General features: G+C 42.6%; 9 protein-coding genes across 10 annotated transcripts; 7 read left to right on the plus strand and 2 right to left on the minus strand.

Annotated features, from left to right (window-relative positions):
- Window positions 1-758: 758 nt before the first annotated feature.
- On the plus strand, window positions 759-4953 carry tbata (thymus, brain and testes associated; the record flags this gene model as incomplete). Its single annotated transcript, XM_080835449.1, has 6 exons — window positions 759-1002; window positions 2158-2325; window positions 2528-2616; window positions 2937-3113; window positions 4295-4376; window positions 4919-4953. The coding sequence occupies 6 exons, from the start codon at window positions 759-761 to the stop codon at window positions 4951-4953; spliced, it is 795 nt and encodes a 264-aa protein (XP_080691575.1).
- A 14304-nt stretch (window positions 4954-19257) lies between these two features.
- Window positions 19258-23044, plus strand: star2 (steroidogenic acute regulatory protein 2; the record flags this gene model as incomplete). Its single annotated transcript, XM_080835450.1, has 7 exons — window positions 19258-19321; window positions 19471-19599; window positions 19686-19822; window positions 20075-20233; window positions 20458-20642; window positions 21899-21992; window positions 22859-23044. The coding sequence occupies 7 exons, from the start codon at window positions 19258-19260 to the stop codon at window positions 23042-23044; spliced, it is 954 nt and encodes a 317-aa protein (XP_080691576.1).
- A 2034-nt stretch (window positions 23045-25078) lies between these two features.
- adamts14 (ADAM metallopeptidase with thrombospondin type 1 motif, 14) lies at window positions 25079-89146 on the minus strand. The gene is made up of 22 exons (XM_080836006.1): window positions 89008-89146; window positions 88200-88591; window positions 79108-79264; window positions 69960-70156; window positions 64405-64488; window positions 58396-58552; window positions 54617-54722; window positions 44745-44888; window positions 44029-44161; window positions 42849-42962; window positions 41631-41779; window positions 40637-40809; window positions 39584-39717; window positions 37958-38081; window positions 36226-36306; window positions 34978-35141; window positions 34356-34521; window positions 33923-34055; window positions 31218-31425; window positions 29932-30061; window positions 26761-26859; window positions 25079-26325 (listed from the first exon to the last, which is right to left on the minus strand). The coding sequence occupies exons 1-22, from the start codon at window positions 89084-89086 to the stop codon at window positions 25703-25705; spliced, it is 3747 nt and encodes a 1248-aa protein (XP_080692132.1). The 5' UTR covers window positions 89087-89146; the 3' UTR covers window positions 25079-25702.
- A 9730-nt stretch (window positions 89147-98876) lies between these two features.
- Window positions 98877-177295, minus strand: pald1a (phosphatase domain containing paladin 1a). The gene is made up of 20 exons (XM_080834384.1): window positions 177115-177295; window positions 159114-159302; window positions 158587-158689; window positions 157685-157864; window positions 157093-157257; window positions 156294-156454; window positions 155348-155423; window positions 152892-153052; window positions 151968-152058; window positions 151571-151675; window positions 150677-150772; window positions 150129-150263; window positions 149738-149854; window positions 148262-148441; window positions 144726-144923; window positions 143235-143375; window positions 142073-142144; window positions 136378-136518; window positions 108276-108431; window positions 98877-99546 (listed from the first exon to the last, which is right to left on the minus strand). The coding sequence occupies exons 2-20, from the start codon at window positions 159287-159289 to the stop codon at window positions 99397-99399; spliced, it is 2604 nt and encodes an 867-aa protein (XP_080690510.1). The 5' UTR covers window positions 159290-159302; window positions 177115-177295; the 3' UTR covers window positions 98877-99396.
- A 625-nt stretch (window positions 177296-177920) lies between these two features.
- On the plus strand, window positions 177921-180837 carry ndr2 (nodal-related 2; the record flags this gene model as incomplete). The annotated part of the gene is made up of 3 exons (XM_080834362.1): window positions 177921-178179; window positions 179666-180426; window positions 180685-180837. The coding sequence occupies 3 exons, from the start codon at window positions 177921-177923 to the stop codon at window positions 180835-180837; spliced, it is 1173 nt and encodes a 390-aa protein (XP_080690488.1).
- A 5988-nt stretch (window positions 180838-186825) lies between these two features.
- lrrc20 (leucine rich repeat containing 20) lies at window positions 186826-194933 on the plus strand. Of its 2 annotated transcripts, XM_080835777.1 has the most exons (6): window positions 186826-186977; window positions 187437-187527; window positions 188864-189013; window positions 189264-189431; window positions 190013-190129; window positions 193973-194111. In XM_080835777.1, the coding sequence occupies exons 2-5, from the start codon at window positions 187458-187460 to the stop codon at window positions 190081-190083; spliced, it is 459 nt and encodes a 152-aa protein (XP_080691903.1). In that variant the 5' UTR covers window positions 186826-186977; window positions 187437-187457; the 3' UTR covers window positions 190084-190129; window positions 193973-194111. The 2 variants fall into 2 exon arrangements, with proteins under 2 accessions (XP_080691903.1, XP_080691902.1); XM_080835776.1 differs by lacking the exon at window positions 190013-190129 and having other exon boundaries at window positions 193973-194933.
- Window positions 194934-229275: 34342 nt separating this feature from the next.
- LOC308362724 (neuropeptide FF receptor 1) lies at window positions 229276-231684 on the plus strand (the record flags this gene model as incomplete). Its single annotated transcript, XM_080835451.1, has 4 exons — window positions 229276-229297; window positions 229955-230275; window positions 230580-230679; window positions 230886-231684. 4 exons carry the CDS (start codon window positions 229276-229278, stop codon window positions 231682-231684), a joined length of 1242 nt encoding a protein of 413 aa, XP_080691577.1.
- Window positions 231685-243969: 12285 nt separating this feature from the next.
- On the plus strand, window positions 243970-254259 carry ppa1a (inorganic pyrophosphatase 1a; the record flags this gene model as incomplete). The annotated part of the gene is made up of 11 exons (XM_080834105.1): window positions 243970-244060; window positions 244665-244729; window positions 246424-246477; window positions 250674-250793; window positions 251642-251728; window positions 252070-252196; window positions 252307-252434; window positions 252736-252821; window positions 253307-253376; window positions 253622-253661; window positions 254228-254259. 11 exons carry the CDS (start codon window positions 243970-243972, stop codon window positions 254257-254259), a joined length of 900 nt encoding a protein of 299 aa, XP_080690231.1.
- A 1138-nt stretch (window positions 254260-255397) lies between these two features.
- sar1aa (secretion associated, Ras related GTPase 1Aa) lies at window positions 255398-266781 on the plus strand. The gene is made up of 7 exons (XM_080834963.1): window positions 255398-255461; window positions 256087-256158; window positions 256332-256451; window positions 257232-257297; window positions 263743-263846; window positions 264024-264155; window positions 264928-266781. Exons 2-7 carry the CDS (start codon window positions 256101-256103, stop codon window positions 265042-265044), a joined length of 597 nt encoding a protein of 198 aa, XP_080691089.1. The 5' UTR covers window positions 255398-255461; window positions 256087-256100; the 3' UTR covers window positions 265045-266781.
- Window positions 266782-281120: the final 14339 nt, after the last annotated feature.

Below are 281120 nucleotides of genomic sequence, written 5' to 3' on the forward strand. Positions count from 1 at the left end.
TGTGTTTTCTTGAGCAATTCAGCGTTCAGTCTCGAATGTCATTCTAGGCTGGGCTATGGGTTGTTTAGCACATAGATTTATGTACACCACAGACCATGTGATGGTTGTAGAGTGTGTGTGTGTGTGTGTGTGTGTGTGTGTGTGTGTGTGTGTGTGTGAGTTGGGGTGGGTGGGACAGGTGGGGGCTGGTAGCAGAGTTGAATTGAACGACGGTAAAGAAAGAGCGTGTTTCACAAGTAATAGCTTGCTCAACATTTCCCCACGTTCAGTGTGAATTTGAATTATAAAAATGAATGTTATCTAATACAATGAATTATTAAATCATCATGTTTATAAATTATTAACCCTGTCATGGCCACAGAAAGAGAGCATCAGTCTTGGGGCTGGATTATTGTGCCTGCAAGTATGAGCGCATTCTCTCCTGCAAGTTGAACGCATGTAGCCTAGCAACATGGAGAAACACTGGACTTCCTGCAACATAGGGGCTTTGATATACAGTGACAGGATCCTTGTGGAGCGAGCTGTCAACAGAGGTGAGAAACGCAATTAAACCTTATCGCTTTTCGCCGCCCGATTAAATGTTTGTAGTCCCCGATGGACAGCATTTTGTTGTATTTTAAAGCACTTTCATGATCGATTTTGATACAGAAGTTAGTTTATAAACTCTCTTCATTGCGTTCTTAAGGTCACTAAGAGCCAATTTAGGGTCACGTTGTTTTTTTTAAGTTAGCTGTTGCTGTCTGTCTACTAAACAGAACATGGACTTGGGAGAGAGTGGCAGCACTGAAATTTCACTATGCCCGGACCTGTCTGCTCTGAAGAAACAGGAAGCCATCCTTAACAAGAGAAAGGCGGAGAGCCCTTCAGACCAGAACCTACTTCAGGCCTGCACCGACCTCTCTAAGACGGACGCCAGAAGCAGCGCTCGATTTGGTGCGCTGAGCCACCACTCATTCTTCTCGCGCCACAACCCCCACCCACAGAGAGTGACGCACATGCAGGGTGAGAGTTTCCACGCATGTCAGTATTGCACAAATAAATCCAAATTCTCAGAACTATCTCACATTCTTCGAACGGCTTTATTGACGGCGTTGAATAGCCACTGGATTTTAATAGAATGGGCATATTATTTCATGGCCATTTAAGGGTTTCTACCTTGAAGTTAATGGAATTTACCCTGTTGCAAGGTTTCTATTTTGCGTCCTGACCTCCTGAGTGACACCGATAATAATAATTTTAATGAAATAGGCTATTATCAAAAAGTGAAGCCCTGAAACCGTTAAAAACGGTTGACACCAGAGATGATTGTAATTGTCTTTTTTCAGTAGGCCAACTACATGATTGCTAGTCATTAATACTGGCGTTTGCTGTTAGTGATGTTCCACGTTCGTAATTCCAAGAAAATTGATTTTTGTTGTTGTTGTTATTTCTGTATGACCACATTCCAGCCAGCACCTCCGGGTCGAGTGTGCATTTTGTTAAAATGTTCCTGTGCCGCTGCATTTGATGAATTAAGAGTTCAGTCCTGCCTCCATTTTCATTCTGCATTCAAATCATAATGGCAGACGTGTCCAGGCTTGCTCTGAGACAAGTGCAGTTAAACAAATCTTTGTTGATTAAACCCTATTGTATTCAAAAATTGATTTCTTGTGAATGTCAATATTTCCATTTCCAAGTACATTTTTTTTTCAATCTTGTACATTACAGTAATTCATTTTCGTTTTATGTTTTTAATCCATTTATTGAGATCCAAATATTGCACTCCTCCTTCAGACTGGCAGTGTTTGACCACATATCCCAACAATAAGGCTACTGTAATGGTTAGAATAACATTATGCTTCCAGCTAAATAATGTACAAGCCTAGATGACTAGATGAATTATTTAAAGTTCTCTTTGGCCTGTCTGATCAGAATTCCCCAGCTGTGGTTGTTTTTATGTTTGTTTTTGTAAAAATGACAGACATGGCCTCCCAGTAGCAGCAGAATGCCTCGTGTTTGTCCACAGAGCGAAAAGGTTAGCTTTTGATCGGCTAAATCACAGAGTGTACCACTACAGGTTTAATGAAGGTGGTGAAGCTTTCTGGGGACAGAGTTTGTGGAGGGATAAAGGAGGAATGACTGGCCCTTATGTGTTTTTTTCTTTGTTTTTTTCCGCAGGCCTGAACGGGAACCCTGTGTGCATGGTGAATGATGATTGGTACATTAGCAGCCCTCTCTGCCCCCACCCTCTCATTGCCAGCCAGGTGCCCAGGTCTTACACGGGCCCCCTGCCAACCTGCCCCATTGGCTTCCGCCCCCAGCAGTGTGGTTCAAAGACAGGAACAGGTGAAGCGGTAGCTCTTTGGTGCATGTAGTGTGTGTGTAGTGTGTGTTTAGTGGTAGTGGTGTGTCTTGGCTGGATGTGGTGTGTGTTTTATGCGCGTTGAGCACAGATAGGAATCTCTTCCTCAGTGTGTGTGTGGGTATCCTCACGTCATGTTTTATGATGGCGAGGGAGATGCTGAAGATGTTGTTGTTTCTTTTGAAGCACTTTTATCAGAGGCCTGGAAGGAAGAGCTGAAGGATATCACAGCCAGAGTCAACATGTCGACCCAAGCCAAGAAGGACAGAAGAGAAGTAGCGGGAGAGAGACACGTGCGTGTGTGATGCTCAGCGTGAATGTCTTTTTATCTGTCGTTTTATCTGTGTTTCTGTGTGTGAATGTGCAGATTTCCTTTATAAAATGTCTTATCTGTTCAAATGTAGATGTCAGTGTGTGCATTTGTGTGCCTTAGTGTGGATTTGATATGCTTATATCTGAAATGTGTGTCTGCATCTATGTTGTCAGACATGCCTCGGTCTGTGTATGTATATGGGCATGTGTGTGTGTGTGTGTGTCTCCTTGCCATGGTTCTGGCTTTAAAGTCTGTGTCGTCGTGCCCCCCCCCCCCCCCCAGCAGCAGCAGCCAGAGAGAACACCATGCGGGAGAAAGACCCAGTACTCCGCCCAGACGGGCCGAATCATACCCCCTCCCACCCGCTCCACAGGCCGCTACGGCACCCAGGCTTCCTTCCGCAGGAGGGGTACCCATGACCCGGCACCTCTACAGCCTCTGCAAGACCAGGAGCTGATGGTACCACACACACCACTCTCCTACATTTAACTGAGCTGCATATAGTCATTAACTATTGTAACAGTGAACTGGTCGATACAAAGTAATTCTCTGTAAAAATGGCTTATATATCAATATGTAATTTCCATTTGTAATAATAGTTGACAGATCTGTTAATAATTGCTATCTGTAATAATGATGACCCATCAGAGAAGCTACCAAACAACAGTGTCATTTGTGATGCAAGTTTTGTCACCGGGTCTATTTTTATATGCCTGTCTCGAATGTTAATGCCCAAAGTGACACAGACCAGGCTGTCTCAGGCACTCTCTTATCCTGCCATTTGTCAGAGAACCAGTGTTTGAATTGACTTTGGGTCATGGGCCTTGAATACATTTGTAATGCACAATTGGCAATCAGTGAAAATGCTGTAATGTTTTACAATGTATTGAAATTCATGCACCCCCCAACGTACAACGGTAGTAATCTGTTGTCTGCCTCTTGGGTGATCCTGATTTGGTTGGCTATAAATCCACAATCAGGCAAACCATGCATCATCCATAATATTCATCTGCTTATTACATCTCCGATAGATTTGACTGTGGAGAGTGTTTAAGGTGTGCATAGATATGTGTACTGATTCAGGGATGCAGATAATGTTTTGTTTTGCATTTGAAAGTGACAACAGCAAAGTAGAAAGCCTACATTGTGTAATAGAGCAATTACATTCGTTTTTATCACAGAAAAAGACTCAAACTTTGTATTCAACAAATAAGCTACAATTGGCAGCTTGTCAGACTTTGGAATCTGTATGAAGTTTGACTGAAGTATACTTACTAGATACATTTCTCCAAGCCTCATGAAAGGCCCCCCACAGATCAGATACCTTTATAAAAGGCACCCATTGTGTAGACCCAGGCAGCCCTGAAAGTATAAAGTGGCTTTCACTGATTATCTGAATCCTGTGTGAGAATGTATGTTGATTGTGTAAGAGTGTTCTGTGGGTTGATATGTGTAATGTCTCTCATTTCTCTGCTGAACTGATTGTTCAGGTGTGTATAGGGATGTGTGTGTGTGTACTGCATGTGTGCGGGTGTGTTTGAATATTTGTGTGTGTAATGCGAGAGGGTGTTGAAATATTCTGTTGTGGATGACATTTGGGTGTCATTTGTCCCTGTCTCTCCTTGGCTTCTCTCTGACAGGTTTTGGAGCTTCTCTGTCAGATCCTGCAGACAGACTCTCTTCACCTGCTGCAGCAGTGGCTCCTGTTCTCTGGACAGAAAGGTGAGAGGGATGTGTGATTCGTACAATCACTCACTTTGTCACTGCCATATCCATTGTTGTCATTGCCAGTGTGGTCATTGCCATTGTTGTCATTGTCATTGTTGTCATTGTCATTTATATTATTGTCACTAGCTTTTGACTGCCCAGGACATCCAACGCAGCCAAATGATTCTAATGTTGTAGTTTGGACAGTGTCCTGAAAACTAGCTTGTGCGAAGACATCCACTTGCTCTGTGTGTATGTTGTGTGTTTGTGAGGGTATGCGTGTGTGTATGCATGTGTGTATGTTTGTGTGTGTGTGTGTGTGTGCATGTGCGTATGTTTGTGTGTGTGTGTGCGGGTGTGTACATGTATGAGCATATGTATGTGTAAATATCACTGATCCATCCTGCCATCCAGAGAAAGACCTGGTAATGGATCTGCTGCAGCAGGCGATGGCCAATGCCTCATTTCCCGGCCAACTGTACATACCGGGTCAAAGTGGATGCAGCAGGTCAGGTGCATCTCTACCTCCTCCACGCTCCCCTCCTATTGGCCGCCAGCCGACACAGCACAGAAGGTCACGGTAATGGCCTGAGGCACCATGGGAATAGTTTCAACTCCTGTGTAATAAACAAACAAGGAAGGAGTACAGTGGCAAGTGGCAAGTTTAAAACCTTACTGTACATGACCTGAAAATGTGTGTTTGTGTGTGTGTGTGTGTGTGTGTTTGTGTGTGTGTGTGTGTGTGTGTGTGTGTGTGTGTGTGTGTGTATCTATGCGTGGTGTTTTTCATAGTTTGTCTAAGACTCTGGAGTCGGCAGAAGACACACCAGGTAATTGCGGTTTTGCAGTACTTTCTCTGGCTACCAACATAGAAAGATACACTTTCCTCCTGCATGCAAGTTAACTCATTTACAAATGCCTGATTTGGGTGTCATGTTGCTCAATAACAATGTTCATGTAGGGCCCGAAAACAGCACGCATCAAATAGCCTATAAATGCATAGGTCTTGGTCTTGTTTTCAACACAGTAACCCCTTTGGCTATGCATAGCTATTCCAACAACCTGTCATGATTTAGCTTGAACGCTCAACATGTACCACATATCTTAAAAGAGGCAGACTCAGAGCTAATAGCAATTAGCATGACAATGTCATACTCATAATTCTAGTCAGAATATGAGTCTGATACTGCTCCATTGAGCTGTGATTATGGGGCGTGTCAATATCTGTGAGATATGCATTCTCACGTTATACTTATTAGCAGCGAGGCTAGCTAGCTACTGTGTGTTTCAATGGATTTTTGGTCTAAGCGTTAGCAATAACCTAAACATAATGGTCTACAGCTTCAGTTAAGACCTACAATACTCTGCAACATTCGTGTTGCACATACACAACTAACCGAGTCAATGTAGACATACAAAAAGTTGTGTAGATAGCTTAATTCACATAAAATATTTCCCACTAACAGGCTCCCGAGACGCCGCCAACTTGGTACGATTTCGAATCTACCGTAAATTCAACTCAAGCGTTAGTTGATCACCTGTCCATCATCGTATAAAGCCCGCCTTTACAATTTGATTGGTTAGATAATTTTTCTGAAAACTGATCATTTCTCCCCAACGGAGCAGTGCCAGACCGAACTTCCCAGACCACAAATGTGGTGGGCGGGGCAAAGTTCGGTCTGGTATCCAGGCTAAATAGCAATCAGAATAGGTAACAATCAACTGAGACCATAATTGCTATGTAACCAAAGAGCCTTAATAGTCCAGGCAAAATAGCCCATTTTGGAGCCAAAAATGGAATTAATTGTAATAGAATTTTTTTCAGCATAGATAATTTCTATGAGGTGTCCAGAACAACATACTAAAAGTCCTAAGAAATCCAAGTTGAGGAAATATGTTTAATTCTCATCAATCTGAGATGTGTGCTAATAATGCATGGCAAAAATATACCTAAAAAAATTTTTTTTTTCCTTTACTCCTATCAAAATAAAACTTTACACAATGAAAGTACCCATGAACATTAACATTTTTTGTATTACAAGTTTCTTTGAAAATGAATTTGAATATGCAAATGAGCTATACACTAATCGAATATGCCCAAAATACACCCAATGGGCTTAATTTGTTCCTTTACTCCTACCACAGTAAAACTTTACATAGTAAAAGTATACATAAAAAGTAACTTTTTTTGTATTACAAGTTTCTTTTGAAATGAATTTGAATATGCACATGAGCTTCACACTTATTGAATATGTCCTGATTGCATAGTCAGAAACACCATACCCCTGGCAGGTACTACCAAGCCAGGCAGTTTTCAGGTTAGAGGCCAGTCTAAAAGCAACATTTCCATCTCCCATTGGCAGTAGGATGATAGGGTGAAGATTTGGCCGATGTATTTGTCAATCATATGAATGGTGTTTCTGCCTATGGACATATTCAATAAGTGTGGAGCTCATGTGCATATTCAAATTAATTTCAAAAGAAACTTGTAATAACATTTTTTTTTTACTTTTCATGGGTACTTTCATTGTGTAAAGTTTCATTTTGATAGGAGTAAAGGAAAAAATTAAAATTTTGAGGCATATTTTTACCATGCATTATTAGCACACATCTCAGATTGATGAGAATTAAACATATTTCCTCAACTTGGATTGCTTAGGACTTTTAGTATGTTGTTCTGGACACCTCATAGAAATGATCTATGCTGAAAAAAATTCTATTACAATTAGTCTGTCGTAAAACGCTATTTTGCCTGGACTATAAGCCCATGCATGTAATCAGTACCTATGGCATAAGCAGAATGTCATTAGTTTTTTCCCATCCATGTTTGTGGGATAAAGAAGCTATTTTCTTATGTCAATCAAGTCTGCCCACGCTCACTGTTTCTCTTTCAGAGAGGATTGGAGAGGCTGAAGTCCTACAGATCCGCAAAGCAGAGTCTGCTACAGACCCCTCCCGAACTGAAGCAAACCCCAGCAATGCTGAAATATAGGCTGTATTGCCAATATCATGATTTTAATGTTACTGATATGGTGCCATATTCAATAGTCAGGATTGTTTTTATTTTTAAACCTCTATATTTACTTCTACAATAAAACTATTTTCATTTTCACTAACAGTTCCAGTTAGGTTGGCAAATGTATTTGTTCTTTGTCCCATCCTTGCATTGCTATAGTTACTGTTTTGTTAATTGCTATGTTGTCAATATTTCTTAAGTATATCAGAAGTTTCCTACTATCAATAAAAAATAAGATATATGTAATCAACGTTGAGGCTACAATGTCACTGTAAGTATAGTGAAAGAAGGACGATAGTCTTCACAAAATCTGCCAGTGTTGCAGAAGCTACGTACAAGCTACGTGTTTTTGGTTTGAACTTCCAAAATACTAAGCTGTGTGGCATCTCTCAGTTAGGTTAAAGGTGGTCCAATTTGGTTCTGAGTTTAATCGCTGGGTTTACAGCTTCATCAGGACACCAGCTGAGACCAGACAATTTCTTTTGGAGATGGAAACGGCCTCACGCCTGAAGATCCCAATCACCTTCAACTTGCCTTGGATGAAGGGGGGAGCCACGGTGTTGGGATTAAGCCAATCCCCCATGATCTGTCAAGAGTGATTGGAATTAGCCTTGCCCTCAATGAGGAAAAGGGCATACTCTTACACCTGCGTAATCGTTAGGCCAAGCTAAAGTCAATCCCTCCGTAAATGTCACCCAAGATTTATTCTCTTGACGTCGGACAGATATTATAGGTCAGCACTGTTGCCTTTTGATGCAGATGATACAAATGACTTGATGCTCAGTTGATGCCTCACACCTGCGTCAACCCACAAAGCCATCGCAACAGTAGAGTGACTGATGGCTGATGGCATTTAGGCTAAATGGAAACAGTCACACATCAGGCAACAGTAGATGGGTCAAAATAACATCATGATAGTTTGTCATCCTAAGTGTTGTCAGTATCTTGTTGGTATCTTGAGCATGGCTTTTTTTAAATCAATATATTGGCATCAAAATGTTTTTTTTTTTTTTTTTTTTTTTCAACTCACAGCCCTATAGTCATGGTAAAATTCACAGCTTTGTCTTTTTTATCTGTTTAGGGCCTAGTTTGTGCTCAGGTATTTACCAGGGAGTGCTTGGATTTATGACATGCTGTCTTTTCTGTCCCTGGGAGTGCATTGAAGCATGAAATTAGGCAGCGGTTTTAGAGGGATTTTCTTAATCTTACATTTAGATTTAGAGAGTAGAATACGTTCCTAATCCCTCATTCATTGTCCTGTCTCCAATATTTCTTTTGTTCATGATATTGCCTCCCAAGCTTATCTTCAGATCAGAAATTGCAGCAGGAAGAGTGCAATAATTATGCTCTCTCATATTCGGAGATTATAATTATCATTCTCAGACGATTTTACTAATCATCTAGTCTTCAGGGTTTTATTATTGAAGTCATTACATAACAGGAACTATTGTCCAGTTCAGAATTGATGCTAATTGTGTCATCATTTTCATTAGGATCAAATGGTTAATTATTAAATTGTCAAAGCACTAAGACCTACCTGAACTAGCATTAGTGGGGAGTTTTCCAGTAATTATGAAACTTCTTCTATTATTTATTTCGCACTTTCTTCATAGATGTTTCCTGCGTGTGATGTTGAAGGCAGAGGGGGAATTGTTTATCACCATAGTATTGCTGTTGTTTTGCTTTTTGTTGCCATTGTGACAGTCACCATGGCAAAGAGACAGCCGTTATTATTCCTGTTTGCAGAAAGGCATGATCATGAGCTCATGAAAGGCTTTATAACTCACACCTCGAGGTATATATTATGCTCCAATCAGATGCCTTCTCATATTTGAATTATTTTTTCATCACAGCAGGGCCACTGGCCTTTGTTTCATTGTCAAATCTGTCAAATCAGTTACCAGTACCAGTGTTTTGTAATACTTTTGGGAAATTGTATGCCTTAAAAACAGGACCACGACACGCAGGGGAGGACTTTGTCTCAACAATATTACAAAACATTCTTAGTGTGTCAATGATAACCCACCTTTAAAATCATACTTTGTGTGACAATGATAAACCACCTTCATATTCTCAGCATTTAATTCAGAGGGTCATGTCAGGGAATGTGTGAATGTAATAGGTATGGGGTGATATATCTGACTATCTTAAGTGCTTAGGGCCAAGTTCAAAGATGCAGTACATTATTCAGTTTCGGGAAAAGTTGTTGATACTAAATTACACCCTGCTTCTGAAGCATCATGTTGATTGGCTGGGATTGTTTTTGGCTCGATTCGAGCCACTTCATTTGGATTCCATTTGCAGAGCCAGTACCGCGTGTGAACACAGAGTTTTGAGGGCTAACACTGAACAGCCAGCTAGAGGACCGTGAGGAGCACAGGAACAAAGAGTGCATGTGATTAGAAAATATGGAAAAGATGTGCATGCCTTTCACATTCCACATTTTGAGTTCAAGGAATCTGATAGGGCACCAGTGTTGTGTGAGCTGCGTGTGGTCCTTCATAAAGTGATAGAAACATTTCAGTTGTATCCATGTGATTGTGAATGTAGACACCATGTGGAAATGATTCCCCAACTGTGACTGAAACTGAAAGAGTACAAAGACTACAGTTGGTGTGTGCATTTTCAGGGACCACTGACATAATCTTTAGTTTGTCTTTATGAAAGTAAGCAAACAATTCTGGTCAAAATAAATGTGCCAATCTTTCCCCTTCCCTGTGCCCAAGTAGAGAAATGCTTTATGAAAAAAACACTAACAGGATGGATGAATTATCACATTATAACTGCCTTGGTTGTTGTTGTTTTTCAAGGTCACAGTAATCTGGTTTTGAATGTAACTGTTGATTATTTCACATGTTGCAGACTCTTGGTAATTTTTCTCCTATAAACACGGATTTAAATGCAAAAAAAATACCTATTGAGCAAAAAAAATAACAACTTATTCACCAAGGGCACAATAATAATCTATAATAAAAAAGGTGGGTATTTTGCCAACATATTCCATAATTTAAAGATGGTTATTTCTAGTCTTGAAAAAACTAAATGTAAAACACAGAAAAAGAACAGAAAAGGCTTTGAAAGTAGCTTTGAGAGGCATTCTGAGGCAAGTTTTCCCAGTTTTATTGTAGGAGCTACAATAACATCTGTTTTTAGATTACATCACAGATATCAAGACAGTCTTTATATGTATTATACCCGAACTATTAATCAGGAATCAAGATAATCACATTTAAAGTTGATCAAGGTTGGATCACAATTATTCTTCATAGGTGTCAATATCTGAAACTGTGCCCCCTTATCTGACCTAAATAATGTTTGTATTCAAGTGCCACAATATGAAGGGAATTGCTTAAGCCACAACTTGTGTATTTGTATGTTTGTGTGTGTGTGTGCGTGTATGTGTGTGTCTGTCTGTCTGTGTGTGTGTGTGTGTGTGTGTCTCTCTCTCTCTCCCTCTGTGTGTGTGTGTGTGTGTGTGTGTTTGTGTGTGTGCGTGTTTGTGTCTGTGTTGCTACGTTTGTCACTGTCTGTTCCTGGTCTAAGACTTATTTTTGTAATAGTTATGTGTGTTTTGCTTACCTCCTGGGTTCTGTTGAATGAGCCACAAAGATGAACCAAACCAAACCAAACCAGTCTCAGTGATTATTCTGAGAAAATGTGAATGTCACAAGCAAGACTTAAGAGCCATCAATAGAGAACCATCTCGCCTAGGTAGGTTACACTGCTGTAAATAGTATAAAAAGGAAGCACGCAAGTGGCTCGCTCTCTGACTTGGTGGTATTTTCTCTGGTGGAGACTCTGCATCATACGATAGAACTTAGTTAGTACAGTAAGAATGCCACTGTCAAGTGGACTTTCTCTAGTTAGACACCTGTCTTGAACCGGAAGAACATTTATCTGAGTAGTAAAGAAGTTAGCTGTTGCGTACATTGATGTACTCATTGTAATACAAGTTTGAAAAGCTTTTAAAAACAAAACCTTGGTTTTGAGTTCTTAAATGGTTTGAATTCTCTCCCCGATCTGACTGTACCCACTTCCCCTTATACACCAAGTTGAATTCATTAGTCTTCTCCAATCGTCTCTGCCTAATCGCCGGAAGATCGAATCGGTAATAGGGAGACTAACCATAGACATGTATACATACATAGGCTACTATACATACTATACATACCTATACATGTCTATGAGACTAACAACTGGGCGGAAAGGGTGAGTTGCCTCTCTCTCTCTCTCTCTCTCTCTCTCTCTCTCTAGGGAGTACGTTTAGGTGATCACCTGGTTGCCCCAGGGGTTCCTTCTCGTATCTTGACTATAAGACATTACCGCATTGAAAAGTCAAATGAGGTGCATGGCCTACAACTACGAGGGATAACTGTGTAGGCACTTGAAACGCGTTAGCACTCGGTTACTTTCATCAGTGGACAAACCTTAGCGCTATTTCTTCTGCTCCCATGAGCTTTTGTTGTGGTTGGTAGCCATGTGTTTCTCTCCCCTATGTCGCTGTCTCTGTCTCTCACCTTCTTCTGTTTAATGCTTTTATCTTGTCACTGTCTGCATTGTTCTCACTTGTCCCTTGTTGTGTCCAACCAATTATTTAGTTTCCCTGTGTATTTAAGCCCCCTGTGTTTTCTCAGTTCTGGGTCTGTCGATGTTTGTGTCATAACCATTCCACGCTGTTACTCTGGGGGTATTCCAGAAAGTGGGTTTTGTTATAACTCTGAGTTTGTTAACCCTGAGGTCAAATAAACTCTGGGTATTACCATTCCAGAAAGATAAGTAACTCAAACGTTTTGACTCTAGGAACCTAGCCTGCTCACTGGCAGCTTTTTTTTTTTTTTTTTTTTTTACAAGGCCTGAGTTTCTCCCTTTCTCCTCCCTTCTACTGAGGAGCTACTGGACATGGGGTGTCCTTTGCGTTTACCTGTCGATGTTGAAGCCTTTTGTATAGCCTCACTTTTGGGGAGGATTTTGAGACCCTGAATAGATGTGCCATCTTTCCTTGATGACTACATAATTGAACAGAACCATTTTTTTTTTATTAAAATTGTATTCAATAATATTCCACATTTCAGCATTCAACCTTTCACCCCCCATCCACGGTGCAAAGACCATGGGCATTCAAAACAGACACGTGAGCTTTTTCCTCTCTGCAGGATACCTCTTTAAAATGCCACCCATTGGCTATGCTTTAGAGAGCTAAAACAAACATACAGGACCCCTTTTCAAGATATTGTATGATCTGATACTAAGGCTAAAAATCCCAGCTTTGATCAACAAAGCAAATGCTGTCTGGGCCTCTGAGAATACAGTGGGTCAGTTGATGCCATAGGGCTTCACAGTTGCTGAAACAGTGGCCGAACATGCGTGACATGCCTATCTGTGAAAGCCATGGACACAAACAATACGTCTCCAATGTTACACCCTCACATTGCTAAACAAATGCTAATTATCCAGGGAGCAAAGGGTCGATCTCAGCTCCTCCAAGAGGCCTGTTTTCATGGAAATTATCTTTTGTTGGCACGGTAACCCCTAACGTTAGTGGAATTGCATTATGTTTGTATTTTTTTTCACTCCTATTGTTAAGCCTAATAAACTGGATGGTCTTAGTGTTTGTGTGTGCAAACATGCGCGTGTGAGTATGTGTGTGTGTGTGTGTGTGTGTGTGTGTGTGTGTGTGTGTGAGTGAGTGTGTGTGTGTACCTAGCCTGCTGGCTGGCAGCTTTTTTGAGTTTCTCCCTATCTCCTCCCTCCTACTGAGGAGCTACTGGACATGGGGTGTCCTTTGCGTTTACCCTTCGATGTTGAAGCCTTTTGTATTGACTCACGTCGGGAGAGGATTTTGAGACCCTGAAGAGATGTGCCATCATTCCATGATGACTACATAATTGGACAGAACCATTTTTTAGATTAAATAAAATTGTATTCAATAATATTTTCAATCATCCACCACTTTTTCATCTATAATATCAAAAATGTGGTTAAATGTTAAATGAGTAGACAACATTCAAAATCGTTGACTCCCACAGCAAATTAATGAAAGGATATCAGTTAATCTGTGCTGGCCACTGGTTTCCTAGTTACTAAAATGTACCTAAAACCTAAAAACAGCAAAAACAAATAGCAATGTGATCATGTTATGATGACATGGGGGCAGGTTCAAGGAGGTCTGCAGCTAGGTATCCCCCCCCTCAGAAAATGCTCGTATTCATATAGAGAACTTTGAACTCCAGTGGGGTGATGTACCTGTTTTCTTGCCAGTTGCCATTGTGACTCTCAGTATCGGAGATCCATTGATGATGGCATTGGTTGGGCTTGCGTTTAAATCTGCCCCTACCTAGGGATGCACCGATCCGCTTTTTTCACCTCCGATACCGATACCGATATCTGAGGTTTAGTATCGGCCGATACCGATCCGATACCGATATTAAAAAAACAGCATGAAAGTATGGTAACTGTGTGTATGTGTGTGACCACACGTGCGAGAGGGAGAAAAGAGGAGTGCATGACATGAGATCTTGGTGCATTTTTTGCTCATTTGCTACTAAACATCATGTCTAGTCATCACTATCAATTCATAACATAGGATAAAAATAATCAAAAATAATGTACGTTCTAACTAGGGCTAGTCTTCATATTAGTTAGCAATCATATATCCGCTAGCGTCAACTTTTACGTTACATTGTAGAGGCTCAGCATGGTGACCTGTTAATGCATTTGCTGGTTCTACTCTGTTAAAAGACCCACAATTACCAAAACTGTGATAACTTCTTTATCTCTCTTTAATGTGCATTCATCAATTTCCATTACATGACGATGCATGTGATTGTACACGTGTGTGCCTGCAATGAAAATGGGGACTGCACTGAATTACTTTAGCATGAGTTATTGCTACACGATAACAATTACACAACTAACATTACTCGATACATATAATTGTGGACATTACACTAGGCAACATGAATCTCATTCATAGCTCATCCAGTCGAAATCTTAACAGGATGAACCCATCTTTATTACAGCGAATCAACATCAGAACATAACTAAATCTCCGCTTAGCATGCTAATCGCTACTAATAGCAACCTGCACTCATAATTCTCTACCTATCACAGCCGTAACTTCATGAAACCCCTTACATTCATTATGTACGCACACAATGCCTCACATACATGTCGAACAATGATGATTTAAGCATTGGAAATGTATAAGGCACAACTACTTTGCCACTGATGGGCGACGAACTGAACTTGTCACTATTCACCGAACTTAACTGAGCAGACAGCGTTGCTAGGCAACGTCACTATCAACAGATAGTTTTTCAGTTTTTCGGCCCATTGTCACCGATACCCGATCTAGAAATGTCTTCAATATCGGTACCGATACCGATACAAATATCGGATCGGTGCATCCCTACCCCTACCCCCCCTTTATGTAAATCCTGTGTTTGTAAGTAAAGATTCTTCTTTTACTCTTGTTTAAGTGTTGTGAGTGTCATGCCATACTGCAGCGTGATATGTGTGTGTGTGTGTGTGTGTGTGTGTGTGTGTGTGTGTGTGTGTGAGTGTGTGTGTGTGTGTGCGCGCGTGCGCTTGTTCCATGAAGTTAAAGAGGAGGCATGGTCAGCAGGTGAAGTTCAGGACTTACGTCAGCTGCCCTCCCTACACAAGGCCACCTGTTGGCATGCAGAGATAAGAGCCACCCGTTCTCTGGAACGCTCTCAGCATTTCAGCATTCAGCCTTCCACCCCCCAACCACAGTGCAAGGACCATGGGTGTTCAAAACAGACACTTCTGCTTTTACCTCTCTGCAGGATACGTCTTTACAGTTTTTTACGATCGGATACACACTAAAATCAAAAGTATTACACAATTATCAAAACCTTCACTCAAGGAGCAAAACAATGGCTCAGGTTTGCACAACTATAAGCACATTTAAACATCACACTTTTTGCGAAACCATACACACAAGTGATTTGCAAAGCACTAAACACACTTTTATGCTTTAGACACAGACGTATATCAAGAGGTCACTTCCTTGCAATTCCAATGACACTGCCTGCCAAATTACCACACCTATGAGCCGGTCAAATAAACACAGCCATCAAGTGCCCAAACACATGGCTTAATTGTAGACACAACAAACAGGTTTAAGCACTATAGAAATGCAGCAGATGAGTAACGGTTATCTGTCTTCAACCAAAATGGAAGGAGCCAGAAGAAGAAGAGTGAGGGTGAGAAGGGGAATCCACAGCGGAGGAGAAGGAGGAAGAGGCCGAGGCCATGCCATGAGGCTGAGGTCAAGGTGGAAGTAGAGGAAGAGGAAGAGCTGAAGCAGGAGGAAAATGTGCTCAAAGAAGAAGAAGACCAAATGTATCAAATAAACTTAAAGGAGGACAGGCCCATGTTCACGCAAGAACAAGATAGAGAGATCATAAACATGCTTTTGGCAAATACGTAATGCAATCAGGCTCAGAGAAATTCAAGCGAACATTATAGGTGACCATGCCATTTTCAATACAGTAATGTCCATCAGGTCTCTCAGTCAACACAGGCAACGCTGACATCCTAAAAAGAACTATGGCTAAAATGCAACTTTATTTGTACTGTATTTTCATTTTTTTTCCTAACCTTTTTTTACTGTAAACGGAATTGTAACCTGTACTGGAAACATCTTTTCACGTTTTTCTGATATTTGCTGAGCTTACAGTGTTATGCACACTACTGAAGTAGCATGAAAACTGGGACATGTTTTGTTGTGATTCTCCAAGTTGACATGATTTGGGTATATTGAGAGAATTACGTAAATAATATTTTCATCAGCATTGGTCTTGTGTAGTGTTTTTACTGTATTGTGTATTTTCACTTTCCCTGTGTACTTCACTTACACTACTCTAATCACTGAGAAGTAAGTTGCTAAAAGTGTTTTATAACAGCAGTGTGTAAGTGGTACAAACAGAATTCAGTCATATGCAATGTGTGTGTTTCATAAATGTTAACAAAATATGGTTTTGTTAAATTAGTAAATAGATTTTACAAGAGTGTTTCATTTTGCAATGGATCTGAGGTGTTTTGCTCATTGGGTGTGTGGTTGTGCTTATTGTGTGAGGCCGATTGAAAAACAAAACCAAGCAGTCAAAATTGTGTGTATCCGATCGTAAAAAAATGTAAATTGCCGCCAATATTCTTTAGAGCTAAAACCAACGAGGCAAGGTGATTTGAGCCGTACACCGCCACAGGACCCCCATTCAAGATATTGTATTATCTGATACTGAGGCAAAAAATCCCCACTTTGATCAACAAAGCAATTGCTGTCTGGGCCTCTGAGAATACAGTGGGTCAGTTGATGCCATAGGGCTTCACAGTTGCTGAAACAGTGGCCGAAGATATTCATACATTTGTATATAACGTGCGTATCAGTAAAAGCCTTAGCACTTCCAAGTGGCTTGTTTTCATGGAAATTCTGCCGTTGGTCCTGGTTGGCACGGTAACCCCTAACAGTAGTGGAATTGCATTATGTTTGTATTTTTTCACTCCTATTGTAAAGCCTAATAAGCTGTGTGGTCTTGTCTTTGTTTGTGTGTGTGTGTGTGTGTGTGTGTGTGTGTGGTGTGTAAAAAATGCAAATGTATGTCAACGTGTGCATGAAAAAGTGACACGAAGAAAGAGAAGCTGGGAAGATTAGAAATCTGGAGATGGGAGAAGTCAAATGAAGTGGAGGTATATACTATATGCCTTCTTACAATTTCACTTTGAATGATAAGCTAGGTTCCACTCCTATTTCATTCCCATTTTTAAAATACATTTGCAGATAAGTCATTTTTAATTTAAAACCCTCTTAGATAGAACCTCTGAATGATTTGATTTGATTTCCCTCACAGATCCAAATGTCATTTGTTATGAGTCAGCATTCAGGAGTCTAATGCAATGTTGGCCCTTGATGGCTTCCTGCTCCGAGCACCTTTCAGAAGACATTTTAAATAATACTAACATGCTGTCACATGGAAAGGAAAGTTGACCTTTTACTATTAAAAACTATTACAAAGGTGGTACCCAGCAACAATCATCTCTCTCTCATTAAAGGTATAGGAATGCTGTATATCCAGGGAACTCACAACTTTGACATTACGTCTTAGGATGTCCTTTTGAAAGGCCGTCTGAGTGGCAGTGATGACGAGATCCGCCGAAAGGATAGTGGTTCTTAGAACATGTTATGTAACGAAAGTAACAATGAAATTGAAGAATTTAAAGTATTTGTTGACTGAGAAGTCAAGCATACACAGTATTCTAGTGGATCAAACTACGGAACTCTCCAGCTTTAACATAATTGGACCTTTCCAGGGAAGTCTTTGTTGTTCTTGATTTTGTCTATCAGACTGTCTGTCTGCTTTTTATCTGTCTGTGTCTCTGTATGTGTGCGGTGTATCATGTCCAACATTCTATATTATACATATATTACATAATAATAATATACACATGATAAGATACAAGATATTTAGTCTTATAAGATGTTATTACTGTGTTATCTGTGAACCTAACATCATACATTTGGCAATCTCATTTGGACAACACCTCTTCTAGTCCTATGACAGGCGGAGAGAAAGTGGAGGTTCTCTTTACCCAGAGTTGTTCATTCAAGGGCACATTATCAGCTCCATTATCAGATCCAGCTGGCAGCACTGGCTTATAGTTTTCTCACCTTTTAATGGTGAATGACTAGAATGTGAACAAATGTATGATTTAGAAAGAGAAGTATCCACATGACAGAAAATAAGTGATGTCTCCAGAATGTCACAGAAAAGGTCAGGCATAATTATCATCTAGTAATGTCCTTACGCAAGAATGGCTAAAGGTATCATCCATTCACCCATTAATAATGGCCATTTTGATAAAGTGATTCTTCGATAACCTCTGTCTTCTAAAATCCTCATCCATTCACCCTTTCGAAATTAACATTTTGATTAAGTGATTGTTCGAAAACCTTGAGCCTCTGTCTTCTAAAATCCTCATCCATTCACCCTTTAGAAATGGCCATTTTGATAATGTAATTCTTTGAAAAACCTTGAGTCTGAAAACCCCCAGTCTGTCTTGAAGCCCATTCGAGTGCATTACTGAATGAACCAGCAGCCAGACGTGCAGGTCTAAGGCAAGGGTGAGTGGTCCCTTAGGCGCTTTTCACACAGAGTGTGATTGCAGCCCATATCTCATCTCACATCACACAAGGGCTGTGATTTCAAAAGAAACTCATTTTTATATTTTTATTCTTCTCTTTAGATTATGTGTCTGAATCAGTTGCATGCATTCCCCACAGGGCTGGCAAGCCATTAGCGAAGCGCGCTAGTTCTGCTGACCCAGCAAATAGCCATAATGACCCCCCTGCCCCGTCTGGTTTAGAATGATGTGAGCTAAAAGCAGGTCCAATGTTTGTGCCACTGTGCGACCCCCTAAGGAGTTTTGTTTTTCCTTCTCCCTAAAGCCATTGCGTGTGAATTTATGTTCTTGTTTTGCTCTTTCTTTTCCTTTTTTTCACTTTACAAACGATCACCATTTTACAAAAACAAAAGCTTTTAAGGATGCCTGGAGACTGTTTCTGCCAACATGCTCCATAGGTACCCCAGTCGTGCCAATTCACAGTAACTCAACATGGACCTAAGCTACAGGATGGTTTAGGTCCCTTGAGGTCACTCCCCCCCCCCCCCCCCCCCCCTTTACCCTCCTCTGTGTGACCATCATTCCTCCCAGAGTGCTCTACCACGGGGGCCTTGAGAGTGGGCCTCGGCCCATACCCATCTGGTGCCCTTATCTCCAGTGTCGTCCTTCAGAGCAGGCCTATAAAGGCAGAGCGCCGAGCCATCTACTCGCCGCCGTCTCAGCGCCCAAAAAGTCATGCTGCCTGCCGTGCTGAAGCTCTGCTGTGGAATAACCTACCCCCACTCCAGAAGCATGGCAGGTAAATACAGATGCCGACACAGAGTGTACAATTAGGGGATTCATGTTGCGAGAGTTTGTTTGATTTTTGTTTGTTTGAAGCACATGAGAGAAATGAAACGAAAGAGAACAGATATTGATATTTTTGTTGATAATTACTCTTGGTCGCAGGATTGCAGCGCACTGCCATCGCAGTGATTGGAGCTGGCACACCTGCGGAACTGCAGAGGACCGGCCAAGCCGGCCTTTCTTGTTGGTGGCCACGTGGCATGTCATCACCATGGAAGCCGGCAGGCAGCGGTGAGTGTTGTGCCCACACCTCCCATTATCCGATTCCTCTCCTGTCAGGGTGTTCCATTTCTGACCTGTCCACACTGGTTTTCCAGAGACGTGCCAGAGAGGAGAGAGACGCATGAGCCTGAAGGAGGAGGAGGTGACGCTTGTGGAGCAAGGCCAGGAGGCGCTGAAAAAGGCACTGGCCATCCTGGAGGACAAAAAAGGGTGGAAAACAGAGATCTCTGAGGTAAATGTCAATAACAACAACAAAAAACATACACAAAAACATAATATCATAATCATGAATTATGAAAACTTTATCTTTATCAATGAATCATGAAAACAACAATATTAATTTCATGATGATCATGCTCCCTTATCTCAACTGGTGGAGCAACAAGCCAACACCAAGGCCGCGTGTAGTGAAAAACATGTGCCTGGATTAAAATGAGTCAATTTGAACAAAAGGCATGTGTCTTTGTGATCTGTCGCTCTGCAGGAGAATGGAGTCATCGTTTACAGTAAGGTGTTGCCAGGGGCGAAGAAGGTGTTCCGTTTGGAGGCTGAGCTGGAGGCCAGTCCTGAGAAGCTGCACGACATCTTGTTTGTCAAAGTGGAGGAAATGAACGTGTGGAACCCCAATATCCGCCGCATCAAAGTGAGGAAGCATGCTTGACGATGCGCCTGACTGATGTTTCGCACGTGTCAGCCAGGAAATTATGACCCCAACTCTGATAAAATCTGACTGAAAGCTAAGGGTCACTCTAGTCATTTGTGTTTACTTCTTTACCGCATGATGCACTGGCTCCTTTCGAATTGATCCAGTTTGAATTGAATTGAGTCCCCTGATGATCGTGTGTAAATATGTTCTCCTGTCCCCAGATCCTGAGACGCATCAATGCGGAAACCATGGTGACGCACGAGGTGTCCGCGGAGACAGCGGGCAATCTGATTGGCCAGAGGGACTTCTTGAGCATTAGGCACTGCAGCCAAGTGGACTCGCGTATATATCTGGCCGGCACAGCGACTCATCTGGATTCACTACCTCCTCAGAGCGGCTTTGTCAGGTGAGATTGCTTTATTACCCCAGACCTTCCAGACACGTATTTCATTAGCCATTTGATCAGTAAGATTTGTTTACTTCAATTGACCTTAAGCCAGGGGATTATGAGACAAGAATAAAAGCAATGTATACAACACAAGTTCAGGATGTATGCCATAAACTGAATCCTTAGCAGTGTTTCAAACACAAATAGACAACAAAATATGTGGTCCCAAAAAAAGTGTTGTTGTGGCTGAATTTGCCCCATGTTAAGGGTATGTTGAACCACCTGATGGGGTAAATTGAGCCATCTGAAAAAAAAATGTTGCTAACTATTGTATTAACCACATTAACCAGTATTAACCACATTTCATTCAGACAAATCTCAGAGTGCCTTATTAATGAATTCCCCCATTCCGTTGATTTATTGGTTTACCTGAAATACATATATCAACTAATTTGTCTACAGTGCTGAAACATGAAGATGGTTTGCCTAGCCTTTAGAATTTAGAAACACAGAGGCTTGCAGAAGTATTCAACCTCCCTGAAAGTCACCACCATTGTCACAATTACAAAAGATACTTACAAATCATTTCACTTTTTTGGGGGGATTTTACACATTTATATTTATAACATTAAAAAAAATACATTAAAAACTGAAGTATACTACGTGCATAAGTATTCAAATCGGAAAAAAGAAAGAGAAAAGAAAAAACGGAGAGCATGCCTTATGATAAAAAGGAACAAGACGTACCGCATTGGGATGTGGAATATGACCACTGAAAGAAGTGAGAGAATAAACAAGAATGAAGTGAAACAAGATGTTTTGGAGAGGAGAGTGGTGAAGAGAGGAGTGTTATTGTGAATTATTTTGGTTGTGGGAACAATAGAAAAGTGAGTTGTATATTTAGTTTTGATTAACAAATTTTAACTGACATGGTGTGAAGTAGATGAAGAGGACTGGTTGTGATAAGGAAGCCTTATGGAGAATGTGTTTATGTATTCACATATGTAGGTTAAGTAAATGTGTTGGTCAGTGAAGTTATAGTCCAGAGCAATGTGTTTGTAGCAGCAGAGGCGGTTTCGTTGGTTTTGCTATTTGAAACATGAGATAAACAGACACAACTTTAGCTGAATCCATTCTTGGAGTGGATGATGAATAATGCAAGTAAAAAGGTGCATGTGTCTTTGCAACCAAGAGGAACATGTAATATCATGAGCTTGAGAGGTCAGAACTAAGAATTTACTTTGTGCTTTGGCTTTGAAATGAATTGTAAACAGAGCTGAAGATGGTCCGACATGCATCATCCTACAGGCCACTGACAGTGACACAGGCAGGAGCCGTTTGACGTGGCTGCTCAACATGGATGTGAAGGTAAAAAACCCTGTCCTCCCTTTGGCTTGACTACCCATATCATTTCTGCTATGTATTTAAGGCCCTGAAATTTGACTGGAGTAATGATTTCTGCAGCATGCTCTGGAATATGTGTGGCTCCAGTACATGGTGGTCGCTGTAAATCCCAAAACAGTGTTGAGTAAACCATGTTTGTAGGAATTAGAGCTCCATTAACAAGGCCCATTTTCCTGGATGCATCCAGTTTAGTGGTCACAGATGAGAAATAGATTAGGGAAGCCTGACGACTGCGGAGTACACTGCTGTTAATCTTTCATTTGTGTATCTGCCCCTTGTTTGGATTACAGTTTACAAGGACAGTGAAATTGATACATTGCGAGGGAACACTGATAAAGATATGTGATATGATAAGATAAAGTGTGTGTGTGTGTGTTGGGGGGGGGGGGGGGGGGGGGGGGGGGGGGGGGTTGGGGTTGTAGGTTGTGTTTCGATGAGATAAAAGCATCTGTTATTGAATACCAAAATGGAAATGCATCTTAGGGTTGCGTAAACTGTACACAGATCCACTACAAACTAAGTTCACCACCTTTCAGAGAAATGTAATTTTAAACACCGCAGGATACAAGATGGTCTGCCATGAACCTAAGGTTTACACATAATAATCCAAATGACTGCAACCACCTGTGCTGAAATTTCTGATGCTTTAGAATCATTTTCTGTGCACCAAAATTCACAGGTGGAGATTTCAGTGGTTTGTTTCCCTTGTTTCTGGCATGGTCCATCATTTGTTGGTGTCTATTAGGTATGAGACAACACCATGTCAGCCTCCCGTGCCTTGCAAGCCTCTCCACTTTTTTCTGAGACACTGTTCGGTTCACTTTTCGCAGGGCTGGCTGCCAAAGTCCATTGTCAATCAAGCGTTGCCACGGGCACAGGTTGATTTCACCAGACACCTGCGCCAGCGTCTTGCCGAAGCATCTGCTCCGCGGTGGGTTCATCAGCGAAGTGGCAACACAGGGCTGGGAGACGTGGGGTGCTTTGGAGCGGCTGACAGAATCGGAGCAGCAACGTAGCATTCCCGTCCCGGTGGACCCCTTCGACCAATCTCAGCTGCTACTGAAACCACAGGCGGGACGCCGCACTCCGCTGGGATGCCATACTGTGAAGTGACACCTGTCAAGATTGACTTCCTAATGCCAGCCATCTGTGGGGGACCCAGCCTTGCGCTGTCAATGCCTGTAGGTATACACTTGGTAGAGCTCCCAACACCCCAAGAAACATAAACCTCGCATTGATCTAGTTTACCTCTTGGTAGTGGGTTTCAGAGGCTGTCTGCCTGACCAGAACGTTTGTGTACAGACTGGAGTGAGCCGGTCTGTGTACTGAACAATAATAAGAACCCAGCACTCAATTTGAGATCTCTGTGAATCTAGCTCCCCCTTACTGATATAGGTTTGCTGAAGTGTGTGTTCCAGGGCCCTATTCAGCTAAGCAACACACTAATATATATTAGAACACTTGAACAAAAGCTGCCTCTCGAGTCCAATCTGGGGACAGAGATACAATATTTAATAAAGAAAATAAAAATAAAAAGGAGTCTATTCTTATTTATTCTTTCATTTTCAGCGTTATCCAGACACATAGAACATGAGAGCCTACAGTTTAAGTTCATACACATATCTTTAATCTTTTTTTCAACATTTATAATGGTTTTGAAAACATTTGCATGTTAAATTCACTTGTGCCAGGACTGAAAATGCACGGCTGTGTCTGAGCCTTCTTACACAGGATCAACTTTAAAAAAAAAAAAAAACGTTTTCACAGAATGCTAGTGCATGTTTGAAGTGTTGAAATTGCCTTGACAAAAGATCGATCTCAACTTGCCAAGGAACGGACACAACATCTCAACCAGAAGCCTAATAGATAGCTATCAACATACACAAATCCTCACACACAAAACTCTCATCGTCAAGTTCAACTCAGTTCAACAATGCCCTCTGTAAAGATACTTCACACATCGCCTGTGTGCAAGTCTCTCTTTAGTAAACTGTCGCTACAAATACAACATGATTTTTGAACTTCATATATATATATATATATTTTGCAGGTTTTTGTAAGGCGTGCAGCTTTCAGTTAGCACAACGTTAGCACTCTTTCACAGCATGTGCTGCTGAGTCCCCAGACAGTGTGCGGGAGTTGGTGAGATGACATTGACTGGCCAGTGTTTCACTATGAGCCATCTCCATGAGAGCATCCTTGCATAGACTGAGTATGCCTGTAATGAGGGGATGTGGAGCTTAATTAAAAGTGTTTCAATCACAAATTGCAAGAGCATCGTAAATTCAACGAATGGGGCGAATACTGATCATATTGATTCATTAAGGACCAGCGTGACTGGGACCCTAATGAAAACTATGTCTGTATTAAGTCTGAGAATACGAGATGGAGAGGAACATTGAGAACCAGACATTCTCCAGCTCCTGGCTTCACAGACAGTTATGTCTGCATTTGGAGTTTGAAATCTTTTCTTTTTAGTTCTCAACATTATTTTTTTTTTAGCATGTATCTTCCTACCTTTAAAAAAACAAATAAATATTAACACTTAAAGCTCTCATGTATATATACAAGAACTATACAATACACATAGATGATTAAACTGCACGAAGACGGATGAAATAATGCCACAGTTAATGCCATGACACTGGGAGTGAGCACATTCCACAACACTTCTCAGCGTCTTCTGTATTTCCCGTTTGCAAATATACTTTACATTACACAGCTGGATGTTAAATTCATATCCACTACTTGAAATTTACACTATATACAATATTTGCTTGAAAAATATATCAGTTTAAAAAAATATCAGATTTTTTTTCTTTTTCTTTTTTTCTGTTTTCATTTAAAGCATATGTGAGTTCCACAAAAGCAATGTGCATGCAATTGTAACATAGAGTGTGCTTAGTGGGTGCGCACACACACACAAATAGATACACACAATAGGATTGTGAGGACTTAGGGCTTTGTGAGGACCATCTCACTGAAGAGAGTGGAAAGCTTGTCACACTTAAACAGCACCAAAGAGAGATGACGCACATGGGCAGTGGGTCCCCAACAAACATGGGTCTGGGGGTCACCAACATGTTCACAAAGTAAAGCAAAATTAGTAGTTCTGAAGCACTTAGGAAGGTACCAGTTGAACAGGCGGACAACAACACACGGAAGCATGGAAGCAGCATGATGCAGTCGCTGCACTTTGTTTTTTTTTGTTGTTTCTTTTTTTTTCATGTCAAGAGTTGTTTTAGTTTTACAGCACCATTTTTCAAATCTTTTTTCTTCCTGTCTACTTCCATGTATTTTGTTTTAGCAGAAAGGCAGGTCAAAGCTGTGCAGATGCATAGATATTTCCCTGCTGTGGTTTAGGGTGCAGGTGTGTGTACTGTGTGTGTGTGTGTGTGTGTGTGTGTGTGTATGTATGAAAAGTGTATTTGAATATTGACATTGGATATTGATCTCTGAGTGGTTGTGAGTGTGTGCGTATGTGTGCGTGTGTGTATAGGAACTGAGGTAACCATTACGGGTCTATGTCCACTGGTAAAGATGAGTTGACCAGTAAGTGTGTTCACCGGGAACCAAGGAGAAACTGTGAGCCGACGAACAAACAAACAAACAAACTAACAAAACAAATCAAACAAACAATAAAACAAACAATGTCTATTGAAAGAAGCAGCTGCTCAGGTCTCCACTGGCAAGGTCCTTTGGGTCAGGGGCCTCTCCGATCCCACACTGTCTCTTCTTGACCTCTCGCTAACCTCCTGGGTGCCTAAAGTGCTGTTGCCATCCTCTCCACTGGGATGGGGGGTGGATTGGATTTGGAGTCCACTAGGGTCCAGAGGTAGAGGGGGCCCAGAGCTGAGGCCATGGGCCTGGGCTTGGGCCTTGCTTTGACTGGTGGGGAGCTCCAGGGGAGAGGGAGGAGGAGTAACATCTTCACTGGGGACGACAGATGCCATCTGTGGGCTGGGAGGTGGCGGGGTCTGGCCTTGTACTGTGGCACGTGGTCTCCTCACAGTGGCTTTGGTGGTCCGCGCCGGAGCCAGTGTGGAGCTGAAGACCAAGGCGGTGGTGGCGTCTGGGGTGGGGACAATGGTGCTGGAAAGGGTAGGGGCGCTTGTGGCATGCCGTGGATCCGGGATGGCGGTGTCCAGGTTGGGCGCTGCAGTGGTGGCGCCGGCAGCGCCATTCACCTTCTTGCTGCAGGACTCACAGCACAGCTTGTTGTAGCCGGGGATGGAGCAGTAGCGCGCTAGCACTTCCATCTGGCAGAATATGGATTTGTCGCCCAGGCACGGTTCGTCTGCACAAAGGGGCCAGGATGACAATTACGAAGGTAAACAAAGACAGAGCCTCTCTACTCTAACCGCTACCCCACCAGCACAATGCTCACTCCACCCCAGTCAATCCCATCAGATTCATCACAGTCTCATCACCGGCCTAGTGAAGCATGAAAACAACATTGACCACTGAGTGAGGTGAGAATGGTAATGTCAAAAGAAATGACTTGAAGTCCTCCCTCAAAAACACACACACACACACACACACACACACACACACACACACACACACACACACACACACACACACACACACACACACACACACACACACACACACACACACTCAGGCAAAAACACACACAAACACATTCAATCCAACTCATATTTGTGTGGTGGGGTCATTTAGGTTCTACTGGGGGGGATGGAGGGTGGTCGATGGAGGGTGGTCAACATACTGGAGATTTTGTTGATGGGGTTTTCAGTATCAGCATCTGAGTCACTCGTGGTCCCATTTTCCACTGTAGTAGCTGTGGGTGAGGGAAGTGAAGGCTGACCTGTTATGGGACAAAAACAGTTATTAACCAATGTCCTTCTAGGCACCTCTTGCCACTGTCTAACCATCTAGAGCAGCATAAACTACTGTTTGGGACTTAGTTCAAATTAGGCTAAAGAAAATGGTTGGTGTAGCTCTGCTCACTGAGCAGACTTCAAATTATACAGTCAGCTATTTCTATGGTCAGGTTGGAAATACACAGAGTAGAGGTGAGGTGAAACGTCAGTTATGCCTTTATCAGTAATGGTGCAATAAGTACTTTTAGTACAGGGCATGACCTCCAGTCAAAGACCTGCGATTATAAGCGTTAAAAGCTGTTTTGTTCCTTTTTCCCTTGACTGCTCCTATTATGCCCTATTATGTCTCTTACTTATTAGAGTTTTCGGTAGGGTACTTTGAGTGGCAATGTGGCAATGTGCGGAGAAACTGAATATCCACAGAAAAGGCAGAAGCAACCTCAGTTTGAAATTTCACTGTGACATCTGCACAAACTACGTGCTGATGTTCCACAATCAGAAGAAAGAAATTAGAAAGATGTGAAAGATCAAAGACCTAACATATTCTGTGACAGGTTCCTGAATTTTTAATAGCCTACCTCAGCGACCACCGAGGTCAGATTTCTACCTATCTCCTTCCTATCGATCTCCTTCTCTCGAAATTACACAATAGATCTGCTGGGACAATTATCTAATTTAATTTAAAGCCTCTTTTGATGTCCAATAGATGGACTCTTTAAGAGAGTCTTGTTGCATGTCCAGTTTTAAACTCAGAACTTGTTTGTCATTTCAGTGTCTCCTTTTTTTCCTATGAGCTTTGTCAGGTCCAGTTCAGGAAAAAAATCAAGTGCGGACAGCTGTCAGCTGCATCATAGTCATACAACAGGTTACTGTGCAGATTCTAGGAATTACATTTGATTCTCAGAAACCTCTAATTGGATTCCAGAAACCAGGGACGTGCACAGGAGTGTGCAAAGGTTGCTTGGGCAACTGCCCGTTTGCCCTCCTCGAGTAAAAGTGCACCTCTGAGGAAAAAAAAAAAATATACAGTGGCGGCCAAAATTGTTAGAACACTCAGCATATTTAAGAGATCTCAGATGTTTTTGTTGAATTGACGATTAAAATACCCATCAAACAAATGAAATATCTACAAAATGATCTTTATGCTCTATAAACCATATAATAGAGACATTTTAAGTAGATTAAGGTCATTTTCCTTACAAAAAACAAGCTAGGCCTATTTCACTGTCAATATCACACAATCATGTTCCTTCACAGAAGCAGCCAAATTACTTGTATAATCATTGTCAGGTGTGATCCCGGTTGAATTGCTGGTGATGAAAGAGTCTTAGGACACAGCTGTGTAATTATTTTGAATGTACAAGGCCTATCCTGCTCATTAAGTGATTGGCACATAGGCCACACCACCAATTGGTATAAATTCAAAGCCTCTAGAAGTTGTCTTGTTACACATGTTGTTCTTTGAACATGGCTAAGGTAAGGAAGGAGCTAACAAGTGAGCAACGGGCTCGAATTAAGGCCCTTTTTGATGCTGGCTGGAGTTACCGCCGCATAGCCAAGGACTTGAGATGCAGTCCAAGCACCATCAAGTACACTATAGACCGCCATGATGCCACCAAATCACACCAGAACCGAAAGGGGAGAGGTAGAAAAAATAAACTTTCTGACAGACAAGTGAAGCATCTGAAAATTCTCAGTCTTAAGGACCGAAGAAAGACCTCACGAGAACTTTGTGATGAGATCAACACCACAATGAATGATGGTGCAACAGTGTCTTCAAGAACTGTGCGACGGAAACTTGGAGAAAAAGGACTTGTTGGCAGGATAGCAGCAAAGAAACCATTGCTGAGAGAGAAAAATAGAGTGAATCGCCTGAAATTTGCAAAAGATCACAAGAAATGGACTAAGGAAGATTGGTCTAAAGTGTTGTGGACTGATGAGTCCAAGTTTGAACAGTTTGGCAACAAGCGTAGAGTATGTTCGACGGAGGGTGGGGGAGAGGTATAAAAATGAGTGTCTCTTGCCCACAGTTAAACACGGAGGGGGTAGTGTTATGGTGTGGGGTGCCATTTCAGCCTCAGGAACAGGTGACCTGGTGAAAATTGATGGCATCATGGATAAAAAAGTGTACCACAACATTCTGGTGAGGCACGGAGTACCATCTGGGAGTCGTCTTATTGGGCCTGGATTTATTTTCCAAGAGGACAATGACCCTAAACACTCTTCTCACCTATGCCGGAACTACCTGCGACAAAAGGAATCTGCTGGATCACTGAAAATGATGGCCTGGCCACCTCAAAGTCCGGACCTCAACCCCATCGAGCAAATTTGGGGCGAGTTGGACAATAAACTCGACAGATCCATTATACATTCAAAGGAAAGCCTTTGGCTTGAGTTGCAGAAGGCGTGGGATACAATTAGTGTTGAAGTTCTAAGGAAATATATTGACACTATGCCAGAGAGATGTGCTGCTGTAATTGCTGCAAAAGGTGGACATACCAAATATTAAAGTTAAAAGTGGATAAAAACAGAAAGACTCACTTCATCTGTTATTTGTTTGTGCTCAGAGCAACCATGTGCATGTTTCATGAACATTATGAGTTGAAATTATGTTTTGGAGGCGAAAAAAATGCACATTTATTCAGATTTGTAGGGTGTTCTAACAATTTTGGCCACCACTGTATATATATATATTTTATTTTATTTTAGAAAGTCAGTAGGGGGAGGGGGGCATGCGCCCTCCGATGTTTACTCTGGTACTGCACGCGACTTGAGCCTGCATTTTCGCCCTTAAGAAACGGTCAGGGTTATTTTCTTCTGTGCCCTTGTTTCAGGCCAGAGCAACTGCCCATCAAAATTCCTGTGCACGTCCCTACCAGAAACTGTATTTAATTCTTTGATAACAAAAGGCGCAAAGAGTATAATCATTCCTAGCTCTGTAATGATGGTTCCCCACTGTCACACCTCAGAAGGTGACAAGTCGAAAATAAACTCATACCCCAGCAATGAGGGGAGCAGCTTTCCTGTTTCGTTTTTTAAATATATATTTTCTTTACCTGGACATGGGGCTAGTTTGCAGATGAGAACGGTTTCTGGCTTGTCCCCCTCACACTGCCCACTGCTGTTGTCTGTGGCACGGCAAACAACCTGCCTTTGCTGGATGCCCTCACCACAGGTTACCGAGCACTGTAGAAGACACACACACACACACACACACAAATTACAATACACACACACATGAGAGATCATATGAGGACCAGCACACATATCAGAAAATATGAAAACACACACATCCAGACATATGATAATACAGACATACATCTACGAAAAAATGTCGGACACACACACGCTCACACACATACAAACACATCTACATACTCCTTGTGTGAACTGCCAAGAATACTTAAGGCAAAGCCTGATTACGTTAGGAACTAATTCATAAGGTCTACTTAAGGCATGCAACTACTTCTTTGGCTCTGTCAATATCCATGGACGAGATTCTTTCAGAAGATTCAAGATGCTGTGTATAATTGGAGTGAAATCACTCAGATACTCAATAGAAAGGATCTCTATAGATGCATATACACACTTAAGGTTTGACAAACAGGTTCAGGTGCACTTTCAACACTGTGCTAGTGTTTCACGCCTGTGAGTTCCTGCCATCTGCACAGTGAGTCTTGCTGGTGACAGAACACAAGGTGAAGTTGAAAAGAGTTGCAAAAGTAAACCAAATGATTGAGTGAATAAGTTAATTCATTCTTCAGTCGCCCACATTTCTTTCCTTCACCCTGACTTCCAAGTACTGTTATTACGCACATAGAGCTGTGAGAATTAGAAGGGAAATCACAGTAGAGACAGGGGGCTGAGTGGAGATCGGACGGAGAAGCAGGAGGAGGAGGAGCCAGGAGTTGAAGAAGAGGAGAAATGAAGAATGGAGGAGGAAGGAGACGAGGAGAGCTCAGTTGAGGAGAAAGGGAAATGAGTTGGGAGGAGTGGAGGATAAAAACAGGAGTATAGGTGAGGGAAGCCGGGAGGTGCAAAGAAGGAGGAAAAGACATATTTGGATAAAGTAGAAAGGAGAAGGGAGAGGAGAGGTGATACAGGAGGTGATGATTATATGGGAGTAGTCCCCATATGAGGGTAAAGGGAGGGAGAAGTTAAGAGGAGAGGAGAAGAAAATCACCTAGGAGACTGCAATCATACAGATACAGATTTTGATGTAGAAGAGAGGGAATTCAGAGAAGGGCAGTGTGTGTGTGTGTGTGTGTGTGTGTGTGTTTGTGTGTGTGTGTGTGTGTGTGTGTGTGTGTGTTTACGGGTACGCAGTGGTGAGGGCCTTTACCTGTGACCAGGCACCGGTCCTCCATGGGGCGGGGCAGGCGGAGATGTTGCAGGCGCGGCGTGACTCGGGGCGCTCCTCTGTGCAGTACTTGGTGTGGACGCTGCGGCTGGTGCCGTTGTGCAGGGCCTGCGTGCACGTCACCACCCGAGACTGGTAACCCAGCTTCCCACACGTTTTACTGCACTGGCCCCACTCCTCAATCACCCACCTGAGACACAAACACACATACACACACACACACACACACACATATATATATATATATACACACACACAAAAGCACAAGCAGGGACGCACACACACACACACACACACACACACACACACACACACACACACACAATGATCCAACACAGAAGTCAGAGTGAATGGCTGAAAAGAGACATATAAAAGATCCACTTTAACACTAACAAAAACATCAAGGCATGTCAGTCAACTTAGAAAAGTCTAAAAGGCCTTGGACCTTAGAGTGTTAAGTATGGTCAATTAGGTCTGACAGCTAAACTACCAGTTTACAGTCTTTTAAAAGGAGCAATGTAAAGCTTTTACTGTCAAAATGCAGGAGAAGACAAACACACACACACGCACAAGCGATATGCACAGACACCATGGAAACGGCAGGCGATGCTTTTAGCACCTGGATTATTATTACGTATAATATTTCCCCTAAACCCTCTCTCTTCACACTTCCACCACGTTTGCGCGTTTATATGGAGGGTCTGCCAAATGAAGTGCCATCCGGAACGAATTAGTGGGGAGTGGAGGTGGGTTATAAAGTCCTCCAACAGCCATGGCACATAGTGTTATTCGCATGCTTCCTCTGTTCTCGTTCCTTGGTCCTCCAGATTGTTCTCCAGGAAATCGTGTGTTCTCACCTTAATGCATTAAATTAAAGGAAACAGGATTTAATCCCTGTGATCTGTGTTGACATGAGTTTAGATAGTTGAGTGGTAACTCCCCACTCCGAGACGAGTCAGACCTCAGTCAGACCTGCTATAAAGATGGCTTTGGTATTCCTGGGGTTGGATGCAGCACCTGCCCAGGTGATTCCTCGGAGTACTTTTTTCAAGAAGACCTCTCAGTCCCCAGGTTTGTGTTTCCCACCCTCAGCTCCATATAGAGGAGCATTTGCCTATATGATCAGGAAGCTGGGTAGGCTAATGTCCTCCCTGACCATCACTTGACGCCAAATATGGTTGACCCAGTCTTCAGTTTTGGGACCCTGCAAGAAAAGCCCTCTGCCCTCTACATGCCGTTCCACAACAGTCTTTGGCTCTGCTGCACTACGAGCTCTGGAGCGCGGCCTGCAGGTTACACATGCCAGACAGCAGATTGCCAGTCTGTGCCATGAACCCAAAGATAGAGGCCCTCTATGGCAACGAATAGGGCTCAGGTAATACCATGGCCTGGCCCAGCCCAGAGAGGCCAGCCAGCCCCCACCCAGCCTCCTCACTTGGCACAGCGAGGTCACCCTTCCAAGAATCAGAAGAGGCGAGGAAGACACAAGCAGCTGGGGAGGGGAGGGCCAGGGAGCCACCCAGCTAGGGCTCACCAAAAGAGCTCCCTGATACCACTGAAGAGTGTTTATTGGCATCAACTGGACTCACGACTGATGAAAGCTTTCAGCGGCAGGTCAACAACATCCTTCAGCTCATCAGACGCTTTAGGAGAGGCAGGGCTCTGGTTTTCAGATCATTTCTGAGACTGCTGAGTATGTTCACAGCAGCCTCATCTATAGTCCCTTTGGGCCTTCTTTCATTGAAGCCTCTCCAAATGTGGATGAACAATCTTGGGCTGCATCCAACTCGACACAGGTGCAAGCTGGTAAAAAGTCACCGCCAGTTGCCTAAGATACCATGGAGGAGAGACGCATATCTCACTCAGGGGGTTCCCTAAGGGTCCTTCAAACAAGAGTGGTGGCCACACAGGCCTCCCTAGCAGGATGGGGAGCTGTATGGCAAAGCTGGACAGTAAGTGGCCAGTGGAGTCCTTCGCAGCGGGAACAGCACCTACATGTGTACGGAGCTACAGGCTGTTCTGCTCAGCTCCCAGTGCTGGTAGGCAATCATGTCCTGATAAGATCAGACAACACATCTATGGTGTACCATAAAAAACACCAGGGGAGCACCAGTTCAGAAAACAATCCCTAAGGATGTTGTTATTGTGGGCCCATCCTCACCAATTGAGCCTGAGGGCAATGCACCTACCAGGTGCTTAAAACACGGCTGCAGATGTTCTATCCCGGTAACACCCCCATCCTGGGGAATAGAAGCTGCATCCCCAAGATACGGCAGGGCAGAAGTGGAACTTTTCGCCCTCACAGTCAATCACTCACCTTTGGTTTTCCCTGAGGGAATCAACAAGCCCCTTGGGCCAAGATGCCAATGTGTGCAATCTCATGCAAACTAGCCCCTCAGTCTGGCAGCCTTTGAGCCTGTCAGCCACTCGGAAAAGCCTTTAAGTACTGCCTCTTGTGGACAGCCGAAATTGCAGTTACCACCATTTTTACTTCACATTAATTTTACATAATCTTTTTACGTCTAGATATACTTTGACACATTGCATTTAAATGTGTGACAGGCCACACACACAACAGTTAACACATACATGCACATTATCTGTTATGCGATTAATATACCACATCCTGGCACTTTCTTGCAGGGATAAAATTACGAAGCATGGATAGAATGGGATGCTGGACTCACTTAGGCTGAGAGCAGTCCTGAACATTGCAGCGCTTCCGTATGGGCTTGGGTTTCTTCCCCAGCTCACAGAAGTTACGGTGCACAAGGCGGTTGTCACTCTTCCTCCTGCAGCCATACTTAGTGTACTGGACACCTGGGGATGCCCACAGAGGAGTGGAAATGATTCATTATAAGGGAGCCAAGAGGACATATCTAGTTGTCAGTATCCAGACACACACACACACACACACACACACACACACACACACACACACACACACACACAGTTGCATACAACTGCCATCTAGAACAATATACACATAAATCTACTCCTCTACAGACACAAATACACTAAAAAAAAAATAACACACTCATTTCTAATTTCAAACACATTGACTCACTCACACACACACACACACACACATACACACACAAACACAGTGAGCTCACTGACCTCCTCCACAGGGTTTGGAGCATTGTGACCAGCTCTTCAGTGCCCATTCATAGGTGTCCAGTTCGGCCAGCAGCACATTATTATTGGTGATGACGGGCACCAGGTCCTCGTGGATGATGTACGTGTAGGTCAAGCTAATCTTAGCCTCCTCCTGCTGCGGGACCACCTGGTCACAGACAATAGAGCTCTGTCAGCAAGACACATCACTAAAAATACCAACCGCACAGCCACACATGGACACATGGACACATACACACAGACACATGTACAAATACACAGAGGCAAAAGCATATTGCGTTCACACAGACACACATATATAAACTTAAATTTACTGAAAATTAGAACATAAGCACATATTGACATTAACAATTATGGCACTCAATTGCAAATTGTTACTGAGACACACTCTTTCACAAGACAATACAGACAGAGATGTGTAATATAAACCAGAACACATTAACACACACAATACCCGCCCTAGTATAAATCCAGAAATATCCTTAAAATTAGTTAACTGTTGTATTGTTTAGAGCCCCATTTGTGAGAATAAACTGCCTGCAAAATGTACTAGTTCAAATACAAATATCTGTGTTTAGGGCCTTGCTACCAAGCACTTTCTTACAAGCACGACGATGCCTTCATGGAGGGGCCCGATGGTTTTCAAGGCCTCCTTGCCGGTTCCAACTGAATACTCCCACTCAAGTCCATCCTCAATGAATGTTTTGGACTTAACCTCATCACCCTTCGAGTTCAGGATGAAGTTGCCCGTCACCTGATTTTTCACAGCTGCTCGGAAACAAGCAAACAAAGAGAGAGAGAGAGAGCGAGAGAGAGAGAGAGCGAGAGCGAGAGAGAGAGAGGGAGAGGGAGAGGGAGAGGGAGAGGGAGAGGGAGAGGGAGAGGGAGAGGGAGAGGGAGAGGGAGAGGGAGATAGTGAAAAAATGCCTTGAATGTTGTCACATCAAAATATTGCATGCCCTTCAATCCTCCATTTGTCTATGCCCAAATCCCACCGTCTCCCAAGAGTGAAACGCAGAGGAAACTGCCAGTGTTCAGGCTTAACTAAAAGGACAGTTAAAAAGTGAAAAAAAATCCTCAGGAGTATAGGCAGAATAAGGAGCCTGTGAAATCTGATGTCCATTCCTGAGGTCCTGAATTAATGCCACTGCTCCTTTACTTGAAACAGACGCATGGGGACATTATGGATTCCACACCCCATCCTTTAAGAGTAACCCTGAACCAGGACAGCCACTAGCTGGATAAATATAGATATAAATATAGACTATAGAATATATATAGCATGGTCCATTATGCAGCTGAGCAGTGAAAAAATGAACTGATTTGACACGGGTGTGTCGGGTGACTGACGTGATCCCAAAGGCTACGCCTACATTATACACTATACAGACTAAACCCAGCCTCACACACACACACAGCCTCACATTTTTATATCATGTCCTTGAAGGGCCCCGAACCCCCAAAACACGCTGTGCTGGGCTGCCCTGTGCCTCATGATAGATCTAAAAATAAAGGCTGCTGTTATTCCTCACCTTATGACAGATATCAAAATAATTATCCCTCCAGGGGCTTGGACCAAACTAGGGGACAGTTGTGGGGTTGTACTGAACAGTTTTCACCACAAAGATCACAGATCTTCCTGGTCTTTTTATTTATTATTTATATATATATATACTTTTTTCCAGGCACAACAAAATGGAATGGAGTATTAAAAAGCTGAAAACGTCCTGCGCTGTGAAAGTGTGGGTAACGCCTGAGCACCTTAAAAGCTAATTGGTGTCAAGCAGAAGCCGATCCAGTGGATTACATATACAGTGTCCCAGCTCTGACTCAGCCAAGGGTTCAAACTCACCAATTATGTGTGGGGAAGTCTCGTTCTCTTCGACAAGGATGTGACGCGCTCCCACAGGGATGTCAAACACTTTCAGCATACCTGACCCACACAGGTGACAGAAGAAAAAGATTATGTATAAGAGATGATGTTTAAGAGATGTATAAGGTGTAAAAAAAAGAGTGCCACAGTGGTCCATCACAGACACACTTATTGGCATTACTGTGACTGCCCGGCCACACACACACACACACACACACACACACACACACACACACACACACACACACACACACACACACACACACACACACACACACACACACAGACGAGCATTGTTTGTTAAATATGAGGTGTGGCTATTAAATAATGATGCTAATGCTGTAATTCAATTAAAGAAAACTCGATATCCTTGTATAATTTGTATGTACAAATAATAACTGTCTTGCTATCTTTACCTTTGTCGTCATATCACCTTAAAATAATACCACACGCCACAACAAATGGATCTATCTAATCTGTGGAAGTCTAGAGTGGGTCAAGAATTAGTGTTTTTGTCATTTTCCCTATGGTCCTGATGAAACAATCCTGACCTCTCCCTACAGTATAAACAGCATTGGATGCCTCTCCCCTACCCACAAAGCTTTCCTCTGGGTGCAAGAGAACCACTAGTGGAGCCAATTAGTGTCAATCTGCCAATTTGCCATGTGTCAAATCAGAAGGCATGGTTATACACTTGCAGGCAGCAATTCGATTGGATGAGCTGACTTACAGAGTTCTGAGTTTTGTTCATGCCATGCCATTACTCTATAATAAATTGCAAGATAGTTTCTTTAATATTACAATAGCATCGTTAAACATGAAACATTAACTAAATAAATGTTCTCCATGATCTGATTTCCAAAGCCTTTGTGAGAAGAGTGCAATAACTGGTCTGCCATATTTTGTGTGAAACTATCTTTAATATTACAATACCATTGTTAAACATGAAACTTTAACTAAGTAAATGTTCTCCATGTTCTGATTTCCAATGCCTTTGTGAGAAGAGTGCAATAACTGGTCTGCCATATTTTGTGTGAAACTATCTTCACACCACAAAATCAGCCAGTACTGAGCAATCCCTGAGTAATAAGTAGACTAATGAGTGACTGGTGTGTGAGAATGTCCTTTTGATTTTCTGGCATGCCACAGAGAGGCAGAGACCAAAAATAAACCAAAACTAAGTAAACCCGGCTCTCAGTCTTGGCTCTCAGTCTCTGCACTCCTGCTCTACATGTCCTCTTTCTGTCATCACATTCCATGGTAGGAATCAGTGTGATTAACATGTTATTGATTAGTTCAATCAGGTATGTTGAGCTCATTATAAGAGTGCCACTGTGTGAAAGATGGAGAATGAAAAAGAAAGATGGAGAATGTACAACGCAGAGGGACACCAGGAGCTGAACTGAGAACCTCTGAATTACACCATTGTAACCCATGGCTGTGAGTATGTTTTGTGATGATCATATCGTATCAGACACAAGCTAATAACAAGTTGAGTATTATAATGTGTCAACTTACAGGCTTAGTATATGGGAAATACTTGATTTGGCTAGTTCTCCTACAGAAACTTTACAGATGGTTTGTTAAAATTCCAGTTCAGGATACGCAGAACAAGAGGCAGATTTGATAACCGTAAAGCGCCAGTAGCAGTAGCAGTAGCAGTAGCTAAGATGTGTGTAGCCATTAAAGCTGTGGGGATGATTAACAGTACCTGTTTTCTTGGGGGTTTTGGTCAGCGTTAGCTTGACGGTACGACAGTGAGAGTTGTCCCCGCCGCACACGCCACACTTGTCTTCCTGTTTGTAGGAGCCCACCTCTTTGTCACAGCCCACGTTCTGAGGGACAGAGATAGGCCAGTGGTTTAGTCAGCAGGTAGAAAAGCCACTTATTTAGTAGCATGTTTCCATTCAAAGTGACAGTACATGTAAGGTAGTCGTTTTTAAGCAGTATGTCAGTTGCCCAGAAACCAACCTAAAGCCTTAGGCTGTCAGTGATAAATTGCTCTAACAGCTGATCTACAAGAACATTCAATCACATATGTATCTGGGTGTCCATAAAAGACCACACGGAGGAATACAATCAATGTCAAAATGTAACTGACGGCAGAGGGTAAAATGAAGCTTGCTCTCTCTCCCTCAACCGATGCATGGCTTAAGGATCCTAATTAGATTTCATAGTCAGGCCCTTTTGAAATTAATTGGTGTCTGAGTTAGACAGCAACTGAACGTATATCAACTGAAGGCGTGCGTGTGTGTGTGTGTGTGTGTGTGTGTGTGTGTGTGTGTGAGAGAGAGAGAGAGTGAGTATTTATTTAGCATATAAAGTGCTTAAGTTGTTGAGACTGAATATGAAATTATGACAAACATAGTGCCAGTGTCTGCTAAACAGGCCTTTTGATGTTTCAGCTTAGCAGTTGGACACTGCTAATGTGCCAAAACACTCATTGGCTTTCATGACCTACTCGCCCTAAATAAATGCTTGACTGTGTTCCCTTGTGGCATCAATGGCTTAATCAGACCAGAACCTCTGCCTGCCTCGAAGGCAAAAGACTTCACTGTCAATCTTACCAGACAGACACTTTTTATATTATATAATTGGGCTCACATTTATATAAAGTTGTACTGCAAAGTTATGTTAATATATCTTTGCGTGTGTGTGTGTTCCCTTTCACTTACTTACCTAGCCACAAAATGTGCCCTTTCTTAATTTGGGGGATTTTGGGGACTCATAATTGCATTTCATTTTTTGCAAAGCAACTTGTTATGTAAACGTTCGTAATTTATATTCACAGAGCAGTTCATAAGCTACTTAGGGCTGTAATGCATAAAGGCTGAGAGCCAACAATATGCCTGATTTGATTGCTGCTCAGGTCTGCTGTATTGACATGAAACAAATTTACTCTGATGTAATTTGCTGTCTTCATCATGTCCATTATGCTTAATTGGGAGTTATTATGGGTTACCTTGTTTTTCTCCTATTTTCCACGCCTACCTATTTGTTTTTCACTGCAAGTTAATTATAACTGTATACTATGTTTGCTACATGTGTTAAGATGTAATTGTCATAATTGACCACCTCATAATTTAATTTACAGTTGTCATGTGAATGCAAAATGTCCTTTCCTGTACCACATATTACTTACACAAACTTTACCACATGCTAGAACCTCTTTAGCTGCGAGAGAGAGATTGTTTGTGTGTGTATGTGTGTGTAAGTGAGACAAAGAGAGAGAGAGAGATTGTGTATGTGTGTGTGTGTGTGTGTGTGTGTGAGAGAGAGAAAGAGAGACTGTGTGTGTGTGTCTGTGTGTGTGTGTGTGTGTGAGTGTGGCACATACCAAACACTCCCCACGGGCGCAGATGCTGAAGGCGTCGGTGTAGCTGCAGCGCGTTCCATCATGCATCACCTGGTTCATGAACACCACCTCACCCGTCTCCTTAGATCGACAGCTCAGCTCACACTTATGGGACTCTGGAGGAGGGAGGGACACACACACACACACACACACACACACACACACACACACACACATACCCACATGCAGACACATACACGCACATACATATACCCACACGCAGAGACAAAAGAGATGAAGAGTATGATCCTGTTACACCCCCACTACATGTTTAACATGCTGATGCCCTGCTCCTTGGCTTCTCACAAAGGTCATGGCTGGTGATTTGTGACTAAAAAACTGAAACTTTAAAACACAAGAAAATAACTTCATAGGCACAACTGTATGTTCTTTGGAGTGGATTTAAAATGAAGAGACAGCTGGAAGAATCAGTTTAGTGAGTTCACTGCGCTCCCTTAAAAAATATCTGCAGTAGATAATATAAAACATTATTTACATTATTTGTGAGCTCCCACCTGTAGTAGCACGAAGGCTTTAATTCTTTGTACGCCTATGGTCACACGGGTGACACGGGAGGGAGACATATGGGTGGTCTTTGCTTGTGGTTACAGAACTAAACAAAGTAGGTTAGATATGATTGCTCAGTTGTTTCAGCAATGTGTCTCACGCTGCCTTCAGTCCCATTGGTAAGTCGCATAAAACAGACCTCTGGCGTATTGCTGCCCTGCCTAGTTGGCGATGCAACAGTCACTTGTTTCTTGTCGGTGTAAATCGCCAACTCTCATTAAAACAGAATGGCAGTTGGTTGCTTTGTCTCTCTCCTGTATCGCTCGTGGATGCACGGGGTTACAACGTCTTTGCTGGGTCCTCAGCAATTAATGGCACTATTTGCTTCAGTATCACGCTACACTTCCCTTCGTCAGGAATGACACTGTCAGAGCATGACTTAGCAGAAATTTGACACTGGTGGCAGTGAGCCTTGAGTGGTCAGTTCAAAGGGTGCCGGTGAACTGTGGGGTGGGGTGGGGTGCTCACCATCCGGATGCTCGTATGGCAGCCAGGTGTGCTTGACGTTGTTGTGGTATTTGTTGCTGCGTTGGACACACTGCTGGGCCCGGAAGTCCTCGTAGGGGCCCGGGCAATCCTCTGTGTTGCACATCTGGTAGTCAAAGGACGAGCCTGGGCAGTCACGGCCACCATATGCAGGACTGCAGTTGACACACAAAAGTGAGTGGTGAATATGTGGGTGATTACAAAGATGCTTATTCTCAAGCATGTACCCACAATGCAAAGACTTGCATAAAAAGTGAGCAGTGAATACTACACACACTACACTTTTGGAAAATGTGGACAGATGTTCTACAGCAAACCATGGAAGCTGACATACACATGCACACATATACATATACTGGCATTGTGAGGACAAAGCTGTTTAGGAAAATGGAATAATTAAAAAATAATAATGTTTGGAGACAAAAAGAACAAATTAATAATTATCACAATTTTCTTCGGTTTCTCTATGGGTACCAGCTTTGCTGAGTGATTCGTGATTCACAATAGAATCTAGAGAAATAAGTGATTATAGTACTAGTCTCCCTACCATCACAGGTCAAATCTTTGCACTTACTTTATGTAACCTTTGAACTGAGAATCGTAATTGAACCCCATTAAAATGACTACCCTCAGTGGCATCATGCATGGTGTTTTTTAGGATGATGAGTTAGAAATGGGTGTACTGCAGTGAGTGAATTTCCAAGGTCTGTGATGTACATGTGATTTACTGAGCTAGAAGCCAACAATTCAACTGGACCTCCCTGGAAAATGCTACATATGTGTGTGTTTCTGCGTGTATGTGTATGTGTGTATGCAGGCATATTAGTTTGTGTGTGTAAGGAATGTGTGTATGTGCATGTGTGTGTATGTGTGTGTCTGAGTACATGTATGTATGTGGATGTATGCTTTAGTATGCATGTATATGTGTATGTGCATGGTTGCGTGCATGCATAACGTGTGTGGGTGCATCCCTTACGAAGGATTGTTGCACTGTCTGTTGCGGGAGCGCACCCCTCCACCACAGGTGCGCGAGCACGACCCAAACTTGTTCCAGGAGCTCCATCCTCCATCATGACCAAAGGGCTCTTGGGATGACCTCCAGATACAATGGCCCTTGAAGCACCACTGCGGATGGGACAAAATGAGAGGGCCATTACAGAGCGTTGTGGTCAGGACCTCAATCATGCTTCCCGTGATGCATGCACAGGCTGTGCAAATCAGCCAGCTAGGTGAGTGTTCCTGTTCCAGCTGTTGAAAGCACAGCTCATACCCCACCGCCACAAGTCTTCAAACAGCCCATAATGCTCAAGGGATTGACACCCCCTAGTTAGGCGGCGTAATGAGCACTGTCGAGAAACGAGATAACGAGAACCGTCATCGAGAATGAAACTCCAGGCGAAAAGGAACGTTGCTGTCGGTGGTGGGAGGACATCCAGCGCAGCAGGGACTCGAGTACTGCAAATATCAAAGTGAAGACGCATGAAAAACAAAGGGGAGGAAATTAAACGGCTGGTTTTGCTTCCTGTGGTGAAATCAATACGATGGTGAGGAGTTGAACGACCATGAAGCTTTGCTATAAACCTCGATGAGTGAATTCGGCTTTTTTCCACCCACCCAAAGTTTTCCTTATCAAATGAATCTCCAGAGGGCCAGATTTTCATTCAGTTGTACACATAACTGACCACTGCTTTTAGTGCATGTTGTGCCTATGATTTAGTCATGTTTCCCAATGTGTAGTGGATCCAGAGAGAGAGAGAGAGAGAGAGAATGTGTGTGTGTGTGTGTGTGTGTGTGTGTGTGTAGGTGTGTTTATGTGTTTGAGTGTAGCACAGAGAGTATTATCCCAGAGGGACAGAAACATACCGAAGAGAAATGAGGAGCAAAGAAATTACTTTTAGAAGCTCTTCTCCAACTCTGCAAACTTCTCTCTCAAAGCACCAGATTCGAGTTAAAACTCATCCATTATATTTGCGATCAAATACATTACAGCAGCACGAACATATAATATATGAGAACACTGCATGTTATGTGTGAAATCCAGCCCAAGTCATCGGGTTCTGAATATATAATAATAATAAGTGTATATCTATATATATAGTGTTTCCATGGTCACAGCTATACAGCACTAATTAAAGCCTTGAAAGTGAACTCAGAGAGGCAAAATTGAAAGCAATGTCAATGGCATCATACCCACCTTCCCAGGGGCACATTCTGTGCCATCCACAGGGGGTCCCTTCTTGGTCTTGCAGAAGTACTGATTGTCAGGGTGACTGCACCACAGCTGTTTGCATGGGTCATAGGTACGGAACTGGAGACAGAGAGAGAGAGAGAGAGAGAGAGAGAGAGGAGGGAGGTAGGGAGGGAAGGGGGAAAAATAAGAAAGAGAGTGAGTGAGGCAGACTTGGAGAGGATGAGAAAAATATGAGCAAGTGAGAGCGGATGCATTTCTGTGGCCAAGCTTACAGGGCGATTCGGAGACTGAGAGCCTCTATCCTCAATGAAATCTTTCCGCTCAGGCACGGTTTTGGCTAAAAGCGATGTGTTCAGGACCCTCTCTCTCTCGCTCTCTCTCTCTCTCTGAATCTCCATTTCACTCCCTTGCTCTCTCCGTCTCTATTACTTTCTCTTTCTCAGTCTCCGCTCCCTCTCTCCCTGTCATTCGTCTGCCAGCTGTAACTCACAGAAGAGGCTAAAATCTAGCCCTACACAAAAACAGAGAAAAAGAATGCAGTAAAGACAGAGAGAAAGAGAGCGATGGAGAGAGAGAGTGAGGAAGAAAGAATCAGAGAGAGAGAGAGAGAGAGAGAGAGAGAGAGAGAGAGAGAGAGAGAGAGAGAGAGAGAAAAGGTTCCAGCTGAACCTGCACGCTTGATGGTGTCTGGATCACTTCCTCTGAGGCTGTAAGAGGATCAGCTCTGGCAGCCCAAAATGACATGGGCCCCTTCCAGCAGCAGAGAGGGCTTGAGTGAAGTGAGGCAGGGTGGGATGGAGTGGGGGGTTCGAGGTCTGAAGGGGTACTTTGGTAGTAAGGCGCTACTGGGAAAATTGAGAAGGAAGGCCTCTCAAGGTCAGTCAAGGCTTTCAGCCATCAGCCACAGCTCGCCAACAGAAGGAAGCCCTTGTAAACATTAAGAGCAGGTCACCAAGGATACTGATGACAGCTTAGGGCTACTGGACAAATTAATTAGATTCCAGTAAAAAGCCTGTGGCTCTCTCTCTAAATGTGTCGGTCTCAATCATGAGGTATTGACTATCAGTTTAGAGGAGTATGAGTTACTCCAGGCAGCTGTATAGTGTTTACACCTCATGTATCCCCTCAAAACAGAAAGTTTGAAGAATTGGACAAGCATCATCTTTGAGGCTGTAAGGCTTACTGCGGTGCACATCTTGTACCCGACCCCAAAATCGAAGCGACACTGTTCGTCCATGGAGTAGTTGATCCCCGGAAGCTCAGGAAGCTTGGGCCACTTGTGCTCAAAGGGGTCGTCCAGCAAGCAGTCATAGGAGCTGTGTGTGTGTGTGTGTGTGTGTGTGTGTGTGAAGGGGGTCAGACAAACAGGAAGGAAAAACATAACACAACAAGGATGAATAATGGCACATTTAAGAGCAAGACTGACATGACAATGATCTACAGAAACAATTCACGGCTCGTATTGAATTTTAAACCACAATGGAACACCCTTGATTATGTTTTCACAGCTACACACACACACACACACACACACACACACACACACACACTAAAACACCCAGGCACACAACTGGAAATTAAATTCCTCTATTCCAATGAAAGAAAGGAGAAAACGCACAACTGTCTGTCATCCCTGACCACAGGGGGTGATTACACTGGAGCTCAGACAGGGGCCATGAAGTCACTCACTCACTCACTCACTCACTCAATCACATACACACTATTTTTCTCTCTCTCTCATGTACACTCTCACACAGACACACACATCTTCTCTCATACACACACCGCACACACTATCACAGGCCCCCCTCTGAACTGTGACAGGGCTAGGATGAATGAGCAGACACACACACACACACACACACACACACACACACACACACTCTAGCAGGCGCTTACTGGATGTATCTGTTGAGCTCCTGTTTGCTGCAGCGTGACCAGTGGTAGCGGTGAAAGGCGGCTTGCACCAGCGGAGCCATAATGCTGCCCATACTGGTCTCATCTGCACACCGGTTTCCCTGGCCATCATGTTCCATCCCCAACCTGCGGGCGGCAGTTCAAATGAGGACAGGTGGTGAGTAATGCCATGAACACCGCTGGGAAGATTAGAGAGAAATCACAAAACGCCCAGGGACAAAAGCAAAAGATGGCTCTATTTGCCCAAGGCTTCCGGTAAAAGGCTTAAGTTGCCAGCAAAGCCAATGTTCTAAAAAAAAGGTGTCATCTGGAAAGAAATATTCTACAAAGCTCCCCCAAACAGTTCACCACTTCATCAATGTGGGGACCTTTAAAAATGAGAGAGTATTGCCTATCAAGGGCAGTAGCAAAGACTGGAGGCTGGAAAAGAGTGAACAAAATCAAGGGGGAGGAAAAAAAAACATTTCTTATGCAACGGGTTCCTGGCAGGAGATTTTGTATTCACCCCAATCCATACGGTCGGAAAATATAAGACAGAGAGCTGGGCAGACACGAGACCTGCTGGAAAAGCAAACCCTCCCCTGGCACAGTGCTGTCCTGCAGACGGTGCTGTTGAGCCTCACACAGTGGCGGGACCAGGGCCTGAGGGGCTTATGAGGCACCCGGAAAAAAAGCACTCCAGTTCACAGGGCTTCATGTCAAGACAAATCAATAAACACAAGCCCCTTAAAACAGTTTTCATAATCTGAGACTTTTTAAAGGAAGCACACAATGCACATTTTGACTGTTTATTTGTGTTGCTTTTGCTTGAACAGCTGTTGTAGCGTTGGGGACTGGGGACTGGGGACTGGGTCCATACATTTAGATGCATTTCCACAAACAAAACGCTAATGCATTTATGGCGTAGCAGGAGTTGCCCGTTGCTTAAAGTAACCTATGCAATTACGCGGATGCAAACACGTCACCCTACAAGAGAAATGTTTGACTCTCCTAACACCTGTTTTTTAGGAGCAATAAATATAATCTAATGAGGTGCAGGGAAGCGACTAAGCAATTAACACTAATGGTCTAATGACATTCTGGCACACAAAGGCAGACAACACACACTCTGCTTTTGAAATATGATTCAGTCAGTGTTCAAAATGAGTTTATGGTCTCCGTTCATTGTGTGCTCCGCATCTAAGAAGGAAGAACTCGACCACTGCTTTCCTTTGAAGAATCTCTGTTGACTATGCCTTCCTTCTACAGCTAGAGCTGGCAATCAAGACTCTTTTCATTAGTTGTACTCCGGTGGTGGAATGACGTACCTAATCCTATCTGATCAAGTGACAGCCATGGTACAGCAAAGCGTTTGGACTCACCTCTTTAGAACTCATCTATCTTTGTAATTACAAGCCGTACAATTTTCATGGACCTCAGGAAACACCAGGATGTAGAATTTGAGTTTATTTGGGGAAACCAAAGCCAAGGGAACAAGGGGTTAACAGGGATTAAACAAGGTGGACTGGATACTAAAACAGGTAAAGCACAGAAGATAAGATATCTGTTAACTAAGGTAAACTATCTGGAAACCCTTTGAAGCCGGAGGGCTGCCCGGCAGATTAAAGCACAGAAGCGCGTGAGAAAACAGACCTGATAAACAAGATAACAATACGACCTGGAGGCCGTGGAGTAGAGGCTTCTGTGAAGTGGAACACTAGAGAACGAAACAAATGATAGAGTCCAAAAACAGGTAACGCACAGAAGATAATGTCCACAAAACACAGAAGATCTGTTAACGAAGGTAAACTAAATGGAAATCTTGTAAGGCCGGAAGGCTGCATGGTAGATTAAAGCACAGGGGCGCGTGAAAAAACAGACCCAATACAGAGATAAGGAAACAACCTGGAAGTTGTGGAGTAGAGGCTTTGGGTGAAGTGGAATTCACCAATCGGGATCGAGGGAACGGAAGTAAACTGGAGCTCAGGGCCATGTGAAAAATCACCAGTCTTAAGTCGTAGGGAACAGAGCGAACTCATGGAATGGTCGAGAAACCGTTCGGAAGCTGTAGTCATCGGATTTGTGTCCGTTGTTAGACAAGGCTCGACGGTGCAGTGAGGGAAGTGAGGAGTGTATATAGTGTGTAGTTGAAGGTGATAGTGTAATCAGGTGAATGTGAATGATGCAGGTGCCGGCGATTGGGAAGATGACTGAAGTGCAGCTGGGAGAGTGAGTGAGAGACAGGCTGTAGCAGGTGTGGGAGTTGAAAAGGGGCGTGGCCGTAGCAGAGTTCAGCACAGACGTGAATCCCCCCCCCCCCGCTCCCTCCAGGAGCCGCTCTCCTCCTGGGCAGGGACTGGGATTGGCGGAGCAGGTGCGGGAGCAATGGTGGCATCAGGAACAGCAGCAGCTCTGGGGGTTGTAGCAGCAGGAGCTGCGTGGTAGTAGCAGCAGTTGCTGCCACAGGGACAGTGTCAGCGGGAGAGGCTGTGGCAGCAGGGGCAGCAGAAGAGGCTGCGGTGGCGGAACAGCAGGAGCAGCTGCAGCGTTCGGGACAGAGGCAGCGGCTTCTGTAGCGTCCGGACTAGAGATAGCGGCTGCTGCGGGCTTAGCAGAGGCCGTGGCTGCTGTGGGCTTCCTCGAGGCGGAGGCAGAGGCAGCGGCTGCTGTGGGCTTCCTCGAGGCGGAGGCAGAGGCTGCTGTGAGCTTCCTCGAGGCGGAGGCAGAGGCAGCTGTGAGCTTCCTCGAGGCGGAGGCAGAGGCAGCTGTGAGCTTCCTCGAGGCGGAGGCAGAGGCTGCTGTGAGCTTCCTCGAGGCGGAGGCAGAGGCAGCTGTGAGCTTCCTCGAGGCGGAGGCAGAGGCTGCTGTGGGCTTCCTCGAGGCGGAGGCAGAGGCTGCTGTGGGCTTCCTCGAGGCGGAGGCAGAGGCTGCTGTGAGCTTCCTCGAGGCGGAGGCAGAGGCAGCTGTGAGCTTCCTCGAGGCGGAGGCAGAGGCAGCTGTGAGCTTCCTGGAGGCGGAGGCAGAGGCTGCTGTGAGCTTCCTCGAGGCGGAGGCAGAGGCAGCTGTGAGCTTCCTCGAGGCGGAGGCAGAGGCTGCTGTGGGCTTCCTCGAGGCGGAGGCAGAGGCTGCTGTGGGCTTCCTCGAGGCGGAGGCAGAGGCTGCTGTGAGCTTCCTCGAGGCGGAGGCAGAGGCAGCAGCTGATGCAGGCCCAGCAAGGGCAGCGACTGCTGCAGGTCAAGCAGCGCTGGGGTTGCAGGTTCAGCAGTGGCCATCAGCGGAGCAGGTGCAGGAGCTGGGGCGGCTGTCTTCGGCGGAGCAGGAGTGGCGGCAAGAGCAAGTTAGGGATACGCATCAGGAGCAGCGGCCGGAAGAGCTGCAGTGGCAGCAGCGGCTGAGTCAGCTGGAGCATCAGCGGGCGGAGCAGCACCTGCAGCAGCGGTCAGAGCTGCAGGTGTGGGAGCTGCAGCGGCGTGACTTGTTGCCTTGGCAGCGGCAGCAAGAGAAGCAAGAGTGGGAGCTGCAGTGGAGGGGCCATGAAGTGGCTCATCTATGAGACGTTGGAACTTTGGGGTCACCCCAACTTCCAACTTCACACAGAGATGAGTCATGAAGGAGTCAAAAGACACCAACCCACCCTCATGCCACACAGATGCCACTGCAGTACCTTACCCTGGAGGTGGAGGATGAAATAACCCACTTTGGACCTCTCGGAGGGATACAGATGCGGGGATCTCTTCAGGGTAAAGAGGCATCAATGGTTCACAAGCTTCAGGTGATCCGGAAATAAAAGAGGGATTAGTGGAGCCTGGTGGTGTAAACCAGCTATGACGGCCATGCTTTGGAATGACTTTGGCTTCCATGTTTGTGGTCGGTCAGAACCTCAGGAAACACCAGGATGTAGAAAGAGTTTGAGGTTTTCGGGAAACCAAAGACGAGGGAACAAGGGGTTAACAGGGATTAAACAAGGTAGACTGGATACTAAAACAGGTAAAGCACAGAAGATAAGATATCTGTTAACTAAGGTAAACTAACTGGAAACCCTTTGAAGACGGAGGGCTGCCCGGCAGATTAAAGCACAGAAGCGCGTGAGAAAACAGACCTGATAAACAAGATAACAATACGACCTGGAGGCCGTGGAGTAGAGGCTTCTGTGAAGTGGAATTCACCCATCGGGATAGAGGGGACAAAAGCGAACTGGAGCTCAGGGCCTTGTGGAAATCATAAGCCTTAAGTCAGAGGGAACAGAGCGAACTTGCGGAATGGTGGCAAATCCTGTGAAGCGGAGGAACCGGTCGGGAGCTGTAGTCACCAGATTTGTGTCCGAGGTCCGACGGGGCAGTGAGGGAAGTGAGGAGTAAATATAATGTGTAGAACAGGTGAAAGTGATGTTTAATCAGGTGAATGTGAATGATGCAGGTGCGAATGATTGGGAAGATGACTGAAGTGCAGCTGGGAAAGTGACGGCCCATTCACAGGTTTGCGTTGGAATGTCTTGATCCAACAGATGAGATAGGAAGAGTCAACATGTGTTGATAATGGAGACGTTATAGTGAGATTGACAGGTCAACAAACCAATCACGCCACTAGCAAGCTGTTTACCTTGTGAGTAGTAGCATGCTAACATTAGATAGTTGGATCAGACGTATTTTTCAGTTACAATAACAGGGTTTTTACATTGTACAGTGACTATATCGGTAACTTTTTAAAAATCTCAGCAATTCAAACAAACTACTTTTAAGTACAAATACGACCACCTACGAAGTTAGGTCCGCCATCTTTTTTTTTTTTTTAGCTTCCCGCTCTTTAGACGTGAACATAAACACTGTTTGATTGGCTAGCACCTGTGCTGTCAGTTATGCATGAATGGCAATTTGACGCATGCGCTGCCTCTTGAAAAGTTGAAAATGTTCAACTCTTGCCGCAAGCAACGCATGAAACGCAACGCAACGGAACCCAACGAAGCCACACTTCAGTTTGGTAAAGGATGGCGTCAGCGCATTCAAAGTGAATGGGGATCCGTCAACCTTGACGGATCAACACATTCCAACGCAAACGTGTGAATGGGCCGTTAGTGAGAGACAGGCTGTAGCAGGTGTCAGAGTTCAGACGGGGCGATGCTGGAGTGGAGTTCAGCCCAGATATGACAACAATGTTTATTTTATTATGTTATTATCACTGTCGATTGTACTCTGATCTGATATACAATATTATACAGTATAAGTATTATACAATACAATACAATAAGTATACTAAGTATAATAATAAGCATTTTGTTGTATGGTGCATAATGCTTTGATTGGCTAAATGAAAAAATTGGCTAAATACCATTACCATTTTCATCCTTCGTGCCTCAACAGCACAGCTGATATTAGTGAAATAATGCATGCATTCTATGAAGGCTTGAGGGCTATCTGTTGGTGTATGGATGTAGATTTTGTTTAACACAAACAATGTGTGTGTATTCTGTAGATGGATGAAAATGACAGCAATATTATAACATGGAACACTGTGCCACTTGAGTAGAGTTGACATGTGACTTTATTTTAATGAACTGCATAGCAAATTCAAAACTGACTTTAAAGCGATCTCTCTTTGCTGTCTTGGCTTTTACCTTGAAACACACTGCAGTGGACAACATGTCTTACATGATTACATATTATATTTAGTTACCCGTTCTCAAAAGGGTTAGAAGGACTACAAACCACTGATTTTTTGTGAACATGAGCCTGCGACACGATGATAAGACCGACCATAGATCATTTCTCAGCCCCGTTTTTTTTTAGCACCAAGCACCCATTTGCGACCAATCTTCCAGTGGTATCATTAGATAGCTCCCATATGCTTGAGGGGCAGCTGGTACTTCCTACTCCCAGCTGCCAAAAACTGCTTCTTGTTTGTCATACAAAGTAGCCATCTTGCCCTTCCAAATTACTTCAGAAGTACTAGCATGCACACACATGCACAAAGCCAATTCTCAGAGGTGTTAGAAGGACTGAACACCAATGACCATTGACCGACAAATGAGAGCCTTGTTCTGTAAGCCTAAATATGATCAACTGGCTAACTTAGTTTAGTAGTTATGGAGTTAGCTTGTGACTTTGTGTAGGCCTACTTTATGTTTCTGATGTAAGAAAGCCATCTTCTACCTCGTTGAGGGCTCAAAGACCACTGAATCGAATAAAATGCAGATCCTAGAGGCAGTGGCGGACCTAGTCATTTGGGGGCGTAAGGCGAACATAGCCAGGGGCCCTCTTCATCCGTCCTTTTAATGCAAAAAAAAAAAAAGGGCCACCTCAAAGCAGGGGCGGACTGGGGGAAAAAAGTGGCCCGGGAGTTGTCTGTCAGAGCGGCCCACTTAATATACGGCGCGTTGCCCACTCAATGTATGCAAAATACCCATACACTTAACATAATTTTGGATGATTAAAAAGAAATAACATTATATATGTTTTTTAATAACATTTGGATCCACAAATTTGCCTGGATGGACACATGGAATAAAATGATACTGGCTATTGTAACACTCCAAGGTAGGTATAGTTTGCTAGATGAATATGCTTAACTCTGGGCTAGTATCAGATGGTTAGGCCTATATGTATAACTACAGAGCCTTTAGGAATAAATGTTCGCAGAGAAAGAGTACACAATTTTTTTGATAATGATTAGGGCGACCTACATTAAGCAATATAAATTGTTTTGTACGCTGATTAACTCATACAGTAAAACCTTTTTGTATAGTAGATGGCAGCACAAAATATTTCCCCTCTACCTACATAGCTACAGTAGCTAGTTATATGGAAGAAAGTTGCATTCAGGAGCCTTCATAAGCAAACATGATTTGGCTCCACATTAAATTATCCCACTTTTTCATTATCCACATGTCTCAAATGTGTATGATGCAACATAGCTTTACAGGACACATAAAATATGTCCAGTAACAACGTAAAGAAGGGGGCAACATATAAGTCAAAACCAACTATATTTATTGACTAATCTCGAAAGTATTGGCTTACAAAAGCTAAATAAGTCTTCACAAAGAAAATAACTCAGTGTTAGGGCAAAAAGCGAACATTCACACTGTACAACCTATGAAAAGTGACAGTGGTAGCATACAAATAAAGAAATACAGACCGCGTTAGCCACTTCACAGCGTGCTAGCCATGATTTTCTTTCGTTCCAATTCTTGGATGTAGGATTCCACCCTTTGTAGAAACCTGTTGAATCGATACATTTGGTGTAGGAAGCCCTAATTGTTTTGTTGTCAATTTATCTTAATTAGTACGCCGACAGAGAAAAAAAATCTCCTTTTCCTGAAAGCAGTTCGTCGCCACAATCGCCCTTAAGGTCCGCCGCCACTGGTTTGAACTTTATTGTAGAAATGAACAGAACAGAACATACGATGAGGTGTAAACATCAGTGGTAATGGTAGTGTTGCATGCTGGGTGTGTGATTATGTGTGTGTGTGTAGGGGTGTTAAAGGTGTCTACGAGCGAGACACGCAAGTATTAGGCTAGAGTGATTGACATTTAATAACAAATAAACAAAGTAAGACTGACGGAGGAGATTAGATAAGTAAAGAAAATAGTAACCATGAGTGTGAATACAGGTCACTAGGAGTAGTATAAATAGCAGACAGTGACTCCTCTTGGTTTTTCATTAGAGGTATATAATGTATTCGGTGAAGCAAGGAAAACTGTCGCGACCGACGATATCTGCGGGAGGGCCGGTTGGTTATAGACTTGGGCCATCCCATCCCTATCGGCCCATCGGTGCCTGGGTGGGCAATTTATCGGGGGCTTTCTGCTGGGTGAGGGCCTAAGGCAGTTGCCTAGTTCGCCTTAATGGTAGGTCCGCCACTGCCTAGAGGTCATGTATTTAGCAGATGCTTTGGACCAAAGTGACTTTCAAAGTCGACTGCTTAAAAGCCAGAAATGCTAACCACAACACAACCAACACACATAAAATCCCCCATTGTTAAAGGGAACCAACACACATAACATCCCCCATTGTCAAAAGGAGCGATAAAAAATGTCAATAAATATAAAACCAGCAGACCTTTCAATTAGCTGAGTACAAGCATCCTACAAAGCATAGGGCAGGACAGACCTGTTAGTGCAGTGGAATCGTGAAAACCGCTGAAGTTGAAACAGCTCCAGAAAATCAATAAATGATCATTTAACCTAAGAATTGTATGCTTGCGCAATCACATAATAAAATAGGATAAACACGGAGATATGTGCTCATGTAACACACTTTTCAAAAGTATATGACTGTCTTTGAACTGAAGCAGAGAAGGAATTGGGCACAATCAGCACTGCTTTGGACAGCTTTAGCTCGAGCCCAGCCAAGATAAATGTTATAAGCTATTTCAGTTAAGTCTGCTCTTTTTAGGGGCATCCAAATTGGATCTTTGCTGAGGGTCCTGTAGGCCTTATCCAGTTCAGTTCCAGACTTGGATGCTAAATGGCATTGTAGTGTATTAGCATTGATCCCACAAGATGCCAATGAAGCTGGGTGTGGACACATGTCTAGTCAGATAAAAATAACTTCAGACAGAGACAGAAGAGAGGAAGAGAGAGAGAGAGAGATATATACAGAGAGAGAGAGAGACAGATACAGAGAGAGATACAGAGAGAGAAAGAGAGAGAGCGAGAAAGAGAAAGAGAGAGAGAGAGCATTTCAGCATTCAAAGGGGCAAATTAGAACTGGCAAAGCTTACTTCTCAACAATACTGCAAAAGCTCTGTCAAACAACTGTGAAATAAAAATGTCTTTCTCTCACTGTTCACATTATCAACCAATAGCACCATGAAGCCTATTATCAAATGATCCCTTTCCAGACACAGAAAAGCAGCCAACTGTTTCAATTATAACTGTCCCTTGTACGTCGCTTTGGAAAAGCATGGAAGCCAAAAGCGTCTGCTAAATGACTAAATGTAAATGTAATAACTGTCTCCAGTTTGAGAGTTACAGACCTGGGTCTCTAAAGCATCTGTGAGATACTGTATGCCCTTATGGTGTCCAATGCGGCATGCTGCTGTTGGTGCTGGTACTGTCTGCATATGTGTTTGTTCCAGACTTCCATTCGAATCCAACTCCTTGGCCCAAAATGTGTTTTGCCTAAGGGTTGCTTTTGTCTCCAGTGCTTATTTTCAGAGCTATCAATTCAGAACTGTATTTTGTGCCAAATTCCATTAAAGCACTATCTCAATACCCTTTACCATAGAATTGGGGGATCCCAGTTCTATGCTATTTCCAGAAGCTGTGGCTTTAGCCCCTTCAAGGACAACCCTAAGAGCAAAATGCAAAATGCAACATAAGAATAAAAGGCACAACCAAGAGAACGATTCTCTCCAGCCCGCTGTAAACTAGCTCAGGTTGACGTGTGAAAACACATCCTGCTTTGACTTGACACTCGTGGTCCTTGTCAAATCACAGCAAATATTCTTTGGCAAATTTGAGCTTTCAGACAAGTCTGCACAAGCACACCTGCATGTGCATTCTGCATTTAAAACTTTTGGCAGACGACAAAAGCATCTGCCGGACGAAAGCACATAAATGCAATTGTAAGTACCATGCCTGTGCAATGAAGTAACACTAAAGCCATACAGATGTAGTCATACTAAATGAAGTAACACTAAAGCTATCATGATGTAATGTTTGATGATGGAAGCTTAAGATCATAAGACATAACGGTGTGTGATGTCATGCCAAACCGTGTGTGTGTTTGTGTGTGTGATGATGTTTGTGTGATAACACTGTAGTGTGTTTGTATGTGTGTGTGTGTGTGTGTGTGTGTGTGTGTGTGTGTGTGTGTGTGTGTTTGTGTGTGTGTGTGTGTGTGTGTGTGTGTGTGTGTGTGTGTGTGTTACTTACACATGTCCAGTCTCATGGGCCACCACGAACGCAGAGGAGAAACCGTCCTCGTGGTTGAGCGTGCAGCTCCTCAGTGGGTGGCACATGCCCGTCACTGGGGCGTAACCTAGGCAACAAGAGGTCAAACAAGCAGTGATGATAAAGTGGAATGGGATTAGTGAGAAGACTGTGAGACAGCGAAAGCTGGGGACAGGATAGAGGAACCCAACAAGAGGGAAAAAATACCTCCAATGTGAGATAGAAGAGGGCATTTAATTATATACTGTATAACGCACAGGAGAATGTGAGATAATGGGTATATAAAAGCACCCTTTCTAAGGATTGGCATGCAGTGTTGGGACATAACACACACACTGTGTGTACACTGTTGTCCATGCTTAACTCGTGTGATGCAACCAGGAGGTGTTCTGCTGACTACAGTGGTGTGACCCTCAGTGTGGTGGATGATTGACTCAAAAGAGAGGACTGCACTAACAGGACATCAATGAAACCGAATCAGGTCTTGTAACTCTCATCATATTGTTCATGATAATTAAGAAGCAACATCCTCAGGGAGGATAAGCTAAGCACTGCTGTGGTGGACGCTATCGTCCTAGCCAAAGCCTGGAGTGCCTTGGTGCATGTGCCATGCTTTTTTCAGCAGCCTCCGCTTGCAAGAAAACAAACAAACAAACATTTTAAACCTGAGGCAGGCAGAAGGCATCCTTCTCTTGTTTGCTTTTAGCGAGGAGTCAGCAAGACACCAACATCAATAGGGCCAAAAAAAAAAACAACACACACACACACAAACAGAGCAGAAAGTCATTCCTCATCTTAGTCACACATATAGAACACACACAGACAGGAAAACACACAAGGAAGAAGCAAAGCACAACAGATACAGTATGCTATACTCGATCAAGAGATGTGCAGTGTCTCAGTTCAAGTGCAATTTGCTGGTTCAGAAGCACGTTCTGTTTTTTTTTTTTTGGGGGGGGGGGGGGGTTACCCAATTCAGCATCAATTCCATGCTTTCTGACCTCACTGAAGATCTTTGGCATGCAGGCAAAAAAGCAGACAGTGCAGTGCGGAACAGATCCCCTCTCAGAGAATCAATAACCATCGGTGGCGTAACAGTACAAATAATAGCCTTGTACGGCTAAATGGTGAGATCCACTAAAAGGTCAATAGTTCTTTTCCCTCTGCCCTTTAGCAGGAGCAATGTCAATCATGTCAATCCAACTGCAATGGCATCTCAGTCAGGCTACAGCCAGGGCTAATGGTGGTTTGCACTACCCTGAGGCCTGGAGCTGTTAGTGTTGCCAAGGCTACTGGTTTTGTTTCTTGTCTATATTATTATATTATCATATTTGGGGTGCGTCATAAGCAATACAAGTCAGACGAGTGCTTAGCCAGCCGGCACAGTTGCATAAGAAGCAGAAGTGCTAGACCCTTTATCTACAGACAGATAGATAGAGGGGCTACAAGAGAATGCGCTAGAACATTCTCTGAGCTCTTAGAGTTTTGGGCCTTGGAAGCAAAAGTAAAAATCAATAAATAAACATTGCAACAGCCCTTTTGCAGCCAAACGTCCATTGACAAGACCGAGATTTAACATCTGAAAATATCTTATATGATTACAGTGAAAAGGGTGTTGAATAGCTTTAGTGTTACCTGTGGTGTGTAACAATGAACTCAGTTGTGAAGTTATCCATGTCTTCCTTGATGTGAAAGTTTTTCACCTGGCTGTCTTGGTGTCTATTATGCTTCACATGTTCGGGCATGAAGAGCCCAGACTCAGAGAGTAAAAGATCTTTCACAGTTTCGAGAGTTCACCAGCTAAATAAGTTCCCAAAAACCCCGGACACATAAGTAATATAGGTAAAATTGCTAATTTTTCTATTTGCTAATCATATAGCAAATAGAAACCTTGTGTATAAGAAACTTTCCCTTCCCAAATCTGGAGGTGTCCAGCCTTCTATTTTCTATTCATATATTGTGTATCTAAATTCACAGACATCAAGAACATATGTGAAAACCACTCCTGTTCTTTCCAAGAATACAATTTTAAAAGAGGACCTTCAGTTCTTCCTTCTCTCCTCCTCCAAAAAGTTGTTTTGGTTTCAACAGAGTTGGCACTTGTCTTAAACAACCAAACCACGGACCATACAATCCCATGCAACATCAACCAACCCCATTCAGTGGAGCAGCATTAGAATATGGTGTTTTTTATCAGAATTTCATTTAGAAATAGCATATGCTGCTTGAAAGGATAGGGGACAACAGTTAGTGGTAAATCTATGGACTACACATCTTTGGCAAACTGCCAAGTCCATCTCTGCTGCTGAGGAGGACTATCAATGGGATTGCTTCACTGGCTTTATATTTGGACTAGGAACCTACCATCTTGTAGTAAAACTGTTGCGAGAGGGTGTGATGTTTACCTTGAAGGCTGAAAGTTAGCTATCTGTGAACACAAAGCCTAACCTGAGCATGCCCCAGTGGCCATAGATACTGTCCTGTTATGGTCATAACAAACCAGACACTATGGCAACATTTGAAGTGTAAAATACAGATCATTCTTATTGTTTGCTTTTTTCTTTCCCATTTTACCCCATCTTCCTCTTTAAACATGACATATGTGTGTTCAAAAAATAAATAAATAAGATTTTTAAATAGCAAAGAACTTCAAAACAACCGATTTTTTTGTTTGACACACAACCACAGTAATTGAGTCAAGAATGTCCTTTTTCCGCTCTTTTCTTCTACTTCTGTGTAGGGTGCATATTAATTAACTCTAACTGGTATGCTGCCAGATTAAAGTCCTTTGCTTTCTAGACTTCATAGGCTTCATAATGAACCTTGAAATCTAACAAAGCATAGTGGGTAAAAGTTAGGGACAGTAATTATCATGTAAAACAATCAAGGACTGATCAAATTTTTGTATGCAAAGGAAAAACATGAATACGGATCAAGCCATACCCAGCTTTGTTCTACATGGAAAAATGTATTGAGTGATTTTATGTCCATTGATTGAACTTTCAGTGTTAAAACGGGGACCCAGAAGACAGCACACGTGATGATTGGCCTAGGGTTAGGTAATATTGTTCTTAGGGATCAGTAGTGCTTTCGAATGCAAATGGAAGACAATACTGAAATGGAGTGGTTAGAGATGAATCATACTTTTTCCAAAGATGAAATCATTTGACTAAGACTACATAACAAATACGTAGACGAGATGTAAGTGTAAATATGTTAACAAATGTTTGTTGAGACAAATCTATTTAAAAATGAGGTGATACACGATACAGATGGTGAGTTTGATGTGATTTTTAGGGGAATTGAAACACACACACACACTAATGTTAGCATCTATTCCAGCACTTTCCTTTTTTTTCTCTACATGCCAAAAATTCTTCTTTGTTGGTTAATGTTTTTTTTAAACAAAAGTTTTTGTTCTTTTTTTGTTTTCTTTGGTTGGTTGAAATTCGATAGACAGGTTGGCACCAATACCCAGTCAGCAAGGTGCTGGAAACCCACATACACTGAATGACAGTGTCAAACTTGCCAAGAGGAGACTGCCAGCACCAGGGAGAGGTGAAACTCTCCACCAGCAACCAGCAAACCCCCTTTCCTCCATATAAATACCCCAAATATGCCCCCCTAAAACCCCACTGTACCTTTTCCAGAGACCTTACCTGAGCCAGACATGAAGCCAACCGTTTGAGTTTGTTTTTGTGTGAATGGGAAGCATATCAGCATTCAGACTGCACAGGCCTCGATCGAGAGAAATACAGTACCTTGCATACCTGCGGGACCAAAATCTTGCCTGGTCAGGAAGATGGCATGGTCGTGGTACTCAGCATGGTTAGGGTCCAGACGCTGCTGGGTGTTGGCCCAGCGGCACACCTGCTCAAGGCTCCGCGACGGGTTCCCACGCTCGATCAGACTGATGGACTGGATGGACAAACACACAGCAGTGCAGGATTGGGATTTATCAATCGATCAAAGGATGGATTGATGGATTGATGGATGAATGGATGCATGGATGAATGGATGAATGGATGAATGGATACATGGATAGATAGATAGATTTCTTGATGGATGATGGGATGATGGATTGATGAATGAATGGATGCATGGATGGATAGAGAGATTTCTTGATGGAAGATTGATGGATGGAGAATGGATTAATAGGTCGACGGATGGAAAATGTAATATGTTTCTTTGGTGAAACATCCAACCTCTTATCTCTCCAGTGGTCTGTACTACATAGAGGTTTAGGGCTATCAGCTACTAAGATCTTTTAGGATCTCTCACTGGTTTAAAGTAGAATCAAGAACTGTTCTATTAAGCAAATTCAGTAGTTTTACACAAAATCAATTTACCTCAAAAATCTGGTGAAGCCCCCTTTACTGCAAATATGGATTCCATGGATCAGGCCAGTCATGGTATTCAATAAATCCCTGATCCAGTTTTTTCTTAAGTATGATCTGACATTTGCCATGCCCTGAGATGTGTGTTACTAGGACAGCACCAAGATTTTTCACTCACTATTATTACTAAATGAAAAACCACAGTGGGAGAAGATGTTTATAACTATTTACCCTTCGGTATAGTGGAGCATCGTTAAAAATAGATCTGTTTGAACAGCAAACACCTAAGTGGACACCTCCTGCAAAGGGGGTGGGGGGGGGGGCATAGACCTCTGTGACAGATGATGAAGTCCCCAGCCACTCTCCATGTTAAGCAGCTGCAGGATATTCCAAGCATGTGGCGAGACCTGAACCTGAGTGGTCGGAGCCAATCAAGAGTCATGTTCTTGGTCGAGCAAATAGACCAGGGGCCACACAGAGGCCAGTCCAAGTTCGCTGTGTACCTTGCCTGGTGTTCATGTCTTCTACGCGCATATTCAAACCAACTTGTGATGAACATGAAGCTGTCTTGTGTGTGTGTGTGTGTGTGTGTGTGCGCGTGTGTTCTTATGTTCTGATCATCTAGGCTGTGTGTGTGAGTGTGAGCTAATTGGTACGCTGTGTGCCTTAATGCTGTGATTCTACTGTGTGTGTGTGTGTGTGTGTGTCTGTGTGTGCGTGTGCATGCGTAACCCACACACACTGAACGACACTGAATGACACACACGTGTGCCTGCATGTGTACTGTGTGTGAGTGTGCTCTGATCGTCTCTGTTGTGTGAGCTCAAAGGAGTTCAATGGCGCCTCTCTTCCTCTCTCAGATCCCAGTCATGTGTGAGGAGCATCAATCACGCTGCCTGAGGTGGAGGCTGCTGAAGCTGGGGGCAACCATAGCATTGCATCTCTCAGGGGAGCCCTCTCTCTCGCTCTCTCTCTCTTTGTTTCTCTCTGTTCACCCCAGCATTTATTTCCACTCCTCCATTTCCACTGCGAAAAGATGAACACTTAATCCTGGCCCTAGCTTGTGGCTTTAGGCCACATCACTGAAGATTGTACAAGTCTTTGAAACAATGGTTCTAGTTATGGTTCTTTCAATAGCTTAAGGTTAGGTTATTGTTCTTTAAATATCTTAAGGTTTCACGTACGTATAGAACCTCCTTTGTTTTACAGAAAAAAACTATCAACGACAGATCCTTCACAGGGCAAGCCCCAGGCAGATGGAACCCCCCCCCCCCCCCCCCCCCTTATTTCACAGACTCTGAAGCAGATAGAAAAATGAAATGAAACAATTTGAGAGCTTAAACATTTGGCTTTAACTGCACGTTATTGCCTTTGCTCTAAAGTTCATTAACATTGTTTTTAAATCAATTCACCCAAAAAAATTCAACATTTGTAAATACAAAAATACATACATTAGTGGCACTGTAAGAACATAAGTGGATGTGTAAAGAAAAATAACACTGAAATAAAGAGCCTTGATGTACTCCCTGAGGTACTGTTGGTCGAGAAGCAACAGTACTGGAGTAACAAGTTCCTGTGCCAGGTTCTCCAGCCACTCTTGCACTTGGCTGTGAATGTTTTCCACCAGCACACCTTGCAGCAATGTATGCATTGTAGCGTCTGACAGCCAGTAAAAACAAGAAGAACCTCCTCCACCATTTCTTTGAGCAATGCTGGAACTTCTACCATCAGATCCAGAAAATCCACACCTTTCATGTGTTTTTGGTAGTTGGACAGGCAAGCTGGCACTGCAACCTGTTTGTTTGTGCTCTTGGTGCGTTCTTTTCACTGACCCTTTCTGTCCCTAGACTTTGGGAAAAGGTGTCTGAGAAAGCCACTTTTGTCAGCAATAGTCTCTCCTCACTAGACGCTGAAGAATGCCCATGGTTACACACAGCCCAATGAACGTTTTCATTTCTTGGAACACGTGTCCAACTTACTGCTGGACTGAGTTAAGCTTCTTCATCAGCAGATCATCAGTGCAAGGATTGGAAAACACCCGTAATGGCATTGCATCATCAGGCAGGTGAATCTTTACCCTTGTGCTTGTGGTGATGATTGCTCTTACGGCGTGGGTGATAATTCTCCATTTTCAGTTCATCTTGAAATCCAACAAATTCCCCAAAATACTCCTAGCTAGCAGGCCAGCATTCACATCATAAACTGGGTCTGAAATGGAATCTTCTAATTAATTGTTGTTGTTGTAACTGCTGTACTCTGCATTAATGTCACTCCCCTCCATCAGGTCTTCAGACACTGTCACTGTCTGAAGGGCAACTTTAGGACGTTTATTTAGTCCACACGGAGGCTGAGAAGCTCAAAGTAAATACATTTCATATAATGAATTTCGCCTTTCCCATCTGCATTTCAGTGACTCACAGAACCTGAAAGCGATGACATTGTTTAAGTACGCTCATTACGTCTGCCTATAAAAAGAAAAACCCGCAAATGTCATCCTAACCAGTTAAAAGGGAGTTTTTGCTTGCCACCATCACCTATGTGCTTGAAGTAGGGGGTTCAGGTCTTGGGCTCTTGAAAGCGCCTTGAGACAAATGTCAATTGTTAATAGCGCTATTTAAATCCTCTTCTCGGTAGCTCTGACAGATTTTTTCAAGGCTGAAAGTTGCTACAAGGCTGCAAGCCAAAGAAACCTTTGAAATGTTCTGCAAAGAAGAACTAATACCTAACTGGTAAGTTATTCTTTAGGGGCTTGTTGAGATTCTTAGGGGCTTCTCAGTCTTCACTGTATGGTTCTGAAGATTCTTTAGGGATTCTTAACTTCAGACCACAACGGCACTCTTTACACCAGGTACAAATATGTTCAAGATTCATACTAAATCACCCACCCTAACAAAACCATCTCTGTTCAGCGCCAACCAACTCACTCATCTGTTGCTGCCTGTGACCCACGATGTGCAAGACCTGTGCCAGCCCCCTCCAGTAAAGTATCTCTTCAAAATGATAATCCTGTACGTGCTCCACACATCAGTGTGCTGTCCCCTGTGTCTAATTAAGAGTACTTTAGGGAGGGAGGGGTGGGGTGGGATGGAGAGACAATCCGGCTGTGAAGCCTGAAGCCACGTATACAGCAAATGGTTCTTTATTAGAGGGTTGGTTCCTGAATCAAACTGACACACGGCAGACAGTCCGTGGAAGTGAGATAAAAAAGTACCTTAGTATAAGTGGTTCGATTTTTTTCCGCCAGTCACAGAATCCAGAGGCTGTTTTTGCTTTACGGGAGTTGGCCTTAACATTCTCCAAAATGCACTCTGTCAGGAGTGTTATCGAAAGGCTCGTGCGGAGAGGTGGAAAAATGGTCAGGATCCAGACATTTAAGCGAGTGCCAGAGTGAGACTCACATGAACTGCTGTGTTCCAGGGTTATTCTCTCTCTCTCTCTTTCTTTTCTATCTGTCTATCTTTTCTCTTTCTTTCTTACACCTCACCCCCTACTTCTCTTTTTTGCTGTCTCCTCTTGAACTGAGCTTTCCTTCTGTCTCTTTACTCTTTCTTCTCTTCCCCTCATGCAGTAATACTTGCTTCACACCAACAGGGCCAGACTTGCAGGAAGACTGGACGCGGTGATGTGTGTTTCGATTTAAATTGGCATGGGGTGTCACAACTCATTTTAGACGGGGTAGAGGTGTCAGATGCGTGCGTCCGTTTTAGTCTCTCTCTTCATGTGCTGATTGCTATTGAGGGAAGTGTGCCACCCGTACAACACTTCCCAGATCCTTAAGCTGGAAGGCCCTGTCAATCACCTTTTTGTAGTAGTAGTAGTATGCCTCACACTCTGCAGAGATTGATAAGAACTGAATGTGCAAGAGCTAATTTACACCCAAACAGGCAAACGCAGCGTGCAAAGAGAATGTGTGTGTGTGTGTGTGTGTGTGTATGAGTGTGTGTGTGTACCTAGCACTTCCCAGGGGGGCTGGGGGGGGGGGGGGGGGGGGGGGGTCTGTCAGAGATGTATGATAGGGCTTGTGACAGGCAGAGGCAGACACAGGTGACTCTGTTTAGTGTCAAATAATTATTTATCAACTTAATTTAGTTATTTTGTTGTTGTTTTTTTAAACTTTATCTGAGAAAGAGACAAGAGAGATGGGGCTAGCTGAATCAGAACTCAAGTGACTGTACTGTTGCACTGTCTGTGTGCAGCTCATTTGTGGGGAAGCAATATTTCCTTATTATTATTTTGTGTGGCAGAGAAATGAATCAGTGTTGCTATAAAAGGCACTCTGTACTTTCAGAGATGCGTAACCCATGGACAGGGGGTCGTGATGCCCCCTTGGTACAACAGAACCACTCGGCCTTATGGGTAGATTACAGAGTGGTGTGATACACCATACAGCGATAACTATAGTGTCGTGTATATGAATAACGGTATGCAGACCTTCCGGCGTCTTTTACCACTCACCTCATGATATCTGTTTTATAATTCCTGTGGTAATATGGGGAGCTATAGACAATTGATGAAATCCAGAGAAACCCTCGCAAACACACAGCCACCAGTGTGTAAAAGGCTGGTCGGCAGGATACAAGAAGGTCAAATCACAGCAGTGCTATCATTTATAAATTATCATCAAATCTAATCAAGTGACTTCTAGGCAATTACATGGTTGGTTAGGGACTTATTACATTAGGTTGTTGTTGATCGAATCTAGTGCGGTGGAGTACGAGGGAACTGTTATGCTGTTTGGACCCGAGGACTTTAACGTGGAATGAATACTGCCTCTCTCGACCCTCTGCTCAAAGTAGGTGTGTGAGACTTTTAAAAGTGTAACTTTAAGTTCGCGAAAGGCTATTTATGCTGCCAGCAAGCAAAACAGCATTTCCCTCTTCTGAGTCTATCTGGATTTGATAGATGTTTGGTCAGTCGGAGGAGTGACCACACATACAGCACATGTACGCCTATGCACACGCACTAGATGCACTCCCAAGTTGGCAGACAAGGGATTAGATCAAACATTCCAGACTCTGGAAATCGATGTTGACTGCTACCAATGGAGGCTCAGGAACACACAGGGCATGTAAAGGTCTATTCCACTCTAGCTGTTTCTCCACATCCAACCTGATGCTAAATCCTTAACCTGGAGGTCACTCATTCACTGTCAACAGTAGATGCTCTGCTCAAAAGGGGTGCTGAATAAGGTCTACAATACTGTTTACTTCAGTGAAACGACACAAGCCACTTCATCACCTAATATGTAAATTAATCTGTAAATGTCTTCTACCACCAAGAGCACTAAAGTTGGGAGTTGTTTGTGATAGAACATAACTAAGACTGTTGTTGTATTTCAGTGCATGAATGGGTACCTTTTGGTCAGACAAGGGGTGGTCAAAAATGTTTTAGTGTGCAGTGTGCAGTGTGTGCGATGCTTCGGTGGAGTCTTACCTGTCTGTAGCCAACCATTATGATTCGTACGAGGACCACATTGATGTTGGTTCCCAGGGATTCATCATGGTAAATTTCATCTACCTGAGGGAGGGACACAAAAAGGGACAGAGAAGAGCAATTACTGACGGAAGTGAAGCGTAATGTTCCCACCGATTTTCATCATGTCTGAGTGGCTGCCGTTTAAATGGACTTCTCATCCCACTCAGCCCTGCTGTACACACACATCGCTCCTTTTCAGCTGTCAGTCATCCCAACACGAGGAAACGTTCATTACCTTTTAAAGGTAATCACCGGGGGTGGGCGAAAATGACAGACTAATAGGTCATGAACCTGGGAAATCAAAGTGATGAAATGGCACGAGTCCACCCAACTACCTAATGTAAGCACGTTAGCTTACATTAGCAAGCGTAAGTCAGCAATTCATAGCAGAGTGAGCTGTTGTTGCCCTGTCAATTTTGGTGAGCAAAGGCTTTGTCAACACCCCCCCAAAATACTGCAATCACAGTGGTTGCAGGTCTGCATCGCTGTGACGTGTAGTTATATTTCTAAGGAGGTGCACGTCAGGCTACAGTGTACGATACAATGCTCGGGCCCAGATTCAGTACAAAAGCATAAACTGGCTTGTACACATACACACATACACAATAAAATGTATGAATCTCTCTCACTTACACTAAATGACAGTTTATAATCCTCCATCTCTCTTTTATTCCTTCACCCTCACTCCTCCACTCTCTATCTCTCTCAACCATCTCCCCTTGCACTCATTCACCCACCCTTCATGTGCCTCTCAGCAGACTTTTCATGTCAGCACCCCCCCCCCCTCCACACACACACACACACACACCCGCACACACACACACACATACACACACACACACACACACACACACACCCCAGACACGATGGTAGCATCATGGCTACAGGCCAGACCCCCACCCTCTTGGTCCCTCCTCTCCTGTGATTCAACAGGCAGGCAGTGGTGTGCGGTATCTTGTTAAGGCTGTGGCAGATGTCCAGTGTTGCCTCTTATTATGCAATGACTCTGGAGTATGACCTACAAAAGAGAGAGAAACGCCTCTGATTGCCACATGGCCTCTCAGCTGCAGCCGGCGTAATCAACACAGAGGGTCTGGAATTCCCATCAAATGCATGAAAAAAAGAAAGAAAAAAGAAGGAAAGGGGGCGGGGGTGGGGGAGTTGAATTTCCATGTTTTATCTTTATGCACGAACCCTCATCAGCTCCCACACACATGCACACACACACACACACACACACACACACACACACAAACACACACACACACACATAGAGGCCTTCACCCCTAGGATCACACACACACACACACACACACACACACACACACACACACACACACACACACACACACACACACACTCATAGAGGCCTTCACCCCTAGGAGCACACACTCACACACACAAACACACACACACACACACACATACACACACACACACACATAGAAGCCTACCATAGAGGCCCACACTTCCTCTTCTGTACATGTCAGCACAGCTCTGCTACTTTAGTCTCGCCACAGCTCCAACCCCTGATGCGTCTGAGTTTCTTTTTTTGTTGCTTGGGATGAAAATGTGGGCCAAACACACAGACCCTTGCTTTGTCTTCCATAAATCCATACTGTTCACTCCCCTAACCCAGAGAGAAGAAAGAAACACACACACGCGTGCCTGTTGTGTGTTTTGACTATCAGCACGCCAAGCTGGCGGTGGTCTCAAAGCCAGCACACACAGAGTCTCCGAGTCACAGCCAACACACTCTCTCTCCCTCTCTCGTTTTTCTCTCTCCTCTCCTTTCTCTGTCCTCTCTTTCTCTGTCACTCCTTCTCACTGTTTTTTCTGTGGGATATGTCTACCTTTGAGTAGACTGAAGAGAAAGTGGGAAAGTGAGAGTGCAAAAAAGAAACACTAAATCTCAAGAGTTTCTCTTTTCCCCTGACTCTCTCACTCTATATTTCACTCTTATTCTAAAGAAAGCAGAAGTGCTTGGAGGTAAGAGCACTGGACCCAAACTCTGGCCTTGCCCTCTGACCGGGCTTAATGGATGTCATCATTCTGTCATCCAGTGAAGTGCATCCTCACCGTGAGCGGTTTCTGCAAGCACAGCAATGTCAGGCACTCTCATTTAATATAATGGAGCCCATTACACCACTTTTATCCACAGATTACATCACTATTTACCTCCTGCCTGTATGCCTGTGTGTTATGTTCGCTATGTCTTCCTGATGCAATCTGACTGAAATCTAATATAGAATCTCTCATAGGAATACTTAGAAATGTTTAGGTCTTTGGCCCAGGGCTGTCTGTGGCCCAGGGCTGTCTGTGGCTCAGGGCTGTCGCACTAAATCTGTCCTCGCTTGGTACACAGCTCGGCAGTCAGCTCCTGAGAGGGAGCACAAGTGGGTGGCTGAGCAGGTGTGTTTGTGTGTGTGTGTGTGTGTGTGTGTTTGTGTGGCCGGCCTAAAAGGATGCCTCAGTGTCAAGTGAGGGGTATGTGCTGATTAACCAATCAGGGGGGGGGGGGGTCTCCTGAGATGGATTGGTGAGGGAGGATGGGGGGGGGGTTACCTCCTAAGTTATAGCACAGTTATAAACATGCGTTATTATTATTAGATAATTATTCTTATTATATATGTCATTATTTTGAATGGGCCATCTTAGCGGAGAACAAACTCTCGTGGTGAGGCGTGTTGTGTGGCTCACAGGAGCTGTGTCCCGTCTGAATTAGGCAGGATAAGAGATAATAGCCTGAAGTATAATGAATAGTGCCACTCGTAAGTGATGTTACATTTGCGAATAATCCAATTATTTTAACGGCTCTTAAGTATGATGCGGAAAACGATTTGTACTTGAAAAAGGTTCTTTTTATAGTTATGTCAATATGTAACTCTCTGCTCTAAATCCACTCCACTCGCCTTTGCATTCGGTTCCTTACAGGCAGAATGAGTAGGGTTTGGACAAAGGGGTTTGGACCCTTCTTCCTGGTTCAACCAGCATGTGAGAGAGGGAGAGCATGAATGAAAAGCAGAAGATATGGTTGGAATGAGAGTCAAACTCAAAGCAAAACAACAAAGATGACCTATAAGAAGACTATAAGACAAGCAGGCTACAACATTAATTATATCTGTCTGAGAGAGAGAGTAACTCCTGCCCCCTAAAAAAACTGAAAAAGGAGGGATGAACGGCTCTCGAAAATGAACAGAGCCATAAGATCCGACTCCCTTCAAAGAGTCACTATTCCCATTACTACTACTCATTAACCTGCAAAAGCACGAAGAGGGAAGCACACTGGCCTGCCAATACAATTATGTATCATGTCAAGATTTGAGAAAGAAGGTAATGTGATGCATGGTAAGAAAAAAAAATTAAGAAGGGAACGATTGAGTGAAGTGTCGTGTCCAATTTGGTGAACTACTATGTGTCAACTTAACGACTTTGTGAGACGGAGATGACCTAACAGAGACTGTTAAATAAAAAAGACAAACATTTCGTCTGTGGTAGGGACATTTGCTTTGGATGTAAAATCTTATTAGGAGTGATTTAGACAGTCCCAGAGGTACCCTCAGAGGGCTACTTCAACATGAGGTGCTAGACATGAGCACTTACGGCATCTGACTGGTCCCACACAGCTTCATTAATAGTAAATGACCTCAAATTTCCCAGGACCTGTGTTTAGCATTGAAATTCCTGGCCCAAAGTTTAATGTTGACCTATATAAGTGGGTTTATGTTGGACCTGTCACAGGGTGCCTGTTCAAAAATTGAGGAACCATTAAAAATAGCCCCTAACCTTTCCACAGACTTTTTCAAACATCATAAAAACCATGCAGTTTCTACCATTACAAACTTTTTGGGGATGTCATAGGTTCTTGCTACGGTATTTTTGACATGCAGAAAAAAAGAAAACAAATAACTTAAGGTAAAATAGAAAAACTGTTTCTGAGGCTATTTCTGTAAAGTGGTGCTGTGAACTGCGATGGACAAAGATCAGGAACACTGAAACCTTGCATGACCATGACTTCTGAGAATTCTGTGATTACAATGTCCTTTCTTTGTCTTACCAACTGGGCTATGATGATTGCAGATTTTTCAGTCAAAAAAAATTAAAAGAAAGAGAGAGAAAAAGGGAGAAAAATAACATTGTGAGTATTCTGTGCAGGCAACTCTGCGGACAGCCCCCTAGCTTGGTCCAGGCAGGATGTGTAGTAATCGAGAGGGTTTCTCAAGATGGTACTGTGTTCTGTGACTGTTATAAAGGAGGGGTTATGCCAGACTTTAATTTATGAAGTCCCCTTCGGGCACCTCAAGACAGCTACAGACTGATTCAACCTTGCATTTATAAACAGTATGTTTTCAAAAGCAAGCAAATCGTTTGTTTGAGGGGATGCACCAAACAAAGGTTAGTACACCGCAAAGAAATGCCACACCTAATTTGACCCTCAGAGCTGCATCGAGGCAATGTGAATTAACAATGTTAAACCTTCTCATCAAACGAGCAAGCAAACCGAATCATGGCTCATTTCCGCCTTCTTTTCCGAATCAAACTTCAAGCCTGTGGACTTTCACATAAACTCTGATACCCCACTGCGGTGACTGCCGCGGGCCGGGCCACTACCCCCACTCCTCTCACACAAATACACACACACACACACACACACACACACACACACACACACACACACACACACACACACACACAAACACCTCCTGCAAACACCACTCAGCCGCGCTATGTGTGCTAGCCGTGTGACATGGGGGCAGTGCTTGCGGTGCTGTGTCGCTCCGTACTCTGTGCACCCCGCCGGTCCAGCCGACTCCCAGTCAAGTCCATAATTGGCCTACTGCAGCTAATCGGACCACCAAGGCGGGGGCCAAATGGTGACTGTTACAGAGTGAAACCAGCACCCTGTGAAAATCTGACTCGCGGGGATTTCCAGCCCCTAATCAGCTTAAGGTGGCAGGAGCTGGTGGAACCCGTAATGAGTTTTGCTCTTTTTTTTATTCTCTCTCTCTCTCTCTCTCCTTTCCTCTTCCACTCCATCTCCCCTCTCTCTCTCTCTCTCTCCTTCTCATTTTTTTCTTCCTACTACCACACTGAATCTAATCCATCAACAGCTACAGCAGCAGCAAAGTGTCCACTGGGATTTTTTTCCCCCTTTTTTTGCCACGTGAAATGAGAAAATGAAAAAGTCAGATAAGTGACATATTATATTGCTTTAATGTGGCTTATTGGGTGAACATCAAAATAAACAATACATAGACACACTTTAATACGTAGTATGAAAGTGACAGAGAAAATAACATGATAATGAATACCCTCAAACCTCGTCCTATCTCCAATTATAGTGTGGAACTTTAAAAACCCTTCAAGGTACTCATTTCTACCCAAAGTGATTAATAGAAGGGAGGAGAAGTTGGGAGGGTGTGAGGGTCTAGTCCCCAAAGGGTAAAGAGGAGGTCCTGTAAGCAGAAAGGGGGGGGTCTACTGCGAAAGGAAGAGACACAAAGGATACTCACAATGTTCATGAGGGTTAAGACGTAGTTCTGGACGTGCTCTTTCCCATGGAAGCGCACCACAGAGTCGTCCACAGCCAGCAGGACCTCGATGTTGTAGTCGTCCTTCTTGGCGTGTCGCCGCTTGCGCTCGGACTCGGTCAGCTTCTGCTCCACCGCGTCCAGGGCGTTGGGCAGCTCGGCAGTGGCAAATGCAGCCACTGGACAAGAGGGACATCAGTTTCAGGGTTGAGTGACACGTAGCGAATTGAGAGTTGAGAGTTTGATAGCGTGGTGTGTGAGTCCATAGTAGCAGTGGTGAATAGTTAGTGTTTAATAATTTAGGTGTAAAGACACAGACACATTTATACACAGTGACCAACAGTCCAGGTAATGTCTAGATTTCATTGCTATGACAGCTCACTGAGAATCAAAATAACCTTGGTCAACCAGCTCAGCTACTGCTACATACAAATATATTTGGTTAATTCAGAGGTGCTGTGAGTTGTAAACCAAATATGTATTTTTTTTCTCACTAACTTTTTTAATAGGAATATTTCTTTGGTTAATTATGAGAACCAGAGAGAAAAGAATATCAAGACACACTAATTTTCACACATACAGACATTCCTGGAAAAAAAACAGTGCAAATTAGGGGTGTCAATTAGATGTCAATGAAATGCCATGTATTCCCCACATCAAACCACCATCTGTGGAATAACACACGTCTTGTAATGTTATGTTATCTTGTCTTGTCTAATCCATGTGATTAAGTCTTTTTTATTTATCATCTACAAACATACCACCAACATGAAAAGACACCTAATTCCAGCTGGTCATTTTAGGCGTTCTGCAGGGAGAACCTGACATAATAGAGGATGGTTTGTTTGAAGATTACTTCGCCCTGTGAGTTGCTTTGGCATCTTGGCGATAATTGCGTGTATTCTCATCTCTGTATTTGTTTCAGTTGGCATGGATATAAAGTTTATGCTTAAAGCACAACTCATTGTGTTCAGTAAGCAATGGCCATCTGCCAAACTGGGCAAGCTCTACGAATAATCCGCGCAACACAAAAAAAATAAAAACAGAGGCAACTGCCCAAATACTACACAGTACAGTATGTGCTTAAAATGTAGATGCCTACCAAATTCAAAAAGGATATGCCATTGGATGCCTTTGTTTTTCTACCCCAATAAAAACATGTGCACACAAACTGCCCCAGATTAACAATGGAATATGAAAGCATAGCAGGGAAGACAGTATCATTACCGAACCAATATGATCGCAAACTACACAAATATTGTACATCATCCACTCTACAACTTATAACTTACAGATAGCAACACAAGGCAAAACTATATCCCCCATTTAAAACTCAACCCTGAAAAACATACAAGATACAACAAAGGTGACCGGTGCATTAAAAATTGCTCTATGAGCAGCATCCATCATGCTGTGTGAGGGGCTATATTAACACCACCCAGTACCCACTATTCCATTTTCTCTCTCTCTCTCTCTCTCTCTCTCTCTCTCTCTCTTTAGCTCTCTCTCTTCTTTGTCTTCTCTTTCTCTCTCTCTCTCTCTCTCTCTCTCAGGGATGAACAGAAGGGAAGAGTTTCAAAGAGTGGTAAGTAGGAAATATGTGCTACAAATAATGACACATCAGATCCCCATGTGTTTAAAATTGTGAGCTATCTACCTTAAAGGCATGCGAAACCTAGCAGCTACCAACAACAGCACAACTGACACTTATAAAAGCTTGTTAGCATGCCAACTGGTGTCTTTTGTTGACATAGTTGGTGATGTGCTCTGAAAGTTTTTGTTGATTTATGTCGGTGGTCCGAGCTAGACCACAGACCTACATAGCCAGGGATGCTAAGGGGAAATGACAGGTGTGTTTACCTGTCTGCCATACCTCAAAGAGTGGTACATTTCTGCCTACTGTTGCATTAAGGTGTGTGGTTACGAATATTCACCGTTGATGGCAGATGTGGCACCCCACACAAATAATGACTGACAGGCTATCAAAAAGTCTATTTATCTTCACTAAAATTACAGCCTAACGCACCGTTCTTAATTACAGTTTTCAGAAAATATTATCAGCAAAATATTATCACAGTACCTGAGGCTGCCTGACATTAAGCAGTGAAAGCTCTGACAACCGCATTCAGTTTTAAGACAAGCGGTGTTTACAGATGCAAGCACAGTCTACATCCAAATTGTCAGCGGAATAACAAACAGGAGCAGGAATTTCGCTATAGGACTGGGAGTTATCACATTCCACTCTGATTGCAAGGAATCCCATACAAAGCCATATAGTAAATAGGATGGCATTTGGGGGAAGAGTAATAGGGTATAATGTTGCTGACATCCCTCAGTCCCTACATTCCTGCAAATTACTACCTCTCCTCCTCGACTCATGAAACTCTATAAGCTATAATTTCCACAAGGAGATGAGGAAAAATGTGACATCACATGAGAGATGATTTAGGAGAACAAATCTCTTGGAACTACATCAAAACATCTATAGAGAAAACAGTGTATCAGATGACTATCAAATGATTTTATCAGATGATGTTAAATCTGAACACGGCTAAATTAATAGCAAACATCTATCTAAAAAGAGATATATCTCCTTACAGGTTGAGATGCGTAATGGACTATGCCGAAGGGTTTCTTCTGGAAATGTAAAACCTAATTTTTGACTGGTGTTGCCATGCTGCCACACGCCCTCATCCTGAGTACATCCTGGCAGTATATATGTAAAACATCCTGGATAAAATACACAGACTGTACCTGCTAGGACCCCACTGCACAAGGTGGCCCTATAGTGGAAGTGGAGCAGAACCTTAAACCTTGTTCATTTCAGGAGTTGAGGTGGCTTTATATCACTGACAAGAAGATCCAGCTGTAGCCAAACAACTATACTCACACGAAAATCCTCAATCTCTTCATTCTCCCCGTTCTTTTATACTGTCTGTGGGTGGTTGACATGCTCTGAAAATAAGCTTTACGGTTTGGTGACAACAATTGGTGGTCTAATATGAGGGGGGACAATTGAGCACTAGTGTGGTGTCCCTCTCACAGCTGGGTTGGTACCCCTCTCACAGCTGGGTTGGTACCCCTCTTACAGCTGGGTTGGTACCCCTCTCACAGCTGGGTTGGTACCCCTCTCACAGCTGGGTTGGTACCCCTCTCACAGCTGGTAAGCAAATGGCAAAAGACAGAAGACTACAGAGGGCCAGGCGGGCTCGTTCTACAGACACCGTGAATTTGAATCAGACAGGCAAAAGCGTAAGCCTTCAATGGTACAGGCTCATTATACTGGGTGTTTGGTCTTTCTGACATTTTGAAAAGACCTTCTCCTGATGGCCACTGACACCAGCATCTGTTATGCAATGCAGGGTTGGGTCATATAATTGCCACAGAAATACCCAAAACGCCCCCTGTTTCACCAGGTGGCACATCGCTTCTTTACTCATAATACCGCACTGTGGCATGGGCGTCGGTGGGCACTGGAAAACCTTGTCTTTTTTCTCCCAATTACGCCAACTCCAAGCGCTTCCTGTTCTGCTTATTTTAGCACGCCACAAAAATAAACGCAGGGAAAGGAAGGATGGAGGGACGAGACTCCAAGCAGAGCAGAGCGGAGGCCCCACGACAGGAAACGCACCCTTCCAGACGTTGGCGCGGCGCTAGGCTATGCCAAGACCAGGGGTCAGAGGTTTGAATTCCACTGAATGACTCTGAAAACGTTCCCACTGTGGGCGCAAGCTGCTCTCAACAAAAAAGGGCTGTAGAATTCAGTGAAGTTCAATGCTGCTAACGGTGTTGCTAACGGAACGTCTGGCATTGCCATGCTGGCTGTCAAGAGATTTGCTTAATGAGATGTTGAATGATGGCCCTGTCCTGTGCTCAAGGAAAGGCACCTCAGTAAAGTTGTTACGCCATGTGGAGGTGCTCTTGGATAAGGCAGCAGACACCTGAGGAGAGACTGACAGCTGAAGGGTGGTGCTCAAGGCACTTTAAGAAAGCGTGAAGAAAGAATTCCCACTGTGGGGCAAGTCACTTGAGACAAAAAGAAATTAATGAAATCAATTTGAAGTGTAACGGAAATGGAAGTGCGGGTGCAGTAAACAGTAATAAGTGCTAAACGTCATCTCTTGAATATCAGCGCTGTTGTGTTTCTTAAGAGTACATCCATTCACCAGAGAAATTTGGCTGTTCATTCTGTATTTCAGTTATTTCTGGCACCCAGCTTGTGAAATGGGGTGACACTTAATCATCACGAGCCCTCTCACCTTTATACTATGTGTGGGTATGTGGTGTGTCTGTGTACATATGTGTAAGAGTAATTTCAAGTGTGAATGTATGGTATCTGTGTCCACATGTGCAAGTGTGTGTGATTCATGTGTGTGTATGTGTGTATACGTGTGTGTGCAGGCATGTGCACGTGTGGACTAAGTGCTCTTCTGTTGGGAACTCAAGTTGTGGGTGGTTATGAAGCCCACCCTTATTAGTGTTCATGCTCATTGCCTCCTGAATGTGGGATATGTGGGCTTGGGAACAATCGGCTAAAAAAACATTTCACACTCCACGGAGCACGGCAGAGTTTTGGACAGGACAAAAAAATATTTCGAAAACGCAAGCAGAATTGTAGCGGTGACTAAATCGGGTACAGTCGACTGCAAGTTGGTATTCCACATTAAACGTTAGACAGACTCAGCTGCGTGAAGTAGAATGGTAAGAATTCAGAGTGGGAACCGGAATCAGCGACACCGACACGGCGTTGAAAAACTCCCAGACGGCCATACCGCTGTTATTCTCTATGTGCGGCACTTTTCTGGAACATCTGCACACTGAGATTGAAATCAAACTAATCACCTCCCTGAAGTTCGCAAATGTTATTCCCAGTTTGCTCACAAGTTTGAGAATTTAGTGGAGAGGCTGTGGAAACACAACAGAAGAGTTTTACAGTCGTGGCTACTGGAGTCGTCGCACTTTTCGCCCAGAGGCTTTGAGTACTCCCCCAGATGCTGTCCACCTCAATTGTGCGAAGAGAAAGACTTATGATCCAAATTCATATTACAACTAGGGCCGTTTTTACCTCAGAGGGGCGTGCGTCTGTGTGTGTGTCTCTAAATGCATGATTATGAGTAGGTGTGTATGACTCTTTCAGTGTGTGTTTGTGTGTCTGTGTCTGTACCTGTGTGTGTGTTTGTGTGTGTGTGTGTGTGTGTGTGAGACAGAGAGGTAGAGAGTGTGTGTGTGTGCATGTGTGTGTGCATGTGTGTGTTTCACCCCTGGCCTTCCATAGGAGTCTGCATTCCTCACTTTACCAGCTGCTGCTGGGAACAGCGTGGCAGTCCATCTGGCCCAGCAGACAGGAGGAGGGAGCCAGTCAATCCCCCCACCCCCACACACACACCGCCCGACTGCTTAGCCCCAACCCAACATGGCAGACCTTCAGTTGTTTTCTTTCCTCAATATTTCTCCTCCTCAACCCCCCCCACCCACCAACTGCCAAGCCCCTGCATCAGACCAGACTTCCACCTTTCTGGTGCAAGGGATGCAAACAAGATCAACAAGGTGGTGCGGAAGACTGGCTCCGTGATGGGAATAAAACTGGACAACCTGGAAGCAGTTGCGGAGGAGAGGACGAGGAGAAAGCTGGATGCTATCCTGAGGAACCCCTCCCATCCCCTCTATGACGAGCTTCAGCAGATGTGGAGCACTTTCAGCCACAGACTGATCCCTCCTCGGCACACCACAAAGCGCCTTGGCCAGTCCTTTGTGCCAGTAGCCATCAGACTCCACAACCAACACAACCAAACATTTAGTTTTATGTAATATACGCCAGCGGACTTGTGCTATGTTGTCTATTTATTTTATCTATTTATTTTAATGTATTTTTCAAATTATTATTTTTAAAAATGTTGTTATGTTTATGTATTGAATCCTATTCCTACTACCTTGCTGCTTTGACAATTGAATTTCCCTCACAGGATTAATACAAGTTTATCTATCTATCTATCTATCTACACTGTAAACCTGGGGCCGTATTCACAAAGCCTTTTATCTTACCACTAGGAGTGCTCCTAACTCGCGCTAAAACCTTTTACGTAGGAGTAATTTCTTAAAAGTGATTCACAACGGCTCTGAGACCTACTCATACTAAGGATAATACCAACTCCTAAGCTTAAGAAAACTCCGTTGCTATGGATGACGTCCATTCTCATGCACGAGTTTAGAAGCGGTGCGTACGGTGATTGGTTGCTGACAGGCGCTCTCATTCAAAACTCAGTCCTAACATCCCCCTAACGATCCCACTAAATCAACAGAAAATAAGAGAATAACCTAGGCTTCAAATGAAGCCATATTAAATAGTTATGGATAGTGCACTTAGCAGAATGCACACGCATGATGACAAGTTTGTGCATCCAACGTGAATGACGCTTTGCACGTTAGAGAAAGAGAAATTGCCGAAAAAAAACACGGAAATTGCATGAAATCAAGGAAGTGATAATTAAAGCTCCCTGCAAACTATTAGGTAATCGGCATATTTCCAGCCCTTAAACACTTCAAATATCAGTCCATACGGCTCTTTAAGTCCTCCTGTCATAATGGACGAAACGAGGGCGAGACGTAAGAGAAAGTCGAACTGGTCCCAGGACCAACTGTCCATGTTGGCCCAGAGTGTGCTGGAGAGGAAGGGAGTTATAAAAGCTAAATTTGGCTGTGGGGTGACCACAAAAAAGAAGCGTGAGGCATGGGAGGACATATGTGTTAACATAAATGCTTCATTCCCTGCCGTGTGTCGCTATGTCGATGACTGCGAGAAGCGGTGGTATGCGCTCCAGTCACAATGTAGGATGGAGATTGCGGAGTGGACTTTAAAAGAGCCGTCGCGGCTACAGGTATTGTGTCACCAAAATAGGCCTCATGCGTATACTTGCATGTTGTAGTTCAACTGTGCTCCCGGTTGTGGATTGAGGAAGGGTGTCAAAAGCCATGTCTTGCATGGTTGCCACTGTCAACAAGTGGCATCCAGCAGGTACATGGTGCCGCTCAAAAAGCTGGCGCAGACCGCGCTCTCCATTAAAATGCGCGAATCGTGAGTAGATCCAGGCCACTTCGCAACAATATCCATGATTGTGAAATTTGGATCAAACACTATCTGTGTATTAATTCAATGTACCTTTTTGCGGTTTACAAAGACGTCCTCATCTCTGGATGGAGCAATTATTTTAATGTGTGTTCCATGATGGCACCCACGACACCGGGCATTCCTGCAAACGCCATGAAATTGACCTTGATCCTTTGAAGTAGGCGATTGTCCATAGGGAACCGAATAAACTGTTGTACAATGTGTGGTCTACAGAGTGCGGTGATTGTTTGATGAATGAATACGCTTACTGATGATTGCGATATTCTGAAGTCGTCTGCGTTGCAAAGTTGCATTTTCCCCGTAGCCATAAATCTTAATGTTATCAAACATTTAACTTCCGGACTGATTGGGTTGTTTCGGATAGTTGGAGACGTGATTGCATCCCGCACTAATTCTAGTAAAATGTTGATGCCTTCACGGTTTAAACGATATCTTCTCAACAATTCAGAGTCGTTCATTGTCTCCAACACGTTACGTCTGGCTTCAGCCATTTTAAGACTTTTTGTGAATAGGTCTTAGTGACTTAGGAGTCCTCATGAGGAGTTTTAAGCTGTCCTAGACTTAGGTGCTACTTTTAGGGATAAAATATTTTGTGAATTGCTCTTAGTAAAAAAAATAGGAGTCCTAAATTTAAGACTGACACGCCCATTATTTTTAGGAGTTTCTCCTAAATTCGCCACTTATGAGCTACTTTTAGCCCTAAGATTCTTTGTGAATACGGCCCCTGAACTAGTTCAGAGTACTTAAAACTTTTGATGTAACCGATTACATAATACAATTTGAGTACATATATTTTTAAGTAAACTTAACTTAAAAATTAAACATCGGCTGTACTGATTTATTTTGTTTTATTTTCATAATTTTTAAGTTCTCTGAACTCATATTATTCCAAAATCGTCCAGGATTTTGCCTTGTCGGATATTTGTGTTTTTCAGGGTCTTTCACAAACTAGTTATTACGCCCTTACAAGTTTTTGAAAGGGTTTCTCCCTTACGTTCCAAATTCTTGCGCAAGCTCTTACTGTAGAGAGAACTGTCATTGGTCGACCGCCTTCCCAGTGTTGCCAGATGTAAATTTTTATCCAAAGCGATTTACAAGGAATTTTGCATTTATAGATCAGGAGCAGTTTAGGGGTTCACACTTATACACTTGGTAAAGAGGAGTGGGGAATCGAACTAGCAACCTTCCAACCTCTTAATTACTAAACGACTCCTCTACCTTTAGTCTGCTGTCTCCGTCTCTCATCACAAGAGATGCAATGGTGTTCTCAACAACGTTGATGACGTCAGATACAAAAAAAATATGAGTTATCAGGCAATGTTTACTCAAACAAATACATTCCAATACAATTAAAACGTCTTCACTTCCTTAGAAAACTAATACATTTAAAGTTGGGTCAACTAAATACCAGGTTTTAAGTACATAATACATAATGTTAATAAGTTATTAGAACTGTTTGGGTTTACAATGTATTTCTTCCCCCCAGTCATCTACCAGGGCCCCAGTTTCGCTTGATATAGATGAAGGCAACTCGATGCACCGTGCCACGGTCTTGTGACGCATTCTGGGTGTGGCCACAAATCGTGGTCGTCAAGGAGAGCGCCATCAGGGTCATGAGCATCTAGACGTGTCAAACCAATGTTCATACATTAGGTGGAAATCCGGGCTCATCTTAATGACAGCTAATGCCTAGTTGCCTGGGAGGTGGCTGTGTGAGTCATATCCTAACGAGGTGCGACAACAACAAAATGTAAAGTGATGCGCATAATCTGATCTGAGAGGCCTAATTTAAACCTGTTCCTCATAAGGTTTGAAAAAAGAGAAGCACACACAAAGTGTTCCATCAAGGACTCGTGCCATTGTGTGAGTGGTTCTGGACTATTCAGGGGTAAGGCAGAAAAAGATGGGGAGAGAGAGAGTAAAAGAGAGAGAGTCATTACAGTCATCATAGTCCCCATTACAGTCCCATTACAGTCATCATAGTTCTTTTTTTCACTTGCATACCTTCATTGTGGAGGTTCTCCTTGCGTTGGCTGGGCTCTTTCTTGATGGCGGACCTGCGGTACACCACGTGGACTCGGCCTTTTATCTCCACCTCCTGCTGGCCCTTCTCCAGGGGCTCGATGAAGAACTCCTCATTATCAGTGCGAATGAGCCCTGCCTGGAAAGAAAGAAAGAAGAAGAAAAAACACATCATCCCTTTCATGTCAGTGCCATCCCCCTTCATCTCGCTGGCAGAGTCAAAGAGTTGCCAACTGGCCATTTCTACAGTCATACAGTATATCATCATATTCAGCAGTCAATGTGAGATGTGTTTGTTAGGACAACACTGTACATTTCTTTCCATTGTGAAGGTAGAGCCAAAGATAACCTTACTGTTTATAAAAGAGAGTAGTTTGGATCCAGTTATATATCATACATTCTGTTACATATCATAATGTCACATCATGCATCATTTTCATCTTTGACTAAATTCTACGTGAACTGTCAGCGTGGTGTGAGATGTTTTTCTTTGCAGGGACAATGCTGAGCCTCTAGTTGTTACACTGGCAGTTCAGTTTTACGAACCATTGACCTCAAAACAGACACAGCTGTGCACAAGATCGTCGGTTGGTCAGGTGTGGGAGAAATGGTTACGGGGAGCACGTGTCCCCACCCATTCTTTAAACATGGCTAAGCTGTCATTTAAGCCTGTGAAAAGAAAAGCAAGATCCTCCGGAAAAGTTTTGGGAGGGAAAACAAGCAGATGCGTATTTAAGGAGCTCCAGACAAAACTATACTTGGTGTGGCGGTTCGGCCCGGATCAGCTGGGACAGAAGTGTAGCTGCGGCTAAATATAAACCGCCCGAACAAAGTGTTAATCTTCCGAGCATTTTTCGAATTCTGGAGATAAAATAGAAGTGAGAGGCAACGTCACGTTGCGTTCCAAGGGTCGGAGGTTGAAATTTAGCAAGTGTGTATATGCGCCTAGGGGAGGAGGAGGACGAGGGGAGGGGGGCCAGAGAGGGGAAGAAAGGGGGGCTTCGGATATGAAACCAGGAAATGCCGAGAAGTAAGCACTTGGCTGGGTTCTCTGTGGTGTACAGGGTGAACTCGGGCAGTCTGGGCAGGACGTCGGCACTGGCTCGGGAGCCAAACATCTGGGAGGCAACGCAGATCACAGCAAAGGCAGGGGACCGTAGAAGGAGGACTGCAGAAAGAGTCTAGCTCCGTGGCCTGAAGTTTCTCTCTTGCTCTGTCAACCTCTCCCATTCTTTCCCTCACAACCTCTTTGTCTCTCTGTCTCTTCTCTCTGTCTATCTCTCAAGACATGCAACTCATCTTTCTCTCTTTCTCTCTCCCACTCTCTCTCTGAAGACGTGTCATCACACTTAATCGCTCTGCTCACCACAGTCATCCTCTGACCTGTCACAGGAAGAATTCTTTTGCCTGATGCGTTTCTATCTGACAGGCCGTAATCATCACACTCCTTACCGCAACAGTAATAGAGCGCAACGGGAATGCAGGTACACACTCTCCCCGCAGGTTTTCTTGGCCTCCATCCACTGCTGCCTGATGTCTTTCCACTATGCAGTGTGCATCGCTTTATTGGAAGACACAGCGGAAGAAATAAAATACATGGAAATGCTGGAAGAAGGTTCTGCGTAAAAAGTGGAGCAAAACATGATTTTTAAAACAGTGGTGAGCTGCCTCAGTTGTGCCCCAAGATGACATGAGCCCGTTTTTAAATGGATGGGCCAACGGGACCTCAAACAATGTTCTCTGACCTCAGAGTAAAAAAAAGGCAAATAAGATATCCGGTCTCCAGGGCTCACACATACACTACATTCCGCATGCCTGTCATACAAACGGTTCAGAGAAGATATTTGTGTGATTTTTTTGCGTGATTCCTTTCTCCCGCTTGGTGTCCTTCTGAGCTATTTCGCACATCTCATCCAAGCTCTGATACGGGGGCCCTATCTCATTCCAAAGAAAATGTGTTTACTTCCCACTGAGCAAAATAATGGGCTTAAAAAGTAAAAAACAACTACACTATCACACATACCCTGTCCAGTGAGTGAACTATAGCCTTTGCATTCTTCCATATTGCTTTGTTTAAAGATAAAAGTTTTTCGCTGACGTGGAGATGCTATGGTAATTGCTAGGTCATGGCCTGTACAATTCTTATTCTACAAGCAGGACTATTGGATTTCTGCCTTTCTGATGTTGACTTGAATGATTTATAAAGATCAGGGCAAACAAAGCAAGATGAAGCCAGGCCATAAACCTCAATGCACGAGGATGCAGAAATCACTGCTGTCATTCCAACGGCTCAACCTGCAATTGTGTGCATGATTGTTCGGGAACCTACCATTTGACTGCTGTTTGTGTGATCTTAACCTTTTTTGTGTGCGTCTGTGAGCGCAATTAAATACCTCCCATAGTTTGCTTATGCTGGAGATGGTGCACTGCTGTCATGAAAAGAAGCTGTCAGCTTGACACAAAACTCACTGAATTTTTGAGATTTAATTACATCTCTCTCAACCCATCCCTTTAGTTGTGAATGACAGTATACTAATAACTACAAACAGGTATTTTTTAATGACTGCGTTACATTTACAGTCCCAAACATTCCTGTGATTTGACAGTTCGTCACTTGTAAGTGACAGAAAACTATTTTGGCCAGTTGGGCTCATCATGAAGCTCTCAGAGGCAAAGCAGCACTTATGTCTCCAAAGGTAAATCAAACCCAAGCACCGCTTTCAGACTCTTGCTGAAAGCAGTATTTACATTGGATCTTGAGCAAAAACACACTCATACACAGGCACACAAACATAAATCAACGTCAGTCAGCAGACAGACCCATATTAAAACCGACCTGTCCCTGATCTGGCATTTCTAGCCAATAACTTGTATGTCATCTGACATGCATCCAGTCTCAGACGATAACTACCAACCCAACCACCCACATGAGCCACCATGAGAACCACATCCAGCTCTCGACCCAGTGTCTGACTAGCGGCTCTGGGAACAAGGGGGGAGAGGGGCAGGTCTGTGGTTGGCCATTGCTATGGCCAGTGTGACTTACTCAGTGGGGTCAGAGGCTGACCTAATCCAGTGAGTGGGGCCCTTGAAGCCGAGGATTACCATCTGATTCCTTCCCATCGGTGCTCACCTAGCCATCACAGCGTGGACAAACATCACAAGCATAACAGAGGATAACCTCTAGAGGGTTTAAAGCACCAGAGAAAACAGCTTGTCTGTTGATTGGCATTTGTGCTGAAATGAAATAAACGCCCGTGGTTCAAAACCTCTTGGGCCCCGTCATCTTAAAACTTAAAGCATGCTATTATCCATAACAAGAAAGAAGGGGAAAAAAGAAATGAAAGGCCACACTTGACGGAGAAAGAGGGAAGGAGGGAGGGCAGAGAGAGAGAGGGGAAAAAACGAAGTGAAAACTGATTAGACTTTGTGGGAAAACCATCAAACAAAGTCCCAGAAGAATGAGTGATTAAGTCAAAGTGGCGTCCTACTGAGATACTGGAGGAAAGACTGTGGGAAAGAATGCACGGCTGCCATCACATCACGGCTGGCCACCGTCAAATGAATAACTCAGAGGCAGGTCTTCATGCTACACAGGCCATATTAATGCGTGGGGCATTGCTCCATGACAGAGGAGTGGGAATTTACCCACTGGTGAGTTTAAATGGATGCCTGCATATTAGGGAGCCTTCTGAATCACTTCACAATCTTGAGTGAGAGAGACCGAGAGAGAGGGACAGACAGAGTGAGAGAGAAAGATAGGAGAAAAAGAGAATGAGAGAAAAGAAAGAAAGAATGAAAGAAAGGAGAAAAGGAGAGAGAGACAGACCAAGAGACAGACAAAAAGAGAGAGGGATGGATGGTGGTGGTAAAGTATGTGCCAGAGTAAAAAGATGGCAGAGAACCCCTCTTTGCTGGGCCCCTCCCAGGGCAGAGCAGAGGAAAACATTTCCAAACACTCATTAAATCATTTCTGTAGCCGTGCCAAGGACTTGCTTCGACAATTACCGCAGCTACCGGCATAGGTGGCACTGAGAGCTGTCAGTCAGTGCCTGGCTGGGCGCCATCCATCATACTCAAGGATACCGCACAGTCTTCGCCACTTGGCCAGGGGTGGGCCCGCCGATAATCTGTCACCGAACAGATGAATCCGGCCTAAATGTGCGAACGATAATGGATGGCTGGTGTTGTGCAAGATTTGATTATCCCTATTGTAAAGAATGGAATTGTTCCTTTCAGCAACCCCTGTTTACCTTTTCAGCGTTTCACACTTCAATTTGGCAGCCACAAGTTTTGCCGTTCGCCAGGGCATGCCCTCACATGCACTTCCTTTAGTTTTTTCCTTTTTTTGTTCAAAAACTTTTTTCTGTTTCTCACAGTCTTTCATCCAAAAACAGAAATTGGTGCGGTGACAGTCTGACTGGCAAGCTATGATTGCCTTATCTTCCCCTGCACACACTGAAGGTTGTTGCTGGGTGTCCTTTCTCTATTTAACTCCACAGAAGCACAAATAGCTCTCTTACCACCCCACTCCCGGACCACTCATATTTCCACCACAACCGTAATTCGACCAGCCATCATCGGCGCTAATACCCCTCCTTACACACACACACACATACACACACACACACACGCACACACATGCACGCACGCACCCACGCACACAAACACACACACACGCACGTACGCACGCACGCACACACACACACACACAAAAACACACACACACACACACACACACACACACACCCGGCAGTAATCATAGCCATCATTCAAAACCCATAACAATGATGGGAGCACATCTAAAGCGCACAGCTGTTGCCGTCTCACAGGGAGGGAGCACAGATCCACCTTTCATTGTGCTCTCTCTATTGCACTCAGTTTTTTTTCTCCTTTCAGCCATCCTTCCCCCACAAACGCACACACACACCACACACACACACAAACACACACACACACACACACACACACGCACTTTCCACTTGCTGTCAACCTGCCAGTCGGTAATGATTGTGAGCACTGCGTTGTTGCTCCCTCAATCTCTTTCCATGTCTTTCAACTTCCTCTGTTACCACACTTCAATCAGCCACTCAATGTCATCACATGAAAAGTGTCTAGGATGAACAGGCCAGTGACATTCCTAGTCTCTCTCTCCCTTTGCACGTGGCATGTCCCATCCATCATGTGGAGAGATGAGAGATCTTACCCCTCTGGGTCTGATGGCCGGGCACCAGAATAACGTAATCCCCCACCCCCCCTGCTCCCCTCCCCCGCCCCTAAGGGAATGATGTCATGTGCCATTCTTTCCCGGCCAAGGCCTGGCAGCGAGACTGGCACCAGCTGGGAGTGCTTACAGTATGCTGAGGTGGGTGATGACGGACAGGCAAGCCTGGCACCGCACGGCCTCTTGGAATCACTGTATCACTGTAAGATGGCACCGGGGGCAATTCTGTTTGTCAGATTGGCATTGGCTGCAGCGTGCAGATAGCTTGGCATCTTAAGATCGGCAATTAAAATGTATTACACTTCAAGTCAGGATACAGAACACAGAAACACCTGTTGCACACCTTGCATCTGACTGCTTAATTGAATTGTAATTGCATTCATTTCTAGGCAGATGTGCCCGAGGAGACAGAAATAGTTGTCCGTGAGGGATCCGTTCCAACATTTTTTTCTTTCTTAACGAACCCCAGCAAAAACTGGACACAGAGTTTTGGAATAATCTTAACAATTCTGCACAAAAAGAGAAAGAAGATGAAGACAAGTAAACTTTTTCAAAAGCAAAAGAAATTAGGCAAAAAAAAAAAACGAGCAGCGAAAAAAACAAGAGCTGCAAAGCAAGTGCAGACGTGTCTCTGTTTACATTGGCTCGGGCTCAGCCAAACACATGGCCTGTGTTCTATCCTTTAGTATGTCGAGCCCACTTCCTTTCGGGGGGAGGGGAGCGGGGGGGATGCCTCATTTTCACGTCTCGCCCCAACCCCACATCTACCAACCCCCCTCCATCACCAAGACTCAGTCATGACCTGACAGGCTCTCTGGAGGGATTGCACAGCCATAAACACACTCCAAAGACAGGCCATGGAGGGATGTCTTTGGAGTCCTCTCTGGGCGTTTGGGGGGGAGGCCTGGTGGACCTCCTCGCCCCTTATCTTTGTGTGTGCAGGAGCAAACTCAGTCTCGAAGCAGAGGCCTGCTTTTTTGAAGGCACCATGCCACCAGAGCTAAAGCCTTCATGAAAATTCAAATAAACTCATAAATATTCAAGGACAAAAGAGAAAATAAATAGACACCTTGAGTCGGTGGGAATGCGGCAAGTAAAACAGCTGCTATGGAATTAATTTGTGTTTTTTTATTCCACTGTTGAAAAAAAAATTGCTGGTTGCCATGTTAGATTTTTTTTGTTCTCTGGTCAATATCCATTAGCATCCTCTAACTCTGGCCAACGAGCAAGGACAGGGAAAGATACATTGGACAGATTGCAGATGCCTGTGATTAAGTCAATAACACAGCATACAAAGGGAACAACGGACACTGCATGCACGGTGATGTTCTACATTGATTCATCACTGTTGCTGTTGCTGGTCACAGGCATTTCACAGGCCATAACTAGTTGGATTTTTAGGTTTGCAATCAACAGTGCAATAAATAAAACAAGACTTTGAAGGACACAATAGGGCATGGTGACTAGGACATGGTGACATACATGCAGACTTCAAAGCATATTTGTCTGCTGTGTTTTGATCACTCATTGGGTCTGTTATTGGCATGTTTTCTTTTGTCAGCACACTGTAAACAACAGCTATACTTCCCTGGTTTTGGTACTTGTACCAGACAGTCATAGATATTATGATGAAAAACATCACAGTGTTGTCATGCATAGACGTGTATAAGCGCAAATATTGGTAACATGTGTTGGTATTTTATGTTTGCAAGACATTAGCCTGTTTACATTTAAGGATTTCTATGCTACGTCACATCGCCATTGAGAAATGTATTATGAACTGCATTGTCACCGAGTAATCATAACATTTTACTACGCCTTTGGGTTTTTTTCAACTGTTGCTAACAAACTATTGTTTGTTATGTTTAGGTGATAGACCTGAACATTTGTAATGGGATTAATGGATCGCATATGGTCCATGATGAAGTCTTCAACTAGACCTTCTTAAGTGGGTCTGCCTCACACCGCAGCAAAAGTTACATGAAAGATACCAGCTGTGTACAGAAGCAACAAAATGAAAAGGGGAAGAAAATGAAAGGAGCACTTTGTATTGCTCTTTTTTTTTCTCGTGTGTGGCTGCTGCCATAATCATTCTGGCAACGCACACAGAATCGCATTGTTCTTATACCACTGAGCGTAATTACCTAGGAGAAAAATCAATGTCTATTTAATGAATGATTTCATTGTGTGCGTACGTGTCCGACAAACAGTGGGGCCCTATTCTGTGCTTGAAATCAGTTCTACTGATGGAGGTATTGAGTACCCTTGAAAAAGCAACTCAATTTCAGGTTTGAAGTTAAAGGCTGCTCTTATTTTGCTGGGTGTTAAGGCTTAGAAACTGAAACCAGTCTGCTGTATTTCTAGGGAAAAGGCCAATCCAGAGTGCATCACGTAATGTATCATCTAGATACATGTCATAACAGTGAAAGACAACTGCCATCTGAAGTGGTATCGTACATAGTTCAAGATAAGGGGAGGAGGTTCTCTTGTGATGTTTAAAGAAAACATCCTACATCCTAAGCATCCTCCAGACTGTGATTTTAATGGAGATGGAGAGAAAGAATGAGAATGGCAGACAGAGAGAGAGAGAGAGAGAGAAAGATAGATAGTTAGGAAAAGAGAAAGAAAGTGTAAGAGTAAAAGAAAATGTGAGAGTGGGAAAGAGAGAGGGAGACACGCAAACAGGCGTTGAGTTCAACAGGGGTTACGGGAGAGTGAATAACCAGGTGGCTTCTCTCACTTTGTCTCAAGGAATGATGCGACTCAGGACTGAACTGTGCTCTTACTTCTTCTCAAAGGGCTCTCTCCAGCATGGCAGTTAAAGACTGGATATGTCATCACAGGTTTGTTTTGGTTCAAGGGTTCAAGGGTTAGAGTTCAACATAAGCCATCCACATAGCAACTCAATGCATGTGTGTTTGTCAGCGTATTCCTTCTTCTGTCTCAGCCTATGACTTTAAATTGAGAGCAGTTTTCAAGTGATATTCAAAACAGTGAGCCCCAATGAAACGATTACTACACTCCCACTCTCACACACAGACATGCACTAAACTGTTCTGCCATAGAGAAGATACGAGTGAGACAAGAAGCCTAACAGCTGTCTGTCAGCAGCAAGAAACGTCTCAGCCGACAATATCCCATAATGACAGACAGGGCATAGTCTATACACTTGAGTATAATGGAAGGGGGATAGTTTTGCACTTTTTGGGCTGCATACATGAGATAAAAAGAGCATGTTGGTGTTCCTCAACAAGCTATGAATATCTGACTTTCTGTAATAGTTTATACATTTACCCTTCATCTAAAACCAAAAATCAGGACAGGACAGGATGATATGATGTTGGTCATCTTTTTGAACCAGTCTGTCTGTTTTCTGCCATTAGAGACAGGATACAGTACCCACAGAGAGCCTTGGGGAACCACACAATGATATCAGTCATCTTGGAGACAAGGGGCTCTAACTCTGTTTGTCTCTTCCCCCTCCACTGTTATTGGTGTGAGTGTGTGTGTGTGTTTATGTGTGTGAGGGGGTGAGACAGCGAGAGAAAGACAGAGGTAGAGAGAGGGAGAAGGGGGAGGGAGTGTGTGCGAGAGAGAGAAACAGAAAAAGAAAAAGAGAGAGAGAGACATTCTAGATCACAATGAAACTGCATCTGTTCCACATGTGCAGCATCTTACATAAGTCATGGAAAAACAGAAGCTGCGCTATGTGTAACAGCACAGCAGATTTCATACTCATCAGAAGCCAACGGCTAATGTTAATAATACTTAATAACGACACAAAGTCGACCTTAGTAACAGATAACTTCTTCAGGTGTTACACACACTTAGTGTAACACACATAACTTACCAGTCCATCACAGTTACTAATTGCCACCGAGGCCTCCGGCATATCGGTAACATCCCCGGTAAAAACACAGTTGCCATGAATACGTTCCTTGGCCTTTTCCTCGAAGTCCTCTTGCCACTCCACAAAGGCACCTGGAGCAACAAGCCTTCTGTTGGCGCTGAGGCGCAAGTGCAACTCCTTACCAAAGACAGTGACGTTGAAAAACAACTGTTGACTATTCGAGGTGAACGTGGAACTAGGGGCGCTGCGGGAGACGCGCCGTTTTCCAGCGGACGAAACGCCAGTTTTACTTCCAGCTGTGACCGACACCACGTGAGAGATATACCGGCCTTGTGAGTCCGTGCTGAACGGTACGATGAGCCCGTATTCACTTAACTTTCCAGAGAGATTGGCTGATGGAAACAAGGAGAATAACAACAGTCACCAAGTGCAAAGTCACCCTGTAAAAGTACCTTGGTCTGCATGCAAACTTTATTTGGTATACTGTTTGATGTGAAACTCGGCATGAGTTTGGTTAATTAAATCATTATGTGTAAACACAGACATTAGTTATGGAACTCCACAGATCAAAGGACTTCACAGAAGTTTTCAACACCGTCCAAAGTCTCTTCGGGATTTAACTAAGTTAATTTGTGGGTATATCAAAAATCATTCAGGTGTCCCATTTTCAATTTTGTTACAGAGCAAATCAAACCTAGTAGCGGATTAGGAGCTATCCAGCAATGTACAAATGCATTAAAGCTGCAGACTGCAATAATTCCTTGTCAACTTGAGCGCGTCTGAGATCATAAGGAAAAGATAAGCTTACCATGAGCGTATGCAGGGTGTCTGTAGTCCAAAAATAATACACTGATTGTGCAGTACACCAGAAAATAAATATAATCCATAGCGATGCCTAGAAAGAAATTTGAGCAGTCCCCTCAAACCAGCTTGAGAAGCTTTCTTTTTTATTGTTGACTGTGGTGCGTGTTTCTCCTGGTTTCTTTCTTCATCGGAAAGGTTTATTTTTCTGTAAATACAGAGTAAGAGCGAAGCATTCTGCACGTCACTGGAGAACGCCAAACTGACGGGTATTCAAAGTTGTTCCAATCCTTTGGCCTCTCTTGAACTGGGCAATAACCAGGACAGCCCCATCCATTTAGAAAGAGGAAAAAAATCAAGGGTGCTGCTGATGACGACAACTCCCCGGCTAATCACTGCGCTCTGACAAAAAAGAAAGTTCGAAACGGGACCGGGGCAGTCGCTAGACGGGATGACTGCTGCTATGAACTGTAACTTTTGAGCAGTTTTTTTTTTTGAGTGTGAACAAATGTATTCCACGGTCAACTGTCACTGGAAGTAAAGTTAGGATCGAATTTCTGCAAAATGTCGACACTTTGTGTGTATTGCCTTTGTTCTCACCCGACAAGAGACAATATGTCTAAGGGGAAATTGGCTTTTCTAAAGCCTGCAACTTTGCCGTGTTGTGCCGGGAGGTTTCACGTGGACAACTATATTTTGTATTTAACACGGTCATATGTTTCCTATTCCTTCCATCGTTTAGGACACACATAAGTCGTTTTGGCAACATAAACAGAAAAAGAAAACATCCCGCAAGGCTTTGGTAACTCTGTATGAACATACAATGTCGATGGAATTCAAATTATTTATTCATTCATGTTTTCATTGTAGCTATAAAGTCCGAATGAAATCTTAAAAAAGTAGCACCGCCTGCTGGATGGGGCGTGAAGCACGCGCACCCGGAAGTGATGCAGTTCTACTGTCCCAGAGGATTCAAAAGAGATTGAACTTTACAGTAAACTTTACAGGTATATTTGTACATTTAAATAATGACATTGTGCTGTAAAAAGGAGTACCTACAACATATCTCCATTATCTGGTCGTACACCAGTTGGTCTAATAGTCAAAGCAGTTTCAAGGTCTTGTAGTTTCAAGGCATAGGTAAATGCAACCACTTTATTTAATTATCCATAATAATTAAACCACTTTATTTAATCATCCATTACTTTCAAAATGGTAAAATACCAGAACAGGCCTACATAACAAAGTCTTTACCTCCACAATTTGCTTTTAGATCAAACCAATTTCTTGATTGTGGGCAGGCACATCTTTGCAAGCATTTTCACATTTGGAACAAACACACACACACACACACACACACACACACACAAACACACCCACACAGTTTCCATCCTGGATATGAGTCATGTGAGAATCAACCCACTCCAGCAACATGGATGATTGGGGAGTGACATCAGCAGCACTCTGCACCTGGGACAGTGTGTTCACTGGGAGAGCCTCAGGGTGGCTGTTGACCGCAGTTGCCTGACCCACTGTCCAGGAGACGCTAGACTAAACCCCTCATCGGTGAGTCAGACTACAGCTGAGCCTGCTCAAGGGAAAGTCTCACTGGAAAGTCTAACTGTGACCACACACACAGAGACACAAACATGCACACTTCAAAATACTTCCTCACACAACAACCACTGTATCTATTCTATCTATGTGAAACTTAAACAGCTCCTATTTTCATATTCTTACACATGAGGCGGTCCTTCAGTGTACTGATGGCAGCTTTTCCGTTGGAACTTCTTTTTGCTAGAAGTGTGTGTAGTGGAACGAGTTAAACAGCCCTTCCTTCCACAATCTTACACGCACACACACACACACACACACTCTCACACACACACACACACACACACACACACACACACACACACACACACACACACACACACACACACACACACACACACACACACGCACACACACACACACACACACACAGAACTGATGCACTTTTTTAAGTTTGCCAGACTGAAGTGATATTTTGAAAAGTGACTTACAGATCTTAATGTTAACGTTTGCCAGCAGCATCACTCCTGGTGTGTGTGTTTTCACAGATAAATATGAGAATGCACCACGAAGACTGAGGAAAGCTCCCAAAGCGTCATCACTCATCCGAGCACGTTCAGACCTTTATTAGACCTTTGATACCATCTGGTCGGAGGGGGTTCTATGTGGCCTTGGGTATGATGAGGAAACAGACAACGTAATTTCTTGGAAGCTTGTCTCAAAATTAAAGTGTAGAAGATAAGAATAAATAGAACTGGAGAGATGGCGTAATACACACAATGGTCTGATGTGTATCAAGATAGCAATATCCCTACAGAAATTGTGTCTATGAATGTTTTTGCTTTTCCTCAGGCATTCTCCAAGGCTTTCAGAGTATGTCTGCGGTCTGTTTTAGAGTCACCCCGCCCCCCCCCCCCCCTCCCCCCCCGCCCCCCCGAGCCTCCACGTTGCCTTAGTAATAGCCTCCGTGCAAAGCTGATGGTCAGTGTGAAGCAGCTGCAGGTGTGTAGTTTTTATATACACACTTCCATACGTTCATTTCCCAGTGGGCCTACAGGAGGTGGAGGAGGAGGAAGAGGAGGAGGAGGAGGAGGAGGAGGAGGAGGAGTTGATTGTGATCCAAGACTTGGTATTAATAGGCAAATGGAAACAAACCGCTGCATTAGGAGATGGAAGCCCTTAACCGCCTTGTAAGAGGGTTCTTATGTTCCAACCTTTTTATCCATTCCAAGTGCTGGTTCAGAAAGCCAGAATGTCATTCCACAATATGCAGAGTATTCAATTAAAAAGCCTTCGCTGCACCCCCACCCCCCATACTCTTCTCAACCCCTCGATGAAAGGAGTAGGCTCTGTCTCAGACTGCGGTCTGGTCAACACACCACAGCAATTTTATACTTCATTGGAGGCAGTGGTAGTTACTTTGTCTCACAGACAGTTCTGAAGCCTGGACTCTTAAAGGATGACTTCAGGCTCTCTTCTTCTCAATTAACAGCGGTTGCTCTTGCTGGGAACTTCAAGTGTAATATAGAATCCGTTGTTGCTCTTCCCAAAATGCAGATGAGGTCATCTATGTTTTCATTTTGTCCGCTTCTTCTTCATCACCATCTTTTTTGGTTGGTCATGCAGTGAACACGATGAAAAAGATGAGGATCTTGAGCTCATCTTTTCCACCCTGGTAATCATCCAGACAAATTAAGCCCACTCATGGGGAATGGCGTTGATGCCAGGTTTAGATCTCTCAGAACTTTTTTTTCTTCTGGGTTCTGCTCAGCCTCCCCACGATGCTAGACCACATCCATGGTAGCATGTGTGTTTCCAATACCTTTTCTTGCCCTTAATGTCCCGGCACGCCTTTATGTGTCACTTTAAAGTCACATCAGTCAGGGCTTTTCAAGTGATAGCACAAGTCATTTAGACGACTTGACACTTTGGAGTAGCCTGCTCTAACAGTCACTGGCCAATTAAAGTGCAACTGCACCCTACAATGTTTTTTTGAGCTGGTAACTAAATTATATGACTGAACTGTGTTGGAAGTCATCAGTGCTGGCGTTGATATTGACAAAATGCTATGGGTTGAAAGTGTCTTAACACACCATCTACTGTTTAAAATCATCCTGAACTTTGCAAGGCCGATGCTGACGTAGAGTCAACCGTTTGGTACTTCTCTATGTCATGAAATGGGCGACCCACCTCCACCAGCCCCCGTCTGTGAGTGTGAGTCTAATTTTCATTTGGTGATCCAGACTCATCATTCACAGGAGTTTATCTCCCCACTCTTAGCTCCTTGCCTACTTTTTAGCAATTTTTTAAAATTATGCAGGAAGTTATGCTTAGAACTGAGGGTGAAGTTACACTTTAAGTTCAAGATGAAGACACTGGTGTTTTTGGCTGAGAATGTGGACAACCCAACTGGGAAGGAATCAAGTTGTTTGGTGGTCGTTGGATATTGGCGCTGGACTGGTCAAGCAAGGATGTTTTTACTGTGTGTGGCTTCGGCGTGGGTAGCTCACGCCAGTAGGCTGAGAAAATATGTTGCTCACCATATTTCAGATTTCAAACGCTTTGGATGATACAAAGCAGCTGCACGTCTGAAGTAAAGAGAGAGAGAGAAAGAAAGAGAGGGGGTGGGCAGAGAGACAGAGAGGGCAAGAGAGAGAAGGAGGAGAGAAACAGAGAGAGAGATTTAGGAGAGTCGTTTTTGCACTCATCCGTCTGCTTTGGAGCTTGACACAACATGGAACATTTACTCAGAAGTCACAGAAAAGGATTGAATAGCAAATTCAATACAGTAGTGTTGAGCAGTAGCTTTTAAGTCCCTCAGGTTGGTATTGTTTTGTGTATATTGTTTTACTGATAAGTCACTGAAAATAAAGCAATAGCTGAATAGTTAACTATGAAAAAAAAGAAGGCAAAAGCCATATGTAACCGAGTGAAACCCTAAATGTAATCCATAACGTCTAGAAATCAGATAAACCTATATGGAATGTCTTAGGGGCTGAAAAGCATGCAATAGTGTTACAGCTATCCAAAACTGCTCAAATGCAATTCATACCATATTCAGTTCTACAACAATAATATTTAATAGACAAAGCAACCTAATTGATTGAGCATGTTAACACTAAAAGATAGTTTGCATTAAAGTTCTTAATAGATTTGTATAGATTTGTAACAGCAAGCAAATATCAGAGCCTGTTTTCAGATGCATGTTGCTATTTTCATAGATGGTGTGACAGCTGTCTGCAATGATGGTTGACAGCAGATACAAAGGACACCAGCATAGTCAGTGGGGTAGGAGTAATGGCATAATTAGCAGTTCAATATGTCGCGAATCTAGAAAGCTGCCATTCCACTTCTGCACCGGGTAATCAGTCTTTGTGACATGTTCCAGTCAATTAAATCAATTAAAAAAGGTAGCCCACATACAATCACAGCATATTGTCATCAAACGGAGACCTAGACCTGACCTGACAAGATGATTTGAAGGTTCTGTAGAGAATTAGAAAAAAACAATTGCCAGCCTCATTTATGACCTGTGAAAAATGAAGGCTCAATTTGAGTCTCTGAACTGAAACCAACTGTTGAAATTTTAAGTGCTGCCTGAATAAATGGTTCTTCTTTGCTGAGAGGCCATGGAGGTCTGTGTCAGGAATTTAATGAAGCTGAGACTGCGATGAAATGGGAGAGGGAGAGTGAAGGCAGTTACACCTTTACTACTCATCCACCACCACCATGACAAGGTAGCCTGTTCTCCAACCTCAACAGCTCTCTCTCGGTCTGTCTGTCTTTCGCCCTATCTCTCTCTTACTCTCTCTCTCTTTCTTGTCTCCTATCTCTCTCGGTCTGTCTGTCTTTCGCCCTATCTCTCTCTCTTTCTTGTCTCCTATCTCTCTCGGTCTGTCTGTCTTTCGCCCTATCTCTCTCTTACTCTCTGTCTCTTTCCTGTCTCCTATCTCTCTCGGTCTATCTGTCTTTCACCCTATCTCTCTCTGACTTTCTTTTTCTCTTTTACTGTCTCTCTTTCTTGTCTCCTATCTCTCTCAGTCTGTCTGTCTTTCGCCCTATCTCTCTCTTACTCTCTCTCTCTTTCTTGTCTCCTATCTCTCTCGGTCTATCTGTCCTTCACCCTATCTCTCTCTGACTTTCTTTCTCTCTCTTACTGTCTCTCTTTCTTGTCTCCTAGCTCTCTCGGCCTGTCTGTCTTTCATCCTATCTCTCTCTGACTCTCTCTTACTGTCTCTCTTTCTTGTCTCCTAGCTCTCTCGGTCTGTCTGTCTTTCACCCTATCTCTCTCTTACTCTCTTTCTCTATCTTACTCTCTCTCTTTCTTGTCTCCTACCTTTCTCGGTCTTTCTGTCTTTCGCTCTCCCTCTCTCTGTCTCTCTTCCTCTCTCTCTTACCCCCTCCCCCTCGGTCTCTCACTCATCTGTGGAGGTAAAGGGAGTTAGATGGAGGCGTTGGTGGGGGTGGCAGAGGGAGGGGGGCAGCCTTTCACATGAAGTTCATGACATCCTTTTCTGGCCATGCACCCCTTTCTCAATGCGGCCCTTTGTGTGCATGTAATCTGCGGATCCCTCTGAACTGCTAGCTTGAGTTACACGATGGAGAGGTCCTCAATGAGCCTGGAGAGCATTTCAAAGCTGGGAGGCCGCCCCTATCGGCCCCCGACCCAAGCCATCCTCTCCTTGTTTCTTCGGCTTATCTCCAGCCCGAAGTCAGGGCTCATGGCGAGCAACCGTATAGCTCTATGATCTAACGTCAGCTCTGTTTTTTTTTGTGTGTGTGTTGTTGGCTCAGTGCTTTGGTTAAAGGGTAGAAGCGGTGGCCATGGATGTTCTAAGAAATTACGTAACGCAAATAGTCTTTCTTGTCTACCAAACTGGCTTGATTGCAGAGATTAAGGACAATACTGTCCCCTTTTGCTTTGCTTTGATTTTAGCTTGTTGTTGAAAATGTTCATGATCATTTGAGATTTGTCTTGCCTCAAAACACAAAAGTGATGGGAATCCCATCGGAGAGAAGAAGTACATTAAGTAGTTTGTCAAAAAATGTAAATGCTTTTTGACTTACTATGACTTAAATCTGAAGGTATGGCAAATAAATAGTGTAACCCAATACTTCAGTCTACTCTGCACCTTTTGTGTCAACCCTGTTTAATGTTTTTATTAAAATGCACAGAAAACCCCCTAACAACTGTTAATTATTAATCTTTAGATATACTGCATGTCATTATTATAGGTTTAAAGATATTTCAGGACAAAAACCACTGACGGCATCTGTAACTGCATCCAAGAGGACGGAGTTCCCCTCATTTAAACTCGGATTAATACAGAATCATCCAGGCAGAGCTAACTCTTTTAGTTATCGTAAACTACAAAGGTCGGCTAATCTCTTTCACTATGTCTCAATTTACATGAATCCAGGACAGGCCTTCGGCGTGATAAAATCCAAACAACTTCCGAGCTCCTGAGATAGCCCTGTCATGCACTTAGCGGGGCGGCAAGCGATCAGGGATATCACCCTTTCAAAGCTGGCCGCGGGGTAAAGTGCGCTGTTCCGAACGACTGCTATGGCCTTGCGGTTTACACAGCGTGGCCTTCTCCACTTGCACCGCGGCCCCGTGTTGTCCTCTCAAATCGCCCACCAAAAAATGTAGGACAACTTATCAAAGTAAACTTAAATGTTCATGTTCATGAGTGAAATACAGCTGACAACGTGTCTGTGTATGGCTAGACCTTTTTTTTTTAACGGAGTGACTGTCTGTAGGCTATTATTATTATTTTTTTTAAGTAAATGTTCATGTTTGTAAGTAATATGCGGCTGAGAGTAGTTTTCAGAGAATGGAGAAACCGTGTCTGTGTTACATCATGTATGCAAATTGTAAGGTCTTTTTATATGAAAATGTATATTAATTTTTAGAGAAGGAGTGTGTGCTTGTGATTCACAAAGCTTTTAGCACTTAAAGGTTATTATGGAAAGAAGCCTATTCAGCGATAAGGGGAGAATATTTTGAATATTTAATTTATAATGGCAGACAGTCAAACATGTCAAACCAAGGCAACCAATTTGAAGAAGGCCCTGAGAATATAAAAATGTTGTCTAAAATATCCAACTGTGACACATAGCCGGTATGCACTCGATACAACAGACATTTAAATAAACTACAATGTAATGTATAGAGCACTTCTAAACCGGTCACATACAAAATTGAGCCAGACTTTATGAAACATGTTTATTTTTATCTTAAGATAAAAGCAGTGGATCAGCTAGAATATGACATTTAAACCAAATTTGCTGAATTAGTTATATAAAATAAAGATTACACTACAAGAGAATTTTAGACATATATTCAAAACTACAGTATCAAATGATGATCTCTAAATTACAAATGTACATGCAGAACCTATTATGTAAATCAAAATGATGTAGACAGACACCAAAAGGACAATTTTAAAATACCTCTACAATTATAAAACATTAAGCAGTACTCTGTACTCATCAAGTATCAAAACTGAATGTATGCCTAAAGCAGTTAACATTATTAACTTGAAAGCAAAAACATTAATGTGGCAAGCGGCTGCTATATAATGCAATTTTGAACAGGTGGTGAAAGAACCTGGATTTCATGGTGTGTATTACGAAAAAAAAATCAGTGGTCTTTTCATGGACTTCAGTATCTTAATCATGCAATTTCATGGACATAATACTCCACAATTAAGTGATTTTTAAATTCTTTTCACATCTTTTTTGACATCACATACTTTAAATCAAGTCGTGAACATTTGAAGTGCAAGCAGTCACTGTGCGTGCATGACCTGGTCATCTCTCCACTCTGAGCCTCCACCTTGAGCCAGACAAGTAGTCAAGCCCTTGCAGAAGAAAGGGTTTGCGCCCAACCTGATGCAAGGACAGGTGGTCAAAAGGATGAAGAGAAGAGAAGAGGTGGGGTTTCACTGCAAAAAAACAAATCCAGGTGGAAGAACCAGAGACAGTGGTTGATAACTTTGATGGGTTTCCTGTTGGCATAAACTGCTGGAACTGCTGAGTGAAGTGAGTTACACAATGCTCCTGACTCCAATGCATTGTACAGATTTGCAGTCATAACGCACAGTGCAATGAATCTCACACTGGTACAGGAAAAGTTGGAAAGAGACTGAAAATGCTTTACATAGATGTGATGACATAACATGGAAATGTTAGACACAGAAAAGACACCGTGTTAAAATTAAGACTCAGACTGTATGAAATTCATAAAAAAAAAAATCTTAATGACTCATATCGTGACCATTAATGTTGAGCAATGAGCAATAGCACTTAGTCTCCATTCCATATTCACAACAGCATGTTCGCGCTTGTTTAAAAACAGATCACGTTAATGTCATCTTCCCCTGGCAATGGATATTCTAGAATACAATCCCCACTCAATAGCATCTGGGTCTGGACTTCTAATGTTGATTAATTGCTCATCCTCCAGAACCTCAAGGGGGAGGGAGTCACGACATCACACAGAACTGGTTTGTTGGAGGCCGTGAGGGAGAAATCACCACCACAACATCTCCATAGGCACTTTAGACATCCCCTTATGACCGTGTAATATACCTAATTTTTTTTATTGAGAGCAGGCGCCTGGAAAGACTCCCATGGGAAAGGATTTCTGACACAGAGGTTCGTGTGTGAGTTTTTTAGTTGTTGCTGGTTTTCTAATCTGTCTTCTTAATAAGAGATTAGGTGGTGGGCGTCCATATATGATCTCAGTGCGGTTGGGCTTTTCACAAGTGTACTACAAGCTATTACAGATGTGGTCTCTGTGTGTGCACCTTAACAATCCTAAAATGAAGAGAAGGGTCCAGTTGCCAAGGACTAAGGGGCAGAGTTGATACCAATGTCAACGCTGTATGGTGATCATTTAAGAATAACCACACCGTCCTCACCATTACTTTAATTTAGCAAAATCCTACCGCAATGTTGCAAGACATCATTCTGTATTGACGTAGTACATTCGCCAAACAACCGAACATCATTCCTTTATCGATTACCAATTCCATGTTGTACAAAGGACCAACAAGCATTTTTCCTCAAAAAATCAGCAACAAAATAAAGGACTGTAAAACATTACCATTGTCATAATGTGCTCTATAATCTTCAGAAACACTGTATATAGGCAGATATACAAGGATCAGTCTCAAATCTGAGGAGGTTGGGACCTTCAATCTGTGTCTTGTAATCTCCACATAACCAAAAGTTTGACAGAAAACAGGAACTGGAGGACGGAAGCAGGGCCCACGGCACTTGTAGCCAACACACATTTGGCATTTGAACCACGGTACAAAGAGTAGGTGTACATCCTGCTCTACTGGCCAAAAAAGGCCATATCAAAATCAGTCTGTGGGATTTTTTTCATTCTTTTTTTTCCTTCTAAAACCTGGAATGATCATCATCATCATCGTCGTCGTCGTCTTCTTCATCTTCAAAACTGCTACCTAGTAGCAGCTGTGATTGGCAGGTTGGGATGTTAATTGAAATAGCAAAACAAAAAAATCAGAGATGAATTTCAGGCGGGAAAAAAGGTTTTCATTCTGACAGCTAAGACAGTCTAAATGAATGTAAGCAACTTAAACAGCTCTTCACAAAATAGAAGGTTATAGAAACATAAAACAGGCCTTCATATAAAATTGTTAAAAAAGAAAATTGTCTTCATACCAGTAGTAAAGAGAAAAGAAACACAAAAGAACAGCTTCTAAAAAAAGAAAAAAGCAACAGTTAAAAAAAAGAGTGACACTGCTTTTACAAAATCAGAGCGAGAGAATTATTTTCCTTCTGACAGTTCACAAGCCCAGCTCCTTGCTCAAATGAACTCTCCGCGAAAAGGGAGTGGATGAGCGTTCTGTTGTTGCCAGCGGCAACGCAGGCTGGCGAGCGGTGAGTCCTTCAGGTTCTCGAACTCGGAGAAGCCCAGATGGTTGAGAAGGTCGTAAACACCTGCCCGGGACGCCACCTGTCACACGGCACACAACAGGGTTGCAAAAGTTAGACAAGAGATCTCAAAAGTCAAGTGAGACCAGTAACTAACCTCGGGTGGCTTCCCTGAAAGTGTTGTGCAGTAACTAGTGTGTTTGAATTATTTTTATCATTTAGGATGATTCGGTAACGTAACCTTGGAATTTCTCAACTCTTTGTTCTATTCAGAACTGAGACTTACAGGGAAACCAGATGAGTAACTCACAAATCAGAAAGTGCGTGCAGAAATGGACTGGAAGGTACACTACGTAATTCTAGCTGTCAAAAGGGAAAATGCTTCTGTGTGCTACCAAAATTATGTTTTTTTTTTGTTTTTTGTTTTTTTTCAGGAACACCGTCAACAAAAGAAAACTGTTTTAAGAGTACAGATAATCTTTTTTGTAGACGGCTCAGAAACTTTTAGAAAAGTGCACTCCAATCTACAATGGCATTTAAAGTACATATCCATTCACTGACTATCATATGTTATTCTAATCACTAATCGAGTCTTTGAAAAACAACTGTGAAACATAGAACAGCCATTAGAGAACTGCAAATGAACATCCTGAATGCAAAGTTTAAATGTATTTAATATATTAATTTAAGGAGTTATATAACCACATTTCCAACAGCTTCAGACTCAAACCCTGTGCAAGTTTCCTTTACATTCACCTACAGTCAGTCTCTCATCGCCCCATCCTTAATGCATTATGGGAGATTAACTGAGGTTTGGTGGGGGGGCTACTCCTCCAGGAAGCGCCATAGGTCACACACATCATTAATACTGGAAATGAGGCAAGGGCCACATCTGGCCCTATGAAGACACCATAACTGAGAAGGGGGTTTGTGTGTTTGTGTGTTTGTGTGTGTGTGTGTGTGTGTGTGTGTGTGGGTGGGTGTTTGCCTTGCCTGTTGTTTGCAAGCACTCAGGGTATGAGGTGCGAGCCCTGGCTGATGCAGGGCCTGTTGTCAGCTGCTCCCTGTGGGTGGGTGTGTGTGAGTGTGTGAGTGTGAGTGTGTGAAAGAAAGGACCGATGGGGAGCTTGTTAAAACACAGCAAACCGCCAACAAACTTCATCCCTGTAAAGTAAATCACCAAGCACTGGATTTGAAAAACTTCTCAACACGCAAAAAAAAAAAAGAACATCTCACCTCAGTATACCACATTAGCCCCCCTCCCATTCCTTTCTTAAACTCAGGATTCAGTTACATTTTTCCCCCTTTGCTTTTTCTTTTTGAGGTTACTGTGGTGAACAAACATGTTCTCCACAAGCAATTGCCACTCTGTGATTTGAGATGGAGACGTCAAATCACCTCGACGCCACCACACTGTCGTCAGGGAGACTTTGTTTAATTTCTTCTCCTAATCCCCTTCCGTTTCTCCCAGTGTTGACTGATCTGTGGAGTGGACCCCAGCCCCCCTCTCCATAACGGCCATTAGGTTAGGGCCAGTTTAGGGCCAACTCTGCTCCCACTGACAGAGACTTCCATCACAAACGCCCTGACACAAATGGCTAATGGCCAGAAACAAAACCCCCTCCCACAAGACTTTCTTAATGGAATTGTGCAAGACCACTCTTGCATCTCCATCATCTCCATTTTCCGCAGAGTCTTTTAGTTTGTGGGAGGAAAATGTGGTTGTAACTTCGAGAGAGCCCCTACCACTCAACCCTCCCACTCATAGTCCGTATCCCTGCCTGGTTCGGAAGGTAAAATGTGGACAACAATCTGCCTCTACACAATGGTTGCTGACAATGACATTTCCCGGCGGTTTTGGAGTAGCACTTAGCCAACATACATGTTGATTATAGCTTCTATGGCCAAGTTGGAAAGCCAAGAGCTCAGAAAGAAGCGTGTACAAGGATGCCAGGCCGGTTGAGGCCATGGGGTTGACCTTCGGGCTTCACTCAATGCCATGGCGACGCAAGAAAAATGCGCTCTAAACCAACACTGTACATTGTTTGGAAGCCTCTGTTCAGTGACTTGGCAAAAGTTAAGGGGTTTGTCGTCTTGAACTGCTGTTGAAAAAAAATTGTGTGAAGACCTGAAATTATTCAAATATGCTGAACTTTCCACTTGAAATTGTCATGCTGTGGCCAAGTCTTCTTTCCTGTAAAAGGAAAGTCATGCATGTTGCATTCAGAAGCTTATGGACATATCAATCCGCCTCTTTGAAGAGCGTTTAGGGTTTAAAAAAAAAAAAAAAACACTATTATAACCACATTTTAGCCCTTGCTTTCTATTTACAATAGTTCAGCACCACAGAACAAAAAGAATACCTTAAATACCGTGAAAATGCGTTTTGAATTTCTTTTATTCTGTGTTTTTACTTGGCCCAATTTCAAGCCCATGCTGTTAAACTGCCCTGCATTAGTTCAGGCTTTAATTGGAGAGGTGACAGAATGAATACTGATAAAGCAATTGGCCGACTAGAAGCATTGTATAGGGGAAAAAAGGCCATTTGTCATGTCCATGTATGTGCAAGCTTTCATCTTATGGTGCATTCCAGTCCCAATCCAAACTAGTAGGATGTCGCACTTATCCAACCTCCTACTACGAAATTTGCTCTGGAACGCCACTCGAAGTGGGAGCTCCAACTTGCGAAATCGGAGGGACTCGCACTACTCCCACATCAACAAATCGAAGTCGGATGATAATGGCGGCGCCCAGCGACTCCCGGTTTGTGACTGGTAAAATGTCACGGATTTGCCGATAATCTCCAGTTCTCTCTGTGTATGGTTATTTTAAACAGAGTATTTACAAAGAATCATTAAAAATATAATTTTGTCACCAAGAATGGTGTCCAAAACGGTTTCAGTCGTTAGATTCGTAGCTTGGCAACCGATGAGAGCAGCTGAATTACCGGTATGTAATACATAATGTATCAATGATTCACTTAAGCGCCTATTAGATTTTCATTCACGTCCATTTTTTTTTACAAACCTCCCACTTTAACGGTTTGGAACGCCTTGAAGTGGGCACGGGGATAATGAGGTTGGAGAAGTGCGATCTCCTACTAGTTTGGATTGGGACTGGAATGCACCATTAGTGTAACTGGTAAGGTGCTGGTAAATGCTTTTGTGTGTGTGTGTGAGCTAGTGTGGGGAAGAGAAAGGGAGAAAGAAGTTTGATATATGGGGGTGGATCTGCATGTACGTGTCTGTATGTGTGTACCCACTACCCGCTCATTAGTGAATGCAGGTCCATGCACGTGAGTGTGTACACGAGTTCTCGTAGTCAGTCAGTATTGGAGCTGGGACAAACACACACACACACACACACACACACACACACGTGGGGGTCTGCCTGGGGACGATAGCGAGTGGCACTGACAGACGTGTCACCTCCCTCGTACTGGAGGCCCTCTAACCCTCACTCACACGCCAATACTCATTATTAGGGGGGGGGGGGGGGGGGGATGTCCTCTCCCCCGCTTCAGCCCCCGTACGCCTCTCTACCCATCAGTGACTGCAGCAGGATAAAAGTCCTACGCTTTCTGCTCTCGCTGATTACGACTCATATTCATGTACCATTCTAGGACTACTTGTATATTAAAAACGTATTAAACAGAGAAAAAACATGGGTGTCTGTTGACTGAATGGAGATATTGTCACCACAGTGACAAGCCCACCTCCTTCATGATAAATGACTTCTGGCTGTACTGCCACATGTTTCTCAAAAGCTGGCCAGTCAGGCTCGCAGTGCTGTACCGTACTGTTATCTAATATGAACAGCTGTTCAGTATAAACCCTCGCCGGTGCCACCACCACCGCCGCTGCAAAATGAATCAAACAAAACCTGACGGCAGATGGGCATGGTATGAGACAGTGGGGGGGCGTGGGGTGGCACTGATGGAGCTCACAGTACAATAGGCGACACGCCACAGCAGCCACCAGACCCTCCAGTACAAGAAGTCCCCCCCGCCTGTGCCACAATTGTGTAACGTTGTCCCTCCCAGTGGGCCGCGTCCTGGATTGAACCACATTTCCCGGCACAGTTGACCTTTAACCTACGACAGGGGCCGAGGTCTGGGATAAATGACGCCCGCTCTCACTTTGTATAATTGAGACGCCTCTGCAGCCTTGGACAAAGTGGTAGAAAAATCGTGCAACTCAGACAATGCGCTCTGGCAATCTGGGGCAGTGCTATACAAAGCACACACACGCAGAGCATTTTCAATCTGAACATCTAGTTTACCTCGGGTTTGGGGGAGATACTGAGCACACTGGCACGAAAGTGATTTTCAATCCTCCCCTGGCTTTTGCTCACATTATGCTTCAAGTGAAATGAGGACAGCAGAGTCAAGTTCTTGAAAGTGCTTAAACTTGTAAGAGTTTTGCCCACCCAACGGGAATTTGCCCACCAGATGATTTATGTATTTATAAATTCGTATTCAGCGCTCATTCATTTTGCGTTTCATTATTCTGCATAGTAAGACTACAGCCTGGCATGTTGCTGATACACACTCATGCAGACACTCAATAAATCATGCTGCCTCTTCAAGTTCCGCTGGGAGGATGAGTCTTAGCCTACCGCGCATGTAACTGGACAGGCATTGTTTTCACAGCCATTGTTTCCCAACTAATTTGGAATTCAAGTTCAAGAACATTTTTCTGAAGGTTAATCTCACGAGGGAGCCAAAAGAGTAATGAATCACCTTGGAAGCGCAGCTTGGGACTTTTTATTCTATTTCATCTAGCCTGCTTGTTCTTTGGTTTGAGGATAACCAAGTGAATCAGCAGCCTAAACTGTGCGCTTATCATTTAATCATTAAGCCAAACTATTTTGGAAAATTCATTATGAAAGCTGTGATGGGAGCCAGAACAGGTGGTACAATTTAAAGCAACATTTCAAAGTGCTCTGGGTTTATGGCGCTTTCAAGATTCAAGGTTTCTGGGGGTGTTATTTTTATGTCTGTAGGACATGAGTGACATAATAAAGCCATAACCAACGACGCAATGAAGCGAATGGCAAGATGAGGTGGGAAAAAAAAAAAAACGTTTTCGCTACTGTACTTCAGAGGATAAATGGCTAGGATGAAGGATTATGAAGGACTTCTGAACACTTCTGTTACCAAGTGGGTCATTGCTGGCCTGAGGACGAGTGGATGCAACGGGATGGGAAAGAGCAAAAGCCTCAAGTTCTCAAGAGTTGGACAAATAAGTCCTTAAAAAACGTCTCATCACAGTAAAGTACACCATTGGCACCACTGCCTCTGAAACTAAAAACTGAAAAATCCTTTCATATAGTGCAGACAAAACAAAAAGCACTTCATTTAGTATTACCCAAGACTCCTTCCCACCTCTCTCTCCATACGACCTCTGTATACGAGCTGTATTTAGCTGATAAAGTTTTTCATTCAGTATAGGTCTGGACCCATTGTTGTGATAAACATGATAAAGCACATTCATGAATTCAAAGCTAATTCATCAAGTCGAGCCCATAAAGATTTATTTTGGAGTATTGTCTCATACTTACCCATGAGGAAGTTGTTTCTGTGTTTAATTAACAATTAAAATAATTTGAACGAATGAGAAAGTCCCCCCGTATTTTCCCTCTTTTCTTCTATTTTTTTATTTCTTCTTTTTTCATTGTTTCATGAAAGCAAAGCAGTCTGTGCCTAAAGCTAAATTAAAAACAAGGCAAGCGTAAGAAAAGAAACGGAGAATAACACACTAGGGGAATGAGTGGGGGGGGGAGAGTCGAGGGTGGTGGTGGTGGTGGAGGCGGTGGCGGTAATCACTTATTTGGAATGCTCATAAATTCTCCACTTTACTGTAGAGCCACAGCTGGGCAAACCAGGGCCGACGATTAATGCACCAACCAAAACACTGAGTCCAGACCTTATGAAGTTCAACGTGTGAAGAACCAGGCCACAATAGGACTAGAATAAGCTTGTAAATTCCAGGGGCCACATCCAAATGAAACTCGGGTTACGGTTCACTGCACACATACTGGAGAATGGAGGGGGATGTAGGGATAGGGAGGAGGAGGAGGAGAAGGAGGAGGAGGGGGCATGAGAGCTTTGACCCGAGGCTATAACATGTTTTTTTGGGTTTATTTGCTTGTTTTCAGATAAAGGCCCAAGTGTGCCAGAAACAAAGAAAACAGCCCAAATAGATCCATTTCGGGCCCTGGAGGGGTGCAAGGGGAGGAGATTTGGTGTTGGACTATCTGTTCCCACGGTTAATATTTTTTTTCTGTTTGGACGTGGTGCATCTGCAGAGCTCAGGATTTGTTTTTCTTCAAACCCCAAGCAATTCAATTCCATTTCAGATATTCTTTTCCAAAGAAGGCCTATACAGGGGAAAGTACCACATTGCTCAAAAGGGGAAAAATAAGGGATGATATCACCAGAATGTGACTTGTGATTGGTTCCCGATGATGCAGAACTTACTACTCAAGTTCCATTTAATGGAGAGCTTCCCCGCATAAGAGGTGTTGTAATGGTGTGACGTAGTGTTGCCAGACAAACACTCACCAAAACATGGGAGTACCAATACCTCCATAGCCACTTCAGTGAGATCTCCATGCAGTGGCGGCGCCAGAGATTTTTTTCTGGTGGTGCTATGGGGGTGCTCGGCGTTTTACTGAGGGTGCTATGAAATTAGGGTGATAGCATATGAGTCTCATTTTTCTCTACTACAACACCTCCCCACCATATCGTCACATATGTTTACACGTTTGATCTCTAACGCGTCTTTGGGGTACATAAAAAGCGTCATTCAAATCGATCGTATTATTATTATCATTAGGCTACTTCTGACGGACGCGCACAAAGCCGCGTTCATCTCCGACGGTCAAAATGGATGCAGCATGTTATAGATAACGTAATCCCAAATACTTCACTTACTTCAGTGTGTAGATTAAAGTTTGCGCCAGATGACTAACAGGTCACCACTACCATGTGCGACAAATTAAACTAAACATACCAAGTTCAATACACTTCTAACTAAAGACGGCAGATTAGAATATCAGATAGAATTAACTTAAACAGGCAAAGAGTCAGAAATGCTTTCAAAAAGGGTATATTATTTTAAGTCACAATCAAAAAAAACATGAATGAGACCAAACAGTAGGCACTCAAAACCACAATAATAAGAGATCAAAAAGTGCACACAAAACTATGCTTAAAACATCCCTTAATTGTTTCCTAATCATTTCTGCCATTAAATTGATGATCTCATTCTGCACGTCATGGTGCACATACTTTGCATTTGACGGGTTGTTATCTAACTTTTTCTGAACGGTTTTATCAAATTTTCCAATTACAGATAGCAACTCGCGGACATTACCCCTGTTTGCTGAATCCTCATCTTCAATGTGGCCTCGCTGTGAGATCCCCTGACAAGCAGTGTAGCGCAAGCTTTCCACAACATTTTTGTAATATTGGTCTTTTCGGACCATCCTGGGCGTTCATGCTTAAGTCACCCAGGGTGCTAGCAGCATGGCTAGCAGCGCCCTCAGTAGAGGTGAGGGTTAACTTGGACCAGGACGTTCCTCTTCTTCTACATCAGAATCAGAATCCAATACCTCTTGCATTTTTTCTTCCTCTTGAATATCTTATTCAACTCAAGGAAATTTGCGGATCAAATACCGATCCATTTTCGTGATTTTGTGAACGCTTGACTTAGAATTGACCTATCGCGAGGATTACTGTTACTTAGCCTACTACTCATTGAACAATCACGTTCACGCGCAACGTGTCTGTGTCGTGCTACGTGAACAATCTGTTTATTTCAATCTGTTATTTTCTTTAGTGATTAAAATATTATTATCACACAATACATTTTATTAAGAACTCAGAATGAAATTAAATAACAATAATAGGCCTAAATAAACCATTATTTTCTTGGGGGTGCTATGGGGGTGCTATGGCCAATCTAGGGGGTGCTCTAGCACCCCCTAGCCCCCCCCTGGCGCCGCCACTGTCTCCATGGGTGAAGCCAGGGGAAGAAACTGGATGACTCATCCGGCAAAAGGGTGAGGATGGAGGGGTGGGAGGGGGGGGGTTGTACACATTGGTATCAGATGGCTCAGCCTGGAACCAGGCCACACGTTCGCGAGTGTGGTAGAATAAAAAGCTGACTAGACGTTTTTCCACCTCCCCTTGCCCTCTCCCTCACTCCATTCTCAGTCTCTCCGCCTCCTCTCTCTAAGCGTCATCAATCATACCCCAACCTCTTTGCACATTAACAGAGGGGCATTCTTTTCAATGTTATTTTAGAGCAGAAAACCATTTCAGCTGTGAATGGGTTAAGGACAGTCTTCGGTCCTTCATTGCCATATAATGCCAACTGCTTCAAAATTCAACAAGCTATGCTAATATGGGGGTTATGAATACAGAGGTGAGGTTATTACTGTGATCCTGGGACAGGGTTTATCACATTCTAGAGAAAGGGCAACGCTGCCTCTCACCCACTATGGGTCTTATCTTTTAACCCCTTACTCCAATCCAGTTCTCAATTCACACCTCAGTCCATGCCATCTTCTACATGTCCATTCTATGGTCTCACCTTGCTACGGTCTCTTCAGTTTTTATGTTTGTATTACATTAAGTGTGTAAGTAATCAAGTGTGACGGATGTGCTCAGTCAGGTATGAAAAGCAGGTGGACAGATGGAGGACAGGGGGATCTCCGGAGCTAGATTGACAATCTCTCCATAAACAACTTAAACTTCAGCACCGTCGGTGATGAGGAACTGCAGGTGTGAGCATGGACACTCACCTGGTGCATCCACTGGCTGAAGGACTGCTGCCAGGAGTCCTTCTTCTCCAGGTGCAGGTAGGTGTTGAAGAGGATCAGGTACATGTAGCGCTCGAGGTACTGCAGGCTCCGCAGCAGCAGCTGATGGCGTTCCTTCTCAGGTTTGCAACTCTTCACCTGCAGGGGTGTGAGCAAGAGAGGCCAGTCAAGAGTCTGGGCTTGGACCTTATTTGTCCTACCTTGCTTGAGAGTTTGCCATAGAATGCAAAAGCAATGATAAAACATACATTTTTTGTAATCACTCACTCCTTCAACACATTCGATCACTCAACTCTCATTTGGTAAAAGTGAGTGGATTCATGGAGAGAAATTATAAGGAATAAGACCAGAGGAGAAGCTCAGGAATTCATTAATATTAAACTGACAGCAGGACCCTTTGTGGAACACCATCAGGAATTCTCATTTAGCAGTTTTGAGAAGTAGAGAGGGGTTACACCCTCGACCAAAAGGACTAGTTCAGACATTCATTTAATTTTAAACTCACACCACAAAGTCTGGTGAATACTAAGGCAGAAGATTAGATCAATCAAGTTCAGACATTCATAAAATGTTAAACTGATAACACCACAAGGTCTGGTGAAAACTTGTAGGCACAAGATTAGATTAAAACTGCATTGCGCATCACAGTTGAAAACCCTGTAACAGGGCCACATACCAAAACCATTACAAGCAAATCGTGTGGCTTTTCCGCTATTTTCAAACAATGAGCACCTTGAAACAACAGGGCCATTTAAAAATAGCAAAGACTTCTGTCAATAGTCCGCTCTCACCCCATAAACTATGCCGGGAATGCTGTGCGTTTTGCCTATGATGAGACCCAGTGCAACCCCTCCATCACTGCAGAGCTAACTGTGGCTTCCGCATGAGGTTCGGTTTTAAATTGCAAATTAGCCTGCGGATGATTGACCCTGGCTCTCTATGGCTCGTATTTTAGTCAAACGCCAAGGGGAAAAAAGCTACCATACTCTTGGTGGTGCCCTATTCTGCAAAAGAATGCAATACGTTGTTTGTTTTTTTTCGTTTTTAATCCTTATTTATATGTAGAAGTTGGATGTTATTGACCATTCTGAGGCAGAGTGGAGAATGGAGAAAGAAAAAAAAAAGAAAAACATCTGGCCTTCAATTACAGCAGTCCCTTGAAAAACCATGAAGGTCAGCAAGGGTCTAAAAATCCATTGTTAACTGTGTTTTTCAGAACAGCAGAGCTCTTGTTCGAGGTGGCTAACGTCTGAGAGATGAGACTGGTCACAGTGCTCTGTGGCATCCCTCTGAACAGTGTGGACTGTGCTTGACCTACATTCAAAACACCATCTAGCCTCTAAAAAATGGAAGGTTAATCGAGCATGTAATAGTGTGGATGGAGGCTTGATTGATTTATTTTGGGGTGCAAAAATGGAATAATCTCAATTCAAAATACAATGCAGCGAGGCAAAGCGTGGCTTTCTGGACTGGTCTGTGACCTCACAAAAGGTCATCCAGTTAGAACAACACTGCCAGGTCAGAAAGGACCTTGCCTGGGTAACTGCTAACTTATGATGGACTTCACTTTCCTTTGAACTAATTCTGAATATTTTTAGGGCAACTGGACCTTGGTTTATGAGAGATTCGAATCAGGATTGGTAATGGTAGTCAACAGAACCATTTAAGGGTTGATGAGAAACTTTTTTTAGCATTGCAAGAGTATCATTCATGACGCTGTTTTGTTATTACTTGTAGTACAAATATATAATCAGTGCAGCTGGTGGCAGCAAAGCACCCATTACTCGCCAGTAGATCACGCCCATAAACAAACAACACGGGAATGCACACGCAAAAGGGAGTGCTCAGTGAGTGCTCAGTGAGTGACTCCCCTTCGACCACCTCCTCCTCCTCCTTCTCTTGGTCACTGAATGCTTCATTAGCTCTCCCCGAAGGTGGTGAAGTGAGGAAAAAGCAGCAATAACAGGAGAAAACGTCCCATGGCGCATGACTCGCTGACCCACCTCATGGTCAGGCAATTATGCGTTTCTGCGCTGGAGCGGAGCGAACCTATGCCCACCAGTGAATCTTTTAAGTGGCATGCCTGCACAGGTCAATGCCTCAATTACTCCTCATGACCCTGAAGGTCATGTTGTGTTGCGTTTAAAGGAAATGCGCTCACTTGTATGGAGAGTGTATATGGATTTGTTATTGAATATCTCTCTGAACCTCATCAACGAGGGGAAACACTGCTGTGGCTTTTGAGAATTGGAACTGTTTAAAAGAGTAACTCCAACACATTACAGTCAATTGTGCTAACTGTCTAATATTGAAGATAATTACATGTTTATTTTGTTCAGTACAAAAGAGTATATCTTTTGTTAAAATTCTATCCATTTTGAAAAACTATCTTGAAACACTTAGCACAAAGTCCACACATAAAGCCATGGTCTTTTAGCATAGAAGCTTCCAGACACAGCCTCTGCAGTATTAGGATTTGACACCTGTTTTTGATGTAATGAGCTTAACCAAGTATATTTGGAACTTTACCCCTTTGCCCTGTTTTTCTAACCTGTAAAAGGTGCAAAAAGAGTATGGTTGGCAATTTCCACACCATTCATATAAACATGTAATGAAAACAAATGAATTACGCAATTCCTGCAGAAAACAGTTCTAGTACTTCATCAATGTGCGTGTTGGCCATCGTGAAGAAAAATAAAATGGGAGAGAATATTGGGGATTTTTCTTGAGGAAATGGAGAAATCTGTCTCCATACTGCAGATTATACAAAATCTCCTCTGGAAGTGATTTGGCAAATGTGTGATTCCTCACAGGAAGCTGACAATTTAGAGTTACAGTCCCAGCATTCCAACGTGTCTGCCTAACAAACAGGGCGCTTCATGACATTAAAAGCAGAGGGAGTCTATTAAGGATTCCATCCTCGAAAGTCGCCACCACAAATGGACCCTCGTCAAGGGCAAACAGAATCCACTCTCAAAGACACCCTGTGGAACACAAGATGGATGTTTATTTTTGTTTGTGCTCTTTGAGGTCAAGGCAGGTTTTTCATTCAATCCCTTTAAACTGATCAGGATGAAGGGCTAAAAACGCCATGTGCCACGTGAAGGCAGTATAGGGTGACATTATTATACATTGACATTAAAATTAGGGCCGGGACTTTAACGCGTTAATTAAGATTAATTAATTACACAAAAATTAACGCGTTAAAAAAATTGACGCATTTTAATCGTATCTATTTTTGCACCGCGGAACCTTTCTCACTGGAGGAGTTCCAGACGGACCGATTATACTGGCGCACCAACTAACGCGCAGAAATTCGGTTCAAACAAGTTGAACAAACCACAGTGGTACAGTGAACATGAACAAAGAAGCTGATGAGACCGCGTTGGTTGGCCCAGTTGATGGGACATTTTGTTACAAAAAACGAACGGATGGAGGCGTCGATAAGAACATGGTTCAGTGCAAGCTATGCAACAAGGAATTCGCATATCACCGCAGCACATCGAGTATCACCTCAATGCAAAGCAGCTAGCGCGGACGTTAAGCCTGACTCCGGGTTAGTTACTCCGGGTACAACCCACACTCCACCAGAGATGTTTTCTAACAGTCAGGGTTTCCAATGTTCTGAATGTACTTGAAAGTATTGTGTTTTGCTTAAAAAACTGTATTAGTATTATAGTTTACAGAAGGTCTACCTATCTATAGGCTACCTGAATTTCTGAAATGTACTACATTTCTAAATATGGTATTGCTACACTTAATGGCAAAAATTGCACTGGTCTGTTGGACTTGAACAAAAATAAACAATATTTTTGTTGCTTAAGCTTATGTATTCAGTCATTATTCAATGGTATACTAAAAATCCATGTGAAAAAAAAATACTTCTCACTGTTCTCAGGTCAAATATTTATATGCGATTAAAATGCGATTAATTTCGATTAATTAATTACAAAGCCTCTAATTAATTAGATTAATTTTTTTAATCGAGTCCCGGCCCTAATTATAATGTAATGATGATGGACAGATGTGCAATATTATATAAAATTATACACTTAGTGCATGCTGCTATTGTTTTGTTTAGTTTTTTCATCTTAATGAGCATGTTGTGAACATGATGTCATAGGATACCAATTTGTGTCCACACCAGTGTGTTTTCTAAAGTACAGTTCAAAAGTGTACAAAACAACCTCCCACCTTGACGGACATCATCCCCTGAAAAAGCCTCACTTTGCTGTTCTTGGTTTCAAACAACCGCAGTTCACCATTTCTCTGCCAGCAGGCATAGACACTGTGCCAAGAAAAAAACAGCAGAGCAGAAGGCCCCAGAAGTTTACCCCTCATGAAAGGATGGCGTCAGCAAGGTGATTATGTCTCTGAGAGCAATTCACTTCCTTAGCCACAACCCAACCAACTGACTCTTCTCGTCTAAAGAGATCTCCACTGAGGTAAATTGCTGACAGACGATTACTGTTATCGATAAGCCAATCCATTCCTTCCACTGTAAGTATGCTCTGGCCATATCTAAAATACAATGATGGGTGGACTTAGTGACTGTAGAATTATGTTGTTAAAGCTGAGAAAGGAGTTGACAGATTTTACTGCATTATCAGGGATTTTTTTATGTCCAAATGTTGACATAAAATAATATATATATTTTTTTACTTTTCTTTAAAATTATTACTACAATTTTGTTCAGTCTATAGCGTAGGGGTGGAAAAAAAAAAATTATTAATCGATTATTCTCGATTCTCTCTAAAACGATTCTGTCTCGATTCAGAAAAGTTTATAATCCATTTTGTAATAAAAAAAAAAAAATGTACACATCCATTTTATGTTGAAATGCAATTATCGATTGATTATCGATTATCAATTCAAAACCGATAAAACGATTATCAATGAATTTCGACTATTAAATAATTTGAGTTTGCAACTCAAGAGTCTAAAATCACTTCCTACTTTGTGTTTGATAATTAAAGAAAATCAACAACAATCTATTTGCTTTATTAGAGAAAAAGCTTTTTCTTGTCACAATTTTGACTTTCTATGAGCAATGCAATAATCGATGCAGCTTGCATTTCAACATAAAATGGATGTTTTTTTAACGATAATCGATTTAGAATCGAATCGTTGACCTCTGAATCGGAATTGAATCGTGAGGTGCCAAGATATTCCCACCAGGGATTAAAAACAAAATATTTTTCATTTCGTTTCGTTCTGACCAGAAACATTATTTTTCTGTTCCGTTCTAGTGTTCCTATGCTTCTCTTCATGTTATTACCCGGTTAGAACCTTATAGAAGAACGGTTAATAACGTTCTTTTAAAAAAAAATTGGGGGGGGGGGGGGGGGGGGGTTCGCGTGCTTAACCTTTTCCAACGTTGTGGAAACGGAGTTTGCCTACAACTTATAATAACTAATGAAACAACATTGTATCACCCTGCAGTTCAATTGTATTTGTTTCCAGTCGGCAACATGAAATTAGGCTGCAGGACCATTTAAACGCAAACATCGCCATGTCTTTCTAACTGAAGTCCGTTAAAAAAAAAGGAAAGCAAGAAAATGCAGCAGCTTAGACCCATGGCTATTCAAAACAAAAAGACAAAAAAATCAGCCGGTCACATTTAGGCCTACATTCAAATTCGGAAAGCATCTCTAACAAAACGTTCTTCATTACGCGCAAAATAAACACAACTCATGTCCATAGCTAGAGGCCTATGCCTACACTCTTCTATTAACTCGAGAGCTAGCCTATTTGAAATGGACAACAGATGGCTTACATACAAAATTGCTTATTCAGTTTAAGGAAAAGTATGTCCTCCAAAACATTCTCCTTCAGATTGCTGCGCAAAGGAGACAGGATATATTTGAGAGACGAAAAGGCACGCTCTACACTGACCTAGGTAACGGGCACAGGCAGCACAAGCATTGCAAGTTTGGATTGATCTGTTAGGCTACTCGCAGCTCGCTAGTGTCAACAGTAGTTTCACTTCAGCCAGGCGGTCTGGGTAACATTTAGCGGGCAGGTAGCCAAGCCCATCACTTCCGGAATAAAACTTTATTTCAAGATTTATTTTAACAATAATTTTATTTCCACAATATTTCAAGAAAGGTTATTTGGAACGAAAAATAACGTTATTAACCGGTTATTTAAAATTGAAAATATTGTTTTCACTACGGAACAGCTGAAATTGTTTTTGTTCCCGTTTTCGATTACGTTCATCACAAAATTTCGTTCTTTACCTGTTTTCGTTTTCGTTCTTTGAACCGTTTCTAATCCCTGATTCCCACCCCTACTATAGCGTATGATCGACAAAAACAGGTTGGAGAAATCCCAATGACACCTCTGAAATGTCATGCTCAATAAAAAATAAAAAAATAAATAAAAAAATGAAAGCCATAAAAGGAGGAAGAAAAAGGTCAAAAACCTTCCAAGCAAAATGTTTCTCTTCTAAATAGCAGAATGCAGCGCCGCTGTGCCGGCTCTGGAGTCCTTTGAACATTGTCATAATCGATTTCCTTCCGCCACAGAGGAGCATCTGGCCTTCAAGGAGGACACCCACTTGGATGCAACCCATAATCACAGTAAAGTGGTGTCATTAGGGGCGAAGCAGGTGGGAAAGTGGTGCCGAGCTTGTTAGAAACGACACAATGGCTTCACAACTAATGTAGGAAGCAGGCTGATGAAGCACATAGACCTTGTCTGGGAAGGTGCCGGGAGATGGGAGATGAGGGAAAAGTCCCAGGGTTCCGTGGCGGGTGTTGTCCCGCGGTCTTTTTGTGCCACCTGGATCCAGGACGGTGAGATCTGCTCAATAGTTAAGGGGATTGTGCTAAAAACTACAGCAGTGAGACACACACTAAATGCAGGAGAGGACTTTGAATTCATAGGTAGGGATTTCAAAGCTGTGTCTCTACCAAAGACCAAGGGGTCCCTGTGAGTATGACTTGTACAACTAATGAACTCCAACATCACACTTTGCATCAAGATAGGCTAAACAAAAATCAGTAGGCTGGATTAATGAGAGTGAATTAGAGAACCACCACAAGTGAGATGTAGAGGGAGAGCAAGTGTTATATATATTGGTTGGAGACCGCAAAGCGATCACGTGGGGCAATGACGTCATCAGGTTGCGTGAATCCGTGCAGACGAACACCAGCCCCCCGTACCGATTCAAATCTACTCACTTTCTACCCCCGATTCGGATCGTTGTGGATACCGTGTGCGGATAGAGAGTGTTCATTTAAATGATAGGGCTATCTGTATTATGGACAGATCGGACGCAGACAAACTACACTTCGTATTAACAGCACAATATGTACATGAAAGGAAAAGAGACAAAAAAAAGTAGGCACAGTAGTAGTACTAGCTGAGGTGTGGAATGACAAAGATCACCCAAGTTTATATTCAGGTTTGTCACAGTGATGCGCGGCAGTGGAGCTCTTTGTGAAGTGTTGTTTTTATGAGGTCGGGAGATGCCATTGGCTCAGGCAGCTTCAATCCTCAGTTTGTCAGTCAGTGGCAGTTAGTGTGTGTGTGTGTGTGTGTGTGTGTGTGTGTGTGTGTGTGTGTGGGGGGGGGGGGGGTTAGTAGGATATGCACGCCTGAATAAATACATACACAAGTACCTCTACGAGACAGCTAGAGCCAACGAGACTCTTATACCGTCTGCATGTCAATAAGTTCCATGTTTTGCTGAAGAAACCCAGGTCTCTCCGCTTATTTTATATTTTGGTATGTCCTGCAGGGGTCTTTGTGCTTATCATTTTAGTGCAGGCAATCACAGCTCCCACAGCGAAGACGGACTACTCGATCCCAACTCTGAGGAGGCCAGGCTTTTCTCCTAGTCCTAAGAGGAGGAAGATCCATCAGTTCTTTCTTGCTCAGGCCTTCAACCTTTGAAGTGCACATAAACCCAGGATGAGAGAATCTCAGCGTCACTAAAACAACTGGAGTTGGAGCTTCAAGGCTGAGAGAGTGTAGAAGGTTACCCATGGTGCAGACTTATCCTTACAAGGAGTGAATCTCAATGTTCTCCTTCAGACATGTCACTAAATATGTTAGGAAAGCATTGTGTGAGGATGAGTGACTGTAAGGGACATCTGGGTTTGCACAGGAACAGAAGCAGAGGTATAATTGGCAAGTAGGAAATACCAACATGTGCCTTGGTCACCCTGAGGACCTTGTACTCCTTCAGAGGTTTTCCGAGGACTGTGGAGACACGCCCCAGACGCTGTGCTCCAGTCTGAGAAGCCGGTGCGCGTATGTGTGTGTGTGTGTGTGGCCTGTGAACACATGGCTGCCAGCCCTGGCGCACACACACACGCACAGGAGCAAGAGTGTGTGCACGTGCAGACATGTAGATACACAAGACAGCCGCCATTGTAGACTCCATATCTCCCGCACAATGCTAAGCAAGACCAAGAGCAGCCATGTAAAGAACATTCCAAACATATGCCCACCCGCATACCTCTAAACACACAATGACAGGCTTCTGACACAAACTCAGTTTTCCACAGGGCCATACGATCGCTCTCGACAACATACCACATTGTATCACACCATGAATGCGATTAACAGCTTAAAGTTACATAGCTGATAATTAAAACCCACATTGCATGCACCCAAAAATGCATTAGGCATTTGCATACAAGGAGAGACAAGAAAAACACAGGCAAGAAGCCGTGAAGACTGTAATCAAGAAGCCGAATGTGTAATTATTCGGCAAAATGCCAAGAGGAAGGCCGTAAATAACCACCCTCCACCTGAGGGCTTCCTTCACAGGCTAAAAGCACGGTGTCGCCGTTGACACAACAGCTATGACCGCCACGCTGGAACCACCAATGAAGCTCACAGTTCAGCTTTCACAAAGGGTTGGAGGTAGAAGAGAGACTACATTATGCAGTATGCTGTATATATTCGGGCCTGTATATGACAGTCTGTGTGTGTGGCAGCCACAAGGCTCTCCTCTCACCGCAAGTGTGTGTTGTGTTGTGTTGTGTGTGTGTATGTGTGTGTGTGTGTGTTGTGTTGAGGCAGGTCTGGGGTCCTCAGCTGGTGCGTGTCCCCCCCCCCCCACCTCTGCTTCCAGGATATTTGGGGTGAGGGGGATGTGTGTCTGTGACGAAGTGGGGTGCGGGGGTCTCAGTTTCCCTCCATTCCTCACGTGACAAACCAACCCAAACCCTCAACCCGAACAACTACTGCTGCTGCTGCTTCAGTTCTTCATTTGGGCTCCACACAAATCACTCTGAGCATCAGTTTTGCCACAACATTACGATTACGTGAGGCACTAAACACTCCTCACACTGAATATCACCACTTACAATAGACAGAATAATTGCTGTTAATTGGCTGTTAATTATGCTTTAGGCCCTCTTTCCGCAGTGTTTGTAGCAACCCTGTCCAACTAAGCCATGTAAACAATATGTTTGTGGAGCTTGGCACTTGTGAATGATATCCCTACAAACAAAGCAGGTCTTACCCCTCAACTGAACAGGGGCCGTATTCACAAAGAATCTTATGGCTAAAAGTAGCTCATAAGTGGCGAATTTAGGAGAAACTCCTAAAAATAATGGGCGTGTCAGTCTTAAATGTAGGACTCCTATTTTTTTTTACTAAGAGCAATTCACAAAATATTTTATCCCTAAAAGTAGCACCTAAGTCTAGGACAGCTTAAAACTCCTCATGAGGACTCCTAAGTCACTAAGACCTATTCACAAAAAGTCTTAAAATGGCTGAAGCCAGACGCAACGTATTGGAGACAATGAACGACTCTGAATTGTTAAGAAGATATCGCTTAAACCGTGAAGGAATCAACATTTTACTAGAATTAGTGCGGGATGCAATCACGTCTCCAACTAATCGAAACAACCCAATCAGTCCGGAAGTTAAATGTTTGATAACATTAAGATTTTTGGCTACGGGGAAAATGCAACTTTGCAATGAAGACGACTACAGAATATCGCAATCATCAGTAAGCCGATTCATTCATCAAACAATCACCGCACTCTGTAGACCACACATTGTTCAACAGTTTATCCGGTTCCCTTTGGACAATCGCCTACTTCAAAGGATCAAGGTCAATTTCATGGCGATTGCAGGAATGCCCGGTGTCGTGGGTGCCATCGATGGAACACATTAAAATAATTAGGACGTCTTTGTAATCCGCAAAAAGGTACATTCAATTAATACACAGATAGTGTTTGATCCAAATTTCACAATCATAGATATTGTTGCGAAGTGGCCTGGATCTACTCTACGATTCGCGCATTTTAATGGGCAGCGGTCTGCGCCAGGTTTTTGAGCGGCACCATGTACCTGCTGGATGCCACTTGTTGGGTGACAGTGGCCATCCATGCAAGACATGGTTTTTGACACCCTTCCTCAATCCACAACCGGGAGCACAGTTGAACTACAACATGCAAGTATACGCATGAGGCCTATTTTGGTGACACAATACCTGTAGCCGCGACGGCTCTTTTAAAGTCCACTCCGCAATCTCCATCCTACATTGTGACTGGAGCGCATACCACCGCTTCTCGCAGTCATCGACATAGCGACACACGGCAGGGAATGAAGCATTTATGTTAACACATATGTCCTCCCATGCCTCACGCTTCTTTTTTGTGGTCACCCCACAGCCAAATTTAGCTTTTATAACTCCCTTCCTCTCCAGCACACTCTGGGCCAACATGGACAGTTGGTCCTGGGACCAGTTCGACTTTCTCTTACGTCTCGCCCTCGTTTCGTCCATTATGACAGGAGGACTTAAAGAGCCGTATGGACTGATATTTGAAGTGTTTAAGGGCTGGAAATATGCCGATTACCTAATAGTTTGCAGGGAGCTTTAATTATTACTTCCTTGATTTCATGCAGTTTCCGTGTTTTTTTCGGCAATTTCTCTTTCTCTAACGTGCAAAGCGTCATTCTCGTTGGATGCACAAACTTGTCATCATGCATGTTCATTCTGCTAAGTGCACTATCCATAACTATTTAATATGACTTCATTTGAAGCCTAGGTTATTCTCTTATTTTCTGTTGATTTAGTGGGATCGTTAGGGGGATGTTAGGACTGAGTTTTGAATGAGAGCGCCTGTCAGCAACCAATCACCGTACGCACCGCTTCTAAACTCGTGCATGAGAATGGACGTCATCCATAGCAACGGAGTTTTTATCTTAAGCTTAGGAGTTGGTATTATCCTTAGTATGAGTAGGTCTCAGAGCCGTTGTGAATCACTTTTAAGAAATTACTCCTACGTAAAAGGTTTTAGCGCGAGTTAGGAGCACTCCTAGTGGTAAGATAAAAGGCTTTGTGAATACGGCCCCTGGTATTTAAAAGAAGCACTATGGGGCATGGAAAGTTCAAGATGGAGGTGAGGGGAGGGGGTCAGAGATGCGGTTCTGTGAGCTTTGGTGTGACCCCTGTAGAGGTACCAGGCTGTTGGTGATACGTTGGTCCTGCTTGGCCCTCTCAGGACAAAAGGGCAAAACTGATTTTGCCTCGGTCACTGTCAAAGGGCAAAGCCATAACTGCCAGCCTTTTGACTGGGGCTGATAGATATCCTGGTAACAGCCAGAAGAGTGTGTGTGTTTGTACGTGTGTGTGTGTGTGTGTACACGTTATGGGAGTGTTATGAGCTAGCAGTGTGTGGACTCCAGCCAAAACAGACGAGAGCATTCCAGCAACAGTGGAGCCCCCAGGGAAGCAGAGGCGTGAGATTCAACAGCTGCTTATGGTGGAGAGGATTTTACTATATGTCACCCCACACACACAGAGAGAGAGAGAGAGAGAGAGAGAGAGAGAGAGAGAGAGAGAGAGAGAGAGAGAGAGAGAGAGAGATGGGTTAGAGAGAGGAGGAAACGTTCTTTGGTCATACAACAGCACTTTACAAAGTTTCCAGGAGTTTGGAATGATTTTACGTGGTGCCCTTACAAAGCCCAGAACAACCACACTGAGGGTGCACAGAGCATGTTACACATTTCCATTTAAAGTTCTCAATCTTACTTTGTTCAAAAGTGTAGCAGACGCTCATAAAAAGTTCCAAAATAATTGCAAATTCAATGTCAAATCTAAATTTATATCTAGATTTGTTCTATCAACCCGCACAAAAGGGGGGGTGTCAATGAGGCAAAACCCCTCCTGAAAGCTCCAAAGTGCAATTCGGCATATCAATAAACAGTTGAAGCACTTAATGAACTCATGAACACAAGGTCAGGAGAGGCCTCTCCAGTGCCCATTACTAACGACGCAAGCACACAACAACATAAACCCCACAGAAGTGGAGCTCACCTCTGCTTTCTTCAGACACTCCCACGACTTCCACCCCCACATCTAACGATGCTAGAAAACAAAAGAAACGGAGCCCATCGCAACCCCCCCCCCCCCCCCCCCCTCTGTGCCTAAATGGCAACACTGTACAGGGGTGAGGGGTACTGCCCGCCTGCCTGCCTGCCTCACTTTGACATGTGGTGCCAATTAACCAAGGCCAGAGCCGGCGAGGTAAAGGAGCCAATCAAAGAATCCCGACAGGGGCACTTCCCACACGATTTAGCACAAGAACCCTTTCGTTTGTTCTATCCATCCATCCATCCATTGATCCATTCCGAGAAGACAAACGCCCCCTCCCCACAGACAAAAACAGAGACACAGAGACACTGAGACACAGAGACACACAGACACAGAGACACACAGACACACACAGTGCGTGCACATGATGGCAGTAATTCGGTTTCCGCCAAGCCCCGATTTTTCTCTCCATGGGGTCTCCATGGGGGGTTAACTGCGTTCTCACGGCACATGGCAGTGACAAATTCAGATCAGAATTCAGCCTCGTCAGTTCAAATCAAATGAGGAATGTTTACAAGCGGGCATCTGCTACCGTTGATTATACAGTAAATAAGTTGTGAAATGAAACAAAAACACACCACAGTTAAAGTTGTATTAGTATTGATTGATTCACATCGATATGAATGGATAACATGACTAACAAGTGGTGGAAAAGTAATATGAAAATATTTGTTCACTGAATTAGCGCGTTCTGTCGCCAACAGTTGCGTTTCTGTTTCAAAGTTTCAGTTTCGGTTTCAGTATTTCAACGTGAATGAGAGGGAGCACAATAACTGAGCGTTTAGCAGCGATTATCATATCATAGACATATATGATGCATGTATATGTCTATTGGCAGGATCTCAAGCACGTGCAAAAGTTGTTGTTGTCCAATTTGAATCTAGATTCGAGAGACACATGCGCACGTAGTCCGATTCCCAGCGCAATCCGAATCGTTTATCCAGGGGTCTACATCGGAGTCCAGTCGGACTCAAGCCGGACACAGGAAATCTAGATTTGGGGAGACACATGAATCGGATCTTCGATTTAAATCGGACTGAAATCCGAAACTGGACACATGGTGTCATATTGTGCTTCATATTGAGCCTAGTAAGTGAAAAGGCCACACCAGCCTAAGGAGAACAGTAATTGGCCAAGTCTAAATAGCAGGTTAATAGGAACCACTCAACAAACGCTTGTTTTTGAAGAGGTTTCAGTGACCAGGGCGTTGGCCCTTTAAGTGAAGGATCCAGGTAGTGAAGGATCCAGGCAGAAAAAAAAAAAAAATCAGTAAAATGAATCTGTGTTAGCAGTGGCACAATGACATCGGCGAAAGCCTTATGATAGCTTGTTTCTTGAAGTAACATAATGCAACAAATTTACCTGTAAACTTTTACCAATAACACTGACTGACTGAAATACGGAGAATGGCGTCTGTGCCACTGCCACAGCACGCCTGGTATTGCACTTTATAACTTTGGGGTAAAGGGCACGAGACCTCTCGCAAGTTCTACGTAATGCTTTATACTTTTTGCTAAAGCAAAAACAACTAGTTATTAGAGGAAACTAGCACAGTATTCTCTGTATGGACATCATGGCAGAGGCGACGAAATCGGGCAAGACGTTGTTGAAGGACAGGAAGAGAAAGAGAGAGAGTAAGAGACCGAAAAAGAGAGTCAGTCTCAGACTGGCTTTTACTTTTTGGCGAGAGCTAATAGAGCAAAAGGATGCAAGTCAGATGCCAAGCTGGGCTTCTTTCTGTTAGACTAGTTAGTCATATTTTTTTAAGCCATCTTTCTGGAAACTTCTGAGGGCATAAATCTAATCTTTAAAACAATGTTAAGATTTCTTGCACTTAATTTGTACAAACGTTTTAAAATATCTTAATCTAGACATGATTTTCACTTAAGTGTGACAGAGGACTTCTTTTACCTCTTACATGCGCTCCCTCTAAATCAGATGTGTCTTCATTCCAATCTCACATCAAAGTATTTCTCCATTTGAGTGATGCCAATTAAAAGGAGAGAGTAGCTGGGCCACTCAATTTGCATATTTTAAGTGAATTTATAAACTTTTGGCTGAGTGAAATGCAAGCCTTTATTTATTATTCATAATATTCAAAATTCACATTAAAGCTTGATCTCTAATCTGCTGCTCTAGCCATTGAGCTTTTACTTGAGAAGACCTAGAAATGTTTTTTAGCTTCAACTCAAGGCAGGTTGAAGTTCTCTTCATGTCATGTCTGCTGTGGGAATAGAATGTCATCATTCAGCCCAGAATCCATGTCTGGCGACTGGAGACAAAATCTGATGCAAGTGTGGTGGAAACAAGAAGAAGAAAATGTTACAAGGCAAGAGAGAACACACTTGGTCCGCTTGTTAGTGACACAAGAGAAAAAGTCCCTCCCCTTAAGCAAGCAGAGACACAACTCAAGTTTACCATTTTCTCTTTAGTGGCTGCTGGCCAGAATGTGTTTCAACAGTTATCACAGATTTGGTCTCCACATATACCAAACCAAACAAAATGCTCAATGCCAGCAAAACTAAAAATCTAAAGACATGCAATACCCCCCTCAGCAACAAAACTGGGCTATAGACAGCGTATGCTGTACCGTGGCCAGGAGCCGACTCAAATCACTTATGTGCCAGCTTGTTGTGGAAAAAGAAAGGTGTGCTGAGAGCTTCTTTTTGGTGTGGTTTGGGCTGATTGACTCGTTGCTTCCTGTATAGCATACGTCACCAGCCAATTGGGCACTGCTTAGAGCTGTGTTGAAAAAAAATCGATTTTCTGATTTTTAATCGATTCGCATATTAATGACCGATTATTGATTCATACGTCCAAAGATCGATTTAAAAAAAAAAAAACCCAATTTTTTTTTTTTTTTTCAAGCATAATAATAATGCACTGGTTAGTGTCCCAGTAGGAATCCACTGTTGCAGATATAGTCACCTCAATGATGTCCTCCATTTATTGTCCTGAATTATCTTTCTTGAAGGTAAATTGACCCTTAACCTTTTCATCAGTCTTCCAGCCATCAGTAACTACCAATACTAGTAAGATTTGCTGTTTAATATTGATATAATACTAGTTTTAATATGTTGCTTCTCTACACAGTCATGAAGTGAAGGAAATGTTCAAATACATTTTTCATTTTTAATAACATTAACCCCCGGATCGAATCGTAATCGGATCGAAAATCAGATCGAAATCGGATCGAATGGAATCTGAGAAAATCGGAAAAAAACCGATTCTGAAACTTAAAAATCGGAATCGAATCGATTCTTGAAATTTGAATCGAAACCCAGCTCTAGCACTGCTGTATACCCTGCGACCCTAAAGCTTACGACTTTTGATATCTCCATGAGTACACTACCAAACTAAATGACAAATGCCAGCTTTACTAAACATATCTTCTCCCTTTCTCTTTCTCTCTCCTTCCATATCACATATCAACACTGATAAAATAGCCATATTGCCTACTGTTAAATCTACTACCCAAATGTATCTCCCTATCTGTTTCTGAAATTGATGTCTACTAATATAAATGTTCTCTCTCCCTTATAGCATGTTCCAATCGCTGATGGAAGTGGAAATATTGCTCCTCACCCCCACCACTCCTCATCTACGCACATGGACAGCTGAACTCTACCCACTCACTTTCTTCCTTTTCTTTCCCTACTAATCAAGACTATCTCCGCCATGGGATGCTGCCGTAGTCTCTCCACCTGGTCTACCTGGAGAAACCCTCGGCCAATTGCAACCACCGCCACTGCATTGCCGTACACTTACTCTACCCCATACCCTATGCTAGCATTTATATACAATATACATTATTGCCACCACTGAAATGTTTCTCTGTCCCTACATTCCTTACCCCAGTACAGTAACCCTATTAGTACAGTAAACTGGTCTTGCCTGTATCATGTATTTACCACCGGATGTCTGTATACATACTTTGTCCAGCGACCAAATGCAGGCTGTGTACAACCCCTGTTGTTTCCTTTCCCATTCTGCCACACAACCCTCCCCCTTCCCCCCTTCCTATCTCCACCCGGCCGACCTCAAGCAGATGGGTCCCCCCTTATGTGACGTGGTTCTGCTTAAGGTTTCTTCCTGCCTAATAGGGAGTTTTTTTCTTGCCCCTGTTGCCATTGTGCATGCACTAAGGGGGATTAGGCTCTGGGCTCTGTTAAGCGCCTTTTTACATCTCTCATAAACATAACATAATTTCTCGATCAGATTTTCCATGATGATCCATCTTAATGGAGACTTCACTCAGTAACCATCAAAATAATATCCAACACCTCCTCTAAACTGATAATCCTGGAGAGACTTTAAAAATGGAACAACTGACCTTACTTGACCTATTCAAAAGTTATTCCAAAATCTCAAATGACAACTACCAACTAATGTTTTTTTGGCCTACAAAAGGCCATGCAATCTCCTGTATATTGAAATACCAGTGTGCACAGAGATAGGACGTCAAAGCTAACCCTCCTAAAACGTGTCAATAAGTACATCATCTGGGCTAATTCAATACGCCTGTTCATGCGGTGTGACCTGAACAAAGCAGTAAGTCACGATGTGTGTCAACTTATCGTCACATCAGCAGCACAGCATAGTTCCACCCTCACCTCCCCCGGCCCTGTACAGCATGGCTCCCTTGTTAGGGTCCGTCCTCTCAGCGCATTCACTCTCGGCCTGTTCCACTTTCGACACAGTGCCCCGGTTTTCCTTTCCCTTTTAATTGTGTGCGTCTGTCCTGCAGTGATTCATTCAGCTCAGAGTGTTGCTTCAGAGCCGGAGGAGAGTGAACAGTTGCCTGAATGTGCACAAAAGAGCCCAGCGGAGGAATTCAGCCGGCCACAGAAACAGGCCCAGCTGTTTTTGACATTCTCGTGGAAGGTCTCCACTAAACCAAGCACTGCGAATCAATATTTTATTATACCTTCTTTACCGAGTAATTAACCCCCCCAAAAAGCCTTTTGCTACAATTCTGAGTTGCAAGGGGAAGTCATCCTCACTGATGCACGTCTTTCTGGCCGATACTCCCTCCCTGTCTCCCTCTCTGAAGCACTGTGGATATAGGTAATGCACCTGGCCTTTGTGTTAGTTCTTACAAATCACTGAAGCCGACAAGAGCAGAAGGTGTTGGGCAGCCCTCAGACAGACCCACAGATGGACAGACAGAGACTGAGACACACAAGTAGACAGGGAGAACAAGACAGATGTATACTGACAGACAGGCATACAGACTGGTAACGAGGTAGAATAGGTCAGAAACACGGGACAGATGGAGAGGAGAGAGAGAGGGAGAGAGGAAAATGAGACCGGCTGAGGGCAGCAGCAGTCTGTGGAAGGCCACTGCAGCCTTCAAGATCTGTCTATATACACACACACACACACACACACACACACACACACACACACATTTGATTGCTTTTATTTGGATCCACAAGACAAGCGACAAGTTACAGGATCCAAATACTTTGGGAAGAGTCTTTGATAGGGTGACAGGTCTGATAGGCTTACAAACTTTTACCAGTTCTCTTAATACTGTAACACTCAAGAGTCAAGGATAAACAAAACATCTTCGACTCCATATTTGCTTGCTACCAATGATAGCTGAAACAGAGCAGAATTTTGCTAGTCTTTTTGCCCCCTTTTTATGCAGCCCCCCCATCTGCAGCCCTCTGACAACATTCTTATGTACATGGCCTAAACTTCCAAAGACAAAAATTATTAACCTACAGTCATATTCCAGCTGGCGAATGAGTTCCATTAATGATTGATATTTCAGTAACTTGGAATAATAGCAAGTCTCCATATACAAATCAAAACAGCAGCCTACTTCAATAATAAATACAGAGTTCACAGATTAATTTACAATTACAATATCTGGGGTGTTTGGAATGTTCTTAAAGTACTCATTGTCAAGTATATTATGATGAAACCAGTTTAATTTCACAGTGCTATGAAGGTAAAACCTGTCATCATGTCTTAGGTTTTGTAAGTCTTTTGCAACCAGATCTACCAAACGGTCCAGCCTGGCCACATACTGTCCTTTGTAGAAATTACATCCATCCGTTTATCTGAAGGATCGCTAGAGTAGAAATCTGCGGATTTGAAATTATGTCCTTGCTGAGCGCTACTGCTGCTCAATCTGTTCCCAGTCAGGACAGTTGTAGACCTGTGCGTTGGCAGAGGTCAATGAGATCCAGCCAATCGGAGCGCACCCTGAAACCGGCGGCCTTGATGTCCAACTGCCCATTTTGCTTTAGTTTGAACCCTAGAAACTGGGGTTCGTTGAAGGAAGCGGCAGGTATTTTACACCGCTTTAGGTGTAGGAGTAGTGATTCGCGAGACAGTTCTCTATCATCATTATTCAGCATATTAATCAGATGGCCGGTTCTAGAGGATGTGTAAAGCCACTCAATATTCGGGACACCCAGGCCCCCGTCTCTGCGTGGTTGGAATATGATGTCCCGAGTTGTATGGCTATTTAGTCCGAACCATTTTCTCACCAGCCTCACTGTTTCGTTTCGTCTCACACACACACACACACACACACACACACACACACACACACACACAGAGAGTGGCAGCCAGCCAGGCAGGCAGGAGCTTGCTAATCAAAGCTATACATTCATCTGGCCTCAAGATGGAGGAACACCATCCCTCCTGCCTTCTTCTGTGCCCACAGCTGGGGTTGGTTTCTCCCCTTTCCTTCTTACTCGCTCTCTCCATCTCTATCCTTTCTCCCACTCTCTCTATCCATCTCTTGCCTGTCTACATCTACCTTTACCCCTCTTCCTCATTCTCTTTCCATCTCTCCATCTTGGTCTTCTGTCCGCTTGTTTCTTTATCCATTACTCTGCCCTATCTACCTTCCCCCAACCCTTTCTTTCTCTCCTTCTCCCTCCCTCTTTACACCACTGGTAAAGGTTCTGGAGAATGAAACGTTGGGAGATCCAGATAATGGCTTTTACAGAACCCCTTCTTCACCCAGTCTTTTTTTTTCCCCTTTAACCATCCTGAACCGCAAACGTGACGTATGGCACATCCAGTAGTCGAAGCCTTACCCACTGAAGCCGTGGCACAAAGGTCTTCCATCCACTAATGGACACAACGTTTTTCACCGTTCTTTTTCTGAATGAAAGCAACCCTTCAAAACTCTGTTCCTGATAAGGTAGTGTTCCGAAAGCAACAGCCGGAACAAAATAAAATGATAAACAAAATCTACTTATTCGGGTAGCAGCGGCAAAGCTGAAGTGAAGAGTGAGCTGACGGGAGCCGGTGAGAGACTTACAGAGTCCTTCAATGAACACAGAGTATTAATAGTATCCTAATAATACGTCAAAACTCTCCGAGTACTTTAAAAGCCAAAATGGACTGTCTGGAATAAAGACATTTCTATTTGAATGTTAATGGGACCACATAAATCAGAACACAATTTTCCCCCCTTCTCGTACTCCTCACTGGTGACAAGGTAATGAGCCTCTCAGCCGCATCCCACACTGCATTTACAAAATCAGATGAAACATGTATTACTGGGAAAGTAACTTTATGGAAATAGGGGGGGAAAAAACTTTTGTTGTTATTCATCAACCAAGCTATCAGCACTTCTCCTCCACTTGCAAACCCACCTACGTCCCCCACCACAACCCAGATAGAGTGGGGGTGAGGGAGATGGGCCTTCAGTAGTTCTAAAGCAAAAGCACTTTTTAAAATTACCCTCATTATGAAATGAAATGGCAAATTCAGTCGACACAATGACTCAGGTGGATGGGTCAAAGCAGTGAATCATACAAAAATGTTACAATCTGTAGAACCATCACAACCATGACTTCCCTCAATTACATATTCAACTGGAGATTGGCAGGGTCAGCAAAAGGCTAGCAAGCATCTTTGAACATGTCCCTGTTTGGGTTTGCATTGGTGAAATGACCCAGGTGGAGATCATTCTACAGCACCCGGGTTACGTATGCTATTTAAAAGCCCACCCAAATGCCATGGCCACTCTCCGTGTGGCATGCATCAAAACAGAGACATACGGAAATCAATTGGTTTGCCTTCCACTAATCGATGTTGACAATTCACAACCCAGTTTGCAGCAGGTTAATCAATGCTCAGCAAGCACATGTTAATTATGTTTCTAATTAACTCAGGGTCACACAGGCTCATATCCGCTGGCTTGGAGCAGAGAGGCTGGAACTGGAAGGCCAACCAGCGAAAAAGAAGAACACTACGCTCCCATTTCTGATGAGCCTTGAGATGCAGTGCGCCAGCAATTGACAGCAGTCAGGGGAGAAGAGACTCCAGCTGACTGAAGCCTGTGCAAACAGTGACTTCAGTTATATTTCTGACATAAGACATTTCCGATTCCCAAATCCCATGGTTGTATTGGTAAACAAACAGGACATATGTGTAGAAAAGGTCAATCTATGAGTACCTCAAGAGTCCCACTCATAAAACAGAACGTACTTTATTAGCCATGGAGTGTGTTTGCCTGTGTCTATTGAGTGTGTGGGACAGACTTGTAGACACAGCTTTAATTTGCACGCATGTTTGAAAAACCTGAATTAGCAACCTTGAGGGGGGGTGGGGGTGTTTAGCTTTAAGGAAAATAGAGGCTAAAAGGGCAGCATGTAGGGCAGCCCTCTCTGACGTCTGGAGTGGTGCTTTAATGGAGGTGATTACAGGGTCATTAACACAGGTGTCAAGTGTTGGGTCCCAACTATCCTCACGTATGAAACACGGCCTCTGGCACAGCCACATGGGAGGGAAAGTCTCTGACCAGGCACGTTCTCCACAGGTTTTGAATGGTTGGCATTTAAAAAAAACAAGAAAAAATAAACTGTCCAGAGCTATTCCAGAATGTTCCCAGGAGAGTTTTTATTTTTTTTATTTTTTAAATGTCTAGGCTGATTTTACTTTATGACGGGGAAATCACTCCTTGGGTTCAGATCCTCCCTTGATGAGAGAATCGGGCTGTTAATCCTGGTTAGCAGGTAATGTGGTTCTGTGAGATAACAAGAAAAACGTTTGAGTTTGCATATGTGGAGGATATGCCTGAGAACGGGCAAAGAATGCAGCCATTGGTGCCATCATCGGACCATCTGATCTGTTTTAGCAAACACACAGCTTGTCCAACAGTCTGCCAATGCGAACCATTGTTCAAAACGCCAGAAATGACAAATGAGAAGCCAATCTTCTCTTCTGGCAATTTACCCCTCACATGGACCAGTCCCTCTCCACTCCATCTTATCATTCTTGGTACATTCATAATCATCCAGTGGGACTATGGATCCAAAACAACAACAGCCAGACACAGACATAATCAATTCCGAATGTCCCGATCTTTCTCGCGCCAAGCAATCCATCCAGTCTTTTGCAGTAAAAGTGCACTGATTAGCCTGCACCATTCAATCCATCACATTAGTAGTAGTAGTCTCTCAAGACTAAGAAATGGACATAGGATATAGGATGTAGTGTCACCTGCATAAGAAAACAGACAGCAAAGTATTAGTCTGTTGGCTTGCACATCTTTTTGCCAACGATTCTGTGTGCACTTGAACCATCCAAAGCGGCCAACATACAGTGTAGGCATACATTTATGCAAAGTGTTCGCCTGAACTACACGAGATGTGAAGTAATCATGAATCAGAAACGAGAGTTTCTGCAACCTCGCATTTAGAATGGGAAAACAGACACTCCTCATAAGCACACACTGTAAAGCACTCCCACTTCATCACGCGCAACACGTCCACAAAACACTCCAGAGAATTCAGCCATCTGCCAAGCATCTCTGTAACTAGCTTTGATTATGCCGTTCGCAGCGAGTGACTGAACACACATCCGCTATTAATCGCAATGCCTGATATATTTCAACAGCCGAGAAGAATTAGTGTTGACGAACGAACGTGGCCAGCGGGCACCTTGATGTGCGGACTGGTGCAGCCCAGTCACTCAACACGTTTCAGAGGTGATGGGACACAGCACGCAGCTCCGCACTGCCAGCTGTGAAAATTCCTTGTGTCACGGCTCAACAGAGTTGTGCCGCTGTGCTTCCGTTTTCTCTCCAGACACCACAGAGCATCTGATGACAAATAAAGGAGTATTTTAAAGTTCAATAACATGGAAAGAAATTTTTAATTTTTTTTTAAACACACACACGAAACCTGAGAGACCCCTGGTTTACCGAATACAAAGAGCATTTCTAGAGTGTCTTCAGCATATTATGAATTATACATAAGGATGAAAAAGCATATGACTAAATCCTGGAGGTGACCATGGATCAAGGTATGGAATATATTTCCATACATTCACCTGCTCTTCATACATGGAACCCATCTCTAACACCCAGGAGCCCAGCAGTACTTTGATACGTAACATCTATGACTGCCAGTCACATGGCTCTCCTACACATGAGAAGTGACACACAATCATCGTATTTCCCCCTTCATTTCCCTCGGGATAAATAAAGTATCTATCTCTATCTATTCACCAGCATCCCTTGTCCTGCAGGACCAACTTAAGACTATTGGGTTACTATGCTGTCTTTCTTGCCTTCATGGCCAACTACAACCAGATAAAAGCTGAATACCCATGGCATGCTTAAACTGACTGGCGTGACTGTGTGTAAAGGTTCGCCCCTGACTTTAAGCATATATACACACAAACACACACACACACACACACACACACACACACACACACACACACACACACACACACACACACACACACACACTTGCCTTCGCCTCAAGATAAAAATGTACCTACAAATAAAACTGTAGGTTCAATGTCTTAGATACCAAACCATGCTGTATCTAGCTTTGCATCTTGTGTGTGTGGCCTGCTTCCAACCCTCCCCCCCACCCCACCATCTCTGAGGGTTGCTGAAAGAGATGCTTATTGAAAAGGAGAGTGTATTTGCTCCACTGCAGCAGAATGTAAACCTTCCTAGAGGGCCCCCTTTAAAAAAATAAAAGATCTTCCCCACTTAGATGAGTAGAATGCGTAATGTGGGATGCTGTCCAAAAACACACCTGCACCTGTTGGGACTCCGCTCCGGTGAGGTGCTCGGGGTGACCGGTCCAAAACTTGGTACTTGGTGGTCGGCCACAGTAAATAGAACTGCCGGCCAAGTTCTGTGCGGAGACACTGTTCCCCTTCTGTGTGCATCTCGCTCTCTGAGAGCGCCTTTCACCTGCTACCTCGGCTAACCTGAACCTTAATCCGAGCATTCACCGCACCCGATCGGCTGATTCAACCTTCCCTCGACCTCCACGTCTCAGGTCAGTAAGCGTGTAGGAGGTCCAGGTCTCAATGCCCTAGATCTATAGGAGGAGCGTAAGGGCTCAGCAGGGAGCCTTTGGAGGTGTTTGGCTCGCCTTTTTGAAGGGGGGGCGGCTGCAGGGCAACTGCATCTGCTTCTGTAAACTCAACCTCCACACACCTCATGGGTGGTGCAGGCCTTAGCAGCCCTGATCGACTGGAAGGGAAAGGTAGAGTAATGGATCCCTTTCATGGCCTGGTGGTTTGTCTCTTCAACCACAATCCCTGCACCCACCCCATTCTCCTCATTACGCCCTGCCCCCCCCTCCCCCACCGTCTGCCATATGGATGACGTGCCTTACCTTTCCTCCAAAAGGAACCTGCTCGGAACGTTCTTCTCTCTCCACAAATATTTTTCCACTCCACCATCCAAACCGTGAGGGCCTTTCTTTGGGGACATGCGGCATGATTTACGTCTCGCTTTCCTTTTACTGGAAGATTTCATTGGGCCGGGACCTCTTTCTTCATTTCTTTCTTATCCCCCGCCCCTCCGCCCCCCGTTTTTGGCACCTGGAGAGCCCAATGCTGCCGTGGCACGCCATGGCCTCTGCTGTAGATCTGGATGCACAGAAGCAGCTTGAGCGTCGGGACAGATTAACTACCTGCTATTACAGTCATATTAAAATTCAGAGGTTCTGGGGCTGCGACTGGTGGGGGGAGGTGTTGATGCAATTTTTTCCACTTTGTGAGTTTGGAATGTATGTATATTTGGGGGACGTGAATGTATATATCCTCCTTGTCTAACCTCCCGTGCCAAGTTTCAAAGTGGCATCGTATTTCTGGGATGAAACAGCTGCCACGGCATGTGCTTGCCATGATGGTGGTTCAAGCAGGTATGCTTCCTCCGTAACCACAGGCCGGCATAGTTTCCATACACTGAACTGATAAGCACACCACAGGACGTGCGGAGGTCTCGAGCAGGATAAGTGGAGGGTACAGCGCTATGCAACCCCCGCACCCCCCACCCCACACACACACAAACACACATCCACTATAATCAAGGTAAAGAAAAGAAAGAAAATGGAACAACTGTTACAGAGATGAAAAAGGCAAACAAAGAATATTCAGCTCACGCTGTTTAGAATTATACATCAAAAAAATATCATTTATCGTTTATCATTTTTAACAGTTATATAATTTCCAACATACCACATCCATCCTCAGAAATAGCAAAGTGCAGGACATTGTAATGTTCTATGTACTATTCATCTACCTCTGATGGAACAGAACATGTTGACCTAAAATAGTCAATAATGAAGGTGAATGAAGACAGCCAACAAACTATTCAACATTGGGGAGGGGGGCTGTGTGAAGTGTTATCGTCATGGAAACCACATCTTTCTCTCTTGATGTTCCAGCAAAGCACAGAGGCAACGCCAGCAATGATAGTTGAAGCCCTCTCCAAGAGGGCCTGGCTGAGTGGGTGGGTCTCTCAGGGTAAGGGCCCGGAGGACGCAATTCAGGTCCTAAAAGAGGCCTGTTATTTTTGAGGAACTCTTCTGAAGAGGAACCCAATTTAAAAGGTGAGGGGCACACAGATGTTTTTCAGGACCAATTTCCTTCCCCAACTAAAACAGGCCCCACACCCACATGAGCTGTTCAATGAAAGGAGGAGAAATCAAAAGGGGGGGGGGAGATAGAGTGAGAGAAAAATCCCAATCGCACTGGTGGGTCTAGATAGTAGTGATGAGCAGAGCGCCAATGAAGGAAGCTGGTAAGAACACCACCAAGGTGGAGCCAGCTCCTCACCAACCCATCACCACACCCACCCCCCTTCCCACAACCTCACCGCATCCTCAACCAAGTTGGCGTGAGATGCTGGGGAACCGTCTTCCCACTGCTTCATGGATGGACGAGCGTGGTGATTTACTAGACGCTCTCCTCTCCACGCAAACCCAACCTTAAATCCCAACCCCCAACCCCCCCAGCCTCAGGCAAGGGGGTCTTTTCATGTATCAACCGCAATGTAAATACATTTTTCTCCATCAAAGACACATTTTCCAACCAACATCCAACAGCGTGGGCTTTAGGGGGGAGGGTTGATGGGTCGCAAGAGCGGAGGGGGTAGGAGAGGGGTTGAGTCTGGGTCCGCTTCCCCCAGTAGGAACATCTGGCTCTGTTTATCGCCTCGCTCTGCCAGCCAGGTCGGGCGTAGCAGGTCAAAGGTCCAGAGCAATAGGAAGGTGTGTGTGTGTGTGTGTGTGTGTGTGTGTGTGTGTGCGCGTGCGCGTGCGCGTGCGCGTGTATGCGTGTGTGCGTGTATGCGGTTAGGGCAAGGGGGCGGTTGGGTTGGGGGCGCAGAAGCAAAGGTACATGTAGGTGGGGTGAAAATGGTGCCAGCTTTAGGACACGTGAATCTGGCACGTGACACAAATTACCGGTCAATACCACGTTAGCTGTCAATAGCACGTTTTTGGCCTTGGAAGAAGCAGAGAGTCTAGCACCAATTGCCTTAGGAGCATTACGTTGAATGGATTGACAATGACCAACTGTAGGGAGCGAGACAGACAACCATTTCTATCAGAGAAAGCCAGAGACAGTAGACCATTCTTAGATGTCTGACTGTAATTGAAAAGATGACCACTGAGCCATGTAAGGTCCCCTTTTTTATACCACATAAAAGGGAAGGAAAAGAAACTGGAGACAAAGGACTAGGGGTCGACCGCGTAATAGAATGACCAGGACAGGAAATCAAACCGAGAGAAAACAACATTCACAGAAAGAAAAGAGTGAGAGAGATGAAGGTTAAGAGGGGAGCAGGAGAGGTGATGAGGGATGGTGAAGGAGGTGCAAATTGAAAAGAGGATGACGAAAACACAAAAAAAACAGACGGAGACAGAGAATAAGAGCCACAGGGAGAAGAAATAAGTGACGAGGAGGAGGTGAAGGTAAGAAGGAGAGCAAGGAGGAGTGAGCAAGAGAGAAAGAGAGAGAGAGAGAGAGAGAGAGGGGAAAACAGAGTAGTGGGGCAGACAATGAGGCCCATTGATGAAGGGAGATGGAGCAGACTACCTCCGAGAGACTCACAGACCTGCATTGATAACAGCCTGGGCTCCATAGAGGAGAGTGGTGGCAGGAGAAGCGGGGGTGGGAGGGGAGGTCAGAGCAAGGCAGGGACGGACAGCCACTGGGCTGCTCAACATTCGAGAAGGGAGCTACCAAACACGTAAAGGCTGAACCACTGCTTGGATGCGTCCACTGTTCCTTTCAGTTCTACCCTCGCGCCTTCTCCCCTTTTATCTCTTGTGTGTGCTCTCTCTCTCTCTCTCTCTCTCTCTCTCTCTCACTCTCTCTCACACACACACACACACACACACACACACACACACACACACACAAAGTAAATGCACAACACCTCACCAAAAATCTTACACCACTACCCATCCACATCCCCTCCCCCCGGTGCCACACATTTTCCCTTTTTTCAAACTCACAGTTCTCACAGTAAATGCGCAACATCTCACAAACAAGCTTGCACTTGCCTAAATCAACACACACACAAACAAAGAAACACACAGAAACACACACAGAAAAACCTGCCACAGCATCAAAAATAAACCTGACCTATTGCTCAGCATCCACCCTCCCATCCCACCCCCACACCCCCACCCCCACCCCCACACCCACACACCTCGAACAACATAAAGAAGCAAGTTGCCAGCCCTCTATACTGATGGACCCCTAGAAAACAGGTGCGTCCAAAAGCACACAAACATTCTGCTGATCACACTCCGACAATCCTTCTGCGCCACCTATAGGTCAGACGTATAGATGTCTCTCTCTGGCATTTCAACCACACCAGAGGAAACCATCTCTGGAAATGCGGGCCATGTCTTAAATTACGGCAACTTCCGTAGAAATGCAACTGGGATCTTGTTCAAGCGTGAAGAGGAGTTCCTCATACCAGTTTTGTTTTGTTTGACTGTTTTGGGGGGTGGGGGGGGGTTGGTGGTCTAAATGCATCCTTTAAGCCTGTTTATATAATATATTCAATTAAAATAACTCTCACTAATTAACAAACAAAGTTCAAATCTATTGCAAACACTTTAACACCATCACTGTTGACAACTGTTTACTTAGATCATCCTTTAAGTGCAATAGTAACAAGGATTTTTGCATTCATAAACATAGGAAAATCTACATTGCAAGCTTGTTTCCGGAGCACTGTCCCCACAAGTAAAAGGTGTTCCCTCATAACAATAACAGCAGCACTTTACAAACTCATGACAGGAAAGCCACACCAAGGAGGGAGGGAGAGAGAGAGAAAGGGGGAAAAGGAGAAAGAGCGAGAGAGAGAGAGTGTGTGTGGAGGGAACGTAAACATTCCAGACGGCATCAGTTTTCAGTCAACGTGTCTGAGGGAGGTGGTTGGTATCCTCTCAGCCGGGAGCCAGGCCAAAGGGAAAGAGCACCCCCTACCTGTCTATAGGTGCAGATGATAATCTCCCGCAAGTGGTAGTGCATGGGGGTCATGGTCTCGCTGACGGCATCCAGTGCCATGTCAACCTCCCGCTTCATGCGGTGGCCGTCCGGCAGAAGCCTCACCAGCTGCATCACCACCTGACAGACAGACAGACAGACAGACAGGGAGAGTTATTTACAAGTGAAACACTGATGTTAGAGCCATGCATATCCACTCAACAACAATATAATTCCCACTTTTTTAGAATGTAGCCCTAATGTAAATGTCCCTATGTCATAATCAATTCTGATGTTTAGTAACTGCGAGAAATATATGGCTAGACATCCAAACATTTCTCAAGTTCTACTGAACAGCTAAAGAACAGGTGCACTAAACACACGTCTGCCCAATCAAGGACTTCACAGCGCTCCAAAATATGTGTTTCACATTGGCATCATCCTGTCCAGATGATCCCGGGCTGGAGCAGCTGCAGCCGCCTGTAGCACCCACCTCGTGGGCCCTCGGCTACGCTCCACTCACGAGGGGTGGGCAGTGGGTCTAGTGAGCTGGAGGGGAGGGGGAGGTGTGTGTGTGTGTGTGTGTGTGTGTGTGTGTGTGTGTGTGTGTGTGTGTAGCTGAGCTTTCAAAAGCATGCAGCTGAGCTAAGAGTCCCACAGACCTGGTATTGCAGTGATTTTGTTTCTCATGCGTTAGCCAATAACAATTGAAATGTTCTCAAGGCGCTTTACAGAGTCCAGATCCTGAACTCCCTAGAGCAAGTCAATTAGAATAATAGTCAGTCCTGCTGTTGGAACAACGGATTGATGTGGAGCGTAGCACCTGGACGACAGAAGCACGTGGCCGGGCTGGTGGACGCTGGGTGCAGCGCTACTGGGCATATCACCGGTGGCATCCAGCCACCACAGCCAGGCCAGTGCTGCCAGGACCTGGCATTGGCATCGCTACTGGCACCAGTTAGCCACGAGACAAAACACACACACACACACTGGCCCACCAAATGAAATGTATGACAAATTCTCACACACACACACACACACACACACGTATCCAACAGTTCATATTTTGTTGATTTTTGAAGTGAAAGGAAGTAAATGCAACCCATGCAGCAAAGGGAGATTGTAAACACGACGATTTCTTCAAATGTGGACGCACTGTTACTTTTTAGTTAAAAATAGAAAGAAAATGAATAGTAATTATGGCACACACAAATGTTTGGGCACACTTCCAATAATAAAATCTCAGAACAGAACATTAACTTCAGTAATTTTTGCCTCATTAGGACTTGTGAAGGTCAAGAGCGGTCATTCCGTATGGACTGGACTTGACCATTCCAGAAGCTGAGGAATTCTCGCACTCCTAAAATGTTGTGGCAACAAACATAGAAAGGCCACTGTCTACCTAAAGGGAAACCTGACCAACAACCGTAATCATGAACGTTCATTTCTTAAGTCTGCAGAGTAAAAATCTAAATAACCTGGGATCATTTCAGAAATGGGCGCCATTCATATTTAATTGTGTTATTTGGTCACAATAACCAAAAGGTATTGTCGGAGAAAAACGAAACCGCATTTGATGAAAAAAAGACTTTGATCACTGTTAAGCACTGAAGCCTACAAGATGTTGGTCTACAGGACAATGATTCAAAGTATACCTGAAAATACACCATGAAGTGCTGCAAGAAATGCAAACAGTAGCTTCTGGAATGTCCAGAACAGGATTGAAAATCTGTTGTTAGATCTTAAAGATGATGTGAATGCAAGACACCCTAAATCTTTCTCAGAACTTGAAGTGATCTGCAAGAAACAGTGGATGACGATTCATTACAGAGGAATAAAAGAGACTTTTAGCGGCCTACAAAAATCATTAGCAAGCATCGATATCTGCCAAAGGAGTGTTACTAAGTGCCGACTTAATAGGAGTAATGTACTGAAGTACTGTAAGTACTGCAAGTACTGTGAAGCTTGTATTGTTTTATTTTAAATAACATGGCATTTCAGTTGGAAGAAAGCCTCATTGTCTAATGTGTCTTTGCTGCAGGTGTTCCATTATCCTATTTCACTTTAAAAATCCGTCATTTCCACAACTGTGACTCAGCTTTTGCACTCAACTGTATGCAAGACAGCAATTATATAGGTCGAACTTAGGGGTGGGGGAAAAAAATCGATTATTCGATTTTAATCGATTCTCTCTAAAACGATTCTGTCTCGATTCAGAAAAGTTCATAATCGATTTTTTTTTTTTACACATCCATTTTATGTTGAAATGCAAGCTGCATCGATTATTGGATTGTTCATAGAAAGTCAAAATTGTGACAAGGAAAAGCTTTTTCTCATAAAAAATAGAGAAGGTAATTCATCTGTTGATTTTCTTTAATTATCAAACACAAAGTAGGAAGTGTAGCAAAGACTCTGAGTAGCAAACTCGAATGTTTTAAAAGTCGAAATGGATTGATAATCGTTTTATCGGTTTAGAATTGATTATCGTTTTTTTTACACATCCATTTTATGTTGAAATGCAATTGACCCTTCCGCGACCACTCCCCCAAAACGGTAGCTGATCAATCATAGCGTAGCAACGGTAACTGAGGTCGGGACCTCAGTCAAGCGAGCCAGTTTGATGAATGGAAGTCTATGAGAGAGACGTCTGCTCGAGAAAAGAAAATGAAACGTTGCGCTTATGGAGTGTGTAATACTGACAGCCGCTATCCAAAAAGGCTGGAGGGAGGGGTAACATTTTATCCCTTCCCGAAACCCAAGACCCAGAGAGAGAAATGCCTGCTGTGGATCAAACAATGTGGACGACCCCCCCCCCCCCCCCCCCCATCAGCTGAATGTCAGCAACATAAACAGAAGCACCTAGGTTTGTTCCAAGAAGCTATGTCGCTAAAATCTGCCCACTGCATTGAAAACGTGAGAAAACCCTTGCTTAAAATACGATTCAGTTTTACTACCTTACATGTTTGCGTAGCGGCGACTGTGTAGATAATAGAACACATAAATATAGCTATGTATGTTATGTTATAGTTATGTATGTCTATGTATGGTTGTATATTGTATACAACTGCTTCGGCAATGTAAGTGTCATGCCAATAAAGCACCTTTTGAATTTGAATTTAGCTGGAATGAACCTGTTAGCCTTAGTATTTGACTGTCTACAAACACGGCATGTAATGTCGTGGTTGTAGCCTCCATAAGCATATTGCAGACCCTTTTGCCTGCTTCAATCTGAGATCTTGCCGTTTTACCAAAAATTGCTTGTGATTTCTTTGGGTAGAGCTGAAATTGACACGGTTGAAAACGCCACGCCATTAATACCAATGCTGAGAACCTGGGAAACGTGAATGCTTGACTGATATAGCACCCGTTGCTAAGCGGGGCGGAGTTTGCGGAAGGGTCAATTATCGATTGATTATCGAATATCAATTAGAAACTGATAAAACGATTATCGATGCATTTTGACTATTGAATCATTTGAGTTTTCAACTCAGAGTCTAAATTGAAGAAAATCAACAGATGAATAACCTTCGCTATTTGCTTTATTAGAGTAAAAGCTTTTAATGGTCACAATTTTGACTTTCTATAAGCAATGCAATAGTCGATGCAGCTTGCATTTCTACATAAAATGGATGTGTTAAAAAAAAAAAAAAAAAAAAATGTAATTACAAAATCGATTTTAAATCGATAATCAATTTTAAATCGAATCGTTGACCTCTGAATCGATTTCGAATCGAATCGTGAGGTGCCAAGAGATTCCCACCCCTAGTCGAACTACTACACTCACACAAACATGACAGAAAACAGCAGGCACATCCTCCCACTTAACGCACCACTACAGCACCAAAATACCCACTGGTGTCAAACAGACGTGAGCAAGTTCAAACCGGAACATGTGCGCACGGAACAAACACAGACACACACACACACACACACACACACACACAAACACACACACACACTCCTCAAACGTGATGTGGCCTGAGGTTGGAGGATTAGTAAGGCGCCTGAGAGCAGGCAGCTGGGGCTGGCGTTGGAGACCCCCGCGCAGACAAACACGGCATGGCTAACCCGGGGATTAGCCCGTTAGCCGGCCACCCTGGGGGGGCTCCATCATCACGAGGCAATGAGGCCGGTGGGAGCCCATATATAACACCAGCCCCCCCCCCCCCCCCGTACTGCCAAACCATGCAAAACTAAGCCTAAGGGCCGGGGAACAAATTCGAAACACACACACACACACACACACACACACACACACTTATCAGGGGCCGCTCTGCATGCATAGCCAGTCGCTTGTTGTGTTCTCTGCCAGCAGACTTCTGCCCACCCTGCGTTTAAGGTGCAGCACCTCGGGGCAGCACAGCACAAAAAGGCTGTCTCCTTGGCGACACAGCCTCGGCAGCCATGGTGCTCTATTGGCCATGGATCACTCCGAAGGGATGGTGAGGGGGAGGGGGAGGGGGGGAAGAGACAGACAAGGCATTCTTTGCCCGTTCTCACAGAGGATGGGGGGGGGGGGGGGGTTGACGTCATCCCCAAACAACCCCAGCAGGGGCACAATACCCTGAGATTTACAGCCCCTGGCCCATACACGCAAAACAGCCTCCAAAAGCATGGAGGGAGACAGGTGTCCCAGCTGAATAGAGGACAAAAGGGAGAAAACAAGACAGGGAAGATAAGGAGAGACAGACAAGATATAAAGAGAGAGAGAGCTAGAGAGAGAGGGAGAGAGAGAGATAGGGAGGCAGAGAGAAAGAGAGATAGAGAGAAAGGGAGAGAGAGAGGATGGGAGAGGTAGGGAGGCAGAGAGAAAGAGAGATAGAGAGAAAGGGAGAGAGAGAGAGGATGGGAGAGGTAGGGAGGCAGAGCGAAAGAGAGATAGAGAGAGAGGGTGGGAGAGATAGGGAGGCAGAGAAAGAGAGAGAGAGAGAGATAGAGAGAGAGAGAGAGAGGATGGGAGAGATAGGGAGGCAGAGAGAGAGAGAAAGAAAGAAAGAAAGAAAGAAAGAAAGAAAGAAAGAAAGAAAGAAAGAGAGAGAGAGAGAGAGAGACAAAAGGACAGACATAAATTAGCATGAAGACAGAGAGGGAAACATGCAATGAGTAGAAAACCAATAACCAAATTGGTCTCAACAAAAAGAAAAGAAAGAAAGTCAGGGGGCATGAAAAGAGAGAGAGAAACCATACATTGAGCCAGACATTTGAAAAAGAAATGTAAAGGAAAAAAATGAACTTTCAGCGTGGTAGTACAGGGCTTCAGGTTATTCCAATCAAGCACCTTTTGCTCCAGAGGGGAGACCACAAAATGAAATCCTCCTTCACTTCCCTCCAACTCCTTTTCAGCTGCGGCAGTCAAACCCCCCCATTCCCCTCTGCTCTTTCTTTCTGATTAAACAGAGAGTAAACAGCTCCAAGCAGATATGCTGCGAGTTTGAGTTTGAGGGTGTGTTTGTGTGTGGTTTGCGTGTCTGTGTCAGAGTTGTAAACAGGAAAGATTTTAACATATGTTTGTGTGGGTGTGTGTGTTGTTCTATCTGATCACGTTTCTGCGTGACGTGTGTGTTTGCATATCACTGAACATACCTGTTTGTGTGAACACGTTACTTAATGTGAAGGACAGGGGATTCAGAGGGAAAGAGTGTGTGCGTGTGTGTTTGTGTGTGTGTGTGTGGGCGGGGGGGGCTGGGTGTCCTACCTCAAACTCCCCCTTTGTGTACTTGGCGTCAGGAACGCTCACCATCTCATCATCGCCAAACTCTGGGAAGCCCTGAGATGGGAAAAGAAAAACAACATAATAGGAGAAAATCATCATTTGACACACACCCCCAAACACATTTTAATTACCACACCTCTCGTTCTGAAACATTGCCAATCTTAGGATTGATTTTTTAGCAACAGCTCGGAAATAGCCAAGGGATTTGTCCCATTTACTTCTTGTTTGTGACATAAAACAACGACAATTTCTATTTGTAATGGAAGGGCTGTTTTAGAGACCTTTTTGTAGTAGTGTTGTGGATGTGAAACATTCTCGTTCTGGCCAGGTTTATAGATCACAAAACGGAGCTTGTGCTTTTAAGCTCTTGTTTATTTAAAATATCTGTACACCTCTACCTGTTATCCTATAAACATTAAAGGTACATTACGTTGGATTTAGTGGAATCTAACGATGAGGCTGCAGATTGCAACCAAATGAATATCTTTCCCTTTCTAAGTCTGTTTTAGAAGCTACGGTGGCCATCAGATGCCATAAAAACCTCTGTAGAGCCAGCGTTTGGTTTGTCCAATCTGGGCTACTGTAGAAATATGGTGTCGCAACGCGGCAAACCCCTGTGGACAAACACCCTCTCCTAACGTAGATACCAAGGGCTCATTCTAAGTTAACGAAAACAAAATGATGCGTAGTAACAGGTCATTAAACTAATGCAAATGTAATTATGTATGTAATTAGATCACCCTAAATCCAACATACTAATAATACCTTTACTTTATAATGCGCTTTTCAAGGACCCAAAGTCGCAATTTACAATGTCATAGGGGGGGGGGGGGGGGGGGGGGGGTATTTACAGACAGGGGGGACAGCACAAGCATACACAGCACAGGCAGAAAAACAGAGCTATTGAGAGATGATGGCTGTACCTTTAAATTAGTAAACTAATTTAATATGTGTGTGTAGTCGTATATGTGTGTGTAGTCATATAGTGTATATATATATGTGTGTGTGTGTGTGTGTGAGTGTGAGTGTGAGTGTGTGTGTGTGTGTGTGTGTGTGTGTGTGTGTGTGTGTGTGTGTGTGTGTACACGCACATGCAAAGTCAGTGTGTGTGTATGTAGAGGAGCGAAAGAGGATTGAAACGTACGTTGAAGTGCCAGAGGGTGAGCACAGCCGTGACCATGGCCGTGGTGGTCCTGCCTTTCCCACTGGAGCAGTTAAAGACAAACGCTGAGCGCGGGTCCTCCGCCAGGCTGCTCTTCATGGCCTCCAGGAGCTGATCAAAGTCCTGTCAGTACACACACACACACACACACACACACACACACACGGGCGCACACACACGCACACACAGATAAACGCAAACGTAATGCAAATGTAAACAAACAACTTCTTCTACATTAAGAAACACATTTGTCATCATGCATTAAATCCCTTTTCTCTCTCCCTCTCACAAACACACACACACAACCATGCAAATATTGTTGAACACATCCATTCCAAATCAATCCATTTAATCCATCCATCCTTGCAAAACATTTAAAATAAATTAATACAAATATACAGAGGAATTTCCAGAAATATAATTAACGCAACAGAATCTTCTTCCATAGAGAAGACAAATGTGTGCTTATAAATACATCACAGACCAAGCATGCTTATTTCCAAGCCCTAGAATTGCAGTTGCAGAATACATGTATTTGTACTGCCGTCCGTTCTCTCCTCTGAGGCAATAAGTAGCTTTCTTTTCTTTTCTTCACAGATCCTGCACCTTGGGTACATTATTCAAACTGTCAAGAAGCCTTCTGGTCCTTAATTAGATGCATTAACTTCAGAACGAGGTGGCTGGAGCGATATAAATGATACCGTTGCTATGAAGATGTAAGAGGAAACTAAAAGTAGCGCTTCACCGTGCCAACCCCCACTCTTGCGCAAGGGCTCGTCTTGTAGTAACGCGCTTGACCACTAGAGAGAGCACACAGACCGGTGTGTGTTCCCACTCCATCCTCATGGGAAGCCATCACCTGCTGGATTCTGTTTTTAGACCGAAAAAATCTGTGCTTTGATTTGGGGTGAAATTGAAGTAACCACCACCTCTCCATTAGGGTTGTCAAGGCCAAGCTTGAAGGAAATACATTTGTAATGAAAAGGGAACTGAACAAGGGTGAGAGCATTGAACCTGGCTAGAGAGTATGGGTCGGTCTATTGACTGGTGCCCTTCTGCATTCAGAGCTGTAGGAGTCAAGAGAGGTGATCTCCTATACATGCTCAAATGCACAAGCACGTATAGGAGACGAGACGAGACGAGAGACTGCGCTCGCATCAAAGGCATACAAAATGAGTGTGCGTCTCCAAAAGCAACTGTATTTGTGTATGTGTGTGTGTGTGTGTGTGTGTGTGTGGGGGTGTGTCTCCGCTGGAGCAGAGTGGTCTGGCTCCAGCAAACATTGCATCTGCAGCAAATGCGTGTGTGTGCGTGCGTACGTACGTGTGTCCATTAAAGTGAGTAAGGAAGTATATGTTATTCAGTGCGTGTTTGTGTGAGTGCAAATATAAGTGCGTGCGTGTGTGTGTGTGTGTGTGTGTCTGTGCGTGCGTGCGTGTGTGTGTCTGTGTGCGTGTGCGTGTGTGCCCTGACCTCCTCCCTGGGCGCGCAGCAGTCGGGCAGCAGCACGCGGCAGTACTGCAGGCCCTGGTGGGTCCCCTTGTGCTGGTTGAAGATCTCCTGCGGCGTCAGGCAGCTCTTGAACATCTTCATCTGCTTCTCCTGCTCCAGCGTCACCTCCAGCCACTTCTGCGCCGCCAGCACCTCCTCCTTCAGCGCCATCTCCTGCTGCTGTGGGGTCACAAGGGCCACCAGGTCAGGGGTCATAGGGCACCATAGCGACACACAGTTCAAAGGCTAGCAGGTTTTTATGATGGGTGTTCAAGGGAGAGCACAGGGGACGGGAGTGAGGAGTATATGAGTAGGCAGGTGGGGGAATGTTTTTAAGAGTTAAGGGAATAAAGTGATGGCCAGGCATATGGTATGCGGTATGTGTGTGTGTGTGTGTGTGTGTGTGTAAGTGTGTGTGCACGCATGTTGCCAAGGGGTAGATGTGGGAGGTTTAAAAAATAATGAGGTTAAAGTTGTCAAAGTGTCTTTGGTTGGAACCTTTTGGCCATTTCTGCTCTGTTCTGTGCAGCTTGTTTTCTGTGGGGATAGTTTAATTAGACCTATGAGCAATGTGTTGATAGTTTACTGTAGTGGAACTTTCATATTAATTATGCATTTCTAAATTATTAATAGATTTTAAAAATATTATCTAGAGCATCAAAATACATAGGTCTGTGGTATGAAGCATTATTAATATAGTTTAAGATAAGTTATTCTTAGCCTTAGCTAGCTATAAGAATAAAATAAAAATGCTTGACAGTAAAACCATTGCATGTCATCACTCACTTATATTCATTCAAGTTTTGCATTTTTATGCCTTATGTAAGTGACCGTATGAATAATAATAGGCCTACAAACAGTCAGAAATCAGTGGCCTGGCTAGTCAATGACCTGACTACCCATGTTTAACACGTTTCATGCAATTGCCTTTACTCCAAATGCAGTACAAGGTTACTGTTTTTTTTTTTTACAGAGGTCAATGACCTCATAGCTGGTTACAGGCATGGTGAGAGGAGAGAGAGTGATGTACAGTAAAGAAAGATACAGGTGTTTAAGGTGTCCGTATAATGCATTCTCAGAGTAATAGTTCTGCACAGTAATTACTTAAAGTTAATGATTTATGGATCAATGAAAAAGCTTTTAAACCTTCAACAATAAGGAAATGACTAAGGCCGAATCTCGATTCTTCTCCTTGCCCCTTTTGCTTAATCTTGTCTTAACCCTAGCACTTGCAAGTGTAAGGGCCAAGGGCTGAGATCTTTCCCCTATGAAATGAGACGCCACTAGGTTTCTGGTACGTCATGCGTGACTGTATGAGCTATGAAACTAGCGATTTAAAAAAAGTCTAATGAAGAACATGGTTGCAAATATATATGTATACAACTGTGTAGAGCACGAAACAAGACTGTCGTCATTTTTAAATTAATTATAAGCCAAAAATACTTACATGTAGTGTATGTAGCATGATAGCTGGCAAGCTACCATATAAGCCAATGGAGTGGTGGTATACGCGCTAAATGTATCCTAAAACTACCATTTGAAAGCTTCAGTTAAGACCGACAATTCTATGCATCGCTCGTGTAGTACATTTCAGATCAAACCGAGTCATTATAAACATATAAAAAGTTGTGTAGATAGCTTTATTCATGTAAAATATTCCTCGCTTCAAGCAGCCATGTTTTTTTGAAAATTCCCGAGCTGGTTTCGCGGTGTGCTCTGGGATAGCCCTTGGAGGACCAAGGTAGCTCTCCGATCATCTCAAAAACGAGGGCCATACACCCCTTAAACTTACCCCTTAATCTTGATCAAGTTGGGTATTGAGACACCACTAGCTCTCACATGAACGCGCAATTTCAAGGGTAAGGGGGTAAGATAAGGGGTAAGGGGAAGTATTGAGATTGGGCCTAAGTCTTTACACTGGGCATTCAATTCCTTTTCAGGTCAGAGGAGGTTATTCCATTGGGGAAACGGAGGAAAAACCTCCCCAAACTTTTTGAGAATGTATTTTTGAAATTGAACTGTCTAAACTCCTTTAAAAATGCAGTTTGATATCAGTATTTAATACTATGCATATTATAATTTGTTTCCCTGAGTTAAAATAACATTAGCACCCCCTATCGTAACAAGAAATTACTGCACGGAGGACGTCCTCCCTTTGGCTCCCATTGAAATCAATGGAATCTGTCTCTGATACTGGCGGTTCTTGGGGCTCATTGACTTACATTGCCCAGGGGAGGAAAGACTGAGTCTGCGCCAACATCGCTTAACCAATAAACAACGGATTTGGCGTTGGAGGGAGGGGATTCGACATTAATACCGAAAGAAGATTCCCTCTTCAAACATTCTGCAGAAGGATATTATCGATAATATGTCACCCTTAAAGATTGTTGTAGAAAGATTGCAAATAAAGAGGACGTGCAATGGAGAACTAAGATATTGTTCATGTTTTATTGAACAAACCGTTTCATTCATTGAGCTACAGAGAGAAGGTTAGTATAAAAACAACAGGGAAATCTGTTCCAAAAATCCATGTCACTAAACGTAAAACCGCTGCCGTATAATGCTAACTGGTAGGCGAAATACTTATAGCTCACTGGTACCATAAAAAAACAATCGACTGTACTGTTTTTTTTAAATCGTTCATACACTTATTGTTAGTCTGACTGTTCACGTTCAGCTGAAATTCTGAATGGAAATTGTTAATGAATGTTTCAGAACGCGATGTGTTTCGTAATTAGCCTACTTGTAATTTGGGCATTGGCCTCATACTAGGCTACTTTGAGTGATAGCTGTAATAATCTGGCATAATCTGATGTTAATGTTAATAGTTCTGAAATAATGGTCTCTTACTTGTTGCCTTTGTTACTTGTTGTTTAATATTGTGGAAAGGATGTTAGTGAATGATTCAGAGCATGATGCATTTAAAATGGCATCACTTTTGGTCTTGTGTCTTAATTTTTTTTTTAAACAATTTCAGCTTAAAATAAAATTAGTCAAATAATAACCTTAATAGCTTTAGTAATTAAGGGGGGAAATAGGCCAAATGGTAGGCCCAACATTTAGAATTTAGTTTTTCAAATCAAGAGTAGGCCTGATTTGACTTATTGGCTTTGCATCCTTTCATCTGGCCTTGTCTAGTCCAAAGACATGCTACCCACCAGCTTTTTAAGTACAATGGTGCCACACTGGTGGCTTTGTATCAATTGTATCCCTGCCTGCTATTTTGTAGTACTGTAGGCCACAAAAACACCCTGAAACAACTTGTATCTCACATACTTATGCCACCAACGGAATAAGCAGGCCAATGGCAACCAGGCGCACAGTTCTTCCTCCCTCACTTTAAAACCACCAGCCGCCACTGTTTCAGGTATATATAAAATAAAATAAAAATAACACAAGACTGCTTAAATCTCCTTCTTTGCCTCCAAACCAAAGACTTTACAGTATAATTAACCTGTACCGACCTGTCTGAACCAACTGTGACCGTGTGTGTGTGTGTGTGTGTGTGTGTGTCTCACCTCAATGAGCTGCGGCAGGCTGGCGGGGAAAGGGATGTGCTGGTCCAGGCAGCTGGGCTCACGCGGGGAGTAGATCTGCCCATTGGCCTCCAGCACCAGCTCCTCTTGCAGGTTGACCCACAGCACGTGGCTGTGCTTCCGCTTCTCGTCCGTCAAATAGGCCAGCACCACACCTGTAGCCTAGCAACGCCAGGGACAACAGTCAACTTCTTCCGCAAGAACGCAGAAGTACGAGTCACTTATTCCATGAACAGACACTGTTACCAAAAGCAACTTGAAGTAGAGAACAGATAGTTTATCTTCATTTTTAAATCGGTGCTTACTCAACACCATTGGGACTGAAAGCGAAGGCTTGCACAACTGCTTGCGCTAGGCACATCCAATTAATGGGCTGACAAGGATAAAGTTGCAACATACAGTTTCTGCAATATCGTAAAAAACAATGCTGTGTACCACTTTTGTATCTGAAATGTGCACCAACGCATTGGTGGACAGAGCTCCCCAATGGACAAGGAAAGGCGGTCTAATTACACTGCATAGACCTAGCTTTACTGGCAGGTCATCAATGTTGTAGCTGAAAGCATCGCAGTTGGTAGAAATTAAATTAAGAAATATTTAACTGACATAACAGGTTAAACATGTTCTGAGCTTCATGAAGTTTGTACATGTCTATTATACATCTTCTCACACTTTCTGTTTTCTTCAGTAACCTATGTCTATTGACAGCTTCGTACTGACAAATTAACATAACTCTTGTCAGTGTTTGTTGAATTGAACCGTCATGACCGTGTGCAGTAGCAATAACCTTGTCAACTTAGCTCCTGGACGTTTTCAGAGATCTCAGCATGCCCACGCATTCGTGCTCCTTCACAATAAACACTGCTGAGGGCTACCATTTTAATCCTTCACCTGTCAGTACTTCAGTTAGGCTGAAACATTTCATTACATTACATTTCACAATCACGGTATATGACAGATGTTGAGGAAAGGCTTGCATTAAGAAATCACCGCCATGAGTTTCAATTCAATAAAAATGTCAAAGATTTTTTAAGAAGACCAGGGTTTACCAGACCAGATTGTCAATGGAAACAAATGAATTGTTTGGTAAGCACAGACTATTATTATATACACACACACACACACGGTTTCTTTAGTCAAGGACAGGAATGTATCCTTTAAAGAACAGTACAGCAATGACATTCCAAATACAGTGTTGAACTATACCACTTACTTCCTATTTCTAGATTTCTTCTCATTTCTGTTTTGCACCTCAGACAAAAACAAATGATAATTGAGAGTAAAGCGTGCCATATCTCTTAGCGGTCTGTAGGTTGCATGGGAAAGGTCAGGGTGATATAAACCCGGACGGACTGCACATTAGAATGATAAAAAGTTGAGTGCAACAAGGGCCAGGGGTAAACATAAGGACGCTATGTTTCCTTTCGGAGCTGTGTGTGGTTGACCATGGGCCCCTACCCCTGATGTGGGCTGGGCCATGCCGTAGATGGGCATCTTGGGCACTCGCCGGAAGTTGGCCACCCTCATCTCCTTCATTGTGCTCAGGACATCTGGGGCCAAGTAGTCATCCGCCACCTGTACAGGACAGAACCGCATATATTTACACACTCAAGTCGCACAACATACAGAGAGAGAGAGAGAGAGAGACAAAGCAAAAAACATATGAAAAGCCTCTATTTTTCCTTCACCTACAGGCAAACTTTAAGAAGAAAGGTATCAGTTATCAGCAATCAGTTATGAAAACTTTTTATTATGTACACAGAGACAGAGAGAGAGAGAGAGAGAGAGAGAGAGAGAGAAACACAAACACTTTAGAAATCTCATGCAGCACATAAGCAGATCCTCTCACCAGTACTCGGGTGCCCTTGGTGACCAGGTCGGCGGGGGCACGGAGCTCTGACAGGTTCATGCATGCCAGCAGTCGGTACACCCACGGGTGGGCACACATCCACTGACTAAAGCTGGACGCAAACGCCAGAGGGTACTGAGGGGGGCAAGGGAGGTGGGCGGTAAGTATTACAAATCACACAAAGTTCAAAAGAGAAAAGTTTCTAGTCCTGAATACTGCTCCAAAGAAGCACCTGTGAGCCAACATACCACCCCTTCATCTTGTTTCACTGACCTGGGGTCATCTGATCTGACTAAACCAGAGTATACTACGGGTATATGGGGAGGTCAGTCAAGTATAACGCCTATGGTAAGCCCAGCTATCAGTAGTCATCTTTTTCTATTGGATTCATCAGGTTTCACAGTCATGGGATTAGCAAAGGAGTAGATTAAATCAAACCTTGTGCTGCAATGGAAATTAAAATTTAGCAGATTGAGCCAAAATGGCGGCGCTGCAGAGCCCCTGAGATGTTCTCCCACTGGCTGTATATAGCAAATGAAGAATCCTACCTGCTCATGGAGATAAGCGTTGAACACAATCAAGAAGAAGTAGCGCTCCAGGCTCTGCATGGCTCGGTGAAGGAAGTAATCTTTTGTGCTGCCTCCCTGTAACAGAGAGAGAGAGAGAGAGAGAGAGAGAGAGAGAGAGAGAGAGAGAGAGAGAGAGAGAAGGATGGAGAGAGAGAGAAGGATGGAGAGAATGAGAAGGATGGAGAAAATGAGAGAGGGAGAGTAGGACAGGGAAAGAGAGTGAGTGAAACATACAATCATGAGGTATCGAGGGTAACACAATATGGGATGGTACATAACAATACAAAGCATTGCACCTTTTCTTGACAGGGATCAAGCTTTAACATTTTCCAAGAGCTTAAGACTGATAATGCATTCTGCTTAATAAAGCCAGTGTATGATGCAACAGGATAGTGTTTCACCCCCAGCCTTCACAGGTGGACTTAGACAGAGCAGTGATGTAGAGTAGGGTCCAATTTAACTTCAAATAGAGTAGTGTAAACATTTTAACGTTTAGCACCTGCTACTGTTCAGACCTCTTACACACACAAACAGAGAGAGAGAGAGACAGAGAGACAGAGAGACAGACAGACAGACAGACAGACAGACAGACAGACAGACAGACCCGGTGAGACATTGTTTTCAACTGTGCCTCCTCTACGGAATCTGATAACTCAATAAAGTTCAATTTGTTGTCCCCAAGGGGAAATCGGTTTGTGACCGCGTAGAATATTTCCAGCAAGACACATTCAACCAAAGCACGTCGACAGGAGCAGGGCAGACAAGGGCAGTAAAATAAACTCAATTTCCAGAGCCAGAGTGAAAAAAGGGCGAGATAAAGAGTGGAAGAAAGAGAGAGAGAGGGAGAGAGAGAGAGAGATGACTCGTCCTGACCTGAAACTGGTAATCCTCTCCAATTCCCTCCAGCTTCTTCTTGTTTTCGTAGATGGCCTCTCTTATGTTGTGCATCTCTGAGCACAGAGCAGTGGCCCAGTCAACCTGTGGGGGTGAAGAGATGTGAAGAGAATCCACTTCATTAAAAACACAACACGCTGGGGAATATATCTCTCACATTTCTACAGAACATCTGAACATGTTACCACCCTGAGCCGAATTTGACTTTTTGTAGCTACTTTTGAAACAAATATTGCTTTAAAATCGCATGCCAGGGCCAAAACTACCGCAAAATACATTTTAAATCACACAAAGCTTTCTGTAGCGTTGCATTATACATCTCCAGCAGTGTAAATCATGTGTGGCAGTGAAGCAGCACATAATGAGTAGTTCTCACCTCCTCCAGGACCTGCTGGCCGTTGGGCAGCCTGCTGATTAATGCCTGAATCACTTGGAAAAGTGGTTTCGCTTCCTCAACCTTGTCAGCCCTGCAATCCAATAAGAGACACAACATGTTATTTCAAACACAGACGTATCATTATCAGGCCTTTCCAATCTTAATTACGTGCTGTTGAGCGATATCAAACATGCGTTCACAGTGTAGTCCATATGCAATGGAGGCCCGAGGGGTTGTGGTAATCTGCCATCCTTGCAAGACAGGAAGCCTCGGACGTGAAAAATCCACCACGTGGTTATCCCTGCTGAAAGCTAAACTTCTGACTATATAAACCTTGTGCGATGGGTTTATCATTGCTTCACTTTCAGCCTTGTGCTGGGAGGGGAGCCCCATTGCAATTGTAGTTGTTGTTTGTCTAATAAATATACTTTCATGCAGCTCCGGAGTCCTGAGGTAACTAGGGTGAATTTTCACCTATCATCTACCTTCTCCCGTCTAACAGGAAATGCAGGCTCACTTCCTGTACGTTAAAGGGTTAAAAGGTCAAGATACTACCTCTCCACAACATACCGTTATTTCAAGATGAAAAAGGACCATGTTCAAGCCTGTGTCATCACCAGCTAAGGTTGCATTGTGTTTTGATCAAATATCCAGGTCATTGTTTATTTTGGTAGTTTTTGTTCTCGACAAAATGAAAACAGTAATGTGAATCTTTCCGAGCCTTATGTAGACTTACATCAGGTACTGATTTCATAAGGACATACGTATAATGTATTTATTACACTATGCTTTTTTTATACTGAAATGAAGTCTTTACTGTACGACGATAGAGTAACACGGAATGCCTAGGAGAACACTAGCATTGAAACGCCATAGTAAAGCGCTGCCATAGTAACTACATAGAGCAAGCGTTAGCGTCCTTACTCGGGTTGGTGGGCTGCAGGTGGGTCAGGGTGAAGGTGGTTCAGGACCAGGGTGCCCAGAATCATGCCCAGATTGGTGCGGCCCACACCCACTTGGCAGCTGAAGACAAGGGCTGGTAGGGGCTTGGACGGGTCACGCAGCTGTGAGAGGCTGGGGGTCTCCTGCAGGGGGTTTTATGAATGGGTATCGTCTTAAAGAGGGTTCACAGGCACAGTAGTTTCACAAAAAGAGCCCCCTTATTAGAAAGGCTCACATTTGTACTCACATCTCTATCACATACCATTAGCATACAGCCTCTGCTGACTTACAGTGATGAACTAGAAACGCATTTCAGCAAGAAAAGGCATATGATTGTGCCGTAGCAGTAGTTGGCCGTTGCTTATAGCAACCTTTGCAATAACATGGATGCAAACACTTCACCCTACAAAAGAAATGTGAACTCTCCTAGCTCCTTTCAGATGAGCAATTAATATCATCTAACAAGGTCAGCGATTCTCGAACACAAATGACACAGATATTATTGCACACACAGGCATACAACACACACTCTGCGTTAGTGGTGTCTGGATGTGGAATGACCTGCCTAGTGCAACTGAATCAAGAGACAGCCATGGTATACTCACCTCTTCAGAACGCATGCGTCATTCTAATGCCCAACCATTTTTATGTGTTTATAGTAATTATTATTGTTCATTTCACTATAAAACTATTATGAGCATTTTGTTGTAATGCTTTGGTGGTTGTTTTTTAATTTGTTTTGAAGATCATGTTGGACACTGAATACTTTGAATTTGATGAAGACCTGAGGGCTATCTGCTAGAGTATTCTTGTAGAATGTGTGCGCATGTGTGTATTCTGTAATTTGTTGAAAATGACAGCAATATTATTCCAAAGAAATCGAGTTAAAACTTTAGCTGACTAACATGAACAGTACTGCAGATTTCATTTGGCATTAAAACCATCTCCCTCGCGAAGTTCATAATACTAACCTTAGTCACTGAATTCAACTGAACACGAGCAAAACATCAACTGAAATATAGACTGTTATTAATCCACATAGGTGGTGGCATCTTCATTTATTTGAAATTGACGGGCTCCATCTAATGGCACTTTATTACACTACCAACACAACGAAGTCGCTCGGCCATATGGGAGGTTCTTGAATTGTGGAAAACGTTTCCAAAGTTGTCCGAAGTGTGCCCCCATTCATTTCAATGACAAAAGGGGAAGAAAAGGAGAAGAAAAGAATGAGTGGGGCGATTGCAAACAGTTTGACGAGATTGCAGCACTGTACCATGTCAGAGTTGGAGTGGTGTCGATATCTCAAAAGTGCTATGAAAAAGGGGTGGAATAAAAAAGAAAATAAGACTTACATAAACCAGTGCTGCTTACATGCTAGTGCTGACCCAATCACACTAATAAAACTTAAATAGTACAATATGTAATTGCTTGCGCTTTTATAACTGTTCAATAAAGTCCTATATCCTTGCCCTATCTGGTGCCCCTTTTTGAAGCAGAGGAGAGTGCATAGTGAACCAGAAAATAAGTATTCTCAACCCGGTCAGTGAATGTGTCAACTGAGACATTTTGATAACTGCCTTTGACCAAAGAAGGCATTTCCTCATATTTCTGGGTGAGCAGAGCTGAAATAGACATGGCACTGGCCACAATCAGGGAGAGAGAAAAAAAGGGACTGAAATAACATACTAAGGACAGGAAACGTGGCGAGTAACATTAAAGAATGAATGCTCTTGACCTTGGGCAAAGTGGTCAACAGCAGAGCCTGGAAGGGAAGGAGGCCAGGAAATGGCATGGAAAGGAGTATAGGTCTGACAGAAAATTAGAGAAAAGTTAAAAGAGATAAAAGGTAAGGAAAGATGGAAGTCATTACATTACAGGGAAGAAAGGATAAAAAAAGACACGAAACAGCGGAGGGAAAGAGTGAGAACACACTATTTGGTAAGGGCTCCAGTGATGAAATCCAGACACAGAGTGAAGAGAGACGACCTTACAGGAACTAGGACGTCCGTGTGAAGCCATCATGTTTCATGCCATTTTCATAACTATTATGATTACTGATGATTGATGATGCAGAGGTCGTGGAGGAGCAACCAGCCCTATTGTTCTCATCCACTTGTCGACCAGCACCTTTGAGACTCTACAGATGGTCTACAATTTTCCGTCCATCCATAACTCACTGGGCATGCTCCAGTTGAACAGAATGCTTTTGCAACCACAGTCCCTGAGTTGGCATATGGTGCATATCTGTGTGTGTGTGTGTGTGTGTGTGTGTGTGTGTGTGTGTGTGTGTGTGTGTGTGTGTGTGTGTGTGTGTGTGAGAGAGAGAATCTGTTGGGCACCAGTTGTCTATACTTGTTGTATTCATACAGAAAATCTAAAGGAGCCGGGTCACATTTTTGTTGCCGTTTATAGGCATAAAAAAAAAAACTACTCACCCTGAGAATGTTCACAAAGGCATCAAACTCTGCTTCAAGAGGGGCTCCTTCCATTGGCAGCGGCATTCTGTGATACCTACAAACAGAGATGACTATTTAATATTTAGACAAGAAATTATCAATAATCAATCAATAATATTGTCAATAATGCACAGTGCTTATTTATCTAGATCGCAACCAAACATGTGATACACAAAACATATTTGATGTAACAAACATTTTCTAACAATGAATCACATAGAGCTATAATTTTCTCCATTGCTGCAATACAGACTGCTCTTCAGTCTTTAGTGGTCTCTCCCCCAATGTCAGCGGGTGAAGGGGCAAATACTCCTGGCAAATCGCCAAACTACCCCCAAGAAACTAAGCAAAATGAGATGTTACTCTGTAGGCTCGTTCACTGCATAGTCCAAGTCCCTAAGTTGGCATATGGTGCATATCTGTGTGTGTGTGTGTGTGTGTGTGTGTGTGTGTGAATCTGATGGGGCCCTCACAGCTGGGACCTCTGAGGTTTTTGGTTTTGGAGAACAGAAATACATTCATATGACCTGGTAATGGCTGAAGCTGCTCATTACATTTCAATAAACAGTGGGGGCTTGATCTGATTACAGACAGGATGTTGTGGACATGGCAGTTCTTCAGAGAACACTCGGCCTGGGCAAAAACTAAAACGGCCAGCGCACAAACATCCCCCATAAATAAACAAGTGATAGAGGCCTGTTCACACAAGCAGACATCTCCCGAGTTTCTTCACGCAAATCGCATTAGAATACGGAGCTGTCTCCCCAAAGCTAAATAATGTAGATGAATTAAGTCTCATAGGAAGAACAAGTACCATGCCAGCACCTATCAGGATAATGCGGTTTCCACCGAGTCCAATACCAGTTTCAAAGTTGTTCAGAGTGTTTTGGTGAGCAGATAACAGTGGTCAGAGATGGTGTGGCACCTGTAGGTTGGCATGGTGAAGACGGGCCTCTTGTAGACCTCCTCCGTCACGTGGATGTCCTCCTCGCAAGTGATGGAGATGTTCTGGGGCTCGTCCTTGAAGTGCTCGATGTCTTTGTAGACGTAGAACACATTTTCGTTCAGTTTGGCAAAGTCGTGGAGCTGATAAAAATGAAAATGCAAACAAACACCGTCAGCAAAGCACGAGTCTCTGTTTTGAGATTCCATGTAATAGAGAGCATATTGCATTTTCAATTTCTATTGCGATGATATATGTGTAACTGCTGGGGGGCTGGGGTGGGCATTGCCCACTCAGAGATAAGCCTTGACTACCCAGAGGAATCATGTGCCCATCCTCTGAGAGAAATCCCTGTTATTGATATTTAGTTTTTTTTAAGCATTCATAGTTTTCTGTAATTCTTGTTACCAGTCATCAAAAAAATGCACTGCTTTCCTATTGGCCATTTTGAAGGTGTGGGTGTGCAGAGTGAATGCTCCTCCTTTACATTAGTGCCAAACCACAGCACTTCCCTCTCAGACACAGACATGCTTAAGTTAACTGCAAATCCTGTTTTCAGAAGTCCAATCACAATTATCCCCAATCTGGTGTATACATAATGTAAACATTAAAGACATATATTTATTTTTTACTTTTCACATTCACCCATTTGAGGGGCTATATAAGGTCATGGTTCCAGTAATGTGATAAAAGTGAGTTTTCAATGGGAATCTGAACATTTGTCTTTAAAGCCCCCTTCATCCAGGCTTGCACTGGCCATCACTATCTCCCTCAAGCTCACCTCCTTCCTGATGGTCACCTCCAGTGTCTCAGCGCTCAGCTCCTTGTCCAGGCCGTGGAGGTTTTCATGGAGGTTCTCCTTCCTGCGGGGTGTGTACGGGGCAAAGTCGTCCGCCAGGCGCAGGAACACCACGGGCTCTTCTCGCACACAGAAGAAAGTGATCTCCTTGCAAAAATAAATACAGAGAGAGAGAGAGACAGAGAGAGGCACGGAGAGCGGGTGAAGCTGACAGTTTTTTTTGGTGAGAGAGAAAGAGAGAAAAAACAATCCAAAATACACCATTGCCACAGCCACCATCCTCAAAGTACCACATGGCTTAGGAATCCAGAAATGCCCCTGTGTAATTTAGCATGGCTTGATTCCCCACTTCACTTTCCATTTAGGGATATGTGGGCACAAGAGAGCCGCTTGGGTATAGTGGCTGACAATGTTTATAAAAAAGCACAATATTTCTGCACCATGTCCTTAAGATTACAGAAATACTAGACCACAGAAGTACATCTGGATCTATCTGCTTAAAAAAAATCAATGACCTTGAACCCACGTAAGACAGTAAAAGCCATAGTTCTGGTCATCATAAAACGAAACTTACCTCGTGGCCTTGGCTCTGAAGCCTCTGGAGGACCTGTTTGAAGCCATGGAGGCTGGGCTGCCCCATCCCAAAGACTGGGTAGGTGCCCTTGAGTTGGCGAAAGTTGGGCGCCCCATGGCTCGCCGTAGTGTTCAAAACATCTGCCTTGCTGTAAACATCCTGCACCATGAAGAAAGAACCCTGCAGAGGAGACAAGTCTTTGTTTATTGAACAAATAATTTCAAAAAAGCCATGTGATAAACAACATCTTGGATGCTCATCTCTTGACTTTGCCATAGAGCTGAAAAATGAAAATACAGAAAAATGATTGTCGAATTACTAATACACTATTAAGCTTGCACCTAGTTAATACTGGGTGTGGCAGTTAATAGTTGAATCACCAAACACCTGTGAGTCAAGAACAAACTTAAAATACTTAAAACCTTAAGTTCTGTAGTGTACAAAATAAAAGACAGTGAAGTCTTAGTAGAGTTGTGTGATTTTTTTCCTCTTCTGAACTTATTCATGTCAAGCCCAAGCGAAACCAGGCCTACTTGTCGGCAAACTGAAACTCCAGCTGAAACAATAGGGCCAATCTAATGGGTTGAGGCAGTTCAAAGCACCAGGATGAAGCTGATAACGCCTGACCCCAAACAGCCCTCTTTAAACCACAACAGCCATAGCATGTCATTGACAGGCCCATCACTTCATAAGAGACATGATAGGATAATGCCTTAATGAACTTGCCACAGGCTTAATCATGTATCATTGTGGTACGGTTGAAGTTAAAGTAAAAAAAAATATGTGTGTGTGTATGCGTGGGAGGGGTCTTTGAGGTGGCGAGGTCTGGGTGAATAGCTTTGCGTTTCATTGTTAAAAGGCAAGTTTGGCAGAGGTACTAATGGAGCACTTTCTCCACCTACCTGCACCAAATAGTGCTCGGGCATGGTGTCGGAAATTCTGCCGACTTTGTAATTGGTTTTGTGTGTGTCATCGTGAATCTGGAACTCTTGCCTACAGTTATACCTGGGGAGAGAGAAAGCGATATCATTTCCTCAGCATTCACAAATCACTGTCAAGAAGAAATGGCACAGTTCCATGGATGCCTTGCTTCCTGCTGTGCAGTCAAATTTCTATGTTTTTTATTGCCGTGATACATACTCTTGGAGAAAGCAACCCAATGCATTTTACATTTCATATTTTCCTACACAAAAGTATTTCTTTTGCCTACCTGAAGCATTAAAACTTAATCTAACGATGTGCCTGGTGTCAATTAAAAAAGTAAGCTAACCATCACCAGACGTTCACTCTTTAGATGCTTATGTAGACCCACTTTTCAAAGTGATCTGAAAGGTTTAATCCCCCCCCCCACCACACACACACACACAGACACACACACACTTCCAGCCCAGTCAGGCGTTTACCCTCTGCGTTTACGCTCAACACTTACGTGATGACGACTGGGGCTACCTTGTTGGTGATGATGGACTTGCCCTTGCTGTTGTGGATGCTGACCGACTGGAAGGAGCTAACGCTCAGCGACTGCCTGCTGTCCGCCATGCCGTTGCCGTGGACACCCTCATGCAGCACAGGGGGGTGTGGGGCAGCGCTGGCAGTTGTACCCATACTCCACGAGCAGCTGTCAATCACACACCGCCATCACAGCAGCAGCAGCAACGACGACGACGACGACATCACAGCAAACACAGGAAGTAAACAAAACAGCAGTGTCAACAACAAACACAAGAAACACAACAGAACAAATGAGATGGCGCTTCACATGATAAACTCCAACTGTGTCCAGGCTTGAATGAGTTAGGGAAGTTGGGGGGTGTTAGATCATTCACACTTTTCTGTCTGGCCAAGGTTGTAAAAGAAAAGCCTCTGTTTGTTCAAGAGTGTATTGAAAGGTGCAGCATGTGTTTTTTCCATGTTGAAAATATAAAAGTTTCTTCTGGACCTACAAGGATGGTGTCGATGCTTCCCAACAATTCCCAATGGTACACTTCAAATATGCATGCGCTGGCAAAAAAAAAAAAACATTTATGGGCTGGTATTTCTGAATTATTTAAGTGATTTATGTTTCGTTCTTTCAAAAACTCAGACATTTCTATCTATGATTCACTGAATGTTTCGACCCTTTAGACAAGTAGGACAAAATTGGATAAAATAAATAAATAAATAATAAAGTGGATTTCCTAGTGTTTTATTTAAGACTCAAACAAGAAAACATAAAGGCTCAGCCCCAAAAACTAGTCTGTTGGTGGTTTTGCAGTCTAAAGTGGCAGACTAAATATACTTAAAACACTGACCACAGACCAAGATCCATGCCTGGGCATATTCGTGAAGTCCAGCCTACTTAACTTAACTTAAAATCATTACACGTTTTCAACATGCTATTTCTGCGGCACAGAGCTTAAATGGGGGAAGCGTGGCAGTATTTACACGTCTTAATTAGACGACACTCGATGCACAGCAGGCCGTCCTCAAAACAATCCAAATCTGTCTACAGGGCCCTTCCACTCCCGCCAGAGCAAACAAGGGATTTGCAGCAAGCAAGGCAGATAAACAAACCAGGTCTGGCTGGCCGACCACCCCCCCTCATTCTCTCCCTCTGTGTCTGTCCACTTCCCTCCTCCTTCTCTTCTCTCAACCCCCTATCTCTGCTGATCTCCCCCTCAAGTCTTACTGGAGATGCAGACAGAGAATAACTGTCTGAGGGCCACACATTGGAAATCGTTACGGAGACTGCCAAGGCGTAACAAGACTGCAGGCATGTCCAAGCCCAGCCTAGCACAGACCAACCCACTCACGCACACACCACACATACACACCACGCACAACACACACACAGCCATAGATGCTCACCTTTTTGATCGCAAGCTTTACAGATATCTCACAAACACACACCTCCTCCTCTCCACATTCTACCTTTGTGAACAAACAAACACACAGAAATACCTCCCCAATTATGCTCATGCACACACAATCACACAATCTCTCCATGCCACCTTCCCCAATAAACCCTCTCACCCACACACACACACCTTCTGAGTCACACATGTATGTGCTGAGGAGTCTAGAGCAAATGACGGCTGTAAGGCAACTGAGCCTCCACATTCACTGCTGAAGGCTGTCTGACAAAGGGACTCCCACCCCCTCACATCTGCATTCAACAGCACCAAGCCTACAGACAGCCAGTGCCAAGGCCACAGCCATCCTCTACACTCAGAGGGAGAGAGACAGACTTCAGAGTTTCCTCACAATCATGTCGATTAGAAACGTTCTGACTTGCCCAAGTTCCGGGGCAAAACTTTTGCATCATATTTTTCAGGTCACCTACTCATTCCATTACGCAGTTTCTGGTTACCCTACCAATTAAAAAAAAAACACAAAAAAAAAAAAACACATTCATCTTATCAACAAATCAACCACATTTGAAAGTGTGCTCATTACATGGTGACAAATGATTAGCTTTTGTGATTTAAACAAACTTCAGTAAGAACTGACAAATAAGCACTCAGAACTGCAGATTGCAAATTATGATTTATCATTTCAGCCACAAATGTTTATCAGTGACCAACCCACCAGGACACTGAAATAACTTGTGACCATGTTCTGAAATGTAAACATATGTAGCTATCGCCTACAGATACCGTCTCTAAACAACCCCTTGCATATCCTCTCTCTCTCTCTCTCACCAACCCCCGCCCCCCCCCCCCCCCCCCAATCAACCTCATAATGGCTGACACTCAGACATGTTCCCACTCTGAGAACTGTGCTCTCTGCTTCTCTCCACGCCTCTCAATTGTAAAGACAGGCTTACTCTCAAGATGTTCCGCACAGTGCCCAGAACCAGCCTGGAGAAGCGGGGTGCTGACAGATGGTTACCGGGACATTCGAAGGGGGGGGGGGGATGGGTGTCTGTGGCAGGGGCCCAGTGTGTATATGACACGACAGTCATCGTGTGGTTTGAGCGCCATGACTGGGATGAACAGCAGAGAGGCAGAGTCCAAGAACCAGCACTGCATTAAGACCAGGTCACTGTCACTGGCAGCGGCACCACACAGAGGAACAGGGAACAGAATCAGGTTCAAAGCATTTCATGAGGTTTCATTGTGTTTGTAGGACGTTTCAGGGGACATTTTATGTGTCGACTCAATTCTATTCATATCATACTTGCATACGCCACTGACAATGGGCATTGTCTCAAAGCGCTACAGGAACTATAGCCTGTGAGGAAACCTATGGTGACACAGGCGAGAGAGAAAAAGAAAAAAAAGTCCCCGTCTAACAGGAAAAAGCCTTCATGGCTGTCATTGGGGGAGGGGGGTTGTCAACCACCTGAGGCCAACACAGAGCAGCAGCAATAGGAACAGGATGGATTGAAGGGCAGAGGGGGACAAAGTGCTGCAGGAAGACAAGGAACAGAACAGGAAATGGAGGGCTGTAGTAACAGGTGAAGGGACCAGCCAGCAACAGGAACTATTTTTCCACCATTCTATATACAGTGCCACTTGAAAGTATGTGAACCCCTTGACCACTTATACGTTTTCTGTTGTTTTACCATGATTTTTCATTTTTTTCATCACCAATTTTCCATAGATGAAATGTCAGGTTTATGTTTATCATTTGCATGTACTTGTTTAGAGGGAATTGTTTGAGTTGCCAAAAAACTACATGAAACATGGAATTAGTGTATTTTCCAAAGTAAGTGAACCCCAGCTGCATTGGTAAAGTCAAGCAGGTAACAGATTCTGTGACACATATTTGGGTGCTTAATTAGTCAGTTAAGCAAACCAATTTACTGAGACATCCTTAGGAAAAGGGTTGGGCAACACAGATTAAAAGAGAGAGTAAACCAACCAAACTACTGTAGTGCCAAGGTGTACCCACACAGATCAACAATGCTGAGAGGAAACAAGATATCCGAGAACATCAAAAAGAAGGTACCGGCAGCCCATCAGTCTTGGGAAAGCTATAAGACCATCTCCAAAAGATTCCAGCTCCATCCATCCATCCATCCATCCAAGACAAATAATTTAGAAATGGAGGGCATTCATCATGACCGCATCTCTGCCTAGAAGTGGACGCCCATCAAGACCATCACCAAGAAGCACCAGAAGAAGAATAAATCAGGTAAAAGTCAACCCACAAATCACCTCTTAAGAGTTTCAGACATCTCTGGCAGCATCTGGGGTAAATGTACATGGGTCTACAATCAGACGAAAATTGTTGGTTTTGATCGTGACCAAATAATTCTATCTCGGACTCATCTGTCCAAAGAAGGGACTTCCAGAAGGCCTTTGGTTTATCCAAGTGCTCTCTGGCAGGTTGAAACGGGCAGTTTTGTTCTTTCTTGAGAGCAGAGGCTTCCTTCTAGCAACCCGATCATGAATGTCATGTCTATTCAATTTTCGTCTGATTGTAGACCCATGTACATTTACCCCAGATGCTGCCAGAGAGGTCCGAAACTCTTTATATTATTACACATGCAAAAGCAACAAGGTCGCCTGTTGATCAAATGGTCATCTTAGATGGATGCTGATGGTCATCATGACGGCACTATCGTGGACACGTGCAGGCCTACATCACATTTTATTATGCAGAAACTTTTCAGGCAGGACACCCATCCTTAGCATGTGACCAGAGGGCTATTAAATCCCAGGACAGATAACTCTGTCACATTTTACTCCCAAATGTCACCTCAGGTTGATAAACTGCCCATGTGACGAGCGCACAACACCGATTACACTCAATAGCAAGAAATCCAATTTGCGTCATTAGCCCTAAAATGTCATCTCAGATGGAATAAAAATAAATAAATGTTTAAGCAAATCTAAAACAGTCTTTTACCGTAATGAAACCATTTGACCTTAAAGTTCCCAGACATCAACTAAAGTGTGTTATGGATCTCCCTCATCAAGCGCTCGCCCTCTGACTGGAGAAGGAACCCTGGCTGATAAACATCCTCTTGTAGAGTAGAGTACAAAACCACACTGATCACGCTGTTTATTCCAGAACGTTCTCTAAAAGTGACACACTATAATCCTTCTTGTGCAATTTGTATCAACTGCCATCTGCTGCTCTCGAGAGATATTCTTATCAAAAACATAAAGACAGCAGATTTAAAAGGCTTGGAAAACTGTCGATATACCTTTGCCAAGGGCTGGCTGGTTGCCCAAAAGAGATACAAAGCAATTGGAATTGTTATTTCTAACATGAAGATTGCACTTATTGTTACTTTTGTACATTCATGCAAAACCTTTATAACCTGAGCAGGACACTTGGGAGTACTGACTCCAAGGTGAATGCTTAAGCTGACCTTAAGTTGAACAATAAACAAATTGCTGCCAGGCGTACAAGAATCATGGACAAGAACTGAATTAGACATGCCCTTCCTCTGAGAAATGTTCCCATTCCAACATTAACAAAAGGTCAATGGAACATTTGATATGAAATGCGACCCAAATCTATCCATCCGTTTTCCCAATTACGTCATGGAGTTCCAGTCCCAGTCCCAGTCAGACAAAAACAGGGCTTCGGGGGGTTCGGTGAGAGTGTGCAGGGTTGGGAGGGAAAGCACATTCTTCCAAAAAGCCAATCTTTTGTAACCCATTCAAATGAAACTGGTCTGCACTAGCATGACAGAATCCAAAAGCCTCCCCTGCCTCCTGGCTGGCTGGCTGGCTGGTCAGAGAGACTTTTCCTGAGACCACAGAGAAAGAGCAATGGGTAGGGATGGAGGATGGGGAGTGGGGGGGGGGGGGGGGGGGGGGTGTTACTGAGCCCCATGTCGCCTCTTTCAGCCTAGGTTGATTGAAATTCCGGCGGCATCGCAACATCGCTCAGAGTGCGAGCTAGAGCTAGCAAGTGAGCGAAGGGGCGAGTGAGTGAGTGAGTGAGCCAGCAAGAGAGACAAAAGAGGGCTCTAAACGCACAGACAGGAAGGAGCGTGCAGCTGCAGGATGCATCTGCCGTAGGGCGCGCTAATAAGAGGAAGGATGCGGAGAAGGGGGCTCCTCATTCTTAGGAGACGAAGAGGGTGGGACAACGGTGCACACAGACAGAACAGACACTGACACACACATTCAAAACACACACACACACGGCTGGGCTGCGCAGGAGATGGTGAGAGGAAACACGTTGTGTTTCTTTTTCTTCCCCTTCTTTCTCATCTATTTTTCTCGGTTTCGGATCAAGCGCGGGAGCGGCGTCAGAGCCAAAGCACAGGGTTGAAAACAGACCTAAGAGCAATGCCAATGTCAAATCGGTCAGTGATCTTAAAGAGATGCTGAGAACCTGCTGTGGATAGCAGTGGATGTGGGCTGACCGCTTAGGGGTCCCGTTAGGGTTGAAACAGGGAAGAACCTTCAGAATAAATGAATGACAAACCTGAAAAACATCCTGGTCACACATGACACCAAAGTATGCAAAACTTACATTTTGATAGTGATCATGGCATCTTTGTTATGGCAGGTGGTTTGGCTATGCCTCACACCACCAACCACCCCCCACCGCCCCCACCCCCAAATGGATTTACTGACAGAACACATCTATACATTAGACACAAAGCTATTCATCTACAACTCTTCTAAGCTAAGCAAGCCACATTAGTAACATTCTAATACTGTATGCCACGTTTCTTAGATAAAAAGATCAGGTGAATATGGTTTTCAATTTCAGTGCCTTCAGTTAAATGAACCTTAAATGTACATGAGCAAGTGTCCGTTTAGAGTTCCCTGACCACTGACTGACCTGGTAAGGGTTGACTGGCCACTATGCACACACACAACAGGGTTCTCTGACAAACTTGTTTGCCTGCATGCCCACAACAAGCAAAGGACAACACAGGTCAACTGAAGTGGGAAAAGAACAGCGTATCTACAGGATCACACCGTTTTGTTTCTCTCTGCAGAAGCCTACGATTTGCACAGATGCAAAACTGTCCATTTTCGTAGAAGAGCAAATATGGATTAGAGCTGTATATCAGTAGATCTGTATATCATTAGCAACAGGCTCTTACACTTGGCCACTTGAGCTCTTAGCTAAGGGCAGCAAAAAATCTGCTGATTGTTAAGTGTGCCCACAGGCTCCCGACCACCACGGAGTCCCCAGGACAATGTGACACCATCATCTAAGACTCAGGACATCGAATAAACAGACCATTGGAATATGACCCAGACTGAGAAGACCAAAGCTTACATGACGTCATCATCAAACAACTATGGAGGGAATAAGTTGCCCTAACTACCAAAATGGGCCTGGGAAATGAATTTATGCTTTAAATAGAGGAAAACTCATTTCATTCCAATTTTAAAGCAAAAAAATGTAACCCAGAATAAAGATATATCCTGACGGCATTCATTGAAATTGCCTGTGCTGCCTTTGTTTCACACAAAGACCAGATATAAAGGTCTCCGGAATAATTTAACTTTTGTAAAGGCACAATGATTAAATTCAGTCCCATTTAATTTCAAGATGAATACATAATCTCAATAGTTACATATTCAGTTTCAATTCCTTTAATCTACTTTCAGTTTCAGGACATGTGTTAAAATTAGGGCCGGGACTCGATTAAAAAAAATTATCTAATTAATTAGAGGCTTTGTAATTAATTAATTGATTAATTAATCGCATTTTAATCGCATATAAATATTTTACCTGAGAACAGTGAGAAGTAATTTTTTTCACATGGATTTTTAGTATACCATTGAATAATGACTGAATACATAAGCTTAAGCAACAAAAATATTGTTTATTTTTGTTCAAGTCCAACAGACCAGTGCAATTTTTGCCATTAAGTGTAGCAATACCATATTTAGAAATGCAGGTAGCCTATAGATAGGCCTTCTGTAAACTATAATACTTTGGGTTTTTTAAGTAAAACACAATACTTTCAAGTACATTCACAACATTGGAAACCCTGACTGTTAGAAAAATCTCTGGTGGAGTGTGGGTTGTGTGTGGGTTGTACCCGGAGTCAGGCTTAACGTCCACGCTAGCTGCTATATGTTTTGCATTGAGGTGATACTCGATGTGCTGCGGTGATATGCGAATTCCTTGTTGCATAGCTTGCACTGAATGTTCTTATCGACGCCTCCATGCGTGCGTTTTTTGTAACAAAATGTCCCATCCACTGGGCCAACCAACAGGGTCTCATCAGCTTATTTGTTCATGTTTACTGTGCCACTGTGGTTTGTTGGTCAACTTGTTTGAACCGAATTTATCGGCGTTAGTTGGTGCGCCAGTATAAACAGTCCGTCTGAAACTACTCCAGTGGGAAACGTTCCGCGGTGCAAAAATAGATACGATTAAAATGCGTAAAATTTTTTAACGCGTTAATTTTTGTGTGATTAATTAATCTTAATTAACGCGTTAAAGTCCCGGCCCTAGTTAAAATATGTGTGTTTGCCACTCAAAAGTTTAAGAGGCACAGTGGCCCCCAGCATAAGTGCACAGTGGCCCCCAGCATAAGTGCACAGTGGCCCCCAGCATAGCCTAAGTCCACTCTGACAGAGGAAGTGCTAGCACACCTTCACAGGAAGTGGGTGGAGAGGGAGGGAGAATGTCTAGGTGGGGGTTGAAACGTCTCTGAGTGGTTGTCAGTATCTTTCCTCACAGTGCACAAAGGTCATGAGGACATGTGTCTCCACAGGACGTTGTGAGATGTTGGAGCTGACTGCAATGACTGCTGACGGAAATGACCTAAACACCGGCACAGATGGAGGGGTGCTTCCTCCCTGCTCCGAAAAAATGTCTTTTGTTTTCATTCATCATTTCCTAGCCACACACACACACAAAGACAAATAGCCCTATTCAACAGCATTCTGTACCTTTGCCAAATGCTTCATCATAAGGTTCCCACCTACTTTCATTTAGAACATTTTATTAAATTGCCTTGACCTTTCACAACCTACATATACACAAAGATGCGTCCATTACTTCACAAGTTGGGCTTAATTATTAATTGAAAGTTAAACGACAAATGTTTCTTCTAGGATTTCTTCCAGCAGGAGTTGTGTGCATGAGTCTCATGAGGCCTGTGACCCTGGACCTATTTTCTTTAGTAGTAGCATCATCATCAATGCATATTATTTTTATATTAAATTCCCATATTTTATCTTACTAATTTACTTCATTTCATGACTTCTCCAGGATTTCCATGACCTGGGAACCCTGCCTATAGTCCTCATACACACTCACTCCAAATCACAACAACTAGCACACAATCACAGCTTCCCCAAACCATTTGTTGAGCGGACATGTTGAAATTGATGTTCCTGTACATGAGCACTTTCATTATCCTTTTAACAACTGTGGACACATTTCCCATCACAGCCTCAGCTCTGTGCTCACTCATTTCCAAATAATGATGCACATCACAGAGACAAGCAATAACACGGTTAAAGATTTGGCAACGCTCTACTTCCTGTGTTGCTGTCGTCTTTATGCGTAATGCATGATGCTCCCGTCAACAAACACTTTAAGTCACGAGAGATCATAAGACTTTGGAGAGACCAAAACAAGATTTACAAAACATGATCGAAGTTCAGGAATCAAAGATTACTTGTCAATACACCATAAACTTCTTGGGCCATTTTTGGTCATCTCTATGAGACAAATCACAGCGGCTGTGGAGCAGTGACTGGGCTGCAGCTAGTGATTGACTCAAGCGCTCTTCTGCTGGAGGAACCAAACCCCAGTTTGTGCTGCGCTGCTCAACTGGGCGTGAGGCGCAGGAAGCGACCACTTCCTCCCATCACTTCCCGTTGTTGCGCCACCAAGGGCATTTCGGTTAAGGGCTGTGTCTCTCAGGTGCTGTCACTTCTCACAAACAAATGGCACAACAATTGTGTGAAATGCCACTTGCACAAACCGTACCCATTCTTTAATTCTGTCTGTGCTTGCCCTCCTCAAAAAGAAACCAGCCAGCTGCATCAACAGGGAGAGCGCCCAGAATTGAAGGAGAACCAGACACATGTGCTCTGATTGATGTCAACAGGCTAGTCTGTGTCAAGACCTGGTGTTGACAAGGTGCAAAGACTGCAAGAGCAGTCGAAAAAGTCTCTGGCATTTGCAGTCCTTGTATCATTCACACGCCCAAGCTTAAGCACAACTTGAAGAAACAGAAAAGTCGCAAGAAGATAAAAGTTTAAAAGGACTAGATATTACTAGTTCTTTCGGGCTTCCCTTCTCCTTTGGAAGACTTCAGATTTAAGAACAGACTGCATTTCTAATAACAGATACGTCCTTGATATGATCATCTTCCTGCAAGGTTATTAACTGGAGTGCTTTACCCACTAAATGCGGCAATGTGAAAATGTCATAGAAGAGGCTACTGAATCATTTAGCTTTTAATGATGCTTTTCTCCAACACAAGAACCTTGAAGCTAAAACACACCGTTTTTTACCCACCAACTAAGGTCAACAACACAATAATAAAGTGATCTTTAATGAATTACGACTCACAGATCTAGGCCAAGTTTAGGCCAAGGCCTCTTCTTTCAAAAAACTCTGCCTTCAAATAAATCTTGTAACTAGAGCTTTTACAGACCATCTTTGAATCTGATCACATATTCACTGTGCCCCCGTGCAATTGGACCCAGGTTGTTAGTTGACATTATTGGTACAATTATAAGAATAGAATTGAGGGGATGCACAGATAAGGGTTAGCCAGATGACTTTCTGTTTGATTGCCTGGTATGCCAGACCACGTAGAGCAATCCCAAATCCTGCTGCCAGTTTGACTGAATCACACAGAGGGTTTTGCCTTGAACAGCTGAATCTACACTCACACACCCCTTTCTTTACTGCTCCCAATGACACACACACACACACACACACACACACACACACACACACACACACAAACTGTCATCCTGTGCCTTAATCATGACCCAGAAAAGCCAGCAAAAGACCTGAAATCAAAACTGAGCCCTGCTTAAAATCCTTCTGACAAAAAAATAAATCAAAAACACAAGAAGAGTGTAAAAGCTGTTCTATTTTAGTTTCTGCGCCTATAATTTCTATTTTATTTTCAGTTGGCAGTTCCATCCCCCGCCATTTGCAGGGCCTTGGCTTTCGTGTCTCAACCGCACTGTGCTTTTAAGGACTTGCACAAGTCAGCACCATGAGGTCAACTGGTGGGCTTTATTCACCAATGGCAAACACAAAACACACACACACACACACACACACACACACACACACACACACACATCAAATGTGCCCCATCACACTTATATCACAAGCTTCAGTACACACACTGGCATAAACGGAATAGAACACACAAACTATAATTATAAAGTCTACCGCCTTGACAACCATCTGTATAACCCAACGCAAGACAACTGTCAAGACAAGAGTAGTACAACGAAGTAAAATGAAGTAGAACAACTGTAGACTTCTATAGGCACAGCTGCTTGTGAGTCAATGCCTGTTCTGTTCCGACCTCGCCATGGTATGAGGTTAGGCCATCACAATCCAGATTGTGCCACCGACTAACCTAAAATACCATAATGACAACGCAATTCATCAAGTTACACGATCATGAAAGTTCAACACAAATGCAAAGAAGGCACCTCATTGTCACTTCGATTGACACTTCCACTCACCTCCAATCCTGAGCTTTCTTTCAGTAAGAACAGAGAAATAACCAAGCCAAGCCGAGACGAGACAACACACCGAAACAAGTTCGCCCTAGTGCCAGTGCATGCGTCACCGGCAAGAGCCACAGCGTGCACACACACACACTTCAAAGCCGCTTGTCTGTCCCGAACACTCTTCAGCACTTGAAAGCTCTTCAAGCCACCGGCAGAGTGAGACCCCCGAGAGGCTCGAAACTGAAGTCAGCCGTATAAGAACAACACTTAAGCGTACCTTGCACCGTCCAAGTCCTCGAGACCATCCAAGAGAGCCTTTGTTTTAATCCTAAAATAAAACACTGAAGAGAGGAGGCGGAAAGGAGGAGGAGGTGGAGGAGGAGGAGATGAAGGAGTCCGGTTGGGAGGGCGAGATGCATAGGCAAGTGCCGAGCTTTTCAGCGTCTAACTCAGACAACGACTTGGGCTGATCGAGCCGGCAGGACTGCAAGTGTGTGACTTTGTGTGTACGTTTGAGACTGAGCAAGAGCGAATGACCGAGAGAGAGAGAGAGAGAGGGGGTGATTCCCAAGCACGGGGGCAGGGCTCTGAAGTAGTGCCGTGTCCTTATAAAGAGAGAGCTGAGGCAGTGGCAGTGCCTACAACCCGCTGCAGCGGCGGAGGACAAGCGGAAGCACCCTTAGAGGAGAGGAGAGGAAGGAGGGAGGGGGAGGAGACAGGGAGGGAGGGGAAGGGGGAGGCTACACATCACAGGAACAGTTCAGTAAATCAGCATGTGACTGTCAGTGTGCGGGTGTGAGTGTGAGCGACAGAGTAAGAGTCGTGAGCGGACCCATGCTTCTGTGAGCTCAGAAGCACACCCGTGTCTATCTGTGTCTGTGTGTGTGTGTGTGTGTCTGTGTGTGTGTGTGTGTAAAAACATGTGACCACCTCTGTGCTTGTGTGTAGGGGGAAGAATAACAACGTGTTCCATTTGAAATGGGAAGACTGAATTTGAAAAATCGGCTGGAACGCCCCCCTGAAGTCAGATTTTGACAAACCTTACCGACCCCCAACATCAGAATCCAAGATGGCTGCTCCGTAAAATTAAAGCTGTAGTGATAAAGTGTTTATTAGCCCTTTGGTCTTACTTGTGCGTCACTGTCGTGCACACAGTACGGGAAGTTAAACACTCTAACAAAAAGCCAGAGACTCGTAGTGGTTTGTCTTGCGTAATTCAACGTGAGGCTCTAATTGCTTCATTCATTGGCAATTAAATTGTAGCTGCTCGCACAGCAAACAGTCGTACAGCTGGGCAAACACTACCCAGCATTAACAGCGAGCTTAGTGGCACGGGCATCTTCCTCCTCCCGAGGACACAAACTGGCAACCAGCCTGTGAGCTTCCTGATTTTTCTAAGCCACTTACGGCAAGCCTCCGACCTCTTCAAACAAACAGTGTGGACACAGGGCTTAAGGGACAAACTAGCTCCCGCCAGGGGAGCCCTGAGTGAACATCACACCTTGGTGGTAAAGTTCAACTAGTGCTGCGGTATACTGCCTCGAGGTGATTGGCTGAGCTAACTTTGCATTTCCGTAAACATAGATGAACCCAACTTGGTTAACTTGGTACCATGACTGAGGGTGTGCAGTAAATGAGTGCCGATGAAACCTGGGAATTGAACCCATGACCACAGTCCCTCAAACGTATATTTCAGAAGATATAAAGAGTTAAAGGTTACACATAAACCCTTTCCACACAGATAGAGAGTCCTGGCTGAAAGAAAAGGGATTCTGTGGGACCATGAAGGGGATTTCATATTAAAAAAAAACTCTAGAACCAACAAACCCAGAGGGATCAGAGATAGATCTGAGGGTTTCTCTAAGGGTCCTGGTCCAAAGAACCCCTGAAGCCTTCAGGCTGTGCTGGATGCTGTTGAGTCATCACATCCCATAGAACATCAGCCAGAGAACCGGGGCCTCGTTCCCAAATTTACAGCTCATGTTTCTAGTCCCAGCTAATGTGTCCCTGCGGGTCCTCCAAACAGGGAGCAGACGCAGGAAATGAGCCAGTTCTATCTCTGAAGGATCTCCAAACGGACCCCTCTCCCTTCTTAAGAGTGAGAGCACAGCTTGATGTAGAATCTGTACATAAACAGCACTAAATCACACAGAAGACGACATGTCTGATGCACACCAGAGGCACTGTTGGCGCTCTCTAGACACGATTGGCTGCAATCTCTGGAAAATTTAAATCTGTTCTCCCTCATCGTCTCTCGCTGTTGTGAAGCTGTGAGCGGAGCCTTTGGGCAGCGACCACAAGAACATGAGTGCAAAACAATTATTTTTCTAAACTATTCCTTTCTTGAGTGCTCCAAATTGGCGGGGGGAGCGCACGGGGGAGGGGGGTGGCTGTTGTTTCTAAAAATATACCAGGCCATTGGGCTCTTCAAAATGTCCCAGTTGATCGGCACTGGCCAGCATCTGTTTGCGCTGCGTGCGCTGCCACCACACCTGTTCCTTCCTTCCTGTTCCAGCTGTGCTGGCGGCCTTTGATGAGATTCTTAAGTGTGCCGACGGAAAACAACACCGGCTCCGGCGCGGTTCTGCTCTTCTACCCTGCTCTCAAAGACCACCACCTCACAGGGGGAAAGGAAACTTAAAAAGCTAACACCACACTGAGGAAAAGAGACAGATACTGACTTGGCCTTCCTTCCCTGTTCTGTTAGCATGACCTGGCTGTAGCACTTGAGATATATCATCGTGGCTGTACTATAAGCACAGTGGACTTCCTCTTGCCCTCATACAAGAAGAGGTTGATTCTTGTATATGGTTGATCTTCCTGGGGTTTCATGAACAAAGCCTCGAATTGAATTCACACTTAAACATAGCCATGCATGAAGCTGAAGCTGCGTACACACCCACAAAATTTGGATGTATGAATCCGTGCAAGTGCAACTTTTTTTGTACATCCCAATCAACGCACTTGCACGAACACCACACTTTACCCTCTCTCCTCCCTTAATTACACTCATTTTAATATGCTAATGATTTTAAATACGCCTAGGCTACCTACCCCGTGTTCAGACTGAAACAGAGGGTAAAAAGAAAGCAGCAAATCAACCAAAAAATTGAATTAGAGGTGGGAGTTCTCTTATCCGATGTATAGTCAAGAAAGGTTATTTTATTTGACGATTTGTGATCTGGATAAATTAATCATAAGTTTGTCCAGGCCACCTTGACACTATATTGGTCTGCATCGTTTCTGCATCACAGATCATTAGCATGACGATGGAATGAGAATGCCTTGCACTGTCAAGCACTCCAATTACATTGGGGAAAGCGGCTCTCACTTCAATATTAGCCTGGTAAATCACATCATATCATATCGGAACTTTCTACCTGGCTGAGATGACCACATCCCATCCTGACTGGTCAGCCAATTCCTGAATGCCCCTGTTGCCAAGAAGCCTAGTGTGGTAAGCACTTGTTAGGGAAAGGGCAAAGGCGTGACTCCTTGCAGCATCCCATTCTAAAGTCACACCCAATTCAGCACAGAGTTCCAGGAGGATAGCTATGTAAATCTGAAATAATTGATAAGCCAGTCATCATCACGTTTGTACATGAAGACCTTGGTCATTGAAGGACAAAGGGATTTATTCCAAAAGACAACAACATATGACGAATGAGTGCGGTTTCCAAAAATCACACTCACACTTCCTCCTGACCTAGCATGTCATATAAATATTTATGGACACAGATATAGATTAATTTTATAGACGCCTAGTTTTATTAACCATTATTCACCCTGCTATAACAAAAATACTCCTGGTGTTGGTCCGGTCATTCAATACAAAAGGATCTATTCAAGAGGACACAAATACGAGGAACCAGTGTTGTTCCTTAAACCCTATCTCTATCGCTCCTTCTCTATGTTTATCTCTCTCCATCTTTCTATGTCAATCACGCAAATGAAAGGACAGTGGGACCCATCACCAGACAAAGAGGATTTGTGTGTGTGTGTGTTATTTTATTTCACATCCTTTTTCTGTCTGGCCTCAGGCTCTTCTCTTCCAGAACACCGACACCTGTGTATACAGACGTCCTTCTCCTAAGCCCGACTGTGGAGCGGAGAAGCCTCAACGCAGCTGTCTGGACAAGAATATAAAACACAGACGAGAAAACGATCCACGAGCAAAGAAGGAGCCCTTCCTTCCCTCAGGAGGGACATCATACTGCCAGCACTAGATTTAACAGAGGACACATAAGTGATTCCCATCAGGACCCATCCTATTCTTTTCCCATACACACAGACCCTGGGACTGTGACGGATCCTGGTGTTTTGCTAATTACAGGCCTCAAGTTTATCGCTATGGCAAAATTACAAATAGAAGGGAAAGAGAAGTCGAAATTAGGAGTCTTAAAAGAGTCTTGAGTTTTAATTATTGAGAGCTGAACACAGAGTTCAGACATCTTTACAACCTGGATGGTGCCTACTGTCCTGCATCTGGACAAACTAGTTCTATGTGTGTGCACACCTCCACATATTGTTTTACAATGACAGATAAAGGCGATGGGAACATGGTATGAAAATTACAGAATGCTGCATTACACTGGAAAGAAAGGAGTCTCATGGAGTGTCAAACACAATATCATAGTTTTCCACAAAAAATAACTTATTCAGGCATTTTTTTCCTTTTCAAGGATAGCCATGTTAGAAGAAGCTTCACCAGCTGGTGGCGCCACACCCAGGTGAGGGGGGGGGGGGGGGTTAGTATGCCTGTGTGTCGTGTCTATGCCCATTTCAGACTGAATATCTAAAAGTATGCACAGTACGAGTGTTTACAAAGAAACTATGTAATTACTGACACATTTAAGATGGAAATGTCAATCTGCAAGGATCTTGTTACATTAGTGTAAGAATTTTAGTAAGGCAGGTGACACCTGGTGGCAAAAGTAAAATCTGCAGGCACAATATGGCCAACTCAACCAACCAAAAAAAGTCGTTCTCTTGGACTTAAGGAATTGCTTGTATCGGCTTCATATGGTTTACAATACAAATATAATTCACTAAGACTTTTCTTGCATACCATGGAAAAATGTCACATTCTTTATGTGACTAAGTGGTAGAGTCCCATGGATATTCTATAAGGACGGGTCACACCAGTGTTCCCAGTCATCATATCCTCAGCAGCTCCAGTAATGTCCTTAATCCTTCCTTATTCGTAATATCCACTTGTAAAAGAAAAAAATCTAATATGTGAACACAGGCTGCCTTTCAAGAGGACAAACAGCCAATACATACGTAAAGCTTTCTTTTGCTGCCTAGAATGAACATAAGTACCAACACTAAGCCTCCTCCATTACACATTACATTATCAATTGTGTTCGGACTGGTGTAAAAGAGAAGCACAAATACACTTATGTACAGTAAATCACTATATCTAGGCATCACCAAACACCAATGTTAGACGCAATGTCCTAAAAGGTCAGAGGTGAAAAGTGGGATATACCATTCTACAATACCTACAACATCAAATCCAACCCCTTTAAAAACAAAACAGGGTCTTAGAAAAAAAAAAAAACTGTATGAAACTAGTCATGAGGACTCACGGGGTGTCTCTTGTAAGAACGGCTAATTTGTATGCTTTTAAATTCATGGCATGAGACCTTATGACGCTGCCTAAACCTGTTTGAATATGACTCACGTCTTCAAAAAGTACTTGATTAGAGGCGCTAATCGACTCCTTCACCTTGATTAATCCCTATATTCCCTGCTTTCGATGGCACAAGCCAAGAAAGATCATTTGCATTACAACAATGACAAATTAATAGTCAACATATACCATTTTTCTAAAAAGTGATCAGATTTCAAAAGTAAGTTTCATCGAGGAGAAAAAAACTTATCGTCAGTCTGAAGTCGGTTGATTCATGTTAAATCTCCTTAAACGGTCGTCACACCAATAAAGGATTAATAAAATTGGCGTCATTCTACTGCACAGCCTTGTTATTTTGTTCGCTTCAGACCTCGTCCTGGCAAAAGGCTGATATTACCGCTTTCTAATCATAGAGGTCATTATTGTTGTCCAAAACAATTAGCATAAGGTTGTCCATCTCACAGGGGTACTTGTTTGTAAATACAACTGCGTGAACTGACCCCGCCTCAATTTATATTGTAGGATAAGCTATGTCTATAGTTAGCGGTTAGGGCCGATACTACAGTGCGAATGAAAATACGCGCTTAACACAAGAGGTGCGAAAAAGTTGGTCAAGTAATGTTTCTAGATAACACTTCTGATATGGGAATTGCCTTGTTGCAATTAGCAGTTTAGCAACAAATATTGCCACAGTAAACACGCTTCAAATTAAACCCCAGCCAACCCGTAAATCCACTACAATGGTATAAAGGATAGCCTTAGGCATGCTAGTTGCATAAAATCCTATCCTTTCCTATCGTTACGGTGAAACCAACTTTAAAAAATGATTTATCGTCAAACACCGAGTACATCTAATTCTGTTTCATCGTATCTCAAAGTCGTTTACACCTAATTCGCTTCACCCGATAGCTCTAAAAGCGAAAATCCTTTGATAAGAAAGTCTCAGAAAGTTGTCCCATTGCAGTTAACTGGGAGCTTGTTGGTAATTCCAAGCACATGCCACGAAACAAACAACTGTAGCATAAGAGCTACGCTACTTTTTTGAGCGTTTTGCAGAATACACTCATAAACTTAATTGGGCACTTGCCCAGCTAAAGACCAAATAATTTAGAGATTAGGAAAGATGTTGAGTATCATGTTATCATCAAAGAGTAGCGTGGCTTCGCGGGGTCAGGAAATGAGATCCCAGCGAGCAAACTCTAAAGACTTACCATTGCACCGCTGACGATTGACTATCGAGTCCAAAAATTGAAAAAAAAAGTTTCCTTTGTCTTATTTACCGTGCACTGAACTTTCCAACTACAGGATAACCTCTTTTCTAAATGAACAGTTGCTTTTTACAATATGTTTCTCGTCGTTTGGTGCCGTCTAGCCCCCTTTTTTTCAAAGGAAAACGCAGCACTTTGTGAATGATCAGGGAGCTGATGGGCATGCGCACTGTCTTGGTTAATTCAAGTGTGCCTCAAATCAGTGCACCTCCCAATGCACTGGCAACATCAATTTAGATCATAGCGTGGGCTCCTAATTGTCACGACTTCATGGTATTCAATATATGTGGACAGTTTGAAAATAATAATGTTTATGAAAAGTGTCTTCTCTGGCAATCTGCAATCTTTTACGTCAGTGTTTTGTCTAGGTGACTGGCTGGTATAAGGTCAGTTGTGTGTCTTTGAAATACCTCAGCGCGCTTCCACACACAGTTTTGTTAACAAGAGTGTGTCTGTGTTAAGCTTATACCTGCTTCAAAGGGTAACATAAAATATCAATTGCCCTTCAGTGTAATTCAGTACAAGGTGTTCTGAAGACGTGATATTCATCGCGCATTCATGCGCGCTGTCCCCTCATTAACAATTCAATAGCTGATGACCTGTCATGTCAAGCCTTGAAGAAGCACGTCAATTTCCTTTAATGTCCTCTGCTACTTGTTAAGTAGGCTATGCATCATGGGGTGGTGACAGTATAAAAGCCTACTTGCCCTGTACCCAAGGAACCTGTCATTTGGAGCTAGGTCCTCATCATGCATGTGTTCGGAGTATTGCGTGTGCTGCTGTACTCTCATATGCTCTCGGAGATATTAGGGCTGCAGAGAAGCCTGGATGGAATAGTTAAAATACCGTACAAAAGGATTTCCATAGAGCGTATTCCTCGGCATCATTTACCTCCGTACATGATGCACCTTTATCGGACTTTTACCAGCAATCACACGCGACCAGTGGAATTAATGGAGGAGGAAACGGTCAAACAAGCGGACACTGTTCGGAGTATAATGGCAAAAAGTAAGGTTATTTAATTTCTTCCTAATATTACTTTTTTTTAAAACATTTCTGGCGCAACTGTGTAGGCCCCTTGGAGGAATTGGACATAGTTTGGGGAAAGCACTTTGAGGTTGGTTCGCAGTCAGCAAACCTTACTTTTTTTTGTGAACGCTGCTATTAATTTCTTTGAAATACATTTGAATCCACAGTCATTATTTGAGGACCGCACAGCGCCTAACTGCCAGTGCCAGACAACTTTAGATGGCCTCAATTCACATTTTTTTTCTTCTGTGAATAGGCTTAAAGATCAGCGTGTTGAGAGGACAAGTCTTAGGTCTAATGCTCAAAGCAAACCTCCCTTTCATTAACCCGGTGATGTTGATTACGCATCTTGTCAGACATTCCTATACAAATCTGAGTTGTTAAACTCAAATCAACATCCAGTCTCAGTTCTTTTCACACGTCCGCTGATTAGATTAGCGGTCGCTGGCAGGCGGGCTCTTACTTGTAGAGACTGGGCGCCTGCGAACGAGCTAACTTAACATCGCTGCTAGGTGAGAAAGTTGTAGCCTATTTGTTTGCATGAGGATATGCGGAAGCCGAGCAATAGATGTGTTAAATGATTGGTTTCGATCCGGTGTTTGCTTTGAGTGGATTAGTCCAATGGCTATGCGCAACTTTAAAGGCTTTTTTTAGTAGGCCTATAAGCTTATAGGCCTACGACATGATTGCCGAAACCTGTTAATTAAAATGAGCGAAAGTAATTAATAAAACCATTCAGGCTTATTGTTTAATAACACCATTCATCATGACAGATTCGCCGATTACATTCTTTAATGACACAATATTTATGTATGGTTCGATCTCTAGTCCTAATTACAAACAATAGTCAAAAGTCAGGCTTCAGCCAAGTTGGCTATTAGTGGCTGAAACGGGTTATGAGCGAATATATAACAAATTCAGGTTTAATATAGAATATTAGCTATAACAGTAATGTAACCATTCTTATATTATTTCTAGTAATGAGGTAGGGACTGGTTAACTGTCCTTTGATCTAGGAAACGTTCTTAATTGGACCAGGGCTATTTGCAGTTTAGTTCATGCAAATGCACAAGACCTAATATACACTCAAGAGTGCACATCAGCCCTGTAATGAATATGGGTCTCAACAATGTGTATTCCTTCACTTTTCTCATTCTAATTGTCTTGTGTCCCTGGCTTTCATTGCAGTGGCATTAACAACCTTTTAAGCAGAATAATAAATTATGCAGTTAAATTGTCCAACTGAAGAAAACTAACTTGAAATGTAAACTAATTAACTAATTACTAAGAAATCTACATCTGTCATTATAACATGTTGGTGCATGTTGTGTTTAGGCTACAAAAGATAAAATATTTGTGGACAGGCTGAAGCATCCCAGAGTCAAATCTTTGCATTCAGTTCACAGTTGTACATCCTGCCAGTACTAAACATTCTTACATCTGAATGTGTCTCTGTTTTTTTCAGGTCTTGACCACAGAGGCAGGCACTGGGTGGTGACCTTTGACTTCTCTTCACTGCTGGCTGACGTAAAGATCCAGGCCACCGAGCTCCGAATCCGGCTGCCCCGGGTCTCTAGCCGTGTGGACATCACTGTGGAGCTGCTGCACAAGCAGGTCCACCCCTGCCAGATGCAGGGCCCCTGCATGGAGCAGCAGTCCCTGGGCCTCCTCCCTGCCTCTTCCATGGTCAGCTCTTCAGGCCACTGGAGGGTGTACAATGTCACCACTCAAGTCTTGGGCTGGATGGGAGATCAACCTCCAGGCAGAGCATGGAGGCCACCAAAGGTGAAGAGAGACGCGGAGGCTCGGCACGGCTCGCTCCGCTCTATCTACACAAAGCCCCGCCATTTTGTCAGTGACCGGGCACTTTTGGTGGTTTTCTCGCACACCAGCTCAGAGAAGGGGTCGCAGGACAAGGCCAGTCTGCTGCACACGGCCGAAAAATCCAAGTTCCTTTTCAACACCGAAAACAAGGAGGTGAAGAAGCCCAAGCGGACAAGGAGCAAGCGTGGGCGTCGAGGGCAGCCCCTGAGGTACCTGGAGGTGCCCAGGAAAGAGGAGCCCACGTCACTCTGCCGGAGGGTGAAGATGAATGTGGATTTCAATCAGATAGGATGGGGCTCATGGATTGTGTTCCCCAAGAAGTACAACGCCTATCGGTGCGAGGGAACCTGCCCCGATCCTCTTGGAGAGGAGTTCCAGCCGACAAATCATGCTTACATGCAGGTGAGTGGGCTATTCAAGGTTTATCACTTAATGACAGACTCTTCCTGCATGTCAAAATCCCTTTGGAGAATTTGTGTGAAGACATGTTGTGCTTTTAGTAAGCAGGCATGTAGCAAATCTGATAATCTAAAACACATGTTGATTCCTCTTTATTTCTGATCGGTTGCAATATGATGTAAATCAAATGCCACCGAAAGAAATGTTCTGTCTGATCTGAGCACAAATCTCATTCTTTCTCTCTTTTTTCTTCCGCGACAGAGTCTCTTGAAGTATTACCACCCAAACAGGGTTGCCTCGGCCTGCTGCGCCCCCACTAAAATGAGCCCTTTGAGCATGCTTTACTATGAGAATGGGGAGATGCTTCTTAGGCATCATGAAGATATGATTGTGGATGAGTGTGGCTGCCACTGAAATCAAACGAGCTTCTCAAAGATGCTGACTGCAGTAGATGAGAAGACTGCCACAGAGGAGGCATCAAGGCCTTTCTTGTTAAGAGACGAATCAAAGGATGCTGCTAAAGAGCCAGGCTGGAAGACTGGAAACTATCGGCAACAGCCTGGACAGCCGAGATGAGATTTTCTGAGATGAAACAATCTAGAGTTGTCTACTCACAGAAACATCGCTGTAAAGCTAATATGGACAAGGCCAGGAAGATGCCTCACCTGGACCATCTAATACACTTAAAAGAGGATACGTGAGCTCTTCCATGTTGTGTTGTCTGCCGCACCTAGTTTGACCCCTAGGAATTAAGAGACAATCTAAATGTCCATGGATGATCTGAAAGCCTTATACTGAGCCATAAGCCAGTGAGCTCATAAACATTTCAAGCACTGTTGATGTATTTTCAGATACACCATAGGTATATCTTATTGTAAATAATATTTAACTAAAAGCCAATATATTTATGTCTAAATTATTATTCATTCAAAGGTGAATTTCATGAAAAAAATATATAGAATGTTATTTTTGCAAGTGATATTAAAACAATGTGAACTCTATTGCAAGAATGAATCTTCTCTTTTGTACATTAACTACAGTCAGCAAATGTGGTGTTTTGTCAACTGAAGACTTAGAGTGGTGAAAAAAGTGTATCTGGCAAAAGATACAGATGATAGGAGAAAATTCACCCTAGTTACCTCAGGACTCCGGAGCTGCATATAAGTATATTTATTAGACAAACAAACAATAACCATTGCAATTGGGCACACGCCAAGCACAAGGCTGCAAGTGAAACAATATTAACATCGCACAAGGTTTATATAGTCAGAAGTTTAGCGTTCAGCAGGGAAACCCACGTGGTGGATTTCTGACGTCCGAGGCAAGAATGGAAGTTGAGCACAAGATTGGAAGAAGCACAGTTCAACCCTTCTTATCACCTCTGGTCTAAACATGCTCTTGTTCGTATGCAGACTAAGTGGCACCTAATAATCTAAGTTACACACAAGACAGAAACACAGAAAAGGCATCTTCCTGCTTTCATAAGCACATGATTCATACAAGGAATATATTAATTCAAGGCACTTGATTCATATATTCTTAAGTCATTAACAGTGCTTGGAAATTATCTCCATCAAAAGACACAAGGAATACATCCTCATAGTAGATAACAATATACACATTGTCTAAAATACACATGGTCTAATACTGGTGGCAAACTCATCATTATTTTGAAGTAGCGGTATGAAGTTAACAATGTTATTTTCAGAATCATTTCATTCATGAAATATACAAAGTACACAGTAATTTCATCAGTACAGTCTGAAAAATAGAAGAGAAAAATGTTGAAGCAGAAGACTGGAAGACATAATGGGTAAAGTGAAATGAAAAAAAATGAAATAGAGTAACTACAGCCCTAAAATAGCCTATTCTATGTGTTCAGAAGGTTGCCGTTCCCAGCAGTGTCCAGCTGTGCACCCCCGTTGTGCAGGCCACACACTTTGTTCTGCATATGCAGTGCCAAACAAGGATGAGTATGGGTCAGATGAGACAAAAATGCAGATTTGTAGCTATTATGGAAACTCAGCATTGAATCAGTCAGATATTCAATATTATTTGAGAAAGAATGGGAGACAGATATGCTTGCAGCTATGAAGTTAAAAGGCAACTCATGAATAAAGAACAGAATGTATTTAAAACACATTATCCTGGTACATGGTTGAAGACCAGCAGGCATTGTGTATCAGCTGGCTCATCAGGGTACTGTTCGGCGACGCTCGCTAAGTGGTTTAGCGAGCTAGATTCCAGGCTAAAAAAAGAGGACGCCCCTTTATCGAGTTCGGCGAAGCAAATTACCATAGTAACATATCGCTTAGCACTAACCTGCTCCAGGGCAGGCTAACCAAAGTTTAGCTGGCTAAACTTGCCACACCCACGCCAGAGGGAGGGATCCCATTGACAAGGAGTCATAGTTTGATTAGCGTAGGAAGAATTCTTTGCGATCGCCAAGAAGATCCATTTTTCCATCATGATGAGTTCTTGTATGAGCACTACCGATCCACCCGACAAGGAATACTTAATTTAGAAGACCTTCTCGAGTCATTTATTGCATACACCACCGTCGGACATTGAATGTCTTCACTTTCTTGCAAGTGGTAGCCTTCATTTTTGTAATGTCGGCGATGCGGAGAACAAAGCACTCATAATTATATGACAGTGGTAGCCTATTAGTACAGTTGAGACATTGGTACAGTTGATAAAATCATGGTTTTGGTGATCGACCTATCCTGCCTTTTGAAGCAGGATGTGCACGCGCAATTTTTAGCCTGGGACAATTTAACTTTTTATCTTAGCGCACGTCGCCAGACAGGCTTGGCCTGTTCTCATTTAGCGAGCTATATTATCTCGTGTCGCGAGCTAAATTAATTATCTTAGCTTCAGTTGTACGCCGAACAGGGCCCAGGTCATTGGCCAACTTGACTGATGTGTCCTGCCAGAACTAACCCAATGAATCAGAATCAGAATCAGATTTTATTGGCCAAGTAAGTTTGAACAAACAAGGAATTTGACCTGGTGAACTGACTCTCAATGTGCTTACACATAATATACATTACAACACAATACAAAAACAAACACAATACAATACAAAAACAAACAGTGCCATGGTCTATGAAAGTTTGAGAAGTATACAGGAGCTTGTTACAATAGTGCAAAGAAGAAGTGGAGAGTGCAAGAAGTGCAGGGATACAATATATATATGCTACATGGATAAATATATATGTTACAATGAGTTGTTCAATAGTGAGACGGCGAGGAGGAAGAAACTGTTTTTGTGTCTGCAGGTTTTTGTGAACAGAGATCTGTAGCGCCTACCACAGGGGAGGCGTTTGAAAAGTTTGTTTCCGGGGTGTAAGGGGTCTGCAGTGATTTTTCCTGCCCGTTTCCTGACTCTGGCGGTGTACAGGTCTTGGATGGTGGGCAGGTTGGCACCGATGATCTTTTCAGCAGACCTGACTGACCGTTGGAGTCTGTTCTGGTCCAGTTTGGTGGCTGAACCAAACCAGACAGTTACTGAAGTGCACAGAACAGACTCTATTATCGCAGTGTAGAACATGATCAGCAGTTTCTGAGGCAGTGCTGAAGTTCCCCGACATTCCTGTGTATTCTTTGCCAGAGGTTCAGACATTTGATGGCATTTTTGATGCAGTTTACAGACCTTGAAACAAAGAAACAATATGCATGCCATGTACAGCTAATATCAGAACATCTAATTTGACTGTGACTTCACTTCACTACGTTAAAACTTATCTGGAAGCATTTTTATTTCTGAGAGAAAAATAATAAATAAAGAAAAAATAATAATGCACTTAATTCTCCCAAAGCATTTAAATGATTACATCAATAACTAGAACAACAAATGACATTACATGGAATCTCACAAATATTCTTAAATGGCCTGCGACTGCTAAGGTCAACGCTATAACTTCATTAACTTATAATGAAACTCTTGGCTGACGGGGGCTGTGGAATAGGTTAATATGCTGCTGCCATTTTCACATTGACACCTCTCCAGGGAATATAATCAGCCAATAACAATGTAATTATGTCTTGAGGCATTATGTGTTAGAAGCAATTTGTACAGTCAGACTGCCACCTCCACCAGTCTGGTGTTTAGTGTTTGTTATATTATTAGTCAATATGCCATTCCCCCTATCAGTGTGAAACAGCAGAAGTCAGTGGTCAAGCAGGCAGAATATCCTATTTTCCCAATCATGTTTTCATTTCCTGGCCCAGTGACCACAGACGTTGTTTTTCAACGACTGATAGGGAAACATATTATAAGGGGAAAACATTATTATTAGCGACAGCGGGTGAAATGGGTGGACAATTGACTTCCTGATCTCCACTTGTTACTCTCTTCACAGACAAAGACCTTTATCCACTCAGTGCTTCCCATCTGGGAGTTTCAATTACTAACATACAACTATCTTAAAGCCCATGGGATTGTGCTCCAAAACTCCTCCAAACTGTCACTCAAGCCCATTTGAGGGCAATTCAACCTTTTGTTTGGCACTTTCACCTTCTGAATGTTACCTATGCCCAAAGTTTTTGTTATCACAAATCCTGTAACTGCTGTCCTTCATACCCCCTGATTGGAACAGATTAACAGATCTAACTGATTAAACACATACATTTTCTCTCCAAAGAAAGATTATGAGACTCATTTCTATCATTTATATCGGTAAAAGCAACAGCAGAGGTAAATGAGACAAGCAGTGAGATATACAGTAGAAGCTGTTTGATTCCCTAAAGCCCTGAGGCATACTGAGGCTTTTGTGATGATTGATTTATAATACTTTTGGTACAGACTAATCTGATTTCAACGCAAAAGATCTGCCAGCACATTTATCCATAAACTGGAAGTACATTTTGGGGCTGTCTGTGGGTTTGTATCCATGCTCCAAACTGTGTCTCACAACATTGCAACATTAAATTAGAGGCTTGGTAATAAATATTGGGGCGAATATGTAAAAACCTCAAATCTCTAGAGCACAATTCTGGAAAAACAACAAATCCACTATGTAACAACATAACTTGATAAAGCTCCACTGTTTATTCAAAAGAAAGGGCCCACTTTGTGCTACTATGTGCTGATTCGTTTGTTTGTAATATCCATACATGACTCTCCTCACTGGAAAAGCTTTCATTTATTTCGACTAAAGTGAGTAGCTGGTTCAACATGGACATTTCCAGGTGAGACACACATATTGGGGGAGGTATGTGCACTGACAGCACAGTGGATACATCATGGCTTTGCATACAGGCCATGGTGTTCTGCCTGCCTGAACTGGCTTTGAGAGACATTGAGTCATGGGTTAAGTACTCGGTGGTCCTCTTTTGTTCCACAAAACAAGTAGCCTAGGCTGTATAAAAACGTTGACCCGTCACGGAGTTTCCAGAATGGTATCTCTTTGGCCAGTGCCTCAGACAACTGGCTTGGATTGATTCTGTGGGTTCGTGTCCAAAATCTCAGGGCGATTACAGGACCACACGCTGACATTCAGGTAACATGGAGCCTACAGTCCTTATTTTTGACAGATTGTTTTACAATTGCCAGCTACATTTGTATTATAGTCTCATTCTCAGACTCTGATTTTGTTTAATGTGTGTTGAAGCAGCACAGTTCTAACATCAGCAGCCTAATAGTAGGCTACAATTGTATGTCAGCCTAGCGCTGGCGAGACACATGTGCAACGCGCATGCGTATTCACAACGGGTAACTAGCTAAACGTATGGATACAAACTTTCCTTATGGTCTAAAATCGTGGTAAACTGGGTGCACGTTGGGGTTAGTAGTCATTTGAGACTAGCTAGCTGTTTAGTATTACATTTCCAAGAAATCTTTAGAGCAACGTTTCGGTACACCGTGCCGAACGACTTAGGCATTTGTGTGTGGTAGCTGTGCTAAAAATATCAGCACAAATCGCCAAATTTGTCGATGCTGTAGCTGCCAAATGTGAGGACCTGCCTGATGTGAGGCCGCATGCGCAAACTTTGCGACACTATTGTAGTACAACGAGCCAGGTAATGCTGGTGGTGTAGGCTACACTACAGCATGAAGTGGAATGACAAGCGCATTTGTTTACGTTTGAAATCCACCAAGGTTTATGATGTTAAGCTTCATGTTTATTGAATTATTAGTTAAGCAGTGCATTCATTAGCCTACTAGTAACAGTAATACAACATAGCCCCATATGTTGACACTGAGCCTTATGCTGTAAACCGTTGACAAAATTATAAAACACTACGTTAAATAAACCTACATTATGCGTTAAGAGAAGCCAGATACGTTGATATTAAACCATGTATGAGAATGCACGTCTTGGATAGTTTGCTCCTGAGCCTTCTGCCGTAAACCGTTTGTGTTTGCGCATGCGGACTCACATCAGGCAGCGGCGGACTCACATCAGGCAGGGTCCTCACATTTGGCAGCTACAGATGCCGTGCTGTAGTGTGAGTGTGATTGGCTGAAGGCGACATTGTCGCCAGCTTTATTGTTGAATGCACGTTTGAGAGGTCGGGGGTTCTGAAAGACAGCAAAACAAAGTTATCAAGTAAGTAGCCAGAAATCGAGACTGCTTTGTAACCTAGCGTCACAACTACCATAGGCTAAGCAGAGTCAGGGTTTCTTCAAACCCTCTAGTTCACTCCTGCCTCAGCAATGAATGAATAATAAATGAATGACGCCTGATACATTAGAGGCGAGGCCAGTGTGATGTGATTTGTATTGAATGTAAACAGAGCTTACGAGAGGCTTTAGCAGAGTATGGCAGTTTTTAGTTTAGAGAGTTTTCAGTTGTATCCTGTTAGATTGCCTTTCTTGACACTGAAAGGTTGGTGTAACCAATATAGAAAGAAAGGGCGAGACCCCTTTGCTGCCATAGTCACGTGACGCAAATTCACTTAAGGTATTTTTCTCTTAGGAATGATTTACTGAGGAATCCATGTTTTTCGCTAATTTGATCACTTAGCCTGACATTTGATGCATTTGTAACTAAACATTTGCATCTTAGATTCGACGTACTCTATTTAAGATGGCCCAGGATGTTGCCAACGTTGCCAGAAGAGTCAATGAAGTAGTTGAAGACGGAAAGGATCATTTAGGTAAGTAGGCTACCGTGATGCCACCGCAATAATAAATGGTGCTTCTGCTAATAGTCTACCGTCACTGTACCTGAATTGGGCTGTCCATTCTGAATTGTTAGTAAGCCAACACTATTAGCTGTCACAAGGAGAATTAATTTTCTGAATCCCATAAACAGACTTTTTTTCAGCGAGTTGGAGCTTGTTAACACATATGTGTGGGTGTGTATGTTTATGGATTATTGTATTGTAATGTGTATGTATTAGTATGTATTTGTTTAGGTCACATACTAGCCATTTATCATGACAGTATAGCACGGCAATTTTAAAAAATGTTCACCATCTACTTATAAAATAATGATAACAGGCTCATTGGTTTCAGTGGCAAAGCATTAAGCCAGAGTCTAGTATGGCTTCCCTATAGGTTGGTAGGTGTTACTTACATGTACATAACCATGAGTACACTTACATGAATTTATATATTTTTTTTGTTTATTTGTTTAATTCATTACTGGCACCTTCTGTATCCTTACATGTGCAGCTGACGGTCTCTCAGTTAGGGGTGGGGTTATCCCTTTAACTGCAATGACACAGAGCCTGTGCAGAAGAAAAAATGTCAATGTGTAGAGACTGTGTGAGTGGCTGAGATCAACCAGGAAGCACCAGACAGTTTTAATTGAAAAGATAAAAATACAAAAAACGAAAGGAATAAAACAACCTAGGCTTTTTTCTGTGCATGGCAAGTCTGATGGGGATGCCATCAGTGTGAAAGTTCAAGAAGGTAAGCCTCATCTCTCTGGGGGTCCGTCAGGTGCCAGGCCATCTAGGTTGCGTTTGTTTTGTTTTCACACACACACACACACACACACGTTCACATCTTAGTTACTGCCCTACTTCCTGTCATTTGCCTATCATCTTATGTTTCCCAAGCTGTAAGAGAAGCTTGGTTCATAACATGGGATCTGAATGCCTCAACAGATTCATGACATAATAGAGTAAGACCAACCCCAGGGTGGCTAACTGCAGCACAGGAGAATTCACTTTCAAAATGTGGTGGTTGTAATGGACAACAGGTGGCAGTGTTGCGCCAGGTCAGGAAGATGTCTGTTTTTGCCTATTCACAGACAAAGGTTGTTTGATTAAGGTTGTGGTTGTTAATATAAGATAGGTGGCTCATACACTGATTTCATAACAGATTTAGTAACCACCACAAATGAGCTGAGCCAGCAATTAGTCTCATCAAGTAATTTCCAAATATCTCTTCTTGAAAATGTCCATTACAGCTTTGTGGGTTTTGTATAGTGTCACCACGGTGACTGTATTTGTTAACGTAGTCAACAGTCCTGTTTTTTTGCAGATCTGTCCGACTGCAAATTGATCAGTTTCCCTGATGGAGTCTTCAGGGTGTTGAGTACCGCCATTGAGAATATACGGAGCATAACACTGGCTAACAATGAGCTGAAAGCCTTAACCAACAAATTTTTCTCCACATTTGTCCAATTAAGAGGTGTGTAATTGATTCAGTAATTCAAGAATTTCAAAAGCTTGTCATTTTTTGTCATACTTTCTTCAGGTGTCTATGTAATACAAGTAAGATTTATTTTATGCTCTGAACAAATGTATTACTTATTGCACTTCCACTTGATTCCATTTATCAATTCATTTTCTTTGAAGTATCACATTGACAACATTACTGCCATTAAGGCAATAAATTGTCATACTTACTTGTTATCAATGTGATTAAAACTTCCACACAGAGTTGGACCTGCAAGGCAACAATCTTTCCAAATTACCGGACGCTGTAGGTGAGATGAAGCACTTGACCAGCATCAACTTGTCCCAAAACAAGCTCAAGAGTTTTCCAGATAGACTGACAGAAATCCGTACTCTGGAGAACATAAATCTGGAAAACAATGAGATATCCGGTAAGCAAATCTCTCAGGAGAGGTATTACAATTGAACAATCACTATTTTTTATTTGCAATCAGGTTTAATCAGAGAGTGAATTAATATACCCTGCCAGGTAGACAGAAAAATGTGTTTTTATTACTCTAAATTGTTCATTTTATTATAATGTAGTAAAGTAGTAACCTGATTTAAACCAATGTATTTGCTTGCTTCTTGAAACATCTTTAAATAGTGTGCATGCTTTTACAGAGACCATATATGGCATTCTAGTGGCATCTCGTAAACATGCATGTGTCTTGTTACAAATGAAAGATGGATCACCCCTTCTCTTTTGCAATGCAGTTGAAATTTGAAATATGTATTTTTTTCATGACAGAGTACCACATAATCATTGAACCAAATGTGATTAATTCTTGTCTCTTAACTCTAGATGAGAATCAGATGAAAAGTAATTACTTACTAAGCTATTGGGCTAGTAGGTACACACAGACCAAGGATATTATTAATCTGGGTAGGCTTTCCTTGGCAGGGTATTAATTTAATTGAACCTTAGGTCTTCACTGGGAAACACAAATTAAATATGTATTACACTTCCCAGAGGCAAGTGTGTTGATGCAAGTTCAGAAGACCCAATCATACCTTTCCTGTGTTCGCTCTCTCACTGACTAGAAGTCATTGAACGTGTAATGGACCATGGGCAGACTGCAGTTGATTGGTAATGTAGGAAATGCTGTGGAATTGGAGGAACCATAAGACAAGTGGCATCCTGACATTCTGTTCAAATACAAATGTAATTGTCAAAAAGACCAAATGCAGAAGCCTTAAATGTCAGAAAATGGTCGCATGGCAGAAAATGCCATTTTGAAAATAACGTGAAGAGCGGCATGCATGCTAATTCTCTCTCCCCCCCCCCCCCCCTTACTACAGTACCAGTCAAAAGTTTTTTCTTTACTTTTATTATTTTCTACATTGTAGATTAATACTGAAGACATTTCTACTACGAAATAACACATATGGAATGATGTACTAAACAAAAAAAGTGTTATCTACTATTTAGAAAATAATAAAAGTAAAGAAAAACTTCTCAAAAAAATTAAAGGTGTGTCCAAACTTTTGACTGGTACTGTAGTTATCTGTTGCAGCCATGGTCACAGACATTTTCCAATCCAAACATTTGACTGGCACTGTATGTGTAACCTCAACAAGCGGTTTCATACATGGACTGATCCTCATATGCCCTGTAGTCCCTTCATACAATTGCCCTCTACACTGAAGTAGATTTTAAAATCTGGTCGGAGAAAAGTATGATCCACATTCTGGAATGCCAAAGACCCAGACAGTGCATGTTTTATGTAGTGTTGAACCAGAACGGCAGGGTTCATGTTATGTGGTCTCTAACCTTACATGTTTAGACTTTTATCAGCGCCTGAATTCATGGGCTTTTTACTGTTTGCTGATTATATATAGACTCAGGGTCTGATTTGAAATGTTGGGCTCTTGAAGTCAAGAGAAACAAATAGAATCAAATGAGCTTTGGATTTATATATTTACACGACTGTTTTTTATTAGGAGCAAATTTTCCCTAACATCACAGTTCATTTGATGGGGCCTGAGTTAAAAGTCCTCATCATGAACAGCGTGGCATTAACAACATGTGTCATGTATATATATATAACAGCCTCAGCTGTTGCCTCCCAGTGCTCTGTGTGCAATCATCCGCTCATACCTGCCCTCATAAGTGGGAAAATGCTATTAGTTCTTACTGGCAACATTTGCTGGGGGCTAGAACAAATACAAAATCTGAGTGTGTAAAAATTAGTTTTTCTGTTCTCACGGATTGGGAAGGGCTATGGAAGGGCTTTCTCCCCCCAGGGCACACATCACGAGATACATTATTTGAGCTGTATTGAAACTTGATGTATGGAGGTTGGTAGGAAATTGCCATCTGAATTAGAATGGATATTTTTGTATGTTCTAATAAAATGCTAAGCATACCTTGGCAGTCATAGTACAATATACAGTACTTGTAACGTGTACACATTTACTAGCTTTTGCATATGTTTGTGATGCAACACCTGACCCTTGGCCATGTTGGCCTTCTAATTTGGGGACGCTTTGTGACATTTATACATTCCTGATTTTGAGCACAGCTCAGTTTAACCTTTCTGTTTGACATCACGCACACCTTTTTATTTTGTTCATTAGAGCATTTTTTCAACAGCATCTGTGTGATTAATTATGTGTTGGTCCTTAATAAAATAATCAATCCTGGCCTAAGACAGACTCTAGTGTCCTTAAGGCTGTAATAAAGTTATCCAATTAGTTCCCAAAGTTCAGGGCGCCAAGGGCATCATACACATGAGTCAGCTCATTTCAATGTTAGGAAATGCAATGGTGATTCATTCAGCTTCAGTGGATATACAAAAGAAGAAGGCGTCACTGTTAATCAGAGTGCCTACAAGATGATCTTGTATGTACTGTTTCTTTTTTGAATGTAACATGGTGCACAGAGCGTAGCTCAGAAATCAAGTTCACCAAGGAAATACACACACTGTGAGAATGAGTGTGCTGAGTCGATTCTTCTCAAATGAATCTGTTTGCACACTCCTTAGTGTGTTGAATCTCTTTGCACACTCCTTAAGGCCGATTTTTACTTCTCCGATTCGGTCGTAGAGGGACACTTTGGCACGCCTTGGCAACACCTTCACCCAGGTGTTAACGCCCATACGAGCCCTCGGAGAGCTGGTCGGAGAGGAACGTTTTTTTCTAACTTTTCGTAGAGAGTCGGAGAGAGACGGATACCCCCTTGGCTGTGATTGGTTCACTAACGACATTATTTCCCAACGACATCATCACCCACCGAGTCAATGTCTCTCATAAAAGAAAATAATCGGCAAGTTCTCCAACAGCTGAATCCAGCCGATTCCAACCACTATATATAACACTTGTTGTCTCTCTATATCTCACTCATGGTGTGTGTCGAAACTCACTTTCATTAATCCAGCCTACTGATTTTTGTTTAGCCTCCTTTCTTGATCTATTTGTTTTATTCAGACGTTACATAACTTTCATGACCACAAATATAAATTGGCCGGCGTTTTAATTTGTTTCTTAATGTAGAATGGTCTGAGCAAAGCCTCATGGGAAATGGGACAACTCCCGCACAGTTAAACTGTTAAACAAACTCCCGCACATAGGAAGAAGGCTGTTATCCTACATGGGATTTATTTTATTGTCAAAAACGCGAAGTGGAGTTTATTTACAGCCAACACCATTGTATTACAAACACTGACAACACACACACACACATAATGAGAAGGTAGCCTACACCTGGCGATTCTCTTGCCTTTAATCTTTCACCTTTGAATAATGTAAAACGTCGTTTTAAAGCGCTGTTGCCGTCCTTATAATTATTATCGCCGCAGTAAATTATTTTCAGCACCCACGGTCGTCGTAGAAGTGTATAGGGTCTGTAAGTACGATCAAATCCTTCTGAATCCGACCACCCGCCCATCTATTTTCGAGGGCAGAGAAGGTCGGAGAAGGATGCAGAAGTATATTGAGGCCTTTATTGTGTTGCATCTCTTTGCACACTCCTTAGTGTGTTGCATCTCTTTGCACACTCCTTAGTGTGTTGCAGGTTGTGTTAATTTTTAATTCCACCCTAAATTCCCCGGTGTATGCTTGTCACAGTAAGTATGCTTAATCATATTCTCAGGCTTAACCTTGCACTCTTTTTTTATGCATCTACTAAATTGATTGTTGTTCTGTGCAAGCATGTCTTAGAGAAAGAAGAAACTCTCTCTACCAAGTGGAGAGGCCAAATTCATATTTGTGCTCCTTGTATCATGTCCATGTAGCACAAAAACAAAACAATAAATCTATCATCCACGCTCAATGCAAGCATGGAATTGAAAGATTAAGCCCCACTCCCCCCATCCTCAGTGCTGAGTGGATCCCTTTGGTCTTGTTCCACCACTGGAGTGGCAGTGTTTGTCAGTCTGAGCTTCATATTGAGAGCAGCCCTCACAAGCCATTGCTTTGGATGACCAGCTCCCCCCCCCCCCCCCCCCCCCCCCCCTTACTAAAGAACTAAAAGTTGCTCCCTCAAGTCAGCAGTATTGTCTTATTGTATTGCTCTATTCTGTTATTAAAGTAATACGTTGTTACAGTGGCAGGATAAACATGTTAATAATTTATCCGGGGTGCCTGATGATCCTACTTTGCACACAAGACAGGAGTGCTATAGCTACCACTGCCATTGAAGGAAGTGCCTTGGATGACCAGATTGTACCCCCTTACTCCCTTCTTTTTATTGCTCTATAACTCACATTAAGTTGTGCATTTATAGAAAATACCAGCATGGTCTTTGGCATTCACCCTGACAAACAATAAAAACTCTCCAACTTGTGTGACATTATGTTAACATATTTCAACATTGTGTAAGCATAGGTGTCCATACCATTGGTTTTAGACTCAGGCTATGCTAGCAGCTCCCCCAGAGCACTGATCACTCAACTGTAAGTGTTTCGCTCTCTCTGCTCTTGTGTCCACACAGATGTGCCTGTGGATAAGCTGTCCAGCATGCCAGCCTTGAAGACCGCCAATGTTAGATCGAATCCGCTTGAGGGACAACTTTCCAGTGTCTCACCTCTCAGCTTTGAATTGCTTATTGATCCGTGATTTTTCTGCCATTAGGATAAAAGCGAGTTGGATCAGATGGATTTTTAAATACAATTTGCTCTTGGCTTTTTGACACTGTGCAGTTTTTTTTATCAAACTGAAGAAGGGCTCTGAGGTATTTTCTCTGCTCAACCTATTTAATAATATTTTTTTGTTCAATCTATAAATATTTATATCCACCAACATTTTATGCCTTTTGATATAGAATTACCACATGAGGGCTCTAGATGTTCTTAACTGAATCATGGATATTGGCCTGTGACAGTATCAGGACAAATACGTAAATATTTCAATACAGGTTGCCTGATGATCCTACTTTGCACACAAGACGGGAGTGCTTGAGACAGCTAACACTGCCATGGAAGTACAACACAAGCATGCACTTTCATTGTAATGAGAAAAAAAAATAGGCACACAAAGGCAACCCCACACAATAGGCGCCCCATCATCTTCTCTGAGTTAAAACCATGCTCTTCTGTGTGGCGGTGATGCATTTTGACAAGTGTGCTATATTTCTTTGTTCTTATCACAAGGGAAAACATACATTTGCATTTCAATTTATATTTCCTCTGTGTCTCAATTGGTGTATTCTGTACACCTTTCTGCATCGTTTGTATCCCCTCAATCGCCCTCCTCCTCCAACTCTCCCTTGTTCTCTCACTTCTTTCTTTTATTTTTTATTTTTTTGGACTGTAAAGTTCTACAACAGAATTGTAATGCCTGCCTGCCAAGCTATTTTGATGCAGTGCATCAGTGTTGTAAACTGAGCCATTAAATAAACCCTCTCTTATAAATGGAGATGGGTCAAATAAATCTGCCAGTGGGGGAAAAGGTGATTGATGAGTTGTTTGTACTTCTTGAATCAAGTTGGTAAAGCCATTGTAAGTCCTTCAGACAAATAGACCAGGACAAGTTCGTGTTTCTCCCCCCCCAGTGCATAATATAATCTTCTATCAACATTTGCTAGACTTCAGGACCAAAATGCCATGACCTTATTACAGACCACCCTGCTGTTTTGCAGTACTAAGGCAGGAAATTTAGTTTCTATAGACATGAGGAATTTCATAAAATTGTCAGGCTTTGGTTGCACAGCTTTTTTTATGAGTCAGGAGAAGATACAAGGTTAATATGTGGCTATAGAAAGTGATATCTACTTGCATATTCAACTTATAATATTTAACATACAGAATGTAATTCACATGAATGAGTACACATCAGAACATGAGGAAGACTACATAAAGCTTTCCCTGTCCGAATCATTAACCTATTCCACAACATCCCAATGCAGATGATTTTAGCATGCTAGTTGGTCATTTGCCCATGTTGCCAAACATTCAAATTGAACTGATGAGGAATCCAAAATAGTGCAAAATGAATGACTCGTTCTTTAAAAATGAAGACAAAGTCCAGCAGGCTCTGTGTTCCAAATGACTGATACACTGAAACCAATTGTTGATAAGAGGAAGTCTGTAAGAACTGATTGAATAAAGTCCTAACCCACAATTAATTCTTGTGAGGGACCAAGCAGTGAAGCAACGACCACACAGTAGTGTATGATGGGAAAAGCAACAAGCACACAGTAGTGCATGATGGGAAAAGCAACAAGCACACAGTAGTGCATGATGGGAAAAGCAACAAGCACACAGTAGTGCATGATGGGAAAAGCAACAAGCACACAGTAGTGCATGATGCAGGGGCGGAGTGGGACACAAAAATCCACCGGGACAATTCTGACTGCACCGGCCCACCACCGGCCCACAACGTGCCCAAAACTGGCCCAACCCGCATCCCCTCCACCTCCCATATCAACTACACAAACAAACGGGCGGCTTTTGATCATTATTGTTAGATTTAGTGTTGATGTGTGGGTGACAGACATGACAGTGACAGTGACAGTGACAGTGTATTTGTATATGTACATTTATGGAAATACGGAACAAATCGCGTCCCGTATTGGCTCAAATGTTATGCTAATTCGCAACAATGTGTCCTGTCAACTCACTCGCATTTAGTTGACGGCTGGTTGAATAAATCCGTAGGCCTAATTCTTGTACATTTTGATGCACTTTCCTCCAGCATCCGCCTCTTTTTCAGTCTGGCCTTTTTGCCCCCTCCTTTCTCATTTCTCTTATGTCCCTCCATCAGGTCCGCTTCACCTGCTCTCTCTTCCTGATCGCCGCTAATTTATCTCCCTAGGTTCACTTGATAAAGGCAGAACGATACGCATTTCCCATGAGGCAATTTGCTCCGACCATTCTACATTCAACAAAAAAACGGATTAAATCGCTGGCCAATTTATATTTGTGGTCATGAAAGTAATGGAGCGTCTGAATAAAAAATAATTACATCAATATAGGAGGCTAAACAAAAATCTGAAGGTTGGATTAATGGGAGTGAGTTTGACACACACCATAGGTGTGATATACAGAGACAAATAGTGCTATAAATAGTGGTTGGACTGCTCAATCCTACAATTCTCTGAGAATTTAGAGATTTTCACGGGACCATGATTTGACATACATGCAATCTCGATGGGCCGCTCATGAATTTGACACGACGGCTGCGAAGGCCGGTCTGCAGGCTGGTTCTTGATAGATTATTGGCCGACAGGCCGACCGGGAAAAATCCCGGTGCTCCCGATGGCCACTCCGCCCCTGGCATGATGGGAAAAGCAACAAGCACACAGTAGTGCATGATGGGAAAAGCAACAAGCACACAGTAGTGCATGATGGGAAAAGCAACAAGCACACAGTAGTGCATGATGGGGAAACCAGGGCTTTTTTCACCCAACATGTAAAAACTTAACAACCAAGAAATGAATTACTAGGCCAATAAAAGAGGTCAAACTAAATATAACTCAATTTAAAAAACAGCAACAGACAAGATGTCAACTGAACAAATACAATGACACATGAGGGGATATTAATAGTGGCTTGGCCAAACCAAATAACCCAGAAGGGGTAAACAAGGTGGACAACCACTATACCCAATTAGGTAACAGTTTATAATAACCCTCCATAATAAACCATTTATGAAGCATTTGTTCATAGTTTGTTTATCATTTACAAATCGTTACCCCAACATTTACAAACGTTAGTAATGTATTTGTAAATGAGTAGTAATGTATTTATGAACCTGTTTTCTAATGATCTATAAGAGTTTTTTATAAGGACATTAGTTAGCGATTTACAAATGAGTATTAATGTATTTACAAACATTTTTCAAATGATTTTCTAACGATCTATAATATAATATATAAGGACATGAGTAAGCTGTTTTGAAATGAGTATAGATGTATTTATGAACATGTTTCAAATGATTTTCTAACGATCAAAAAGATCATTTATAAGGACATTAGTAAGCTATTTGTAAACGAGTAGTCATGTTTGTATGAACATTTTTCAAACCATTTTCTAATTATTTATAAGATCATTAATAAGGTATATAATAATGGTCTGCTCACATTTTGTAAATAATTTACAAATGATTAAGCAAGCAAGTTTCAATGATACAATGCAAAAGTAACTAAACCCAAATCCCCCCTAAGATTTGGGTTTAAGATCCCAGGATTAAGGAGTTCTCAGCCTCTAACCACAGCTTTTGCCCAACCAGGAGGGGGCCGCCCCCAACAACCAAGACAACCAAGGCAAGAAAAGGAAGCAGATGATTATGTTCCAAATGATTAGGTTCCTCAAAAGTGTTTGTCCTACAGTGTTCAAATATGTGCTTTCCATATAAGGTGAAAGCAAATTCATTCTGTGATATTCATTATTTAAGTGCGGTGTTGTAGTTGACTGCAAATGAAATGAACATGTGCAAATGGCAAACTAAGGAGGTGAGAAAGAGTGAATTGGAATGATATTGCCATATGCGATTATGGCCACACTGCAAAAAATGCCCCTCTAGATTTAAGACAAATAATTACATATTTAAGCAGGATTTTGCTTAAAACAAGCAAATTTGGCTGCCAGTGCGTTGAGCAAATTTGGCTTGTTAAGATTTCTTAAAATAAGACCATTACTCCAAAAGCACAGAATGTCCTGAAATAAGACTAATTCCACTCATTTCAAGACATGTAGTTACCTCAAAATAAGCCTGATTTCACTCAAATCTAGTGAACTTCTGAGGCATTAGTACTTGAAATAAGAGACAATTCAAGCACAGAATGTCCTGAAATAAGACTAATTCCACTCATTTTAAGACATGTAATTACCTCAAAATAAGCCTGATGTCACTCAAATCTAGTGAACTTCTGAGGCATTAGTACTTGAAATAAGAGACAATTCAAGCACAGAATGTCCTGAAATAAGACTAATTCTACTTATTTCAAACCATGCAGTTACCTCAAAATAAGCCTAATGTCACTCAAATCTAGTGATCTTCTGAGGCATTAGTACTTGAAATAAGAAACAATTCAGGCTTCTACATAAGACCACAAAATCTTAAAATAAGAGTAAAATTTAGACTGACAACACTGATTTCAAGTCATATAGTAACTTCCAAAGAAGTCTGTCATCACTCAAACCTGGAGTACTTCTAAAGCTTTAAGTTACTTCAAATCAGACCAATAGCTCTTAAAATCATGGAAACATTTCACAACATATTATTTATCACTGTTTTATTACCCTGTTAATGAAGAAAACCAATAACAGGCATTTGACAATAATGAACAATATTAAGCATCAGAGTGCTTAAATGTACTTAATTACATATTACACATAATGATTTTAGTTAACTGTCAGACATAAGGTACATTGACATCTAACATAAACGATAACAATTCAGCAACACATCAAACAGTCGGAAATCATCCAACAGCCAACAAATCATTAACAAATTTAGCTGGAAATACATTGGACATTGTGTTACTGTGTGCTGTCCTGACCTCCAGACATATAGAGAAAGAGATAGAGGGGGGGTGGGGCATAGAGAAGAGTGACATACAGAGAGAGGTTGACAAAGAGGAGAGGGAGAGACAGACTAGGTTTGGATGAATTCTTGCCGGTCAGCAAGCACCTTTTTATATGTTGTCATCTTTTCACTCTCGTCAATAGAATCTTTCAGTACATCTGTTTGTATTATGGACAATAGAGTAGCAATTCACTTGGAATAGGTGAACTGGCACACATAGCAACATCCCATCAGTATCATGAGGGATTCCGGAAGCATGTCCCTTGGCAAGGTCGTCAGTGGGGTATTGCTTACTGTCGGAAGCACATTGTTGGAGTCCATGATGAAGACAGGACTGCTAAGCGGCCTTTTACGCAAGAAGACATTGGGGTCCTCAGATGGCTGAAAGCAACAAATTGGGGGAGGGGGGCAGAATGAAGTTAAACCAAACACATGAAATTCACAAATGAAACCATTATACACGTGTACAGTACGTGTACTGACACTAAAACCCACCTCAAGGACATTGTGTAGTGCCTCACTTGCTGACTTGAGTTTTCTTGGAGGGACGGCTGAGGAAGGGAACATTTTTAGGAGAACCTCCAACAAGGCAATGATCTGTGCAGCTGCAAACAAAGGGGTAAGAGTGAATCAGCAATATTTATGATGTCTCTGAAACTATGGATACTTAAGAGCATTGAGGATTCAAGGAAAAGAGTGGAAGCATATCGGCTATGTGGCGATAATGACCAGGAAAACATGCATAGCCAGTCTAGCCACAATCTTTGGCTTTATCTATACAACCATCTTCTATCATATCTACTATTATAGACTTACCTTCCAGAAGTCACTGTGTTGTCTTGTCCAATTGCTCAATCTGTAATTTAAAGAAAAGGGTTCTTACTCTTTCAGAAAGAAAAAAATCTTGAACTTCAAGTCAAAGCTTCTGTCAGTGTGGGGGATCCTTAATATAGAGAAGCTAGCCAGCTAAGAGCTAACTGCAGCTACTAGCTATTATATCACCAACATTCACACTAAATGAGTCCTCTAAACTTGCTTACTTTTCACAGACAAGACTAAAAGGGACACTTTCTGACATTGTATTACCTGGCACTAGTTAAAAACATACGTTAGCTCAGTCGAAATGTGCTTCAATTGAATTTAATGTGCTAGGTTAGCCGTCTTAGCTAACGCCAACTGTGCTAGCTTTGTTTGCTAAAAAGTTTATAACTTCAACCAGAGGTCTTGGTCATTTACGATACATTTTGGTTTTCAATATCGCTGACGAATTACCAAAGTAGGCAGAAGTTAAATTATATGAGCTTACCTTTAGCTTTTGAAGTAGAAAGGCACGATGTTTTCTTCAGCTGTTGTACTTGCTTCAGTTCACATCACTGGCATGCAGCCTCAGAGACGTTTTGAGAGGTGTTCGAGTGAATCCGATCGTGCCACCAAGTTTGAGGAAAACTTGTGGTTTATGACGACACTTCTGACTTCTGACTTGTGCTCAGTGGTAATCCACATGTATCTCAAGTATATTTGACTGTGTTTTTTAAGTGATTTAGGTCACTTGAACTACATGGTGCAATTAAGTGGTTGTTAAAACTCATATCTATTTGAAAATAACTTGAATTATGACCTTTAATCCGTTAAGAAAAAAACAAGCGAATTTATGCTTGAAATTAAACGTTTTCAACTTAAAATAAGACTCCCACACTTAAAGTGAATTATTTTAAGATCTAGTACTCAAATCTAGTTTAAAAGAACTCAAATTAAGTGCAAATGTGCTTATCAAGACAGCCCAAGTAATATTTGCTTGAAATAGGTAAAAATAACCTTACCAAGAAAGCACTAGGTAAGTACAATTTAGCTAGAAACAAGACCAACTAGATTTTTCATCTTAATATAAGAGTAATAACACTAGGTTAGAAAAGCATTTTTTGCAGTGCATCATAATGCTCTTGTCTGTGGTGTATTTGTTTGGCATCGGCCAGCTAGATAGTAGTGGGCACTATTCTGTTATAAAATATCAAAAATATGACTATCTGGTTGTGCAGAACAACATAGGTATGTGTGTGATTTAGGCTCAAATCAAACTTATTTTTTTACTGGTAGGGCCCTAGTTTTGCAGTAGAAACTCGGGTGATAACAGCCTGTTCACCCAGGTGGGTTGTCTTAACCTCCCGCAATAAATAGACTTCACCAAGACGTTTTTTTGTATATAGTCAAGGCAACATTCTTCTCTGACGGGGAACATTTGCACACACCAATTACAGACCATCACTGCTCAAGTTTGATTTACCTATCTGGGGCCGTATTCACAAAGAATCTTAGGGCTAAAAGTAGCTCATAAGTGGCGAATTTAGGAGAAACTCCTAAAAATAATGGGCGTGTCAGTCTTAAATGTAGGACTCCTACATTTTTTGTGAAGAGCAATTCACAAAATATTTTATCCCTAAAAGTAGCACCTAAGTCTAGGACAGCTTAAAACTCCTCATGAGGACTCCTAAATCACTAAGACCTATTCACAAAAAATCGTAAGATGGCTGCAGCCGACTTGGAATTGATAAAAGACATTGCTTAAACCGTGAAGGTATTAATATTGTCGTAGAATTAGCGCGGGATGCAATGACGCTTTTAAACAACGATGTGTCCCGAAGTGAAATGTTTGGAAACATAAAGATAGCCTATTTGGCTTCGCGGAAAACGCAAATGACGACACTGGGAATCATCAGTCAGCCGTTTAATTCATTAAACTATCAACGCACTGTAGACCCCACATCATCCAACAGTTTATCCACACTGTAAAAAAACAACCTAATTTTACAGTTAATAACTCTACATTTTTACAGTGGTTTTCTGTTTTGTGAAATTGTATACAAAACTATGTATAATAATGGAGGTTAACTATAAATTAAAAACACGACTGCTATTTTAAGGATAATGCCAATAATGACAAATTACATGGATTTCAATTTTTTTTACAGAAAATAACTGTATTATTTATACATAATTTTTCCATTTTTCTAAAATACATGCAAATGTAAATAAAATTACACTGATAATCTGAAATTAAATATGTAGCTCATTATATTAAGGTTTATGTACATACTAACAATTTATCATGTTTCTATGTAAATTTACAGTGAATTCCTCAAAAATTCAGCGAACCCATTTTCATTAACCTGTAAGAACCTTGATGTTTTTTGGCAAATTCTACCTAAAATTCCATGCCCAAATGTAAAGGCCTACTTTTGAGTCTTAAATATAGTATGATGGCAAATTTCAATTTGATGTTAAAGAGTACCCCTCAAGCTATGATAAAATACCTTTAGAGTACCATATATGTTATCTCAAATTTTAGAAAGATGTTGATAACCTTCCCAAAATATAGGCGCCCCCTAATTCTTTTTCCTTTTGCATCTAGATTACTGTGGATTTAAGTGGGAAAATGAATTGAAATGGCCAGTTATGTCATAAAATTGTGTGCCCCCAAGGGTATGCCATCACCTGAACAAATGGAACTGATATCTCATCCCAATCAAAAGTTAGAAGATAAATAATCGGTGATCTCTCCATATACTCTTCCGTGACTTTTGCTGCTTTCTGATTCTACCAGACTCTATTTCAATATTCTCGTCATCCAACGGTTGAAGCTCTTTCAATGCTGCTGTTACCCCATAAAAACAATCTTTTTGGGGGCTGATTCACTGTTTTATTTTTAGAAGCCATGATGATGTAGAATAAATGTGTTTCGTTGTACAACTGCATTTCGTTATAGAACTGTCTAAAACTTGCGTGGCTAAACGGCAAAACAAATGCACGTGAATTACTGATTACATCCCACCTTCTCTGTTGTGCACTAGGATATCTTTGCATCTCATTGGTCTACAGTCATGATTGACACATGTGTGGACCAGTCAAGGAAAGTATTAGTTTATGTTTTTCACGCACAGACTTAGCAGAGTTTACCATAGCAACCATGGACATATGATAGCAACAAAATAGTCTTGGGTGCGCGCATTGTGTCAGACTGACAGGTCAGTCAACCTATGATATTAGTTACAGGTTCCCGAATCTTGCTGGCTGATTGGGTTATCCTGATAAGATAAGACTCTGTAAAAGGTCGGGATAGCCTTCACGCTTAGAGCAAGATGTTACTCATAAGAGGACTCAGGAGGTTGAAGATGTTAGAAAGATGGGTATTTTTATTAACCCAAATAAGGCACAAAGGCAGTAAAAACACTGACAATACTAAATCAATATAAAAAATACAGTTTTCACTAAGGACAAATGCATGGCATTAAAGCCACCAACAAATAAGCAATTCACAGACCACATGTATAAAAAGGACCATTAACTGGACAGTGAGAGTTCGTAAGGCTTGCGCCTTATTAAACACGATCACTCTCACTACGAAACAAAACAAAAGCAAATAAAAGGACCAAGGTAACTAGCCCATCGTGAGAGCTCCAAGGACTTACGTCCTATTAAACTAGCAACTTTCCTGAACAAAGAAAAAAGGTAAGTTTAAGTAGCCTTGACAAGCACCTTGAATTGGCTCATACCAATCATTGATTTCAGGTGTGTCAATCAGCAAGGCACCAACACCTGTGGCTCACAGCAGCCATACCTAAACAATCAAACTCCCAATCAACTAGGAAACTCAGACTACACATGGTAGCAATTAGGCTTGGTGGCGGCATAGCCGACACATAATAAAGCAGCCAAATCTCATTAACCTCTTAAACTCTGTTGGCCCGCCGGCGGGCCGAGATTCTATTTAAATCTTCATGCTATTACTGTCAAGCTAGCGTAATATCAATGTTCACTAAAGTAAACAAACTATATGTCAAACGAACGCCAAGATCAGTGGCTTTACGATCGTGCATGTCAAAAGTATGTATAATGAACCTAAATCGACTAAACGTGGACACAAGTAGCAGAATTAAAAAAAAAAAAAAAAAAACATTTTCGTCAGTTTTCAAAAGTTTATAGCGTAATGTATCTTCATGTGCAGTCTAATAAGTTCGGTGGAAATAAACGGTAGAATCACTTACCCTAAAGTACAAACTGTAAAACAACACCATAATTATCCACATTAATCCATGTTTTTATTCATAATTTCCATGATAAACCCACACAACTACAAATGTACAGGTACATTTACGATTAAATGGAAACTACTTCCGGTTCAGGCAAGTCTTGTGTTGTACACGGTTAAAAGCTGTATATCTACGGTTGAAAGGCCATCATCTAAGCTCTTCAATGACCCCTTGCTTATCAGGATAACCCAATCAGCCAGCAAGATACGCGAACCTGTAACAAATATCATAGGTTGACTGACCTGTCAGTCTGACACAACGCGTGCACCCAAGACTAGTTTTCAGTTGTTATCATATGCCTATGGTTGCTATGGTAAACTATGCTAAGTCTGTACGTGGAAAACATAAACTAATACTTTCATTGACTGGTCCACACGTGTGTCAATCATGACTGTAGACCAATGAGATGCAAAGATATCCGAGTGCACAACAGAGAAGGTGGGATGTAATCAGTAATTCACGTGCATTTGTTTTGCCGTTTAGCCACGCAAGTTTTAGACAGTTCTATAACAAAATGCAGATGTACAACGAAGCACATTTATTCTACATCATTATGGCTTCTTAAAATAAAACAGAGAAACAGCCCCATTGTATGGGGTAACAGCAGTATTGGAAGAACTTCAATGGTTGGATGATGAGAAAGATTGAAATAGAGAGTCTGGTAGAATCAGAAGGCAGCAAAAGTCACGGAAGAGTATGGAGAGGTCACCGATTATTTATCTTCTAACTTTTGATTGGGAAGTGTTATCAGTTCCAAATTTGTTAAGGTGATGGCATACCCTTGGGGGCACACAATTATATGACAAAACTGGCCCGTTCAATTCATTTTCCCACTTACATTCACAGTAATCTAGATCTAAAAGGAAAAAAAAATTAGGGAGCGCCTACATTTTGGGAAGGTTATCAACATCTTTCTACATTTTTAGACAACAAATATGGTACTCTAAAGGTATTTTATCATAGCTTGAGGGGAACTCTGTAACATCAAATTGAAATTTGCCACCATACTATGCCTAAGACTCAAAAGTAGGCCTTTAAATTTGGGCATGGAATTTTAGATAGAATATCCCAAAAAACATCAAAATTCTAACAGAGTTTAAGAGGTTAAACATAAACTCCATATATCGCGCCATCTTCACAACACAAACTTAGACACTAAACACCGGTTGACAAACGGTATGAAATATGACAATATGATGTATGATTGTTAAACTAAATAAACAGAACATTTCAGAAACAAGACATTGAATGTGTGCTGATTTTAACTGAACAAAGACATGAACATCAAACATGTAACACACACACACACCAAAACACCTTCACCCAGTCCACAAAAGCAGCAGCCTACAGGCTGCAGTGGTGGGTCACACAGGTGCCCAGTCACAGACTCACTTTGTTCATTCGGTTAAAATCAAGCCACCCCTGAACTAAACACCACTATACATATTTGGGACCCATTCTAACGGCATCGGCAAGCCTGGTCTAGTCACACAAGAGCATTGTCCAAATTCCCTAATGCTGAATGGGCACTAAATCCAACAGACCCACTCCAAAATCTTGTGGAAAGACTTCCTATAAGAGAGGCAGCTGTTATAGAGTAGTTTTGGAATGAGATGTGCGTGAAACTCATATATGTGTGATGATCAGGTGTCCCAATACTTTTGACCTGACCTAACCTTGGATCTGGCTGGCCCAGAGCAATGCCGAACAATAAAGACGAGACAAGGGGGAAATTACTTTGCAATGGACTGACTCACTCCATGTAGTTTAATATGAGTCTGAAGTCAAATGTTTTAACTTTTGTGGGTAGAGGCTATTGTGATGTTCCTGCTGAGCTCTGCTCCGGCCACGCCCCCTTCAATCACACAAGCACATACACCTGTTTCACTCTCACTCATGCTCTCAGCTGCATGTCATCAGTATCATTCACCATCCCAGCTGCACTGCATTCAGGTCCCCAATCACATGATCACACACACCTGATTCACTCCTATATATAACCTGCACTCCACTCACTCCGTGTTTGGTCTCGTCGCTACAAGGGTGAAACCTTTGCCCAAGTCTTCTAGATCTGTGGCCCACTCTACGTCCCTGGGATTCCGCCTTCCGGCCACCGGCAACTACAACCCCATTGTCAGCTGGCTTCCAGCCCAGCAAGCTCTCTGTCCGTGGGCGTCCAGCCCCGCAAGCTCCCTGTCTGCTGGCTTCCGAGTCAGCCAGTTCGGTGCCGGCAGACTTTCAGGATTGCATTATCCAGAGTGCCGTGCATACGGCACCGGGAGTAATGTGACGGTCTTGTCCGGCCTGTAGCCGTGTACCTCTGTTCTTTGCCCTTGCGCACAGTAGCCAGAGTGAGACTCTGTGCGATCTTTAGTTCATGTTCCTAGATCTTTGTGTTAGAACTCTGTCTGTTAACCCTTTTGTGGATTTGTATACTCTGTTTGTGTCCTGTTCCCCGTCTGTACTCCATCAATAAACTCTGCCTCACCTGAAGCTCTTCAATCACAAACCCTTCAAGTCAATGTTTGAAATAATTGTCTTCCAAAATAAAACCATCATTTTACAATCTTGAGCATGTGTCAGCACTTTATTGAATGTGTTTGATCATAAAAATGTAGGAGCAATCTGTAAAATGACAGTTTCTCTGCTAAATGTGAATTGCCGTCACTTAATTGAAGGTGTTTCATTGTAATAAATGAGGGAAAATCTGTAAAATACCAGTGTTTCTCTGCAAAACTGTTAGGGCTGCCACTTTATTGAAGATGTTTAATCTCAATTAAAGAAGCCTGACTTAATGAATGGTGTTTGCTCGTTATAAATTAGGAAGAATCTGTAAAATAACAGTATTTTTTGCTGAACTTGTAGTACTGTCACTTTATTGAAAGTGTTCGATATAAATAATAAAAAAATCTGTTAAATAACAGTTTTTCTCTGCTGAACTGTTAGGGCTGCCACTTTATTGAAGATTTTTAATCTTAATTAAAGAAGCCTGACTTAATGAATGGTGTTTGTTCGTAATAAATTAGGAAGAATCTGTAAAATAACAGCATTTTTTGCTAAACTTGTAGTACTGTCACCTTATTGAAAGAGTTCGATATTAATAATAGATAAAAAAATCTGTAAAATAACAGTTTTTCTCTGCTGAACTGTTAGGGCTGCCACTTTATTGAAGGTTTTTAATCTTAAATATGGAGGAAAACATTGTAAAATAACAGTGTTTCTCTGCTATACTTTTAGTACCCTAACTTAATAAAAGGTGTTTGCTCGTAATAAATTAGGAAGAATCTGTACAATAACAGTTTTTCTCTGCTAAACTGTTAGGGCTGTAACTGATTGTATTAATTGAGGAAAAATCTATAAAAAAAAACAGTTTTTCTCTGCAAATCCTTAAATGGAAATATCTGTAAATATAGGGTTTTTGCACTTTATTTGAATTAGGATGTTTTACTTTAATTTTGCGGTTTTTGTTTGGCAGCCGTAGCTGCCAGTAATTTACTGTTTTTTTACAGATTTTTTTTTTACAGTGCAGTTGCTTTTGGACAATCGCCTATTACACAATATCAAAGTAAATTCCATGGCGATCGCAGGAATGTCCAGTGACGGGACACACATTACAATAATTCGTCCACCGTGGCCTGGATGTACCGATGACTCGTGCATTTCAACAGAGAGCGGTCGCAGGTTTTTGAGAACTTACCAGCTGTATGCCGCTGGGGTGACAGTGGCTATTGGTTCTGGGACCAGTAGGCTTTCGCCTAGGCTACGGTTCACGTTCGTTTCGCTTTGATCAATTAAGATTGGAGGGCTTGAAGGGCCGTATATGCTGATATTTGAAGTGGTCAAGGGCTGGAAATATAATAGCCTAACAGTTTGCTGGGTGCTTTAATTATTACTGCCTTGATTACATGCAATTGCCATATTATATATTGATCGCTTTCTAATTATCTTATCGTGCAAAGTGTCATTCCCGTTGGATGCACAAACTTGTCATCATGCGTGTGCATTCTGCTAACTGCACTGTCCATAACTATTTAATATGACTTCATTTGAAGCCTAGGTTATTCTCTTATTTTCAGTTGATATAGTGGGATTGTTAGAGGGACGTCACAAATGAGTTTTTAATGAGAGAGCCTGTCAACAACCAATCACCGTCCTCACCCCTTCTAAACTCATGCATGAGAATCGACGTCATCCATAGGAACAGAGTTTTTATCTTAAGCTTAGGAGTTGGTATTATCCTTAGTATGAGTAGGTCTCAGAGCCGTTGTTAATCACTTTAATTTACTCCTACGTAAAAGGTTTTAGCGCAAGTTAGGAGCACTCCTAGTGGTAGGATAAAAGGCTTTGTGAATACGGCCCCTGGTCTCTAAGAGTGGCCTATACACATACAGCCCCGGAAAAAATTAAGAGACCACTTAAAAATTATCAGTTTCTCTGGTTTTACTATTTATTGGTATGAGTTAAAGTAAAGTTAACATTTTAGTTTTATTCTATAAATTACTGACAACATTTCTACCAAATTTCAAATACAAATATTATCATTAAGAGCATTTATTTAGAGAAAAATGACAATTGGTCAAAATAGCAAAATTAATTAAATGTTTTCAGATCTCGAATAATGCAAAGAAAACAAGTTCATATAGATTCTTAAACTACACAATACTAATGCTTTAACTTTGGAAGAGATCAGAAATCAATATCTGGAAAAACCACATCTTTTTTGTTATTTTGACCAATTGTCATTTTTCTGCAAAAAATGCTCTAAATGACGGTATTTTTATTTGAAATTCAGTAGAAATGTTGTCAGTAGGTTATAGAATGAAACAAAGGTGTTAATTTTACTCAAACACATACCAATAAATAGTAAAAAAAAAGAAAAACTGATACTTTTTTCAAAGTGGTCTCTTAATTTTTTCCTCGGCTGTACATCATGCCTGGTATTTCTGTATTAACAAGGAATCAGGAGCAAACCTGTGTTATGGGTTATTGCAATAAATCTGTCTCCTGGAATCTATATCCTGGAAGGCTTTTAAAACAATTATTACATTTTTGTTTTAAAAGGTTAAACCCCTTGAAGGATTCGAACATCTGGGAAGAGGTAGTTTAATTTGTCTGACTTTAATTCAATGCTGGCATATCTTGTTATTTCTTTTCTGTAGTAAAATTAGACTAAGGCATAATAAGAAATGCCGCACCATTCCAGTGCAAGAGATTGCATTCAGATTGGTTCAGGTGATCAAATTCATCAACATAAACATAGCTTGCAACCTCCCATATCTTACGCCGTCCCCATTCATGTAGGCTAATGGTCACTGATGCTCTTGCATTATTCTTGCATAAAAAAAGTAAAAAAGAAAAAAAAACCTAATATGCCGTTTAAGTAAAAGCTAAAGATTATTATTCCACATCAAATACTCGTTCACAATGTTGGTTATGCTATTGGGAAAAGGAGTGAAGGTATGCTACTAAGAAAACCTGTGTTTCTATCCGAAAACTTTCATATCCATAGAAAATAAAGCTACCAGAGGTCTCACCACAGCAAGGGCCAGATTTCTGCTGACACAGCTCCAAAGTTGCAAATGTGTTTCATTCAATTATTAGATTGAATGTGATATGCATGTTTTGATATTTTACAATCTTGGCCTAAATCAAGTTTCATTCTCCAGAATGGCTGTGAGATGGGTATTGATCTCGACAAAAATAACGTTACCTTGTCATGGAATCTAAGTGAGCAACGTTCTGATTTTACAGGCTCAAAATCACACACTGACTGTAACAGTCAGTTTGAAGGGATCTGGACAAGCAATTATAAAACAGGTGTGACAAGGTACAATTACGTGTCAACTCATGTAATTGTTTTGAACAAAATAGAAAGCCCTTTGATTTATTCAGTTTTAAAATGCTCCTGGCCAACACTGTCCGGAACATGCAGCGATATTGCCAGCCTCTTACAATGTGATCTTGTCTGACAAAACCTGTTTCACGTCTACTACATAAAGTGTTATATGCACTGGTAAGTGAACTGATTTTGTATCATATAGTAACCTAGCTCACACACACAAACCAGGGTTAAAGTATGGGCCATACTGAACTGACCAACAACAGATAAAGTAAGTTTTTGGTATTCATATCCAGACCGCAAATGCACTGAATGTCAAAGTGAATGGATACAAACTGTACAGATAATAAGTAGTCATAGTAAGGAGTATCTCAAAACTATAATTTTAATGAGTGGCCAATATTGAGTATGGAAGCGATAAAGGGTGTCTTGGACGTGTTTATTTCACAGGGAAAGCACGTTCCCATAGCTGGTACTTGACCACCCTTGTGTATCGTGCATTGAACATGGCCAAGGACACTCTGAATATGAATCCTTTTGATGACACAAATGAGGGGCTTTGTTTGAGTGTGCTGTCTCCAGAGCTTTGCATCAGATTCTGTGCATCCTTGGAAATAAAAGCCTATGTCTTCTAAGTGATTATATATCATAACACCGTAGGAGTGAGGTAGTCATGGAGTGACACTGGCGATGGCCTAAGGCCGAAACGTGTCTCTGCAAAATAAACCGGTCTTTTTATTAAGGAGAAAAGCTTGAGAGTGCGGTTTTTATTCTACTAGTAGTCATCGAGTGCCTCTGAAACAGAGGGACATTAAGTATTTATTGCCTACCAATGAGGTAGAATCTCTGAGGGCTGGAATAAAATTGAGTCTGCACATTACAGCAGGTGAAGGTGAATTTACATTTACAACACATAGACACATAAACAGAAAAGGTAAGGGCAGTTCATTATGAAGTAGTTGTCCATACATTTCAGTTGAGTATCACACATTCCAATTGAAATACTGCAGCATGATTTCAAAAACACAAGCGAAAGCCAACTTCCCACCTAACGTATCATCATATCAGTGAAATATACACATGTGAATCTTATGTGGACATCATTTATTGCCTGAAAGTACAGAGTTGAGCTGTTCCAGCAGCGACAGCTACTGTGAATTCACAAGGTTTCTGTGTCTAACCTCACCTAGAGAACAGCTGCTTCATTCTGCAGAGCTTTCATGTTCTTATCATTTTGCACCGATATGTTGATTTATCTGTTGTTTGTTTCAAAGGCTGAAATCAATGTCTCCAATTCTTTCCTTTTTTGCACATGTTGGCGAAAACAGCTGGTTGAAATGGTGCTCGCCCTCAAAAAAGAGCAGAGTCAGGCCGCGGTAATTAGTGAAAGGTTTGGTTAAAGCCAACCAATAGCATTGTCAAGCAATCCTTTTGAACTGAATGCGTCATGCGAGATTACATGAAAGAGTACAATTTCCACAGGTTTGTGCTTTTAGAATAGAATTAGAATAAACAAAAAAAATCTTAAGCCTTTACTGCCACAGCATATTAGGTTTGTCTCTGGTAACTATGGTATTCAACCTTAAATAGATTGAAATTCTATCCTTGACATGGCATTTTCACAAAGTGGATCGGTGCAATCCATGCATCCAGAACCCCAGCAGAACTCAACAGGTGAGTCCAAGCCTGTTTAGATGAACAGCGGGAGATAGAGTGGGAATGTAAAGGTATTCATTTCAATATCATGAGGCTCCTAGTTACTGCATGTGTAGATATACTGACAATATGGGATACCCAAGGGAAAGAGCCTGGTGTGTGAATGCAATACATTGGAGATACGGGAGATCACAAGCTAGGGTTATGTTGATGAATTTGTACACCTGGACCAACCTGAATGCAATCTCCTTCTACATTCTGTTGCAGACAAGAAAAGAGATATTTTGTGGAAAATATGCTGGTGTGCAACATTTCTTCATCTGCCTCTGTGAATAGAAATGACAAGATATGTTATTTTTGTGTATTTAGTTACATCATGGATGACACTGACTGAGCATTTAATTATAGTCCGAAAATGTAATACCTCTAAACCTTTTATTTTGTATTAATTTAAGCCCATTTATCCAACACGTACTTATGTGTTACCTTGAGAATATCAAAGATAGATTATTTGATACAACACAGATTTGCTCCTGTTCCTTGCTCATACAGAAATGTATCAGCCATGGCCGGTGATGTTTTGTGATTTGCGCATTCCAACGTTACCTGCATGTGAAGAATATGTTGTCAAGCCGACATCCAAAATCCATGCCTTGGCGGAGAGTTCATTTATCACAAGAGTTTTGACAACGGTTGAATAGGCCATTTCCGCCAGCCAGCCGTTTAAGCCCTCAAAATAGGGCCCTTAATGTTTCATGAACACAAACTCCTTGAGTTGTCTTTCAAATGTTGCATCTCAGTAGACTGTTGAAAATAACGATGAGGCGGCCCCTTAATCAGATTTGATCTGTTTTGTTTATGTCTGTCTGTCCATGTTGATGTTACAGACTTGATGGAGTTAAAAATGTTTGCTAACCAATGGGAAGAAAAACTACTTTGGAAATGATGGCAACCCATACGTAATACCAATTCGTAGGTTGCCAACTCTCAGTTGGTCTGAGGCTCATTATGTGTAAATCAATCCATGGGGCCAGTGTCTGTGCCGTTGCCTGCCGAGATCAATCCCAGCAAGCAAGCCTCCACAGGCCCTATACGGGCCCCCTTAGGGCTGGCACAAGGGCCCTTTGAGGGCTGCCCATGCCGGGCCCCTGAGCTTTTGCTCATTGGCAAAGTGCCGGCCCCTCATTGCTGGCCCTGCGTGGGCAGCCCTAACACAGCCCACAGGAGCCCTCACAAGGCCCACGCAGGGCCCCTGAGCTTTTGTTCATTGGCCAAGTGCTGGCCCCTCAGTGCTGGCCCTGCGTGGGCAGCCCTTACATAGCCCACAGGAGCCCTCATTAGGCCCACACAGAGCCTGCACTCATTTTTGGCTCATTTATTTATTGAATATATTTATATATAATAGTAAAACATAAAAGTGAAAGTAAAAAACTGGCAGAAACTGGCACACACACACAAACTCTGAATTTGATCTCTGCATTTTACCCATCCAGGGTAGAGACTCACACACTCTGAATTTGATTTCTGCATTTTACCCATCCAAGGTAGTGACACACACACACTCTGAATTTGATCTCTGCATTTTACCTATGCAGGGTAGAGACTCACACACTCTGAATTTGATTTCTACATTTTACCCATCCAAGGTAGTGACACACACACACACTCTGAATTTGATCTTTGCATTTTACCCATCCAGGGTTGTGATACACACAGCACACAGTGAAGTGAAGCACAGCACATTTTTCCTGCCGCTTGGGGATTGAACCGATGACCTTACGCTTTCCAGCCCAACACCCTTACCAGTAGTCCACGTGAGCTTTGTCCACCCAAACTCAAAAGTTATACGTTTTCTACCTCGGAGTTTGGTTTGACAAAGCTCAATAATAATAATAATAATAATAATTCATTTTTTTATATTCTTTTCTGTATACAAACACACATACACACACACTTGTATTAATAAAGTCTTTAATTTGAATTCCTTTTGGCTATTGTACATTTCTGACTATACAGATGTTAGTTATGCTGTAACTGCATCCATTTAGATTTGCAGAACAAACACTTTCTATTTTTTACTATCATATATAAATAAATTCAATAAATAAATGAGCAAAAAATGAGTGCAGGCTCTGTGTGGGCCTAGTGAGGGCTCCTGTGGGCTATGTTAGGGCTGCCCACGCAGGGCCATCACTGTGGGGCCAGCATTTTGCCAATGAGCAAAAGCTCAGGGGTCCTGTGTAGGCAGCCCTCAAAGGGCCCTGTGTAGGCAGCCCTCAAAGAGACCTGTGTGGGCAGCCCTCAAAGGGCCTGCGTGGGTAGCCCTCAAAGGCCCTGCGTGGGCAGCCCTCAAAGGGCCTGCGTGGGCAGCCCTCAAAGGGCCTGCGTGGGCAGCCCTCAAAGTGGGCAACCCTCAAAGGGCCTACGTGGGCAGCCCTCAAAGGGCCCTGCGTGGGCAGCCCTCAAAGGGCCTGCGTGGGTAGCCCTCAAAGGGCCTGTGTTAGTAGCCCTCAAAGGGCCTGCGTGGGCAGCCCTCAAAGTGGGCAACCCTCAAAGGGCCTGCGTGGGCAGCCCTCAAAGGGCCCTGCGTGGGCAGCCCTCAAAGGGCCTGCGTTAGTAGCCCTCAAAGGGCCTGCGTGGGCAGCCCTCAAAGTGGGCAACCCTCAAAGGGCCTGCGTGGGCAACCCTCAAAGGGCCTGCGTGGGTAGCCCTCAAAGGGCCTGCGTGGGTAGCCCTCAAAGGGCCTGCGTGGGCAGCCCTCAAAGTGGGCAACCCTCAAAGGGCCTGCGTGGGCAACCCTCAAAGGGCCTGCGTGGGCAGCCCTCAAAGGGCCTGCGTGGGCAGCCCTCAAAGGGCCTGCGTGGGTAGCCCTCAAAGGGCCTGCGTGGGCAGCCCTCAAAGTGGGCAACCCTCAAAGGGCCTGCGTGGGCAACCCTCAAAGGGCCTGCGTGGGCAACCCTCAAAGGGCCTGCGTGGGCAGCCCTCAAAGGGCCTGCGTGGGCAGCCCTCAAAGGGCCCTTGTGCCAGCCCTAAGGGGGGCCATATGTGGCAGCCCGCAAAGGCCCAGCATGGGTTTTCTGGGCAGCTTAGACTTTGTTGGGCTATCCGGTGACAGCCCGCAGTGAACCCAAAGCTGCAGGCCCCGCTTGGGCAAGCCCACACCGGGCCTGTGTAGGACTGGTGTGGGCTGGCCCTAGCCCACAGTGCCCATACCGGGCCTGTGAAGGATTGGTGTGGGCTGGCCCTAGCCCACAGTGCCCACAGCCTGCCTGCATGGGGCCGGTGGAGGCTTGCTTGCTGGGATTCTTCCTTGCTTTGACTGAAACAGCACACACACTTCAGAGCATGACTAAATGCATTGATAACTTAGACTGAAGCACTCCTCTGTAGGAGGACTTATCAGAGCAATTCAGACAGCAGACTGCTCAGGAGAATTGGCATAGTCACAGCTGCTGTTCTCAATTATAAACTGTTAAAAAGAAATACACTTTTAGAAAAACACAATAACCAACAGTTGGTTTGGCATTAGTCAATCGCTACATCCTTTCAGCAATGGAGCAACTCCATGGCTTCTCTTTGCCGTCTTGCAGTGTATTTAAGCACGCACAGAGCATTCAGAGAACTGATACAGAAGGCAGGGAAGGCAAGCAGTCACGACACAGCACGCTTGATAGGGGTGGGCATATAACAGAGAATCACACACACTCAATCATGCACAGTACACAAACTCAGAAAGGGTCACAGAAATACACGCTAACATTTACAGAGGCAGAAAAAATACAGAGGCAGAAAAAAAAATGGAACATGAAACAAGGAATTCATAAGGCATTACACATTCCACATTTAAACGCACACATCCTCACACACCCAAGGAAGTGCAAAACTCCCTTTGCACGCTACATAGGTCCCACCAAGGCGGTCTCGGTGGAGAACCACTGCCCTCCTCTGTGCGACCAGCTGCACCCAATACTCTACCTCTACGTCTGACAGTCTGGCTAGAACAGCACATGGACCGACCCACTGGCTTGTCAATTTAGGAGAGACTCCCTTCTTGTGGACAGTACACCTATACCTTGTTTCAAGGTGTGCTGACCAAGGCAGTGGGTCATTGGTTTGTTTTGGGCGAGGCCCAGCCTCTGTCAGTGCCAACCTGACCAGCTCGTGCATCTCCCTCAGCTGCCCTCACAGATGGTGGTTATAGCCCAGTCCATGCTCGCCACTCACTTCCGGTCCCGTCGGGGGAGCGAATACCATGGTCCAAAGCTCTCTCCCGAACATGAGGACTGCAGGGAGGCACTTTGTGGGTGGACCATGGCCTGGTGGCCCGGATCGTGGACTGCCTCGCCGGCTGACCAAAGTGTGTGGGACTGCGGGCCGGCCTGTCGGATGTGCTGGTGAGCAGCACTGGCGCCTCCCAGGGAACTGTGACGGACCGAGCCTTGGTTGCCGTCGAAATGTGTGGGTTTGGCCCGAAAGCTCAGAGACAGAGTGAGGGTTCAAATAAAAAGTTTTATTAGGCTTCAAAATACCCAGGAGAGCTGATAAGCCTCACAAACATACTGAGGACAAAGAGCAACAGTCTCCACAGTCTCACCTGCTCAGCCTCTAAATGGGGTAGAGGACACAATGCAGCAGTACAGACCCTGAGACAAAAACATAGTATTCCCCCACTATCATCAATCACAAAAATAACTATGTAATTCATAAATCATACCTCAAAGGTTTGTTAAAAAACACCTTATGCAAGTGGTATTGCCCATACCATTTTAGATGTCCCCCCCTAGCCAGTCTAGGCAATTAGCAATATCCATGAGGTGGAATCAATTGTAATCAGTTGTATGAGTGTTTGTGTGTGTGTGTGTGTGCAAACCATGTCTGTTGTGTGCGCTTGTGGTTGCAAAGATAGGGCAGGAGTGGGCTTGTCATGTGCGGTCGCACCACGACCGACACACACCCCCCCACCTCTGGTCTCACGCTGGTTAGCGGGAGAGGAAGTCCGCAGTGACATTTTTCCCCCTTCTATCGGGCCTCCTGCCATGCTGAATTCTGCTCCAGTCCATCCTCTCCGGCCTGCCACACCGTCTCCCACAGTCTCTCCTCCATCGCGGCTTCTGCTTTTGCTGCTTCATCCCGCAGCTCTGCTCGTGCCCTTTTAGGCCCCATCATCCAAATGAAGGAACTCCTCAAATCAGGATGCAGAATAAAAGAAAGTAGCGCAAACTATGCAAAAAAAAAAAGATCACTACTCACTCCTGCCCTGTAGGCCAAATCCCACCGCTGCCACCAATTGTGACGGACCGAGCCTCGGTAGCCGTCGAAATGTGTGGGTTTGGAGGCTCTCCGACGGCTACCGAGGCTCGGTCCGTCACAATTGGTGGCAGCGGTGGGATTTGGCCTACAGGGCAGGAGTGAGTAGTGATCTTTTTTTTTTAGCATAGTTTGCGCTACTTTCTTTTTTTCTGCATCCTGATTTGAGGAGTTCCTTCATTTGGAGCAGCAAAGCAGCAATTTGAATTTGAAGCATTCAATTAGCATTTGAAGCAGCAAAAGCAGAAGCCGCGATGGAGGAGAGACTGGCAGAGAGCTGGAGATGGCCCGTGGGGCTGAGGATGTCTTCCTGCTGGAGGCGAGACATGGTCCGAGCCCGTCTCTCAGTGTGGCAGGCCGGAGAGGATGGACTGGAGCAGAATTCAGCATGGCAGGAGGCCCGATAGAAGGGGGAAAAATGTCACTGCGGACTTCCTCTCCCGCTAACCAGCGTGAGACCAGAGGTGGGGGGGTGTGTGTCGGTCGTGGTGCGACCGCACATGACAAGCCCACTCCTGCCCTATCTTTGCAACCACAAGCGCACACAACAAACATGGTTTGCACACACACACACACACAAACACTCATACAACTGATTACAATTGATTCCACCTCATGGATATTGCTAATTGCCTAGACTGGCTAGGGGGGGACATCTAAAATGGTATGGGCCATACCACTTGCATAAGGTGGTTTTTAACAAACCTTTGAGGTATGATTTATGAATTACATAGTTATTTCTGTGATTGATGATAGTGGGGGAATACTATGTTTTTGTCTCAGGGTCTGTACTGCTGCATTGTGTCCTCTACCCCATTTAGAGGCTGAGCAGGTGAGACTGTGGAGACTGTTGCTCTTTGTCCTCAGTATGTTTGTGAGGCTTATCAGCTCTCCTGGGTATTTTGAAGCCTAATAAAACTTTTTATTTGAACCCTCACTCTGTCTCTGAGCTTTCGGGCCAAACCCACACATTTCGACGGCAACCAAGGCTCGGTCCGTCACAGTTCCCTGGGAGGCGCCAGTGCTGCTCACCAGCACATCCGACAGGCCGGCCCGCAGTCCCACACACTTTGGTCAGCCGGCGAGGCAGTCCACGATCCAGGCCACCAGGCCATGGTCCACCCACAGGAGAGCCTCCAAGACAGGCCACCACTCGCACAGCGCCATGGCAACCAATTACCTTTTTTGTTTTTTTAATAATGCCTGTCATGTCCATAGTTCTGGCCGGTCTTAAAAATTACTCCCACCTGACCAAGCAAGACTATGAAAACTCTTTTTTAACAGGAGAGCTGTTTTTTTTTTTTAGCAGGAGAGCTGCTTAAACAGGCTGCGCAAACTGACTACCACTCGCTGAGCCATGACAACCAATATACTTGAGATGGTATGAGTTTCTTTGCACCTTACAGTGCTGCATTTGTATCCAAATGCATAAGCTTTTATGTAAAGTCAACTCACACTTCAACAATGCTTGACAACTTGTTTACCTCTCCAGCAGTCAATATATAGATAGCAATTGTCAATAGGTACAAATGTACACACACAAAGCATCCTAATTGGTCCCCCATCAGTGGGTCTAGTTAATGATCAGGGAGAACCATGAAGGACGCTCATTCATCTCCAGAGTGTCGTCTATGATCCTGGAATCAGTGGCGGTTCTGTGTGTACTGCTGCCCTCAGTAAATGCATCCATCCGACAGACGGACACACACACACAAATGTTAGACAAACAAGTACACTTCACAACATGTATCAAGTGTGAATCACTTCTCACCCTCCCTTGTTTTTCCACAGTGCCAATGACATGTCATGTCATGTCTGAGATTGTAACCCTCACACCAAATCAATGGAGCCAAGTAGACTATTGCAAGGCTTCTGTATCAGTAGGAGATAGGAGGCTTTTGACTAGGGTTGGGTACCGAGAACCGGTACCAATATGGCACCGGGACTATACAACCGGTACCTACCCGGACCGAAATGTCACGCAGATTTCGGTGCTTCCTTTCGGTGCCTGAGCCGATTGAAATGAATAACAGCAACAAAGCATGCAGCTAAATGAACAAAACTTACGTAAAATGTTGTCTTATAAACAGGAATTATTTCAGGCTGCAACATGAAACATGGAGGCTGGTTCCAAAACAGTACAAAACTAGCGATAGCTAACTAGCAGTAACGTGAGTGGCGTATGTATGTATGAGTATGATCTGTACAGGGGCGGAGATCCCATTTCATTGCAGGGGGGGACAATACATGGGAACATTTCAGATAGTAATTCCGGGGGGGGGACATGAAAAAAATTTACGAGACCTAGCATAACGTAGCTGCTAAATACCGAATTCTCTAATAACAGTGACAAACAGAATTTCAACGTCAGTTTCCCTAAACGGCAATATGTCCTAACACGAAATATCTACTCACAGACAAATAATGTTGAAAGTTCAAACGCAAACCAAGGCTCTTCAAGGAGGAATTCAGCCGCATGCAAATTAACGTCTTCTCTACTGCCCTGCCCAGCCGTGTGAAGTTCATGAGCCGTCCATTGAGTTAAAACTAATAAAATCGGATCATGTTCCCGTGATAATCTCAACGATCTCCGCTGGGTTGGAGGAAGTAGTCCAACCAATATATATAGCACTTGTTGTTTCTCTACAGCTCACTAATGGTGTGTCAAACTTACTCTCATTAATCCAGCCTACTGATTTTAGCTTAGCCTCCTATCTTGATCAAATTATTTTTATTCAGACTTTACACAACTTTCATGACCAGAAATATAAATTGGCCAGCGATTTAATTCGTTTTTTTGTTCATTTATTAATGTAGGATGGTCGGAGCAAAGCCTCATGGGAAATGCCTTTATCAAGTGAATGTAGGGAGATGACTGTCAGAGAGAGAGCAGGTGAAGCGGACCTGATGGAAACAATGAATGTAGACATATTCTCGTATTTATTATTATTTTATTTGTTTAAATCCCAGGAAGTCTGTAGAATTGAACCAGAAACGTGCATATGCGTAGAACCTATTCAGTCTTGTTGGTCTGAAATAAAAAAAGCACGGAGGTGAGACACTCACTAACTTTGCCTCAATGATGGGGGCATGCAATAGCCCACCGGTCGGGTTAATACTGGTACTGCCGTTGTTGTAGTGCAGGCGAGAGAGGACGAGAAACAATCTCACAACCTGACCATGTACTGGGCAGATGACTGGAACACGGAGCTGTAGCCCCGCCCTTTGGAAACAGCATGTGAACCGAACCACTTTGAGGATTAGGGGGATCATGGTTTTTCAACAGTTAAAAAGCACATTATTTTTCGTTTATAATAAGCACGCTTGTGTCGACGTGCGTTTGTTTCATATTACTATTTATTTATTTTTTATTTTGTTGGGGGGGGACAACTTTATGCGAGGGGGGGACGTGTCCCCCCCGTCCCCCCCGGGATCTCTGCCTATGGATCTGTATGAATGTTTTTTTTATTTTGTTGCCAGGCATATTTCGTGGGTCACATTTAAAACTGCCCCATCTCCCAATGTTAACTTTGTCCTGTGGCGCTCACGCTCATTGGTGTTTTCATAGCAACAGTCTTATGACAGTGAAGCAGGCAGCATTTAACAGCGCAAGCACAAACAGAGCTCACCATCAACCTTTTAACAGAGAAAATAGCGAAAGGTTAACGGTCAAAAGTGTGGCTGTATTTCGCACAAAAAGATTCAAACACCGTGACGTGCAGCAAATGCAACAAAACAATTGCGTCTAAAGAGGGGAGAGAAGGCAAGAGTCCTGGGCATATCTGCAACCGCAAACTAACTTAAACGGTAGGTACCGGTTGAAGCCTATAGCCACCGGGCAGTACACTTTCACGCACTCTGGGCCTGATTTACTAACAGGATTGCGCCCATTTTTGGCGTAAAATAGCGGTCGTAAACATAAAACGGTATTTAATAAGGGGGCGCAGCGCATATTAACGCCTGTGGGTGTGAACAGGGGAGGTTACGTGGACGTGGGTGGTAACGCAGGCGTGAACCGCACTTTAATGGGAGGAGAGAAGGTAAGTGCCCCTAATGATGTATTGCGTGGTATTTACTAAACTGCCTGTCGAGCGCACGTCTCCAATTTGCGGGATAATTCTCCGCCTCATAAAAGCACGTCTTAACCAGGAAGCGCATTTCCATTGAGTCTGAAAACGTGATATGGCAGCAGTTATAAGAGCAATGCGAAGAAAGACAGCATGCACAGAAAGAGACAGCGCACAGAAACCATTTTTTCAACTCGTATAACACATTTTCAATTAAGCGAACCACAAATCATTAGATGGTACAGGTTAACCAGCCACGCAATACTTAAATTACTGGACCAGATCAGAGAGACATCTAACCCTCCACCTGGCGATCACATTCCATTCCATCAGTTGTTAAAACTAATTTGCAAATATTGGCCTCCGGATAATTTCAACCAGTTATAGCATCTGCAGTTGGTATATCTCAGCCTTCACTCAGCCAAATATTCACCCAGGTGCTCGACGCATTGATACGGCGCACTTGTCAATACATTTCCCCACTGCCATAGCTGAAATTAGAGACATCAAACAGGACTTTTCTTGAAATCGCAAACTTTCCGAACGTAATCGGAACCATTGATTGCACCCACGTCCATATATATTGTAGTGAACCCATGTCCCTTGTAGAAATAATTAATCTCGCCATGTACACATCTATATTGTTATAATAGACAGTTTATGCATTAATGCCACCAATAGCATATTCTTTATAATCGTGTTCCTTTAAACATCTCGCTGTAGGTGATGGCGGGCATTCAGCAGCACACACATTGAATCAGGTTCAGTGGTCGCATGTTAGTAAATCAGGCCCTCTGTGTGCTCAAAAAAAAAGTAACAAGATTAACTATAAACAAGATAGAAAAGATAGCTAGGTATAAACAACTCAGAAAGTTGTGAAATTTCATGAAATAAATGCAAACTAAATAATACATGTTTGACTCCAAAGGCAAATAAGCTCATAAATTTGAAGCTGTAGTCTGTAAAGAGTGTGTGTGTGTTTTGTATTTATTTATACTAGTGCAGTGCCCGTAGGAATTATGCATTCTGTAGTGTTAGCAGACGTAGGTGTAGCTGTTGTTCAGTGCAGAACTGAGAGGATAACCTGACGACGTGGCCCAACATAACTTACAGAGAGATTTGCGCGTATTTCCTGGACTCCATAGCAACAGATGGGAAAGCAATGGACAATCTGAAAGCCTCCGAGGCTTATCAATATAAGCTACCATTTGTAGCGGTGTAGTACTCCACTCTTGCGTTGTGATTTTGATTGGCACCCAGCCGTTTATTAATACACTCTGACAGGTTTAATGAATACAGAGCAAAGGCGATCACACACAGTATCTTCGGAATGACAGCCTCTCCAAGCCAGGGTAAATGCAGACTGCGGTTTATAATATTGCAATAATGAGAAACCAAGTACACACGAATTATAACAGATACATCGGGACACTAATACATCGGAAAACCTCTCTCATTGCGTCAGTAGATGCATGAATAGAAAGCTAACTCTTATACAAATACATCAAACTACAATATACTACTTAACATGGTAATGAGAGTTGGATACATGCCAGGCTGTTCTATGACTATGACATCATTCACGTTGCGCGGGTCCGCGCCTCTTTCTCTGAATTACTACACTACCCATAGTGCCTCACTACCCATAGTGCCTACGGCAAACGATAACCCATAGTGCCTACGGCAAACGATAAAATACAAATATCTCGCGAACTATGAATTCAGAAATCTTCAAAATCAAGGATGCACAGGTTCATGACATGCGTAAGCTACATGCGAAATCTCATAACTAACGTAACTAACATCAGGGAGATACGCCCTAGACTGACAGACACACAGAGATTTCTGGATTTATAGATACATTTATTTAAGCATACTGTAAACTGTTGTTAACAGTTAATATAATATTCTAGTTTGAAGCTGTAGTTTGAAGCCAAGTGTTTTATATGTATTTATATTCATAGTATACTTTAAACAGTTAATATATTGTTCAATTTGAAGAAAAAAATTGGCCTTGGCAATAAAAAAAGCCTTTCTTTAATGTCGTCAATCCTCGATTTGTGCTTTTTCTTTTTTAAGTATCGGTTCAGGCACCGTTTAGGCACCGGTATCGTTTTAAAAGTATCGGTTAAGTACCGGTATCGGAAAATACCCAAACAATACCCATCCCTACTTTTGACCCTGTTGACTAAAGTGTGTACTCGGCATGTCACTGTGAAAAATTCAGTTGGCCTGTGAATTAACCCCCCCCCCCCCCCCCTCCTTTCCTGTCAGAGAGGTAGCCAGAGTAGCAACGGGAGAGCCAGAGATACCACACCAAGAGGGACTGTTGTGAGCCTTGACTGTGACACAGACAAAGATGCTTCTGTTAACAAATTCTATTTCTGCCAATTTGTACACTCAACTGTCTTCAGGCTACATATTATTTCTGCACGACTTCACCTCACACTGTAGAAAGGGCCCATTGCCAGTCTGTTACCAATAAACATTAGGCCTACCACTAGCTCAAACTGCTCTGCTGAGGTCTTTATATCAGGTTTGTTATAAGGTACTGTCTGCCACGGTTTTGGGTTGTGTTTCCTTAGTTTTAGTTTTTTGGACTTTTGTTCTGTAGTTGTCATGTGTGTGTTGGTTACTCTCTGAACTTCCTGTGCTGCTGTTCTTGTTAACCATGTGCTGTCCCTGAGATGGCCAGTTCCTGATGCAGCCCTTGTACCACACACAGCCACCTGCACATCTCTCCACCTGGGTGGGCCATCGTCGACTGGTGAGCCTATCTCTCTCTGAATGTCTGCCAGTAACACGAGATCCACATGCCTCTGATTGTCTGTGTGTAGTTGTTGAAGATACTTCTCTAGGTTATTTCTTTCAACTCTCAAAATTCCTGTTTTCTCTTGAGTTGATAAAATCTTCACAAACTTATATGGATCCTTGTAGAAGGCAGAAGAATGTTCTTTCTTCTTCCTTCTTTGTCTGAGGAGCTGCGCCTTCCTTAGCCTTGTCACTCTAGTCTTTACTTCTGCCTGCAGTACGCTATAACCTTCTCTCTGTTCATTATCTGTTCGTTTCCATTGCTTTTTCACCTGCCTCCTTTCTCAAATCAGCTTTTCTATTTCAACCTGTTGCCTTGAGACTTGGCTTGACCTTGCTTTTCCTTCTTAGCTTTCTGACAAACGCCATATCTTTCCATGCCATTATAGATGACCTCACCCATGACATTCAATTTATTCTCTGGTGTACCCTTCAATACTTCCTAAATTAATTTCAAATCATAATTGATGCAATTAAATGCCTTGACTTCAGAGGCCCCTGGCCATATAACCTTTGGTTTCTGCCCTGCCCTCTTTGTCCGTGCTGTTAGCCATCTGCAGAATGCCCACCATTCTATACAAGTGGGACAGGTCCTCCTTCCACCGTAGCGCGGGTATTGATATCCTGTGTGCTCTGGTGCTGAACCCACCACTGGACTTAAACCATCTGACTTAAGCTATAGTAGCTGTAGTTTTGGTACCATCCTCAAATTCATTTTGATAACATATGGTCATGTGAAGGACAGATAAACACCTGTGTCTTCCCTACTAGCCATCCAAGATATGCCCTATGTAATTCTGTGTAGCCGGCTAGAGCCCCCTGCAAAAATGGAAGAAAAGCTTTCACACATATGACATTGCCAGCTATACTGCCAAAACACACCAGTTAGTGTGTTGGCAAGCTTCTATCAGTGTCAGCTGGGCTGTTGGTGTTGTTTGGAAGGTTTTTGCATGCCTTTTAGGCAGTTAGCTTACTAGTTTTGGAACAGAACTCCCTATTGATGCTTAAAGGTAATCTGCCTCTACCCTTTAACAGTGTTGTGATAATGCCATAGCTCCTCTCTGTGGAAAGATCGGCACATTGCAGGCGTTATCTTTTTCAGTAGGCAATTAAGACTACACATTTTTTTTGATGGCATACTATTAAAAAGCTGGCCTTTTGGTGATAAGAGCTGTAGCCTACTTGGAGAAGGTACCAATATTGGGCTCTGTTGGCTTAATTCAAAATGCGAAAAGGGAAATATCTGATGTAAGGTAGCAGGTATTAAAGAGCAAATTTCCTGACCATCCCTCCCGCCCAAACAGGGCGCAAAGGAATCGCAACGCTCTTACCTTGCACTGACTGAAGTGCTTGGCTACAGATGAGTTCGCGTTGTCATCCAGTCATCCTCTGGCTGATAAAGCTTCCGATCGAAGGGTAATTACCACACTAGTGTGATTTTTGCTGAAGAAAACTTCTCTACATTGCAGAAAATCTCTACATTGCAACGCTTCGGTTTGATGATGGATTGACGTTTTTTCCTGTTCGGCAAAACTGGTATAATCCCTCAAAGTCACGGAGGACTTCAGCGCAATCTGATGGCATGAATAATTTTTCTTAAAATTGTGTTTAATCCTTCCTTAATCTTATCTAAATTTTACCTACGGGATCAAGTAAAAGGACAGTCGCCTGGGAACATGTCATCGGACTCACATGAAAAAGGTACAAAGTTGTGTTATTTTAAAATATATATAAAAAAACATTTTTAAATGGGCAGGTGTAAGATTGGACCTAGACCATCATTTATATGAATGCGCATGTGTCGGTTTTAAGGAGACTGAATTAAAAACATGAAATCACCTGAAAACATATATGCATAACTTAACATTTCCCTTCCCATTTTATTCCATGATGACGCAGTTCTGGCCCATTTCATAACGTGTATTTTTGGATATGGTTTTAGTACTTGTTGATCCGGCTCCTCTTGGAGGATATCTTGGCAAATATCATCTTAACCTATTTATTCTCCTCTTAGTTCTGTGCTGACATACACTTGAGGTCTAAAACTCTATTCCGTGAACTTCTATTCCATTCTATTCCATTCTGTGGATTGTAGGTCTCCAAGCTGGCATTCCATGGCCCCTCTCTATGGAAAGCTCATTTAACAAATACGAATCTGAGACGAACAGGCACACCCTCATAATCAAAGGTGCTTTAACTGGCCACAGCTACTACAAACTACTAAGAGAACATTAAGATTTGCTGTTAATCCTGCCTGCACAGCAACAAGTACTATACATTTAGTGTTTATAATACATTTCACTGATGAACAGCAGCCCACTTGTTATTCAGTTTCACAGCTTACATTTCAAGTAGTACATTTATATCAGTTTTTCATTGATTTTTTCTTTAATGTTAGCAGACAGTTAGCAAATAATTGATTTTGCCTTGAGGAAATATTCTAGAGCATAAATGTGTTCAATACATAAATGCTGATTGGGCAAATATGTATCTTTTGCAATTGAAAAATGGTGATGACTTTCAAAGGCGTTGAGTATTTTGCAAGACATTGTTTGTTTATTGCAATTTCTGTATGTTGAGTTTGCACAGTCTCTCTCTCTCAACACTTTCAAATATTGGCCCTCGTTCTCAGTTTTTCACAGTAGCTCAGTCGCTAATTGCTACGCAGCAGTTGCAGCCTATGGTTGGGGATGATTGAATGATGGTTTCCAGCCCATTTCTTATATCAGCAGCTTCTGTCTTGATCTCTGTGGTTTCTATATGATATGATATCCATAGGATCTCAAGGGAGCCTGAATGCAAATATCAACCTACTGCTTCTAAAACTTTTCCCTGTGAATGCCAATGCAATGCCCCTGCTGTGCACATTTTGCACCCTTCATTAGCTGAACACAACTGCTCTGGTGAATCAAGGGATTTGGGGAAACACTGAGTACAAATGGGAGAGCAATGACTAAAGCGAGATTTACAGTCTTGCATTTTGGACGGAGAGGGACACTTGGGCACGCCTTGGCACGCCTTGGCAACACCTTCCCCCAGGTGGAATGCCCATCCGAGCCCCTCGGAGAGCTGGACGGACACAAACGTGCACCTCCTGATTTTTCGAACTTTTCGGATAGAGGAGGATACCCCCTTGGCTGTGATTGGTCCACTAACGACATTATTTCCCAACAACATAATTTCCGGGGTATAGTGCCCGATCCCAGCAGGAGCCTGACGGCAATTAAAGAATTTTGTCCAAACTACCTGCCTACCTTACTTACTTACTTACTTACATTGCAGACACACGCTAGGCATCGGCTATGCCTAAATACAACTCACGTTATATAAACCCCTAAAAAGAAGGGTCGATTATTCGGTCGATTATTCCTCCCCTTTAATAATACCAATTGGTATTGTATTGGCGTTGGAAAGCCTGATTAGTCACCTTTACAACGAGGTACAACTTGTAAGGATTTACTACACCAGCATTGACTAGAAATATGTCCATACAGTAGATTTCCCCTCGTTTTGTAGTGTTTTTAACTCCTTCCATTATACCAATTTTCCACCTGTAATCGCGTTGTCACACCCAGGCATAAACAAACTCCCGCACACAGGAAGAAGGCTGTTATCCTAAATATGATTTATTTTATTGTCAAAAATGCTAAGATTAACGTGTTAACTTACAGCCAACACCATTGTATTACAAACACTAACAACACACACACATAATGAGAACATAATAATGTCCTCTATGTGTTTCAAGATGCTTCTCACAAACCCTCTAATCCTCCTCTCATCAGTTTAGAGTTGCTGTAGCAGGTCAGCTAGCTCCCTCTGGTGGGAGAAATGTTACAGTGTAGTGATGAGGCCGTCTGAATGAAGAGCATTGCAGCTACACTGACTTGCAGCTCACCTGTTTTCGGGCTAGAGATGCTTCCTCAGCTGGATGTTTTTATGTCGAATGTGTGTGTGTGTGTGTGTGTGTGAGAGAGAGAGAGAGAGAGAGAGAGAGAGAGAGTGTGTGTCTATGTCCCGCCGTCAAGCAAGGCCACTAAAGCAGTTCCTTGTGGGGATGAATGAAAGAAGAGCTGCATGACTAGCCATGAAACAGACTGATAAGTGAAGGCTTTAAAAGCCATTAATAAGCTAACTCAAATAGGAAGACTAAAATCCTCCACACTTTTTTGTGCTTTTCTTTTCTTTGTGCTACTTGGTTTTGCTCTGATCCTGTACATATTGTTTCCAGTAATTACTTTCTGGGCTTAACTATGTGTAGTCATTGGAGTCTTGTTTATTTCATCATATTCACCTAACCCTTGTTCCCTTGCACTTTTCTTTTTCGCCTCCTCAGTGGCTAGGTTTGGCTTGATTTGCTCTTGACAGCTCCTAACAAGTGCTCTGGTTTAACAATCTTGGATTTTTTAATTTTTTTTAATGGGAATTGGTTTTCTACAGTTCTGCATTTCAAATTACGCATTCAGAGTAGACAAGGTTTCACATGATCCCAAATATAATATCTGGTAAAGTCTAAGCTAAAGCAGTTTTTTAAGATCAGTAATCCTTGTTTAAAACAAATTAATTAATCTGGAGGGCTGTTAATGAAAAAGATGCACAATGTATTGTGTCACCCACAGTAAATGAGGTTGTGGTGCCATTTATTTCACACACAAAATTCTGTCTCATAAATATTTAGCAGAAATGATGTGGCTGTGGATGTGATCTCCTTGAAGGTTAGCATGTGCGTGTGATCTCCTTGAAGGTTAGCATGTGTGTGTGATCTCCTTGAGGCAGGGGTGCAACTGCCCAGTGTCAGGGGGGTATGCAGCAACAATTTTGGCGCCCCCCCACACACGTTTTTTTTTCTTTTCTTAAACAAATAAATAAATAAGTGTGCCAGACATCATCATGTATGGGCTTTAAATAATAAAGGTTTATTTTAAACTCACTACTCGTAGCCTAGTTCTAACTGCTTGTGTGTTCAGCGGTCATGGCGCTCACGCTCCCTCTTCTATGTCAAAATTCTATTATGGAATCTTAAGAGATGAGGCGCCTACTCTAGCCTGTTTAGTCCTCTTAAATGTTATATAACATTAAGGAAATGCAGAAATGATTTAGAAACGCACAACAGCAGCTACGTATAGAAAATTCCCCAAACATTTTAATTTTAATTTTTTTTTACCATCGCTTTGGCGCCTCCATGGTGCGGCGCCCCTATGCGCCGCATACAGCGCATACCCACTTTTTGCGCCACTGCCTTGAGGCTGCTGGGTCTGCCAGTGCCACTTTAAGGTAGATTGCTTTAGAAGTGCAAGTCAAGTTAGGCTCAGACCCCCTAGCATGACTACAGTGGGAAAGATAGAGGGGGGGGGGGGGGGGGGGGGGGCAGCTGAGTGGGAGAGAAGGCACACAGATGTCTTAGGACCTGTCGGATAAACCCTGCCTCCCCATGCTGGAGTGGTGCGGTGCATGGCCCTCTGCCAGGAGTTCTGCTGCACAGAAAAAAACTTTATCTCTGACGATGCCCAGCACACCTGTCCGAGGTCCGTATAATTAAAATGCTCTTGATTACTGAGGTGTGGAGAGAGTGATAGCTGAGAGGCAAGCCACGCTCCGGTGAATGAGGATCTTGTCTGAGGTGTGGAGGGTTGGACAGCTTATCAGGAGGGCCAATGCTTAGGTCAAGCAGAGAAACACAGGGAACAGGAGAGTGCGGGGAGTGGGAGTGGAGGAGGAACAGGATTAAGTGTGGATATGGATTTGAGGGTAACTGAGGTGTGAATAGAGAGGGGAACAGGAACTGTGAGGGGTGGGGTTGGGAGTGAGAGTGGAAGAAGAATAGGATTAAGTGTGATATAAGTCGATATTTTCTTTTGGTCTCTCATGTCAGTCACCCACTGGCAAATGGCCACTTATGCTCACTATCATGGTCCAAATTACCAATGATTGGGTTAAATGACCTGTGTGGCTTTCTCAAAGGGGAATCAGTGTGCAGCCATTCAGAAACCTTCTCATTGATTGAGTAAAATGTCACATCAAAAAATATCTGTTTTCGTGATAACGTCGTGATAATGAGCCTGGCCATACCACATATCAGTTGTCTTTTTGCACATTGAACACGGTTTGGGCTAAGATTAAACCATAATCTTGTGATTTAAAATTCTCGTATTTTTGGTTTTGTGCTGTTTTGTTTGTGGCAGCGTCCACAGATGTGCTGGACATGGAGGTGGGTGCCATCGAAGTGATGAGGGCGTTCAACCAGGTGGTCACCAACGAGACAAGCAACTACTCCTTCTCCTCCTACTACCAGCACTCTCGGCCGGTAGCGGCAGTCGTTATGTTCGCCTACATCTTCATCTTCTTCCTCTGCATGATCGGCAACACGCTTGTCTGTCTGATCGTGGTGAAGAACAGGCAGATGAGGACCGTCACCAACATCTTCATCCTGAACCTGGCAATTAGCGATCTCTTGGTGGGCATCCTGTGCTTGCCAATCACACTTGCTGACAACTTGATAACAGGTGGGGTCAAAGAAAAATTGTAGATGGGTGGTACACTGATTTAAATAGTTTATTATATTAATGTTGACACCTAGATTAATTTCAGTTGTTATAAATGTATACCACTATTTATTTATCTAACCATGAATATTCAGTAGCCACACAAAGAAAGGAAACAAGTTAGTTATGTAAATTAGTATCTTCCTTCTGGGACATTTTGCTCTTGTTCCACGGGAAGTTTACCAAATAAAAAAGAAAACAATTTGACGGCTCATCGTGAGGCAGATGGTCGAGCGGTAATAATATTCTGCTCTCCATTCCCCAGGTTGGCCATTTGATGAAGTGGTTTGTATAATGAGTGGACTCGTACAAGGAGCATCTGTTTCCGCGTCTGTGTTTACCTTGGTGGCCATTGCCGTGGAAAGGTCAGTGAGGTGTTTATTCCCAACTCCCAAAGTAAAAGCAAAAGTTTTTTTTAAAGAGTCACAGTGTTATGACTTTTTCAGCACAACATAGAAATAATGAATTTGAAGAATTTAAGAAGTAAATGCTGCTTCTTCCAGACCCCAGTGTGTCTATTGACCCCTTTATTTAACCCTTTTGTTGTGTTTCCCAAATATCTTCCTCGCAGGTTCCGATGTATTGTCTACCCATTCCAACAGAAACTCACCCAGAAGCAAGCCATCATCACCATCGCCTTCATCTGGACCTTAGCAATCATCATCATGTGTCCTTCCGCCGCCACCCTGACGGTGACCAAAGATGACTTTCATTTCATGGTGGACGTCAACAACAACACCTACCCACTGTACACCTGCTGGGAGGATTGGCCCGACCAGAGCATGCACAAGATCTACACCACAGTGCTCTTCGCGCACATCTACCTCGCGCCCGTCACCATCATCGTCATCATGTATACGCGCGTGGCCGTCAAGCTCTTCAAGTCGCCGGTGCAGCTCCGGGAGGGCCGCGCCGAGGAGGACAGCCGGCGCGTCTACCGCCGCAAGATCAAGGTGATCCACATGCTCCTGATCGTGGCCATGCTCTTCACCGTGTCCTGGCTGCCACTGTGGACCCTCATCATGCTGACGGACTACGGCAACATGACACCGAGCCAGATCAACATGGTGTCGGCGTACATCTTTCCATTCGCTCACTGGCTGGCATTCTTCAACAGCAGCGTCAACCCCATCGTGTACGGCTACTTCAACGAGAACTTCCGCCGTGGCTTCCAGGCGGCGTTCAAGTTCCAGCTGTGCTTGGTGGAGCTGCCCAGCATGGTCAATGCCAGGAGGCCCGGCGTTGGCCGGCACAACCGGGTGTTCATAGACAGCCAGCCCGAAGAGCCTCAGGCCAGCTCCAGCGCCAGGAAGAAAGAGTTCTGTGGCCAGGAGAAGCGGGACGAGCTCGTGCTGGAGGACATGGACTGAGGGCTGTGTGCTGTGGGCTTGTGTGAGAAGGTGATTTTCCCCCCTTCTTACCGTGACTCAGAAGAGGAGTTTGGCCATAATCTGTGGTGGACTCCCCCACCACAATGGTTGGGTCTGGGCTCCCCATGGCAGTGGTTGGACCCAGGAGACCTAATTGGACCAATTTAGCCCAAGTGGCTGCCCTATTTATAGGGTGCCTCACACCATGAGGGGGGAGCTTTTGGGAGACACAGGCATGAGAGGCCGTGAAAGGCATACAAGAGCAAAAAACACTTTCCTGCTGTTAAGTTAAATATATCTAGATGTTTTGGTGCTTATTTATTGTGCCTAGTTTCTGTGCCTGTTTTTTTGCCCAGCTTGTGCCTAGAATGTGCAGGATTAGGCCTAGAATGTTCCAAACAGGTGCCTAGTTATCTAGTTACCTGAGTATGTTGAGTACGGTTTGTATTTTGATTAATGTGTGCAGATTTTGTGGGTACATGTTTTGGGGTCGAAACCAGAGTTCCCCCCTTGTAAAGAGCCACCATCTCCTGCACTGTGTTTTTCCCCACTTCATGACCAAGTCCAGTTGTCTACATCCCAAAATGTGAGGTGACGCCTCGGTCCCTCACAGCTAGCTCTGCTTGCTCGTCTTGGATCACCTGGATGTACCTCATCATGAGATTATGGTAAAGTTTGTGTCTCAGGAACCTGTGACATGGGAGACGATGTTTCAGATAGTGGACAAAGACTGAGATGGTGAACAAAGACTGAGATGGTGGACAAAGACTGAGGTGATGGAATCATCTGGAAGTGTAAAAAGCTTTACAAGAGCTATTGTGAAGACATGTCATGCTGCAGGCTGGACATTCTGTAAAAAAATCACATGGAGTGTTGCCTTGACTTTGTTCAAGTGATGACATCATCCACATGCCAAAAGCCACATGCCACTGTTTTAATTGATGTTCAAATTGCAGCCTAGACATACAGAACAGCTAGTTTGAAATGCTATACATTGATATTTTAAATATTTACGAGGAGATATAATTACATTTGAACTTTGAGTATGCAATCATTGATAGAGATTATTTCCAAACACTGTTAATGACTTAAGAATATAATAATCAAGTGACTTGTATGAATATATTCCTGTGAATTATGTGCTTATGAAAGAAGGAGCACAGCTTTTCTCTGTGTGTGTGTAACTAGAATATTAGGTGCCACTAAGTCTGCATATGAACAAGAGCATGTTTAGACCAGAGGAGATAAGAAAGGAACTGTGCTTCTTCCGACCTTGTGCAAAACTGCCATCCTTGCAAGACAGGGAGCCTCGGACGTGAGAAATCCACCACGTGATCGTCCCTGCTCAAAGCTAAACTTCTGACTATATAAACTTTGTGAAAAGAGTTTATCATGGCTTCACTGTCAGCCTCGGCTGGGAGGGGAGCCCAATTGCAATTGTTGTTGTTTGTCTGTCTAATAAATGTACTTTCATGCAGCTCCGGAGTCCTGAACTAACTAGGGTGAATTTTTCACCTATCAGAATTGGGGGCTCGTCCGGGATTCCAACAACCTCTTCGACTCTCCTTGCTGGTCTAATCATCAGGACCTGAACCGTATGGAGGAGTACGAGACTCCGTTTTTTCTAAAGACCTCCAAATTGAATTGGATGGAGGCCAGGGCCTGCCAGCGAGGAGAGCCGAGAGTGAAGGAATTGAATTTGACTATAGGGGGTGGACTCCGAGCTGTTTGTGAGTATATTGGTTGTTTTATGTAAGTGTACGACAGTATATGGTTCTTGTTTGTGTCGGTTTTGCGTACACTTGTCTTCAGGTGGGGTTTGTGACTAACTTTTTGCCTGTTTGCCGTGGGGTGGAAAGGGGAACTAAGGTTCATGGAGGGATTTATTCCTGTTTGCCCCGTGTGTTGAACGAATTGCAAGAGTTAGAGAGACTCCTGTCTGTAATTTTCCTATTCAGAGATGCGCTAAGGTTATATAATACTGTTCACGTACCTGCTATTTGCCTTATGTGAAGGATAGCACCTTGTATGAAGGGAAAAAAAGGGTACCGTTCGAAAGGTTATATGTAAAGTATGCCAATTGCCTTATGTGAAGGATAGCGCGCGCTATATGGTTATATAAGCACTGCTCACCTTCCGGTTGTTTGCCTTGTATGAAGGGTGGAAGGAAGGGTACCGTTCAGTTTTGTTTTGAACGGTAAAGGCTATATGTAAAGAATGCCATTTTCCTTATGTGAAGGATAGTGCTTGTGTCTGAATTTGAAAACTTCCTAGGCCTATTTTCTCCGGATATTTCTGTATACATTCCTGTTCGCCTTGAATGAAGGGAACACACTTTTCACTTTTTGTTTTCCTGTTGGGTCTTCTGGTAGGCCTCTTGGTGCATTGTTAAAAGAAAGAAAAAAGGGCTAAAAAGAAGGATATAGTCTGAAACATATAGAGACATACCTGTCTAGCCGGATTTTAACAAAAAGAAAAAATGGGAAACAAGGGATCTAAAATTGATGACATAGCCCAGTTAGAAGGGGACATGAAACATATGGCAATACAAGAAAATGCTGACTGTGTAATGCACAGACATATGTGGAAACAAGATTTTGGATTTTAAGGAGTCTCTTTAAGAGATAAAGAAAAAGAGTCAGAGATACTCTAATATACTAATACTTGTGTGTTATTTTCCTGTGGGGTTGAGACAAACTTTTTACAATGGGTAAAACCAGATAAATATAGTTATAATCTATGTAATTAAAGATTTCTCATTACTGAGATGCCTTGACCCGGAACCAGTAGGGGACTGATCACCCCAGGGAAATTCCCTGGCCTCAACCTCCTCAGAAAACGAGTGAGACGGAGGACCTCTGGTCGGGCTCGGGTTGACTCAGCATTGCGATCTCAAGAACAAACTATGAGAGTCTGAAAATAGAAACATAACTAACCCTAATGTGAAGAATAAACTAAAGGTAATTTAAAAGGTTTCAAGATCAGTTAGAGGTATTAAGAGAAATACACAAACTGACTTACAAATGGAAAAAAGTGCAAGATATACATGATAATGGCAATAAGAAGTAGTTTAAAATGTCTACAACAAGAAGAACATTGTAAACACAGATTTGAAAATGTATTGCATTATTGGTTGCGCCAAACAGAGAAAAGCTTACGTTAATGGTGGCGAGAAAGCCAATGATTTTTGTTTTGGTTTATTTTGGCAAGAGGGCCAATGATTTTTTGTTTTGTTTTGTTTTGTGTGACTTTGATGCCTGCAGAGCAGTAACCAGAGAATAACATGCACAGAACAGAAAAAGAATGAGACATCTAAAAGCAGTCATACACATAACCTATTACTTTTGAAGAGTCTGAAACAGGACAGAGATTTAAAATGCAGATTATGTTTAAAAAACATGCTCTACAAACTTATTAGGAAGAGATATGATGTGGGATGGGCATTAAAATTGTTCCAACAATACATGGGTTTTAGAATAAATTAAACAATGGTGTCCCAAAATGTTATTAGGCATAGAATATACACTGTTTAGCCACTAAAAAAGATTTAAAGAGAATGTAAGCCTGTCACACTAACTCTATTAACTTAGATTGATGCATTGGACTAACACAGGATGGGTGGGGGCTGAGTGCTGGCTCAAAAGACTATATTCTCACAGGCCATGAGCTCAAACTTAGCTACAGTTCGAGAGACAGTCAATTGTTGTTGAACATCTTGTGCTGTTCTCCAGATAAGAAGATTTTAGCAGAAACAAGGCCACAAAATTAGCAGCTGTGGTTCACTAAAGTAAAGCTATCTTTTAAAAAAGTACCTTTGTCAGACACAAAGAAATATTTTCTACTAATGACTAACTTCTGTAGATAATGGATTCCTAACCATGCGTTAGAAACACAAATGTTGCAGAGTTTACTTTATTCTCAGCCCATGTCAGCTGGAGATATTATTAAAAAGCCTGAAGCGGGAAGGCAAGCATTTGATCACATTAAGAAACTATTGGTTAGTTCTACTGTCTTAGCATATACACGACAAAGCCATTCGTACAAGCTGTAGACTGTAAAAAAAAAAGAAAAAGGAAAAAGGTTGTATGATATTTGTGTTAATGCATAAGTGGGGACTTAAAGTTGAGACCAGTGGCATATTATTCAACATGGCTAGATCCAGTAGCCCAAGCAATGTCTGAATGTTTACAAGCAGGAGTGGCTGCAGCCTTGGCAGTGCAGGCCTCTGCTCCTATTGTACTAAACAGACACTTACACTGAAAGTTCCACATGCTTATTTTTTATTTGATTTGTTTTGCTCTCACAGCCTCATATCGCTTTTGAGCACTGCGTGACATTTAAGCCAGCTACACTTTTACGTACAGCACAAACAGATAAAAACTATGGCAGCCAGAGCTGACCTACAAGATATGCCTATTCCAAAAGCTGATTTAACCATTGTTGATGGTTCAAGCAAACAAACCTTGAACACATAGCCACTACTTCCACACTATTCCGCACTGGCAGCGGAACTGATTGCCCTGATTGTGCACACAGGTGCAAAAGGGTTTCATTGGGGAACCACAAAGCAGACAAGGCCACTAACCAAGCAGAAAGTTTTATCACTTTTATTTCTTTTATTATGATTTTAGTAATCCAAGAAACCTATTGGAACATCAGGTTCTGATACGATGTTGACCATTATTTTACTCCATGTATTGCTATTGCTGCTTGCTTTTATTAATTTTATGTAAAAACACTTTCAACTGCAACAACCATCTGAGATACACATTTGAAGAATTAAAACACACAATACTAAAACATATGCTGCAATATTGATCCATGGTGAAAACATGCCTCAATAAGTGGGGATAGTAAGCATATATTTTTAGTTCTTGTTTTTATTTTATGAGAAAGAAAGTTAATCATTCATCATTGATTTGATATTGTTTTACTTCTTATTGATTAATTTAGTTTGAAAGATGTTTAAACATTCAGTTATAGATTTTATTGAGTTAAATCCCAACGAAAGAAAGAAATATTGTCTAGCCATAGACAATCACTGCTCATACAACCCCCAGTCAGCCGGACTGGTAGAAAAGAAAGAATTGATCTATTGAAAGCCAATTCAGAGAGAGAAATTAGTGATATTAAGCATGCATGTTGATATCACTGTTTGAAATGATGTATGGAAGAATCTAAACTGCCTAAGCTCTTAAACCATTTGCCAAAACAGACGAAGAGATTGAAAATACTTGGCAAAGATGATATTTGAAACTAAATGCTCTCAGACTTCTCTCCCCTACACAGGAACACTGTGAGGCTGAATCCAAGGTTGGGCCAGGAGATTGGGTCCTAATCAACAGCCTCTAAAGAAAACACTTCCACCTGCCCAAGTGGGACAGAGCAGACCAAGTGCTACTGTCAACATTTACCACAGTCAGTCAAAATAGCTGAGAGAGCCACGTGGATACATCTGACTCACTGTAAACGGGTAAGCCTGCAGATGGCGGATGCAGAGGAGTAAGGACCATCTTTCTTTGCTGTTTCCAGGTATTGCCCGCAGTGACAGAAAGACCAGTCTACAAAGGGGGGTTGATGTATAGATTCTTCTCGTCTCAAACACTGGCAGTAGATATAGTACTGTCCTGTGGGATTAGAACCGAGTGGAAATTGTGGAGTAAAAGGTCAATTCCTCTGCAAAGTCATGGGAGGTAACGCAAAGTGGGCCAAAGTATGTGGGGGACTCCTAGTAACGACTGTGGGATTTTACATTGTTGGTCTAATAACATGCTTATAAATGATAGCTATACAGCATCACTATTCACATTTTAACTGGCCCTACGTGCCAGACAATGCTTCACCACCTCCACACATCATTAGCAAAGATGCTCTGTTTGAATGCTATTTAAAACCTGGGGAAAAGAACGATGCACACCTAGGACACATATTACATATGTGCTTGATAATGGAAGAGAAATACAGTTAAATACTTCATCTGAATGTAAAACTGCGGGGATGTGTTTGAATGGCAGACTTCTTGAAGTACAGGACATAGCCATAGCTGATATGTGGTGGTTATGTGGGAATTGTGAATTAAGAGCTACACTGCCTGTGGGTTGGTCTAGAACAATGTTAGTACAACCTTTTAAGATTACCCCCAGGTCCAAGATACACCAGTACCTGAGGAACGTTCCAATGCATTCCATACGAGGGAGAAGAGAAGCAGGGTTCGACAGCCTGGGCATTCCCCAGGGCATTCCAGACGACTACAAGGCCTTGAACCCAGCAGCGAATGGCCTGGCATCTACCCTCTGCCCCTGGTGCGTCATCGGAGCACACACAGATTGGATTAATTTCCTTTACTACGCAGAGATGAAATTCCAAAACCTGACCAGAGACGGACTACAAACGATCAGAGAAGAACTACACGCCAACTCCAGGGTAACACGGCAAAACACGGCTGTGCTTGAGATCCTCACTGCCGAGAATGGAGGCATTTGTGTCATGCTTGGTACTGACCAATATTGCACACATGTCCCTGACAACACCAGAGATGGGAAAGACTTAGATCTGATCCTACAAATAAAATGCAAGCGAGTTCTGGCACGCATGATTGGTTTATGTGTGCCCTGTCGACAATGTTTTCCTCATGGGAAGGAATGTTGATGTCTTGTGTGGGATTGATTTTGGGTATTCTTTGTGTGTTGGCTACCTGTGCATGCTGTGTAGTACCCAGTATACGAAAGATGGTGGCTGGATTGATTAAAACTGCTGACGACGAATACCTTGCCTTACAAATACGTAGCGCCTGTGCCTCTGATAGAAAGTTTGCTTAATAATTACTTACTAAGGTAGATGACACAATGCTTATTAATGACCTATGTTCCGAAAATCCATGTGATGAAGCTCAGAATGATGATTTTGAAGTTATCCATTGAAATTGAAAATTAACGCTTAAGAAAGATGATTTGTGATTTTGATTGTGTTTGTAATTTTGAGTTATCCATTGAAACGGATAAAAGGAGGGATTGATAGAGATTATTTCCAAACACTGTTAATGACTTAAGAATATAATAATCAAGTGACTTGTATGAATATATTCCTGTGAATTATGTGCTTATGAAAGAAGGAGCACAGCTTTTCTCTGTGTGTGTGTAACTAGAATATTAGGTGCCACTAAGTCTGCATATGAACAAGAGCATGTTTAGACCAGAGGAGATAAGAAAGGAACTGTGCTTCTTCCGACCTTGTGCAAAACTGCCATCCTTGCAAGACAGGGAGCCTCGGACGTGAGAAATCCACCACGTGATCGTCCCTGCTCAAAGCTAAACTTCTGACTATATAAACTTTGTGAAAAGAGTTTATCATGGCTTCACTGTCAGCCTCGGCTGGGAGGGGAGCCCAATTGCAATTGTTGTTGTTTGTCTGTCTAATAAATGTACTTTCATGCAGCTCCGGAGTCCTGAACTAACTAGGGTGAATTTTTCACCTATCAATCATTATCTCAATTTTGTAGTAGCGCATGTGGTCTGGTATTTTTTTTTATTATATTGTGATGTCTGATGTATTCTGATTCTTATTTATTTAATTGATTGGTCTGATATTGATTGATATGGGTCTTGATCATTTTTGTTCACTCAATCATGACCAAGAGGTCAGAAAGACAGAAGATGTATTTATTTCTGTATTGTGCTTTTGTGAAACAGCAGAAGTGACCTGATGCGTACAGTACATGTATTAACTGCAATTTATAAAATATGATTAAACACTTTATGTTACTGATGAGTTTTTTTCTTAATGAAAACCATTAATGTAATGGGTTGTGACTCTGTCTTTAATTACATTATTTTTATGAAATGAATTATGTTCATCCATTTGTTTTATAATATACACAGGAAAAAGATTGTCAATACCTTGTGCTATTGGTTGGGGACTTCCCACAGAGACCAGTCCTCTCACTGTCACATGCTCACACATACTCACGTCCAACAACCTTACCTCACCAAGATAACAACTGGCCAACCATAGATCCCGAGCAGCAGGACACAAGCAGCACACAACTGGCTGGTGTCTGCTACAACACGGCCACAGGTTCCTTCACAACCCCAGCGCTTCAGCCACAACCACTAGCTCGCTTATTCAGAAGCCTCAGACAACTCCTTCAAAGCTTCTTTGAGTGTTCTAAAAAAGCAGAAGTGTTGAGCATGATTTAGCTACAATGCCTCTAACCTACAAAGCCTCAAGCTATAAATCCAACCTCGCTAACTCGGTTCCGCTACCAGTTTCACATACTCTAGCTTCTTCCTTTCATAAAGAGTATTATAGCACCAAACATTTTCCATCATCAGTATTTACCATCTCTCGCCCCCCTCTTCCCTAAACAGTTTCTGCTCATTGTGTATTATCCATGAAGCTGGTTTTGGGATTTTGACTGGTTGAAAGGCTGTGGTAATTACTCCTCAGCATAACGCTGATTGCCATGAAATCGGCTTGTTTTTTCTGTCTTAGTGAAATCCGTCACAATGCCAAGATGAATTTTGCTAGTTGTAAACATTTTTTTTTTTTTAATTTAAAAAAGAGAGAACAGAGAAAAGAATGAAGAACAGTCCATACATGGCATTGTTTACCTCAAGGAAGGCATAAGCGCTAAACTTTATCCGCATAACTTCAGATAGAAATCATCCTGATGGTGTAACCTCCTCAATGACAGACATTGAGCCATGGTGGGATTTCAAACAGCAGCCCCTGCTTTTTCAAATGTTCTCAGTTACATGCCTTATAGCTCTCTGAAAATACTAAAGCCCTTTTCACACCAGAATTTTCAGATCACAATCCCAGCAAGAACTAGTCTGGAAAGCCCTCCTTTTTTGAGAAGTTCTTTTGTGACACTCTCCACGGATATGGCTTTATGTTGCAGGGAGATTTAATAGGGGCTGATGAATCCGAGGAACCAATCAGTGCTTTCGACTCTTTCATGTTGGCACTTTTGATGTAAGCAATTGGCTTCAGGGTTAAAAGATGAACCCTAATGTCTTTTGATGGCTACACCTCCTGCAGTGCGGTGAAAAAATTCTGCCTTGCGTTTTGACAGTTTCATGTTTTATACATGACAGCCCAACTAAGCAAAAGGCATTTGAAATAAACATTTGAAATAAACAAATCACATTTGAATGACTTAAATGATCATTTAAATATGGTGCTTTAGCAATACAAAGTTGTTGTTGTTGTTAGGTGTAGAAAAAATACATTTTCATTGAAGATGCTATCACCCTGCACTTACCCATGTGATACATCACAGTGTTTCTGTCATTAATTTGATCTCACCCCTGAAAAATATTCAAAACAAACTGAACATTGCAGCACCAGGCTGATGTTTTTGGAATTTCTTTACAGTATGATGGCTGAGGGACCTCAAATTTAAGCATAGTCAAGAATCAATTTACATGAAATACCTTGATGCATTATTCAGAGATATGTGGTTCCTTAGAATTCATTATTTGTATTTCCTGAAAATGACATGACGTTCTTTTATGGACATCATGTAGCTTTGTAGGCATTTAATGTCCTACATATTGGTGGGCTGTTAGTGCCCTGCATACACCCTCCCATTTTCCCTTGATCTTGTTTCTCTTTCATGTTAAGGATCTTCAGCCCATGGTTTTAACTACGCCTTTCCTGCTGTTTAGTAAAAGCACTAGGCTCCATGTAAAATCATGTATGTAAGAGTCCAATTACAGGACGGTTTGAACCAGGGCCACTGTTTCAAAAAAAAAATTCTTATAATAGTCATATATTTCTTAATAATCATGTATCATTCTTCACATAGTTCATATAAAGCAATAAAACAAAAACAAGTCACACAAATCTGAACGCAAACAACAAAACTAAACTAAAGATTCATTTCTGCAAGAAAATACAAATGTGATTGCATTTCAGTGGGAGTCAGCCTATGCAATTACATGGATGCTCTACAGAGAAAGGTTTGTCTCTCCAACCACCTGTTGGATGAGCAAAAAATATCAGTCATCTATGTGCCTGATCCCCGAACGCCTACCTGTGAACCGAACCTCAACCTGAAGAGAGTTGCAGTGAATGTGGTCTTCATTTGAATTTCATTTTGTTTATGTAAATAACCTTTAAATAGAATTTAATTTGAAGTCAACTTTGTTCTGATGTGTTCATAAAGCCCTAGGCCTTGTTGAACAAAATTGACCTTTGATGTGCTCATGTGGCGCAAAAGGCTTGTAGAAAACCGGCCTTTGATGTTGCAAAATAACTTTAAATAAACCTGAAATGAGTAATTTTATATAACATCACAGTTTTTGAGATGAAAATATACTGTTTTACTTTAATTATGAATGGTTCAATTTACCCCAATGTATTCTCTAAAGGCACAACTAACAAGCAAGGTGTGCCATGAGACCACTTTTTTCAGAAAACAATATTTCTTAAATACTATATTTCAGATCCAAAGTGATTGTTCCCAGGAATGCACAACATCCTGATAGATATGTACATATCTGAATTGGAAGCATTACTCCTCGCTTTAAAGTCACTTTAAGTAAAAACTGGCACAACTCACCCCACTCTCCCTATAGGTGATTGTGTCAGTGGGTTTCATCAGTATATTGAAAAGCGTGTAAGTAGTACTGTAGCTGTTGTAGTCAGAGCTGGGGTGGTGGAGTTCTTCAGGCTAATTAATATCTTAGGTGCAGTTACCTGCAGACTCCAACGGTGAGACATTCGACCAAGCCATGTGAGATGGGCCCTGGGCTGTCCCTCTCGAGGCATTCATTAATCAGGAGTTCTGAGGCAGGATTCATTAAAGGAGCCACCCAGCAAGTCTGCTGAATTATGCACTGAGGAGGGAGTCCTCAAATGGACCAACGTCATTAATATGGCTTTTTAATCAGAAAATAAATTAGTAAGTAAGTCGATTAAAACAAGTTTTAAAGTGAGCTGCTGTTCTGAGAATGAATACAAATCTCTGTAAAATGCAAAATAGATGGGAAACTTTTCACGGTATAATAGGCTATAAATAAGAAATCAGTTAAGTACAAGCACATAAAAATAGTCTCTTTCCAGATTTATCTCACTATTTCTGTCCGGGCCAACCTTAACTTACACTCTGATTGCACACTTATACAGTTCTCTCCACGGTGTTAAAGGTTGTGGCATGGCTTAATCTACTCTGTAATTGGTTTAGCTCTAACTCCAGTCTGGGCCATCTGCTTCAACCTGGGGTGGTGCTGTGGGCTTGGCGTGTCTAGCTCCAGGTGCTGTGCAAACACACACACACCCACACACACACACACACACACAAACACACACACACCCACACACACACACACACACACACACACACACACACACACACACACACACACGCACACACACACACACACACACACACGCACACACACACACGCACACACACACACACACACACACACACACACACACGCACACACACACACACACACACACACACACACACACACACATACACACTCTCTCTCTCTGCTCTGCTGTACCGCTTAGTAATGCTCTTAGTGAACTCAGTTTACCTGACAGAGTTGGGGCCCACAGAGCACGCAAGGACAAAGCCTTCAGTGAAGGGAGAAACAAATGATAAACACTATTGATCTTCTGCTAGCTCCTCAATACAAATCCTCACCTTTGATGAAAATTTTAATGAGAGGCAGAGAGGTTAGAAGTGTTCTGTTCTGGCGATGTTCACTGCCAGCAGGCTTTCACTCGGTGTCTCCCTCAGCATCGTCAGTAAACAGGCAAAAGTAAAGTCAGGTCATCAAGGGCATTATTTTTTGCAGACTCCTCAGTGAAAGTCAAGTTTAATTTTAAATAAATCAATTCTCTCAAACCAAGCCTCCTGCATACGCAGATACGTGGGTCTTCACAGGTCTTGTATGGGGGTGGTGTTTCAAGAGCACTCAAGAACTGAAAGGAGGCATTTACGAAACACCTTTTACAATACACATTAAATCTGGCTGTGTGTATAGCATTTACTACTCATTCAAAGCTTTGATTTGTTGCCACATTAAATACCCCTCTACATGGGTCATTTAGAACTCAATATGCTGCTGTACTGACTCACTCTCTGTTTAGGTCAATATCACTCCTTCTGTTGTTTTTCCTGGCCCCACATCCCCACCCTAGAGGCCATTGGCCATAGGCTCAGCGACCACGCAGGCTCCTCCTTATGCCCAGCAGCCTCAGCCTCTGCCTACTTAGCGGAGAAGTCTGGGTAGTTGACTTGTAGTACTAAGTACACTAAATCAGTGGATGGGACTAAGAATATCAGCCCGGAAAGTCATGAGCTTCAGCACCGAAGAGAGGGGGAGGCCGAACACACAAGACTACAGAGTGTTTTTCAGTGAGTAAATCTGAGGAAACTGATTTGAAACGAATTCAACATTCTTGTATTCATTACCAGTGGGTAAATCTACAGGTAATTCAAATAAGGAAACAGAGGAGAGACGTCCCATGTCATTCTACTCAGTTAAAAGGCTATTCTGTGTAATTCTGATTGCATAATACAAAATCGTACACTTTCTTTTCCTCTTTAGTTCATGTAGGAAACACATTGTTGGAGGTTGAGTGTAATGCTAACACCACACGGTGTCTTGAATGTCTTCACAACACAGAGGTGTTTGTCAGAGGTGACAACACTGTTATGTATAAACAGAACCATAAACACTCAACAGTATTGACAAAAAGACAGAAAATAAGGAAAGGAGAGAAATTTAAAAAAAGAGAGAACACACACAGAGAGAACACATTGTGCACATAAGTAGGGTAATATCTTCTATTTTTAATTCACACATGACCCTGTGTCCTCGTGGTCATTATATCAGGCCACTGACAGCATCACTGTCTTACTGCCAACTGTATGAGCTGAGTCCGTTTGGGGACTAGCATTCCTTCAGTTGGGTCTTTGCATGAATTTTAACTGCCGACTTCTTCTTGAACCTTTCTAGAGAACTCAGAGGGAAAATATGTCTCGCCATTCCATGACATACCCATTTATGCCGATGAAGCTCAGGTATGTAAGAGTGGGTTTCCAAACACGCCCACCAAAACGATGGTAACAAATAATGTTTCAGAAATGAATTCATTGTCAAGCTATCAAGCCATATACAGTAAGCTATAAAAGAGTACATCTGTCATGTTCTATAACAGTGCACTGCAGAGTTCTGCCTTTGCATCTGATATGTTGAATTGGACAGTGTAATCTCATTAACAATGATGTAATTTCTTCCTTTCAATTTTCCCTCATTAACAGCTAATCATAATGTGCACTCAGATCAGAGGGGCAGAAAAGGCTCACAGAAATGTGTGGCCTTCCTCTCCTCACATCTGCCAGAAAAAGCTCTCCTGAATTAAACATAATAGTATCAACAACACTTTCACACAGTATAATGATAACACTGTGCAATTACATACACATTAGAACAGGGTTATTAACTTTTCCTTTCGAGCAGACTAGCTGTGGTTTCAGGTTCTGTAACAGACCATTAAAATGTATTCATCTCGCAGCATATTGTCAAAATCAACTTCTTCTTCTTCCGCTCTAGGCAGCAGTCTATTTGTCTAATTGTATCAGCAGCAATCTCTGTTGGCTGCAAGACAAATAGCAAAGTGAAAAGAGGTATTTTCTTTGGTTTCGTGGTCTGATCCATGCAATTATACCATAATCAGTCAAGGATTGAATGTGTTCATACCAACAAGAAAAATAACTTTGACAACCTATTGTAACCGACTAACAGAAGGTCCACATTGGAAGCGTTTTGTTAATAGAAATAGAGACTTCTAAACATGGTAGCACAATTTTTCCTTTACCTTCCTATAACCTGTAGGTCTGATATATATTTAATGCTGTTTGCATTTGACTGATTTTTGTATTGAATGTTTCCAAAATGTTTCCAAAATCTTTCCCAAACGCTAGTCTACTCTAGAATTCATGTGTTGATGTATTTCATGAGGCAGGTTGTGAGCATTAGAACATTAGATGCACTAAATCAAGCACAATGTTTTCTGTAGTACCCAGACATACAGGTAAAGAACTTGGCTTTGTTAAAACAGAATGACAAAGCTTGCATTAAAATATAATTTGAAATTAGAACTAGAATAGAATAGAATTATAATTTAATTTCTATTAGAATAGAAAGTGATTCAGGACAAATTTGCACTGTGGTCAGGCAAAAACCTAACCGTTGAACATTCTCCCATTGTGATTTAACACTGGTGGCTGGCTCCTTTTAATATATGATACTTTGAAAGTACCTGTTGTGCCTTGGTTCATGTGGTGTGCATCACATGCATTTGGATAATGAACCACCTGAATCAGACCGACAGACAGACAGACGGACGGACAGACTTAATGCATGAGCCATATGTTCTTTGTCAGTGGGATGTTGTCATATACATTTGTGGTCAAGGAAAGATTTAGCCTGACTAAACCATTAGACCTGAATATTATTTCCCATTGTAAGCCATGCGGTAAGCTAAATTAATAATAGAGCGGTGGAGAAGGATGAAAGGATTGATGCAGCAGAGCCTCAATAGGAGTGAGGATTAGAAAAATGTTGCACAGCAGTCCAGGTTTACATTTTTTCCATAGTAAAATAAAATATACTAAAACATGAAAAAAAATAATGTGAAGCATATGGCACACGTAAAACCGTAACTAAGCTTGGCAACATGCATCATCCCTTGTTTCCTCTCTTTGATGTGCAGAACATATTCCATGCAGTTATTGAGGTTCCACGATGGACAAGTGCTAAAATGGAGGTAAGAGTTATCAACAATGTTTTCTCTGTGGCAGTAGTTTTCCATTGGTATCCATGTATTACCTAGTGAATATCATGTCCTTTGGAGTACTGTATGACCATGTGACACAACTACCTGTAACATTATTTTAAGAAAGGGATTTTTGGTTTTGTAACCATGACTTCAAGTTGTTGAGTTTGTTGAGACTGTGGTGTGTGCTGAGATGTTGTGACTGTGGCGTGTGTTGAGATGTTGTGACGGTGGTATGTGTTGAGACGCTGTGACTGTGGTGTGTGTTGAGATGTTGTGACTGTGTATCTTTGGGGGGTGACGATGGTTCTTATTGTTTTTATCTCATGTTTAACCACTGAAACATACTCTTTCTAATCTTTGAGTCCTGGCATAACTAGTTATCTGTTTGCTCTTCGCAAAAGTGGAGACAGGTTCCCCCTTTTAACTATTTGAGGGGCTTTCTCACCTGTGAGTTGAGCCTCATGTATTGAATCCAACTCAAATAAGGATATGGACCAGGAAGTTTTTTTTTTATAGGAAGTGTTATTTTTTATTATTCTGCTTTACCATCCATGTTATGCGACCTCGCTGACCTGGGCTAGATTGCTTGCTGGCCACAGGAGCTCCAGAGAACCAATGGTTATGTGTTATACGGCACACAGCAGTCTCTGCTGTGGTAATTACTACACAAAATAGCTATGCTCTCTCTGGTGTTACGCAGATGTCAGTGCCACTACAGGGGTCATGCCGCTGCTGTACTCCTGCTGTAATAGACTGAGTCCATTTATTAGGTTTCCTCCGGTAGGAGGTAACCTATTGTTAGGTTTCCTCCGGTAGGAGGTAACCTATTGTTATTAGGTTTCCTCCGGTAGGAGGTAACCTATTGTTATTGTAGGCTTTCTTATGTTGCTGCAATGGGAGTCAATGGCAGCCCCTAGAACCATATGGTAACTTTTTGTGAAATTTGGCACACTCATTAAGGACAGTCCCTTCTTCATTCACACCAAGTTTCATGGCTCTCATTACACCACTCTAGCGCCACCAACAGGTCAAAGTTGGACTTTTGTAACACACGCAACTTTTGAACCGTATGACCGATTTTCAGAAATGAGGTACCATTGGATTCCCTGGATCAAGACGAATTAAACACACCCTATGGCGTCAATTTCCGGTTATATAGATTTTCCGCTATTTCCGGTTTTATCAAAAACCTTTGAAAGCCTACTCCTCCTACAATTTTTGGCAAATCTTCATCAAAATCACCAGAGATGATCTTCAGACCTAGCCTCACAAAAGTTATCAACAGAATTTTGATCCTCACAACCGTTTGTCCGGTACAGCCACTCAAATTCAGCTGAAAAGTCGCCAAACAGGAAGTGAAGTCATTTCTTGGCAAATCTTTGTGAAATCAACACCAAACTTGATATGTCACTGGAAGACACTACAACATGTTCCCATGTGAAAAGGCAACTTCATATCTTCAAAAATGATTGATATAAAGCAAATTGGATACATTGTTAACGCTAAAATAATGCTTTACACATCAACAGGTCAAAAAGTGATACTCTGATTCAATCACATGTTCATGTGAAGACACTTGAGAATGTTAAGTACACAAATCTGAAAAAAAGTTGACTGTAAAATGAAAAGTGGATTTTTGGTGAATATTTGAAACATGCATGCTTGGCTAATTTCTAGGGTGATTTTCGGTAGAAGGTCTCTCTCTCTCTGCTCCTTTGCGAGTGTGTGCTCCAGATTCTCTCTCTCTCACACACACACACACACACACACACACACACACACACACACACACACACAGGGACAGGCTCCTTTGACAACCTCAAGCACACACACACAACATTTGAGGAAATGTAGGGATGACCACACCCCTTCTCACTCTTAGCTTGAAGCCATGGCCCTTGAGGATCTTCAAAGTAATGCATTTGAAATGTAGTATCCCATTGGCAAGTCTGCAGCATGGATCTTTCTATACAATGACAAATTGTCACAAAAATACATTTGGTTCGCAATGTCTGGTGGAGGAAACCGCCATCGCTGCTTGCAGCTATATTTGTAGGCTTTCTTATTATGTTGCTGCAATGGGAGTCAATGGCAGCCCCTAGAACCATATGGTAACTTTTTGTGAAATTTGGCACACTCATTAAGGACAGTCCCTTCTTCATTCACACCAATTTTCATGGCTCTCATTAGACCATTCTAGCGCCACCAACAGGTCAAAGTTGGACTTTTGTAACACACGCAACTTTTGAACCGTATGACCGATTTTCAAAAATGAGGTACCATTGGATTCCCTGGATCAAGACGAATTAAACACACCCTATGGCGTCAATTTCCGGTTATATAGATTTTCCGCTATTTCCGGTTTTATCAAAAACCTTTGAAAGCCTACTCCTCCTACAATTTTTGGCAAATCTTCATCAAAATCACCAGAGATGATCTTCAGACCTAGCCTCACAAAAGTTATCAACAGAATTTTGATCCTCACAACCGTTTGTCCGGTACAGCCACTCAAATTCAGCTGAAAAGTCGCCAAACAGGAAGTGAAGTCATATCTTGGCAAATCTTTGTGAAATCAACACCAAACTTGATATGTCACTGGAAGACACTACAACATGTTCCCATGTGAAAAGGCAACTTCATATCTTCAAAAATGATTGATATAAAGCAAATTGGATACATTGTTAACGCTAAAATAATGCTTTACACATCAACAGGTCAAAAAGTGATACTCTGATTCAATCACATGTTCATGTGAAGACACTTGAGAATGTTAAGTACACAAATCTGAAAAAAAGTTGACTGTAAAGTGAAAAGTGGATTTTTGGTGAATATTTGAAACATGCATGCTTGACTACTTGCTAGGGTGGTTCTCTATAGAATGTCTCTCTGTCTCCTCATCCGCGCGGCTCCTAAATCTCACACACGCAGTCTCCCCTTAACACACGCGCAGGCTTTGTTTTACGCACACACATTCTCACAGACACACAGCTTGCTGTCACACACATACATTCTCACAGACACACAGGGTAAGCGCACACACACAACCTCCACTCAGTCTAAACTTCAAGGCAAAAGCATTGTAAATGTTGGATTTGAAATGTAATATCCCATTGGCAAGTCTGCAGCATGGATTTTCTATACAGTGACAAATGTTTTTTTTCTTCCCCTGGTTTGCAATGTTTGAAGGAGGAAACCGCCATCGCTGCTTGCAGCTATATTTTATACATTATAATCTATTCAGTCAGGTGGTCGAGTGCACACTGGCTGCTGTCACAGCTTTTTAACAAGAGCTATTGACACCCCACATGATATGGAAAAGGCTTTGGGTAATGAGGAACATACTATATATGTTTGTGGGAAAAAATGGAGATGAGGGATTGTCAAATTTATTAAACCACACTATACTAGAATTACCCAAACTAGTCTTGTTTCTCTTTAAAACACGATGTTATAGCGTTGAACTAACATATTGTAGCGTGTTGAAGCTTCAGGCATGCTGCGGGGTGAAGGATTGTGGGTTGCTCCCAGCGAGACTTAGTGGTCCACTACTGTGTAAATGTTCTGTTCTATATCCACCGTCGATGTCCTCCTCATTGTGACTTAGTATTTTCACTGTTACCTGTATATGCATATTCTAAAGATGCGCCTGCTTATCAAGCTACATAACACCATAATGCTACATGTTTATGTTACATAATTAGATAAGAAATCTATAGCACCCATTTCATGGAAACTTAATTTAAGTTAGTTGGTCAAGATGTGTCTGTTTTAAATAGGGGAATAAATCAAATTTGTAAACTGAAAAAGATGCTATGTTGATTTCACACGTTTCATTCATGTGCAACCAATGTCCACATTACAATTAAGTAAATCCAACTAATTTATTTTTTTTCCCCAGTTTATAAACATTTAGTCATGATAGAGTGTTGATCTTTACCATTAACACGTGCCTAGTTGCAGACCACTGTGTTTCCCCCAGCTCTATGTTGGTCCCTGGCTTGACAGAAACCTCACACAACTTGTACTGCCTCCTAGCAACCAGTGGGCAAGGGGAGACAATTGACTGCCTCCTAGCAACCAGCGGGAAAGACAATTGACTGCCTCGTAGCAACCAGTGGGCAAAGGGAAACACTTGTCTTTGTCTGATTTGGGAGTGTCTCCAATTTTCTTTTCATCCCTTTTAGATTGCAACCAAAGATCCGCTGAACCCTTTAAAGCAGGACACGAAGAATGGTGAACTTCGCTATGTGTGCAACGTGTTCCCACACAAAGGTTACATCTGGAATTATGGAGCGATTCCACAGGTAAGATATGTAACTTATAAAATAATATCACTAAGACCAAAGAATATTAATTTCCTTTAGGCAAGGTGATATCAACAAATACATTTATTTGAGTTCTCTGTCATAATATTTACAAGACCATATCATACATCATTAATTTTTACCGTTATTAGAAATTGGTATGACAACCCTCAATAGTGTTAAGGTAACATAACAGCGTGATTGTTCACAAGTTAGTTTTTATCATATCAAACTTTATGAGAACTGTCATGAAAATTGTAATTTAAGGCAACATGGTGCTTGTGTAACAGTAGAATTATTCTGTCCGAAAAGCTTAGTGAGATGCCACATAGCTGCCATTGTGTGTTTAGGGTCACATGAGTCTCATGACAGTGGGTTAAGGTGAAGTGTTACTGAAAAGACTTCATGCTTGTTATGTCAGTCGAGAGTGTGCATACGGACTTAACCGGCAATACACCCCCGCTATCAGCACACCACTGCCTTGTGTTTCAGGATAGACCCACTCTTGGCACTTTCATTCACTTTCCCAGAAGGTTAAATAGCAGTGAGTGTTACTATGAAGGAAAGCAAGGTTTAGGAGTCTACATGACTGGATTTTACTCAGAATTGCCCCTCTGGGCAGAGCATATGAATCTGTCACTGGTGAATTCCCTCGCCTCACTAATGGCTGTGTGGTTCAGGTGGAATTTTGAAATGAGGCAGAGAGAGATCCCATGTGGCACCGCACCGACCCATAGCCTCAGGCCACAGAGATGGGCTCTATGATGTTTTAATACACTTTAGCCTCAGGGAGAAAAAAAATGTCAATCATATAACATATTTAACATATTTTCCTCCTCGCTATCTAGACCTGGGAAGACCCGCACCACAAAGACGATGACACAGGATGCTGTGGTGACAACGACCCAATTGATATCTGTGACATTGGCGACAAGGTATCCAGTATAGGCTGCACAGTTTTATTTTAAACCCATGTCGAATATGTAATTACAGTTGCGGTGTACAATGTTGTGCCATTCAGATGGTAGGTGGTCTCTGGTTTCTGTTTCCTTTGAACTACCTGGATAATGGATATGTATACACCTTATGTGCAAGTTATTTTGACCTTTCACAGCATCTTTAGTCTTCACGTTGACACAGGGGTTTTACACATCGTTAGGGTATATTATATATAGTAGAATTGGGAAGAGTTTGGTTTCCACATCTTTAAAGCCGTTTCTGCACCAGTTTCCAGGTAATTATGATAGACCCAATGGATATCTTGTCTGACTCGTAGGTGTGCTCTCGAGGGGAAATAATCAAGATCAAAGTGCTGGGCACGCTGGCACTGATTGACGAAGGAGAAACAGATTGGAAACTCATTGTGATAAACACCCAAGACCCTGAAGCCAGTAACTTTAATAGTAGGTCATTTTTTTACCATTTGACAATGATACAGCAGAGATTTGTTCCATCTTCTATCTGTTGGATTTTTCATTGATCATATTGTACACATATTTCCCAATTTGTACAGATATTGATGATGTTAGAAGACTGAAGCCAGGGTACCTGGAAGCAACGCTAGACTGGTTCAAACTGTACAAAGTTCCAGATGGAAAACCTGAAAACCAGTTTGCCTTCAATGGAGAATTCAAAGACAGGGTTTGTTGTTCAAGGCGGTTAAATATCATAAATGTCGGAATATAACAAAAAGTTATTAATATCATTGACTGAGATTCAAATGCGAAGAGCTAGAATATTTTCTAATGCCTATCAAGGCATTAAGGGCATGATTATCTTAAAATAACAAATATCTACACAGAGGCATGCCATAAAGCATTTTGTTTTACAAAAGGGATATTTACAGATGCACAACATACAAGTTACCAGCACTTTAATCCACACATGAGTTTTGCTTTACCTTGTTATTCAGTTCATTTGTGTGACTTGATTTTATTTCTAGGACTTTGCAATAAAGACAGTCAAAGACACTCATGTTTTTTGGAAAGCTCTGATTTCCAAAAAGAGTGAAAGTGGTGAGCTACACTGGTGAGTTTCATTGTGTAATTCTTAATGCAATTTATTTCAAGGCACATTTTCCATTAGTCCATTAGATGAATCCAAGGATGAAATGCTATCTATCTTATTTCTGTTGTATGTCTGATTCCTATTCACTTCATTAATCCTGCTGCTATGACACCTGAATTTCCCTCACGGGATTAATAAAAGTTTATCTTAACTTATCTTATTTCTAGGAGAACGTTTTCATTTTGTGCAGTTTATCAAATAGTAAACAAACAAAGCCATGTTTTCATGGTGATCCAGATGCCAACTATCCGGGGAAAGTTCTCTCTCTCACAAATTGTATGTTTACGCATGTGCGTCACATTTGCATAAATATTCACATTGAGGACTATTCAACTTGGGCAATAAGATGAAGACCAGATTGTGTTCACCATCCCTATGAAAGGCAAGAAGCAACACATTTTTCTTTTCATTCCTAACCCCCTTCTGTTTCATCCCTGTTTTGCCAGCATGAACACCTGCGTGTCTGATAGTCCATTCTGCTGTTCCAGTGAGGATGCAGAAGCTGCTGTCAAAGCAGTGAGTAGAACCCCTGTATCAGGAACTAATTAGCTCTCAGAATGAGACTTAGAAGCTAGGCACTAGTAAAGAAGCACAATGACATTGCATAATAAAAATGCTACCTAATAATAATATAATGTGCAACATGGACATCATAAAAAGAAGCCAACTGCATAATACAAATAGCTACCTATTTTGTAACATGGATATCATAAAAAGAAGCCAACCGATTTCTTAATGGATCTATTTTATGTGTTTTTCAGACAAGTGCTTTTGGTGAAGCAGGACCCATTCCGAGTGCAGGTACATGCATTGTTAGGAGCACTTCGAAAGAAATATTTTCTGGCTTGTATTAGTCTTACAGTGGAGGGAATTGTTGTTTTGTGGGGGAAGTAGGGTAGTCAAATGTTGTTGTTCAGCTGATTTATGAGATACATAGAACCTTTTAGACCATACGCGTCACATCTCCATACCTTCACAACACAAACCCTTTACCAGGAATTCCCAATCCACCAAATGCACTGGACACTCTCTGCACACTAATGGGTTTGACCTTGTTGACCAATCTTGCTCATACTTGTACATTGTGAGAATTCATTGAATAGAGAGTAACATAATAAAGTAGACCTTTCATTTTGTGAACTGAGACTCACCATACATGCATAAGCAGATAAGTGTGGGTTGAAAGAAGCAGATAAGGGTTGTGCCTGCTGTAATCTATTCTCGTCTCTTCAAATGTACTTTCATTAGGAACATGTATTACTCTTTTTTTTTGTCATGCCATTGGCTAAAATGCAAGGGGCATCTGACATATATGGTGCATGCATTTGGTATGAGAAAATACAAACATAAACATCTTTGTTTTTCAGCTGACAAATGGTACTACTACAACAAGACCTAGTCAAGCTCACTTGAGTTGGGAATGCAAAGACATGGACCAGAACATCGAAACCTCTTTATCTGTAGTATCTGCCCTGAGCCATTACCTGGTGGTGTTTGTTTCCTCTGTTCTTCATATTTCAATGTAAAAAAAGCACCAAGGTTTGTGAAAAATGAAATGCATTTGATACAGTTGATTGTTTTGTCTTGTTGCCCGCCCCATAAAAAGGAAATGAATACAATGATAACCAAATTTGGACTCTGTGTTGTCCTTTAAGTGACTATTTCTTGGTGAAAGAAAGAAAGAAATTTGTTCTTTTTAGTCAGAAAACACTCTAAGATGCCCATCAAAAAGAAAATAGGCTACTGGATTTTTGGCCGCCGATCTCCTGCGTTCTGCACCCATGCCGGTGTGGGCTCCCGCGAGGGGGTGCATCTGCCACGGAGGGTGCTGAATCGGGTACAACACCGGAAAATGTACCCCTCTCATAAAGTTTTGAGGATAATGCAGTTTTTGATTTAAAAAGCAAGTTGACAAGTTATACTGTCTTGAAAACCGAATCGAGTCTACAACATGTATAGTATTTAGATTTATATTGGTTTGCAGTGGTCCTTAACCAGTTAAAATACACTCCTAAAAAAGGGGTAGTAGGCTATCCTTTTTCGGACCTTTGTTGTCGTTGTCATGCGTTCGTTCTGATAAAAACCTGTAAAAACTTTTGACAAGTTAGACTGACAGCAACAAAAACATGAATTAGTTTGAAGAGGGGTGCATTCCAAGGCAATGGTGCAGAACGTGGTACAAAGACAATGCCATAAGCTAAAGACGCATTTCTACACACATGGTAGAGTAATATTTCAAGATTTTACACAAATATGACAAATTATAAATGATTAATCCTGAAATACTGCTCCCGGTTTCAGTATAAAAACATGGTTTTCTAAGTGCTTGAATATGGAGAACGTGTAATCTAATACACAAGAAATTGCAAGACATCTAATAGGCTACGTTATTGACTAGTTCGACAGAAAGTTATCTTCGAAATTGTCATTTGTTTCCTGCAGTATGAACTCCCAGGCAGTAGGCGGCAGTAATGGATTAAGAAGTTGATGAATATGTAATTTCTCAAGGAAGATCCCACTACTGCAGCATACGACCGTCCGTAGCTAACAGGTTACATGACCAAGACACAGTTCGGCTGAAGATTTTTTTGAGTGGGAAAGGTAACTTATCGTATCCAGTTGCTGTTTAGTAGACATCCTTCTGTTGATTGGTGTCACGGATGGAGGATGTATTTGAAATACGGCCAAGGTTTTAAAAAGCAACGTATGCTAACTATATGACGTTAACTCGCACGCTAACAGATATCTGTACCAAAATACATGGTCCCTAAGCTGACAGCTAGCGTTTAGCTTGCGGGAGGAGAAAATACGATATGATTTTCTGAAAACGTATGTACCATAATGCAAACTCGGTGGACGCCTTGGTAGTTTTGCCAGGAGAGTAGTTAATGCCCTGGTTGCTAACTTGAGAAAGAGGCTCTAGAAATCTGATATGAACGTTAACGTCAACCGGCTTGAAGAAAACCTGTGGAGACAAGTGTCTCTTTTTGCTATAAAGCTTGCTAGCCAGCTATCTAGCTTACTTGTCTAGATGCGAAGCTTGGATATGGAGCTAACCCTATTTAAGATGTTAGCCACAATTGACATATCCTAGTATAGTTTTCATAGCGCTGTAAGCGAAGGAGATTATTCGAATTCACTGTGTTGTCTGTAATATTCAGGCCAGGGGTTATTTTGACATTGCATCAATTTTGGTAATGATAATAATTTCAATCATGTCTTGCAGGTGTTTCAAGCGACATGTCATTTATATTTGACTGGATCTACAAGGGGTTTAGCGGTGTGCTCCAGTTTTTAGGTAAGTGAAGCCGAATGACATGTAACGCAATCGTTGTTAGCAGGTGTAGTAGCTTTGTGTCTCAAAGAAGCGTGTAGCATAGATGGCAAAATAGCCACACGATTAAATAGCTTGCCAATCCAACGTTATAGAGTGTCTAAGTTGGGTCTCTAACTCATTCAATCAACGCGTAGGTTTGTACAAAAAGTCTGGAAAGCTGGTGTTCTTGGGCTTGGACAACGCTGGGAAAACGACATTGTTGCACATGCTGAAGGATGACAGGCTGGGACAGCATGTGCCAACCTTACATCCAAGTAAGAGAGATTTCTGTTCCTAATGGGTCTAAGATAGTCTGGGAAGTCCCGCCCCACTTCTTCCGGCCAAATTGATTTTGCCTCAGAACTGGGTCTGGCCAAGTATGGATACCCGTTCATTTCAAGATTTCCACAATCCTTGGAGCCAATCACAAACTGGCTTTTGGCTACCTGGCGCGCCATTGGCGGATTTAAACTTACCACGGCTACGTTACAAATTCTACTGCACGGAGAGTTTTTAAACATTGGACATGGTGGCCGCCGAAGCACCGCAAAACTTCGATAAGGCAAGTTTTCTTTGAAAACAGAACAGAAACTTGCCCTGGAACAATTCATACAGAAAAAATATGTGTTTGCTTTATTACCGATCGTTGTATCGTTGTATAGTATCGTTGGTCTGATTGGTTAAAGGCGTGTCCAATTACGTGAGTGAAGTGGATCGCTGATGATAGTTGGCCAGACTAACTGAGCAAATGCAATGCAGTGAAGGGGCAGGGAATTCCCAGACAAGGTCTAAGATATAAGAAATACAACACTGCAACTACCTATGATGTGCTTCCTAAATGTCACTAGTACATATTTACCTCTGTTAGATATGCATGCACATGTTTAAGGACTGCCATCAACTTATTGTAGCTTTAGAATGACATAATGCTTGTCAATCTTGAAATATTTGTCCCACAAATATTTGTATAGCACTGTACATGCACTGTAGTAATTTGGTCTGGTATCAAGATAAAATGTTTGAAGGGTTATTGCTGTGTGTTTGCTTTTTTGTAGCATCAGAGGAGTTGACCATTGCAGGAATGACATTCACCACATTTGATCTTGGCGGTCATGTGCAAGGTAAGATGGATTTCCTCAGATGTAGGGTAACCAGAGGCAGTCCTTCACATACATATAAGCAAAAGAAACACCTAAATGGAAAATAAAAGTGCTTTAGAGTGCAAAACAAATATAAATAGTTAAAAGAAAGTAGACAGTACTGAACGTAGTAATTAGAAGAACAAAGAAAGAAAAATTAAAAAAAGTACATAATTCAAAATAAGTAATATAAAGTGCAGTAAGAATAGAGTGCACATTTTAGAGCCCAATCATAGGCACATGAAAAGAAATTTTTTTTTAACCTGGTAAGACAATCGAAAGCTGTTTTGGTGATTGCTTTTTCATTGTTGGTGAAAGTGAGATCTGAGTCTATCAGAATGCCAAGATTTCGGACGGCCTGTGGTTTTTAGAGCACGAGTCTTGAGGTGTTTGCTCATGAAAAATCTTTTCTCTTTGTTGCTAAAAGCAATAATCTCTGTTTTGTCCTTATGTAATTGATGAAACATCTGGCTCATTTTATTATTTATTTGCTCTAAAGATTGACACAGGGAATCGACCAGGCTTTAGTCATCTGGTGAGAGTCAGATATATCTGTAGCTACTCTGTCAGATTTATAACTTGTCTCCTCTGGAGGTGCTGCTCAGGAAAATCCTACCCAATTCTCCAACCTGGACGGCAGTATTCTATGATTCTGTGAGTTAAATGGAGCACTTAGATATAGTAAAACCAGAGCTGATATTTTATCTGAATCAGTATTCAGGAATATTTCATTTAACACTTCTATAAGAGCTGTTTCTGTACTGTGGTGAAGTCGGAATCCTGATATTTGTCAAAATGAACTCAAAAGATTGCTGAGTTGATTGAAAACTCCTAACTTTCAATCTTCTGGTCTATAAAAAGAAGATTTGAGGTTTTGAGAAGATTTATTTGGTAAATTCATTTCTAGGTGGTTGTAGAGATTGCATAGTTTCATCGATTGACTGTGTGGTGTTGATGGACAGAAGTGATCAGAGAGGGCCAAGCTCTTAACCAGAGCAGAACAACGGCTGAGAGTGGCCTAGTGTGCATAGGCTCTTTCACATGCTATAACCAACAAAACGTGTCAAGTAGTGCAAAAACGTTAGCATAACTTTGGCATTATTGCCTGTGTTATTGTCGATGTGGATGTATAAATGCCATTATGATCATGGAAAAAGTTGTATTCAATGTTAATTACTGACAGTAGTTTAGCAAAGTCCTAAATAAAATTAGAAGAGTATCTGGAAGGTCTTAAAATTGTTAAAAATAAAACCGAACCCTTCAACTTGCAACAAAGGTATTCAAAAGAACTAAAATGACTAACTGTAATCTCTTTGCACTAAAATGCACCTTTAAATAAAGCTCCTCCTCCTTTGCTAGTTTGGTACTAGAGATGCGCGGTTGGCGGTTGCACCCGCGGACTCCGCGGTTAAACCGCGGAACGGGCGGATGACGTGACAAAAAATAATATTTTAATTAAATTCGGGCGGGTGGCGGTTTACCCAACGAAATTCAAAATATATACACATTGTTAAATGTCGTTACCTACATCCAAGCACATTTTGAAACAATCAAATTTTCATCAGGCAGTAAATTGGCCTTGTTCCGTGTATGCATACAAAGCAAACAAAGGAAGCAAAAAAGTTTAAATTAAGTGATGATCCCTATCATGTCGCGTCTCTTTGCAACGCTGCAAACCTGCAAGCTATGAGTCAGCTGTCAGTATTGGAAGAAGCCTTAACGTGTCGTAGATGAAACTGCCTGGGTTATTTTGTTTCGTTAGGCTATTAGTTATATTTTAAAACAGCCAGTCATTGTAGCCTACCACTCGTGGAATAAGGAATTTCAAAGAGATGATGGAGTGATTTGACTCAGAAGTGACATTGGGCATTGGCAGCGCGAGATGAACAAGTTAAACTTCTAGCTCAGTAAGGGCTCAGATACACATACGCGTTTTTGTAAAAACGGGACGCGAGCAAATGCATTGATTCCTATGGTACGGCGCGTTTAAAGCGTGCGCCCCTTCTCCACCACGCGTTGCGTCTTTGAAGCGTTTTTTAGGTGCGCTTAAAAGTTGAACTATTCTCAACTTTCCAGCGCAAGGCAGGGAAGCGCACCGCTTCTGTTTTGGCCGCCGCACTTTGCCAAGGCGTTACTGAAGACGCGTATGTGTATCTGAGCCCTAACATCACCAGCTAAGAAAGGGCTCAGATAACTCCAAAGGGCCCTGGTAACTCCAAACAACTTTTCTCCACTATTAATCACCTTCTCAAACCCCCTTCACCATCCTTTTCCGAGGTCACTGAAGAGAGGTGCAACTTGCACATGACTTTCTTCAGACAAAAAGTTGAGAACATCCGCTCACACCTCTCCACCACTTCTGCCATGCCTCTCACAACTGCCAACTCACTGTTAAAGTCTGTCCCGCCCCTCTGCTTCTTCTCTGATGTCACGCAGGAAGAGTTGGAGGCTATCATCAGAAAAATGAAGCTGTCCACCTGTGCCTTGAACCCTTTCCCTTCAACCCTGCTGAAAACCAACATCTCTGCCATCTCTCCACTCATCACCAGGATCATAAACCTCTCCCTCCTGGCCAGCCATATCCCAAACTCCTTAAAAACTGCTGTCATCAGACCACTGTTGAAAAAACCCTCTCTGGATCCTGAAGTCCTTTCCAACTACAGGCCCATCTCCAATCTTCCTTTCCTGTCAAAGGTTCTGGAAAAAACAGTTGCAGCACAACTCCAAGATCACCTCAAACTTAATAACCTTTTTGAGAAGCTCCAGTCAGGTTTTCGTACTGGCCATAGTACAGAGACAGCCTTGGTCAGGGTCACCAATGACCTCCTGATGGCAGCAGACACTGGCTCCCCATCTCTCCTCATCCTCCTGGACCTAACAGCTGCTTTCGACACAGTGGATCACAACATCCTCCTCCACCGCCTGCAATACACCATTGGGCTCTCAGGCAATGTACTAAACTGGTTCACCTCCTACCTAACCGACAGAACTGAGCACGTCGCCTTGGACAGTGCAAAATCTTACACCCACAACGTCACCTGCGGCGTCCCTCAAGGCTCTGTGCTGGGCCCCACCCTCTTCTCCCTCTACCTGCTCCCCCTGGGAAATGTCACCAGCAAGCATGGGATTTCCTACCATTGCTATGCTGATGACACACAGCTCTACATTAGGACAACACCCACTTCTGCTGCACCTCTGCCAACATCCACTCTGACCTCCTGCTTGGAGGAGATTGAGGCGTGGATGAAGGTAAACTTCCTACAGCTGAACAGTTCAAAAACGGAAGCCATACTAGTCGGCACACCACATCAGCTCCGCTCTTCCACCATCACTAGCATTACCTTCTCTGGCCAAAACATCTCTCTTTCAAAATCAGTTACCAACCTGGGTGTTAAAATGGATGCTGAATTGACCTATGACACCCACATCAAACACCTCTGCAAGGTTTCATTCCATCACCTCAGGAACATTGCCAAACTCCGGCCATCACTCACCCTGGCAGATGCAGAGAAGCTTGTCCATGCCTTTGTCTCCTCCAGACTGGACTACTGTAACGCACTCCTCATCGGGATCCCTGGCAAGAGCATACAGAGACTGCAATATATCCAGAACAGCGCTGCCAGGATCCTGATGAGGGTGCGTAAACACGACCACATCACCCCCACCCTGAAAGCACTTCACTGGCTCCCAGTCCCACTCAGAATAGAGTTCAAGGTCTCCCTCCTCACCCACAAATGCCTATACGGACATGCTCCCCCCTACCTCAGGGAACTCCTCTCCCCCCAGACCTCCTCACGCTCCCTCCGTTCTGCATCCGCAAACACCCTTCAAGCCACCAGAACTAAGCTCTGCACCATGGGTGACCGGGCTTTCTCCTCTGCTGCCCCAAGGCTGTGGAATGCCCTCCCTGACCATCTCAGGGCCCCACAGTCTATTGACGTTTTTAAAAAAGGCCTGAAAACGTATCTTTTTTCAAAAGCTTTCTGCTAATTATTGTTCATTGTTGTTGTCTTATATGTATATGTAGCACTTTGAGATCTGTATGATGTAAAGTGCAATACAAAAAATAATAATTATTATGGTAAGGTCAGGTTTGCCGATGTGCTTGGCTATTTGAAAGTTTCTCCCTGTGCATCGGTCGGAGACAGACGTCACTTCACTGATAATATTCTGGGATAGGCTACAACATAGCCAATAGGCTTTCATACTAGGGGCTTTATCCTTTAAATATCTTTGCGGCATTGGATCAGTCTCCGTTCAAGAACAGGCAAGAACTTTCTAGCCTCGCATCACAGCGCCTATACCTAAAAACAACAGGCAGATGGCGGGCGGGTGCGGTTTTGAAAATTGGTCAAAAAAATTGGTGCGGCTGGATAGCGGACGGATCATGCGTTTTGTGATGCGGTTGCGGATGAAATAATAGCCCATCCGCGCATCTCTATTTGGTACGTATTCATTACACTGAAATGTACTCGGGCTGTTTCGTTGAGAACCATAGCACTGCTGCCTTCTGTTAACCAGGTCTCAGTAGGAAACAGAAACAAATCTAAATTGTAGCATATTATAATGTCATTAACTGAAATGATTTGTTGAGTAGAGATAAGATGTTAAGTAAATCTAGCTCTGTAGAGATAATAGGAGCCCCTGGGGCAGTCAACTGAATACACTCGATTTCTTCTATTTCTCATCAACACTATATTAAAGAACATTCTAGGCATACTAGCATAATTAAAGGAACAGTCAGAAATTTTGGTGGAAGGTTGTTGATATTTGAGCTCATCAGCTAATCAAATCACACCCCTGCCTTCTGTGCCTCAGGTTGCTGATTGGCTGGAACAGTCAGTACGTTTACATGATGGCATTTATCCGATAATGGCTTAAGTCGGGCTTTGCTATCCATGGGGGGCAACCTCATTATCTCACAGTACATGGCAGTGAAAAATCTAGATCTTGGCCGCGTCTGTTCAAATCAAATGTGGAATGTTTACAAGCGGGCACCTGCTACCGTTGATTATACAGTAAATAAGTTCTGAAATGAAACAAAAACACATTTATACAGTTAAAGTTGTATTAGTATTGATTGATTCACATCGATATGAATGGATGACATGACTAACAAGTGGTGGAAAAGTAATATGAAAATATTTGTTCAGTGAATTAGCGCGTTCTGTCCAAAACAGTCGCAGTCAACGTTTTTCTAATGTCAACACATTGGCATAGGCTACCACATAACCATCATCTGAAATATCACGGTATGTCGCAACTAACCTTTGATCTAAACAGAATATTCAGTATGGAATGGGAATAGATCAGGGCTGTATCTTTTATCGCATTTGACATGGGATAGTATACAAAAAAAAAAAAAAAAGGATAGTATTCTCTCCATGAATTTGCGGCCATCTGAACGTCCTTATACGTGTTTAAGGAGGGGTTGTAAAGGTGCTCATATCTATCCGGCCTCTTGTGTTATGTTTGTATAAGTATAAGCTTGTGAGACAGTCTGCAGGATATTCATAAAAAACGTGCCATTAGTATGAACAGTTGAGACCATAGACATATACATTTCTGGTTGAGACAAAACTTTTCTGATACGCAGTTGCTATTTAGATACTAAAGTTAGCTTTGTTTATTGTTTCCATGGTAATAGGAGCCGTCAGAATAATTCGCTTTTCTGTTGGCCATTTCTGATATGCAGCACATGAGGGCAAAGAAAATGGTGCATGGTCTTGATCATTTAGATTTCGTTTCAGTATTTCAAAGTGAATGACATGTGGGAGCACAAGAACAGTGAGCGTCTAGCAGCAATTATCATATCATAGACATATATGATGCATGTATATATGTCTATGGACGGGATCTCAAGCATGCGCAAAGACGTAATCTCCAGTTGTTTTCCGATTTCAAAAGTTACATGCCCGCGTTCTCTAATAAACAACCAACTCCAATCGAGTTATCTTGGGGTGTAAATCGGACTTTAGTCGGACACAAAAAATCTAGATATTTGGAGTTACATGAAATGGATCTTCGATTTAAATCAGATAAAGCCAGAAATCCGGACACATGTAACCGCAGTGACTGTGTAGCTCGGCCCGAGTCATGTTGTTTATTTCTCATTTACAGAGCCAGAACCGTGCAAAAAACAGAGTTTTCTGAGTGCACACATAGAATAAACAGTTAGAGGGCCATGAGGAGCAATTTGCTAATTTTGACAAAAAGTCTATTGGATTAAAATTGCTGACTGCACCTATAATGAAGAATGTTTAGATCTGAATGACTTTGGGATGGTTAAGAGAGTCTTCATGCACAACAAGAAAAGTGCAACTGTCTTGAATAGATTAGAACATAGAACATCTGAGCACTGTTTTATTCTGAAGCACAATACATTCTTCATCTGAGAACTGACAACAACTCTTTTCTTCGTCTTTAGCAAGAAGAGTGTGGAAGAACTATCTTCCTGCAGTTAATGGAGTGGTCTTTCTTGTAGACTGTGCTGATCATGAACGCTTGGCTGAATCCAAGGTTGAACTTGATGTAAGTGTCAGAGGCCTGTAAAAGAGGTTTATTTAGCTTTTCTGAATTTGTGCTGCTCATTGTGAGAATTGTTATTTTTAAGATTTTTAAAAGAAATCTGAGCAGCAAGGCTAAAGAATAAAGGAGTCTTCAGCCTAATCTGATGATGACATTTTAAATCTCTCAATCTCCCTCAAGGCTCTGTTGACAGACGAGACCATCTCGAACGTGCCCATCCTGGTTTTGGGGAACAAGATCGACCGCCCAGAAGCCGTCAGTGAGGCGGGGCTCAGAGGAGCGTTCGCTCTTGATGGCCAGACCACAGGAAAGGTAGGGCTGCTTTTACAGCCATTTTATTGTATCATTCATGTCCAAATCAGCGCTTCAGTACAGTCACAGCATGTCATGGAAAGATACCCTCAGTGGTAAACATGGAAACTGAGCCACAGACATGATTCTTAAGTTGTGTAAATGCCCCTGTCTTGCAGATGAATCAGCTTAGAGGTGGATTAATCACGTGATATTTTTGTTCTAAAAAATGGCTCATGACGGCAGGATGAGCTAGTGAGCACTCCCCTGCATTTGTGCATATCCTTACCTTGCCTCTGTCTACAAATGTTTTACTTTTAGCACTGCAACTCTGTGGTCCAAAGTCTGTAATAAGAAAATATGCTCATGGTAAACAGCTGTCGCTCTGAATTCACATAGATAATAGAATTCAAATGTCTTTTCATTTCCCTAGGATATCACAACTATGTCATTGTGTTTTTCAGCATTTCATCAGGTTAAGATTGTATGGCTTGGCCTGTACCTGATTCGACAGCCACGTCACAATTTGTTCTGTGTCACACAATGCTGCGCACAATCATTGAGAAGTGCACAATTACACAGTACCAAACAACATCCATGAAAGGCAGTAGAATATTGGCAAAGCCTTTGGTCTTTTTCTTCTCCACTTAGAATAATGAAAATGTCTACAACACATTTTCAACAGACCCTGTGAACCATGCCTTTAACCATTGGGTCTGCTAAACCTCCTATATTATAATTGTCATATATTGTCAGTGTACTGTATGTGTTTTATATCCTCCCTCTTTCGCAGGGAACCGTGTCTCTGAAGGAGCTGAGTGTGCGCCCCCTGGAGGTCTTTATGTGCAGTGTGTTGAAGAAGCAGGGCTACGGCGAGGGCTTCCGGTGGCTCTCCCAGTACATTGACTGAGAGCGGGCCAAAGCAACCCTGGATTTCCCCTCAGATGTCCATTTTTTTCTGTCTTCCTGTGCACTCTTTCCTGGAGGGGAAATGGGTAGAGGTGATGAAGACGCAGACCCCCATCGTGTTTTTTGAGAAAGGCGAAGAAGCGATAACGGTTTATGCCCCAGTCTTAACCTGCTCTGGCTTACAACAGTTGCCTACCATAGCAGTCATCCTCTTTAATGTTAAGCTTGTATTCCTGACAAAGATTTGTATGTTCTAAAGTGGTAATGTACGGAGATCCCCAACACATTTTTAAACATTAGTTTTATGACCTAAAATATGGCAGGACTGACTGCAAAGTATTTCTCTACCCAAAGATGGTTTATGTGTATTTTGTTTTAACCGTCACTAAAGGTGAATGTATGGTGATAGGTGCAGTATTTTCCAGATGATGGATATGACTGATGGTGGACCAAGTAGACTTAGGTTCAGTTCATTATTGAAGTAACTGAAGTAGTGGGTATTGTGTACGCTAAAGTGTTAGCTGGAGGAAATGGCCACTACGGTTTGTGTGTGGAACACGTTGAAATAAGGCTGTAGTTACCGAAGAAGCACTTTAAGGAAGTTAGTTTAAGCGCTAGTCGAGGCCTGTCCTGGTTATACTACATTACATATACCCTATTCCTTATCTTTGGACCAGATTAGAAGGGCCCTGCTCTGGAGGGCATTGATATCTGACTCACAGATGAAACTAACATTAGTAAGTAGCATTTGTGATGATGATGATAATGATGATGCAGCCTTTGACATTTGGAAGATGACTTGTACTTGTTCATTCTATCAGTGCCGTCAGTAGCTAGGGTATGACTAGCACCCCTAATAATATTATTATTATTATTATTACTTCTGATATCTTCCCATATGGTTTGAAATGATGATGTGTACATGACCAGAGCTCTTAAATGCACTGATAGTGTTTGCTCTTAACAAGATGTGTGAAGAGCACTACAGCAAACCTGAAGTCATAGGGCCTCTGCTGGCTAGAGACCTTCCTAGGCTTTGGAGCAATTTGCTCCCTGTCAGGACATTGGTAAAGTGCTCATGGTCTTTGTAAGAACTGAAGACCCCGAGCAGTTTCTCTGGAAAAAAGTGTAAATGCAATGGCAAAGTCACCCAGTAAACACCAGTTGTCAGACGTCAAAGTCGCCACAAAATTGCAGAGTGTGGTGTCTTAATTTAGATGAGAATATTCCACACAGCCTAGTTGAAGCCGTTTGTGACGTTTGTTTTTTTTAGCAGATGCTTGAGGTTAGCTGTTCGCACAGAATGTCCATTAGCTTGAGGGCTCTGGTGACAGCACACTCAAATGTATGAAAACAACCCTTTATGTTTCGAGTGAATTGTCCTTCAGAAGTCATCGCAGTTCTGTGTTGCAGTTTGGTCAGCAGTTTGTTTGTTTGTTTATTTATTTATTTATTTTGTGTCTATGTCTATATTTAGGAGCGAAGGTTGGTTTTGAAAAGTGAAAAAAAGTTTTACCTAGTGTATATGTCTTGTAGATATTGTTCATATTGTCTGATATATGAATTCCATATATTTAGTCAGGTTTAAGCTTGAAGTGCTGCAGGGACTTTTTGATTATCTGCTGTTATTTCTCGAGATATTTGGTGCAGCAGATTTGAGAGTATACCTGCGGTGCGGAGATGGTGGTATCTTCGTCAGTGTTCCTTCAGCCATGATGTAGGCTACCAGTTGTTTATTGACACCATTGTAAATATTGTATTATGGAATATGAGTTTGTTATGGATTTGTTTCCTTTTTTGTTTTGTTTTATTTATTGAATTATTTATATTTTACAGTTCATGTCATTGAACTGGTAGCAGATATCCATTAAAGCAGATTGTGATAAATATCATAAAACTATTTTAAACATCAAGCAGTTGCCTGTTTTAATCAATTCACTGATACAGTTCTGTAGTTAAAATACTTTAGGTTTAAAAAGAGATATATATTTAGTGAGGTGGATTATTAGTGTGCTTGCCCGAAGGGAAGCACAGTATTGTTATCGTCAAGTTTTCTTTATTAGTGTGCTTGCCCGAAGGGAAGCACAGTATTGTTATCGTCAAGTTTTCTTTATTAGTGTGCTTGCCCGAAGGGAAGCACAGTATTGTTATCGTCAAGTTTTATTTATTTATTTATTTATTTATTTATTAGTGTGCTTGCCCGAAGGGAAGCACAGTATTGTTATCGTCAAGTTTTATTTATTTATTTATTTATTCTCCCCGTTTTTCTTGCAGCTAACTACTCCTCGCCCGTTTGAGATAGAGACGCCATTCAAACACCGAAATGTCCGGCTCGATCCGGTGCAAGCCGCTATGACTTTTCGTGGCGGTACTCCTTGCCACTCCTTTTTTATTCCTCTTTTTCATCCCCTTTTTTCTCCATAGACTTGCATGGCAGAACTCTGTGCATTATGACATCATAATAGGCTCATTAAACTGGCTTGCACCTGTGCTTCTCACTGACACCTCCGCCAAATCCAAGGAACCGCATTTTCTCTGTCCCTCTCAATTCAACTTTGAAAAAGAATAAGAGGAACCGTATTTCTCTGTCCCTCTCAATTCAACTTTGAGAAAGAATAAGAGTAATTACAGTTTCTAACCTAGCTACCGTATTTCCACTTCGTTAAGGTGAGTTGAATGGCAGCATTTTCAGTGTACTGACTGAAATTTTAATGGAAACTGATAGTGTTAGCCGTAGCAGCTAACATATAAATTAACGTTACGTTAACGTTGGAGACGCTATTTTCCTTAATTCAAGTTGTGAAGTAAACCTTTGAAGTAATTCATGAATTTAGTTGTGTGGATATAGTGAGCTAAGGCTTGTATTCCCACTACGGTAACGTTAGCTATCCTAGCTGTGTTAAGCAGAGCTATCCTAGCTGTGTTAAGCAGCTGTAACATCTGAGTACGGGGCTAAAGGCTAACTAACACTACGTAACGGGAGTATCCACTGGCAGTTTCAGCTAGCCGTAACGGGGGATCATTTTCCTTAATTCAAGTTGTTAAGTAAACCTGTGAAGTAATTCATGAATTTAGTTGTGTGGATATAGTGAGCTAAGGCTTGTATTCCTACTACGGTAACGTGAGCTATCCTAGCTGTGCGGGGCTATGCAAAAGTTGCTTATACTGAAAGAATGGTTAACTTGATGTGGCCGATAGCGTGAGTTAACATTAACCCGTGTCCTGGCAGTAATGATTCATGAGAGACCTTGAATCAATAGGTTAACTGAAAAACGTTTGAGGATGTACCTGGACACAGCGTAGCTGTTGTAGTGTGCTCAGTTTTCAAAAACTAGACTGAAACTAAGAAGGATAACTATGACTAAATGTGACTAAAACTAATATGCACTGAATCTAAAATAGCTGCTGAATCTAAAATAGCTGCCAAAATGAACACTGAGATGTATTAATTTTGGCAGCTATTTTAGATTCAGTCTTAAGACAAAAATGCATATTAGTTTTAGTCACATTTAGTCATAGTTATCCTTCTTAGTTTCAGAAGAGGTTTTTCATGGTTGCTAGCTCTAATCAGATGTACTATAGGCTTATAAGAGAAGACTACATTTTTATGCCAACGAACACCAATAACTAGAACTAATTTGACAGACTATAAACCAATGTGATACACGTGCTCTCTAGCTATACAGTAAAAGTGTTGCTTACGTTAGATACTAGACCTACAGTCTAACTCTAACTGCATTAAGTCAAACAAGCTATATCTTACAATAAACTTTAAGTAAAGCTGGCTATGTAAGATACTACTAATAACAATTAATAAGAGGTCAACCAAAGCGTTGTATGAACAAATGCAGTAATTTGATCAATTTACCAGCTAAATTGCTTTGGAATAACTGAACATGAATGGGGTTAAACGTTGGAAAATACAATGCTTGTAACTATAGGTCGCAAATGAGTATGACATGCTTTGCTTCCGCGTAAAAAAAACCTGCTGTGCTCCTAAATTTCTTTGTGTGCTCCTAAATGTTTTCATTTAGGAGCACATGTGCTCCTTGGGAAAAACCTTAGCGTAGAGCCCTGCAAATACTCTACTTTTTTTCTCTCTCCTTCTTTCTCTCTATCCCTCTCACTCTACTTTCTCTCACACTCCATCTCTCTGCTTCACTTTTTTTTCTCCTTCTTTCAATATTTTCCCTCTTCACTCTCTCTTTACTGTCTTTATCCAGAGCCACTCTTGTTCACTCTTTCCACTCTTCTTTCTTTCTTCCACTCTTCTTTCTTTTCTTCTTTCCTTCTTCCACTCTTCTTTACTTTCTTCACTCTTCTAGGAGACTAGGAGGGGAAGAGACTAATTCCAAGGCACTTGTTCTCTCTGTCATGGCCGCAACAGAGCAAGCACACTCTCGCAGTTCGTTCACGAAACGCATTCTAGTTAGTGTGCTTGCCCGAAGGGAAGCACAGTATTGTTATCGTCAAGTTTTCTTTATTAGTGTGCTTGCCCGAAGGGAAGCACAGTATTGTTATCGTCAAGTTTTCTTTATTCCGTACGTTTTTCTTGCAGCTAACTCCTCCTCGCCCGATTGAGCTAGAGACGCCATTCAAACACCAAAACGTCCGGCCCGATCCGGTGCAAGCTGCTATGACTTTTCGTGGCGGTACCCCATGCCACTCCTTTTTTATCCCTCTTTTTCATCCCCTTTTTTCTCCATAGACTTGCATGGCAGAGGTCTCTGCCATTATGACGTCATAATAGGGTCATTAAACTGGCTTGCAGCTGTGCTTCTCACTAGGTGCGTTTCCATCCCATTACTTAATGCGCATTATCTTTATGCGAATATTTAATCCTGGTTGGAAACGCGTGCGTTTCGCATTAACTTCCCCAATGCGCATAGAAATTCGATTCGCCAGAGGGAGGTGGATTAACTGGTTATTCGAATTTAGTTAATGCGCTTAACGTAGATGGAAACAGTTTATTCGAGCGATTCGCGTCTTTTGTGTATTTGTTTATGTTCGGAGTTGGACTGTAGACTACGTCCTGTTGCAGTGAGAGACAACCGTGCTGCTGTCTGCCCCGAATGTGATGTTCCTCTACTGCTTCTCAAACTGCCAGCTAATACACCACACCTCATGCAGCATATGCACCTGCTGTTATAAACTAGGCTATAGTATATCTATGTTTGCGGTGTGTTGTTTCCCCTGAACATCATCATCATTACCTAGTTTATTGTAGGCTAACTGATTAACTTGATTTACGTGCAAACTACGTGGACATGTTATCTCCCCACACGTAGCCTACTTTTTTGTTGTTGTTGTAAATTATTGTTTTTTTGTTTTGTGATCATTGATTTTATTCTATCTAACACCTGCGGACCTGGTGTGCGCGGTTGTTTCGGTTCGCAATCTCTTGCACCTCGCCCAGGTATGGTAACTTAATATATTTCTTTGTACTCGGATGGCAAAGCATACTGCATATAAACATCTTTGTACAGTGGTACGTTTCGCCCACAACACGGTATTCCGCGCATGTTGCAAGTTTGTAAAGTGCAATTGCAATGCGCTCGTCGGTGGGGACAGGCTTTCGGCAGCAAATACTTTCAGGCAACACAGCAGGGCCTATCCGTTGCACAATTCTTGAAATCCTGACCTGGTCAGCCTGAAGTTTTCGACCCACAGCTGGGCAGTGAAGTGGGCCTTCACCAATTTTAAAGAATCACTAGCTATGAATTCGCTGCTATGTGAGTTTGTAAAACATGTTAAAACCGTCTACGCCTTCTCCTTCTAGCAATTATATTCAAAACAACTCAAATGCTACAGCATTAAAAGTCCCGACGGCAGAGAGGAGGGTGTCCATTCAAGCATGCACAAAACTCTTCCTCCAAATTAGACTAAAGACTCGGGTGAATGGAAACGGTCGCTGATGCGCATTTGTTTTATGCGAATCGTCCGTGAATGCGAATCGTTAATGCGAACGAGCTGAATGGAAACGCACCTACTGACACCTCCGTCAAATCCAAGGAACCGCATTTTCTCTGTCCCTCTCAATTCAACTTTGAAAAAGAATAAGAGGAACCGTATTTCTCTGTCCCTCTCAATTCAACTTTGAGAAAGAATAAGAGTAACTACAGTTTCTAACCTAGCTACCGTATTTCCACTTCGTTAAGGTGAGTTGAATGGCAGCATTTTCAGTGTACTGACTGAAATTTTAATGGTAGCAGCTAACATATAAATTAACGTTACGTTAACGTTGGAGACGCCATTTTCCTTAATTCAAGTTGTGAAGTAAACCTTTGAAGTAATTCATGAATTTAGTTGTGTGGATATAGTGAGCTAAAGCTTGTATTCCCACTACGGTAACGTTAGCTATCCTAGCTGTGTTAAGCAGCTGTAACATCTGAGTACGGGGCTAAAGGCTAACTAAGACTACGTAACGGGAGTATCCACTGGCAGTTTCAGCTAGCCGTAACGGGGGATCATTTTCCTTAATTCAAGTTGTTAAGTAAACCTGTGAAGTAATTCATGAATTTAGTTGTGTGGATATAGTGAGCTAATGCTTGTATTCCTACTACGGTAACGTGAGCTATCCTAGCTGTGCGGGGCTATGCAAAAGTTGCTTATACTGAAAGAATGGTTAACTTGTGGCCGATAGCGTGAGTTAACATTTAACCCGTGTCCTGGGAGTAATGATTCATGAGAGACCTTGAATCATTAGGTTAACTGAAAAACGTTTGAAGATGTACCTGGACACATCGTAGCTGTTGTAGTGTGCTCAGTTTTCGAAAACTAGACTGAAACTAAGAAGGATAACTATGACTAAATGTGACTAAAACTAATATGCACTGAATCTAAAATAGCTGCTGAATCTAAAATAGCTGCCAAAATGAACACTGAGATGTGTTAATTTTGGCAGCTATTTTAGATTCAGTCTTAAGACAAAAATGCATATTAGTTTTAGTCACATTTAGTCATAGTTATCCTTCTTAGTTTCAGAAGAGGTTTTTCATGGTTGCTAGCTCTAATCAGATGTACTATAGGCTTATAAGAGAAGACTAACTTTTTATGCCAACGAACACCAATAACTACAACTAATTTGACAGACTATAAACCAATGTGATACACGTGCTCTCTATCTATACAGTAAAAGTGTTGCTTACGTTAGATACTAGACCTACAGTCTAACTCTTAGTGCATTAAGTCTAACAAGCTATATCTTACAATACACTTTAAGTAAAGCTGACTATGTAACCGCATTCATTCCAATATTGTTGCAGAGATGTTTCCTTTTACCAAGATAACAATTTCAATAATTCACTTAGCTCAGTAAGTCAGTATAACGAAACTCTGGAACTATTATGACTATGACCACAGAAAACACAGTACTATACAGATTTTGTTCTCAGATATCAGTCTGTGAGGCCCCTCAACAACATATGCGCACTCGGCCACTGCACTGCAGAGCAAGCACACTCTCGCAGTTCGTTCACGAAACGCATTCTAGTTTATTTATTTATTCCGTACGTTTTTCTTGCAGCTAACTACTCCTCGCCCGATTAAGATAGAGACGCCATTCAAACACCAAAACGTCCGGCCCGATCCGGTGCAAGCTGCTATGACTTTTCGTGGCGGTACTCCTTGCCACTCCTTTTTTATTCCTCTTTTTTCATCACCTTTTTCCCCCATAGACTTGCATGGCAGAGCGCTCTGCCATTATGACATCATAATAGGTTCATTAAACTGGCTTGCAGCTGTGCTTCACTGACACCTGCGCCAAATTCAAGGAACCTCGTCTCTCAGTCCCTCTCAATTCAACTTTGAAAAAGAATAACTACAGTTTCTAACCTAGCTACCGTATTTCCACTTCGTTAAGGTGAGTTGAATTGCAGCATTTTCAGTGTGCTGACTGAAATTTTAATGGAAACTGATAGTGTTAGCCGTAGCAGCTAACGTCTCCCATCCATGGGAGTATCCACTGGCAGTTTCAGCTAGCCGTAACAGGGGATAATTTTCCTTAATTCAAGTTGTGAAGTAAACCTTTGAAGTAATTCATGAATTTAGTTGTGTGGATATAGTGGGTTAAGGCTTGTATTCCTAGTACGGTAACGTTAGCTATCCTAGCTGTGTTAAGCAGCTGTAATATCTGAGTACGGGGCTAAACGTAAGCTACCTAGACCTATACGTTGTAGATATGCAAAAGTAGCTTATACTGAAAGAATGGTTACCTTGTTAGCTCACCAGTTTATTTTGTTGCTAATGTGGTTGGAGAGGACCGATAGCGTGAGTTAACATTAACCCGTGTCCTGGGAGTAATGATTCATGAGAGACCTTGAACCATTAGGTTACCTGAAAAACGTTTGAGGATGTACCTGGACACAGCGTAGCTATTGTAGTGTGCTCAGTTTTCGAAAACTAGACTGAAACTAAGAAGGATAACTATGACTAAATGTGACTAAAACTAATATGCATTTTTGTCTTAAGACTGAATCTAAAATAGCTGCCAAAATGAACACTGATAGGGGACCCCTTAATCTGCAATTCATGGTTGCTAGCTCTAATCAGATGTACTAACTAGGCTTATAAGAGAAGACTAACTTTTTATGCCAACGAACACACTAGACCCTTTCACAATAAACGAGCAAACATGAGAGAAAAACAGAGCAAGCACACTCTCGCAGTTCGTTCACAAAACGCATTCTAGTTAGTGTGTTTGCCCGAAGGGAAGCACAGTATTGTTATCGTCAAGTTTTCTTTATTTATTTATTTATTCATTCTCCCCGTTTTTCTTGCAGCTAACTACTCCTCGCCCGTTTGAGATAGAGACGCCATTCAAACACCGAAATGTCCGGCTCGATCCGGTGCAAGCCGCTATGACTTTTCGTGGCGGTACTCCTTGCCACTCCTTTTTTATTCCTCTTTTTCATCCCCTTTTTTCTCCATAGACTTGCATGGCAGAACTCTGTGCATTATGAAATCATAATAGGCTCATTAAACTGGCTTGCACCTGTGCTTCTCACTGACACCTCCGCCAAATCCAAGGAACCACATTTTCTCTGTCCCTCCCAATTCAACTTTGAAAAAGAATAAGAGGAACCGCATTTCTCTGTCCCTCTCAATTCAACTTTGAGAAAGAATAAGAGTAACTACAGTTTCTAACCTAGCTACCGTATTTCCACTTCGTTAAGGTGAGTTGAATGGCAGCATTTTCAGTGTACTGACTGAAATTTTAATGGAAACTGATAGTGTTAGCCGTAGCAGCTAACATATAAATTAACGTTACGGTAACGTTGGAGACGCCATTTTCCTTAATTCAAGTTGTGAAGTAAACCTTTGAAGTAATTCATGAATTTAGTTGTGTGGATATAGTGAGCTAAGGCTTGTATTCCCACTACGGTAACGTTAGCTATCCTAGCTGTGTTAAGCAGAGCTATCCTAGCTGTGTTAAGCAGCTGTAACATCTGAGTACGTGGCTAAAGGCTAACTAACACTACGTAACGGGAGTATCCACTGGCAGTTTCAGCTAGCCGTAACGGGGGATCATTTTCCTTAATTCAAGTTGTTAAGTAAACCTGTGAAGTAATTCATGAATTTAGTTGTGTGGATATAGTGAGCTAAGGCTTGTATTCCTACTACGGTAACGTGAGCTATCCTAGCTGTGCGGGGCTATGCAAAAGTTGCTTATACTGAAAGAATAGTTAACTTGTTGTGGCCGATAGCGTGAGTTAACATTAACCCGTGTCCTGGGAGTAATGATTCATGAGAGACCTTGAATCATTAGGTTAACTGAAAAACGTTTGAGGATGTACCTGGACATAGCGTAGCTGTTGTAGTGTGCTCAGTTTTCGAAAACTAGACTGAAACTAAGAAGGATAACTATGACTAAATGTGACTAAAACTAATATGCACTGAATCTAAAATAGCTGCTGAATCTAAAATAGCTGCCAAAATGAACACTGAGATGTATTAATTTTGGCAGCTATTTTAGATTCAGTCTTAAGACAAAAATGCATATTAGTTTTAGTCACATTTAGTCATAGTTATCCTTCTTAGTTTCAGAAGAGGCTTTTCATGGTTGCTAGCTCTAATCAGATGTACTATAGGCTTATAAGAGAAGACTAACTTTTTATGCCAACGAACACCAATAACTAGAACTAATTTGACAGACTATAAACCAATGTGATACACGTGCTCTCTAGCTATACAGTAAAAGTGTTGCTTACGTTAGATACTAGACCTACAGTCTAACTCTAACTGCATTAAGTCAAACAAGCTATATCTTACAATAAACTTTAAGTAAAGCTGGCTATGTAAGATACTACTAATAACAATTAATAAGAGGTCAACCAAAGCGTTGTATGAACAAATGCAGTAATTTGATCAATTTACCAGCTAAATTGGTTTGGAATAACTGAACATGAATGGGGTTAAACGTTGGAAAATACAATGTTTGTAACTATAGGTCGCAAATGAGTATGACATGCTTTGCTTCCGCGTAAAAAAAACCTGCTGTGCTCCTAAATTTCTTTGTGTGCTCCTAAATGTTTTCATTTAGGAGCACATGTGCTCCTTGGGAAAAACCTTAGCGTAGAGCCCTGCAAATACTCTACTTTTTTTCTCTCTCCTTCTTTCTCTCTATCCCTCTCACTCTACTTTCTCTCACACTCCATCTCTCTGCTTCACTTTTTTTCTCCTTCTTTCAATATTTTCCCTCTTCACTCTCTCTTTACTGTCTTTATCCAGAGCCACTCTTGTTCACTCTTTCCACTCTTCTTTCTTTCTTCCACTCTTCTTTCTTTTCTTCTTTCCTTCTTCCACTCTTCTTTACTTTCTTCACTCTTCTAGGAGACTAGGAGGGGAAGAGACTAATTCCAAGGCACTTGTTCTCTCTGTCATGGCCGCAACAGAGCAAGCACACTCTCGCAGTTCGTTCACGAAACGCATTCTAGTTAGTGTGCTTGCCCGAAGGGAAGCACAGTATTGTTATCGTCAAGTTTTCTTTATTTATTAGTGTGCTTGCCCGAAGGGAAGCACATTATTGTTATCGTCAAGTTTTCTTTATTTATTTATTTATTCTCCCCGTTTTTCTTGCAGCTAACTACTCCTCGCCCGTTTGAGATAGAGACGCCATTCAAACACCGAAATGTCCGGCTCGATCCGGTGCAAGCCGCTATGACTTTTCGTGGCGGTACTCCTTGCCACTCCTTTTTTATTCCTCTTTTTCATCCCCTTTTTTCTCCATAGACTTGCATGGCAGAACTCTGTGCATTATGACATCATAATAGGCTCATTAAACTGGCTTGCACCTGTGCTTCTCACTGACACCTCCGCCAAATCCAAGGAACCGCATTTTCTCTGTCCCTCTCAATTCAACTTTGAAAAAGAATAAGAGGAACCGTATTTCTCTGTCCCTCTCAATTCAACTTTGAGAAAGAATAAGAGTAACTACAGTTTCTAACCTAGCTACCGTATTTCCACTTCGTTAAGGTGAGTTGAATTGCAGCATTTTCAGTGTACTGACTGAAATTTTAATGGAAACTGATAGTGTTGGCCGTAGCAGCTAACGTCTCCCATCCATGGGAGTATCCACTGGCAGTTTCAGCTAGCCGTAACAGGGGATAATTTTCCTTAATTCAAGTTGTGAAGTAAACCTTTGAAGTAATTCATGAATTTAGTTGTGTGGATATAGTGGGTTAAGGCTTGTATTCCTACTATGGTAACGTTAGCTATCCTAGCTGTGTTAAGCAGCTGTAATATCTGAGTACGGGGCTAAACGTAAGCTACCTAGACCTATACGTTGTAGATATGCAAAAGTAGCTTATACTGAAAGAATGGTTACCTTGTTAGCTCACCAGTTTATTTTGTTGCTAATGTGGTTGGAGAGGACCGATAGTGTGAGTTAACATTAACCCGTGTCCTGGGAGTAATGATTCATGAGAGACCTTGACACTGATAGGGGACCCCTTAATCTGCAACTCATGGTTGCTCTAATCAGATAAGAGAAGACTAACTTTTTATGCCAACGAACACACTAAACCCTTTCACAATAAACAAGCAAACATGAGAGAAAAACAGAGCAAGCACACTCTCGCAGTTCGTTCACGAAACGCATTATAGTTATTATTGTTGTTATTAAAAGTGATCTTGTCAACAGCGCATTGAAGATGTGAGTTTGTTTTTTAGACATGCCCACTATTCCCTGCATGCATTGGGTTGTGGCAAGTAGCATCAGTAATACTCCTTACTACGACAATTAAAGAAAATTAAGAGAAGGCACGCTGTGTCATTGAATTATATTGGATCATCTTTTTAAAATAGAATCCATGATAAAAAACATATTGACCTCATAATATTCTATTATACTCCAAAGCTTTGTCAGGCCACATAGAGTATGTAGTGTTTTTGTGTAGTCACTAGTGATTTGAACACCGGAGAACTGATGGCCATGACCAATGTTGTCATTTAGATAGCTGGTATGGTCCCCCTATCTCCTTTCAGTTTTAAATTGCATATGACATTGAATGATATAAGATAATAGGACACTTCGTAGACCATCGGCCTACCCCTTCAAAGTCTGCCCTCTGTACTTGCGGTTGACGATTTCTGATTGAAGTCCTTCCTCTGTGCCAGCCTGACGTGTAAATGGAGTTGGAAGTGAAGGTTAAAGATGAGAACCTTCAGAAGGATACCCTGGACACACTCCAGCTAAACCGTATCAGCTCTGTTCACAAGGCCTGCACACATTATTCTCCCCTGACATCCTGAATCAACGCTCCCAGGCCATGCAACCATCACCACCCACCTGGCACCTGGCCTCTTCATTTCCCACCTCTCCTCTTTATTATTGCGGTGAGTTCAGAACCGGGCCGAGTCAAGATCCTCCCGACAGTTACAAATAAACATACATATGCTGAAAGAAAAAGATAGGTAGAGACGTGGCCGGTTCCTTATCTCAAAATTGTTGTGAAAACTTCATATCATTTTATCTGAAAATAATGAAACTTTTGGACTCAGTTTTAAGTGTTTGCTCAGCCTGAGCCTGGCAAAGGTGTTGTCGTCGCCCTCTCAATCATACCCATGCACTACCCTCACCATATCTCCTTTCCCATTGTTCCAGCATTGACATGCTGGCTGGTATGATGAGAACACTTGGGGCATTGAAAATTCGGAGCGACGCATTCATGCTTATCATGCAGTTACACAAACTATCAGCCAGTTTGGAGCCTGGCAGATAAGGGAGTGGTGGTTGTGAATGTAGTAAACCTCAAGTGGGATGATTGAATTAAGATTCAAACTTGCTTTGAAATTGCATTACATACCAATGTCAGTTTCACCCTCAAGTCAAGAGTTACACTGAGGCTGTGACAAGAAATTATTAGTATTAGTGTTGTTTTACATCACTGTAGTGTAGTATATCTTCGTTTCCAATTCTGAAGTGAAAATATAATATTCTCTCTCACCACTGGGAGGCACTCTAAGAACATCTAAATCTCCCACTTACAAAAACGCAGAAATGTCAAAACCGTTTTAAATGTGTTCGTGGGCCCTAATGCACTTGCAAATTGCGGCGTGATGGGATAAATCTTTTAGCGGTTCTGTGCTCCGCCGAACTGCAGGGCATGTCAAGCAGAGTCAAAACAAATGTGGGAGTAGAGCTTTAAGGCGGACGGCTGTTATTAAAAGCGAATCTCTGGGGCAGATTTAATCAAGTGCTCCTGAGGCTAAGGCTGTGCGGCTTTCTGCAGTTAAGGTAGTTCTTCAGAGCTGAGCACAAACTCAGACTAGAAATTAGCTTGAGAAAGGGAAGTTCTCGACACAGAAGTTTAAAATACTCCCTATAAGAAAATGCTAGTCTCTCAGAGGAGGTTTTGCCTAACCGTCTCCACAGATCTTTACACATTTGGTGTCATATATCTTTGCATCTTTAGAGGGTTCTTCACAGTTCCTTGCAAGTATAAATCAGCTATAGGCTACTTTATAAGGAACCATTTTTATCTGAGGCAACTCGAAGGAACTTTTACAAGTGCCTGTGTGGAGATAAGCCAAAAAAGAGTTTTTGTTGTCAAAAAGGGTTTCTTGCTAAGAAAGAAGACAGTATTTTACAGTATTCCTGTGAATGTCATTCATTTGGTTATTAACTTCAGGTGTCTTCCATCAGTTTGAGTTTTACAGGGAAAGTAAAAAGTAGAACGGCCCCCTTAAATGGCCTGACACAATGCAGTGTCCACAAATATACAGAGATATTGGAAAACATTTTATTTTCCTCACTGTTTGACAACAAGACCTACATGCTCCACCTTTAAGGTTTTAATGCTGTGCTAACAGCTACATAAGTGTGAATACTGCATTGAATGAACACTGTTGGTGGCATGCCATGTGTCAGTAACCTTAGGACCAGCCAGAAAACAAGAGTTGTCAATGGTTCCAGAACTAATTTATTATCAAATACAGTGAAAATATTACATGTTTCAGTCATGAGCTGAAAGAAGAAACATTAAATACAGAGCATTTCATTTTCACATTCTTCGTGTAATTCATAGTTGATGAGGTGGATATAGATCTAGACAGTCTGTACTGTAAAACCAAGAAAACAAAACACTTTTACCCTTGACTTGTGAATATGCTTGAGGTTACATTTCAAATTTGATAAGTTGATACATTCATTTAAATTAAGATTTGAGACATGAAGAATTAAGACAACTGTTGAGGTAAAAGTCTAGCACTTCACTATTGTTCGGTAAGTATGGATGATTATGGTTCTGGTTTTGAAACTGACCTGACAGAAGTTACACTTCTGTAGCTAGTTCGTTTTATCTTTGAAATTGGGATCATTTTTAAAGGGTAATTTGCATGGGCATCTGTGGTTTTACAGCACAGTTACTGCAACAAGCTTCTATGGACAGTGCTTCAGCATTACATTTCTTGGTACATTTTTCCCTCCTAAGGGACTTCTCAGAGCCTCGACTGCTCCACTATAAGTCTATTTTCATTTCCTCGGCCCTCAGAAGCCCTGGGTGCACCGTGGCTGAAATTAAGAGTCCATTTTAATGTGTGCAGGACTTCACATCGACACTTCCTTATCTCTGTCGAACAGCACCTCTGAGGGTGCTAAGCTTTGACTGAAATGTTGCTCTGAAGAATCGCTGACCAAGTGCGATGCAAAACCCGTGCTTGCCAACCCAATTGATTCTAATACATATAGACATTCTTTTAAAACATCAGTTCTGACCAAAAGAAATACTCGGCATTGATATAGTGAATTTTTCTACTTCTGAAAGGATAGTGTTCTCAGTTTCATTACAAAATTAAACAGACACATATGACTATACATATATATCTATATATAGCGTTTCCCCGGGACGATTTATCCTACTTAAACTATCAGTACTATACAGTATATTTCACTGTGTTTGTCCACCTGTTTCGTTTCTAAACATGCCAAATTCTGTAGATATGGATCACATATCAGACGTCCTGGACCTTAGCTTTGACTGTACATCTGAATTTGGCAGAGGGTGAGACATGGTAGGTGTACATGAGAACTCTGAGGCTTCTGTCCAGATAACAGATGATTCTGGAAACAAATCTGGCCCTGACCTGGCCAATCATCATCTCTTATCTGGGCGTCTATCGGGAATAAAGTGCTCAGCCTGTAAAAATACATTCTTGTTCACCGGCATGCAATTACTAAAAACAACCAAATATCTACGCCTAACTAAGTATATCGCCAATGACATATACAGAATGAACAGATGACGACAACTTCCTTTTTTTTTTTTGAAAAAAAAATATTCCAACAGCGAGTTTTCAAGTAGCACAGTTAACAAACACAGCTAACTTCTTGAAATTTTTTTTTGTTTTGTAACAGAAAGGAAATTCACATTCAAGTAACACACTGAAAAGAACTGAAATGAACAAAGTGTGGCACATTCCTCAAAAAATGAGAACTCACGGGGCAGTTCATTAAAGGGAGATGAAAAAAAAAATGATTTCTCTTTTTCTTTTACTTGTTCTTAAAAAGGATGAAACGGCATATATTTATACTTAACGTTTCCAAATCTCGCATGAATCATCTCCTAAGCTGCTTACAAA

The sequence above is a fragment of the Sprattus sprattus genome (genome assembly GCF_963457725.1).
Source record: "Sprattus sprattus genome assembly, chromosome: 3".
Taxonomy (NCBI): Eukaryota; Metazoa; Chordata; class Actinopteri; order Clupeiformes; family Clupeidae; genus Sprattus; species Sprattus sprattus.

Excerpts from the sequence above, each read along its gene's own strand:
- adamts14 (XM_080836006.1), bottom strand. The coding sequence starts at position 89,086 with ATGGATTATATTTATTTTCTGGTGTACTGCACAATCAGTGTATTATTT. Across the intron at positions 44,162-44,744 it reads GAGCTCAACAGATACATCCA|CTCCTATGACTGCTTGCTGG; the intron begins GTAAGCGCCTGC and ends ACACACACACAG. Across the intron at positions 35,142-36,225 it reads GACTTCCCCACACATAATTG|CTGTGAAAAATCAGGTGACG; the intron begins GTGAGTTTGAAC and ends GTTTCCGAGCAG.
- pald1a (XM_080834384.1), bottom strand. The coding sequence starts at position 159,289 with ATGGGTACAACTGCCAGCGCTGCCCCACACCCCCCTGTGCTGCATGAG. Across the intron at positions 157,865-158,586 it reads CCGAGCACTATTTGGTGCAG|GGTTCTTTCTTCATGGTGCA; the intron begins GTAGGTGGAGAA and ends TCTCCTCTGCAG. Across the intron at positions 157,258-157,684 it reads TTCAGAGCCAAGGCCACGAG|GAGATCACTTTCTTCTGTGT; the intron begins GTAAGTTTCGTT and ends TATTTTTGCAAG.
- lrrc20 (XM_080835776.1), top strand. The coding sequence starts at position 187,458 with ATGGCCCAGGATGTTGCCAACGTTGCCAGAAGAGTCAATGAAGTAGTT. Across the intron at positions 187,528-188,863 it reads AGACGGAAAGGATCATTTAG|ATCTGTCCGACTGCAAATTG; the intron begins GTAAGTAGGCTA and ends GTTTTTTTGCAG. Across the intron at positions 189,014-189,263 it reads CACATTTGTCCAATTAAGAG|AGTTGGACCTGCAAGGCAAC; the intron begins GTGTGTAATTGA and ends ACTTCCACACAG.
- sar1aa (XM_080834963.1), top strand. The coding sequence starts at position 256,101 with ATGTCATTTATATTTGACTGGATCTACAAGGGGTTTAGCGGTGTGCTC. Across the intron at positions 256,452-257,231 it reads TGTGCCAACCTTACATCCAA|CATCAGAGGAGTTGACCATT; the intron begins GTAAGAGAGATT and ends GCTTTTTTGTAG. Across the intron at positions 264,156-264,927 it reads ATGGCCAGACCACAGGAAAG|GGAACCGTGTCTCTGAAGGA; the intron begins GTAGGGCTGCTT and ends CCTCTTTCGCAG.